Source organism: Hyaena hyaena, unplaced genomic scaffold (genome assembly GCF_003009895.1).
Source record: "Hyaena hyaena isolate Hyena2069 unplaced genomic scaffold, ASM300989v1 scaffold_563, whole genome shotgun sequence".
Taxonomy (NCBI): Eukaryota; Metazoa; Chordata; class Mammalia; order Carnivora; family Hyaenidae; genus Hyaena; species Hyaena hyaena.
Genome location: NW_024081197.1, coordinates 813588 through 1092619, shown reverse-complemented (window position 1 = coordinate 1092619; position 279032 = coordinate 813588). Strand labels below are relative to the sequence as shown.

The following is a 279032-nucleotide window of genomic DNA, read 5'->3' as shown; positions in this document are numbered from 1 at the left end:
AAAAAAAAAAAAAAAAAAAAAAAAAAAAAAAAAAAATATATATATATATATATATATATATATATAGTGGCACCTGGGTGGCTCAGTTGTTTGAGCATTGGAGTCTTTATTTAGCTCAGGTCATGATCCCAGGGTCATGGGATGGAGCCCAGAGACAGGCTCTATGCTGAACATGGAGCCTGCTTAAGATTCTCAATCTCTTCCTCTCCCTTTCTCCTTCCCTCCCTCCCTCACTCCCCCCTCTCTCCCTCTCTCTCTCCCCCCATTCTCCTGCCCCCTCTGCCCTTCCCCCACTCACATGTGTACTCTCTCTATATAAAGTAAAATAAGTATAGATAGATAGATGGGTAGTATATTTGAAAGTTGCAAAGAGAGTAGATCAATCTGTAAGTTTTATCTGATATTTAAATAGATGGTTAGGAAATTGACCTGATGCCTAAAATAAAATATTTTAAAGTTATTTTAAATTTTGTTTCATAGATGTTTGTTTGCTACTAATGGGTGTGAGCAAGTTAGATATTTTATACCGGAGACTTCTCCTCACAAAACTTTTTATCAGAGGATGGGGGAGGCCAGAGGATCTCAAAAGGTAAGCATTTTTTTTCTGAATGCTTATTCTAAATTTGTTTTAGTAAAAAATTTTTTAATTTTTTTTCAGTGATAAAATCCTTTGCTATGAATATAAGGTGATTGGCAAATTAACCATTAAAATATATAAAATATTAAATTACTTCCTTTTCTCTTCTGTCTTTTTAATTATTTCTCTTAAGTGTTATCCCATATAATCATAAATTATTTTAAAAGTAATTTTAAAATAAAAAATAAAGGGCTCTCAAGCACAAAGTTGATTTTTAACTTTAATTATTTTTAAGTTGCTTATAGTTTCCAGGGATGGAGCTTCCTCACATAACTTGAATTGGTAATAACTATACAGCTGGGATATACTGTAGCTCATAGAAATATCTGAACTTAAGAAAATGAATTTTCAGGATTTATGCCTTTAATTTTGACTATTTTGAGTATTGCATATGTTAATTGCTTTCTGAACAATGATATTTCTCAAATGTTTTATGAGATAAAATGTCCAGCTTGAATAAAAACCAGTCGCTTCATCTTTTTCTCTAATGATTCAAGTTAAATTTTAACATAGCTTATGAACTGGACTTGCACATTTTTCAGCATTATATATCACTCTCAATATAATGGGCATATTGTATTTTCATCCTTTTTTTCCCCTTATCGTAATAGACTCTTCGAATTCAGAAAGATGATTGGAAATCGAGAAAGATGCCAAAATCTGGTTTCAAGTGATTACCCAGTACACATTGATAAGGTATTCAAATGAAAGAAATGCAATTACAGAAATTCTGGTTTAGCCTAAATATATGTCAAGAATAGGTTGAGGGGTGTCTGGCTGGCTCAGTCGGTTGAGTGAGTTCAAGACCCATGTTGGCTGGGGCGCCTGGGTGGCTTAGTCGGTTAAGCATCCGACTTTCGCCTAGGTCATGATCTCACAGTTCATGGGTTCGAGCCCCGCGTCGGGCTCTGTGCTGACTGCCTGCTCAGAGCCTGAAGCCTGTTTCAGTCTGTGACTCCCTCTCTCTCTGACCCTCCCCTGCTCACGCTGTCTCTCTCTGTCTCTCCTAGAAATAAATAAAACATAAAAAAAAAAGACCCATGTTGGCTGTACAGATTACTTAAAAATAAAATCTTAAACAAATAATAATAATAAAAACATAAAGCTTTAAAAAAATAGGTTGAATATTGGAGTATAACAACAGTAAAGACTAAAACATCAGTACAGTATAGATTTTTCATTTAATGTGATTAAAACAAATACTATAGGGGCACCTGGGTGGCTTAGTCGGTTAAGCGTCCGACTTTTGCTTACGTCATGATCTCGCAGTTTGTGGGTTCGAGCCCCACGTTGGGCTCTGTGCTGACTGCCAGCTCAGAGCCTGGAGACTGTTTCAGTCTGTGACTCCTGCTCTCTCTGACCCTCCCCTGCTCACGCTGTCTCTCTCTCTCCTAGAAATAAATAAAACATTAAAAAAAAAAATTAAAAAAAAAAAAGCATAGGCTGAAAATAAAATAAGAGCATACCAAGTAAAAAATCAAGAACTTTCTGCCATCAAAAAATCTAACTTCCTGCCACTTTCCACCACTTAACTCTATTTCTCTCCCAAGGAAGAATTACTGTTAAGATTTGGGGATGCATTCTTCCTCTCTCCCGATTGTCCCGATCACTGTCTCTCTTGGTTTTTAAAAATTGAGGTAAAATTCACCTGAAATAAAATTTACCCATTTTAAGGTGTGCAATTCAGTGTTGTTATTTTTTATTATTCCTCCCAAAATGTGCAGTCATCAACACTATCATTATTTAAGTCCAGAACATTTTTATCTCCTCAAAAAGAAACCATGTACTCATTAGCTTTTACTTCCCACTTCCACAGCCTCCCACCTGCTAGCAGTCACTAATTTGCTATCTCTATGCACCTATTCTAGACATTTCATATAAATGGAATCATATAATATGAGATCTTTGTGTCTGGCTTATTTTACTTAGCACATTTTCAAAGTTCATCTGTGTTATGTAACAGTACCTTTCTATTTTTTATTGCTAAATAATATTCCATTGTATAGATATGTGATATTTTGTTTATCCGTTTATCAGCTAATGGACATATGGCTTGTTCCTGCTTTTGGACTATCATCAATAATAATGCTGTGAACATTCATGTTCAGGTGTTTTTGTGGCTATATTTTTTCTGAATTTTTAAAATATTAACCTAGGAGTGGAATTTATGGGTCGTATGGTAATTCTGTGTTTAACTTTTTGACAAACTAAGAACTGTTTTCCAAAGTGCACCATTTTATTTTTCCCATCAGCAGTGTATAATAGTTCCAATTTGTCCACATTTTCACTCACTAATATTTGTATTAAATAGCCATCCTAGTGGGTGTGAAGCATTTTATTGTGGTTTTTGATATACCTTTCCCTTATGACTATGATGTTGAGGATCTTTTCATGTCCTTAGTGGCCATTTATATATCTTCTTTAGTGAAATATCTATGAAATCATTGCCTATTTTTAACTGGGTTATTCATTTTATTGTTGAATTGTAGCTTGTTTGATTTTTTATTGTTGAATTGTAGCTTGTTTGATTTTTAAATCTGTATTACTTATGGTACTAAATTGCTGTTTTTTCTTACAAAGTTGCCATTGGTCCCAACACTATTTGTGGAATTATTACTTCCTTTCACATTAATCTGAGCTGCCTCCTTTATCAAATAATTTGTTATTATAAATCATATAAATTCATATTATACACATTAGGTCTCTCTACCATTTTGAAAAAAATTCAGTGCAATCCTAATTAAAATATTCAATTTAGAACTAAAGTCTATAAAAGGATCCTGAAATTATTTTGGGAAGAATCATGAAAGTAAGATCAGATCAGGAACACCTAAAGAGAGAAGAGTTATAAGTAAAACCTACTTCAGTCATTTATCAATAGGTATTATACAGCTGTGGCATGATCAAAACAGCATGACATTGGTATAAATAAAAGGCTAATAAACATTATCTACAATAGCCAAATTATGGTCATAGCCTAAGTGTCCATAAACTGATGAATGGATGAAGAAGATGTGGGGTGTGTGTGTGTGTGTGTGTGTGTGTGTGTGTGTGATGGAATATAACTCAGCCATAAAAAAGAATGACATCTTGCCATTTGCAGTGACATGAATAGAGCAAGAGATTATTATGCTCAGCCAAATAAGTTAGTCAGAGAAAGAAAAATACCGTATGATTTCACTCATATTTGGAATTTGAGAAACAAACCAGAGGGGGGAAAAAGAGAGAGGGAGGCAAACCAAGAAACAGACTCTTAACTATAGAGAACAAATTGATGGTTACTGGAGGGGAGGCAGATGAAGGGATGGGTTAAACAGGTGATGGGTATTAAGGAGGGCACTTCCTTTGATGTGCACTGGGTGTTGTATGTTAAGTGATGAGCCTCTAAATTATACCCCTTGTTTCTACTGAAACTAATGCACTGTATGTTAACTAGCTAGAATTTAAATAAAAACTTGAAGCCAAAAACCAAAAAAACTTTTAAAAGAGTGGGGAAAAAAGATAGATTAACAAAACCTATTAAAGGATTGAAAATAATTTGTTATTATTTATTAAAACTTCATGATAAAATAGTATTTTAAGTCATATGCAAAAAAATGTGAATTATTTAATAAGATATTCACACTACTGGCTAGAATTTTTGTTTTAAAATAAGGTGGTTATACATAGTGTCCACAGATAAAAGTTTCTTGTTTATTTCCAATTTTAATGAAGATATGTGGTGTTTTACTGCTAATTTGACTATTGATCTGATAAAGATTTTTTATTTAAAAAAATAACTTTGAGGAGGGGAAAATTTAGGTATCAAGCACTAATAAATGCCTTTGCTATATATGTAAATATACATTTCTCCTAATTTAATGTTTACATGACTCATATTGCTTAAACATCAAGTCAACCCTTATTTGATTTCAGTAAATTATTTTTACAGTCTCTTTGTAAATTATACTTAGTTTATTTTTATATTTTTGAAATCTTCCAATTAGCATTTTATTGACTTATTTCATGCTTTTACACAAATGTTTATTTATAGTTCACTTTTCCAACTAGCCTGTAGTGAAGATTGTAAAAGGAAAAGAAATGTGTGTGAGGACTCATGCCTTCAGAAAGCTGACTGGGAAAATACATAATAGTCAGTGAAAAAATGTTTAATTGAATAGAACATTTTTATATGAAAGCATGCATGATAGACCAAGGTATCTTAGTCTATATGTATGTGTACATTTTGGTTTTGCTTTTCTTTTAGATTGAAGAGCAGTCAGACTGTAAGATCCTAGATGGACACTTTGTTTCCCCTATGGCCCATTATGTGCCTGATATAATGCCAATTGAATCTGTTATTGCAAGGTAAGAATTTTTATTCAGAAAGCTTAAAGTAGTAAGTTATTTGTTACTTACAATTATAATGTCAATGACATTATAATTTTTAATTGTTTAGCATTAATTGCAATAATTATTTAGCATTGCTCCCATTAAATGTGGGGTAGGGCAGAATAAAAATACAGAGTTTTAGTGTGCATTCAAACTTATCAACTTAAAAGAGACTGTTGTAAAAAAGATGATTTATATAAGTTTCATGGAAGCACAAAGCTAAAACCTCTTAGGTAAACAAAAGGCAAAGAGAAAGAAATCTAAGCATACCACTACAGAAAATCATGAAATCACAAAGAGACAAAAAAAGGAACAAAAGAATAATAAAATAATAAAAAGATTTACAAAACAGCCAGAAAACAATAAACAAAATGGCAATAATAAATTTATAACTGTCCATAACTTTAAACATAAACCAACTGAATTCTCTAATCAAAAGATTTAGACTGGCTGAATGTATTTTTAAAAGACCAACAGGACTCCACTGTATAGAAGACTCACTTCCTGAGCACTTGGCTGGCTCAGTCAGAAGAGCATGCAACTCTTGATCTGGGGGTTGTCAGTTCAATCTCCACATTGAGTGTAAAGATTACTTAAATAAATAAATAATCTTCAAAAGAAAACTGTTTAAAAAAAAGATTTACTTCAGATGAAGTACATACTCAGACTGAAAAGTGAAGGGATGGAAAAAGATATTCCATGCAAATAAAAGTCAAAAGAAAGAGGAAGTAGCTACAGTGTATCATACAAAAAAGACAAAGATTAGAGGGGCACCTGGGTGACTCAGCATCTGACTCTGGTTCAGGTCATGATCTCATGGTTCATTAGTTCAAACCTTGCATGGAGCTGTCTACTGTTAGCACAGAGCCTGCTTTAGATCCTCTGTACCCCCCTCTCTTTGCTCCTCCCTCCCTCTTTCTCAAAAATAGATAAACATTAAAAACAAGTATTGGCGGGGCGCCTGGGTGGCTCAATTGGTTAAGCGTCCGACTTCGGCTCAGGTCATGATCTTATGGCTCGAGGGTTCACATCCAGCTCTGTGCTGACAGCTCAGAGCCTAGAGTCTGCTTCAGATTCTCTCTCTCTCCCTCTCTCCCTCTCCCTCTCTCCCTTTTTCCCTCCCCTATTTATTCTCTCTTTCTCTCTCTCTCTCTCTCAAGAATAAACAAACATTAAACAAAAATTTTTTAAAATATTGGATAAGGGGCAAGGAAGGTCATTATATAATGATAAAGGGATCAGTCTAACAATAGGATGTAACATTTGTATATATTTATAAACCCAATATAGGAGCTAAATATATAATTAAAAAATTAACAAATTTGAAGACAGCAATAGAATAATAGTAGGGATCTTTAATGCCTGATTTGCAACAATGGATAAATAATTCAGACAGAAAATCAGTAAGAAAACATTGGACTCGAACTACCCATTAGATCAAGTTGACGTAACCTAGATACTCAGAAAATATTGTATCCAACAGCATCTGAATACACATTCTTTTAAAATACACAGAGAAGGGCACCTGAGTGGCTCAGTCAATTGAGCATCCGACATTGGCTCAGGTCATAATCTCACAATTCATGAGTTCGAGCCCCACATTGGGATCTATGCTGACAGCTCAGAGCCTGGAACCTACTTTGGATTCTGTGTCTCCCTCTCTCTCTGCCCCTCCCTGGCTTGCACTCTGTCTCTCTCTCAAAGAAACAAATAAACATTAAAAAAAATTAAAAACAGAACTACCATATGATCCAGCAATTCCACTTCTGGGTATATATTTGAAAGAAACAAGAACATTGATTTGAGAAAATATCTGCATGCCTGTGTTCATTGCAGCATTATTTACAATAGCCAAAACATGGAAAACAACCCAAATGTCCCTCAGTGGATGAAAGGATAGGGAAGTGGTGCATATAAAGAGAGTGCTCTATTATTCAGACATAAAAAAGAAGGAAATTCTCCAGGGGCACCTGGTTGAGTGGTTGTGTGTCTCAGGTCATGGGCTTGGCTCAGGTCATGGTCTTGTGGTTGGTGGGATTGAGTCCCATGCCGGGCTCTGCACTGACACTGTAGAGCCTGCTTGGGATTCTCTCTCAAAGTAAATTAAATAATCAACAACAAAAAAGGAAATTCTCCCATTTGCAACTACATGGATCTTGAGAACATTATGCTAAGTGAAATAAGTCAAAGGCAGATACCATATGATCTCACTTATATATGGAATCTAAGACAATGACAACAACAGCTTTGAACTCAGAGATACAAAGAACAGATTAGTAGGTGTCAGAGTTGGGGGTGGGGGCTGGGCGAATTGGGTGAAAGCGGTCAAAAGGTACAAACTTTCTGTTATAAAAGAAGTCTTGAGGATATAATATACAGCATGGTGGCTATAGTTAATACTGTATTGTATATTTGGAAATTGCTAAGAGAGTAAATCTTAAAAGTTCTCATCACAAGAAAAAGAGGATTTTGTAGTTACATGTGGTAATGGATGTTAACTAAACTTATTGTAATGATCATTTCACAATACATACATATATCAAATCATTAAATTATATACCTGAAACTAATAATATATGTCAATTATCTCAATATTTAAAAAAGAGATTTTGGAAGCTGAAAATGAGAAGCCATTAAGATCTATATAGATACTTCCCCTAACTCCTGCGTGCTTCCTGGTCTCTTATCTGTGCTTTATCACCCATGCCATTTCTCTGTGGGTAGTTTATCTTTCTCTGCTTCTCATGCAGCTGACAAAAAATAGCTACCACAGCTCCACAGAGCCTCTGTGCCCAAAGCTCAACATAATCTAGAGTCTGTCCTAATTCCAGACTACTAAAAGAACAAATCTTATTGCCCTAATTTGTCCTACCTGAGGCCCAATCAGCTGTAGCAGAGTTGCTCACATGCACTCTACTCATTCATCACAGGGCACTGGAAAATATTCCATGAGAAGATGCTGTAATATGAGCAGACAAACTAATTAATGGGCCTCTATTAGATGAGTGGTCAGTTAATACTGTAATAAAAGATTCCTATTAATTTATTTAAAACATTTTTTAATGTTTTATTTATTTCTGAGAGAGAGATAGAGACAGCATGAGCAGGGAAGGGTCAGAGAGAGAGGGAGACACAGAATCTGAAAACAGGTTCCAGGCTCTGAGCTGGCTGTCAGCACAGAGCCCGACGTGGGTCTCGAACCCACAAACCGTGAGATCATGACCTGAGTTGAAGTTGGATGCTTAACTGACTGAGCCACCCAGATGCCCAAGATTCCTATTAATTTAATATTCTTCAATAATGAAGTCTCTACATACAATGCTATTGGACAGAAGGAAAAAAATAATAGCAGAGATGTCCAATATTCCACAGAAAACATTTTAAAATGTTATTATTTACCACAAATCATCAAAATATCAATAAGCAGGACAGTTCTGAGAATGCACAATGAAGCATTGAATTGTTAACATTGGCAGTTTTGATTATGAGATTAAAATAAGAGTTAGTTCCCATGAGGACAAAACAGAAATAACCACTGAATCCTCCTAAATGTACTTGCGTATGTTCTCTATTCACCCATTTATTGATAATAGATAACTAGTGATATTGTCCCCTGCCCAAAAAATAAGCTCAGAATTGAGATTTATGTTGTCTGAGAATGCAGCTACCTAAGGTCAAACCTTGAGTTGACAAAGTGTAGTATTATACTATGATAATAATTCTAAAATATCAACTGCTAAGGAAATTAAAAAAAACAAGTAAACCAGTTTAGGAAGATAAAGTTCTGAAGATGAATGGTGGTGGGACGTCTGGGTGGCTCAGTTGGTTGAGCCTCCGACTTTGGCTTAGGTAATGATCTCACACACAGTCTGTGAGTTCCAGTTCCACATTGGGCTCTGTGCTGACAGCTCAGAGCCTGGAGCCTCCTTTGGATTCTGTGTCTCCCTCTCTCTCTGTCCCTCCCCCATTCATGCTATGTCTCTCTCTGTCTCAAAAATCAATAAATATTTTTTTAAAAAGTTAAAAAAAAGAATGAAGATGAATGGTGGTGATTGTTGCACAACACTGTAAATATACTTTTTAAAACATTTTTTTAAGTTTATTAATTTTGAGAGAGTGAGCAGGGTAGGGGCAGAGAAAGAGGGATAGAGAGAATCCCAAGCAGGCTCCATGCTCACAGTGCAGAGCCTGATGCGGGGCTCGAATCCATGAGCCATGAGATCATGACCTCAGCCAAAACCAAAAAGAGGAGGCTTAACTAACTGAGCCATCTAGGCATCACCCCAACAATATAAATGTACTTAATGCTGTTGAACTGTACAATAAATATAGTTAAAATGTTAAATTTTATGTTACATATATTTTACTACAATTAAAGAAAAAGTCCTACAGGGAAAAGACATTAAGTGAAAAGCAAATTACTGCAATGAGAAGACATCAAATAGGGAAAACTATGTTTTTTTCTGGCATTTGGTGTGGATTGCTTTTTCTCCAAGTTGAAAAACAAAAGAGATAACACAAAGTATTTTACTGATACATCAACAGCTTGTACAACCAAGCATTATTCCTGCAAGGAGAAAAAGCAGAGTTATGTAAAGAATTGTTTTTTCTAAGACTTGCTCATATGTATTGATGTCTCTACAAAATAAGAAAATTTCATTATGATATATAAAGTTATGATATTGAATAAGGTAAAAATGATTACAATGAATTCTGTGTTTATAGTACTGAATATTTTAATATCCTAACACAAAGCAAATTTATAATATCTTATTTGCCTTTATGCAAACATGAATTAATCATAATTTGAATGTCAAAATTCGGAATGATCTCTTCTCCCAAATAATTTAATTATGAAACTTTTACAGACTGAAAGTTTGTATTGAAAACCTTCTAAAGAGAATTCTACTTACATGTTTTATTTTAAATAGGTTCCAACTTATTGTTCCTAAGGAGTGGAACAGCAAATATAAACCTGTATGCATTCATCTTGCTGGCACAGGAGATCATGTAAGACTTTTGTTATAATGCCTTACTCCCTAAGTTGTTAACATACTGTTTGGAACACAAATGTGATTATATATTCTTTAAGTATGCCATCTTTTCTGTCCTTAGCATTACTGGAGACGACGAACACTAATGGCTCGTCCTATGATTAAGGAAGCCCGAATGGCTTCGTTGTTGCTAGAAAACCCATATTATATCCTTTTGTGATACCTAGAAATCTTTTCTCTTATTTATAGATTTATTCATCAAAGGAATGATAGATAGTAACCAGCTTTTCTAAACCAGTTAAATTTAGTTGTCAGTTCAGAAAATATTTAAGAAGCAAAAATGAAAAGAAGTAAAAAATTGTTTCATGCCTTTAAACAACCTATGTTAAGGATTGTGCTTCCACTGTATAATGAAGATAAATTGTACTTTTTCTTGTAAAACTTATGCTGGATTTTAATATTATTATGTCAAATGCTTGCTATTAAGGAAACCTTCATAGGTTTTAAATGCATTTACATTTAAGTCATCAGTTGAGGTTTAGAACAGTTCTTAACTTGACTTTCAAGATGACGTCAGACTATTCCCAGAAGAAGAAACGAAACTGATGCACAGATATAAAGAAATGTTCGGGGCACCTGGGTGGCTCAGTCGGTTAAGCATCCGACTCTTGGTTTCAGCTCAGGTCATGATCTCACGGTCTGTGAGTTCGAGCCCCACATCAGGCTCTGTGCTGACAGTGCAGAGCCTGCTTGGGATTCTCTCTTCCCTCTCTCTCTGTCCCTGCCCCATTCACACATTCTCTCTCTCTTTCTCTCTCAAAAATAAACTGCTAAAAAAAATTTTTTTTTAAGAAAGTAATGTTCAATGTTGCTGGTAATAAGAGAAATGTAAAGTTAAACATTACCAAAGATTTAAAAAAATAAAACCCAATACTTGTGAGGCTATCGTAAAAAAAATAGGCACTCTTACTCCTAATGGCTGTGAAAACCAGTTTAATCCTTGGAGAAAGCATTTCTACCATATGTATCAGGGGCCTTAATAAATCTTACCATCCCTTGATAGTGATTTTGATTCTTGGAAGTTTATTTTAAGGATAAAATACTAAGAAAAGAGAAAGTTATAGAAAAAAAGAGATTTATATAATTTTATTTATAATATTAAAGCATTAGAAATAGCTTAAATGTCTAACAATAGAAAAATGGTTGGGTAATTTGTGGTTCATAATATTAGAATATTATGCAATTGGTTATGTTTATTGCTCTACCATTTACTCCCTGTATGACCTTGGACCTGTTACTTAATCTTTTAGTACCTCAGATTTTTCATTGGTAAATGGGAATAATCTCTTAGGTTATTCAGAGTATTAACTAGTTAATACTGTCTAGAATAGTGCCTAGTAAATGACATCCAGTAAATTTTAATGGTTAGTTATTGTTAAAAAGTTTACAATCATGTATGAAAAATATAATGCAAAAATAGGATACAAAACTCTGTGGTAGGACATAGATATGCAGAAAACCTAAAAACAGAAAATCCATTAAAAACTGTGTGTAAGGAAAAATACTGGACCTACTCAAAAATATTAATATGGTTGTCTGTAGATGAAGTAGTTTTTCTTCTAATATGTTTTTCTATATTTTCTAGATTTTCTATAATCAACATATAAATGAAAAAAACCCTTCATTTTAAAATTAAGTTGAAGATTGCACAGCCCTGTGGATATACTGACCACATTAAACTGTACACTTAAAATGGGTGAATTATATGGTATGCAATATCAATAAAGCTGTTTTAAAAAAAAAAAATCATGTTGGAAAAAACCTGAGAGCTCCTTAACTAGAGGAGTTAACTAGAAAATAGTTATTTGAGATAACTAGAAAATAGCTATTTCAGCATTAAATTATGTTCAAATTAACTATTTTCTTAAGTTAATGTGTTTTGGGACACAAACTGTATTTAATTATTTTAAAACTTTCTCTTTGACCCACATTCTTAAATGGCTGCAGGAAACCCAAGGACCAAATGTAAGTATACCCCACCTTCATTTTTGTAGTCTTTATGCCAAATTTTCAGTGTATTAAAATTTTTGTTAGTCTTTGGTTAATCATTTCTAAGTTTAACATGCAAATGTTATTTGGGGAAAAAATTCTGCTATAAAACTGTAGTAGGCATGTTGACTTAAATTTATATTTTAAGCTTTTTGCACTTAAAGTGTTTGATAAAGAGATGAATAAGAAATTTTAGGGACACCTGGGTGGCTCAGTTGGTTAAGCATCCTACTTTTGATTTGATGTTAGGTCATGATCTCATGGTTTGTGGGTTCAAGCCCCCTCTTGGGTTCCATGGTGGTGGTGCAGAGTCTGCTGCGGATTCCCTCTCCCTTTCTCTCTGCCCCTTCCCCACTCATGCTCTCTCTCTCTCTCTCTCTCTCTCTCTCTCAAAATAAATAAAAAAACTTAAAAAAATGTTTTTAATGGGCTGATGGAAGATATATTTTATTTGTAAAACTGTAACTAAAGAAATGTTAAAACATTTTCCTTCTTAAAGTACACTTCGTGAAATTAATACCATTCTTTTTATTTTTGCAATGTATAGTATCAGTAATCTGAAAATAATCTTTTTGGTTTTTTAAAATGATGAACTTTGAAGGCAATTTTTTTGCATTTCCATAACCTATATCATGTTTGGTTTTGATTCATTCAGTAAACATTTGATTCAAGACACTGGGAAGATAGCAAAAAAATAGACAAGATCCTTACTGTCAGCTTATATTCTAGGATGGGAGATAGATAATAATAAATAAGATAATTTTGGATATTTATCAGTGCAACCAATAAAGCAGGGCAACCAAGTAAAGAATAATAAAGGGCACGGGGTGCCTGGGTGGCTTAGTCTGTTAAGCGTCCGACTTTCACTTAGGTCATGATCTCGCAGTTCGTGGGTTCGAGCCACGCGTCGGGCTCTGTGCTGACTGCCAGCTCAGAGCCTGGAGCCTGTTTCAGTCTGTGACTCCCTCTCTCTCTCTGACCCTCCCCTGCTCATGCTGTCTCTCTCTCTCTCTCTCTCTCTCCTAGAAATAAATAAAACATTAAAAAAAAAAAGAATAACAAAGGGCAGGTACAAGGTTGTAGCAGTATTAGATATGAAGACATGATATAGTGAGAAGGAGACACCAAGGTGAAAACCTGGAGGAAGATCAGCCTCAGAGAAGGAAAAATGAAAAGCCTCCCATAAGCATGGGAGAGTAGTATAACACAAGGTCAGAAACATAGACAAGGGCCAGATTTATGAACAGCCATGTATTTTAAATTTTACTGTAAGTGTAGTAGGAAACCTTTGGAGGACTTTAAGCAGAGGAATGATCTGGTTTGTGTTTTTAAAGGCTTATTTTGGCTTACTGGAGCTAGAGTAGCAGCAGGAAAATCAAATAGGAAGCTATTAGAATAATGCAGGAGAAAAAAAAGGGGACGTTAAGGCAGTGGCAGTGCAGATGGAAAGAAGCTCTCTTGGGTAATTAGAAGTTGAAATGATAAGCCTCATTTATAAAATTGGATATTGTTGGTAAGAAACCAAAAGTTCTGACTTGCACGTGTTGAATTTCTGATGTCTGATAAAACTGCAGGTGGAGAAGTTAAGTAGGGAGTTGGAAAGTCCTGGAGAGTTAGATTTAGAAGTCACAAGTTCTATGTGGTCATGACATGAAAAAAGTATAGATGAAAGCAGGGTGGGTTGGAAGCAAACTTATATCCTATGAAGGATAGTTTAGAATAAATTTGTGAAATGTGAAAAATTAATGTCCAGGCTGAATAGTTCAAGAATTCTTACCCTGGAACCAAGCTCTGAATTCAGAACTAGGTGTGTCCTTTTTGCTCTGTTCTGTTCGTGGTTAAAAGCCAAAAGTGCTTATTGAGTTATAGTTAGAGGCAGCATGGATTTAACAGAAAGACATTGACTTTGTAGTCATAGAGACGTACGTTACAATTGTAATTTGTCATTTAATAATTGTATGACCTTGGTCTAAGTATCTATTACCTTATTTATAAGGTGAGAATATAATTTCTTCCACACAGAATTGTTGTGAGAATCATGTCTATAAAATATTCTATCATGTATCTTATACCTAAGAAATATAATAATGCAGCAGTATGTTTGATTTTTCTCAAATGATTCATTGTAAGAGATGGCTTGCAAGTTAAATAGCAAATTTATTTTTCTCTCTCTTTTTAAAAGCCATCTTATGCCTGTTTTCATCAAAAGTGTTTAAACATTTTGAGACTGGGCCCACTGTTAACAAGTAAATAACCATTGTCCCAGAACCCCACACAGTAACTTCTATTAAAAGAGCAAACTAAGGTGAGTTTGATAATTCAAACCTCCATACCAAGCCAAAATAAATAATCAGGTGAATTATGTGACCATAAATAGAAAATGGAATGAGAATAAGAAACAAATATAAGGATACATGGGCTTTTTTATGAGGAAGCACATGTATGATCTATTTTGACAGAGGATAGCATAATTTCCATAAAGAGAAATTCTGTCTTATGGACTTAGAGCTCTGAGAAGGTGTGGTAGGACAGTGGACATAAGCTCTTTGGGGGCCAGAAATCTTATTCACAACTTGGCATTCCTACAGCAGCTAGTTCATTGTGCATAATTACTCCATGTAGACATACAATTAACCATTGATAAAGAGAATTTTGTATACCTTGACAAGGTTTCATCAAGTAGCCAATCATTTATGTCTTTATATGAACTAAATTTTGAAAACAGATTCTAACTTGGACACTTCAATAATAACATAGTATTCTTTTTTATCACTATACAGGCATACCTTGGAAATATTTCACCAGCTGCATTAGCCCCTAACAAGAGAGTCAGCCCCTCCTTTCAAGCTAGCCATTGACATCTCCTCTCTAATTATGAAAGTCCTAGATGGCATCTTCTTCCAACAGAGTGCTGTTTTTCAACATTGAAAATCTGTTGTTTTGTGCAGCTGCCTTTGTTAGTTATCGTCAGTAGATCTTCTGGATAACTTACTGTAGCTTCCATATCAGCAAGTTGCTGCTTTACCTTCCTGCACTTTTATGTTACGGAGATGGCCTCCCTCCTTAAACATCATGAACCAACTTCTTTCAACTTCATACTGTTCTTCTGCAGCTTCTTCACCTCTCTCAGCCTTCATAGAATTAAAAAGAAGTAGGGCCTTTCCCTGGAATAGGCGTTGGCTTAAGTCAGTGTTGTGGCTGGTTTGATTTTCTATCCAGATCTGTCTTTTCCATGTTTGCAAGAAAACTATTTTGCTTTCTAAATTGTGTGTTCACTGGAGTAGCACTTTTGATTTCCTTCAAGAACTTTTTCTTTGCATTCACAACTGTTTGCTGCAAGAGGCCTAGCTTTTGTTCTCTCTCTCCTTTTGACATCCTTTCCTCGCTAAGCTTGATCATTTCTAGCTTTTGACTTAAAGTGAGAGATGTGTGATTCCTCTTTTCACTTAAACACTGAGGCCATTGTAGGGTTATCAACTGGCCTACTTTCAAGATTTTTATATCTTAGGGAACAGGAAGGTGGAAGAGAGGGAGAGAACAGCTGGTCAGTGGAGCTGTTAGAACGCACATGGCATTTATCCATTAAGTTTGCCATCTTAGATGCGTGTAGTTCCATGGTGCCCCAAAACAATTACAACAGTAACATCACAGATCATCATAACAAATATAATGAAAAGGTTTCTAAATATTGTGAGCAATACTAAATTGTGACAGAGACATGAAGTTATCAAATGCTTTTGGAAAAATAGCACCAATAGATTTAATTGATACAGAGTTGCCATAAACCTTCAATTTGTTTTTTTTAATGTTTATTTATGTATTTTTGAGAGGGAGTGCATGTACACACATGTGTACAAGCAGGGTAGGAGCAGAGAGAGATGGAGAGAGAATCTCAAGCAGGCTTTGAACTGACAGTGCCAAGCCCTACACAGGGCTCAGTTTCATGAACTATGAGATCATGACCTGAGCCTAAAACAAGAGTCGGATGCTTAACTGACTGAGCTACCCAGGCACCCCATAAACCTTCAATTTGTAAGAAATGCAATATCTCCAAAGTGCAATAAAACGAAGTATGCTTGTATAAGAATAGTTGGGAATCTAAAAAGTTTTAAGTACTTCTTATAAGGAAATGTACTTACATGTAAAATTAATTTCTAAAGACAGAAAATTCTAGTTGAATTGGCTTGTTTTGTTTTTATTTGAGAGGGAAAGAGCGGGGAAGAGAGGGTGAGAGAGAGAGTCCCAAGCAGGCTCCACGCTTAGAGTGGATCCTACCACCCCGGGACCATGACCTGAGCCAAAATCAAGAGTGACACACAACTGACTTAGCCCCCCAGCCACCCTCATTTAAGTTAGTAAAAAATTAGGTATTTTTATGAAAAATTACTTTTTCAACCAACTTTTAATTATAAAATAAATAAGTCATAGAGATGAAAAGTATAGCATAGGGAGTATAGTCAATATTTTAATAATATTTATATAGTGACATATGGTGATTATAGTTACCATGGTGAGCATTGAGTAATGTATAAAATTGTCAAATCACCATGTTATACAGCTGAAGCTGATGTAACATTGTATGTTAATTATACTATTATTTAAAAAATCAAAAAAAAGTTTCCAGTTGATTATATTCATAAATTGTGTATTTTGTGAAAAAAAGCAACATATTTAAGATTTTAGTAATGCATGAGCCTAATATTAGGTTAAATTCTTTTACATTGCTTTTTAAAAATTTTTATGCTTTTTTTTTTTTTAAGTGCTATCAAATAAAATATTTCCTGGGCTTCAAAATAGTTAATTGAATTTCAACAAAGATTCAATAAGGAGCAGATATAACTTTAAAGTAAGTTTTAGCTGATTAATATGTAGAATAATGTTAGCACTCTTAATTCTATCAATTTGTTCCATTGTTTTACTTAGCTATCTGGTCCTTTAAAAGAAAAACATGAAGTCTGGCTGCCTGTTGTAATTTTGCATATGTTAAAATGTAAATACATAAATAATTTTCTCTTTTGTCTTGTGAGGCTAGAAGGTCCAGCCTCAAAAACGTGTCTGACCTTTTTGTGATGGGAGGAGCTCTTGTTTTAGAATCTGCAGCTCTCTTGCACTGGCTAGAGAGAGAGGGTTATGGACCTCTAGGAATGACCGGAATATCCATGGGAGGACATGTAAGCCTTTTAATTTCAACTGATACTTAATTGTGATTATGTTCGTAAGATCTAGAGAATGGAGTGATTTTAAATATTCACTTTAGGTGTAGAATTAATTTTAGTCTTGGCAAAAGCAGAAAAAGGTTTCAAACTTTTCCCATTATAAAGTAATGACTTTATTTGGTATGATTTATGTAGACATTGATTGTACTTCACAGTCATAGCTCAGGTATTGGATTTAATTTAATAATTTATTGAAATGTGATTTTTATAAAACTTAACTTTTCACATCTCAAATATAAGTGACTTACTTTGCTGTTAAATTGGCAAAGATAGCAAATGTAGAAAATACTTTCCATTTATCTCTTATTACTATCCCCAGTGATAAGAGGTACCTATTATACCTTTGTCTTCTAGAATATACTGAAACAGCCTCCTAATTGGTTTCTCTGTCTCTAGTCTTTTCTCTCATTAAGCTTCTTAATAGTTTCTCTCCACACCATAACTAGAGTGATTTTCCTCAATCTCATCTCTGCTCTCCTGCTTACACCTGCCAAAGGCTTGCTGTTGCACTTGGCTCTAGATATGATGGGTGCTAGCATTCTCCTAGTACCTTCTCATGCCTTTTCACCTAACCAAATAATAGTTTGCCCTTCTGGTTCCAGTCTAGAGCTTACTTCCTATGATAATGAGAATCTCTTCCTGACTACCAGCCTAACCCCAGACTGTACTTCATCTCTTATTAGTACTTATTTCACTGCACTGGGATACTTGTTTAGCAATTTTTCTCCATGAAGGAGTAGGTTCAGTAAGGGCTATTGATATGCTCTAATTATTTCCTAAACATATTAGTTACTCCATACATTAAAAAAAAACAACAAAATATATATAGTTTTCTGTAAGTCATTTGAATTATAACATTAAGTTTAAAAACTGACTTAAAACTCAAAAAAATTACCAGTGGAATTGAAAGTGGAAAATTATATCTTTTCCCTACCTAGTAGCTTTTCTATTTTTATGACCTAGATTGGGATCTTGGAACTTTCACCTGAACTACTGCCTATACTGGTTGGTTTCCTACCTCAGATCTCACCCTTTCTAATCAATCCTATAAACTGCTATCATTTTAGCTTTTTTGATAATGTCACTTCTTTGCTCAGGCCTCTTTATTAATTTCCCATTATATACAGAGCAAAAGGGACCTCTAATCTGATGCTCTTCAGTCTTTCCAGCCTACCTATCTCTCTCACCCCATTCACCGCATATGCCCTATTGACCAGCCAAAGTAAGGTATATTGGCAGTTTTCCTAGAAGACTTTGTACTTTTTCACCATCTTGCCTTTGATCAATGTTGTGTTCTTTATATGGAAGACAAGACCCCATCTTTCATTCCCCTAAAAGACAGCCATTTTATGAAGCCTTCTCTGATTCCCCTAGCCGAAAAATAACCTTTCCCTTCTCTAACTATACACATTGCTTTGTATCAGTTATATAATTTGCTTTGTAGTTCAACAGCTTTTTTTTCAGTTAGCCTCAAAGGTCAGAGATTTTATAGCTGTGATTTTGCTGTCACTGAGCAAGTCACTCAGGTAAGGAGTGTGATCAGCCTGCTGCCTAGCATCTACATATCAGCATGTTTGCTCTGTATTTACCCAGTAGAAAATAGTTCTTTGTGGAGGGTCTTGAGATTACTTAAAATTTTCCAATGTACTTTATTACTTTTAAGGGAGAAGTTATGTTGTTGTTGAATTTATGACTTGGGGAGTTTCAGAAGGTTGCTGGACATTCTCATGAGTATTTAGAGACTTTTTAAGATTTTATTTTTACATAATCTCTATCCCCAATGTGGAGCTCAAACTTACAACCCTGAGATCAAGAGTCGCATGCTCTACTGATTGAGCCAGCCAGGCACCCCAAGTATTCAGAGATTTTGTGTTCATGTTTATCTCACCAATTACTACCCAGACTACTTCTTACTTCTTACTAGTAAATAGTTTTCATTTTAATGAATAGAAATTTAAACAAAAGCTCTCTAACTGACTGTTAAACATATTTCAGATGGCTTCCTTAGCAGTATCCAACTGGCCTAAGCCCATGCCATTGATCCCATGTCTGTCTTGGTCCACAGCATCTGGAGTCTTCACTACGGTAATTTAATTGCAATTAGTACTTAGATTGCTATGTATATAATGAATTGGTTTGGTGGGATTGGTTTGGTGATTCTCTCGAAGGAATCACAGGATATATAACACATAGTCTTACTCACGACTAAAACTTATTACATCAAAAGGATACAATACAGAATTAACACAGGGAAAAGGCACATGGGGCAAAGTCCAGAGGAAATCAGGCACAATCTTCCATTGGAATCTCACAGGATGTGTTTAATTCCTCTAGCAATGCATTACGACAATATGTACGAAATGTCCATTGGTGAAGGTTGTTTGAGCCTGGGAATCCAGGGTTTTTGTCAGGGGTCAGTCATTTAGGCAGTCGCAGCATCATGTGTACCAAAACTCCAGATGGAAAGTGCATATTCAGCAGAAACTACATTGTTTAGGCACAATGACCCACTTTATCATTTATAAAGATATATATTGGGGCAAAGAACTGTTTATTAGTCAAGTTTCCAGACTCTAATCAAGGGCCAACATCTCAAGCGGGGCTTTCTAAAGATAGGAAATCTCAAGCCTTCTCTGTTTAGTCTTTCCTGCACATTAATAATAAAATTATTGGACAAAATGCTTGATGGTGTAATTTGATCTTAATTTAGTTTGTTATTTCAGGGTGTGCTAAGTAAATCGATTAATTGGAGGGAGCTGGAAAAGCAGTATTATACACAGACAGTTTATGAAGAAGAAATTATTCACATGCTTGAATATTGTGGAGTAAGTATTTTTAATTTCTGCATAACATTGGAAGGGGGGCAAAAGATAATTGTGTTTCCATGATTTAAATTTTTAAAAAAGAATTGTAAATTTGTTAAAAGTCAATACTATTTTTTAGTTTTTAAGATTCTTCATTTAAAAATATATATATAAATAAGGGCACCTGGGTGGCTCAGTCAGTTAAGCCTCTGACTCTTGATTTCGGCTCAGGTCATGATCTCACAGTTGTGAGATTGAGCCCCACATCAGCTTGGGACTCTCTCTGTCCCTCCCTCTCTCTCTTCCCCTCCCCCTCTTGCTCTCTCTCTCTCTCAAAATAAATATTTAAAAAATAAGCAAATAAAAGAAAATATAGATATAAAAAATCATGCAAAGCAAAAGTATGGCTTACAACATTTGTTCAAAGGCAAACCTATTTGTAATAGGTCAAGAATAGAAATTGACCATCCGATCCAGAACCACTTCCATGTGTCCTAATTAAAAAACTCTTCTCCCAGCACTGCTAACGATTTTTATAGTAATTACTTCCTTCTGTCTTTAAAATAATTTTATTGTCCAGATATGTATCCTTAGACACTACAGTTCTTTTATTTGATGTGCTTTTCAGTGTCTTTTAATCTGTAAGTTCCCTTCCATTCGTTTCCTTTTCCTTATAATTGATCTGTTGAAGAATTTAGGCTATTTACCTTTAGAGTTTCTCACCATCTAGATATGTTTTATTGCATTCTCATGGTATAGTTTAGCATGTTCACTTATACACTATATTGCCTGAAAATTGACAGCTGGGTCTAGAGGCTTGATTAAACTCAGTTTTTATTTCTTTGGTAGGAGTCAGAAGCGCCTAATGTCTAGTTGTCTCTGTTTTGTGGTATAAGCCTCCACTGATGTTTAATGCCTATGTCGATTAATTAGTGGAGGACTGCAAAGTGCTGATATTCTAAATCTGTCATTTCTTTTTATTTATTAGTTTGATGCTTCTATAAAAAGGCATTTATCTATTTTTTGGTTACTTATTATTTGGCTCAACTCATATATGAAAGACAGGATAGATGCTTGATTCTTTCCCTTAATTTACCTGTTTTCAAGATAATGAATTTGTTCCCTCTTAGTCTCCGAAGGTGACCAGTTCCTTTCATGATTTTTTCTTTGTATTAATTTTTAAACTTTATACATTCAGTTTGGAAGTTACTGAGGATCTCAAGACATCTCAGAAAGAAAAAATATCTCTATTATCAATTAGGACTTTTTATTTATGATTACATCACTATAAATCTCACTCTTGTAATCTATCTTGCATAACCTCAAAGTGTAGTTATTTACTTGTCTAAGAACTTTGTAACAAAATACCTCTACCTGCTAGTTTCTTATGTTTCCCCATAGTATAATTTTAAAATGCCTATATTTGAGAGCTTATGATAAAACTCAATATGCACCTTTCTAAAGGGAGAGTCAAAAATTTTGGTTGTCTGAAATGGCAGTGTAGTCTCACCCAGCACTTTGTCTCTGACTTTCGGTGGTTGTATACAAGTCTTTTTGTCTCAGAACTTGTTCACAGCAGTGAATATTTAGGGAATATCAAGATGGCTTCCTTATTTTTTGTTATAAAAACTGTTTTTCCAGGGGCGCCTGGGTGGCTTAGTCGGTTAAGCGTCCGACTTTTGCTTAGGTCATGATCTCGCGGTTCGTTGGTTCGAGCCCCGCTTCGGGCTCTGTGCTGACTGCCAGCTCAGAGCCTGGAGCCTGTTTCAGTCTGTGACTCCCTCTCTCTGACCCTCCCCTGTTCATGCTGTCTCTCTCTCTCTCCTAGAAATAAATAAAACATATAAAAAAAAAAAAAACTGTTTTTCCAATCAAAAGCAGTTAAAGTTGTTGGTGTACCACTCTGAGTAATTGTAGGGTGCTTGATCTTACATCTCTCAAATGTTTCTAAGTCTCTTTCTCTTTTGTATTTCTTTAGTCCAGATGACTTTCATGACTTGTTTATGTTAATAAAATTGTTGAATTTTTTTTTCCTGCCTTTAATCAATTTTTTATTCTTAAATTTTTAAATACATATTTTAAAAATATAGGTCATATAGTTAAAGCATCAAAAAGTATAAAAAGGCATATAATGAAACAATTCCTACCCCTACTCCCAATTTGTCTAGGTCCTATCTCCTTCAACAAATAACTCACTATTTATTAATGTTTCAAGGAATTTTTCAAACAAATAGAAATATGATCTTTTTTGGTACCTTTTTTTATGGACTATACCCAAATGTTTCCTTTTTCTTTTTTACTGCTGCATAAGATTATATGGATGGCCAAAACATGATTTATTAACTAGTGGCCCATTGATGGGTATTTATGTTGTTTCTCATTTTTCACTAGTAACAAACACTGCTGCCATGAATAAATTTCACAAGTGTAAATTCCTAGAAATATTGTTCCATTTGTAATGTGGTTAGATTCCTAGATATATTGTTCCATTTGTAACATGTCTTCAGTTATACTACCAGCAGGAAATGTGTTTCCGTTTTCCCATAATTTCACAAATTCAGTGTGTTAGCAAATTGACGGGTTTCATTTTTTTTCGTCAACCTGATGGTGAAAGTTTATATTGTTTTTATTTAACTTAATTATAAGTGAAATTGAATATGTTTATAAGTTTATGTTTCATTTTCTGTGACCTTTATGTGCATATCCTTTGCTCACTTTTTCAAAGAGCAATGAGCTCTTTGTCATTGGTGTTGCAAATATATTTTCCCAGGCTGTCATTTTTTCCCCTTTGACTTTCCCTTTAGTATTTAACAAAGTTTATTTTTACTTAAATTACATTGTACTTACAAGTCCTTAAACTTAGTACATCCTTTTGAGATTTTAATAGGCAATATTTTTTCCTTGATAATTTTTAATTCTTAGTTAAGCCTAAGAAAGGGATGTGAGGTAGCTGATGTATTACTGCCAGGATACACTCATTAGGCTTTTGGAAGTTCTAAGATTAAGGCAGATCATGAATTTTAAAACTTTGGCAATAAAAACATGATGCAGACTAAATGATACCCTTTACTGTTTAATAGGAAACATTAAGCAATATAGTATGTCATTTATCTTAGTTCTCAGATAAATTCTGACATCTCTTTTTTCTTTGTTACTTTTTAAGTTGTATTCAAATACATGCAATATAAAATTTACTATTTCAACCATTTTTAGGTGTACAGTTCAATGGGATTAATAAATGCGTTCACATTGTTGTGCAGCCATCACCTCTGTCCGTCACCACCAACCATCTCCAGAACTTTTTCATTTTACTAAACTGAAACTCTGTACCCATTAAACAGTAACTCTTCATTCCCCTCTCCTTCCTGCTTCTGGCAATCCCCACTCTACTTTCTGTCTCTATAAATTTGACTACTTCATAAAACTTAAAATCATACAGTATTTGTTCTTTGTATCTGGCTTATTCATTTGGTATGTTTTCAGAGTTCATCCATGTTGTAGTATGTATCAGAATTGTGTTCCCTTTTAAGACTAAATGATAATCCATTGTTTGTCTGCACTACATTTTGTTTAATTCATTTATTCGTTGATGGACATTCGTTTTTTGTTTTAACAAGGTTGTTAAATGTATTTTATACTAAATGATGTTTTCTTTTGTATATTCAGACAGATTCTTTCAAAATGGGACAAGAGTTTGTGAAACAGTTCCCTATTCGTGCAGACAAGCTAACTAACCTTAATCTGGTGTCTAGAACTTTAAATTTAGATATGACAGACCGGGTTGTATCCCCAAAACCTAATGACTACCATAAATCTAGTAAAACATCTATCAGTGCCACATCAGAAAGACTCTTGTTGCAAGATACCTCTAAGATGGAGTGCTTCAATCAAACACTTACAACCAATAAAAGCAGTTATGCAAGTTGCGGTCCTCAGTCATATCACTTACTCAGTAAAGAACAAAGAAGAAACAATCTTCAGAAAGAATCTTTAATATTCATGAAAGGAGTCATGGATGAATGTACTCATGTGGCAAATTTCTCAGGTACTAATTTTTATATGAAATGGAGAATGTTTGCTGATATGTAAATATCTGTGAAATGTTTTTGAGGATGCTTTACATTTTAAGGATGTTTACAAAATAATTTCATATTTTCAAGAGAATGTTTATTGTTGACTCCAAAATGTATTTTGCAGGATTAGTTGGTTACTTAAATGTATTGTATTTTATCTGTGAAAACCTAAATCAGTCTTATTAGGGGGGGCTCAGTCAGTTAAGTATCCAACTCTTGATTTTGGCTGAAGTCATGATCTCACAGTTTGTGCAAACCCCACATCAGGCTCTGTGCTGACAGCACTGTCAGCTGTCCCTGCCCTGCTAGTGTGTAGGCGTGTGTACTCACTCTCTCCTAAAAAATAAATGAGTAAACTTAAAAAAAAATCCATTTTAATAGTTAATTAAAAATATATTGGATTTCTTACCTTCTTTAGAATGTCCATCTCATTGTATTAGAAATAAATATTATGATATTATGTAATATAGTTGATTTTTAACATAATCAAAAAGTTTGACCAATTTTTTTTAGGTGCATTTTATTTTCTAATATGATAGTGTTTATATAAAAATCTTAGAACTTTTTAAAAGTATATATATTGCATCTTTTAAAATTCCATACCTAGTTCCAGTTGACCCAAGCCTCATTATAGTGGTTCAAGCCAAAGAAGATGCCTACATTCCACGAACAGGAGTTCGAAGTTTACAAGAAATTTGGCCTGGTTGTGAAATCCGGTATCTAGAAGGGGGTCATATTAGTGCTTATCTTTTTAAACAAGGACTCTTCAGGTAAGATGATTGGTCTAATATCTATTTATTTGTCCTTCGGAACTTTTTTGCCTCAAGAAACATAGAAGATTGGGTATTTTTATCATATGTTTTAGTCTTTTTTCTTCCCTGCCTCACTCGATTCTCACATTGTGGTATTCTTACCTATCTCATCCTCATCTTTTCTTGTTTCTTCTAAAGAACTAGAGAAGAAATATGATAGGCGTATTTATTGTGTTTTTACCCTCATCAAATATTAATAGCCAAGTATTTTAGGGTATAGGGAGGAACACAGATTGTAAAACTTGCTTTTGGTTCATCGTGAGTTTTTCATTCCACTCTTTTCTTCTCTCACAATGGCATAAGCATCTGTGGAATAATCCAGCAATGTTTTTCCACAGCAAGTGAATATTGAATCTTATATGAGAAGTGAAATATTGGTTTTAATGCTAATAACCTTATATGACTCCAGGATTTATTAGAATTTAAGAAACATTTGGTTCTATATCTCTAGTTTTTTACAGCCTTTATTATTTCTACTTCTATTCAAATTTGATGGCAAAAGGTATCATTGGGATATATTTACCATTAATGGTTAAGTGAATTAGTTCACATAAAATGCTTAGAATAGTACCCTGTGCATGATATGTTTCAAAACTGCCAGCTGCAGGGGCACCTGGTTGGCTCAGTTGTTAAGCACCCGACTTCGGCTTAGTCATGATCTTGCAGTTCGTGAGTTCGAGCCCATGTCAGTCAGGCTCAGAGCCTGAAGCCTGCTTTGGATTCTGTGTGTCCCTCTCTCTCTGCCCCGCCCCTGCTCACTCTCTCTCTCTTTTTTTCTCTCTCTGTCTCTCTCTCTCAAAAATAAATAAAAACATTAAAAAAACCCTGCTAGCTGCATAGCTATATAATAGAAGAACTGTGTGTACTATATGTTTGACATCTTTTAGCTCTTTTTAATCCAAGAAGTAATTTTGTATGTTGTCACTTATTTAGTGCAACTTTTAGGTGTCATTTTAAATGTCCAATTAAAATACTTTGGGAAGGGACTATAGGAAACTAAGGCTTTTTTTTTTTTTTTTAAGTTCAGTTGCTGGGCACATGTGTTTTTCTGGACCAAAAAAATCCTTATCTTAATTTATGAAATAGATTTAATACTACATTATGAAAATTGTGTAGCCAATTAATTTTCAACAAGTGACTTACATATATATACATTATATTTTTCACATGCATAATATATAAACACGTATATATATATAAGTTCTAAGGAACAAAAAAGTGCTTTACAGAAAGGATAGTACTTCTGAATTCATCATCAGTTGAGAGCACATTTGAGGTTTTCTAGTAGTTGTGACATTACATGGTTCCAAACACCTACCCTCAGGTACCTGCTTCTTTCAGACCTATTTGGAGAGGAAGTCAGGTTGCCAGCCCCAGGTAATTTTGGACATTACCAACAATAAAAGTACTATCTGTCCTCCTTTTATGTTCATCACTTACAGTTTTCCTTTCATATTTAATTTTAGACGTGCCATCTATGATGCATTTGAACGCTTCCTCCATAAATACGCTAACTAATTGGATATCAGTATATAACCAGTATGGCCATCATGTTTTTTAGAAAAAGAGTTTCATCCTTTCATGATGTGAAGAACAAGCAGACAGCACTATATATCTAATTGGTATTAATTTAGTCTGGAATTCATTGATATAAATCAGTCGGTCATCAGCAATCTTTAAATACGTTTGAATAATTTTAAACCAATATTTGGATGAAATAATGTTGAAATATTTTGTTATTGTTTTGTGGGAATCCCATATACTCAATATCTAGTCTGCTGTTACTATTTATGAAAACTTTAAATTTTTAATTGTGAATAACTTATTAATTAAAATAAATTTATTCATTGAAGTCCTGTTGGTTTTTAAAGAACTGCTAAATCAAACTAAGTTTGTAATACATCAGCCTGTACTGTATACCTTTATGTGATAGTTCTACTATTAACTTGATTTGAAAACATGTTTCTTTTTAGGATTCATAGTGAATTTATAATCTTAATTGCAATTTAATTTCTGCCATGGAAATACTTAATCATGTGTAAAATCAGTGTTAACTTTGAATTCTAAAAAAATTCTAATGGCCTCATACGTACGTGGTTTTAATAATTAAAACAAATGTGGGAATGCAAATAAGATGCATATGACTTGGCTGTACTTTCAAACTTTGCCAAATACTAGGTTAGAAAACAATGCCATAAAAAATGTGAATTCACGAAAAATGGAAATAACGAAAGACTTATTGCATTACTTGATACTGTGTCTTAACATTTTCTTATATACCTACCCTGGGTTTGCTAAACATCTAACTTTAATTAGATATACTTAACAGCCTTGGCTTTATAATTTCAGAAATTAAACGCCACATATGAAATTGGTTTGTTCCACATGACTTTGTTTTACAGAAAAGTGATAATAATACTAACTTTTTTAAGTGGAAGATTATATGGCTAGATTTGGTGCTGTGCTTTTATTTTATGTTAATCTTCTCAAGCTAAGATCTAAAATGTTTGAGAAAAGTAGAAAATATTTTTGAGTATTGTATCAAGATTTGGAATAAATGTATTTGAGTTTTATTTGTTTGAAATCTGTGTTTATGGATTATTTTAAAATATGTATTCCTAGTCTAGCAAGGATATTTGAATTATAATGTGCCTTCAGAGCCTCTTAAAAGATTTTGTCACTCTAATGTCTCCATCACCTTAACTTTTAAAAGCTGTTTAAAAATCACTAATATGAAGTCATTACTGGCATACAAAATTGTAAATTCTGTAAAACTGCTTTGGCATAGCAAACCAAACCAACTAGGTTACAGCCATTTGGCCTATATAGCAATTTTATATCTTCAGACTAGAACCATTACTTTTAACTAAAAATATAAGATCTACTAAAATTCTTAAAATACCCTTTAAAGATAAGGTAAAACTAATTGTTAACTGAATTACAAGTGTATTCATCATATATAGTGAGGCAGTATGATTGAATGCTTTCTGAACTATGGCTTTAGTAAAACCAATATTTATTTTTCACCTAAATATTTCTTACTAAGCAGTAATATGCTGTGGCATATAACTTTCTATTGGTAAAAGAATGAAATTTCATTTCATTTTAATTAACTCCTGGCATAACTAGTTTTTCCCAAATAAATGTGAGAGTAGGTATTTTAAAAATGTCATCTCTTAAGCAGATGTTTTTAAGAATATATCATGCAACTTCCTAAATTCATTAATTCAAGGTGCAAAATACCTTTTCTCAAAAGTTTTTTTTATCCACTCATCCCAAAATAGTGACTCAAGCTTTATATATATATTTGTATTTATACATACATATGTATATGTATATATGTATATATATATATATATATAAAGCACACATGCTCTATATATATATACACATACATACATAGTGACAACATATTTATTTTAAAAGTGCAGTGTGCCATTTTGAGAATTAGGTATATAAACTGCTAGAAATTCATTTAGGCCAGAGTTGCAAACTGGCATTCAGTACTGGTATTCAGCCAGCTTGGCCTACAGCTATTTTATTCAGTGTGCATAATATTTCAAAATTGTTTTAATTTGAAGTCTTTCAACTGGGCATGCATTCCCTAGTTTTCCACGGTCTACTAGATTCCTTATATCAGGCCACTTCACTACTTTGTGTTTCCTACTTAGTTAGCCCTGAACACATTTGAGTTGAGACCCCTGATTTAGATCTGTGGTAAGAAATGTTTCTGAATTTCATGTTTTGCTGTTGTAATTACTATTAATTATTTTATCATATGCATTTTAGATTGTTATGAATGTCATTTTTTTAATGTGGTGCTTTCTCTTGGAAAGATTGTTGAATTAATACTGTAACGGAAAAGTTTTTAAATCATTTCTGAATATTTTATACTTCACAATAAAAGTCTCTTAAAATTATTCCATACATTCAAGAGGATTTATTCTAAATACAAAAAACAGGTGTCACATTTGATTAATGTGTCCAAACTTGAATTGAGTGTGTGTTCCTTCTTAGTTCTATTATAAACCAAACAAGGGAAGGCAGAAATAAGCAATGGAGGCTCTATCAGAATTGTATTTAGTAACTGCAACAAGAGTCAGATTTACTCCCAAATTGTGTGATCTCAGGGAACTATGATAGGAGAAGATAGGATTCCATAGGCTGAGAGGGAAAGATTACGGCCCGAGGTCCCTGGGTGGGGAAAAACACCTATTTTGGAACAATGCTGGGGGTGTCTGACCCTCAGGCATGAGGTTCCTCTTAAGAATTTAACAGACCCCACTTACTCCACCTCAGGTTTCCCTTCTGGAATTTGACGGAAGACCTGAGTATGGCCTTAGACCACCCCTTATACAATGGAAATGAGCCAACCAGGAATGGACAGCTCAGCACCTAGAACTTTTGAGCCAATAAGGTTAGAACCTGAGAAGAAACAAAGGGGAAGAGAAGGGAGAGGGCTGACCAGAACCTCAAAAAACAAGGACCCTTACCTATAGTCCTCGGACATTCACCTTCCAATGTCTTTTCTTCTTTTCTTCCTTTCTAATCTTACAGTCTAATAAACTTTTGCCTGCTGCTCATTTTGTGTCCACCTCTTAATTCTTTGAAGCAGTGAGACAACGAATCCTGGGTATTGTGTAAAAAAAAAAAAAAAAAAATCCTGCAACAAAACCAGCATTCTGACAAACTGTTGTTGTTGGTTTTTTTGTTTTTTTTTCCTTTTTGAAGCTTGAGAGAGACAGAGAGAGTCTTAAGCAGGTTCCACACCCAGCACCTAGCCAGTTCTGGGCTAGATCTCACAACCAGCCCTGAGATATGACTTAAACCAAAATCAAGATTCAGACACTTAACTGCCTGAACCACCCAACCACCCCTGACAGATCATACAGACCATAGTTATCTGAATGTTGTATGACTCACTCTTGGATATAATTAGATTTATACTAGTAAATATATATATAAGCAATTAAAATCTAGCGATAAGAATTTTAACTATAGAACTCAGCATGGGGGTGCTGGTCAGAGGCTGCTATAGAAATTGGGTTTGGAAATAAAAGGAAAGATTTTGGCAGATAAGACAAAGGGAATAGAGGTACATTTGGACTATTTTGCAGGAGTAGAAAAACTTAATTCTAGGAATATTCTTATATGCAGAATCCTAGGAAACCAATGATTTCATTAAGAACTTTGAAAACAGTTTAGAAAATGTTAGACCAAAACCCAAAATGATTTTCTTCAGGACCATTATAGCTAATGTGCAGATTCACCAGATTATGTTAATTAAAAGAAAATGTAAACTTACATGAAAAGTCTAATCTGTGTATAAACTTGTGACTAACTGAGGTATAACTGTTTTCCTATATAATGTACCTGGATCATTCCATAGAAAGAAAGCTGTATCCTAGCACCTTCTCACAATCTCAAGCAGCATTCCAACCTTACTGAGTCAATTAGCAACAAGATAGTTCACATACACATAAATTTTCATAAACACCCATTTTGAGTCCGTGGTTCTCAAATTTTAGCTTGCATTGAAACCACCTAGAACCTTATTAAAACACAGATTTTTAGACCCCGCTATCCTGAGTTTCTGATTCAGTAAGAGGGGAAGGCCTCCTGAATTTGTATTTCTAACAAGTTTCCTAGGATGTTGACTGCCGTCTGTCTAAGGGTTACACTTTAAGAACCAAAGAGCCATGGCTCTAATTGGATCTCAAGCCTGGAACATATTAAAGTCACCTGGGATGTTTTAAAAGCATAGGTAAGTGGGTGTTCTTGCCCATGCTGGATCTCTTCATCCAGAGATGCAGATTCAACTGGCTTCGAGTTGACATTCTTAAAGCTCCCTAGGTGATTCTGATGTGCGGCCAGGTTTAAGAACCATGTGCTATAAGGGGCGCCTGGGTGGCTTAGTCGGTTAAGCATCCGACTTTCGCTTAGGTCATGATCTCGCGGTTCGTGGGTTCGAGCCCCGCGTCGGGCTCTGTGCTGACTGCCAGCTCGGAGCCTGGAGCCTGTTTCAGTCTGTGACTCCCTCTCTCTCTGACCCTCCCCTGCTCACGCCGTCCCTCTCTCTCTCCTAGAAATAAAATAAAAAACATTAAAAAAAAACCCACCATGTGCTTTAAAGGACACAAGGGAAGAGGAATAGCTGCTGAAGAAAAGATATAAAGTCATTAAATCAACATAGCTTTTGGAAAGGAATTCCTGATAGTGTTATCACCTCAGAAGTATTAAAATAGCCAAAAGTGCCTGTGTTCCTTTTGCTTCTCCTATTTTGTTATGGGTAGACATGCATTAGAGTAGGATGAGCTGGGGGTGGATTGGGGCACTTATGTGCAGCAGAGCTTTAAACTGTAAACTTCAACTTATCTAGGCAACTTAAAGCAGACAAGTATAGGTAAAGAAGAAATGCTAACCTCTTTGCTTTCTTTACTTCAACCATAGACTGTATCTTCCCTTCTTTATGAAACTGCTTTTAAAAAATGCAGATACTGGGGTGCCTGGGTGGCCTGGTCGGTTGAATATCCAACTTTTGATTTTGGCTCCGGTCATGATCCCAGGGCCGTGGGATCCAACCTCACATCAGGCTCCGCACTGGGTGTGGAGCCTGGTTGGGGTTCTCTCTCCCTCTGCCCCTCTCCCCTTCTTGCATGCTTTTACTCTCTCTCTCTCATAAAATTAAAAATAGAATGAAATAAAATAAAAATGGAGATATGATGGCTCTTTGAAAAGTTAAAGCATGTCTTTTGAAACCATTCCTTTCACTTCCAGAGCAGTTAATCCTCACCTTTTCTATCCATCTCAGTTGACAAAATTGTTGCCTTTATTATTATATGTTTTAGAGACACTTGCTACCAACTCAAAAACCTTTGATCCATTTCACTTGCCCTGTAGATGACATCTGATTTTAAGTGCTAACACTTAAGGAAAAGACACTGATTCTGCTGAGTTTTTACTCAAGTTCGGCTGTAAACCTACACCAACGTCACCTGCTAAGCATTCTTTTCTAAAGTCACAACTCAACTAAACAATTAGTCTAATTGATATACAGTGATAATATGGAATATGAAATTTATTTTTTATTTGGAAATATAAATATGCTTTATACATTTATTACTTCACTGGCTTCCTTCTAGATGCCATTTTATACCAACATTGCCTTAGATTATAAAATAGGAGAAAATAAGTTGGTATTCTGAGAGATGCACTGGGAAGCCCTTTTGAGTAATAAAACCTACTTTGAGAGGAGATATGTTTGCTGTCACTTGCAGAACTGTACTATCAGGACTATCTGGGGTTTGCTCTTATTTCTGCTTATTTTTGCTCTTGTTTCTGCTCTTATTTCATGTCTTTAATTCACTCTTTGTATTTCCATAAAGAATGAAGATTCTGGGGGCTAGTCTAGTAATTTTCCTGTGTCCTGACACTAACCAGTTTTTCAAGTTTTCGTATCAGAAGGTCAGTAATCACATCTCTTCTGGGACTGAATTCATGAGAATAGAGGAGGAAAAGATTCACCAAATGCACGTTTTTTTTTAATGTATTTGTAAAACAAAGAACTGAATATGAGAGTTCTGATTATATTTCAGGAGGACAGGGACCTCAAAGATTATCACGTTCCCAAACTCAAACTTGCAACCTCATAGCCAGACAGACAGGTTTACATATGTTGCATTTAATTCCACTTATTTGTTCATTTGTTTATTCACTCACTTAAAATATATTTACTGAGTACGAGAAACAAAGTGGTCAAACAAGATGCTTAACCAATTTTCAAGGACTAGACAAGTTCCTTTTGACTTTAATTCTATAGCAATTTCTGGCTTAGCTCTATACACAGATTATTTTTTTTAACTTTTTAATGTTTATTTATATTTGAGAGAGAGAAAGACAGAGTGCGAGCTTGGGAGGAGAAGAGAGAGTGGGAGACACAGAATCTGAGGCAGGCTCCAGGCTCCGCAGAGCCTGATGCAGGGCTCAACCTCCTGAAGTGTGAGATCATGACCTGAACCCAAGTCGGATGCTTAACTGACTGAGCCACCCAGGCACTCCCACAGATTATTTTTTAAACAATTTTATTAAAATATAATTTATGGGGTGCCTGGGTAGCTCAGTCGGCTGAGCATCTGACTTCAGCTCTGGTCATGATCTCACCATTCCTGGGTTTGAGCCCCGAATCTGGCTCTGTGCTGACAACTCGGAGTCTGGAGCCTGCTTTGGATTCTGTATCTCTCTCTCTCTGCTCCTTTCTCCCCTGTTCTCTCTCTCAAAAACAAACATTAAAATATATATTTTATGTATATATATATATGTAATATATATATATACACACACACACACCATACAATTCATTGACTTAAAGTATACAATAATTTGGGGTATATATTTTTTTAAAATGCACACACACCACAGTAAGATACCATTTCACATCCCTTAGCATGGCTATTAACAACAAATGGAAAATAACAACTATAGGTGAGGATGTAGAGAAACTGGAACCCTCATGTGTTGATGGTATGAATGTACAATGGTACAGTATGGAACACATGGAACTATGGAACACAGTATAGCAGTTCCTCATAAAATTAAACATAGAATTATCATATGATCCAGCAATTCCACTTCTAAGTATCTACTCAAAATAATTGAAAGCAGGAACCCAAAAAGATACTTATACACCAATATTCGTAGCAGCATTATTCCCAATAGCCAAAACGTGGAAACAACCCAAATGTTCCTTGATAGATGAATGAAAAAGCAAAATGTGGTACATGTATAATGGAATATGATTCAGTCTTAAAAAGCAATGAAATTCTGACAAACCCTACAACATGGGTGAAACTTGGGAAAAAATTAAGCTAAGTGTAATAAGCCAGACACAAAAAGACAAATGATATATTATTCCACTAACATGAGGTATCTAGAGTAGTCAATTCAGAGACAGCAAGTAGAATGTTGGTTGCCAGGGGCTGAGAGGAGAGGGGAAAAGGAAGTTACTGATCAATATTGATTGATAGTACAGAGTTTGGTACAATGGAAATTTTCTGGACAGGGATGGTCGTGATGGTTGCACAATGTAAATGCACATAATGTCACTGAACTGTGCATTTAAAAATGGTTAAAACGGTAAGGTTATTACAATTTTAGAAAAAAGCAATAAATGTAATATTGAAAAATCTCTAAAGAGAAAAAAAAAAAAAGAATGGGGAGGGGCCAGGACATAAAGGTAGCAACCAGCTATAAGCTTCTCTTTGGGAAACTGCTAGAAAGGCCAGCAGTGACTAGATGGGGAAATGGTTTCAAATTAAAGTTTGTCTATATATTGATGAGAATGAGGCAGAAGAGAAGAAACTATTTGTTCAGGAAAGGGATAACAGAACAAAAGAAAGAAAAATTTCAAAACTTATTGTAAAACCAGAAGATTTCATAACTGACTATCTTTAATTTTTCTGATTGATAACCTTGTGTTGTTTGAACACTGTTAAACAAAGATAGGAGTATTTTTATCATTGAATTTTCAGTCTTGGAATTATATTTTTTAAATTAGGCATTAAGTGTTCTAAGTAGTTCATCTTTTTTTTTTTAATTTTTATTTATTTCTAGGAGAGAGAGAGAGACAGCGTGAGCAGGGGAGGGTCAGAGAGAGAGGGAGATACAGAATCGGAAGACAGGCTTCAGGCTCTGAGCTGTCAGTCAGCACAGAGCCTGACGCGGGGCTCGAACCCACGAACCGCGGGATCATGACCTAAGCGAAAGTCGGACGCTTAACCGACTAAGCCACCCAGGCGCCCCTAAGTAGTTCATCATTTTAAGACATAGATGTCAGCATAATGCATAGCCTTCTATGAAGTATATATTTTTCCAAGTGTCCAGTTAAACTACAGTAATATCCTTTATCTCATAGTAAATACTCATACTTTTACTGAGGCTTTTAAATTAAATACTACTGTCCTTGGACAAAATTCTCAAAGTAACATTATCTAGTGATACACACTTAAAAAAATACTTCCAAATGGTATGATTTTACCCCATAGTTTGTTCCTTGGTTGACTAAGGACTTATCTCAGATCTTCCTGTATTTCTTACTTAGATTTTAACTGACAAATGAAAAACTAAAAATCTTGAAACTTTATTTCTAAATTTTTCAAAATGAAAGGAAATTTTGGGGCACCTGGATGGCTCAGTTGGTTAAATGTCCAAGTTTACCTTAGGTCATGAGCTTGTGGTTTGCCCGTTCAAGCCCCACATTGGGCTCTGTGCTGATGGTGTGCAGTCTGCTTGGGATTCTCTCCCTCTCTCTCTCTGCCCTCCCCCACTTGGACTTTCCTTCTCTTTCACAAATAAATAAATGGAATTTTTTAAAAAATGGATTTCAACTTTGGACTTTCCCTCTCAAAAATAAATAAATAAAACAAATACATAAATAAAATTTGTCCTTAAATAGTTTATTGTCAAGTTGGTTTCCATACAACACCCAGTGCTCATCCCAACAAGTGCCCTCCTCTATGCCCATCACCCCCTTCCCCTCTCCCCCACCCCCCTCAGTCCTTAGTTTGATCTCATCATTCAAGAGTCTCTCATGGTTTGCTTCCCTCCCTCTCCTCAACTATTTTTCCCCTTCTTCTACCACTTTGTCTTCCGTTAACTTCCTCCTACTCCACCTATATGTGCAAACATATGGTATTTGTCCTTCTCTGCCTGACTTATTTTGCTCAACATAACACCCTCTAGTTCCATCCATGTTGCTACAAATGGTCAGATTTCTTCCTCATTGCCATGTAGTATCCCATTGTATAAATATACCACATCTTCTTGATGCATTTGTCAGTTGATTGGACACTTAGGTTCTTTCCATGTTTTGGCTATTGTTGAGAGTGCTGCTATGAACAGCATTGGGGTACATGTGCCCCTATGCATCAGCACTCCTGTATCCTTTGGGTAAATTCCTAGTCCTGCTGCTGGGTCATAGGGGAGTTTTATTGTTAAGTTTTTGAGGAACCTCCATACTGTTTTCCAGAGGGGCTGTACCAGTTTACATTCCCACCAATAGCATAGGAGAGTGCCCGTTTCTCCACATCCTCGCCAGCATCTAGAGTCTCCTGATTTGCTCATTTTAGCCACTCTGACTGGCGTGAGGTGGTATCTCAGTGTGGTTTGATTTGTATTTCCCTGATGAGGAGGGATGCTGAGCATCGTTTCATGTGTCTTTGGTCATCTGGATATCCTCTTTGGAGAAGTGTCTGTTCATGTCTTCTGCCCATTTCTTCACTGGATTATTTGTTTTTCGGGTGTGGAGTTTGATTTCAACTTATCATCCAACAATAATGACTATGAAGAATTTCCCTCAAGATTTCCTAAGGATATACATAATGTCAGGTGAAAAGGTAAGGAGATTACATCAGCAAATAGCCAAGAAACAGGAGATCTTTATCCATTCATCAATCAATGGACACTTGGGCTGCTTCCATAATTTGGCTATTATAGATGATGTTGCTATAAACATAAGGGTGCATGTATTCCTTTGAATCAGTATTTTTGTATTCTTTGCATAAATATCTACTAGTGCGATTGCTGGATAGTAGGGTAGTTCTTTTTTTTAACCTTTTGAGGAACCTCCATACTGTTTTCCGAGTGGCTGCACCAGTTTGCATTCCCACCAGCAGTGGAAGAGAGTTCCTCTTCTCCACATTCTCATCAGCACCTGTTGTTTCTTGTATTGTTGATTTTAACCATTCTGACAGGTGTGAGGTGATATTTCATTGTAGTTTTGAATTGTTCCCTGATGATGAGTGATGCTGAGCATCTTTTCATCTGTCTGTGGCCATCTGTACATCTTCTTTGAAAAAATGACTATCCATGTCTTCTGCCCATTTTTAATTGGATTATTCATTTTTGGGGGTGTTGAGTTTTATAAGTTCTTTATATTTTGGATACTAATACTTAATCTGAAATATCATTTGCAAATATCTTCTCCCATCCCATAGGTTGCCTTTGAGTTTTATTGTTTCCTTGGCTGTGCAGAAGCTTTTTATTTTGATGATGTCCCAATAGTTTATGTGCTTTTGTTTCCCATGCCTTCAGAGATATAACTAGAAAAAAGTTGCTACAACTGATGTCAAAGACGTCACTACTTTTGTTCTTCTGTATGATTTTTTATGGTTTCAGTTCTCACATTTAGGTTTTTAATCCATTTTGAATGTATTTTTGTATATGGTGTTAAAGTGGTCTAGTTTCATTTTTCTCTGTAGTATGTTGCTGTCCAGTTTTTCCCAACACCATTTGTTGAAGAGACAGTCTTTTTCACATTGGATATTCTTTTCTGCTTTGTGGAAGATTAATAGATCATATAGGTGTGGATTCATTTCTGGGTTTTCTATTCTGTTCTATTGGACTGTGCCAGTACCATATGCCAGATTTTTGTGCCAGTACCATACTGTTTTGATTACTAAAGCATTGTAATATAACTTGAAGTTTGGAACTGTGATCCCTCCAGCTTTGCTTTTCTTTTAGAAACCCACATATTTACTATAAATATTATTCATTCCCATGAAACTCCAAGTGCTGCAACACAAAAAATAGGTTGATGTTAATTCCATTATAAAATATAATTTTGTAATTAAAAAGTTTTGTGAATAACTAAAAAGGATATGGTTAATGAAAGAAACTTATATGGTTTTTAATGACTTACCAAGAGTAGCCATTTGCAAGTGTATTTTTAAATAAGGGTCCATGCCCAACATGGGGCTTGAATTCAGGACCATGAGATCAAGAGCCACATGCTCTACCCACTGAGCCAGCCAGGCATCCTGCCATTTGCTAGTTACTAAATAATCCAGCTGCTGCACAAGAACAATAATATTATCTGCATACTCCCCTAACCAGAGATGTTATATTCTATTAGCTATAATAATGAAGAAGAGCAACGGAATCAAGAGAACAAATTATTCTTACTTAGAACATTTTGGTACTTCCATTTGGATGTAGGTACATATGAATTCACCTCACACACAAAAAAAATCTGGGCAGAACTTAGATTATTCAAAACCACTTAGTATGGTCTAGATATCTTTAGCTTTTTATCAGTACTTTTACCTTTACACTTATATAAGGATACCAAAGAGTTATTCATTGAAATCATATACAGTAAGGAAAAATGGATATATAAATATGGAAAGAATATAGAGTATCAGAGGAGTAAGAATAGAAGGGACAACTCAAACTTATCAATGGCCTTTATTGTTAAAAAAAAAAAAAACACTTTACCATAGCATGTATTATTTCAAACAGACATAAAAAACATGTTGTCATTTTTGTTTTTTCTTTGAGATTAAAATGGCTTATGATAAATTTCTAGGAGGGGAATGACTAGTCCAAAATACCTAAATATTTCTTTGGTGCCAAACCTTTTGCCAAACTGGAAAAGATACTTTGAATGCCGCAGATTAGCATATCTTCAAGTATTTATTATCTCAGCATACAGTCTGATAAACATTCTGATAAACATTCCTCCTATAACAAGGTGGGAAAGCCTCTTTCCACAATATAGCTCATCTGCCCTGTTTTCAGCCACCTGTCTTCTAAAACAGGTAAAATTCAGATATATTGGAAAGCACATAACAGAGAAATAAACTGATTTGTCAGTTTTTAAAAAAAAACTTCCCTAAAACCAGTACAAACCAATCTATATTTTAGATTAAAAAAAAAAAAAGCGAGTTGCAGAATTGGTTGCATACTATTATATAATACTAAGAAAAACGTTAGCAAAAGGATACATATTTACAAAGGAGAATGGGACAATGTTATGACCCTGAGAATATTCTTTGTGCCTCCAAGGAACTGAAAGAATTTTGAGACTGGTAAATGATTTTGATAATAGAGCAATCCTAAACTGTGTGAAGAGTTAAAGAACAAATACAAAATCATCAGTAAATAAATTATTTATCGAAATAAACAACAAAAAAACAAAACCGATGATGGCTGTAATTGCATAGGTAAAAAAATATATGTATGGAGCTGCTGGGTGGCTCAGTCAGTTGAGTGTCCAACTCTTGGTTTTGACTCAGGTCATGATCTCATGGTTCATGGCTTCGAGCCCCACATTGGGCTCCACGCTGACAGCATGGAGCTGGAGCCTGCTTGGGATTCTCTCCTTCCCTCTCTCTCTCAAAATAAATAAGTACACTTAACAAAACATAGAAATCTGAACAGAAGATAAAAACTTGGAAACACTGGTATTTATACGGTAACTACTGACAGGCATGGTTAAGATTTCGAGGAGTCTAGGGAAGGAAAAGGACCTAGGACAACATTTCTCAAACTTTTTGTTCTCAGAACTCTTTACACTTTTAGAACTTGAAGACCCTAAAGAGCTTTTGTTTATGAGTATTTTATGTATCAGTATTACCACAGTACAAATTAAAATTGAGAAATATTTTTATGTATTTACTAACTTAAAAGTAACAATAATAAACCCAGTACATATTGTATTAGATTCCTAGGGGTGCTGTAGAAAACAGTACCACAAACTGGTGGCTTTAAACAACAGAAATTCTCTCAGTTCTGGAAGTCCAAAATTAAGGTGTCCACAGGGCCATGTTCCTCCTGAAGGCTCTAGAAAAGGATCTATTATTCCCTGTCTCTCTCCTAGCTTCTGGTAGTTGAAGGCACTCCTCTAACTCTGGTAGTACCTTTGCTTCCAGTCTCAGCCTCTGGTATTTGCTTCCTTCGTGTCGCATTCTCATTTCTGTATCTGTATCCAAATTTCCTTCTTCTTAAAAGAATACCAATTATTGGATTTGGGCCCACTCTACTCCAGTATGACCTCATTTTAACTTGATTGCCCACAAACCTAAACATAAGCAACACTTTTTAATGAAAAATAACTTTGTTTTCCAATTAAAAAAAAACACATTGTTTTTAGTGAGTAGTGCATTATTGTAGGTTTGGAAATGATTTTAATATCTATTCTAATAGAAGACAGGTGGACTGTTATATCTACTTCTGCATTTACTCTGTTGCAATAGATTGTTTTGGTTAAAGTATAGGAAGAAAATCTGGTTGGAAAATGGAGAAGTATTTTAATAGCTTTTTCATGTTATTGAGGATATTCTTTGATGCTACACCCAAACTCAACAAGTTATAGCTTCTTAAAGGTTAGTTGCAGTGTGGAATCTGTAGCCATATTAATAACTTTTCATTCTCTGATTCATTGAAAACCATTGGAATACAAAAAGACATGAGTGGAAAAAGCGATGATATCTGAATAAAGCTTGTAGTTAAGTGTTGTCCACATGTTAATTTCTTAATTTTGATAAATGCACCACAGTTATGGAAGATTTTAGAGGTAGCTCAGTGAAGGTCACATAGGGAATCTTGGTACTATGTTTGCAACTCTTCTATAAAATTATTTCACATTTAAAAGTTGGTTTTTTTTGTTTTTTTTTTTTTTTTAAATGGGGGCACCTGGATAGCTAAGTTAGTCTAACATCTACTTCTTTGTTTTGGCTCAGGTTATGATCTCAGCATCATGGGATTGGGCCCACATCAGGCTCTGTGCTGAGCATGGAGCCTGCTTGGGGTTCTCTCTTTCTCTCCTTCTGCTCCTCTCCCCTGCTCACTCTCTCTCTCTCTCTCTCTAAAATAAAATTTTTTAATTAAAAAATTAAAAATAAAAGATTTTTTTAAAAAAATGGATGCTAATATTAACATATTTATTCGTGCTTTGCAAATTAAAACCTATTTTCACCTCTTATCTTGCTATAACATAACAAACTTATGGGGTTAGCAAGAATGGCTGGAATTGCTATGTTTATTTTATAAAAGAAAAACAGTGAAAGAAGTGCAGGTACTTGATGAGATCTTCACCGTTCAATGGTAGAACGAGAACTCTTCCCTTTTCTCTCCCTCTGTATCAATCCTCCAGAGAGATTCCCATTAGCCTGGACTAAGCACACTAATTTTGTGTTTCTCTAACATTCAGGGCTTACTTTTATTGCAGCTCTTAGCTCATTATATTTAAATAATTAGTCAATTGTGCCCCAACCTCTCAAAACCCAGTCTGTAAAAGCAGAAGATCTTACTCATTTTCTACGCCCTTAGGGCCTGTCATAGTTCAAGCACTACCAGGTGGTCCGTGAGAGTTTGCAGAATGATTCCAAATGTAGGATTCTGTCCACTGTGCCAGGTTGTAGTTTGAAACTATAAATGACTCAGCAGCTGAGGAGAGCAGGAGGAGGTTGAATAGACAGAAGATCCTGCCCTTCAGTATAAAATGCAATTGGGGATCATTTCCCAGCCCAAATTAGGAGTAAGAAGCCCAAGGATCACTCTAAAAAAAGAAGCCCAAGGTCACCAAGGAGTCAAGTGAGGAGAATAGTGGCAGGATAAAACTCAGAAGATGCACAGGGCTGCCGGAGACAGCAGCGGCATTAGTTCTCGGTCCAGTTCTACCTCCAGCTTTGACCCAGAACCAGTAATGGCTCCAGTTCCTTTTATGTGTCCAGCTGCTTAGAAAGTTCCAGCACATCCTGTGGGTCCAGCTCCAGAGTTAGCTCTTCAGCCTTTCCAGTCCCTCTTGGTGGCATAAATATGACAAAGGACAGTGTTCCTGCTCCCAGTCCAAACAACCCAAAAGAGATGAAAAAGAAAGGAAAAGGTACAGTCTTTCCCCTTAACCCACCAAGATGCACATTATGGAGATATTCTCCACCTATGGGAAAGTTAAAATGATTGACATGCCTGTAGAAAGGAAGCGTCCCAATCTATCTCAAGGCCACACATATGTGGAATTTGAGCATCCAGTTGAAGCCCAGAAGGTCCTGAAGCAATGGAGATACAAATCTATGGCCAAGAAATCACAGCCACTGCTGTGCTGGCCCCCTGGCCTAGGCCACCCCTGAAGCAATTCAGGCCTCCCAGAATGCTGCCACAGACTTCCATGTGGTGCAGGTCACCCCCCTCCCCCCATGGATGAGGATAAGATTATGCTCCCCCATGCACAGGTTCTCATGCCCAGCAGATCCCACTTCCATGGCTGCAGCTGGCTCCAACTCCTCTTGGTAAGCACATCACTGAACTTATATATCCCATATATATCCCATGCAACTCAATTTTATCACTGTTCTAGCCAAAGGAGGATCAGTAGGAAAGAAATCCCTCTCAGGCACAGGCTTAGAAGGCAGCGATTGAGACATTTCCTCTAAAGGCTGAAGAAGTGTTGACTGCACAAGTGTTGTTGGTTTAAGATTGTGCCTATAAAGATGCCTTCCAGTTTTCTGGTAGACAGCTCATGTTATTAAAAGAAGAGTTGATTCAGTGGCAAAGCCAGCAGGGGCGATCAAGTCTCCAAGTAGCAATGTGGCCCCAACCTGGGTGCACATTTTTACTTTCACAGATAACCCAGGACCAGACTGGTGTCCTGGTCATATTCTTGCTTGTTGCCCTGAGAAATCCTTCAAGAAGAGGGAGTAAGATTTTATGCAGTTGCTGTTCCTGTTAGTCTGTCCCTTTGCTCCCTATTTGAGTCCTTTTATCACTTCTAGGCTCAAACACCCTAAGAAGAATGTCTGTCACCCATGTCTCCCATTCTTCCTCTGAAATGGGTGAGCAAGTTGAAGTCTGCAGGGATATCAAGGACTCCCGTTTTTGTTGATAAACACGGTGGTCTTGCAGGTTACCTTGGCAAATGTGTACACTGCTTTTTTGGCTTTTATTACATAGTCAGTAAAATAGGGGAGAGGGGCTGGAAGTTCAGTTAACCACAATGACCAACGGTCTAATCAATCAAGCCTAAGTAATGCAACCTCCAGAAAAACTCCTACATGGTGGGATTCAGGGAGCTTCCACGAACACATTGAGGTGCGGGGAGGGTGACATGCCTAGAGAGGGCATGGAAGCTCTGAATACCTCCTCCCCTATACCTTCCTATACCTTATCCTCTGAAATGTTTTAATCTGGCTGTTCCTGAATTGTATCCTTTATAACAAACTAGTAAGTGTAAATAAAGTGTTTCCCTGAATTCTATGAACCATTATAGCAAAATTATCCAACCTAAGGAGTGGTTTGTGGGAACTGATTTGTAGTTGGATGGGCAAAAGTGTGGGTGACCTGGGTGCCCTACTTGTGGCTGATGTCTCAAGTGAAGGCAGACTTGTGGGTATGAGTCCTTGAATTTGTGACATGGACACTAATTCTAGGTAGAGTCAGAATTGAATTGAATTTTTGGATACCCAGTTGGTGTAGGAAACTAGAGAACTAAAGAATTGGTGGCTGGTGTCAGAAAATACTCTAGACCTCTCATCAAAATGTGATATCTAACCTATAATTAGATTTTATATAGTGTATTTCAACTTTGAAAATGTCTTTTCATACAGATAGGTACTGCCAAAAAGATAACCCATTTATAAGGAAATGCTTTTAATTAAACATATTCATCATCATTTGGAGAGTATTTTACAGAATTCTATTGGATTTCTCTCTTGATATTTGCCTTTTAGCAATAGTACAAAGTGATGACAGCACCACATATGGTTCCTCTCACAACTACTCAACTCTGCCTTTGTGGTGCGAAAGCACCCACAGACAATATGTAAACGAATAAGCATGCTGTATTTCAATAAAATTTATTTATGGAACTGAAATTCAAACTTCATACAGTATTTATGTGTCACAAAAATATTCTTCTTTTCAACCATTAAAAAAAATGCAAAAACCATTCTTAGCTTGCACTTGTATAAAAACAGGTGGTGGTCAGGATTCAGCCCATAGGCCATAGTTTACCAAGTCTTGATCCTGAAAATCCATATAACCTGGAATCATTTTCTAAGTAATATATTTTCACTAGTGCTTATGAATGCTTCTGAATCAAACGGTTAAATAGTAATAAATATGATTGTTCATATTAAAGGACTATGTAAAAATAGTAAAAACATTTTAAGTCAGAAAAAGAAAGCCAATAGCCTTTCTTACCCTTTGTCTTACCAATGTATGATTTGGTACTGTTTTTAGTCATTTGAAAAAATATTAGCTTAGTAATGCAGCCCTTGCAAATGTTGACACATTTCATTACACAATATCAAAAAATTATATTATTAAAATCACTACTGATATCATCAGAAAAGAGTCTTCAAGCATTGGGAAGCTATTGAGTTCATGCTGTAGTTACACATTTTCTAAATTCTAATTTTCTCTTGCTAGCTTGAATTTTATCACCAGTATTATCAATTGTTTCCATTGACATGACAGATACACTTTGTTCATTTTTTGGAAAATGTCTGCCAAATTATCTAAGCATGAATAAACCTAGTCTGTTGTCAGTTGTTCTTTCAAGTATAAATGGGTTCCATGAAGAAAGGAGTTAGTCCACATACAACTATCTAGTGCTTTTCCTCAAGACAACCATCATACTTTGATATACAGCAGAAGTGAGTTATGTACACTTCCTATTTCATCACACAGAATATAAAAAGACTCACTTAAGGGGCACCTGTGCGGCTCAGTTGGCTAAGCATCTTACTCCTGCTCTCAGGTCATGATCTCATGGTGCATCGGGCTCTCTGCTGATGGCATGGAGCCTGCTTGGGATTCTCATTCTCTCTCTCTCTCTCTCTCTCTCTCTCTCTCCTCCTCCTCCTCTCTCTCGCTCTCTCCTGTGCTCTCTCAAAATAAATAAACTTTTAAAAGAAGCAGTTATATGGTTAAGCTTTAATCACATTAATAATTTTGACTGTTCCATCAAGGACATTCTTAGGTGAAGCTTGAAATTTTCGGTTTTTGGTTTTTGGTTTTTTTGAAACGGTGGGAGTGCAGGGGAGAGGAGCAGAGTGAAAGAATCCTAAGCAGGCCCCATGCTCAGCCTGGAGCCCAGCATGGGATCATGACCTGAGCTGAAATGAAGAGTTAGACACTCAATTGGCTGGGCCACCCAGGTACCCCAACAATTTTTGTTTTTTCGACTATGAATGTGTGGCAGAAGAATACAGTGACTTCTAGTACAGTTTGGTGCCACTGCCTTGATTCGTGCTGAGTCACCTGCAGACTTATCCACCATTGTTTTTGTGCCATCAGTAAAGATATCAATAAGGGGAAAAGGCAAATAATATCTTAATATTATTGTGAAAACAGTTTTGACCTGAACCTTAAAGATTCCCCAAAAGAATGTCCCTAAGGGGCACCCAGGTAGCTCTGTCAGTTAAGCATCCAACTCTTGATTTCAGCTCAGGTCATGATCTCATGATTCATGAGATGGAGCAAGGGTTTAGGAACACAGTTTGAAAATCTGCTAACCTAAGACAAAGTCTTGGGTACCTCCACCAACAATTAAAGTTTAGACAATGAAGAATTAAAGAGGTAGCCTGAGAAGTGGCCAGAAAGGTAGGAGTTAAACCATGAGAATGTGAAATCATGGAAGCGGGGAAAAAAGGAACAATTGGGAACTCATGGAAAAACAGGAAGTGTACCAGAAAAATCAGTAGCCATGTACATATGAATTTCTCTGAAACGTTGTGGGAATTTGTTGATTATTTTATACTGATGAAGTATAAAATATGAATACACTTGGTCTTGTTTCTAGGTTATCATGGCACTGAAACCATAAAGAAGGAAATGCAAAAACATTGTTCTGCAGTGAGGAATATACACACACTCATTAAATAAAGCTGTTTACAGATTCTTAAAATTTAGGATCAGTCTATGAACAAAGCATAAAGAAGCACATTATGGTTGCACAGTAGAATATAAATAATCACTCTTGGCAATGTAAATGGAAGAGAGAAATGTTGCACCTTGGTGGCTCAGTCGGTTAAGTGTCTGACTTCGGCTGAGGTCATGATCTCACAGTTCATGGGTTTGAGCCCCAAGTGGGCTCTGTGCTGTCACCCAGAGCCTGGAGCCTGCTCTTGATTCTGTGTGTCCCTCTTTTTCTGCCCCTCCCCCACTCATGCTCGTGCCCTCTCTCTCTTTCCCAAAAATAAACATAAAAAAATTTTAAATAAAAAAAGAAAGGAAAAAATGTTGTCCATCATATGGGATACTCTCAAACACTGCTGGTGGGAATGTACATTGGTACAAAAGTTTGGAAATATCTATAACAGATTAAGACATGCATACTCTGTGATTCATAAATTCTATTCCCAAAATGATACAGTACTTATAGTAAGATTTCATTTATGTATAGTTTAAAAAACTAGGCAAATCTATGGGATAAATTATTAAGTGATAAACCATAAAGTAAAGTAAGAAAGTGATTTCCTCCTTAAGGGGAGAAAAGTGTTATGAATAGGAACACATGGGGTTCTAATTCTTAACTGGGGTAGCCATTACATGGTTGTTCACTTTACCCATTAATTTGCACATGTGTGGGTTTTTAATTTATGTGGGGGCACTTTTCTGTGTATACTATATTTCAAAATAAAGAAGGCTAAGATGTTAATATAAGGAAAAAAACTGGAAGACAAAGCAAAGGGTTAGGTCATATATTCTTACCTTACAGAGTGAGGATACAAGAGGTTCTGTGTAAAATTGCATAGAACATTCGGGACGCCTGGGTGATTTAGTCAGTTAAGCATCCAGCTCTTGATTTCAGCTCAGGTCATGATCTTCCAGTTTGTGGGATGACAGCATGGAACGTGGCTTGGGATTCTCTCTCCCTCTTTCTCTGCCCCTGCCTTGTTTGTGCTTTCTCTCTCTCTCTCAAAATAAAACTTAAAAAAATAAAATAAAAAATAAAAAACTGAAAAATAAATAGAAAGGGTAATGGAGGATGGGTTCATGTAAGTGTGCTAAATCCCCTTATTTTACAGTGGCTTCCTATTGCTCTAAAAATAAAATTCAAACTCTGCCATAATCTAGAATCCCATTAGGTCTGCCTTAGGCTATCGCTTTAACCTCCTCTCTAGCCATGCTTTGTTTATTATGTGCTATATACCAGTCTCTTTCCAAGGCCTTGGTAACCACACCACTGCAGCTTCATCTTCTTCTTCTTCATCTTCTTAACAGGAAGCTCTATTCATCTTAAAACAATACTTGTCCTATGGTGTGTTCCTTCTCATACTTTCTCACTTTAAATTTTACCTCCTTGATTTGTTTTCTTCATTAATGTTACTAACAATCTCTAATTATCGAGGTTACTTTTTGTTAGTCTCTAATGAAATAAAAATAATAGTAATAATAGTAACAATAATGACTTGTAGTTATTGGCCCTTACTATTTGACAGGTCCCACTCAATGAGTTTTAAATAAATTAACATTTTTTAATTCTCACAATAACCATACAAAGTAGATACAATTATATTTCATGTTTTACAGATGGGGAAAGAAAATCACAGAGAGGTTAAGTAATTTGCTGTTTTACTGTTAGGAAGTGGCAAAGCTGTCATTTGAACCCAGATAATCTAGTTTCAGTTTAATCACTGTGCCACTGTCATTTTTCAAACTGTAAGTTACAATCTGTACCTGTACCAAGAAATTAACTAATTTCATGCTTTTTAAAAAAAGTGAAATGGAACAGAATAGATCACATAAGAGTGTGTTCATCCACTTAGTAAGGATAAGTAGTGATTTGTGAAACTTCTGATTCAATTGTACATATCAATTCATAAGGCATGAAAGCCACCACACAATGCATTCTGTATCTCTGTCAGTTCTAGAACTGACCAGTTCACTAGGATATCCCCAGGGTCTTGACTAGTTACTGAACTACAGTAAGCTTTCAGTAAATATTTATTGAATTGATCAAAATAACCCGTAAGTATTAAAAAGCTGATAAGGACTTTTCCTAATTTCTCTACAAAGCTTATTTTTTCTGATGTCAACCGCTGAACTTGAATTTATAGATCTCATCTTTGTTGTGCTAGTATTTATAAAGCTATACAAATATTAAATATAATTGGATAGTAGGAAGAATTCAGACATATTAACTAACCCTATTGTGTGAAAGTTCTGTTCTATGTAAACTGGAAGAGGAAAAGTTATGTTTCCTTGAGTTTATTTTTAGAGTCTTTAAAAAAGTTATTACTTTTGATTGTTTGTGTTATTACAAGTTATTATAAAAGAAAGAAGACTAAATATTATGATAGGAAAGACAGTTTTGAGTATCAATCTTAGCCATTATTGGTTGAGAATTCTTTTTGTTTTTAATATTTGTTTATTTTTGGGAGAGAGAGAGAATGTGTGAGGCGGAGGAGTTGCAGAGAGAGGTAGATGTGAGGCTGGATGTGGGGCTGACAAACCCATGAGATCATGATCTGCACCGAAGTCAGGCACTGAACAGACTGAGCACCCCTGGCTGAGAGTTCTTAGGCAAGTTTTAAAAAATTTTTTTTAATATTTTAATTTATTTTTGAGAGTGGTGGAGGGGCAGAGAGAGGGAGACACAGAACCCAAAGCAGCTCCAGGCTCTGAGCGGTCAGCACAGACCCCAATGCAGGGCTTGAACTCATGAAAGCTGATATGACCTGAGCCAAAGTCAGATGCTCAATCAACTGAGCTACCCAGATGCCCCTAGACACTTAAACTTTCTAGAGTTCCTACCTGTGTTAAACTAGTCTATTAAAACATACTTAAAAAGTAGGGAGCACCGACTTCAGAACAGCAATCTGGTTGAAAAGTAGCCTAGATTTGTTTTGAACCTGTTTGCATAGCAAGCACAGTGTTTTTACCTATTTGTCTGACAGAGTAAACATTTCTAAAGGAGCTTTTATTCTCACTGTATCTAGGATTGTTATTTATTTACTGAAAACAGGGTGCAAAGCCTTTCAAACATACATTAGCATTGACCCTGTCTTGAAGGTTAAAGATAATTGGAAGTATCCAGTAGTTATCTGAGCGTTCAGCTCATAAGGAAAGCTATTATTCTGATAAACAGGGCCCAAAGCTCTGTGACTTGAAGGTAAGGATGGCTCAGTATATCTTACTAAAAAATCAGTCTTTTAAAAAGTGGCTATTTTATAAGAAGTTAAAAAAAAATCTCTGGGTTCAATTTTGTGAGAAACAAGTCCACTGACCCAGTCAAAAAAGGCATGCGGACACTGGGAACACAGTGAAATGAAGCTTTAATCAACACTTTTGCAAGAGCATGTTTCTGATGGATAGGTATATTCGGGGCAGTTACAGCAGGCAATTTATCTCCTAGTGTGAAATATCCCCCCAATTCCTCATTGGCTGAGTACCGCAGACGCTACAGCCTTACTGGGAAGTGGCCTATGCCCATATTAGGCAAAAAGTAGTCTGATTAGAACAAATGTACATTCCTTGAGGTGATGCAGAAACTTCAGTTCTTTTGCGCTTACTCATTGAAAAGTCCGCAAAAAATCAGCCCGCGAAATGGAGAGGGGAAGAACCAGGAAATGAAGTGTCTAAAGGTTTGGGACTCCATTGTGGATGGCGGGAGGTTTGTACATATTTCCAATACGTTGTAAACCTACTGTTAACTAGACAGCACAGCTTTTATTTGGTATTTTCAAAAATGAATCATCTCACTTCTCACAAGTTTCTCTTTTCCTTGGACTGCTGGACTCTGAAATAATTTATACCTAACACATTCTTTGAAACTTCTCTAGCATACAGTACAGTTATTTGTACATTGGGTTTTTACCAGCTTGAACCTAAATTGCACTGGTAATAATAATAAAGATCTTGATGTTCTCACGGGACTTTAATTTCCTAAGGCACCAGGGGGAGGGGGAGAAAGAGTAGGTTCAATCATTGACAATATATAAGCAGTCTAAACAGGAAAAACAAGATTCATCTTTTAAAGGCTCATTTGAACAATGGGATCATCAAGTTTGTATAAGGATAATTACTTTAGATGTTTCATAACTTCTGAGGGCCCAGAGAACCATTCTCCCTTCTTTGAAAAGAAAACCTTACACCCTGCTCTCAATTCCAATTTTCCACCAGAAAAATAAATAAGTAAGCAAATAAATAAATTAGGCTTCTAACCTCAGAAGTTGGGTAAAATTAAGGTCATATGCCCTGGCTAAGTCTTTGGTTTTAATAGCAATAAAAATAGGTAGTATCATTGAGCCAAGGTTTTTGGTAAGCACTTTACATGTAGTATCTCATGCAACCTTTACAACAATTTTATCAAATAGGTCTAAGTGAAAGCCAGAGAGGCCAATTAAGAGGGTGTGACAGTTGTGACAGTATCATATAAGCATGGTGACATCTTGGAGTAGGATGGTGACAAGTGGAGAAAGCAGGACTTGACATTTAGGAGGTACAGATCTTGGTGAGTGCCTAGAACACTGCCTTCAGAAGCCTGAGAAATATTGTAGACTAATGAATTATGGAGAATGAGGGAAAGGAGAGGTGAAAGGATAACTCCTAGGTTATATGGACTGGAAGGTGGTGCCATTCATTAAGATAGGGAAAAGATACTTTAACTTGGTTAAAGTATTTACCTCTTTCACATTCTTATTAACTGGCTCTCCCACCTTAATTGCCTTGCTGGCAATGTTTTGAACCAAACAGCCTTGTTCCTCCAGGCTAGATGGGGACTCTGCTAGAGAGCAAATAATCCACAGAATGGATTATAATTTGGCTACAAAAAATAAATTGAGCCAATCTGTCTTTCTTCCTTGATTTTGAACTAAGAAGCAGAAGAAGAATCTGGTAATTAGCAGCAGAGGCCAAATGACTTAACATAATGGAGTTTCAACAAAGACAAATTAGGTCAGGCAATTCCCATCAAAAATCAGATGGGGGTTGCCTGAGTGGCTCAGTCAGTTGTGTCTGACTCTTGACTTCGGCTCAGATCTTGATTTCATGGTTCATGGGATCAAACTCCATGTCGGGCTCCGCGCCAACAGTGTGGAGCCTGCTTGGAATTCTCTGTCTTCCTCTCTCTCTGCCCCCAGCCCCAACCCCCGGCTTGCATGCATGCTCTCTCTCTCTCACACACAAAATAAATATAAAAAAAATAAAAAATCAAATGGAGGTACCTTGCTGGTTTGGTGGATGGAGTATGTGACTCTTGATCTTGAGGTTGTAAGTTTGAGTCCCATGTTGGGTGCAGAGATTACTTAAAAACAAAATCTTAAAAAATATATATCAGATGTAAAACTTAAACTGCATAATTTGAATAGAGTTATTGAAAAGGTGATTTACAGAGATGTAGCACAAGAGTCAGGGAAACCAATGAGAGGTAATGCAGTGCCCCAAGGACTCGCAGTTATTAGTAGGCCTGAAGGGACAAAGGAAAGAACTGGAAAGATAACTGAAGAGAGAGGGTTCTGCAGTTAACCCTTGGTGAACATGGAATTCACAAGCGTGGGGAATATGGACTGTGACCTCACTATCTTCTGGCCTCCAATCTCTTGCATATACTTCCTGCTGCCTGAACCCATAGAGATACCAAGGACTGTGAAGGAATTCATTAGTGCAATCTGGCCAGGTCAGCTCCGCCTGGCACAAAAGGAGGCAAAGGGTGGAGAGGCAAACAGAAGACAGGTAAAGTTGTTTCCAAGAGGCAGCTATGTGGAAATAGGGGTTATTAATATGTGTTTAAAAGAGGGACAACAAATTGACATCTCCCTTCACTGACATTAGTGGCACTGCATTTCAGTGAAGATCTCAAACACCAATCATTGAATTCTTTAGAGACCTTTTGAGTACACAATTACCCTCCAGCTCTTCTCTTCCTGGAAGTACAACCTAGTTCCAAGAAAGTCCCCCTGCTTTTCTTCAATAAAACACCTTTACAATTCACTTAAAAACAAAACAAAAACAAGACTAACAAATAAAACCACCAACCATGGTTAAGTAGTTCATATGAATCTAACTTCAGAAAACCATTCCATATCACCTTTTCCTCAACAGAATAAGTCTTTAATACCCCTGTATTTAAATAGATGGTAAAATAGAATGTAGTCTCTCAGTCACTTCCAGTGTGATCTTGTTGCTGAGCTTTTGTAAACAGAGCCAAGCATTACCTGGCAGGACTCCAAAAGGCTGATTCCAACAGGAAGAGCAGATAGTTGATAGTTAACAAAACAAGGCTTTACCAATAAGGGAGCCAGTGAAGAGGGGGCCTCCTTGGGAACATAGGTAAGTACAATCCTTATTCAACTGGTAATGGGTTCAGAGGGTTGCTCAGGGTCAGATAAATTGGAAATCAATGATATGGAAAACAAGGCCTTATTTTTTATAGCTGTTGTAATGTATACATAGTTTACCAACCATAGGGAATTAAAAAAAATATGCCTAGCACAAGTTTCGAGTAAATAAAAACATTAATCTCGAGTTTAATGTGATTTAAGGGAGACCCCTGGGTGAAGAGTCCTGCACAAGCTTTCTGCCTTGTTTGGCAGCTCTCAAAGAAGCTAGGTGGGACCCATTGGCAAAGTGCATACAAATAGCCCGGTACAGGCTTTTTGGGGAGGGGGTGTCCCTCGGTGAAAAAATTTTCACTGGGTCCAACCCATTTCATCGACCTGGCACAGGAACATAAACATTAACTTATAAATACATGCCTATGAAACCAGTATCACTCAGTGAACTTGAGTGCCAAGTAGAAAGCTCTTACTGGATTTAATCAATACATATTTGTGCCTTTTAAACATATGTCCATTCCAGGAAAAAAATTAGGAAACATGGTTAATTTGTAAACAAGTGTTAACTCTACAAAAAGGAACTTGTAACAACAACAAAAAGCCGGCGAAATATTAACCATTTGTTTTACTCAAGAGCACTTTAAACATAGTTCAGTTCGAGGGTTGGAAATAAGGGCGGGGAAGTGGACTAAACCAACTGCCTGGGCAAAGGTTTCATAAACAATTACCTACAAATTACACAATTTCTATTCTGAACGTGGCCCGGGATTACAAGTGACCGCAGTGCCCCAAAACCTCAGGGGGCAATTTTCACGGGGCGAAGCGTCTGATGCAGAGGACAAATCGGCACAGCCCGGGACAACGAAACCGCCCGAGGGTAGTCGGCGGACACTACCACAGTCCTCCCCAGCCTCGGGTCAATTCTCCGTCAGGGCCCGGGGCAAGGCGACCGCCCCGCCCGTCTGGCGCCACGTGCGTAGCCCGCCCCGCCCCTCGCCGGCACTCGGCAGAGCGCGGCGCCCAAACGCCGCGAGTCACAGAGGCCCCTTGCGCGCCCCGCCCCTGCGCCCGCAGTCGGGGTTGCGGTAGCCCGCGTGCAGTGGAATCGTCCAGTTTGCCTTCCCTCCCCCTCGGCTGGCCCCTGGGGCGGGGCCGGCCCTAAAGCCGGGCGGTACCCGGACCGGCTCGTCAGTCAACCACCGCGGGCGGCGGCCTTGCGAGGGCAGGAGCCGGTGAGTAGCCACGTCACGGTCCTCTGGGAGGCCCCGCCCCCGCCCTGCCCTCTGGGACCGCCTCCTCACGTCCCCGCCTCCGCCCCCTTGTGCAGTTACCGGCTCCGGGGGCACGCGCCTCTTTGACTCCGCTAGAGGTCCTCCACCCCGGCTCTCAGTGCGTCCACCGCAGCCCGCGTCAGGTGAGGGCTCGCGGCTCCGGGCTGCGGCGCCCGGCGCTTGTTGGCCGGCTCGGGGCGTATGCCTCTGAAGCGAGCTGGGCCGGCGGGCGGTTAGCGCTCCGTTCCACGCGGGGAGGGTCGGCACGCCGGGCGCTGCACGGCGTCTGCCGACGCGGGCGGCGGTGGCCGGGCTCTCGGGTTTTCTGCCCCAGGCCGGAGCCAGTCGGTTCCCCGGCGGAAAGACGGGCAGTCGAGCTCCCTGGCCCCGGGCCCCCCGTGTCTGGGGTGGCTGGGGCAAGGGGACGATGTCTGCTTGCGCCCCGGTGCCCGGCGCTCACTCTCTGGAGGAGCCACCCACGGTGACTGCTGAGAAGGAGTCGCAGTTGGTAGCGGCGAGACGGCAGGCCGAGCAGCTGTCCCCGCCCGAACGGGAGGGCAAGGAGACGGCGAGTGAAGATAGGGCCGCGACAGCCATCAGCGCTGGGGCTCGGGGAGAGCCGTCGCCCGCACTGGTGCTGGGGTACAGCGTGCCCCAGGCGGCCGTACCCGTGAGACCCCTGGCGCTGCACCTGGCGCACAAGGCGCGCGGGCCCGGGGGCCCCTTCGGGGGGGAACCTCCGCCACCCTTGCCTAAGGACCTGCCGGCCGAGAACGCCTTGGAGATTGAGGCGTCGGCCGGACCTGAGGAAAAGCTGCAGCCGCCGCCGCCGCCGCCGCCGCCTAAGGAGAACCCCTGGACCAGAAAGCCTCCTCAGCACCTGTCCACTGCCGGGACGGGACTGCCGCCGTCCCCACTGGAAACCCTGGAGGCAGGTCCGTGGTTCTTGCGGTGGGCACTGGGATGGTGTGTGCAGGGGTGACCTGCGTGGCTGTAGGGGCTGTCGTGGGACTGGGGGAGGGGCAGGCCTCCTTTCCCTGTCAGTCGGAGGTATTTCGTTCCAAGGTGTCATTCACTCTGCCTATTTACATAAATGGACATCTGGGAAGGGAGCGGCAGGAAGAGGTGGGACCTCGGCTTCTCCTTGATGGTGGGGGCACCGCGGGAGTAAAGTTAGCTGAGCCGCTGGCTGGCGCGGCCTCTATTGAGTTTGCCCCCACCCCACCCCCCACGTGTTAGTGACTCGGGAAAGCTAACTTTAGGTAGGTAGTGCAGTTCATCCTATAGAAAAGTTTCTGTGGGCTTTTAAATAAAGGGGTGTCGCAAGTCAGAGCAAGGGGATTTATTTATAAGTAGTGGAAGCGCGATTGTAGTTTTTTTCATTGTGAAATAATAAGCTGAAAATCTGTTTTCAAAACAAGAAATAGTCATATTAAAGATGAGACTATACAGTAGTTGAGAACAGAACGCTCTGAAATAGGATTGCGGTGGGAAATAATTGAATAGGATAGTTGACAGGAGAGTGGATTGCACGTTAGGTAAATGGTAGGCGTCTACGATTCGGTTGGCCCTCGTCGTTTTCAGAGGAGGTTAAGATGAAGCCTCAGCATTTGAAAGCTGACCAGTACAGTAGGGCCCTAGGTGCTTTATTTTGGTTGTAGGTTTTTTTTTTTTTAAGTTTAACTGGAAATAAATAAAACAACACAAAAAGCAGTATCCCCAAGTCCCCTAGTTTTATAAATTAAGTCTTAGTAAATCAGTAAAATTTTCCATACAAAAAATTACAGCTGTTTACTGGGAAATTTTCACTTTTTCTTACAATTAAAGGTTAACAATACAATGGGGAAAATGTGAGCATGTTTATAGGGTTGTGAGAATCAAGTGAGTTAAAGAATACGGGAGGAGAGCACTCGTTGGGATGAGCACTGGGTGTTATGTGGAAACTAATTTGACAATAAACTATTTGTAAAAAAAAAATAAAAAAATAAAAAAATACGGTATAATTGTAAGGTGATTATTATAAATATATTGCAGGTATAAACATTTTTTCAGAGGAACTCTAATAGAATGATATAAGTGTTCATTGATTTCTTCAGCTTTTGGCTGGTAATACTCCTCATTCTTGGTAAATTTTGACACTTGGAAAAAAACTACTTAAAATTTGCTCTAAATTTACTATTACCATCATTCTGTTCTAGCTGCAAAGATCTATTTACTATCACTTACTGAAGGAAGCAAACCTTTAAAGCATAATCTCCATAAATTTAGGTGAGAGTAAGAAAGCCTTAATGAATCTTAATGGGCTCTTCAACCTCCCTACTTCTAGACTTACAATTATAATAATTTATATTCAGTGAATTAGCCAAAAAATGAACTGTCTTTTGATTGTAAAATTAATTTGACAGGTTTTTAAACTTTCAAGGTAAGACTCAGGAATTTTAATTGGGAACGTCTTTTTGAAAACTATTTAAGAGTTTAATTAACCTCAGGTGCCTTCATTGGGGATCTTAATCTTTGTTGGATGTTAAGAACAAGGCTTGAAGTATGTTGTGGTTCATGAGAATTTTGATTTTGCTAATGTCTCTCTTTGTAGGCAACTCTTCTTATTTAAATCTTTCTGTGCCTACAGGAATACCATTCTTTACTACTTGTAGCAGTAATTTAATAATCTCCCCAGTACTGACTCTAAGCTGTTCTACCACAACTTCTGTTGTAGTGGTAACATAGAGAATTTGGTGTAGAAAAATGCACTGTTTTGAGAGACTTGGGTTTTATTTTTGGCAATTTTTTGGGGCCTTGTAAATGAATGAAATGAGATAGGTATTCGTCTCTTCCAGTTACTATAAGAGAGGTCATCTATAACCTGGGTGCCTTGGCTTCCTATTTTCCTAAGCAAATTTGCAACTTTAAGAACAATGAAATAGCAGAGGACCTTTAAGGTTTAGAGTAGGTGCAAACTAGGGATAATCTATTGGTAGGGAGCCTGTGTAATTTATCCTACAAACCAGGATATTGTAGAGAGGTAAAGAGAAGGATATTAATTATGCTGAAATAACAGACTTAACCATGCCTGTCCTGGCCAAACCTGAATTTACCGTTACTCTCTTAATGAGGTACAGGGTTCCATCCACAAAATTTTTCCAGGAAGTTTATTGTCAGGGATAGAAACACAGGAGATGAAGGGGATTATTTCAGGACAAATAATCATGAATTTTCTCTGTTGGAACTGCAGGTGAATCATTCTTGCTTCTTCAGCCCTTGTGAGGCACTTTATTCCACTTTTAGGATGTTTTTGGCCTGTGTATTGCTGTTTCTCTAAATCTAGGTAAGGCCTTTTCAACCAAAGCCTGGCCCACCTGAGACACCTAGAATAGTGTCATTGCAGTCATGAATTTAGTCAGGAGACCTGAAAGAATTGTCTCCTAGTCTGTCCTAATAATCTTGTTTAAAGTGGTGCCTTGTTTTGGGGTGCCTGGGTGGCTCAGTCAGTTGAGCGTCTGACTTCAGCTCAGGTCATGATCTCACCATTCATGGGTTTGAGCCCCGCTTTGGGCTCTGTCCTGACAGCTCAGAGCCTGGAGCCTGCTTCAGATTCTGTGTCTCCCTCTCTCTCTCTGCCCCTCCCCTGATCACACTGTCTCTCTCTCTCTCAAAAATAAATAAATGTTAAAAAAAAAAGTGATTTATTTTGAAGGCTTTTATTAAAATTACAATATGAGTTTTATTAATCTCTTACCTACTGGTATGGCTGCATTTTGCATATCAAAAATCAGCTTTCTAATATAATTTCCGTTCTTTTACTCAATGAAAATATAATACTGAGTTGTCCATCTTTTTCATTCTTATTCTTCTCTGACCTCATCAACTCTCCTTTCTCTTAATGTCTGCTTCTTAATGTCTGTTCTTAATGTAAGCCTCAAATAAGCTTATTATTACCGTAGTAATATTTAAAATAATTTATATAAATGATACATAAACACATTCTCCTTGTAAAAACATAACTTTTGATGTCTCTTTACATATCCTGTTTACTGATATTCATACCTTTCCATGCAGTTTTGTATATGCTTTTAGAACATCATATCATCCTCCGTTTTTGGTTTAAAGTGTTGGTTGATCCCACCAGCCAGGCATGTGGGGGCGCCTCGCTGGTTCATTCAGTAGATATTAGGGTTGCGAGTTCAAGTCCCACATTGAGCATGGAGCCTACTTTAAAAAAAAATTACAATAAGTGAGTTTTTATTTTTTATTTTTATTTATTTATTTTTTTTATGTTTTATTTATTTCTAGGAGAGAGAGAGAGAGAGAGAGAGACAGCGTGAGCAGGGGAGAGTCAGAGAGAGAGGGATTCACAGACTGAAACAGGCTCCAGGCTCTGAGCTGGCAGTCAGCACAGAGCCTGACGCGGGGCTCGAACCCACGAACTGCGAGATCATGACCCAAGTGAAAGTCGGACGCTTAACCGACTAAGCCACCCAGGCGCCCCAATAAGTGAGTTTTTAAAAGTACATTTTAAAAATTGCTGGCAAGGAGCCCATAAATATAATTGATATAGTTCATTTAGCTATTTACCTATTGGTTGACATCTTAGTTGTTTCAAACAACATTTTTATTTTACTTATTTTAATTTTATTATTTTTAGAGGGAGAGCTTGAGCTGGGAGAAGGGGAAGGAGGGAGGGAGAGAGAGAGAATGAATCTTAAGCAGGCTCCACACTCATTGTGGAACCTGATGTGGGGTTCAATCCCATGACCCTGGGATCATGACCTGAGCCAAAATCAAGTTGGACCCTCAACCAATGGAGCCGCCTGGGTGCCCTTCAGACAACATTTTATATATATTTCTGGTATACATGTTTTACTGTCTGTAGGATAGATGATGAGAACTGGAATTGATAGGTAACAGGGTATTTGTTGGTTGACAAGTTGCTCTCTAAAGAGACTGTACAAATTGATACTCCCACTTTTAAAGTATGATAATTAGTTTTAAAAATGTTTTTTAAAGCACCCATTTACTGTAGTAAAATGGCAATTTTCCCTTAAAATTAGTGAAATGTTGGTAACAGTGCATTTTCTTAATCAAAACTTTGCTAATGATTATAGTCATGAAAAGTTAATAAAATTATCCCTGTTTTTAAGTCTTTTTTAGAGAGAGCCAGAGTCAGAGAGCATGACTGGGGGAGGGGCAGAGAGAGGTGAGAGAATTCCAAGCCAACTCTGCATTGTCAGGGCAGAGCTGGACACAAGGGCTTGAACCCATGAATCATAAGATCATGGCCTGAGTTGGGACACTTGGGTGGCTCAATCGGTTAAAGGTTCGACTTCAGCTCAGGTCTTGATCTCATAGTTGGTGAGTTCGAGTCCCACATCAGGCTCTGTGCTGACTGCTCAGAACCTGGAGCCTGCTTCATATTCTGTGTCTCCTTTTCTCTCTGACCTTCCCCTGCTCATGCTCTGTTTCTCTCTCTCAAAAATAAATATTAAAAACAAAGCAAAACAAAACATGACCTGAGTAGGATGCTTAGCTGAAATGGAGAGTTGGATGCTTGACTGACTGAGTCACCCAGGTGCCCAGGATTGGGACTCTGGACTCTTAACTGACTGAGCCACCCAGGCACCCCTAAAATTATCCCAATTATGTTGCATTACCCCCTCCCCAAATGACTTAAATATCCTGCACATTGTTATATTGGTTGTTAACATGAGAAGAGAATACTTAAATTGGGAGGGAGCCTATAATGTATCTGGTCTTATCCTACCATTCTAGCTTTTTGTTTATCTTCTCTTTTTTGTACCCTGTACTTTGGGTAAAGGCCTTATGTTTTCCTTCCTGTTATTTGCTCATCCTCATTCTCTTTAATTTTTTTCCCTCCAATTTTTATTTAAATTCTAGGTAACATATAGTGTGATACTGGTTTTAGAAGTAGAATTAGTGATTTCGTCACTTACATAAAATACCCAGTACTCATCATAACAAGTGCCTTCCTTAATACCCATCATCCATTTAGCTCCTCACCCTGTTTTAACTCTGTTTATCCTTGAAAAACAAGTTCATATGCTGACTTCTGTATGTAGTCTTCCTTGGCCTCACTGAGCTACTCTTCTTAATTGTCCATAGCTTTCTTACAGAAATTACCCCTAAGTGCCTTGTACTGGGATCATATATTCATGTTTTTATCTTTTGTTCTAGTTTGTAATGTTCTTTGAGGCATAGGGTGTCTTCTGATGTTTGTATATTGTCCATAATGATGACTTTCATTTAAATGGTACTCAATTTGTGGATATTATTATTTTTAAAAAATTTGGACCTTTTAAAATTATGATTAAATGCAGTCATGGTATAAGATATCTTTCTTATGGGGTTAGCCATAGAGTCTGTCTTTAAAGAACAGATTATACCAGCAACTCTCAAATTTTAATGTGCATAGGAATCCAATATGGGGGTTGTTAAAATGCAGATCTAATTCTGCAGGACTTAAGATTTCTGTATTTTTAATAAATTCCTAGTTGGTGTCAGAGATGCAGATTCACAGATCACAGTTTGAATAACAAGGGATTTTGGTCCTAAAGAAGTAAAATAAATAATAAATCTCTGTTAACAATTAATAAAGATGTTGTATTACCCTGACTGGGTAGTACTGTTGCAGTTTTTGTTTCCAGTGTTAAAGCTTTTAAAATGAATTATTTTCCTTATTAGTTTAGAATTATTAGCTTATAGATTCCCAGAGTTAAAGAATAACATTTTAAAGGTATGGAGTATTACTCAAAAAGTTGCACTGGTATAGTGTCTCACCAGTGATATTTGAAAAATGGAGACAGGAAGATCAAACACCATTCGTGTATGTTAATATATACTTGAAAACACTAGTAGCATAAATTTGTTAAGTTTCATCTGTTTTGGAAAAAGTGTATTTTAAATTTTTATGTGCAAATTTATATGTACAAATATATTTTAATTTTTTAATTTTCTAGAGTTGCTTTTTCAGTCTTATGTTTTCTCTAAAAACATGCAGAGAAATTTCCTCCATTTTAGTTAAAAATTGCCTTTTACAGGCTTATTTTACTTGCTCTCTCTACATGTATACAAAATTACATTTAAAACCTGATGGACTATTTCCATGTCAATGCGTATAGATTTATCTTATTTCTAAAACGTTTATGTTCTTTTGTTTAGATGTACCGTAGTATAACTATACCTTGTTAATGAATGTAGATAGTTTATTTACATAAATATGATTATATCAGCACTAGTCATCAGTAAACATACAGATGTTTTTGTTCCTTATCTTACTTTCTAGGTAATTTCCCAGAAATGGAATTGCTTTATTAAAAGGTATACATTTTAAATGACAGATTACACCTGTCATTATGATAGGTAAAAAGTGTTTTAGTTTATGTTTCTTTATTAGTTCAATTGAATGTCATATCACATTTGGCCGTTTATATGTGTATTTTTGATTATATTTTGAGTAGTGTTGACATAGAATGTTACATTAGTTTCAGGTGTACAACTCAGTGATTTCAAGTTTACATGTTATGCCATGTTCGCCACAAGTATAGCTACCATCTGTCCTTTTACATCACTGTTACATTGTCATTGCCTGTATTCTTCAGACTCTGCCTTTTCCCATGATTTATTCATTCCATAACTGGAAAACTGTGTCTCTCTACCCACGTCAGTATTTTGCCCAAACCCCCTGTATTTCTTTTTAAAATCATCTGTTCATCTTTCACACAGATTTATTTATTTAGCAGCTTAGTATCATCCTTTCAAATTTAAAAGTCTGGGTTGATGAGGTGGTCTAAGTGAGCAGCAGAAAGGACTGCCTCATGTTGAACTTGGAATTAGACAAATGTGTCCACACAGTTAGTGTTGCATTGCAGTTGCAGGTCTTCATATCTGTGTTGGGGAGTCTGTCCCTGTGAAGGTGACAGCATGAAAAAGCAACCTACAGGGGCACCTGGGTGACTCATTCAGTTAAGCATCTGACCTTGGTTTCTGCTCAGGTCATGGTCTCTGGGTCATGGGATTGAGCCCCGCCCCTAGTCCCCTTCACCGATGGGCTCTGAGTATGGAGCCTGCTTGGGATTCTCTCTCTCTCCTTTTCGCTCCCTCTCTCCCCTTTTGTGCTATGATTCTCTCTCAAATAAATTTCAAAAAAAATTTAAAAAGCAGCCTACAATACTTGCTTTTTGTGGACAGCTAGCTCCTAAAGGAAAAAGGGGAAAGGTACTGATTTTGTAGGTTATGTTTTTTTTTCCTAAACTCATTCAGCAGGAAACTTACTGTTTCCGTGGGAGGAATTGGGACTTGGGAACAGGAATGTTCTGGGAAAGTCTTCCTCTTGGAAGAGTAAATTAATTCATAAGGAAAATTTAGTAACAGATGTTGAGAAATCACTCTGTTTCCTTTTCCAGAGTGGCTAACATAGTTTGTCAGATACTTTGTGATGAGATTAAACATCCCAATTACAATGTGTATATAAAGGTCCTTCATTAAAATGTAAGCAATATTAATGCCACAGGGTTAAATATAAACTTTCCCATTAAATTTCCTGCGAAGGAATTAAAATTGAGAGATTAAAATTTAAACAAAAATTCACAATTGAGTCCAAAAGTATGCTGAAACCAAAATCTCTTAAATTTTTTTAAATGTTCAAAGAAATAAATATTCCCAATTTAATCACTTTTAACTAGAGTAAAGTTATAATCAATGTTTGAGTAGAGTATGGAACTATATTGGTTTTTATTTTTATATTTTTGGAATTGTATTGGTTTAAAAAATTTTTTTAATGTTTATTTTTGAGGAAGAGAGACAGAGTGTCAGTGGGGGAGGGGTAGAGATAGAGGGAGACAAAGAATCTGAAGCAGGCTCAGGCTCCAAGCTTTCAGCACAGAGCCTGAGGTGGGGCTTGAACTCACAGACTGGGAGATCATGACCTGAGCTGGAGTCAGATGCCCGGTCGACTGAGCCACCCAGGTTCTCCAGGTTTTTAAACCAATAGATTATCAACTCTGTATGTTTAAGTATTTTTAAACATTTTGTTAATAATTTGTGTCATGTATTGAAGTTAAACAGTTTATGTGCTCAGAATAATTTAAAAAAATTTTTTTGACATTCATTTTTGAGAGACAGAGTGAGAGTGAGGGAGGGGAGAGAGAGAGGGAAACATAATCTGAAGCAAACTCCAGGCTCTGAGGCTTAAAATCACAAACTGTGAGATCATGACCTGAGCCAAAGTTGGATACTTAATCAACTGAGCCACCCAGATGCCCCCAGAATAATTTTTATCTTTAATTTCTGATCTTAATTCTGTGATTATTAATACCTAATTGATTTATAGTAAAACTAAATGAAACCTGCTTGTGTGGTCTGTTCCTTACTACTTTACATCAAATATTTTGTGTAAGGCTTTATTTTGTAACTACCAGGCACTTAATTTATTTAACATAGCAATATTTTGGGACATTTTTTTCACTTTGTTGAGGGGAAAGTCAGTACCCCAACTGTTCCATATTGTATAAATTTCTTTTATCTTTTTGAGTTTGAGAAAGAGTGTGCACACGTGAGAGTGCCCAATTTGGCGAAGGGCAGAGAGAGAGGGAGAGAGAGAGACTGAGAGTATCATAAGCAGGCTCCACATTGTCAGTGCAGAGCCTGATGCAGGGCTTGAACTCAAACTGTAAGATCTTGACCTGAGCTGAAGTCAGAGGCTTAATTGACTGAACCATTCAGCTGCCTGGATACTGTATAACTTTCATAAAATATACATAGTGTATATAGAGCATACTTAGGTCAAATTCTGGATAGTGTTCAGGCAAATACTGTTGTCTTCCTGCCCCAATTTTTGGTCTTATTTGCCCATATTTTTAAATGTAATTTTTCTTAATGAAATATTTTATTTTTATGCCCATTTACAAATACGTATACACATACTCGTGTACTTAATGTATAAACAAAAATAAAAGAAATACCTATGTACTCATTATTCTGCTTTAGGAATAGAATTACTTTAATATTTGCGATTCCTATGTTAAACACTGGTGATACCTTCATCTTTCATTCCTCTTCCTTTGAAAAGTACTCTGTATCTTTTTAACATCTGCTTCTGGGTTTTAATTGAAAGATTGCTTGATTTTATTCTGTAAATTGGTCATTACTATGATTTTATGGGTTCATGTTTTTCTGGGTTATTGTGTTTTCTGTGCACATCCCAAGTTTATTCTACTTTTCTTTCTTTTTTTTTAATGTTTTATTTATTTCTGAGAGAGAGAAACAGAGAGAGAGACAGCGTGAGCAGGGGAGGGTCAGAGAGAGAGAGGGAGACACAGAATCTAAAGCAGCCTCCAGGCTCTGAGCTAGCTCTAAGCACAGAGCCCGACCCGGGGCTCGAACCCACGAACCATGAGATCATGACCTGAGCCTAAGCCGTATGCTTAACCGACTGAGCCACCCAGGGGCCCCTATTCTACTTTTCAATATTTACTTTAGATCGTGTTTAGCTTGGTGATATGCCATCTTGCCATCTTGGCTAAGTAATGAACCAAACTAAAAACAGTTGTAAAGCTTCATTTAGAGAGTAAGTCTTTCTTTACGTATGTATTTCATTGTCAATCACTGTCTGATTCAAGATAGGGAGAAGTGGTGATACTATGATAGTCTTTTTTTTTTTTTTAAGTTTGTTTATTTTGAGAGCGAGAGAGTAAATGGGGAGGGGCAGAGAGAGCGGGAGGGAGAGAATCCCAAGCAGGCTCTGCTCTGACAGCTACCAGACGCCCTACTGCTATGATAGTCTTGTACAAACTTTTACAGGGACCTGTTATATTTTTTATTACTTTAACTAGATACAACCTATTATGGTTGCTAATCTCTTATTTGTTTACAAGCACAAATAGTTTGTAGTCTTATTTTCTGGTTAGTTCCTGATGAATGTCAATGTATGAATTGTATAGCAAAATGTATCCCTACTAACTTTACTGTATTAAAACATGTTATAATTCTAATTTTTTCATGTTTTACTCTGTGAAAGGGTTGGTCTGTCAGTTCAGTTTGAGTAAACTGTGATATTTCTCACTTTTGATTTGAACACTGAAAACAAATTTGAATCTGTGCTTGCACTGTAGTTGATTTCTTGTTAAGAATTTCAGTCTCAGAACTTTGGATTTTATTGGAAATGGTGACAACACTGGCTTACTGAAATTGATATAATGTTTTGTTAAATGTATTGAATGAATGGTTGTAAAACAATTCTGTGTTATTTTTTTTAGAGCTCAGTTCCCCCCACATTGTAAAAGCAGGAAAACTAAAGACAAAGAAACCTAATAAGGTATGTTTTTACATGAAATAGTTCTTAGCTATATTGATATTTAAAATTGGTATGTTAGAAACTCTTAGATTATTATACACTTCTAGTTGTATCATTGATATTAAGTTAAAGCTAATATATTAGAGAATTGTGGCCTTTGTGCAAATCCTGTATATGTTTATTCTGTTATCCTATATAAATAAATGTAGTCAGTGTAGTCAGTCTAGCACATTAAATAGTGCTAGAAGTTGAATAAGACTCAAGCATTGTTATTGCAGTGTTCTGTTTTGAGAAGATTTTGAATTAATTTGGCAAATGCCTGCATGTAATTGTATGTAGGTGATTTTTACAATTGTCATGACTTTTAGAAAATATTTTTTCTACTTAAGATTTCTAATTTGCAGATGTAACACTTATTTATTACTTCTTAGGCTAGTGATTTCAGCGATATGGCGAATTGGCCAACACCAAGTGAATTAATGAACACTGGAGTGAGTATTGTTTTAAGGTTTTTTTTCTTAATAAACGGAAAATAGTCTTATTTCAACATGAAGAATTTATTTTGTTTCAAATGTAGAGAATTACATTAATAAAGAAGTGCTGAAAACTTAGCAGCTATCCTTTTTATAGTCTAGTCCATTTTTCAGATACCTGATTTTATTGTCTTCATATGATTATATTTTTCAAGAGGTAATCTTACATTTAGAAGGGTGGGTACCATGCTGTTATTTTCATGTAATGCCTATAATTAAAGAGGTTGGTTTTTAATCTGAGGCTAATTTGAAGCCCATTTTGTTTCAGAATTTGCTGTATGTTTTTTGACTTATAATCTTTTCAATATGTTTTGAAGTGTTAATTATATACACACATGTGTATCATATGCATGTATATATATCCTATCAAATCAAGAAGTGTTCAGTGAATGGATTTTTAATTTGAACTATGAAAGAAACTCTAAAAGGTGGTTCTGAGATAACTCTATCAAAGGGCTTTTTAGAGGAATATTAGCATATTTGGTTTTCTGGTTTCATGTTTTCATTTGACACTGTACACTTTGCTTTGTATTTTGTGCAGTATTAGTTTACAGTTGTAGATCATCTACATTACTTTAAACAGCTTAATTATTGAATAAATAACATATAATAAATTATACATGAAGTATACAACTTGATAAGTTTTGACCTATATGTGCCTGTGAAACCATCACCAAAATCAAGATAATGGACTTAACCATTACCCCAAAAGCTTCTTCACACTCCTTTGTAATTCTCTCTGTCACATTCTCCTCATCATTCCTGGCAACGACCGATATGCTTTCTGTCACTTATAGTTAATTTATATCTCTTACAATTTTATGTAAATAAAGTTCTAGAATAGGACTCTAGTTTTTTCCCCCAGCTTTCACTTAATTATTTTGATATTTATGTCATTAACAAGTATCAGTAGTTCATTCATTTGTATTGCCAAGTAGTATTTCATTCTATGAATGGAATGCTGCTTGTCTGTCCATCTTTGAATGGACATTTGTGTTGATTCCAGTTTGGGGCTATTAGAAATAAAGCTGCTCTGTAAACATTTGTGTACAAAATTTTGCATGGATATATACTTTCATTTTTCTTGAGTAAATACCAAGGTAGAATAGGCTGGATTGTATGGTTGCTATTTGTTTAGCTTTTGCAGGAACTACCAAACTTCATTCTCCTAATAGTTGTGAGAATTCTACTTGTGTCACAACCTCACTAATAATTCCATATGGTCAGCCTTTTAATCTGATTCTATTAGGTGTGTGATGGTATTGCATTGTAGTTTTAATTTGCATTTTTTGAACTAATAATGCTAAACCCCTTTCCACACAGTATAACTTTTTGTTGAAGTGTCTCTTCATTTGTAACCATTTTTTGAAAGTGAGTTTTTTTCTTGTTATTGCATTTTGAGAGGTCATTACATATTTTGGATCCAAGTGCTTTTTAGCAAATACTTAGCAAATATTTTTTCCCAATCTGTGGTTTGACTTTAACAGTGTCTTTTGAAAAGTAGTTCTATTTTGAATAAAAATTGTCATTTGTTTTGCAGTATTTAGAAAGGGTTTATTACCACAATTTAAAAAAATTTTTTTTAAAAATTTCCTAACGTTTATTTTTGAGGCGGAGGAGGCAGAGTGTGAGCCGGGGAGGTGGGCAGAGAGAGAGAGGGAGGCACAGAATCTGAAGCAGGCTCCAGGCTCCGAGCTGGAGCACAGAGCCCAACGAGCTCAAACTCACGAATTGCAAAGTCATGACCTGAGCTGAAGTCAGTCGCTCAACCGACTGAGCCACCCAGGTGCCCCTATTACCACAAATTTTTAGGTATGATAATGAAAATGTGCATGAAAATGATTTCATTCAGAAAACTTTTTGCAGTGTCATAGTGTCATCAGCCAAGGAAATAAGAAGATACAAAATAGAAAAGAAAGAGAAGACAAGGTTGAAAAGAGAATTAACAGTGAGAGCAAAGAAAGCCGGGAAACAAAATTAGATGGTCCTGGTGAAAATGCCAGTGAGGATGAGTCTCAGTCAAGTAATCAACGAAAGAGAGGTTAGTTCATCTATAACTTCCATTTTTTTTACACCAGTTTTACTGAGATATAATTGATAATATAGCATTGTATTAGTTTAAGGTATACAACACGATGATTTGATGTATGTATGTATTGTGAAATGATTTCCACAATTTTATTAAAAAAATTTTTTTAATGTCTGTTTTTGAGAGATAGAGCATGAGCATGGGAGGGACAGAGAGAGAGGGATACACAGAATCCAAAGCAGGCTCTAAGCTGTCAGCACAGAGCCTGACGTGGGGCTCAAACCCCTAAACTGCAAAGATCATGACCTGAGCTAAAGCTGGACACTCAACCGACTGAGCCACCCAGGTGCCTCTCCATAATTTTAGTTAACATCCATCACCTCCCTGTCACAGTGTTTTTTGTTTTGTTTTTTTCCCATATGATGAGAACTTTAAAGATCTAGTCTCTTAGCAACTTTAAAATATACAATACAGCGTTGATAACTATGTTAGTTACCATGCTGTATACTATATCTCCAGAACTTAGCTGTATAGTATATCTCCAGAACTTACTGATCTTATAACTGGAAGTTTGTACTTTTGGTCACCTTTATTCATTTCCCCTATTCCCTGCAGCCACCAATCTATTCTCAGTTTCTGTGAATTCAGCTTTTTTAGATTCCACATGTAAGTAAGTCTCTCTGGCTTATTTCATTTAGCATAATGCCTGCAAGTTCCATCCACATTGTTGAAAATGGTAGGATTTCCTCTCTCATGACTGAATAGTATTCAGTTGTATATTTATACACACATTTCCTTTATCTATTAATCAATGGACACTTAATGTCTTTTCCATGTCTTGGCTATTTTAAGTTAGATGGTCCTGGTGAAGATGTCACTGAGGATGAGGCTCAGTCAAGTAGCTAATGAAAGAGAGGTTAATTTATATTTTTATTTTGATTTTAATTTTTTGAAGAAAGTTGTAGTAATGAAGAATTGTATTTAATCAACTGATACCTAGTAGTCACCAGTGGGTATTTTGGATTTCTTCAGGGTACTATTTGTAATGGTAGCAGATTTGCTTTTGTAATATTCTTGAAATATTAAGCTTTCCCTTTATCATTTGACTTGTACTTTATGAAAGTATGGAATGAAGTTGCACTTATAGAAATGGGTATAGATAATATATTTTTAAAGATATATTCCTCAAACATTGTGTGGTAATTATTGTATTTTAAATTTGAATTGGAACTGCTCCCTGTTTGCAGTTTTGGTCAACTTTTTTTTTCATAGCATTTCTCCATTAAATTACACTTTGAAGGAAAAAAAACTGTGCTTTGTATCCTTTTATGTATTTTTACATGTGTCTAGGGACAGATTATGATTTAACTGCTTTGTAAAAGCATATATTCATTGAGAGTTCTGAGCCTAGTAAAAGTGTCTTCAGGGGGCTTTAGGCAGAAAAGTTCTTTCAACTCTTGAAAGGCGGTAGCTGAAACAAGGGGAACATTGGGAAAATTGGCAGGAGATACTATGGGAGAGGTAAGCAAGGTCCACATTGTGCAGGGGTTTGGTAACTTGGAATTAGCATTTTATTTTGAGTGCCATGGGAAGCCGTTAAAACGTTTTAATTCTTGGTGGTAATGTTGCATGGGAGGGGACATTTTACGGTAAAGTGTTTCCAGTCAACTTCTTTAATAATGGAGCCAACAGTCTCCCATACATTGAGCACTTGAATTTTAAGTTTATTCATTTTTTTAAATTTTTCTTTTTTTAAATGAGTATCTACACCTTAGCTGTAGGATAAGCATATTAGGCTTACTTGATATGATGAGCCAAGACAAATTGCTGAAAAGTGGGTGGCAACAGGACAAACATATTAGGAAAAAATTTCCCACTTTCTTAAACAAGTTTATCACTTAGCTTTTTCATACTTCTTAGATAAATTTTTTTCTGACTGCCTAGAATTCATACAGATGACAGACCTGTCATCCTGCTTTAAAATTGTCTTGTTAATTGGTTCAATTAAAACTGATCAGCAATCACTAAAATCCAGGGTTTTTTTAATAAACATTTATTTTTTAATTTTTAATGTTTTTTTTTTTTAAAGTTTATTTCTGAGAGAAAGAGACAGAGAGAGAGAGAGAGAGAGAGAGAGAGATTGAGAGAAGGAGATACTGAATCTGAAACAGGCTCCAAGCTCTGAGCTGGCTGTCAGCACAGAGCCTGACACGGGGCTCGAACCCACGAACAGTGAGATTATGACCTGAGCCGAAGTCAGACGCTTAACCGACTGAGCCACCCAGGCGCCCCTAAAATCCAGGTTTTTATAGTTAAATTCATTTAATCAAGTCATGAATTGACTCTCTTTAGAGCACACAGTGGTTTTTTTTTTTTTTTTTTTTTTAATCTTCAAAGGAAGGGCTGGTTTATACCAGAGACTCACTGATAGAATTTATAGTACTGAATTCAAAGAGCTTTTTTTTTTAAGATCTTTCATATTCTCTTCCTTGTCTGTCCACAGTTTGAAGGATTTATAGGAAGTCAATACTTTAGTTGCAGACTGATAATTCCCTTTCCTTTAATTACCTTGGTAGTTTTTTAGTTGCACATGAGTCTTATTATTTTAGTCAAATATATATATTGAGCAGAAGACTAAACATTTGGAAACCTTAACTGTGGATTCTGTGAATTAGGTAATCTTTGGAATTTCACCACAGTGTAACAGTGTCATGTATTCAACCAGAGAAGTTAAATTGCCTGTCTCTCTTAGGTTAGGAAAATGGATAGTGGCTATAAAGAGATTTATCAAATACAATTAGCATATTTTATACTCTAATTCTGAGAAACCTCTTTCATTAGTAGTGATCTAGATAAATCAACATTTTAGACAGTGACTTGAAACTGATTGTTTTGAATTACCAAACTTTCCAGTGTATACATTATAATGTCTTATTGGATATACCCCATTCTGAAGCCTAAGAGTCAAGTATTAGGAGTATTGTATTATACTTAACTATTTTTGAAGAGCTTTCTCATCAGAATTAAGCAGAAAAGTGAGCATTTTGCTTGAAAGTAAAATTTCTAATGATACTCTATTAAGTGGCTTTTCATATGAATTTTAGAAATATTTGCACAGACAAGTTTATTGTGGATCTTTGTGAGAAGAAAATTATTTTGGTTCTCTACAAGAACCTTTAAGGACAAAGTCTATTTAATTAAAACTTCGAGTCCATTCAGAATTACAAAGCTTTAATGAAAATTGTGCATTGTCATTAAATGATTTTATTTTGTTTTCTTCAAGCTAATAAGCACAAGTGGGTACCACTCCACTTAGATGATGTAAGACCAGACAGTCAAGAAAGACCAGGATCCCGGAACAGCTCAAGATGTCAACCTGAAGTGAATAAATCATCATATAACAACAGGAGAAATGATACACGAAGTAAGTTACATTCTAAAGGAAAAATTTATGCACTGAACGAACTTAGTCTTAATTTTTATAATTTTAATAGCCACGTGTAGTATAAACTGCTTAAGAATGAGTTGCAGACATTGTGCCCCTTTTAACACTAAATTCCTTCAGAATATATATCTTAAGAACAGTAATGCAGTGTGATTGTCCACAGGCAGACTTTCTCCATAATGTTTTTTTCAGTTCTTTTTCTCCTTTCCAAGATCTAATCTGAGATCACACATTGCTTTTAGTTGTCTGTTCTCTTTAGTCTTCATTAATCTGGAACGGTTCTTCTGCCTTTGTGTTAATGACATTGATTTTTTTTTTTTTTCCTGAAGATTTTGTGACAGGTGGTAGATATCTCTCACTTTGGGTGTTCTAGTGTTTCTCATGATTGGATTACGAAGCTTTGGCAGGAATACTACAGAAGTTAAATGATTTTCTTCTTTTTGCATGAAAATGCACATGATCTTGGTTTATCTTATTGCTGATATTGAGTTCTGGGTTAAGATGATGTACTCTAGGTTTCTTTATTATATATAAAGATGCTTTTTTCTCCTTTGTAATTAATATGTATTTTGTGAGAGAGACTTTGAAACTTGGGAAATACCCAGTTTCTCATCAGACTTTTCTCATGAGCTTTAGTTTCCATTGATGATTCTTACCTGATACAATTATTACCACATTGCAATTGCTGATTTTTCTTACCGCCTCATTACTTCTGTGTTTATTGCTTGACATTCCACCATAAGGAATGACTTCCCTTATTACTGGTGTGGACTTATGGCTTCTTATTTTTTCAGTGTATTATAATCCATTACCATGATTATTTAGTTTGTTACTCAGATTGTCCCAGATTTGGCTGATGAGAGCCTCTTATGGGTGGTTTCTGGGTCCTTTTTAAAGAAGCCAACTTACTGAGTTATAAATTATATGTGTATAAAATACATTCACATTACTGTCACTTCCCCCAGTCTACTTTCTGTCAGATTAGATTTACCTTTTCTATAGTTTTATATAAATTTTGAACTATGCAACGTATGTTATGAACTTGTGTCTCCTTTTGCTCAGCATAATGTTTTTCAGACTCATTAGTATTGTTCCATGTATCAGTAGTTTCTATCTCTTTATTTCAGAATAGTTTTCTCTTGAAGGAATATACCTTTTTATCCTTTCATTTATCATGGATATTGGCTTTGTTACTAATTTCTGGCTATTATGAATAATGCTGCTATGAACATTAATGTACAAGTCTTTGGGCATATCTTTTAGTTTCTCAGGTAAACACCCGGAAGTGTATTATTAGGTGTAACAATAGGGTACATAAGTGCATATTTAACCTTAAATTGCCAAATTGTTTTCCAAATTGGTTGTACTATTTTGTATTCTCATCGGTAATGTTTCTTTCCTTTGCTATTTTTTAGTTCATATGTCTTCCGGAATTTTCCATAGTTTGGACTTGGCTGATTGCTTTGTCATATTTTTTAACATGTTCCTTTGCCTTTTCTGGATATGAGTTCTAATATGAGAGGTTTGGTTAAATTCAGGTTTATTTTTGTTTTGGTAGGACTACCTCTGACTGTATTTCTTACAGAGGCAAGGAAAAAAATAGGTGTTTTCACTTACAGTTTTGTTAAGTTTGAGTTGGTTGGATCAGGTACTGTTAGCCTTATCCATCATAAACTGTCTCATCAGTCTTTTATTTCCCAGATAAGTTATTTCAACAGGCTTTCTCACATCTCAGAAAGCAGAGGAGGATAGGAGGAAGATATGTAGCAACAATTAGATGAGCATTTTGTTTTATAGGTTTCACTGCTGAGATCCTAAGTCTGATAATTTAAAATTAAAAAATTTTTAATATTTATTTTTGAGAGAGAGCATGAGCGGGAGAGGGGCAGAAATAGAGGGAGACACAGAATCCAAAGCAGGCTCCAGGCTCTTAGCTGTCAGCACAGTGCCTGATGTAGGGCTCTGACTTATGAGCCATGCGATCATGACCTGAGCCGAAGTCAGACACTTAACTGGCTGAGCCACCCATCCACCCCTTAAGTCTGATAATTTTAAATGCATACATGTCCTGTGAATGGGGAAGGCTTAAGAAAATTTTACAAATATAATATTACCACTCAAAAGTTTCCAGTTATATTATGGAAAACTTTAAACACACATAAAGTTGAAAGAATTGTACAGTGAATACCTGTCTAATCACACCTAGATTTAGTAATTTTGCTCTACTTAATTCCTCTATTTGTTGAATTATTTGAAAGTAACTTGCAGATAATCATGACACTTTCAGCACTGATGTTCGAAGAAAATGTAGCACTTAGGAAAAACAACAGTAATTCCCTAATATCATCTAAAATCTAGTTATATTTACTCAATTGTCCACAAAAATGACTTTAAAATTATGAAACTTTCTGGGCGCCTGAGTGGCTCAGTCGGTTAAGCCCCCGACTTCGGCTCAGGTCATGATCTCACGGTTTGTAGGTTTAAGCCCTGCATTGGGCTCTGTGCCGACAGCTAGCTCAGAGCTTGGAGCTTGTTTCAGATTCTATATCTCCCTCTCTCTCTGACCCTCTCCTGCTCACACTGTCTCTCTCTCTCTCATTCAGAAATTAAAAAAAGAAAAACACATTAAAAAATGAATAAATAAAATTATGAAACTTTCTACAGAAAAACTGACTTTTTTTGGCCTTTGTATCATAGTTATCTGAAACTATGATACACTTTAATATCACTATAATGTTTTATTTGAAAAGTAACATTCATAATTTACATTTTTTACTTATTAAATATTGGGCATATAAGTAACATATTCATAATTAACATTTTTTACTTATTAAATATTGGGCATATAAGAAAATATGAGAGTTATAAAGAACAAACATAAAACGAACACTGGAAACTGAGCACCAAGTTTAGAAATGTATATTACCATTACCTTTGAACTTCTGTGTGCCCCATTCAGTTTCATTCCATTTCTTTCCTTCTTAGAAGAAAAATGGCCTGAATGCTTGTTGTTTGAATATATTTATTTTATTGTTTCAAGCTGACATTCAATATGACTCCATTAACATATTCTGTGGTATTAATTTTTTAAGTTTAGTCTAATTTTTTTAGATTAATGCATGTTGATATACTGTTGTAAGTCCTTGCTTTTCTTCCCCTGCTTATGGGCATTTCAGTATTTAATAAAATCTGTTCTGTTGGTGGACATTTGTATTGTTTCAGTTTTTTGATATTAAAGTATGACCATTTACATTTTATGCATGTTTTCCAGTAAATATGCACAAGAAGTTCTTTGGGGTAATTTCTTTTTCTTTCTTTCTTTCTTTCTTTTTTTTTTTTTTTCCGAGAGAGAGAGAGACACAGAGAGACAGAGCATGAGCAGAGGCAGGGCAGAAAGAGAGGGAGACACAGAATCCGAAGCAGGCTCCAGGGTCTGAGCTGTCAGCACAGGGCCCGATGCAGGGCTCAAACCCACAAACTGGGAGACCATGATCTGAGCCAAAGTTAGACACTTAACCAACTGAGCCACCCATGTGCCACCTTTGGGATAATTTCTTTTTTTTTTTTATGTTTTTTTTTTTTTTAATTTTTTTTGTTTATTTCTAGGAGAGAGAGAGAGAGAGAGAGACAGCATGAGCAGGGGAGGGTCAGAGAGAGAGGGAGATACAAACTCTGAAATAGGCTCCAGGCTCTGAGCTGGCAGTCAGCACAGAGCCCAACGCGGGGCTTGAACCCACGAACCGTGAGATCATGACCCAAGCGAAAGTCGGACGCTTAACTGACTAAGCCACCCAGGCGCCCCTGGGGTAATTTCTTAAGACTGCAGCCCATGAGTGCATTATGAAATTGGTGTAGGTGATGATCAGGTTTTTTTTTTTTTTTTTTTAACTGATAGACTCAGAGTTCTTTATACAAAATATATTTTTATGACAATTGTGTTTAAATTACAAAAAAATTTTGTGTGTTCCAGGGTGTATTATACAGTAAGGATTACTGTGGGTAAGGCAGAAATGTTTGACAAAGACTATATTAAGCTATGCATTGAAGAGGAATTGCAGCATGTAGGGCAGTGATTCTTAATAGAGATGATTTCCCCTCACTCCCAAGGGGGCATTTGGCATTGTCTGGAGATAATACTGTTTTTCACAACTGGGGGGTGGGACGGTGAGTGAGTGCTACTGGCATCTAGAGGTAATGGATGATGCTATGGGGTGCCTGGGTGACTCAGTCGGTTAAGCATCCGACTTTGGCTCAGGTCATGATCTCATGGTTCATGGGTTCGAGCCCTGCGTCAGGCTCTGTGCTGACAGCCAGCTCAGAGCCTGGATCCTGTTTTAGATTCTGTGTCTCCCTCTCTCTCTGACCCTCCCCTGCTCATGCTGTCTGTCTCTCTCAGGAATAAATAAAACATTAAAGAAAAAAAAAAAGGTCGTGGATGATGCTAAGCATTCTATAGGCCCCTACAGTAGAGAATTACTGGACTCAAAATGTCAATAGTACCAAGGCCGCAAAAACCTTGGTTTCTTAAGATATTTGGACCTTCAAATTTATTTGATTATTCCAAATTGTTTTTCAAAGTGGATGTGCCTGGCTTTGTGCCTTACCTTTTCTTCTTGGTCATTATTTGATTAATTATAGGACCTGAAAATGTTTGTCAGACTGGGGTAGATCAAATTCTGTCTTAATTTGCATTTCTCATGACCACTGAGTCTGAACACCACTTTTTATGTTTGTTATCCATTTGTATTTCCTGTTTGACTGCCTGTCTTGTAGCCATTTTTCCCATGGAGTTACTGTGTGTGTGTGTGTGTGTGTGTGTGTGTGTGTGTGTGTTTGAGCGCGCGCACATGCGTATGCACGCGGGCTAGTGCATTCTATATGTATTCTAGGTATAATTCTTATATTGTACTGCAGATGTTGTCTCCCAGTTTGTTTTGTGTTTTCATTTCCTTTTTTTCTTTAAAAGGAATTTCTTTTACTTAAATTGAGACGTTTCTTTAAACATTTTGTGAAAGCTTTTTAAGGAGTTTTTTTTTACATAATGCAAACTCAGTAGTCTTGGAACGTCCTGAATCTTGAATAGTACCATCGTAACAGAGGACCTCTTTTTTTTGTTGTTTTAATATATTATTTTACTTACTAGAATGTTTTCTTTGTATGTCAATGCTTTTGTGGACCCTCTTTCATGCCAAGGACATTTTGACCAATTCTTACAAGCTCTCTTAAGTTTGTGTCTATCTAAAGAATGCCCATTACTAACAGCTAGTTACAAAGTAGGGAGGCATAGTTGCTATGTTTTCATAAAAATAGTCATGTTATTTACGGTTGCAAATTTGAATACATAAAAATATTTTTGTTTTTAAAAGGTTGGAGGCGTGATAGAGAAAAGAGAGATGATCAAGATGAAGTTTGCAGCGTGAGAAGTGAGGGTGGTAATATCCGAGGTTCGTTTAGAGGCCGAGGAAGAGGCCGAGGACGGGGAAGAGGACGAGGCAGAGGAAATCCTCGATGTAGGACATGAATTTTCATTTTGTTAAATGAAGTTTGAAAAAGTGTGCAAGCCCTCTGTTAGTTTTGCCCACTATCCCATATAATGTTTTAACTAGTTTTTTTGGTCTGATAATTAAGGTGGCTTTGTAGTTGTTCCCCTTTGAAATAACTCACTTTGGATTTTTCTTTTTTTTTTTTTTTTTTAAATCTGTAATCACTTTTCTTTCTCTTTATTTACATCAAGTGAACTTCGATTATTCATATGGTTATCAAGAACATGGTGAAAGAACTGATCAGCCATTTCAAACAGAACTTAATCTTAATACCAGTATGATGTATTACTATGATGATGGTACAGGCGTACAGGTGTATCCTGTGGAAGAAACATTGCTTAAAGAGTATATTAAACGCCAAATGTAAGTCGATAAGATATAGCAGATGGGATAGTAACCTCAAACTTTAACATCCTTAATAGTGAATATATTATAGTACATTTTTAAAGCCATTTCTTAGTAAAATTGGAAGATTTTTAATAGCATTTTATTTTTTTTTTCTAGGAAATTTTAGTGAAGTATTTTTTAAAAAATTATATTTGGTTCATGTTCTTTAAGACTCCTGCTTTGTTTACTGTTCAGGTATTTCTCTGTTTAAAGGGTGTTGAAAGAGAATATTGTCATGGTATATTAAGAGTGAGTAAACATAAGAATATAAAATTGCTATATATTTGAAGTTGAACAAATGAAGCCTGGCTTATTATTTCCAAATAAATGCTTATATTGAAATTTGCAAATGAACATAAATGACAAAAAATGGTGATAGATTGTTTTTATTTGGCAAATGATTTCAGAATTCTAAGTTTGTTTTTTAATTTTTAAGTTCTCTTTCTTTGTGGCACATTGAAAGGGAACCACCTAATCTTTTTTAGTTCAGAATTTTTATTCTGGTTTTCATAATAGTTGCCTTCTTAGTATTGAAGTTGATGTTATGAGAACATTCTATTGTCTTTAAGAATGTATTGTATGTACAATAGCCCTTGTACATATTAGTATTGTATGGAATGTTTTGCCTATTTATATAGTATGTTTATATAGTGGTGAGAAAAATTTCCCCAAGTGATTGCCATAACCAGTTTGCTGAAATTTGATTACTTTTTTATGCTTACAAAGTGAAAGAAAAAGGCTATTTTTGAAGGGGTTGAAGCATCTTAAAAAAAATTTATCTTTAAGAAAGAAAATTGACTCTGTTAGAAAATAATTTCTTCATCAGCATCATCCAGGCATCTCCCTGGGATGCCTTCATGGTGGATTTGATTGGCTTATATACAATATGAAGCAACTTGTTTATTTTGTTCTTGCTTCTTTTGTTACAGTTGACGCAAACACTGAAGAAAAGGGCCTTTTTATGGGCAGAAAGTGCCTGGCATGTGGCTATCAACTTCAAACCACTATTCCTGTCTTTTTTGTAACTCATGCTGCCAGGTCCCTTCTGAGACCTGACAGTGGATATGCAACTCCATGTCAGGATAATCGGCCTCCATTGTGCTCATACAAGTGAGGGAGGAGCAGAGCTACTTCAGTGTTGACAAAATTTGTGATCATGCAGTGTAGAATCCAGAGCTTCTAAGGTAGGACATGATAATGTCCCCTAGGACACTGAACAAAATGTCAGACATAGCACTGGGCATGACTCCTTTTTTTCTTGTTACTGTTTCAGCAACAGGATTTTTGGCCGATGTTAGAGCACCAGGTTTACAGGTTTAGAATGGCTCTTTACTGTTAAGCTTTGATTAGTGGACTTCTGGAGGAGTCATGCTTTTGACTTTGTTTTCTTTGAGGTTTCTCATACGTAATATAAATAGGCTCATTGAGTAGGGTTTACATTTTTCTCTTTGAGAAGTTACTGAAACCTTTCTTGCATTTGTGAAAAATTATGCTAAATGTGTTTGGAAGTAAGAGGCTGAACTGTATTTGGATGATTGAGTTTTTAAAATTATTTTAACTGAAAAAATATTGTCATTTTTTTATATCAGAATATTAAAAATTTAAGATCTTGATTATTTCTAGCTGAGACAGTCTCTTCTGACATTCATTTGTAGAGATGAATAGTTTATAGCCCATTAGAAGTTTAAAAAATAAATACTATAGATAATAGGGTGATTTATGAATTTATTTAGATACTGAGATTTTCATGAAGTGGTAGAATAAAAAAACCATCTTATTAATGATTCAGAGAAGTTTTTGTCTAAGAACAGTTTTAACTTGTGACTGAATCAAATGTTTTAATATGTGAAAATTTAGAATTTAAGCATATATGTGTATTATGTGCCACTATGCCAGGTACTGTGAAAAGGACTTTTGAGGTACACTTCTGAAGTACACAGAAAGGACTTTTGAAGTACACTTCTAAAGTACACTTTTGAAGTACTCAAAAATCAGAACAAATGTATTATGTGCCCACCACATGCCAGGCACTATGAAAAGGGCTTTTGGAGGTATAACAAAATCAGAATGTTTATTTCTTCAAGACTTAAGGTTTTTTTCTTCAGTGTTTAAGACAAGTAAATGATTTAGTAGTGTTAACTGAGATGTCAGTAGTAGTTCACTGATCTAAGGGAGCTTTGCACTTTGATCATTGGGTAAATATCTGAGTATAAAGAAATAACTTGAGTATTTACATTTCTAAAATAAGATTTTTTTTCTCCCAGTGAAAAGTAGCTCAAAGCCATTTCTCTATAATGGATGGTCATTTCTTCAAAGTTAGAATTTGACCTAAATATTTCAAGGTTATCTTTAGTAATCCTGTGTTAATATCAAAATACATGAGTTGGTGTCCTTTCTCGTAATTTGTCACCGATATTTGAAAACTGTCTTGGATTTGGGAATAGTATAGGATTATTAACTTGTAGATCATATCATCATTTATATCATGTATTTCTTTTATATTCTTTTCTACATTCTCCCCCATTTTGTCCTCTTGTTGTCTCTCTAATTCTATTTTTGTTTTTCTATATGGAGGCTGTAATTAAAAAAATTTTTTTTTCTAATGTTGACGTTTTGGGGGGAGGGGCAGAGAGAGACGGAGACACGGAATCCAAAGCAGGTTCCAGGCTCTGAGCCATCAGCACAGAGCCTAACTCAGGGCTTGAACTCATGAGCCATGAGATCATGACCTGAACTGAAGTCAGATGCTCAACTCACAGAGCCACCCGGCACCCCATGAAGGCTATAATTTCAAACTTGTTTCTCAAGTGCTATTAAGTATATTCATATTATCTTTGTATCTTAGAACTTGTAGTTATTGATCTTCCAGTTTATACATTTACATTTCTCTCTACTTTCCTAGAAAAGATTAAGGTATCTAAGCTTTGTCTGTATTTTTCCTACCCCATGTACCTCATAGTATCATAGATATTCCTTGTTTGGCTGTATATTATATTCATTCTTAATGTCTTTTATAGTTCTCTCCATCAAAGATACAGGGAGATTTTGCAAATATGTAATTGTGTGTGTACACTTGTGCTCATGTATTCACTCAGTTTTTACTCATTAGCTTTGTGCTGAATGCTAGGATTCAGAATTAAACAATGTCACTACCATGTCTATTTAGAAAGCAAAACAAACTGTAATCTACTCTGTAAACTTCACAAAGAGTACTTTTAAGAAAGCAGTCCTCAGTGATGTGGAAAAATTTGGAAGGCAATCTGTTGACATGTGTTTGGTTGTTATTTAGTGTTTAAATGAAACAAGTTAAAGTAGCTTTTAATAAAAAATTTCCCTTGACACATTAAAAAAATCAGTTATTCACCTATTTTAAAGTAAAATGCTGGTTAATTCTTTATGCTAAGGTAAAGTTGATCTAAGTAGAAGTTAATATTTTTTGGAAGAGAATCAGTATTCTAAGTTTCTTTCTACCCATGGATAAGAAATTATAGCTTGGTAGGCTTTGGTCTTTTATTTGCCTTATATCTATGTTGTATTAAGTCTTTATTACTAGCAAAATAATTTTAAAGCTGTTGATATGTAAGTAGTAGATATTTTTATTACCTATTGAGTAAATGAACTTATGTTTATATATTTTTGTTTGTTTCTTTTTTCCAGAGAATATTACTTCAGTACAGAAAATTTGGAACGGGACTTCTTTCTTAGGAGAAAGATGGATGAACAGGGTTTCTTGCCTATTTCTCTGATTGCTGGTTTCCACCGTGTTCAGGCTCTCACTACAAACCTTAATCTCATATTAGAGGTAATTATTCCTTTATAGAATATTTGCACGACAGTCTGTACCTCCCATTCAATTACATTGTGAAGATAACTCTGCTCTAAAAAGTATATTTAAAAAAAATTAAAGGGGTACTTGGGTGGCTCAGTTGGTGAAGTGTCCAACTCTTGATTTCCATTCAGGTTATGATCTTAAGGTCATGAGACTGAGTTCCCCTGCTTGGGATTCTCTCTCTCCTCTCTCTGTCCCGTTACCACTTGCATGTAGGTGCGCCTTCTCCCTCCCTCCGTCCCTCCCTCCATTTCTCTCTCTGTCTCTCAAATATTAAAAAAAACAAACAGATGAAAAACAACCTAAGGAAGGATGCCTGGCTGGCTCAGTTGGTAGAGAGTCTGACTTCAGCTCAGGTCATGATCTTATAGTTCGTGGGTTAGAGACCTGCATTGGGCTCTGTGCTGAGAGCTCAGAGCCTGGAGACTCCTTTGAATTCTGTGTCTCCCTCTTTCTCTTTGCCCCTTCCCTGCTTGCGCTCTGTCTCTCAAAAAATGAATAAATGTTAAAAAAAATTTTTTAAACTCAAGAAGAAAAAAAAGCGAAAGATAATCTGTAGTTGCCTAAGGCTTAGACTATATCCCATGGCCTTTTTTTCATTTTATTAAACCCAAATAAATTACTGACCTTGGAAACCCCTCAAAGAATTACTAATGGTGTTACCACCTGTTTTTAACCTGATCCTTCAAATTTGGACCTTCAAGTCTTCAGGTTACTGCAAAATAGCATGTATTTCTGTTTATTAAAATTTTGAGAGCTCTTCATGTGCTATAGAAAAGCTAATTTAAAGCAGTCTTTCCAGTTGTATTCTTAATGCTTTTATTAAATTTTTTGTCCTGCTCTAGAAACTTCTGTCCAACTTCTAGAACCACTAATCTGATTTTTGTCCCTTTAGTCTTGCCTTTTCCAGAATATATATATATAAATTACATGTTTGTATGTAGTTCATAGCCTTTTATATCTGATTTCTGTCACAGTGTAGTGCTTTTTAGATTTATTCACGTTGCACGTTGTCAGTTGTTTCTTCTTTCATATTTATTAGTATTCCACCATATGGATGTGCTTCAGTTTATCCATTCACTTGTTGAAGACATTTAGATTGTTGCTAGTCTTTGAAGATTATGAGTAGAGGAGAAAGGTCTTTTTTGTGGAAATGCTTTCATTTCTGTTAGGTCAATATTGAGGATTGTGATTCTGTCATGTATGCTAAGTGTATTGACTGTAAGAAATTGCCAAATGTCCAAAGTGGGTTGGACCATTTTGCATTCCACCATTTTGTGTGAGAGTTTCATTTGTTCTATAGTCTCATCAACACTTGGTTTGTCAGGTGTTTTGAATAATAGATATGTAGTGGTTTCTTACTGAGGCTTTAATTTGCATTTCCCTAATGACTAATGATGTTGAGCATCTTTTTATGTGTTTATTTGCAATCAGTGTATCTTATTTGTTGAATTATCTGTTCAGATATTTTGCCTATTGGAGATTTATTATTTTTTTTAATTGTCAGAGTTCTTATTCTGGATACAAGTGCTTTTTTGTGTGTATTTTACAAATTTTTTTCCCAGTCTTTGGCTCATGTTTTTCTCCTCCTCCTCCTCCTCCTCCTCCTTCTTTTCTCTCTTTCTTTCTTTCTTTCTTTCTTTCTTTTCTTTCTTTTCTTTCTTTTCTTTCTTTTCTTTCTTTCTTTCTTCTTCTCTCTTGTTTATGTTTGAGAGAGAGGGAGTGTGAGCCAGGGAGAGGTAGAGAGGAAGACAGTATCTGAATCAGGCTCTATGCTGACAGCAGCAAGCCTGATGAGGGGCTCAAACTCATCAATCATGAGGTAATGACCTGAGCTGAAGTTGGATGCTTAACTGGCTAAGCTGCCCCAATGTCCCTCCTCTTTTAATTTTCTTAACAGATCTCTTTGACGTTTTTAGCAATTTTTTTCGAATGTGTGTGCTCCATTCTTTAAAAACTAGGTATAGGAAGAGTCAATATTTCAAAACAGTATAAATCAGCGATTTGTTATTTGTTCATGTGTAATTAATGAGTCTTTGTTTTATGAAAGTTGTTATTTCAAACAGTGCCATTATTTTTATTTATAAATACCATTTAAATAAAGTTTCTTTGTAATTTGAAGAAGACTTAGGTTTTTCCTATAAGCCTTAGTCTTCAGAAAAATATTTGTAGTAGAATGACTTTATTAAGTACTTCCATTGTATGTGCTAATAGCAAAGATCTATTTCATCTGCCATTTTCAATGAAGTTGTGACTCATTTCCCCCACTCTCTGTATTTTATAGGAATCTGGTTGTAATTTTATTATTGCATGCTTTTTTTGGTCTGTTGGTATTTTCATTAAGCCCGCGAGCATAATTTTCAAGTCATTGATTATCTGTTTCCTTATATCTTACAGTAGAAGGGAAGGAATATTAAAAAAACTTAGGCATTACGGTTATGGTTAGAATTATTGATCGAGTAAGAAATACTACTATTATGAAATACAGAAACACATAAGCACAGCATAGATCTGCATTCACTAAACATTCTTTAGGTACCTACTGTTCATTACAGTGGGAAAGGTGTCCTTTATCTGTTAAGAATGTAAGATTTCATTGGGTTTTGCAATATAAACATAGTGAGTAAGAGCATGGACTTGACAACCTGCATGTACATCCTCATAGCTCTGTGACCTTGCATAAAGTCCTGAGACTCACATACTTCATAGGGCTGTTCTGGAGATGAAATGTGTGATGACAGTATCTGGCACAAACAGTAAGCCTTAAATAATGATTTGCTGCTATTGTTAATTTTCAAGGATGTCCTTCTATTGTTCATTTTCTTTTTTGGGTCTTCATTTACTTTCTATCAACTTTTTGCTATGTGTACTTTAATATGCTCAGGTCTTTTCATTCTTGAAACAGTCAATCAAAAGAAGTAAAATATACTTGAGCTCATACCCCTATCTGCCCTAGTTGAGGTTTTCCTTTTTTTTTTTTTTTTATTTTAATTTGGAGAGAGAGAATGAGAGCCCATGAGTAGGGGAGAGGGGAAGACAGAGAGAGCATATCTCAAGTAGGCTCCATGCTGATGCAGCGCTCTGTCCCTCAACCCCAGGATCATGACTTGAACTGAAATCAAGGCTCAACCAACTGAGCCACCCAAGCGCCCCTGGGTGAAGTTTTCTACACAGCCAATCTAACTTATTCCCATTTGTTTTCAGCTTACTATATAGATATTTTACTTTGATACATGCATATTTTAATATGATTACTGGTTTTTAAAAATTTTTTAAATATTTATTTTTGAGAGAGACTGAGAAACAGAGTGCAAGCAGGGAAGAAACAGAGAGAGAGGTAGACACAGAATCTGAAGCAAGGCTCCGGGGTCAGCTGTCTATACAGAGCCCAATGTGGGGCTTGAACTCATGAACTGTGAGTTCATGACCTGAGCCAAAGTCAGAGGCTTAACCAACTGAGCCACCCAGTAATATGATTACTGCTGTAGTGATATTTATCACATAATTATAGTATAGATTTTTGTCTATAGGTATCATAGTGTGCATGAAATCTCTGTTGATTTTTTACTGCTCACTGCAAGTTTGTACCTTTAAACATCAGTCTCATCCCCCCACCCACTGTTTCCTGGTAACCTCCATTTTGTTCTCTTTTTTTTAAGAGTTTCATGTTTTTAGGTTCCACATATAAGTGATACCATGCAGTACTTGTCTTTTGGTCTGACCTATCTCATTTAGCGTAATGTGCTCAAGGTCCATCCATGTTGTTGTAGTGGCAGAATGTCCTCCTTTCTCATGGATGAGTAACATTCAGGTGTGTGTATATATATGTATATATCATACCACATCTGCTTTATCCATTTATCTGTTGATGAGTATTTAAATTGTTTCCATATTTTAGCTACTGTGAATAATGCTGCAATAAACATGAGCATACAGATATCTCTTTGGAATTCTGTTTTTATTTTTTTGGGGTATACCCAGAATTGGAATTAATAGATCATACGGTAGATCCAGTTTACTGCATTCTTTTTTTGTGTGTATATTTTTTAATTTTTTAATGCTTTTTATTTATTTTTGAGAGTCAGAGACAGTGTGAGCAGGGGAGGGTCAGAGAAATAGGGAGATACAGAATCTGAAGACAGGCTCCAGGCTCTGAGCTAGCTGTCAGCACAGAGCCTGACGCGAGGCTCAAACCCACGAACCGTGAGATCATGATCTGAGCCTAAGTCGGACGCTTAACCAATTGAGCCATCCAGGCACCCCTGCATTCTTGATTCTTGCCCCACAGCTGAGGTCTATTTGTGTCTTCCCTTTTATTTTTTTTTTTTAAATCCAATTAATCCTGGAACTTTAGCTAAACAGTTCTGTAACTCTGTTCAAGTTATTTAACCTCTTCATGTTTGTTTTCTCATTGTTAAAATAGTACTTAAACTATCATAGAGTATAAAGGCTTAAGAGAAGTGAATTAATTAATTCACAGTATTTGTGAAGTCCTTAGAACTATGCCTGCTACCCTTATCCAAAACCTTGTATTCCAAATTGGCTGACTGTGGTTCCTTAAAATGTGTGCTGCTGTCTTCGCACATGAAAATCTTTACTCTTGATACCAGGCATAGGACCAGGAACTAGGAATACATTATCTGTGTATTCTAACATTGCTAGTTATTCATAATAATAGATAACCATTAAGAAAAGGACCAGGGTGCCTATGTGGCTAGTCAGTTGAGTGTCCCAACTCTTGATACTGGCTCAGGTTATGATCTCACAGTTTTGTGAGTTAGAGCCCCATGTCAGGCTCTGTGCATTGACTGTGTGGAGCCTGCTTGGGATTCTCCCCCTCTCTCTGCTCCTCCCCAACTCATGCTCTCTCTGTCTTTCTCAAAAAAAAGTACCAACATTAATAGAAAAAACTTCAGGTATCCAGAAATATTAACTGTACACTTTAACTCATTGTTTAGGAGTTCGGGATATAACCATGGTTTGGTTTTACTAAAACTCTTATCTAGATCTTTTCCTTAATTTTGTGTAAAACATAATTTTTGTCTGATGCTTTTAAGATCTAAATCAAAACTTCTGTTTGTTTTCTTCTTGAGCTTTTCTTTCAATAGGGAACAATTTCCTTGTGATTTAAGATTCATAGGGTATATAGTGAAGAATTTCTTCCTTCCCATCTTTCTCTAACAGTGAATTAGTTAAATCTTTCTTGGTGACTATCATTGTTATTTCTTTTCTGTTTATTAATTCTCCTGAGATAGTTCATGTTATACTACGTACATATGTTTATGCTTTTCTTTCTAAAAATAGTATATATTAGAAGATTACTCAATAGTTGTATATAAAAAACTTTGGGTTTTTTTGCCTCAGGTTTTTTCTTTTGAATTGAGGCATAATTTATACACTGTATATTATAAATCATAGGATTACAGATGACTTTTCCCTATGAATATAGTTGTATAATTGATAACCAGGTTAAGATATAGAACATTTTTAACATCCCAGGAAACTCCCTTGTGCCCCCTCCTAACCTGTACTACTAAACTCTCACAGGTAATTGCTTCTCAGAGCTCTCTGATTTGTTTTTTTTAACTTCACATAATCAGAAGTGTGTGTATTCTTTTGTATCTGACTTGTAGTTATCATTTCTGTGAGATTTATCCATGTTGTTGGTTTGTAGTGGTTGTTGACTATCCATTTTGGGGTAGTATTTCATTGTGCAAATATAACACAATGTATTTTTCCATGCTCCTGTTTGTAGATACCTGGGTTTTTTCCAGTTTGAATCTGTGATACTGTTGTGAGCATAATTGTACGTATTGTTTGCTTGGCATACGTACTTATTTTCTTGTGAACTGATGGGTAACTGGGTGTGTGTGTGTGTGTGTATATATATATACACACATATGTGTGTGTGTGTGTGTGTGTGTGTGTATATATATATGCTAAAACACTTTTTTTCCAAATTAATGAACCCATTAAAACTACCAACATCAAAAGTTTCAGTTGCTCCACATTCTACCAATACTATTGGTGGTCTTTTTCCAAACATTGTTTTGAAAATTTTAAACCACTAGGAAAGTTTCAAGGATTTTTTTTTTTAAGATTCAGATATAAATAACATGCTGCAAAATGCAGAGGTCTTAGGTGTTTGAGTTTTGAAATTGTGTCAGCCCGTCCCCCAAAACATGTTACTCTAAAAACTTTCTTAATGGCCTTTCCAGTCATAGTCAGTCCTCCCCCACCAACCCTCTGCCCCATCCCAAACCACTTTTCCGTTTATATTAGTATAGATTAATTTGTCTGTTTATTTGTACACATTTGTGTAAATGGAATTCTTCTGTCTCCTGGCTCTTTCATGAAATCCATCCATATTGTTGCAGGATCTGGATGCTGAGTATACTATAGTTTACTATGAAGGTGCTATTGCTTGTAGAATGTTCAGTAGACAAAACTGGGAAAATATGTTAGGAAAAAATATAGATATCACCAATTGAAACTTTTTATCATAGGCTTCTTCCTTATTTCCTTTATTCTGTGTTTCAGACTATTTTTTTCAGAGTATCCTGATTCCCATCAAAAGAGTTTGTTTTTAAGTAATTCATAATACTAATTTTATTTATTTTATTTATTTACTTATCTTTTTTAAATGCTTGTTTATTTTTGAGAGAGACAGTGTGTGAAGGGGTGGTCTGGCTGGGGGGGGGGGTGGATGGTGACACAGAATCCAAAGGAGGCTCCAAGCTCTGAGCTGTCAGTACAGAACCTTACGTGGGGCTTGAACCCACAAACTGCAAGATCATGACCTGAGCCGAAGTCAGGCACCTAACTGACTTAGCCACCCAGGTGCCCCTCATAATACTAATTTTAAGGTACTGTCCAGTTATGGAAAATATAACTTGAAAAGGAAGTAGTATACTAATAATAAAGGCATGCAGATGTAAAAAGTTACACATATAATATGTTCTTCCATTAAAATATAGCAAGTTTTAACTTTTATATGTTTAGTTTTTATATATTTGTATTTTTTCTGATTTAATTTTTAAAAGGTTGAGTACCTTTGAATTTCAGATAAAATTCAGATTAGTAAATCTTTTTTATTTTGAGGAAATTTTGTTCTATTTTTGTTTGACTGTTAAATTACAACATGTTTATTTTGCCAGAGCACTTTAGTCTAGTGGCTAAGACTTTTAGTGCTGGACAGCTAATAAATTACGTGAGTCCTCTTATTGCCTCATACTTCGTCTATGATCTTTATGAAGTTTATTTCTTTGACCCTCAGTTTCCTCATCTATGTACCTTATGGGGTATTGTGAGGATTGTGTATGTGTGTTTCTTATTTAATTAATGGTGGTAGTCATTAAAATAATGCCTAAATTTTATTTGGTGATATTAACGTAAGATAAAAGGAAATATGAGAAAAAAAATTGTCAGTAAAGCTTAATTACCATAAAAGTACTTTGCATCTAGTTGACTTAATAATCCTTAAATGCCTACTCTGTTGTGAAAACCAGATTATCTGTTGTATGTTTTATCAGGATATCTGTTACTTACCTATCATGGGGGCACAAGATTTAGAAATTTGTTCTAAGTAGTTAATTCATGGATATTTTTAGAAACATTTACTCTGTCATAATGTCTGCTAATTTCACATTAAAAATTTTTTTAGGTTATTAGAACTATAGGATATGCAACTGAAATGTTTTGAATGAAAGTTCTTTAATAGCTAAAAATACCTTTTTATAGGCATTGAAAGATAGCACAGAAGTGGAAATTGTGGATGAGAAAATGAGAAAAAAGATAGAACCGGAAAAATGGCCAATTCCGGGCCCTCCTCCACGTAGTGTGCCACAAACAGACTTCTCTCAACTGATTGATTGCCCAGAGTTTGTACCAGGCCAAACTTTTTGTTCACATACAGGTAACAGCTTTTCTTCTAGAGCAAGCAGTGTAATGGTGGGCTCTTTGGTTCAATTTACTTATCCTATCAAAAGGTTTATTTAAATTCAATAGGAAAGTTAAGGATGACTAAATGACTTTTGATGCTGTAAATTCTATTCATATTACCCCCTCACAGAACCATAAATTAAATAGGGATTTAAGAATTATGGGTAAAACTCTGCTCTATTCTTGTGTACCTTGTCATATGTGGAATTTCTTTCCATCTTCTTAGTTTTACTAAATGATTATTGATACATTGTGCCAGTTTTCCTCTTCTAAGATTGGAGTAGTCTAGTAGGATGGAAATAGTTTAAAAGTCTTATACTTAAGAGTGGGCTTGACTTTAATGTTACCTGTGTGCTTCATCCTGTGCTTCAATACAGGATGATCTATATTCGAAAGCCGACTTGGGGTACTGTTATGAAGTTATTAAGATTATAGATTAAAGAATTGATATTAGAATTTCCAGAAGCTGCTTTAATATTAAGAATTTTTTTCCTGGATCATTTTTAAGACATTCCCTCTTGGGAAAAAATATGTGTGCTTAAACTTTTTTCAGTCAGGGTGATGATCTACTGATGCTCTTGGATGTCATTTGATCGGAATATGCAGAGGAATAGGTGACTCACTGAAATATTATAAACATTGGAACAAATCGTGCTGCAGAAATGAAAGCAACCAGACTTCTATTCAAGAATGTCTACTCCCAACTCCTTGTGGAGGAGGTTGGGCCACCACTACAATGGAGATAAACACCTTTGTGATGATGATGATGATGAAAGACAGACCAGAGGACTGCTGTTGTTTTTATAGGAGCCACCATTTGTGTGTAATTAGCCTGGGCTGCATGTGCTACTTTTATTCACGGTGGGAAAGTTAATTATCATTCTGGAAATATTGCAAGATTCTGTCTTTTCCTCCCAGACTTTTGTACCTGTGTCCAGATCAATAAAGCAGAAATAGAGAGGCTTGAGTGACATTTTCTAGATTGTTAGGTCTTTCGCTATTTGATTTGTCCTTCAGTATAGTGTACAGTATACAACTCACATGCTGTCGTAATATTTCACATGGACTGTAAGATGTATTAATGTGGACACTGAGGGATAAAAAATTTGAGAAATGAACAAGAGTATTTTTTCTAAACTCTTCAAAATGTATTTTTTATACACCAGTATATGAGACCTGCCATCAGTAAAGTACTCATGGACAGTCTCACAGATATTTTTATTTAGTGTTTCTTTGGTTGTCAGCCCTCTGTGCCTCTAAACCTAGCAAGCAACTTGGGCAGATGTTTTAAAAGTTGAAGAAAAGTCACAATTTTTAGGTTTTCTTAAAAAAGACATGTCTGATTGTATAAGTTAGATTAATTTATTGTGTAAACCTGGGGTCCAAGATGACATTTTTAATCTGCTTATGAACAGGCATTAGATGAGTTAGATAGAAATAGAGTATACTTTTTCCACAGGTAGCTAAGATAGGTTAGTCAAGTTGGTGATGCCTGTTCATTTAACCATTTATGCATTATTAATAAAATTACAAGAATAAAATCATAATGTCTTGTACATTTTTGTGTTTTTTAAATGTACACTCATTTACATTTCACATCTTGCCTAAAATAAATCACTATGTATGTCAAAAGTTTTAGGTTCTTTAAATTATACATCATAACTGGATGGATAATGAAGGCATATAGGAAGATAGAATGTTCTTAGAGTTATGCTAATTCACATGACATCTTAGGAATAAGTATGTAAATTCAACCTTTTCCCATGGATCCCCAGTTTCTGACCTTAATAATCACCCTCTGATGGGAAAGCCTTAGTTTCCTAAATTCAATAGAGAGTAGTATGTCACCAAAAATTTGAAATGGATATAGGAATAGGAAATGTAGATAATATTTATCTGTGCTTATAAGTAAAGAAACTTTTATCCGTATCCTTTTTATCTCTAATGAGACGACTTTAAACTTCAAAAACCTAACAGTTGATGTATACTTTCTGACGGATTTATACGGTAAAATATTTAAACAGTTTTGGTCTTTTTCATCAAAGAAATTAAAATTTCTATTTTTCCCTCTATGGAGGTTGAATTGTGTAACATGAGTTCACCTTTGCACTGAACAGAGGACCTCAATGCACCAGAAAATGTTGATTATGGGAATGGTAAGATGTTAATTTTAAAAATTTAGGTTTTGCAGTTCTTTGGGTATAGTATTACACTATCATCTCTTAAGTGAAAGGATTTCATTCATCAACATTGAGAGTGTCGGGTACCTGGCCATCTTGGGGTTTTTTGATGTTGTTTTTGTTTTTTTGAGAAATGTGTAGGAAGATCCCTACTGATTTTTTAATAAGCTGTGAGATTTCCTTTGAAAAGTTGCAGAAGTATTCCTGAATGTGCCATGTATAAAGTGTATAATCCTTTTAAAGCAATCTATATAATTACCCAGATTCAGGGTGCATAAAGAAGTCAAACTAGTGCTCTCTTTGGTAGCACAAAAACTAAAATTGGAACGACACAGAGAAGATTGGCATAGCCCCTGCATGAGAATGACATGCAAATTCGTGAAGTGGTCCATGTTTAAAAAAATAAAAGTTGAACTAGATAGATATTATGGAATACATATGGTAATTAATCTCTGGAGAGTCAGGTTGACAATTTTCAATTAAGGCAGCAAAGATACATCTTTCTATGTTCTCACAAGTTAGAACCTATAAATGTCCAAGTATGTGTCAGTTTTTTTAATCTGTAAGTTTAATGTCAAGTCATCCAAGTAATATTCACTCATTTGTTCTTGGAAGATGAGGGCTTTACTGTTAATCCTTAAAATTTATACACATAAGGTTTGAGATCTTTTCTTTATAAAAGAAAACAAATCACATAGAGCATATGTGTAGGTAATTGTAAGATGAACATCCTTTAGAAAATCTAAATTTTATTGTCTTACCCAAATTCTTTGTTATTTTAATGTTATTTTATTTATAAGCACATGTGTTGTGGATATAGTAAAACACTTCATTTCGTGCTAGAAACATTCTAGCTTAGAGAGCAGTTAGAAATTATATAATAAACTTAAGTAGGTGTTGAAGATTAAATTTCTGTGTTAAAAATAGTAGGTACTGATTTCCCTACCATGTGCCAGGTGCTGTTCTAATCATTTATACATGAACTGTGCATAGTAATTTAGTTAATCTCACAGTTGCTAGGGTGGTAGTTCTTAGTCTGTTTTTAAGGATTTATTCACTGCATGAACATAGATGACTTATAGTATTAGAAATTGGATTCTCTGCTGTTAAATGTTTTCCCATTCTTATAACTTTAATATTAATACTTGCAGCCCAAATCTAGCATTTCACTTGTACTACCTTTGTGGATCAATTAATGATACATGTGCCATTAATTAAGAAAGTTGTAAAGTAGCAATATCCAATAGAAATAGAATGTTTGCCACACATGTGATCCTAATAATTTAATAGCCTGAAAAGCTACAAAACAAATGAAATTAATTTTAACAACATTTTAAATATTTTACCTAAATATTTACTTAAATATCATTAATATAAAAATCATGGATCCATTCTACCTTTGTAAAAATTTTTTGTACCAAGACTTTGAAATCTGGTGTGTACCTTACACTTATCCTGAGCACATTTTAGAACTGGCCACATTTCAGGTGCTCAGTAGCTTCATATGGCTTGGCTGGTGGCTATGTACTAGACAATGCAGTTTTAGAGCCTTTTCCATTATGAAGGAATATTCATTTTAAAAAAATATAGTAATCTGGAATTTGAATCCTGGATCTAACTATGCTTTCTTGGAGAGGATAATAACTCTAACATGTAGTAGATAAAGTAAAATCTTGGAATATTCTTCTCAAACCCAAACTCCTGCAATGGGCCTTTGCATTTTCATTTAGTAAAAAAAAAAAAAAAAAAAAAAGTTGGTGTTCATTTATTTTAGCTTTTTCCGTGTAATATTCAGCTTTGCAATATTTTCCAAGTAATTGGCTTTGAGGACTAAAACCATGTTTAGAATTTTAGACTATAGTATTTAAAATGTTATATAACACAAGTATAGATTGCATTATAACTTAAAACAAGTGTTTTTTGACTTTAAAAAAAAAGATTTGTAAAGGACTCAATTAGGAATTTATAGAGTGTGTAATTATTCTGATTAAAAGATAGTGTGGAGAAAGGCATTTTTAATTCCAACAGAGTTTTTTTTTTTAATGTTTTAGGGGCACCTAGGTGATCAGTCAGTTTAGCATCCAACTCTTGATTTTGGTTCAAGTCATGATCTCACAGTTTGTAGATCAAGCCCTACATTTGGCTCTGCACTGATAGTGTGAAGCCTGCTTGGCATTCTCTCTACCCGCCCCCAGTTCCTCTGTTTGCACACACGCACTCTCTCTCCAAATAAATAAACATTAAAAAAAAGTTTTACATTTTATGGCCACTGCAGTGCACTTTAATGATGTGACATGCTACTGTTTACAGTATTCAGTATGATCTAAGTGGGCACACTGCATTTGGTTAAACCTCATTAAGCAAAGGAAATGTGAAAAGTAGGAATAATGGCTTACTATAGATTATAGCAGAACTGAAGGACTGATTTTGCCTTCAATAATATATACATTTAGTCTGTGGCTTAGTAGCATTTGAAGTTCCATAATGTCAATATATATAATTCATAAATTTTAAGATTGCACAGGAAATTGACCCCTAAGTAGCTGTATTGTCACAATTAGTTACTCGATATTCAGAAGTTTGAATGATGATCTCTGTAAGAGTTGGTGACATTCTTTTTATCTATTACTCATTGACTTCACTCAAATACATCCAACAAGCTTTTCAGGTTTGAAAGTCCTTGGGAAGATTATAATTGAGATTTGATTTATCATATTTTTGTGAAAAAATTAAACCCAAGAAAAAGAAAGTGTTTTATAAGTAAGAAAACCATTATTTTAACTAAGTACTAACTTAAAATTTTAGAGTCTGCCCCAAATTCTCCAAGAATTGGAAATCCACTGAACCCAAAGAAAAATATTGAAACAAGTAATCTCCAAGCAATATCTAGAGGTCTGTCTACCAGTTTGCCTGACTTGGACTCACAACCTTGGATAGAAGTAAAAAAGAGACATCGTCCATCTCCAATGAAGTTGAAGGTAAATTGTTATAAGCCATGTGAAGTGTAATACATTCTGGATTGAATATAAGGCTACTGTATTTTGTTTGTCAAGTAAATATATAAAATTTGGAAAAGTTTTAAAAATTGGAACCATTGACCATAAGTGAATACTGCTACTCAGTAGTTAAAAATAAGTTTTATTGTGTCAGTTTTAAAAATTCATCTTTTATTTCCAAATATGATTTAAGATATTTTGATTGGCCTTTTTACTTGTGACCAATTTAATTTTGAATAACTCAGTTTTTTAAAACCTGGCAAAATTTTCCTAAATTATGAATTTGTATTATAACCTTGTTACATTATTTGTAACTTTGTTAATTATAAAGGGTACAGATTCTGTACATATGTGTTTTGGTGATTCCATGTACAGTAAGAAAGGAAAAGAGAATTGATCTTTTGGGGGCACGTGAGGGAGTGAGATGTGTGGTTATGAAACAGTAGGAGAGATCCTTTGGTACAACTGCTATATTTTTGACTCATGGTTAGATACAAAATTTCAAATGTGATAAAAATTGCTCTGATCTAAACCATAAACAAAATGAGTACAAATAAAACTAGGGAAATGTGGGTAAGATTAATGGGTTACTTCAACGTCTGTCTTGTATGTGATATTGTACTATAATACATCTTTTGCAAGATGTTAATATTGGAGGAAACTGGGTAAAAAATACATAAGATTTTTTTTTCCTTTTGTTTTTAAATGTTTGTTTTTGAGGGAGAGAGAGAGAGCACGGGAGGGGCAGAGAGAAGGAGAAAGAGAATCCCCAGCAGCCTCCACACACACTGCAAGCCCAGACCCCAATGCAGGGTTCAAACTCATGAACCATGAGATCATGACCTGAGCTGTCACCAAGAGCCAGATGCTTAACCAACTGAACCATCCAGGGGGTCCTAGATCTCTATTTCTTACAACCATATGTAAATCTACAATTCTCTCAAAGTTTACTAAAAATAAATGTGGAAACAGTGGTACTCAAATGAGTCAAATATTGAAAGTAAGCTCTATAAGGAAAAGGTCACTAAAAATAATAGGACCTAGAATTGAGAAGGATGAAGAAGACTATCACGTTGAAGATTATTATGGACAAGGTACTTTATCCCTAAAATCACAGCATGAAGAAAGGAAGTATGAAGGATTTAAGAGTGGTTTTCCCCTAGGATAATGAGGAGTGCTGAGATTTTGCTTCATCAGGGGATATTTGGCAGTATCTGGAGACATTTGGTGGTTGCAGTGGGAGAGTGGTATTGCGTCTTTATGAGTGGAGGCCAGAGATGCTGCTAAATGTCCCCCGCTAGCCCCGCCCCAAACAAAACAAAGATTTACCAGGCCTAACATGTCAATAGTGCTTGATTCAAAAAACCCTAATCAAAGATAACTTTTTAATTAGCAGTATTGATTAAACATAGACTTATATGTTACAAAAGCTCCCCCCTCCCCCTCCCCCCACTCAGGGAACTTCTTAACAACCTAAAGCATCTTTCTCAAAAGATTTTCTAAAGATCCTGATTAATTTCGATATTTATCAAGGCAAATAACATCTCTTTATTAGCTAGGGAGGATAAAGATAGTGTCTTGGACTCATTGACAAAGATTTGTATAGTATTTTATTTATTTCAAATGTACATTTTTTCCTCCACATTAAAAAATCTCTACATTTCAGGGTCCTGGGTGACTCATTTGGTTAAGTGTCCGACTCTTGGTTTCAGCTCAGGTCATGACCACATGGTTTTATGGGTTTGAGCCCGCGTTGGACTCTATGCTGACAGCGCAGAACCTGCTTGGGATCCTCTCTCTGTCTTTGTCCTTCCCCCACTCACGTTGTCTCTGCCTCTCTCAAATAAACTTTAAAAAAAGAAAAACCTCTACATTTCAGGATTTCTTTTAAAATAATGGTTCTTAAAAAATAAATAAATAAAATAATGGTTCCACACCTCTTGGTAGGAAAATAAATTGATACAGCCTCTGTGGAAAACAGTATGGAGTTTACTCAAAATTTAAAAATAGACGTTATCATATGATTCAGTAATTCCACTATTGAGTATTTGCCCAATTAAATGAAGACACTAATTCAAAAAGATATATATGTACTTTTACGTTTATTGCAGCATTATTTACAATAGCTAAGATACAGAAGCAACCTAAGTGTCCGTCGATAGATGAATGGATAAGGAAGATGTGGTGCACATATACAGTGGAATCTTACCCATAAAGCAGGATGAGATTGTGCCATTTGAGACAACATCGATGGGGCTAGAGGGTATTATGCTATGCATGAGGAATATAGCCAGCGATATTGTAATAGTGTTGCATGGTGACAGATGGTTGCTACACTTGAGGTGAACATAGCATAACATAAAACTTGTTGTGGTACACCTGAAACTAATGCAACATCCTGTGTCAACTCTACCCAAATTAAAAAAAAAGGAAAAAGGAAAAATTCCTCCTTTCTTTATAGGAGCTGGCAAAGGAAAGTTATGAACTACTGTAAACACTAGTAGAGAGATGCCCAGCAACTTAAAATTCCAAAACTGATTTCTTTTCCTTAAGGGGCTTAAATTCAGGAAATGTGCTAATTAATAAAGCAAAATTGTGCTAATTTTGAAAAAAAAAATAATGGTAAAATTGATAGCATCTTTGATTTGATAAAAAGAAAAATTGAATGTCTTTTGGAAAGTATTGGATTCTGATGTATAGGGCCAGCAAATTGGTAATGGAATCCTGTTTTAATAGTGGAAAGAAAATTGTATAAAATCTAGGACCTTCAGTTTTATGGCCAGAGAATATTGGTGACATTAGTAAGGTCTGAAATGTATTCTAATACTCTAGAGTGAGGATCTGCCTTGGAGGAAAGATGACTGACTATAGGTTCTGGGGATCTAGATATTTCAGTGATACCTGATAAGGTAGGTTAACTTACCAACAATGTTGTCAACATACTTTTTAAAAAATGACCTTCTTAAAATATATATTCTAGAGTGGGTATAGCTTGCTCAGAGATATTTTTCTTTAGAAATCTGAAAGCATTTGTCTGCTGTTGTCTTGGTTAGTTTGAAATTTAGTCCCCCTTTAGATTTTTTGTATCAAGTAATTTTATTGTTGAGGTTTTAAGATTATTTCTTCATCTCCACTCTTGAAATTTCGGATAATGTATCTTGGAATTGATGTGTTTTTATTCATTGTGCTGAGCATTCATGTCCTTTATTTTGGAGAAACTCTTTTTTTTTTTTCAACTTTTAGTATTCCTTTTTATCTAATGTTGGACCCCCTGGATTAATCATCTGGCTACTGTTTTTCTGGAGGGGATTTAAAAAAGATTCTGTATTCTGATATTGCCATCAACTTTTTTTCAAGTCTTTGTCTTTTAGGGTGATGATTACCTCTTAATATCTGGTGATTTTTAATTGATGATTCATATTAATTATTGGTAAATTGGTATGGACTTCTGTTGTGGCCTTGAAGATCTCATCCAGAAGGCCTTTCTCCACCTGAATGTGAGGTGTGATTGTGCACACTCTTTGTTAACTGTAAAGGTCCTATTAACTTAGACTTCTAGACCTTGGCAGAGAACAGTCATGCTGGTTCTGGGTCTCCAGAATTGATAAAATCAGTACTTTTCTCTGGGAAGTAGGATTCCTTGGTGTACTTTATTCACTGGTAAAAATTACCTTATCTTTTTCCCCTTAGCTCTCATTTAGAAGTTTAGAATAGTACTGGAATGTGTGCAATGTCTATACAGTTACAGCACTAAAACATAAGCCTTCCCTTAGCAAATCTTTCACTTTTTTAAATGTTTATTTGTATTTGAGAGGGGGAGAGAGAGAGAGAGAGAGAGAGAAGCAGAGCGAGACAGAATCTGAAGCAGGCTCCAGGCTCTGAGTGTCAACACAGAGCCCAAAGTGAGGCTCAAACTCAGGAGCTGTGAGATCATGACCTTAAGCCAAAGTCAGATGCTTAACTGACTGAGCTGCCCAGGTGCCCTGGTAAATCTTTCACTTTGTTTAGAGAGCAGTTCTTGAGCTTTTAGTTGGTAGCAGGTTTTACAGCTTCATATTCTTAGATAAGAGTATGGGACCAACTGTTCTGGCTGTGTCCTGATTTTTTTCCCAGATACCCATTTTGATGGTTGTCACATAGTCCATTCTTGCTCATTGTACTTACTGTCTCAAAACTTTCTAGGACCCCAGTGAAACCAGCAGTGTCTTTTTTTCTGTTTTAAGGTTTATATTTAATTAAAAGATTTTTTTTAATGTTTATTTTTGAGAGAGGGAGACAGATTGTGAGCAGGGGAGGGGCAGAGAGAGAGGGAGACATAGAATATGAAGTAGGCTCCAGGCTCTGAGCTGTCAGCACAGAGCCCAGCATGAGGCTTGAACCCATGAACAGTGAGATCATGACCTGAGCTGAAGTCAAATGCTTAACTGAATGAGCCAGTTTGGTGCCCCTATTTATTTATTTTTGAGAAGGAGAGCAGAGGAGGGACAGAGAGAGAAGGGGAAAGAGAATCTCAAGTGGTCTCTACACTGAGTGTGGGGCTCAGTCCCTTGATCCTGAGATCATGACCTGAGCCTAAGCCAAGAATGGGATGCTCAATCAACTGAACTGCCTAATCCCCCATTTTTTAAATTTTAGCGATAGCATGTGAATGGGAAAGAGGGGCAGAGGGAGAGAGAGAATCTTAAGCGGGTTTCATGCTCAGCACAGAGCCTGACATGGGGCTTGATCCCATGATCCTGGGATCATGACCTGAGCTGGAATCAAGAATTGGATGCTCACCTAACTGACTGAGCTACCCAGGTGCCTCGCTGTCTTTTTTGTTATAGGTTCTAGGTTGCTGTTTCCTCTGGGTTTGTTTATAATTAATATAATGCCATTTGCTTTCTGCTTTCCAGAAAATCAGAACAATTTCTGATCTTCTGATAGTTTGTTTTCATATTGACATGGATTTATTCTTTTCATTACTGCATATCCTTACTGCAAGTAAGTATGGTCATTCAAGTCATCTTCAATCCCAAATCTCTTGTTTCTTCCTCACAAAGAAAAAAAATTAAGTTTGAAACAGAAATTTAAATATAACTGATATTAAGTAAAAAGAGACTCCAGGGTTTACTATTCTTAACAGTTTGGTATTTATTCTCAGACCTTTTTCACATACTTGCAAATGTTAATAACAGGATGTATAGTTTCTGTTTTTAAATATATTCTCAGCGTGGTAAAATTTAGTTTGTTTTAGTAAAAACATTATGGACAGTCTTCCATTTACTAGAACATTAGCTCTGTCAGGGCAGTGTTATTATTTACTATTATTGTGTACCCTTTCCTTGAATAGTGCCTGGCTCACAGTGAGGACCCAGATAATTATTGACTGATGAATATATACTATATTAATAGGAGTTCTCAAAGAGAGTTCTTGTTTTATTCTAGGCATAGGAGAGTTAGCATTTGCTGAAGGATGAGGATTGGTCATAGGATGGCATAGGAAGCTATATTGAGAAACCTATTTTCTTGCGTTGAGAGTTTTGGAAATCTAGACCAGTTTAGATTTTAGAAGATCTAGGATCTGAAAGTTTGGACTTTATATGTCATCTAGTAGGCAGCAATTTTATTTTTTTCAGGAAGGTCAAAGTTCAGCAATTGAGTACATGTTAGGGTAAATTTAATGTGAAAACCAGGCCACATTGAGTGGAGGTGAAGATCAGGCAAAGGGATTATATAGGAAACCTAGCTAATGGCATTAATGTAATTGTGAAGGTTCAGATTAGGAAGTCTGACTATTGAATTTGGAAGTCAGAAAACCTTGATTGTTCTACTCCCGCCTAATTCTGAAACTGTGGACAAATTAACTTCATATCTCTAGGCATTTTTCCCCCCTCATCTGTAAAATGAATTGCTGTGCTGTAGTGGATGAGCTAAGCACCATTCTAACTCTAAAAGGAATCTGTAATATAACCCTCCGTTTACTCAATTTTGTGTTTTTCTTTAGCGTTAGACTTAGTGTTTAGCAAAGACTTTGTATTTATTGGGCTAGAATACTACTGATTTGATTTTCTTTTATAATTTGCCTGCTGAGTAGTCATTGAGCATGTTAGGCTTTGTATTACTTGTATGTAACATTATTATGTGATTTTTTTAAGTGATTTTTTTTATCACTTAAAAAAATTGTATATAAAATACCACTTTCTTCCTTCAGGAATCAGCATCTCTACCTGAAGAGGCATCAAATCAGCGATATCCTTCAGATGAACAAGAGCAAGAAGAACTAGACTTTTTATTTGATGAAGAGATGGAACAAATAGAAGGACGAAAAAACACATTTACTGATTGGTCTGATAATGATTCAGATTATGAAATTGATGACCAGGATTTAAACAAGATTTTGATTGTAACTCAGACACCACCTTACATGAGAAAACATCCTGGAGGAGATCGAACAGGCAACCACATGTCTCGGGCAAAAATTACATCTGAACTTGCTAAAGTCATTAATGATGGCTTATATTATTACGAACAGGATCTATGGATGGAAGAAGATGAAAACACACACAGAGCCATAAAGGTAATTGTTTCTGGCCAACAACATTTTTCTGCTGATACTAGTTTTTAAAATATATCTTGTTCCCTGTTTTTCCTAAACTTAAGGCTTTATTAAAATTTGGATATAAATAAATAATATTTAATTTGAAAAATTCTCAGAATATATCTGGTAGTCACAACCTGATATATTATTTTATCAAAATGACAGTGGAATGAATAATTTAAAAAAAATTAGCATTCACTGACTAAAACCCTTTTTTCAGGTGAAAATATTTAGAAGGCCCTTTCTAATTTATGGACAGCCTTAGTTTATATGCTCATCTGGCCTATAATACTCCAGCTCTATGAGCAAGTTTTAGAGAAGGGTTACTTTTGCTGACCCCTTCCATCCTTCACTTCTTAAGCTATGGTGCATGCTCTATGCTAGTGGAATTGGTTGTGGACAGGGATAGAGAATTAAAATGGCTGATTGTCTTTCCTTGTCCAGTCCCTACTATAGTGCTAGGGATGTTCTTTGAAACCTTGTTCCAGTTTTTTATCTTGAATTTCACCTCACATCCTGGTATCTCTCCTATTTATTAAGGTAAAATACAAGAGCATCAGAGAACTCTACTAGCTGTCTGCATTCCTTTGATATGAATTTTAATGATATAGATAGGGAATTAAAGGGATCTTTTTTTGCTATTAAAAAAGTTAAATATTTGTTTTTGGGATAGATAATGAAGGAAAAGTTGTATAACTATTCTGTGCCAAATAGAAGAGATCTTGGTCAGAAATAGTTAACGGTTGTAGGAAGAAAAGCCCACCAACTAGTGATTTAATAGAAGGGACTGGCTGTCCATTGGAGATTCTTATCATTAACAAAAGTGTACTTTCCTTCTTGGCTATTCATTTCTTTTTTTTCATGGAATTTCCATCATTGCATTTACCTCCTTACCTTCTCTAGCTATTGCCTTTTTGAAGACCATGCCTTGGGGTGTTATAACTTGTCTGTGAATTAAGAACCTGAGTAGTTCTCTCTGTCCTGCTGTGGGAAAGGAAGTGTGTTTTTATAGTTTCTTTAAAGTTTCTATAAAGTTTATAAAGTTTCTGTAAAGGAAAGAAAGTCTTTCCTTGTCTAAATATTGTTATTTTATTTGTGATACTTAAGTTCTATAAGTAATCTCTAAATCCTTTTTGGAACAGAAAGAGCTAGAAATAAATTTAATAATACATTAAAATTGTACTCCTTCCATTCCCTATCTCTACCCTGCTTTGTTCTTCACCGTCTACCATTCTGTACATTGCACCTCTTCTCTGTTTTTATCACATGGATATGAGGTCTGTGAGGATGGGAATTTTATTTTATCTTATTCTGTACACTACTGTAGTTCCACTGCTAAGACAGTTCCTGGTGCATAGTAGTGCTCAATTCATATTTGTTAAATGAATAAATTATGGATTAAACATTATGAACTAACCAAAGAAAAACTAACCACCATACATAATATTGGTTCTGTGGGAAAACTTTCTGAGTTTCAAATAATGAACTTACAAGCCACCTTGAGAAACATGCCATTTGTAGGTGATTATTTATTTGCTTTAACTAAAGTGTAGACAATAATGAAAAGCCATGTATTAATTAAAAACCAGCATCTACCTATCCATGAAATATTAGAAAGTAATCTTGGCTATATGACTCCAAGCATTACAGATCTGTTCATAAGTATGTTGCATTTTAGCCTATGTACATTGGTCCCTATGTACATTCTTATCACCTAACTTATTCCCCTTGTTTCTGATTCTGTGCTCAACAAGTAGTTTCTTATTAGAGTTGTACTTTTCCTGTGAGTCTCCTTAAAGGGAGAGAAAACAATGATTTAATATATATTTGGTAAACTCCTATGTCAGGCATTGTGCTAGCTCCTGGGCATAGAATGGGATGATAACAATAGGGTCTCTACATGCCTGGGTTCTTAACAAATAATTATAAGGATAGACATTAAAATAAGCCCACAGTAAGTATTTAATCACAAATTATGATCAATGTTATAAAGGCAAAGAACAGGATTCTACTGGTTTGGGTTGTTAGGGAACAAGAAAGTCACAGTAACAGTGAGGTCTGAAGTATGAGTAAGACTGAACCCTGCAAAGAGTAGGTAAACCATACTCTGGGCAGAGGAAACAGCAAGTGGCAAGGATATGAGGGAGGAAAGAATATGGTTATTTGAGGAAATGAAAAAAAAAGTTTGTTTATATTATTATATAAGAGGACAGTTATGCCAGGATGTAGGCAGAAGTCTGATCATGTATGGTTTTGTGGGCTATGTTAAATTTTTTGGAATTTATCTGAAATTCAAGTAAAGTATCTTAGAGTTTTACAGAAGCAACGGGCATAATCTAATATTTAGTTTCATAAGATAAGTCAGGTTATTATGGTGGAGAATGGATTAGAGATAGGTACAAGAGTGGCAGAAGAAGTCTACTTGAGGCTATAAAAGTAGTCTTGGAGATGGGTATTGGTAACTTAAGGTAACATATTTAGCCGAGGAGCTATAGAAATAAGAAAACCCAGATGTGAGCCCTGAGGAATCATCATTTTGGAGTTGTATTAGGAAAAGTGGTACTGTGGAAGTCAAAAACTGACTTTAAGAGGAAAGCAAAATCAGATGTGTCAGGAACTGGACAGATTGAGTTAGATATAAATGAAAAGAATGCCAAATTGATAGGGTAGTTTGATGATCATTATTGGCTTTGCAAAAGGAGTTTTGCTGGAACCAGAAGTTATATTGAACTGCATTAGACGGAGTGTAGGCTTTCTGTTTCTGGCATGCTTTTACTGGTGAAGACAACTCAAATGGCCTTTTAATAGATGAGAAAACATCTATTTAAAATCCTTGAAGATCAGCAAGATAGGTTATTATAAGAATGAAATCATTGAAACCAGTATTGCAGTGGTTTGGAGTATTGAAACCAGTGTTGCACTGGAGACCATTTCGGAATTTGGGGAGTTTCAGGAGTTCAGCTTTGCAGAAACCATCTAAAATGAAGGGAGAAAAGACACAAACCCTAGGGCTCAGCCAAAGTTCGGGATTCCATCAAGTCTTCTTCCTATTAAATTGGTACCTAAAAGAAGTATATCCTCAATGAAAGAGAACTTGCTTTCTCACCTGTTCCTCTAGGGGACTACAAATTTCCCTACTTGTGCAGAGCAGAATAAGGGGAAAAAATGGCTTAGAATTTATATGCAACTTAAATTCATACTATGTGGATGACTAATGTAACTACTAGTCATGAATTAAAATGATATGACATGCTAATTTCCCAGAAACCTAGCAGACGCCAACATAGCTCTTTTGTGTGGACAATAACTTTATTTTCGACCTCAAATAATTTACTCAAATTATTTTAAAAGGAAAGTGAGCAGCTCACAAAGTTAAATAATCAGACAAGGAAATATATGTAACATATGTGAGAATGAGCAAAAGTAACAGCAAAACCATGCCCCGAGATAACTTAGATATTGGAATTACTTAAAAAAAGTTTTTTATATTTGTTCATTTTTGAGAGAGAAGAGAGAGACACAGAGCTCGAGCAGGGGAGGGACAGAGAGAGAGGGAGACATAGAATCTTAAGCAGGCTCCAGCCTCCGAGCTGTCAGCACAGAGCCCAGTGCAGGGCTTGAACTCATGAACCGTGAGATCATGACCTAAGCTGAAGTCGGACACTTAAACAACTGAGCCACCCAGGTGCCCCTTAGATATTGCAATTATTTAACAATATGGAGTAACTACGTTTACTATGTTTAAAGAAATAAAAATATGGGTGGGGAAGGAAAATTCTAAACAATAAAGTTCCTAGAACTGCAAGTAAAAACAGTTAAAGTTGAAATCAAGAACTCAGTTGAAGGGATTAACAGCAGATTAGATACAAATGGAGAGTCAGTGAATTGGTAGCCAACTTTACAAGAAACTTCAAAAATCAGCACAGAGAGGCAGAAAAATAGAATATATGAAAGGGATAGAATGTTACTCTAGAGAGTCTTTGCTTTTATTAACTACATTTCAAACCAAGTTTTGTAGAATTTAGCATCTACTAGATTTTATTATGTAGCTTTTTATTTCTTTTGTTTTAAAAATACTTTTCTGAAAAGTTTAAAAAAGGAAGAAAATACAGAGTGATAGAAATGGTCTAAAATGACATTTAATCAGAATTTCAGAAGGAAAGGTAAGAGAAAATGGGGCAAAGTCAGTATTCTAAAAGATGATAGCTAGAGCTTTTTCTGAATTGAGGAGAGATAACGGAGTAGAGCAGCCAGGGGGAAAAAGGCAGATTACATCTAAAGGAAGAAGAGTGGTCATATGGTAGCTGACTTTCCAACAGGTAACAGTTGAATGCAGGAGGCTGTAGAATGATAGTATTAATATACTAAGGGAAAATAGCTATCAACTTATGATTGTATGTCTTGCAAAATGTCTTTCAAGTAAGAGGGTGAAATATGAGAGAAATTATAATTCAGAAGGCCTCCTCAAAGGAAATTGCAAAGGTAGCATAATGATTTCAGATGCCAGATATATAAAAAGGACTGTATAGCAAAGCAAGAGATATGTGATAAATCTAAATATTAACTGTAAAAACAGTGTCTTATGGATTTAATGTAACATTAACACAGACTTGGAGAGGACAATAAATACTATTTAAGGGTGCTTTAAAGTTTTCATGTTGCAGTTTGAAGGATACCCTTCAAACTATTTTTATTAAAACATAAAATTAGAATAACCATGAAGTCAGAAGAAATGTGGAATAAATAGGGGCTTCCAGCACAAAAATAAGGTGGTAGATTTAAACCCAAATCTTTGGATAGAAAAAGTAAATATTATCAGAGTATATGTAAATAAAATCAGTTGTGTTATTTACATGTGACATCAAAAAGATAAAGAAGCAAAAAAATTGAAAAGATTGGAAGAATATACACCATAAAGTACTAATCAACAAAAAATCAGTCTGCAAATTCAGTGTAAATCCTATCAATATCCTAACTGGCTATTTTGCAGAAATGATCTAAAATTTACATTGAAATTCAAGGAACCCAAAATAGCTAAAATAGTCTTGAATTCAGAGTCCCCACATTAAGACTGTGTTCTTACTAGGATAAGCATAGACATACAGGTCAGTGGAAGAGAATTGAAAGCCCAGAAATAAACCCTTGTGTCTATATTCAATTGACTTCTGACAGAAGCACCTAAACCATTTTTTCAAATAGGGAAAGAAAAGTCTTATTAATAAGTGGTCTTAGGACAAGTGGATATCCATATGCAAAAGAGTAAATTTGATGCCACCCTCACTCACCATGTACAAAAATTAACTCATTTGATTTAAACATTTAAATATAAGAGCAAAAATGATACAACTGTTTCAGGAAAACATAAAAGAAAATCTTTGACTTTGTATTTGACCGTGGTTTCTTATATAATACCAATAGCATAAGAAACAAAAGAAAAAAGTTGGATATCAAATTTTAAATTTTGTATTTCACAGTACACCATGAAGAAAATGATAGGAAAAGGAAAAAAACCCACAGTACCATTTACATTAGCACTCCCTCCCCAAAATAAAATAATGAGGTATAAAGCTAATAAAATAGGTGCAAGATCTATCTATATGAGGAATATGACAACTCTGATGAAAGAAATTTAAAAACTACTAAGAGAGACAGGAACACTCAATATTATTAGTTTTCCCCAACTTGATCTGTAGATTCAATGCAGTCCCAATTAAGATTCCGGGAATTTATTTTTGTGGATATTGATTACCGGATTCTAAAATTTATATGGAGAGGTAAAAGACCAGAATTGCCAATATTGAAGGAGAACAGTCAGAGAACTGATACTGCCTGACTTCAAGAGTTAATATAAAGCTACAGTGATCAAGACAGTATGGTATTAGTAAAAGAATAGACAAATAGATCAATGGAACACAATAGGAAGCCCAGAAATAGACTTGCATTAATGTATTAAACTGATCTTTGACAAAGGAGAAAAGGCAATACAATGGAGAAAATGTAGTCTTTCAGCAAATGGTGATGGAACAACTTTATATCCATGTGAAAAAATAAATAAATCTAAGCACAGACCTTGTATTTTTTCACAAAAAGTAACTCAGAGTGCTCAGACCTACAAGTAAAACACAAAAATAATGAGAGGATAAAAGAGAAAATGTTGATGATCTTCAGTTGGTTGATGACTTTTTAGATACAACTCTGAAAGCATGATCCATGAAGGAAGAAATTAAGTCAGAATTCTTCTAGACACATAATGGACTATATCCAAAGTATACCAAAAAAAAAATCTTAAAACTTCAACAATGTGAAAACAGCTGGAATAAAAAATGGGCTGAAGAGCTAACCAGAGACAGTTATATTGATGGTGAATAAGCACATGAAAAGATACTCTGTATCGTGTAATCAGGGAAATGCAAATTTAAATAGTGAGATATCACTACACACATGTTAGAATCGCCAAAATATAGAGAGCTGAAAATATCAAAGACTGATGAGGATATAGAGCAACAGGAACTTTAACTCCTGTTGGGAATGCAGAATTGTACAGCCATTTTGGAAGACAGTTTGTTTCTTACAAAACTTCTCTTCCAGATTCTCTCCCCCTTTCTCTCTGTCCTTTCCTTGATCATGCTCTCTGTCTCTAAATAAATAAATAATCTTTATAAAAACAAAACCCAAAACTACTCTTGCCATACTATCTAGTAATTACCTTCCTTGGTACTTAATCACAAAGGAGCTGAAAACTTAATGGTCACACAAAAATTTGCATATTTGGCGTGGGCTGCTTGGCTTAGTCACTAGAGCATGTTCCTCTTGATCTTGGGGTTGTGAGTTTGAGCCCCATGTTGCGGGTAGAGTTTGCTTTTTTAAAAATCTGCATATGCAAAAAATAAAAATCTGCATTTTTTGCTTATAGTAACTTTATTCATAACTGCCAAAACTTGGAAGCAGTCAAGATGGCTTTCAGTAGGTGAGTGGATAAATAAACTCCTATATCTGGACAATGGAATATTACACAGTGCTAAAAAGAAATAAGCAATCAGTGAAGGAATCTTAAATGAAAATTCCTAAGTGAATCCAATCAGAAAAGGTTATGTATTTACTATATGATTCTAAATATTTGACATTCTGGAAAAGGAAAACTATGGAGATAGAAGAAAAGATTAGTTATTGCTAGGGTTTGAGAAGGGAATAAATAGAGCAGAGAGGTTTTATACAGCAGTTAAAGTGTTCTGTATGGTAGTTCAGTGGTGAGTACATGTGATTATACATGTATCAAAAGCCATGGGATATACATAACCAAGCGTGAAACTTACGTAAACCTTGGACTTCAGGTGATTATGATGTGTCAGTGTAAGCCCACTGATTGTAACAGATGTAACAGATTGTAGCGTGCAGAATGTTGATAGGGGAGAGTCTGTACTTTTTCACATCATTTTGCTGTGAATCAAACTGCTGTAAAAACACTAACAAAGTAGGTTAGAAGAAAATGTTTGCAGATAGTATTTTTAATTAAAGGACTTGTATTTGAGAACTCATATAACTCAATAATAAAAAGACAACCCAATTATTAAATGAGCAAAGAATCTGAATAGACTTCTTTTCCAAAGAATGGTTAATAATCTCATGAAAGATTGATTGACATCATTAACCACCAGGGAAATGAATCAAAATCACTATGAGATACCACCTTATACCTACTAGGATGACTATAATAAAAAAGATACATTCACAGTTGTTGGTGACGACGGGGAGAAATCAGAATCCTTGTAGACTACTGGTTAGAATGTAAAATGGTTGAGGGTGTTATGCTAAGCAAAATAAATCAGAGAAAGACAAATATATGACTTCATTCATATGTGGAATTTAAGAAACACAACAGATGAACATAGGGGAAGGGAAACAAAAATAAGATAAAAACAGGGAGGCACTGAAGGGTGTTTGGTTGGGGTGATAGGCATTAAGGAGGACACTGGGTGTTAATATGTAAGAGGTGAATCAGTGGGTTCTACTCCTGCAACCAATACTATACTGTATGTTAACTAATTTGAATTTAAATTTAATTTTTTTTTTATGTTTTATTTATTTCTAAGAGAGAGAGAGAGAGCATGAGCAGGGGAGGTTCAGAGAGAGAGGGAGTCACAGACTGAAACAGGCTTCAGGCTCTGAGCTGGCAGTCAGCACAGAGCCTGATGCGGGGCTCAAACCCACGAACCATGAGGTCATGACCTAAGCGAAAGTAGGACGCTTAACCGACTAAGCCACCCTGGCGCCCCAATTTAAAAAGATTATAAAATGGTCCAGCTGTTTTGGAAAGCATTGTGGCAGTTCTCAAAATGTTAAACATTGATTTGTCTTATGATTTAGGAACTCCTCTCCTATATATGTACACAAAAGAAGTGACAACATATGTCTACACAAAAACTTGGTCAGAAACGTTAATTGCAGCATTAGGAAAGTAGAAAGAACCCAAACGATCATCAGCTAATGAATGCACAAACAAAAAGTGGTATAACCATATAATGGAGGAGTATTTAGCAGTAGGAAGAATGAATCCATGCTGAGACATGAAAACATCATGCTCAGAACTACAAATTGTAAGATTCAGTTTGTATGAGATGTCCAGACAGAAATTAGACTGGTGGTTGTGGGACTTAGGTTGGGTGGAAATATCCTTGGGAGGAAATAGGGAGTGATTGCCAATGGGTACGGTGGTGGTGGTGGTTGTTATTTTTGCTTTGCTTTGTTTTTGGAGTGATGAAAATGTTATAATATTGAATTTGATGATGTTTGCAAAATTGTGTATATAAAAGCCAATCAAATCATATGCTGGGATAGATTGTACCATATGTGGATTATATCTTTAAAATTTTTTTTTAAAAAAGTCAGTGCCCAAAGTGATATGCAGATTGAGTGCAGTCCCTGTCAAGAGCCCAGTGGCATCTTTTGCAGAATTAGAAAAATTGTACTAAAATTGATATAGAATCTTACAGGATCCTAGGGCCAAAAACCAATTTTTAAAAACCATGCAGTTAATGGCACTTTCCTAAACTGGACAATCATGTCATTATTAAAATTACATTTTAGAGCATGAAAAATTAATCCCTTTTTAAAAAAAATAGGCAAACAATTTTACACCAAATGTTCACAATGATTACCTCTTCATGGACAGATTTCTGCTCAGTTTTTTTCTACATTATATAATTCTGTTTTTTCTAAATATTCCATAGTGGGGTGATGGCCACTGAGGAGGGCACTTGTTGGGATGAGCATTGGTTGCTGTATGTAAGCAATGAATCACAGGAATCTACCCTCAAAGCCAAGGGAACACTGCATACACTGTATGTTAGCCAACTTGACAATAAATTAAATTTTAAAAATAAGAAAAAATTAAATAAAAATCATGCAGTTAGAAATACCACATTTCCCCCCAAAAAAGAAAGAAAGGAAAGAAAAAGAAGTGTCACATTTCCTAATTACAAAACTATGGTGATCAAAACTGTGTAGTATGAGCTTACAGACAAAGCTCAAATGAAGCTGAATAGAGCACAGAAATAAATCCTTGAGTTGAGTATATGACCAAGTGGTTTTCAGTATGTGTGCCAAGATCAATAAATGGGGGCAGACAATTTCAACCAGTAGTGTTGGGGAAACTGGCTATCCACATGCAAAAGAGTAAAGTTGGAACCTTCTCTTAACATCATACTTAAAACATTTTTAAGGATTAAAGACTTAAACCTAAGATATAAAACTATAAAACTAGAAGAAAACATAGGGTGAAGCTTCATGTTTGACTTGGCAATGATTTCTTGGCTATGATTCTAAAAGCATGTGTAATAAAACAAACACTGGAATTCATAAAAATCAAAAACTTATGTGTATTAACTTACAGCAGAATGAAAAGGTCAGCTGCAGAATAGGAGAAAATATTTGCATATCATCTGATAAGGGGTTAATATTTTTGAATATATAAAGAGATCCAAGAATTCAACAAAAAATTCAGTTTAAAAAATGGACAAAGGATATGAAAAGCTTTTTCCCCAACAATATACAAATGTCCAATGAACATATGAAAATATGTGCAACCTCACTATTGATTAGAGAAGTGCAAATCAGAATCACAATGAAATATAATGGTTACTTTCAAAATAAAAAGTAAAACCCAAGAAATAACAGTTGTTGGAGAGGATGTGGAGAAATTGGAACCCTTGTGCTTTGTTGTTGGTAACATAAAATGATATAAGTACTATTGGAAACAGTATGGCAATTCCTCAAAAAACTAAAAGGAGATTTCCATAGTCATGTTCTTAGCAGTAGTATTTACAATAGCCAAAAAGCAAGCCAAATAAATGTCCATCATCAGATGAATAGATAAATAAAATGTGGTGTATACATATGGTGGAATATTATTCAACCTTTAAAAAGGAAGGAAATCTATCATAGAGTACAGCATGGATGGTCTTTGAAGACATGATAAATGAAATAAGCCACAAAGACATACACAGGATGATTCCATTTATAAATGAGGTAGTAAAGAGGCCAGATTCATAGAAACAAAATAGAGTGGTAGTTGCTGTGGGGGAGGGAGAAATGGGGAATTGTTTTTTACATTTATTTTTTGAGAGAGAGAGCTCAAGTGGGGGAGGGGCCGAGAGGGAGACAGAATCTGAAGTAGGCTCCAGGCTCTGGGCTGTCAGTCCAGACGAAATGAGGAATTATTAATGAGTATAGAGTTTTAGTTTTACTAAATGAAAACAGTTTGGCTAGCCATTGTACAACAGTGAATATATTTAACAGTACAGAACTGTAAACTTAAAAGATGCTTAAGATGGTGAATTTTATGTTTTTTAAAAATTCCAGTTACAAGTGAAAATGAGAATACATAGCTACTTCCCAAATAAAAAGTAACACAAAAAAGCTATTGTACATGCACTGATAGCAGACAGATTTACAAAGTAGATTTGAAAACAAAACATTAGTAGTGCTAAAGAGTGTCAAAGAATCTATCAGAAAAGTATATTGGTGTATTTAATATCAAATCTTCAAATATATGAAACAACAATTGATAGAATAAATCCAAAGTCAGTTTATCCCTTAAGTAAGTAAGGAATAAGCAAGCAATAAAAGATGAGAGTAATTTGAGAAACGACTCTAACCTCTGCAGAGTGCAGGGTCTTTCTGTGCTTATCCCTAGTATTTTGACCTTCAGTGGTATATAAAGAGAATTTGAAAGCATTAATATTACATACAACACTATTAGTGGAATTAAGTTAGTGTTTAAAATAAAGGTTAGAGTAAAGTAATAAAACTCCGTATGTTTCAGAGCAAAGATACATGTTAAATAACTCACCAGTTGAAGAAGAAATCATAGTGGAAATTAGAAAATTTAAGTGGATAAATAACTGGATTTAAGAGGTGCGCCCTGAGGTGCCTGGGTGGCTCAGTTGGTTAAGCATCTGACTTCAGCTCAGGTCATGATCTCGTGGTTCGTGGGTTTAAGCCCCGCATCTGGCCCTGTGCTGACAGCTAGCTCAGATCCTGGAGTCTGTTTCAGATTCTATATCTCCTCTCTCTGAACCTCCCCTGCTCACGCCCTCACTCTCTCTCTCGCTCTCTCTCTCTCTCAGAAATAAATAAAACATTAAAAAAAATTTTTTTAAAAAGAGGTACACCCAAAAGAGACAGGCTTAAATGCAAATATTAGGGAAAATGCTTGAAATTAATAAGCCAATCATTAGTATTATCTTTGCTGTATAAAACATTTCCCTTAAATCTCAAAGGCTTAAATAAAAACTTCTCACATTGCTTGGCATGGCAGTGAGTTGGCTATTGCTTTGTCTTCTCATTTTGAGAATTCATGCTGAAAGAGGAGCCACTTGCTTGCTTATTCACATAATGAGTTGAACTAAAGTGTACAAATGTATTTTAAGTTACTGCTTAGATGTTCTTTATGTAATTTCCTCACATTTGGTTGGCTAAAGCAAATGATGTGGCTAAGCTTATGGGCTGGAAATGTATATTCTCAAAAGGCATGAAGGTGGATATGCATAATCCCCTAATCTAGGGAATGCAGGCTCTGAAAAATAATAGAAAGACCTGTTAAGGGGTAATAGTAAAAGATCTTCATGATCTCAGAGTAGGGAAAGATTTTTTTTTTAATGTTTTATTTATTTCTGAGACAAAGAGACAGTGTGAGCAGGGGAGGGTCAGAGAGAGAGGGAGACACAATCTTAAGCATGCGCCAGGCTCTGAGCTGGCTGTCAGCACAGAGCCCGACATGGGGCTCAAACCCATGAAGCGTGAGATCATGACCTGAGCCGAAGTCGGACACTTAACTGACTGAGCCACCCAGGCACCCTGGGAAAGATTTCTTTATGCACAATCATAAAGGACAAAATAAAAAATTTACCACAAACAATTCTTTATTAAACATCAAGAAGAGTGCCTATATAGTTCATGAAATGAAGAAAAAATAATTTCCACTCGTGATAGGTAAAACAAATTTATAGGGGCGCCTGGTTGGCTCAGTTGGTAGAACATGTGACTCTTTTTTTGGGGTTGTGAGTCAAGCCCCACGTTGGTCATAAAGATTACTTAAGGGAATTTAAAAAAAAAGTAGAAATCAATGAAAGATTCAGTAGAAAACTGATTAAAAGACACGAACAAGCGTTTCACAAAAGATGAAGCCCAAATGATTGAAATCATGAAAAGGTGTTCAAAATTATTAATTAGAAAGATTCAAATTAAAATGTCAATGAAATGTTCCATAAAACCCACATAAGCTAAGTGACAACATCAGACAAATGTTTGGGAGTATTTGGAACAAGAAGCTTCATTAATATGTAGGAATAAAAATGTAAAACTGTATCTTCTTGCTTACCATCTCTTCTTAACCAATATGCTCTTGAGTTGCATTGCTCCAGTATTAACCACATGTGGTTATTGAGTTTTCAAAATGTGACTTGTCCAAAAGGAGATTTGCTTTAAATATACAATATTGGATTTTGAAGACTTAGTTAAGAAGAAAGAATGTAAAATATCTCAATGATTTTTATAAATATTGTATATTGTAATGATATATTTGGTTAAATAAGATACTAAAATTTTACCCTTTTAGAAATCTTTTTTTTTTTTAAGTTTATTTTCTGAGATAGAGCAAGAGCAGAGTCAGTGAGAGAGATGGAGAGAGAGAGTCCCAAGCAGGCTCCACATTGTCAGTGCAGAGCTTGACATGGGGCTCAAACCCACAGACTGTGAGATCATGACCTGAGCAGAAATCAAGAATTGGATGCTTAACCAACTGAGCCACCCAGGCTTCCTTTAAAAATCTTTTTTTTTTTTTTTTTTTGTGAGCAGCAGGCAAAAGTTTATTAGAATATAAGATTAAAAAGGAAGAATCGTAGGAAAGCTCTCTTTACAGAGAGGGGACTTTCAAAAGTGAATGCCCCTACAAATCTTTTTAATGTAGCTACTGGAAAATTTTAAATTACTTGTGGTTTCCATTATGTTTATATTGGCCAGCACTTCCCTAGAGAAACTAAAAAGCGTTCATCAAGAATAATACATGACAGTATAGCAGAATTGTTGATAATAATCACAGATTGGAAATAACCAAAATGCCTACCAGTGACTAACTGGACATGCTACGGTATAGTGAACAAGGTGTAAATTATAGAGTAGTGAAAATGAATGACAGCTGTATAAACATCTTTATCAGTGAAGCTGGAAAAGAGCTGAGTATAAGAAATTAAGAAAGGTTGTGTTCAGAATATGATTCCATAAAGCTTAAGGGCAGGACAAATCAAACACATATCTTTCAGAAATGTGTACATATATAGAAGATAATATATAAAGAAAAGCCAAGAGGGGCACCTGGGTGGCTCACTCAGTTAAACGTCTGACTCTTGGTTTCGGCTCAGGTCATGATCAGGTTCGTGAGTTTGAGCCGTGTGTCAGGCTCTGCACTGATGGTGCAGGGCCCACGTGGGATTTTCTCTCTCTCCCTCTACTCCCCCTCTCTCAAAGTAAATAAATAAACTTAAAAGAAATTCTAAAAGAAAAGAAAGAAAATCCAGGAATGATTAATCATGTAAGTCAGAATTTGGGTTGTGTTGGGGGAGAGGGACTAGGATACACAGGGGTTCTGATGTATTAGCAGTGTCGTGTATCTAGTTGCTGCATGAATATTTCTGGTAAGTTGCACATGTATGTTTAATACATTCTTTTGTATGGCATGTTTCATAACAATACTTAAAACCAGACTAGCATGAATAGGGATGTGTGAGACAAGAAGAAGCAAGCCAAAGTGAAGTAATTTTCTTCTTGGAACTGCACAGTTATTGCTCCTTGGGCTAAAACTCAAGGTAGGTTGAGCCTGCCTTTTTTTTTTTTTTTTCCCAATTAACTATTCATTTTCTTGTTCAGTTGTTTGCTTGGGTAGTGGTGGAAACTTGGACAGTTGTGAAGGCATTATTAATCAAAGACATACAGCAAGGTCTTCCATCCTAGAGCGTCTCTTTTTATGCATATTGCTGCCTGGCCTCTGTGCCCATGAGGCTCAGGAATTGTCTGGTCTACTATCTCTTATGATAAATCCTCCTAACTAGAAATCTTTAGTTTGAATCTGCAGAACAAGGGAGAGACGCCATTACAACCAGTTTCTCAGTCATTGTACTAAGTTGCTTATGTGGATGCCTAAATATGCTCATACCTTTGTTTCCAGCATTTCAGGAAGAACCTACAAATCAGAAGCTTCTGAATCGCATCGGTCAGCCCGCTTATCTCCTCTTTAGGTTCATAGCATTTGCTGTTGTGCAGTATGCCAGCTTTGTCCAGTACTTCTTGGAGTATTATGTGAAGTTATCACTGGTGGTCTAAGTGTTTCCCGAGTTCTCCTTGGAGTTACTGGCTTTATGTTATATAAGAAAGCATTTCCAGTTGCTGAATGATCCAGACTGCAGAGATGTTGTTGAGAGGGTACACTGAATGTGTGCTCTCTCTTCTGCCTTGACCCAGATTAATGTTCTGGAATTGTGGATACCCAGTGGCTGCTACTCACTCTTGATTTTGCTGACTACTTCACTGTCTCTTGCCACGTTCCCCTTACAAATGCAGGAGGGCCCTCATCTGTATTTGTTGCAGACAGTGAGAGGAACTTCAGCTGTGGTGAAGTCTTTGTATATGGCTGGAAATGGTGTGCAAATTCACCAGGAGACACCACATCATCACCTGGCAGACAGACAATCACATGATACTGACTTGGCAAGAGGAGGGTCATCCAAATTTTTCCTTACAACCAATTGAGCTGTTCCTTTTCTCACTAGAGAAGACTGAGTTGATAACCTCTCTGGCAAAACTGAAGCCTGTTCTTGATCAAGAATCAATTTGTGTGCAAGTAAAATGAGTACAATTTTGGACCAAAACTAACTTTTGTGAAACTCAGATGGGGATCGTTTTTCTCTACCTCTTAGGGTTGTAAAGACTTAAACTATAAAGACTGGGCATGTTTGAGAAAGAACAAAGGCCATATAGTTATGTGGGACCAGTAATAATTAATGACTGATACCAGTGGAGGGGAGACCAGGAATTTAAAGAATGTAGGATCTATAGGCTTTACATAGAAATTGTGACATCAGAGTATAGTCTATGGAGGTCTTCCTGGGTGTTAGACACCAACTTCCTGGGTGTTAGACATTTACGTTAGTCCTTTTGTGTATTTTAACATGCAAAACTCTTGATTCTTCGTAATACCTATACTCTAAAGGACTTTCTCAGATCACTTTCCTCTCATGCACAACATGAGACCCCAAATCAACTGTAGTCACTCTCTCTTTAGATTTCTAAATATTTTGAAGGATGCCTGGCTGGCTCAGTTGGTAGACCATGCAACTCTTGATCTTGGGGTTGTGAGTTTGAGCCCCACACTGGCGATTTATATTTAAAATCTTAAACAAATAAGATCTTTAAAATGTTTTTTTTTTTTTTTTTTTTAATCTTTTGAATTGACTTCCTGCTGGAGAGACAGGTGAATCAGGAGACCTGATTTCAGGTTTTGCTTCATTATTTAAATTCCAGCCATAATCCCTTGCATATATTAGTTTCTTATTTTAACATACATACTTCAAATATGGTAGCTTTATAATAAATTAACTCTTTGTCAAGGATTCTATCATTAACATATATTTGAGTGTCTGCTATGTGCCAGATGGTGCTGGGAGCTGGGAATGTGGTAGTGAACATGACTGACTGTTGAAAATACAATCTCCCAATAATTTATAATGATGGTGTTGTTGGGCTTAGGGTGGGTGTATGGAGATAATTAGACCAGAGAAATCTGTGCAATAGATAACTACCATAATTGACCATTGAACTTAGTTATGAGACTCTTTATAAGCAGGAAAGAAGAAATTTGCTGAGTTACCTCAGTGAAACAGTTTGGGAAAAAGTCTGAATGAAGAAATGACTAATGGAAATATGAGTATAATACGTTCAAATGTATGTATTAAATATTATATAGAATAATATGAGTACTGAACTGTAATATAAGGTATTGGAGAAATAGCAGTACCTGAAGGGATATAAGCAATCAGTGTGTGTGTGTGTGTGTGTGTGTGTGTGTGTGTGTGTGCGCGCGTGCGCGTGCGCACGCATGCTCTCATGTGGACATGTGTATTAGTATATTTTTAAAGAATGGAAAATACTGGACCATTTTACATGGTGATGGGAATGGTCCAGTGGGAATGGGGAGATGAAGATGTAGAAGGGAACAGAAAAACTAGGCTGAGTTCTCAGTAAGAGACTGGATAGGATTCAGACCATGTGGAATAGGGTTTGTCAGCCTCAGCACTATTGACATTTTGAATCATAATTCTTTTATGGTGGGTGCTGTCTTGTGCAACATTAGATGGTTAGCATTATCCCTGGTCTCTCCTCTTCAGATGCTAGTAGCACCCTATTCTCACAATAAAGAAAAATGTACCTTTAGGGTAGCTGTGGTTAAAATCACCTCTAGTTGAGAAGCATTTATACAGAGATATTTGCCTTTCAAAGTGACCCTGTTCTTCATCTGGAGAGAAGCAGAACATGAGGGGGGGGGGATTGAAGGGGGGTGCTTGTAGATTTGTTAGAAGTATGAGGGATTTCTTCTCAAACCTTTCTCAGTGAATTAGGGGTCAAGGTTATGAGACTGGTGAAAGTGTTGAGAGTGATGAAGATAAAAAGTTTTTGTAGAATGAGAGACCAGGGTTCTTAGAAAAATCAAAGATTCCTAGTGAGCACTGGGAGACTAGAGGCTATTTCTTTTGGAGAAAGTTTTACAGTAGAGGTGTAAGAACAGAGACCAGACAGAGGAAATGGAGGACAGTACTGAGATTATTATGGACTTATTTCTAAAACTGTTGAATAAAAGATCATCTGGATCTGACTTGGTCTTGAGTATTTGGCTTTCCCATTAGACCATATTCACTTTCCATTAGACCATATTCTCTTGCTTTGCCTCTTACTTCTATATAGCCACATTTTAAAAAATTAGATTTTCATGCTTATCTTCTTTTGTTCCTTAAATGCCAATGATTCCTAGGCTTATGACTTAAGACTTTCACTACTCTTCCTAGCCAGTCTTCTACTCAGGGTTTCATTCATGACCGTTGTTTTAATCCCAACTCTTTTATGTCTAGACTAGATTTAGATTCTGAATTTCAGTTACAATATATCTAGGTGTTTCTTAGAACATTTCATTGTATTTGTCCTAGAGGTCTTTAAAAATCAACATGCCCAAAACTGAATTTATTAATTCCTTGATTCAAAACCCTCCTCTCTAGCTTCTTTTCCTCCCCACCAAAAACCAAAACTCTGTTGCTCTATGATTTCTTTCCTGATAATTGGCTCAGTGATCCCTGAACATTGGCATGGGTGTAGCCCTTTTGCCTCATGTAGTTAGTAAGCCTCAGTTATACTCTATATTTCATGAATTCTTCCATATCTCTTTTCACTCTTTCACCCTCATTGCTCCTCTGTACACTGAAATACTTTGTTTCCCAAAGATATTCTTCTTATCTCTAAGCTTTTCCATATGTTTCTCCAAAGTCTTGATATACTCTTGCCCATCATCTTTGCTAGAAAAACCCCTATTTATATTTCAAATTTGATTGGACATCAGCGTCTTTGAGCATCCTTTCCTGGTCTCCACTTCCTGCCTTTTTCTGCAGCACTTTATATACAGTAGAACACAAGTGAAGGAGGTTGATTCAAGCATTCTGTTTATGATTTTATATATGACTAGGTTCCCAGATGATCCCTCTGTGGAAAGTAACTAAAAATCATAGATAAAATTATTGAAAAAAATTTTACAAGGGTGTCCAGGTGGCTCAGTTGGTTAGGCGTCCAACTTCGGCTCAGGTCATGATCTCACAGTCTATGAGTCTGAGTCCCGCATCAAATTCTGCTTTGGATTCTGTGTCCTCTTCTCTCTCTGCCCCTCCCCCACTCATGCTCTGTTTTGCTCTGCCTCTCAAAAAAAAAATGTCAAAAAAATTTTTTTTAAAAAAGGATACTCGCTAATTCCACAGATTGACTGAACGTGAGAACTTAGAGAAAGAAACTGAGTTCAAGAACAGGCATTTCCTCAGATGGCCTGTACTAAGTAAAGTGAACTCCATTTTGAAATGCATAGCTTTATGAACATGGCAGAGGAGATAAACTCTGGGATCTACCCAAGTGAGGAAGTAAAATATGAGGCTAGGGTATATCTTCACTGTGACTGTGAACTAGAAATGAACTCACCCACTCAAATGAGGCATGAAGGAAAGAAACTATAAGAAAACTTTCTTTTCTCTTCTTTTTCTGGGATTTCTGTAATGAAAATGTTATTATCCTTGATGATGTCACGGAATTCCCTTAATCTCTTCTCATTTTTTTTAACTTTTCTTTTTTTACTGTTAAACTTGGTTGCTTTTCATTACCCTGTCTTCTAGATTGATGATTTGTTCTTCTGCCTCTTCTAATCTGCTATTGATTCCCTTTAGTGTCTTTTTTCAGTATAACCATTATGGAAGCTAAAGCAGTAAAATCAATTATATGTACACAAATCAATCAAGGGATTCATGAAATAAAAGGATATAAAGGATCAAATCATATACATAAAATGTGAGGGGGAAGAGTAAAAATTTAGTGCTTTTAGAATCAGTTCAAACTTAAGTGACCATCAGTTTAATATAGACTGCAATATGCATAAGATGTTATATGAACTTAATGTAACCACAAATCAAAAACCTATAATAGATAGAGGAATCCAAGCAAAACACTAAAGAAAGCCATCAAACCACAAAGTAAGAGAGTAAAAGAAGTACACAGAAAAAAGAGGCGTAAAACAAGTAACAAAATGACAATAAGTACATACCTACCAATTTATTACTTTAAACATAAATGGACTAAATGCTCCAATCAAAAGACAAAGGATGACTAAATGGATTTTAAATAGGAGACCCACTTCAGACCTAAAGATACATGCAGAATGAAAGTGAAGGGAAAAACATTTATCATGCAAATGCAAGCAAAAAGAAAGCTGGGGTAGCAACGTGTGTGTGTGTGTGTGTGTGTATATATATATATATATATATATATATATACACACATATACATATCAGACAAAATAGACTTCAAAACAGAGACTATAATGAAAGACAAAAAAGGATACCAGCGAACGATTTAGCAAGATGATATAGCACTTGTAAGCATTTATAATGCACCAAACATGGAAACACCTAAATACATATTAGCAGAAATAGAAAAGGTAATTGACACACAATAATAGTAGTGGACATTAACCCCATTTACATTAATGGATAGATATTGCAGACAGAAAATTAAGGTAATGGTGGCTTTGAAGGGTATGTTAGGCCAAATGAACCTAATAGATATATTTGTAACATTTCATCCAAAAAGCAACAGGGTACACATTCTTAAGTGCACGTGGAATAGATCACATATTAGGCCAACAAACAAGTCTCATTAACATTTTAAAATTTGAAGTATGAAACTGGATATCCACCACAAACAATTTGGATAGAACACAAAATACATGGAGGCTAATTAGCATGCTACTAAACAATGAATGGGTCAGCCAAGAAATCAAAGAGGAAGTGAAAAAAAAAAATAGACAAAGGACAATGAAAACACAGTGGTCCAAAAACTCTGGAATGCAGTAAACGCTGTTCTAAGAGGGAGGATAATGGCAATACAGGACTACCTCAAGAAGCAAGAAAAATCTCAAACAACCTGATTTTATTCCTGAGGTAGCTTCAAAAAGAAAAAAGCCCAAAACTAGTGTAGAAGGAAGGAAATAATATAGAGCAGATAAATGAGAGACTAAAAAGTAGAACAGATTAATGAAACCAGAAGTAGTTCTTTGAAAAGCTAAACAAAATAGATAAACTTTTAGCCAGAGTCATCAAGAAATAAAGGGGACTCAGAAATGGAGAAATCAGCAACACCACAGAAATGCAAAAGATTATAAGAGAATATTATGAAAAAATACAGATGAACAAATTAGCCCAGAGGAAATGAATAAATTCCAAGAAACCTATAACCTTACAAAACTGAATCAGGAATAAAGAGAAAATTTGAACAGACGAATTACCAGCAATGAAATTGAATCAGTAATGCAAAAACTTCTGAGAAACAAGGGTCCAGGACTGGATGGCTTCACAGTTGAACTCCACCCAATGTTTAAACTATTCTAAAAAGTAGAAGAGGAAGGAAAGCTTCCAAATTCATTCTACAAAGCCAACATTACCCAGAGACTAAAACCAGGTGAAGACACCACAATAAAACTACAGGATAATATCTCTGATGAACATAGATGCAAAAATCCTCAATAAACTATTATAAAACTGGCTCCTGGGTGGCTCAGTCAGTTAAGCATCTAACTTCGACTCAGGTCATGATCTCATGTTTCGTGGGTTTGAGCCCCGTGCCAGGCTCTGGCTTAACAGCTCAGAGAGCCTGGAGCCTGCTTTAGATTCTGTGTCTCCCTCTCTCTCTGCCCTCCCCAACTCTCTTTCTCTCTCTCTCTCTCAAAAATAAATAAACTTTAAAAAAAGTTTTAAATAGCAAACCAAATCCAGCAATGTATTTTAAAGAATTATTCACCATGATCAAGTGGAATTTATTCGAGGAATGCCAAGGGGTTCAGTATTCACAGCCCACGTGATGCATCATATTAACAAGAGAAAGGATAAAAAACTTTTAATTATCTGAATAGATGTAGAAAAAGCATTTGACAAAGTACAACATCCATTCATGATAAAAACTCAATAAAATAGGTTTAGAGAGAAAATACCTCAGCGTAATAAAGGCGATATGAGAAATCCACAGCTAACATTGTCAACGGTGAAAAACAGAGCTTTTCCTTTAAGAGCAGGAACAAGGCAAGGGTGTTCTCTTACCCCTTCTATTCAGCATGGTACTGGAAGTTCTTGCCACACCAATGAGACAAGAAAAAGAAAAGGCTTCCAGATTGGTAAGGAAGAAGTAAATTTTTCATTATTGGCAGGTGACATGATACTATATGTAGAAAATCCTAAAGAGTCCACCAAACTAACTACAAAATGACTGATTAAAACTACTGATGAATGAATTGAGTAAAGTCACAGGATACAAAGTTAATAAACAGAAATCTGTTGAATTCCATTACACTAATAATGAAGTAGCAGAAAGAGGAATTAAGAAAATAATCCCATTTACAATTGCACCAAAAAGAGTAAATACTTAAGAATAAACGTAACTTAGGAGGTGAAAGTCCTGTACTCTTAAAACTATTAAACATTGGTGAAAGACATTAAAGATGACACAAACAGTTGAAAAAGTATACTGTGCTCATGAGTTGGAAGAAACAATATGGTTAAAATGTCTATACTACACAAAGCAACCTAGAAATTTAATGCAATCTTTATAAAAACACCAACAGTATTTTCCACAGAACTAGAGCAAATAATCCTAAAATTTGTATGCAACCACAAAAGACCCCAAACTGCCAAAGCATCTTAAGAATAGGGGCACCTGGGTGGCTCAGTTAAGTCTCCAATTTGATCTCAGCTCAGGTCTTGATCTCAGGGTTGTGAATTCAAGCCCTGAGCCTACTTTAAAAAAAAAAAAAAAAAACCCAGAAGTAATCACAATCTCAAATGTTAAGATATACAACAAAATATAGTAATCAAAACAGTATGGTACTGGCAAAACAACAGACACCTAGATTAATAGAACAGAGATCCCAGAAATAAACCCATACGTATATGGTCAATCTACAGTGAAGGGGGCAAGAATATATATATTGATATACTTTTACATATATGTATTCTTACATATATATGTATACATATTCCTAAATGTACATACACCTACACACACATATATACATATAAAGTGAAGAAAATACCATCTCTTCAACTAATGGCCCTGGGAAAACTGAACCACTGTTTTACATCGTATACAAAAACAAACTTGAAATGAATTAAAGACCTAAATGTGAGACTTGAAACCATAAAACTCTTCTAAAACATAGGCAGTTATTTCTTTGATATCAGCCATAGCAATCTTTTTTCTAGCTATGTCTTCTCAGGCAAGGGAAACAAAAACAAAATTAAACTATTGGGACTATACTAAAATAAGCTTTTGCACAGTGAAGGGAACCATCAACAAAACAAGGCAGCCTACTGAATGAGAGAAAATACTTGCAAATGATATATCTGATAAGGGGCTAATATTTAAAGTATATCAAGAATTTACTAAACACCAAAAAGCAAATAGTCCAAAAATGGGCGGAGAACTTCATTAGATATATAGATGGCCAACATCACTAACCATTAGGGAAATGCAAATTGAAAAGCCACAATGAGATATCACCGTATACCTGTCATAATGGCTAAAATAAAAAAACACAAATGTTGGTGAGGATGTGGAAAAAAAAGGAACCTTTGTGCACTGTTGGTGGGTGTGCATGCTGGTGCAGCCACTGTGAAGACAGTATGGAGGCTTCTCAAAAAATTGAAAATAAACTTATATGATCCAGTAATTCCATTACTGGATATTTACACAAAGAAAACACTAATTCAGAGAGATATATACACCTATATGTTTATTGTAGCATTATTTACCATTGTCATGATATGAAAACAACCCAATTGTGTATTGATAGATGAATGGGTAAAGAAGTGTTATATATGTATATACAGTGGAATGTTCCTCAGCCACAAAAAGGAATTAGTTCTTACATTTGCAACAACATGGATGGGCCGAGCTGGTATAATAATGCTAAGTGCAATAAGTCAGTCAGAGAAAGATAAGAAGGTTTCACTCATATGTAGAATTTAAGAACATAAATAAAGTAAAAAAGAAACTAAAAACACAGGTTTTTTTTTTTATTTTAATTTATTTTTTAATTTTACATCCAAGTTAGCATATAGTGTAACAATGATTTTGGGAGTAGATTCCCCAATACCCCTTACCCATTTAGCCCATCCCTCTCCCACAACCCCTCCAGCAACCCGTGTCCTCCACATTTAAGAGTCTCATGTTTTTGTCCCCCTCCCTGTCTTTACATTATTTTTGCTTCCCTTCCCTTATGTCCATCTGTTTTGTATCTTAAAGTCCTCATATCAGTGAAGTCATATGATAACTCTTTCTCTAATTTTGCTTAGCATGATACCCTCTAGTTCCATCCACGTAGTTACAAATGGCAAGATTTCATTCTTTTTGATTGGCAAGTAATACTTCTATATATATGTATATATATATACACACACACACCACATCTTCTTTATCCATTCATCCATCAATGGACATTTGGGGTCTTTCCATACTTTGGCAGTTGTTGATAGTGCTGCTATAAACATTGGGGTGCATGTGTCCCTTCGAAACAGCATACCTGTGTCCCTTGGATAAATACCTAGTAGTGCAATTGCTGGGTCATAGCGTAGTTCTATTTTTAATTTTTTGAGGAACCTCCATACTATTTTCCAGAGTGGCTGCACCAGTTGCATTCCCACCAGTAGTGCAAAAGAGATCCTCTTTCTCCGCATCCATGCCAACATTTGTTGTTGCCTGAGTTGTTAATGTTAGCCATTATGATGGGTGTGAGGTAGTATCTCATTGTGGTTTTGATTTGTATTTCCATGATGATGAGTGACATTGAGCATTGTTTCATGTGTCTGTTGGCCATCTAGATGTCTTCTCTGAAGAAGTGTTCATGTCTTTAGCTCGTTTCTTCATTGGATTATTTGTTTTTGGAGTGTTGAGTTTGATAAGTTCTTTATACGTTTTCAATATTAACCCTTTATCTGATATGTTATAAAAAATAGACAAATACAAAGAAGAAAGTGATTGTCAGAGGTGAAGTGGGTGAGGAGATGGGTGAAATAGATAAAGGAGGTTAAGTTTATACTTAATCATTATGAGCAGTGAGTAATGTGTAGAATTGTTGAATAATACTGTATACCTGAGACTAACATTTATAAATTCTACTTTAATAAAAAAATTGTTTTTAAAAAACAAGCAAAAAAATATTCTTTATTAAAGAATACCCAATGGAAAATAGGGTATTAAAAGATATTTTTCAAGTTGAGAGAATGTATTTTAGAATATATAAGGCCTAAAATGCCTATCAAGAGTGTGTTAGAATTCTTAAGACTCAATAGGCAAAGACAGAAAGCCCTGTTTAAAAATGGCCAGACTTGGATGTGGTTTTTGGAAAAGAGGAAATCCAAATGGCTAATAGACAAATGAAAAACTGCTTAACCTTATTATTAATTAGGAAGATGTAAGCTAAAGCACAATGAAAAAGTATTTCATACTAAAATACTGTCTTATGTTCTCAGTGTTATTCTTCCTTTATCATTGATTTTTACTATATATTATTTCTCCCTTAGACCACCCACCAGATACGTATATGGTTTTAAGTACAGCTGCATATCATAATATGCATATGTAAATTTATCATGTATATAATTAATGTTAGCGGGATCATATAAAATATTCAAATGTTTTGCTGAAGCACTTGAACAAGTTTCTGAAGAGTCTAATTTGGTGGCTCTTTCTGTTCATGGTCATCTTTCTTCTTAGAGGCTGATTTTTTAAATAATTCAAATGGAGTTTATCATTCTCAACTTTAAAACATAAAATCTCTTAATTATAAAGTTAAGTCCTTAAGGATTTGTTGTAACTGTACTTGTTTGGACACTTTACTTTCCAGTGGTCAGGACATTATTAAAATGTATATATCCCTTTTTCTTATGTGATTTAGCATTTTGGAGTTTAATTACATTAGTACTTATGTTCATTGAGTAGAATGGCAGTTGCATTGCTGGCATGTTACTGCTGCACAAGTATAAATCAAATTTCTAGAAGTTAAATGTTACTAAGGTACTTTACTGAAATTGAAGATTTGAGTAGATGAAATGGGACTAGACTATGAAGTGTCTTGAAAGCTAAGTAGGAATTGAGAATTAGAAGCAGTTGCAATTCTTACAAAGTGGTGTAACCAAAAGATGATTTAATAAGGGTTAATCCTAACAGAGGCATTGTCCTAGGTCAGAGTAGAAGAGGGCAGAAATTGAGTTAAAAACTCATAATAATCAAGGGTGAAATGAAATGCTGACCCAAAGGACTTTTTCTTTTCCACAAACATTCATTAACAACTGATTATGTTCTAGGCTTTATGAGAATGAAAAAAGTGCCAAATTGGGCAGAGATTTTAAAGAAACAATTCATACATAGTACCAGTGTAATAGAAATAGGAACACTAACAAATAAGAACTGGGAGGGAACGATGTTGAGATCAGATTTGGAAATGTTGAGTTGGTGTCATCTTTTATGTTTATGTAAAATGTCTTTTACCCTCTTTGTCAATCCTAGAAATGATAAGAAAGCCAGAAATGAAGATTTTAGAGTATTTAGTATAGAAGGGAGAATTAAAACTGGAAAAATGATTGAACTTTTAAGGCATAAAAAAACAGAAGAGGGAAACAAAAGAGAAAAGAATGTTCACTAGTCGTTATTAGGAGAAAAAAATAGATGTAGTTATGTATAGTTTCACTTAAATAAACCAGTAAAGTAAATGATTTCTGAGATCATGATACACAAAGAGAAATATTCTGTCTGAACTTTAATTTTTCTTTACATTGGTTTCTTAGTTTTTCTAAGGTCATATTCATCCTTAAAAAATATCTTTACTTAAATGTTCACCTCCTTCTGTCTTCAAGACTGCAATTCATATTGATATAAATAGGAGGTGAGAAAGTTGAAGTGCCAGGTGTTCTTTCTAGAAACTTGGCTGAGGAGAACCCTTCCTGCTTCAACTCCCTCTCTCATTCTTGCCAGTATGAATTGTAGATAAATGTATACTTCTGACGTGTAAATGTCTGAAAGATATTTTATTAAAGTGTATTAGCTTTTTATATAATTATTACTGACATGTTTTTTATATCAGTAATATGTATATATGTACTTTATTCCCTCTAAGTCTTTCTTCTGGAGTGTTTCAAACTTTTGGAAAAGTTGTAAGAATAATATAATGAACACCAGTATACCCTTTACCTAGATTTCAACAGTTGTTAACATCTTACCACAGTCGCTTTGCTTTGTAGATCTCTATATATTAACATTTATAGATGTACACAATATTTGTGCATTTTTCTGAACCATTTGAGAGTTGTAGACATTATACCACTTTATCACTAAATATATTATCCCATATCTCCTAAAAAAAGTGCATTCTCTTTTATAACCATAGCTATCAAACACAGGAAGTTTAGCATTGATAGAATGCTATTATATACAGTCTGCATTTAGATATCTCCAGTTGTCTTAATGTCCTTTATAACTTCTTTTTACTTTATTATTTTTGATACCAGGTCTAACCAAGATTATACATTGCTTTTAGATTTTTATACTTTAATGTTCTTTCATTTAGACAAGTTCCTCAGCCTTTTTTTTTTGCTTCATAACATTGACATTTTTGAAGCGTCTAGGTTAGTAATTTTGTAAAATGTCCTTCAGTTTAGATTTGCCTGGTATTTCCACATGATTAGTTTCAGGCTAAATATTTTGGCAGAAATATTACATAGGTGATATTATACATTCTTCAATACATTACCTCAGGAGACAATGATGTCAGTTCTAGAATTAGTTATTTGGTTATCAAGATGTGTACCATATATCATATTTCTTCATTGTAAGGGTACCTTTTTACCTTTGTAATTTATAAGTGAACTCTGGAGTGACAATTTGAAAGTGCTCCTCAGCGGTCTTCACTCAGTGTTTTAGCCTTTATTGATGATTTTTGCCTGAATAAATTATTACTATGGTGATTACATAACGGTAATTTTTCTCTGTTCCTTTTATGTTAATTATTTAGCATTCTTCTGTAAAAAAAATTGTTCTCCACTCCATTTTACTTACTTATATATTTTTAGTTTCAGTGTGGACTCTGGAATGGATTCCTTTTCATTCCTGTCATTATTCATTTTGATGTTCAAATGTCTCAAATCTGGTCAGATTAGAGCTCTCTCAAGATGACTCATGTACTACCGATATATCCCCATCTGTTTAGCACTTTTCATAATTTATGACATAAGATACTTTGCCCTCTCTCTTTTTTCTTGGATGCCTGTTTTTTTTCACTGCTTTAACCATTTTTGAGTGTAGAGTTTGCTTGTTTTTTAAATATGGTCTTCCCTGGTTCTATCCTTGATCTCTCTTCTTATTACTTTGTTATCTTATATTGTATGCAAGTGAGAGAATCTGGTCCCAGGTCTTTATCATTAACTCTATGCTAATGACTTTTCAGTGTCTTTTTGGGAATCTAGCAATATTTAACCAGTCTATTAGATTTTCCAGCTATCTGTCTTCTTCCACAGGCATCTCACTTACATATATTATCTCCATTAAAAAAAGGACCTATCCCAAATTTGTTTCCTATGTTTCCTGATTTTGGTTGGATGCCTCAGGACTCTTATCAACTTCTAACTTCCTATGTGCAGTTTGTCGCTACATCCTATCTGTCCTTTCCTATTCATTCCTATTGCTGTACAATAGTTCTGGCCTGCGTCATCTCTCTTTGTGGTTTGTATACTAGGTTCTTGGCTCTAGCTTATTATCTTTCTAGTTTTCCTCATGTCAGAATAGTCTTCCTCCTTCCTTTCTCCTTTCTTCATTTACTTCCTAGGAAGTAAGGGACTTTACTACTAGAAATCCAATAAGCAGCATTTGTTTTCAGGCAGGTCTTTATGGAAACTTCAGGGGTGCCTGGGTGGCTCGGTTGGTTAAGCTTCTGACTTCGGCTCAGGTCATGATCTCACGGTTCATGGGTTTGAGCTCTGCGTCGGGCTCTGTGCTGACAGCTAGCTCAGAGCCTGGAGCCTGTTTCAGATTCTGTGTCTCCCTCTCTCTCTGACCTTCCCCTGCTCGTACTGTCTGTCTCTGACTCTCAAAAAAAATAAATAAAACACATTAAAACATTTTTTAAAAAAATCAAATCTATAAAAATAAAATAAATTTTAAAAAACTCAAAGATTAATTTTGCATTTCTCTACTCCTATCTTTGGTGTACTTTTCCTCTGTGTTAGCTTCATTTTCAATCAGACTTTTTCCATGAGATTGTAGTGATGGTACAGTTTCAGACTTACATGATTTTCAAAGTAAGTGATTCCCAAGGAAACGAATCTAAATTCCTCAAATTTCTAAAGCATAGATTTGACCATTTTTGCATTTTTCTTAATGCTATTTAGTGCTTCTGCACACCCTCCAAGATAAAATTCAAGTTCATTGACAAATAATAATTAATGGTCTGGCACCTGGCAATCTTCATTATGACACTGCTTTCAGATTTAAAATTTATACTCCATCAATACCAAGTTGCATCTGTTCACTCTGCTTATAATATCTTTTCATATGGTTTGCTTGCCAAACTTTTTCATCCTTTATATTGCAAAACCTAGTTCAAATATTATTTCCTTGGGAAAAAACTTTGATAGCTTTTATTATTACCCACTCCAGAAAAATCACTCTTCTACCCTTGTGTCTCATATGTGCCTATCTTTAACTCTTAGACTGAAATGTAATGCATTTGTTTATAAATATTTCTCATGCCGTTTTTGAGGAAGGCTAGGTGTAAACTTACAAAAAACACAAAAATCAGAACTTGTACATTTAGTTGTAGATTGGGTTATTTGTATGAGTCCTGCTGAGAACAACTAGGAAAGTTGGTTTTTAAAAAATAAAATCTTTATGAAGCCACATTAGAGCTAACAGTGCAGTAAAGAATTGTGTGGTCAAAATCTGGAAGAAGGAAATATACAGAAGACTGCTATCAGGGTCTGCATTTCCCTAGAGTCATCTGTCAGTTCAAGAAGAAGTAACTGAGAAGCTAAAAAGAAATTAAAAAAATAAAACAAAGAAAACCCCTCCCAAAGCTCACAAATGTTTGTGGATTTAAATAAATATTGACACTAAACAAAGCTGGTATAAGTCTAAATGGAATTTTAAGGCAAAAAGAATTATTGGGACCTGGGTGGCTCAATTGGTTTGGTGTCTGGTTCTTGATTTTTGCTCAGGTCATGATCTCATGGTTTGTGGGATCACTATTGGTGTGGAGCCTGTTCGAGATTCCCTCTCCCTCTCTCTTTCTTTTATTTTAATGTTTAGTTTTGGGAGAGAAGGAGAGAGAGAATATGAGTGGAGGAAGGGAGAGAGAAAAGAAGACACAAAATTCAAAGCCGGCTCCAGGGTCTGAGCTGTCAGCATAGAGCCCTATGCGGGGCTCAAATCCAGGAACCGTGAGATCGTGACCTGAGGTGAGATCGGATGCTTAACCAACTGAGCCACCCAAGCGCCCCTTCTCCCTCTCTCTCTCTGCCCCTCCCTGGCTCATGTTTTCTTCCTCTCTCAAAATAAATAAAAAGATTCAAAATAAAAAGGGACATAACTACAAAAGGTTTAGTTGCCCCAGAAAATACAATAGTTCTTAGTTTGTAAGCACTTAATAACATAGCATCAAAATACATAGTACAAAAAGATAAATTTATAATCATAGTGGGAGATTTTGCAACACCTTTCTTACCAAGAAAGGTGCAAGATGTAGCAAGAAGATAAAAATCAGTAAGGTTGTAGAAAATTCAAACAGTGCAGTTAAGAAACTGCTTAGTTGACGTAAGTGAAATACTACATCAGCATCTACAGAATGCAGATTTTTCAAGTGCATATGGACCCTTGTACCATTCACAGAGAATCAATTCTAGATATGATACAATTCTAAATGTGAAAGGCAAAATAATAACATTTCTCGAAGATAAGATACTATATGATATTTTAGTAGGGAAAGATTTCTGTGTATGTGTGTGTGTGTTTTGCTCTTTGTTTTTATTCTTTTATGCTTCCCAAACTTTTTAACAATAGAATATGTTAAATTCATAATCAGATAAAAAATTGTAAAGAGAAGATATATAACATCTTTAGAAAGGGGTAAGATTGGGGTTTTTTTTACTTTTTTTTTTTTTAACGTTTTATTTATTTCTGAGAGTGAGAGAGAGACTGCGTGAGCAGGGGAAGGTCAGAGAGAGAGGGAGACACAGAATCTGAAACAGGCTCCAGGCTCTGAGCTAGCTGTCAGCACAGCCCGATGTGAGGCTTGAACCCATGAACTGTTAGATCATGACCTGAGCTGAAGTGGGACGCTTAACCAACTGAGCCACCTAGGTGCCCTGGGGAAAGATTTCTTAAACAGGAAATTACAAAAGAAATACCTTATAAAATACACTACATAAAAAAAATTTTTTTTACCAGAAGACACCATAAAAGTGGAAAGTTCCTCTTTCCACAGAATAGAAGAAGACATTTACAACATTTTATAAATAGCTCTTCAAAATCAGTAAGTGAAAGAAATAAATTGAAAAATGAGTGATAGAATTGAATAGTCACCTCACAAAAGAGGCTATCCAAATAAAATATATTAAACGTTTTAAGCATTATTAGTAATTAGATAGATGCAAGTTAAGACCACAATGAGATTACACATAGATCTGGTAGAGTGGCTACATATTTAAAGTTTTTGAATTTTTGTTTTGAGATATAGATTTACAGGAAGTTGGAAAAATAGTACAATTCCCTCCAAAATTTATATCTTACATAATTTAAGCACTTGTTAAACCAGGAAATTGACATTTCTTACAAATGTGTGTGTACAGTTTTATGTCATTTTGTCACATGTAGATTCACGTGACTACCATCACATTCACGATGAACTATTTTATCACCACACAGATCTCCCTTGTGCTATTAGACTCATGGCCATGTGCCTCCACTCCACGATTCTTAACCCCTGGTAACAACTAATCTGTTCTTCATTTCTATAACTTTATCATTTTGAGAATGGTCTATAAGTAGAGTCATAGAGCATGTGACCTTTTGAGATTGATATTTTCTAATCATAATGCCCTTGAAGTCCATCCAAACTGTTGCATATCCCCATAATCCCCATAATTCATCCCTTTTTTAGAACTGCTACATATTTTTAAACTGACAATACCAAGTATTGTTGAGGATTTGGAGCAATAGGAGCTTCAATATACCACTAGTGGGAGTGTAAATAGGTATAATCACTGTGAAAAAGTATTTGGCATTTTCTACTAAAGTTGAAGCATACCACCTTGTTCAACAATTCTAAGCCTAGTAAACATTCAATAAAATGTGTGTCTCTGTTACCAAAAGAAGTGTTTTGTAAAAACATATTTCTAGTGACATTATTTGTAATCTGTAATCTGTAAAGGAGCTGAATGTTCATCAATGATAGAATTGATCTTTTAAAAAGTTTATTAGGTTTGGGAGGGAAAAAGTGTGACTTGGGGAGAGGCAAAGAGAGAAGAAGGGAGAGAATCCCAAATAGGCTCAATACTGTCAGTGTGGAGCCCGATGGGGGGATTGAACTCACGAACCATGAGATCATGACCCAAGCTGAATTTGGATGCTTAACCAACTGAACCACCCAGGTCCCCCAGTAGAATGGATTTTTTTAAAATTATGGTGTGATCATATGATAGAATACCACAGAGCAGGGATGGGCAATTTTTTTTTGTGTGAAGAGCTAGGTAGTAAATATTTTAGTCTTCATGGGTTGTACATTATACCAACCACACTTAACTTTGCAGTCATAGCAATGAAGCAGGCATGCAATATGTAAGCAAATGGGTGTGGTTTTGTTACAGAGAAACTATTAACAAAAACAGATTTGGTCTTTGAGGGCTGTAGTTTGTTGACCTCTGATGTAGAGTTACAAACTATAAAAGAATCTCATAAAGATAATTTTGCATAAAAGAAACTATACATTATGATACCATTTTTATAAAATTCAAAAACAGGCAAAATGAATCTATAGTACTGAAGTCAGCATATTGTCTTTAGGGAGAGGAAGAGGGGAAGGGCATGGAAGTTACTTCCAGAGTGCTAGTAATAACTTTACCTTCATGGTGGTTACACAGGTCTGTTCAGTCTTGGTTACTTATTGAGATGTATACTTAGGACTTATGCACTTCTCTAGTGTGTGTATGTATATATGTGTGTGGTACCTTAATGAATTAGTTTAAAAAGTTAAAAACAGAAGCATACTGCTTGTGTTCCCATCAGGTAGAACTATATTACTCTGGCCTATGATAATGATAACAGTAAATGTTTTGTTTTAAGTAGTAAGCTCTGTAGCAAGATGGGGACAGTGAGGAATAGTGACTGAATTAGCTTAAAGAGCTTATTGAAAACTTTTGGGAAAGCAGTATTGGTATAGGGGCAAAAGCTGAGGTAGTCCTTTAAGGCATTTTCATGAAAACAAGATCCTACGTTAAAAGACTAGCAGGATCTAATGAATGGTGTGAACTGACAACTATTCATGTTTGAAGGCAAAAGGGAAAGATTATTTTGTTAGCTATTAAGAGCAAGGTACTATGACTGTTTTGTAATGATGATATTTAGTTTGGTCCATCTGACAGTTTTATGTTTTTTACCTGCTAAAACCCTCTTTGGAGCTTGTTCTCTAAATGGTTATAGACCCATTAGCACTGAGTGATGTAGATATGATAAAGGGTTTATTGGAGGAAACTTAAAAAAGTAGGAGAGTGCAAGCAGTCTGTCAAACTCTTTTTATTTTACAGCTTAGGCCATACATGAATGGTCTGCATGTACCATGGCCAAATGGCCTTACATTAGAGACTGGCCTTCACTCTGTTATCCTCTCTATATATGTAGGGAAGGGCTGAGAACATCTGTCACTATGTAACTTATTAGAAAAGGGAAGCTTCCGGAGCCCAAAAGGCAAGGATAGCCTGTTCTTCCTTTGACAACGCTCGAAACTCGGATCTATCAAGCCTCCTTGCTGCTAACCTTATGAGTGGGGTTTGGAAATGAACCTCCAGGGCCATCTATCTATCTTCCATCACATGTTTACTATTACTAGAAAAGGAAATGAAAACTTCTTGGCCTAGTATAAAAAGTTTTCTATTAGCTTTTTCCCATTTCCATATCAGGCCATTTTGTCACTGATTCTAGACAACTTTTCTCAATAACTGAATTATTTTCTAGTGAATGACTGCTTATTCCAAGCTCTTTGCTCACATTACCTATTTTAGAATGCTTTACCCTTTCTCTAAATTCTTATTCTTTCCCCATCTCTTCTGTGATGCCTCTCTGATGATCTCAATTCTTATACCAAATAATAATAGCATTTTTCATATGCTGCCTAATATTATTAGTTTTTATGTCACATTCCTTTTTTTCCATCTACCTTGTAAATTCCTTAAGGGTAGGGAATATAGATTACTGTGTAACTTCTATAATACCTTAGCAGTCTTGTGTGTAAATGTTCAACAAATAATAAATGATTAGAGCACATGCTCTTACAACATATCTTAATTATAAAATATTCATAATATTTTTGGATTCTCTGTGCCTCTTTTAGATTCTGAATATTGTTATTAAGTATAATGTTAGATTCTTTATTAGAACATCTTTTTTATTCTGTTTTGGTTAAACTCATTTTTTGAGGTTGGTATCAATTATTGTTTGTTGGTTACTTTATTAGCCAGTTTAGTAATTAGATTCCTCCATTCTACTTCAGCAAGAAGTTGAGAACTTTAAGAAGCTAAGTCTCATTAGTAAAGAGCAGTTTGAAAACCTAACACCTGAACTTCCTTTTGAGCCAAACCAAGAAGTTCCTGTAGCAACTTCACAGTCCGGGCAAGGTATGTAATTCTGCTTTTGTGTGTTAATAGTTTCTCAATAGTACTAAAGCAGTTCTAAATTGTTTCAAAAGTTTGCTATTTTTTTTTTAATCTGTGGAAAAAATTTAGGTATCTCATAAAAGACTAGAATTTTAAAAATCAAACTTTTGTTTATCCTTTGGTGAATTTCAAAAGATTTTCAAGACTTGAAAGTACAGATTATATATTTGGTAAGACAGCCTTGTAGTAAATGGACAAAGTTGGAATCCAATCTTAATCTTAGTGAACAGGCAGGTAATTGCAAAAGTGATCTAGAAGTCATCTGTTATAACACCAGCTCATGTTCAAACCCAGGCACTTACTAAAAAGCAGGCAGAATTGGTTGGTTCTTTTTGTGTCTCATTTGATTTGAGGTTATTAGGAATGTTTCTCTTTTTGAAATAAAGAAAACTAGGGTGCCTGGGTGGCTCAGTTGGTTAAGGGTCTGACTTCAGCTCAGGTCACGATCTCAAGGTTCATGGGTTCGAGCCCCACGTCAGGCTCTGTGCTCACAGTTCAGAGCCTGGAGTATGTTTCAGATTCTGTGTGGCTCTCTCTCTGACCCTCCTCTGTTCTCTCTCTCTCTCTCTCTTTCCCTCTCAGAAAGAAAGAAAGAAAACTTTTCACTGACTCATTAATTCCTTAAAATATACCTTCATCATTCTTTTGTCCTAAGGCCTTAGTTTAGTGTGAACATATAAATACATTTTGGAGATCCATAAATTGAATCTGGCATTTTTAGGCAAGTTTAAGTGATTTTGCTACAGTCTTCCATGAAGGCAAGTTAAAGAAAAACTTTTGAGAAGTTTCAAACATATGCCAAAATAAAACAAATTGTGTAATGTAATGAAACCCCCAGGTACCCATTTGCTATTTAATTTCATAGCCAATTTCGTTTCATCTCAGTTCCACTCATTCTTTTTACTCATACTGGATTATTTTGAAGCAAACTTCTAATAATTATTCTTATTTTTTTATTCCTACATATTTATGTATGTGTCCTTAAAAAGAACTCTTTTAACACATAAATAGCATATACCATTATCACATCTAAAATTAACATTAATTCCTTAATATCAAATATCTACATTTCCTTATTCATCACTTTAAACAGGATCCATGTAAGTTTGAACATTCCAAACAAAGGTTGGTATGTCTCTTTTAATCTGTAGGTTAACAGTAACTTTTTTTCCTTGCAGTTTATTGTTAAAGGAACTGGGTTGTTGTGTAGAATTTCTTATATTCTGGATTTTGTTCATTGCATCTCCATGGTTTCATTCAACCTGTTTTCTGGTCCTGAATTTTCTATAATTGCTGATTTGATGCAGAGGCTATATCAGATTGAGGTTTAAATTTTTGCAGGAATATGTCATGGGTAATTATTGAATACTTCTACCAGGAGGTACATAATGCTGTCTCTTTGTGGCCTTAATAGCTATTAATACTCATTGCTTGTATGTCACAGGGGGCTGCAAAATGGTGAGGATTCTGGTTTGTTTGTTTGTTTTTAATGTTTTATTTATTTCTGAGAGAGAGCGTGAACAGGGGAGGGCCAGAGAGAGAGGGAGACACAGAATTCAAAACAGGCCCCAGGCTCTGAGCTCTCAGCACGGAGCCCAACGCAGGGCTCGAACCCACAAACCATGAGATCATGACCTGAGCCGAAGTCAGATGCTTAACCATCTGAGCCACCCAGGCGCCCCGAGGATTCTGTTTTTATCACTCTTCCTAAATTTGGTAGATGGGATATTTCCGTAAAGAATTCCCCTTAACTATTTGTTTATCCTGAGCTAGAATTCTTACAGGAAAAAGAATAAATGCTCAATTTTTTCCCTTTGTTCACTATTTTTCAAAATAATGATCTGGTTCCCTGACATCTTCCATTGATCACCATTGAGCTTTGTTTTGTTTTGTTTTTAAATTATTATTATGGCTTCATAAATGCATTTAGATGGGTTTCACTCCATTATAGTTATTCTTATTGATTCTTTTACCACTTATCAGTTAATTAGCTTTTAGCTACAAATCCACCTTTCATTGCTTTCTTCTGTGATAGTGGAGTTGGACTGTTAACTATCTTTGCCAGTTGGCATGATGATAAGTTTCGTCAGTATCTGAGTTGTTACTGAGTTGGTTATTATTTCTAGAGCTTAGAATTTTTTTAAAGAAAAATATATTATAAATGCATGTTGACATTTTCTGCTCAATTTTAGGATTTAAGATTTTAATTTTAATTTGTTTTAAATTAAAATTTTTTTAATTAAAAGGTTTTAATTTGATTTTGTATTTGTACTGCTTTTTACTTACCTGGAAAAAAAACTTCCTAACCACAGTAGCAGAATTATTTATGTATTTATCTATCCTTTGATAAAACAGTTTTAGAATAATAATAATAGTATTACTTTATACGTTAAAAACTTTATACAAAATTTAAGTTCTTACAGTATTCCATTAAGTATGTGGAATGTGAACATGTTTCATGTGGAACATGAAAAAAGGTTAACATAGGTAGAAAAATAGTAAAAGAAACATTAAGTGGAAATTCATATAGAGAAAAACCAAATGGTCAGTAAATATGAAAAGATGCTCTCCTCTTTCCTTTGTTGAGATTTGCCAATTAAAACCACAGTGACAGACCATATTATATACCCCAACAATTTCACTTCAAGAGATATTCTTGCAGTTGTTTACCAAAAAAACATTTTTAGCAACATTGTTCATAATAGAAAAAAATACAAATGAAAATGCCCATTTATGGTAAACTATATTTATAAGATGTGGTCTTCATATAAATGACAAATATACAGCAGTGGAAAATGAAAGAACTAAGGCTACATGTGACAAAATGGGTTAATCTTAAAAATAGATGTATAAAATAAGTTAGACACAAAGTTCACTCAATCTAATATCATATAAAATATAAAATTCATGGGTATATGCATAGCACATAGAATCTATGAATAGCAAGAGGAATTGTTAATACAAAAATTTAATATAGTGGTTTACTCCTGAGAGAAGGGGAGAATCCCATTTGTAAGGTCTGCACATAGGCTTGTTTGCATCTGGAGTTTATGTGTTGATCTAGTTAGTTGGTTGGTGTGTGGATGTCAACTCTGTTTCTTTAAACTTTGCCTTCCTAGGTTATAATTGAGTAAACACTTTAGATTAAATCTCATATATTTACACAAAGGTGTTTTTAAATAGTGTTCTTAGAAAGCTTGAATTTTTCCATACTTAATTTCTTGTTCTCAGTTTATAAATTACCTCTATTTTTAAATTTATATATACATTCACTAATCTTTATTTATATGCCATAACTTCCAATTTTAAAAAATAGGAACAAACAATAAAATTTAGCAAAAATTAAGAAGATAGAATCAATCCAGTATATTGCTCCGCTTACAGCAATGGATAGGTCAACCAGACAGAAAATCACTAAAGAAATAATGGACTTGAAAGACACATTGGACCAGATGGATCTGACGGATATATTTAGAACTTTACATCCTGAGGCCAGGGAATTTACTTTCTTCTCAAGTGCGCATGGCACATTCTCCAAGATAGATCACATACTGAGACATAAAGCAGCCCTCAATAAATATAAAAGAATTGAGATCATATCATGCACACTGTCAGATCATAATGCTTTGAAACTTGAAATCAACCACAGGAAGAAGTCTGGAAAACCTCTGAAAACATGGAGGTTAAAGAACACCCTACTAAAGAATGAATGGGCCAACCAGGCAATTAGAGATGAAATTTAAAAATATATGGAAACAAATGAAAATGAAAACACAACAATCCAAAATCTATGGGATGCGGCAAAGGCAGTCCTAAGAGGAAAGTACATTGCTCTCCAGGCCTATTTCAAGAGATTAGAAAAAGCACAAGTCCAAAACGTAACAGCTCACGTAAAGAAACTAGAGGCAGAGCAACAAGAATGCCCTAAACCCAGTAGAAGAGAAATAGTAAAAATTAGATCAGAAATAAACAACATAGAGACCAAAGAAACAATTGAACAGATCAGTGACACCAAGAGTTGGTTTTTTGAAAAAATAAACAAAATTGACAAACCTCTAGCCAGGCTTCTCAAAAAGAAAAGAGAGAGCACCCAAATAAACAAAATTATGAATGAAAATGGACTTATTACAACCAACCCCTCAGAAATACAAGCAATCATCAGGGAATACTATGAAAAATTATATACCAACAAATTGGACAACTTAGAAGAAATGGACAAATTCCTAAACATACACTCACTACCAAAATTCACACGGGAAGATTTAAAAGCAAGTTGAATAGATTAACTTTCAGTTTGAAAACTAATTATAGGGCACCTGGGTGTCTCAGTTCGTTGAGGATCCGACTTCAGCTCAGGTCATGATCTCATGGTTTGTGGGTTCGAGCCCTGCATTGGGCTTTGTGCTGACAGCTCAGAACCTGGAGCCTGTTTCGGATTCTGTGTCCCCCTCCTCTTTCTCTGCCCTTCCCCATTCACATTCTGTCTCTGTCTCTCCCTCGCTCTAAAAAATAAATATTGAAAAAAATTTTAAGAAAAATAATTATAGATGGATTTAAAGAAAATTCAGCTTTATGCTGAATTAGAGTATACAGAAAGCTTGAAAGGTTAAAAGGGTGGGAAATACTGTAAAACAATGATAGTAATAAAAGAAATGTTATTGCTGCTATAAAATAGAATTTAAGGTATAAAGAAGGTGTTTGTTTTTACTGTCTTCAATAATTATCCTCCTGTTTATCCCATATACTTGGTCCAAACAGCCCTCTGCTTCTCATACTCTAAACCAGCTTTTGATAGTGCCTCCAGATCTTTCCATGTTAAAGAGGGATCAGATCAATCCTCATCTTATCTAACATCAGCATTAGATCGATTATACTCTGTCTTGAAACACTTTCTTCTTCCTAGGCACTATTTACTTAGTTTTCTTTCTACTTTATGCAGTCTCTTTGCTAGTTCTTCCTCATTTCCCCAAGCTCTGGATGATTTAGGACTCAGTCTTTGCATTTCTTTCTTATCCTCAATAACTCCCCAGTATTTAGTCCATGGTTTTAAATAGCATCATTATACTAATGAGTGTCAAATTTATATGTATAGATAAGACCTCTATCCTATAGTCCGTATAAATATCCAACTGTGTAGTCAACAGTGTCACTTGGATTTTTTATGAACATATCAAATTTCTTATGTCCAAAATACTACCCAGGTCTGAATTTTCAACCCTTTTCCAAGAACCTATCATAGATTTCCATATCTTGGTAAATATTAACTCCATTTTCTAGTTGTACAGGTAAAAAAAAAATCTTGGTGTCATCCTCGATATTTCTTATTCAACCTCTGTATCTCATCCATTGGCAGATTATATCCATTACCCCTTAAAATATATCTAGAACCTAACCACTTTTCACCTTCTCTACTTCTGTTACCTGGTAAAAGCTATCATCATTTTCTCATTCGTTAGTTTTAATAGTGAGCTTCATTATGTCACCCTTCTTTCATTCTGACCACCTTACAAGAATCCAGAGTTATCTTTCTTATTTCCTTTTTAAAAAATTAAATATAATTTATATTCAGCAAGTTTTACACTTTTTGTATGTACAGTTTTGGGAACTTCGACAGGTGTACACAGTTAAGTAGATGCCACCTACTGAAGCACAGTTCTGTTAGGCTCCAGAGTCTCCTCTGCCTTTTGTAGTCAAACCCATGCCTAGCTTTTTGGGCAGCCTATTTTCTATTTTCTACCCCTACATTTGAGCCTTATCAGATTTTATATAAATTAAATCACATAGAATATAGCCTTTTGAGTCTGGTTTCTTTCATTTAGCATAATACATTTGAAATTCGTCCATATTTTTGTGCTGTTTGTTTCTTTTTATTAGTAGGTAGTATTCCATTGCATTGGACGTAAGCAGTTAGTTGAAGGACACACAGGTTGTTTTTTAATTTTTGGTCATTATGAATGAGCTGCTATCCATATTTGCTTACAGATTTTTATGTGAATGTAAGTTTTTTTTCCACCTGAGGAAATACTTAGGAGTAGGATTGCTGGGTCTTATGGTAAATGTATGTTTAATAAATGCCTGTTTTCCAAAGTTGCTCTGTTATTTGGTACTCCTACCAACAATCCATGATGGTTCCAGTTGCTCCACATCCTCATTAGCACTTGGTATTGTTAATTTGTTGTTGTTGTTGTTTAATTTGCCATTCCTGTAGATATGTAGTAGTATCTCTTTGTGACTAACAGTGTTGAGCATCTTTTCATGTACTAATTTGCCATCAGTATATATGGTGAAGTATGTACTCAAATCTTTTAATATGTTTCTTATTGAGTTTTCTTTTTCTTTTTTAATATATGTTTTAATTTTTTTTTATTGAACTGTGTATTCAGTTGTTTTCATATAGAGCTTTGAGAGTTCTCTATTCTGGATACAAGTCCCTTATTACATATGTAATTTGCACACATCTCCCAATTTGGGGTTTATCATTTTATTTTTTTAGGAATGCCTTTTGAAAAACAGAAGTTCTTATTTTTAATGGTGTGCAGTTCTTCATTTTTTAATATTATGCTTTTGGTGTCTGTGTAAGAGATCTTTGTCTAAATTTGTCTAAAGTCACAAGATTTTTGTTTGTAGCTTTATATTTTTAGTTTCTACATAATTCAGATGTCTATTCAATTTTGACTTTTAATTTTTTTTCTTTTTGATATATGATGTAAGTATGTATATGGATATCAAAACGATTACAGTACCATTTGTTGACAAGTCTATTCTTTCTGTATTGAATTGCCTTTTCACTTTTGTCAAAAGCCAATTAACTATATGTATATAGATCTAATTTTCGACTCTATCTTCTGTTTATCTTATCTCTATGTTTATCTCTTTGCCACCAGCACAGCATGATAACTGAAATCAGTATATGTCTTACAACTTTTTGAGAAATTGTTTTGGCTCATCTAGTTTCTTTGCTTTTTCATATAAATTATGGAGATAGCTTATTGATTTCTGTAAAAACTGCTGCTGGTATTGAATTTACAGATTAGTCTGAGAAGAGCTAACATTTTAACAATATTGAATCTTCTAATCCATGAATATGGTATACTTCAACACTTAAGTATTTTTTGTTCTTCACTGTTTTGTGGTTTTGGGTGTATTTTGTGCATATTTTGTTAGCCATATCCTTAAGTATTTTATGGTTTGGTCCTGTTGTAAATGGTCCTTTAAAATCTTTACTTTCCAATTGTGTATTGCTATTATATAGAAATATACTTTATTTTTGCGTATTATCCTTTTTGATGTTAATTTTATGTGTCAACTTAACTGGATCAGAGGATGCTCAAATATTTGGTTAAACGTTATTTCTGGGTTTATCAGTGAGGCTATTTCTAGATGAGATTAGTATTTGAATTGGCTTAGTAAAGTAGATTGCCTTCTCCAATGTGGGTAAGCATTATCCAATCCATTGAGGAGCTGAATAGAAGAAAAAGAGGAAGGTAAGAGGAATTCACCCTTTTTTTTTTTTTTTTGAGTTTTTAATTTTAATTCTGGTATAGTTAACATACACTGTTATATTAGTTTCAGTTGTACGGTATAGTGATTCAACAATTCTATACAGTTCTCAGTGCTCATCATGATAAGTGTACTGTTTAATCCCCATCACCTGCTCCACCCATGACACCAAGACACATTTTGAAGGAAAGCACTATGGCTTTCTAATTCATCCATCTAAAATTTAGAACTATAGATGGTTTCCTTACTCAATTGGGTCAGTTGATGTATGATCTTGACATTTTCTAAACTTCTTGACTATAATTCTGTTGTTTGCTTATTCGAGTGCTTTAGAAAACATTTGCAATTAACATTACCACCCTACCCACCATGGTTTTGGGTTGACATAGAATAGTTTAAAGTTCAAGATACACTGACTAGTATTTTTTTTTTTTTAACTTACATCCAGATTAGTTAGCCTATGATTTCAGGAGTAGATTCCAGTGATTCATTCCCTGTAACACCCAGTGCTAATCCCAACAAGTGTCCTCCTTAATGCCCCTTGCCCATTTAGCCCATCCCCTCACCCAAAACCCCTCCAGCAACCCTCAGTTCTCTGTATTTAAGAGTCTCATGTTTTGTTCCCCTCCCTGTTTTTATATTATTTTTGCTTCCCTTCTCTTATGTTCATCTGTTTTGTATCTTAAATTCCACATATGAATGAGATCATATGATATTTGTCTTTCTCTAATTTCACTTAGCGTAATACCTTCTAGTTCCATCCACATTGTTTTCAATGGATTTCTTTGTGCTATAGTCATATTACTATCATCATTCATTGAAAACCCCATCAAAGTTATATTTTTTTACTTTTAACTATCAAGTATGTTTTAAAGAATTTGAAAGAATATATCAGATTCTTACAATTCTCTTTGCTCTTCTGTGATGTTCCAGGTTTCCTTCTTATGTCATTTCCTTCTGTCAGAAATACTTTTTTGGGTGACTGGGTGGCTCAGTCAGTTAAGCATCTAACATTGTCTCAGCTCATGATCTCACATTCATGAGTTCGAGTCCCACATCCTGTGAGCACAAAGCCCTACTTTGAGTGAGCTCAAGCCTTGCTTTGGGTGAACATGAGCCCCACTTCAGGTGAGCCCCGCTTCTCTCCCCTCCATCCTTCTCCCCCTCTCTGTCTCTCTCTCGTCTCTCTCTCTGCCCCTTGCTCACTTGTGCTCTCTCTCAAAAGAGATACTTTCTTTAGCAATTCTCTAAGAGCAATTATACTGTGTATGGTTTATCTTACTTTCCCTTCATCTGATGATGTCTTTATTTCACCTTCATTCCCAAATGATGTTTTCACTGGATATAGAATTTTGGATTGACACTTCTTTTCTTTTAGCACTTTAAAACTGTCATATCACTTCTTTCTGGCTTCCGTAGTTTCTGATTTTAAAAAATGTTGTAGTCATTCAGATTATATTCCTACATGTAATGAGTTATTTTTCTCTAGCTACTTTCAAGAATTTTTATTTGTCTTAAATTTTCAGCACCTAAGAGTGTGATGTGTCTAGTCATGGATTTATTTCGGTTTGTCCTGAATGGAGTTCTCTCAGTTTCTTGAATCAGTAGTTTATGTCTTTAGCTAAACTTGAGAAATTTTTAGCTATTATTTCTTGAAAATATTTTTTAGCTCAATACTCTTACATCCTTCTAGACCTTTTGCTATTGTCTTACAGGTTCTTGAGGCTTGGTTAATTTTTTCCAGTTGTGTTTTTTCTCTGTTGTTCAGATTAGATAATACTGTTAATTCTGGTTGCTTTTAATGTTTTCTTTTTATCCCTTGTTGTAAGTAATTTAATTATGATTGTTTTGGTGTAATTTTCTTCATGATCCTGTACTTGAGGCTTTTGTGTTTTGGGATCTATTTGTGTATATATTTTTAAATATTTTTGAAATTTGGAAAAATTTCATCCATTATTTTAAATTAACATTCCACATAATTATTTTTTCTGGGCATGCCTGGGTGGCTCAGTTGGTTAAGTTTCTGACTCTTGATGGGGAGTCAGGTCATGACCTCATGGTTTGTGAGTTCAAGCCCCATGTGCTTGGGATGTTTCTTTTTCTTTCTGCCCCTCCTCTACTTGTATCCTCTCTCAAAATAGAGAAGCTGTTTTAAAAAATTATCTTTTCTGTCCTTTTTTCTGTCTCTTTTCCAGTTATATGACTTCAGTTACATGTATATTAGGCTACTTAAAGTTGTTCCATACCTTACTCATGATCTCTCTCTTTTTTTCTATTTTCTTTTCCGTGTTTTTTGGGTAATTTTTACTTTAAAAAAATTTTTTTTAGTTTATTTTTGAGAGAGAGGGAGAAAGAGAGAGAGCACAAGCAGGGGAGGGGTAGAAAGAGAAAGAGAGAGGGAGACAGAATCTGAAGGAGGCTCCAAGCTGTCAGCACAGAGCCCTATGTAGGGCTCCAACTCATGAGCCATGAGATCATTGCTTGAGCCACAGTTGTACGCCTAACCAACTGAGCCATCCAGGCACCCTGGGTAATTCTTACTCTTATGTCTTTAAGTTTATCAGTCTTTAATCCTTCAGTGTCTAATCTATTTTTATACTCATCAGTACATTTTGTATCACCAGCGTTTCTATTTTTCTTCTCCAGAAGTCTGGTTATTATTATCTTTATCTCTTTTTAATATGTTTATACTTTACCTATATCTTTTTTTTTTTTAAATGTTTATTTATTTCTAGGAGACAGAGAGAGAGACAGCGTGAGCAGGGGAGGGTCAGAGAGAGAGGGAGACACAGACTGAAACAGGCTCCAGGCTGTGAGCTGGCAGTCAGCACAGAGCCTGACGCGGGGCTCGAACCCACGAACCGTGAGATCATGACCTAAGCGAAAGTCGGACGCTTAACCAACTAAGCCACCCAGGCACCCCTACCTATATCTTTTTGAATACATGAAATATAGTTATAATGACTTCTTTTGCAAGCAAAGTGTATATCCAGTATTTGAATTTATATCCAACTACTCTAGTTCAGTGACAGCAAATTATGATCAATAGGTCCAAACTGGCCTGCCATGGTCTAACCTGGCCACACCTTTATTTACATGTGTTATATATATGTAAATATTTGCATGTGTATGAATATGTAGTCAGCTGTAATACAATGGCAGGGTGGAGTAGTTTCAGCAGAGACTTTATAACCTGAAAAGCCAAAAATATTTACTATCTCACGTTTACAGAAAAACTTTGCTTAGTCCTGCTTCAAAGGTATTTTATTTATAAAAGAAACTAAATTGCCAATCCTCATGTAGCATTTTCCATTATCAGTCTTCAGTAAACACCAACAGCATAATATTAAGTTCTGGTTTCATAAAGGCAGTTCCTGTCTATAAAAGCAATGAGGGCTAGGGACAAGGTTCATATGATCCAGGTATGCTGCTGTGGAAAGATTTGATTTGGCGGTCATAAGATTTAGGAACTCTTAGAAAGAAGACTAGTTAGTAAACCCCTGAGACCATTGGTTCTTAAACTTTAGCAAGTATCAAATTCACCTGGAAGGCTCGGTTAAAACAAATTAAAGGACTCTGTACTTTTTTGATTGAATAAATGGAGGTAGGGCCTGAGAATATATACTTCTAGCAGGTTCATGCTGCTGATGCTGGTTGGGTCTACACTTTGAAAATCAGTACTTCAGCCTAGACCTTTGTGATATCAGTCTTCTTTGATAAACTTTTAGGAGAAACTGTAAGATAGACAGTCACAGTTTGAAGTTCCCTGAAGAACATATGACCTGCTTTTTTTTCTTTACAGTTTTTTTTGAGGTACAGTTTATATACCATAAATTAACCCATTTGTGTATTGTTTCATGGGTGCAAATGACTTTTGTGTCATTATACAATAGCACCATAGTTAAGGTATTTTAAAATTAAAAAAAATTTTTTTTTAATGTTTATTTATTTTTAAGAGAGAAACAGAGTGTGAACGGGGGAGGGGCAGAGAGAGAGGGAGACACAGAATCCGAAGCAGGCTCCAGGTTCCAAGCTGTCAGTACACAGCCTGACGCAGGGCTCGAACTCAGGAACCATGAGATCATGGACACTTCACTAACTGAGCCACCCAGGCGCCCCCACAGTTCAGTTTTAGAACAATTCCATCATGCTAGAAAGTTCCCTCATGATCATTTGCAATCAGCCTCAACACTCAACTTCAGTCTGAGGTAACCAGTGGTCTGCTTTTTATCTGTATGTTTTTGCACTTCCTAGAAATTTCCTATAAATAAACTATATGATACATAGTCATGTATCTGGTTTTTTCTTTTTTTTTTTTTTTTTCATGTACTATTTTGCCTTTATTTTTTTTTTTATCTTATGTGTATTTGTTTTTGTTTTTGTTTTTTTTTTTTTTTTTACAAATAGTTTATTGTCAAATTAGTTTCTACATAACACTCAGTGCTCATCCCCAAAGTGCCCTGCTTCATGCCCATCCCCCCCTCCCCCCCACATCCATCAGTCCTCAGTTTTTGTCAGCATTCAAGAGTCTCTCATGGTTTGCCTCTCTCCCTTTCCCCCACCATTTCCGCCCTTCTTCTCCCCCTTGGTCCTCCGTCAAGTTCCTCCTAATCCTCCTATACGTGCAAACATATGGTATTTGTCCTTCTCTGCCTATGTATCTGGTTTTTTCAACTAATACAATATATTTGAGGTTAATCCATGTTGTTGCTTATATTGGTACTTTGTTTCTTTTTATTGTTAAGTTGTATTTTATAGTATGGGCATACTATATGTTATTTATCCATTTGACAATTGGTAGATACTTTTATTTTTTCCAGATATTGCTGTGATAAAAAATGCTATTTTGAACATTCTTGTATAAGAGATGCCCCATTATTTTGATTAAGAAGTTATAATATCCAGATGATATTCATACAGCAGCCTGGGCTAATAGTTGGTAAAAAGCAAACTTTAATATATTCTTATTTCCTAATTAGTTATATTTCTAGTAATAAAATTTTTATATTTACTATAAATATTTTATGTACTTGCAGTTATCTTAACCATCTTTTGATAATTTTATCTCAAAATGTTATAAATTGGTGTATGCTGTAAAAATTTTATAAAATGGTTCTTTTGAGATAACAAAATATTCTATAGGTCTTAGTTTTCACAAAATTGATATATCTGCTCTTACTGGGAGTAAAATTTACATGTAATTAAATTTGGAATAAAATAAACATAAAACTGAAATAAAACTTAATTTTTAATATGGAAATGTTCAGATAAAATCAAAAGTAGAACTGTTTAATGAATCCCTGTGTAATTATCCTACCTAATTTAAACAGTTGTTAATAGTTTGACCTTTTTTCATCTCTATGTTCCCCATTCCTGGTATTTCATGTCGAATCTCATCTCCTTCAAGCTAATATCTTTCTTCTGTAAATATTTCATTGTATATCACAAACATATATATATGTATATATGAATTTTCATGATGCCATTACTTCACATAAATTGGCAAATTCTTTAATATTATCTACTTCAACATTTTTTTCTGAAGACTTTTTTTTTTAGAATAGTTTTAGGGTCACAGTAAAATTAAGAGTAAGATCCAGAGATTTCTCATTTACTCCCTGTCTCCAGCTTGCATAACCATTGCTGATCTGAGGAAGGATGCTGCTTCCTCACAGCAACATCCCACATCAGAGTAATACATTTGTCACAATTGAACCTACACCAACACATCATAATTACCCAAAGTTACATTAGGGTTTACTCTTGGTGCTGTACATTCTGTGGGTTTTAACACACATATAATGACATGTATCCATCAATATAGTATCAGACAGAGCAAAAATCCTCTGTGTTTACTTATTCACGCTTCCCCTACCATATCTCCAACCCCTGACAACCATTGATCGTTCTACTGTCTCCATAGTTTTCCTTTCCCAGAACTTTGAATAATTGGAATCCTGTAGTATGCAACCTTTGAACATTGGCTTCTCTTACTTAATAATATGCATTTCAATTTCCTAAAATCTCCTATATTTTTAGCACTGCATAATATTCCATTATTTGGATATACCATAGTTTATCCCTTCACCTACTGAAGGACATCTTTATTGGTTTCAAGTTTTGGCAATTATGAATAAAGCTACTATTAATATCCGTGTGCTAGTTTTTGTGTGGACATAAGTTTTCAATTCCTTTGAGTATATACCAAGGAGAGTAATTGCTAGATCGTATGGGAAAAATATGTTTACTTTTGTATAAAGCTACCAAACTGTCTTCCAAAGTGACTGTATTCATTTTTCATTCCCACCACCAATCAATGGAGATCCTGTTGCTCCATATTCTTGCCAGCATTTGGTGTTGCCAGTGTTTGGATTTTGGCCATTCTCATAGGTTGTCATGGTATTTGATTTTCATTTACATTTCCCTGATGACATGATGTGGAACATCTTTACCTGTGCTTATTTGCCATATATATCTTCATTAATGTATCTGTTTGTATTTTTTAATTTATTTGTTTCTTATTGTTGAGTTTTAAGAGTTCTTTATATATTTTGGATAATGGTCCTTTAGCAGATGTGTCTTTTGCAAATATTTTCTTCCAGTCTGTGACTTGTCTTCTCATTCTCTTGACAGTGTCATTTGCAGGGAAGATTTTTTTTTTCATTTCAAAGTGATGTCCATCTTATCAATTCTTCCTTTCAGATGTCATGTCTTTGGTGTTGAATCTCGCTTCAACATTTTACTAAATGGTTTTAAGAGTCATTGATGAATATTCCCAAGATCCTCTATTTCATTAGAGTTGCAAAATAGTCATCTAGTTCTCTCATTCCTTCTGTGTTTCATGCCTAGAATTCTATAAAGAAGAAGATCCTTTTATCAACTCTTTGATTACTCTGAAATTCAATTTTTCCAGGAAAGAAAGGATAAATGCTTGTTTCTTTCTTTGCATTTGGTTTATCAGTTTTTAGAATAATGAGTTTGGTGCCCTAGCAACCTGCAAATGTGATTGTTAAGGCACCATTATGAACTTGTAGAGCTTATTTGAAATGTTTAATCAGTTTCAGTCATTGTTTTTAGTGGTCAGAGTACTTCATTTTTGATTGATGGGGCCCACTGAAATTTGCTGTTATGTCCTTATGACCTATTTTAGTTTTTTTCTTTTTTAACTTCATTGCTTTCTGACTTAGGATTTCCCAGGCTCATATTATACTTCCTACTGCAGACTCTATTCCTTTTTGAGGACCAGATCAGTGGGAAATAGAATTGGGAGACCATAATCTGGATGCTAAGAACCTTACTGTTATTGTTCCTAGATCTTTTTTTTCTTTACAAATAGTTTATTGTCAAGTTGGTTTCCATATAACACCCAGTGCTCATCCCCACAAGTGCCCTCCTCCATGTCCATCTCCCCCCTTCCCCCCCCCTTCATCTTTCTTTTTTTTGTTCTTATCATTCAAGAGTCTCTCATGGTTTGCCTCTCTCCCTCTTCCCACCATTTCCCCTCTTCTTCTTCCCCCATGGTCCTCCATTAAGTTCCTTCTAATCCTCCTATACATGCAAACATATGGTATTTGTCCTTCTCTGCCTAACTTATTTCGCTCAGCATAACACCCTCAAGGTCCATCCATGTTGCTACACATGGCCAGATTTCATTCTTTCTCATTGCCATGTAGTATTCCATCGTATAGATAAACCTATGCCTAGATCTTTTTAAAATATTTCTTTTACAGAGGTGCTGGATTTAACATATTTTTCAGTGTATGATCATAGTTTTATTTTTGAGATTGCATTATCTTTTTGGTCCAAAAAAAATCTCTAATAACACAATTCCGTTAAATTTATTGGTCATTTGGTCATGCTAGCAGTATTCTAGACATTGGTATACAAATATAAGATTGTGTCTCTTCCTTTTAGGGAAGCACTGTTCTTAGCCTCTGATAATATCTGATAATATATATATAAGAAAATAAATTTTAATTTAATAAATAAAACAAATGGATAAAATGCAAAGATGGCACCAAAAAATTATTATTTTTATTGGCAAGAGTTCAAGAAGTGCTTCAAATTCCTAGGGAAAGTAACTGTGCTGGGTACTAAAGGAAGGATATGAGTTGAAAGGGAAGTAAAAAGATAAGGGAAATGGACTTTAAGACAGAGGAAAAGCATATGAAAAGATATGAAGCAAGAAAATAGAAACAACCAGTAGGTTCCTATATGGGGCACCAAAATTGAAGTGGAGAAAGACAATAGATAAGTCAAAATCAGTAAAGTCTCATATGCCATGATAGAGACTAGATTTCTTCCAGAGGCAAAAAGGAAACACTGAATGATTTTAAGTAAAAACATGAAATGACCTAATTTGGCTCCCCCCTGCTCTTCCAGAATAATCATTCTGATAACAGATTGGGAGAAAAAATGGGAAAATTAGGCAGAAAATTAGGTAACAGAGTGGTAAATTCACTTTTGAGTTTACAGCCTTGTGTCTAGAATAGTGCTTGGCATATAGCAGGTACTTGGTAATATTTGTTGAATGATAAACAAAAATCCATTGTATAAATCAAGAGAAGTGGTAAGTCTGAAGAAAAACCATATAGAAACAGAGCCTACATTCCACTTGCTTACTATTAGTATCTTACCATAATATTTTCACAAACTAATTAATAAACAAAACAACCCAATAGAAATATAGCCTGAGGATATGAATGGTAAATTCATGATAGGGGAAATGTGAGTGATGACTATACATATGAAAATATATTCAGTCTCACTAGTAACAAACATAGAGGAAGGGAGGGAAAATAGGGGAGCAAACCATAAGACACCCATAGAGAACAAACTAAGGGTTGGGAGGGTGGGGGATGGGCTAAACGCTTGATGAGATATTAAGGAGTACACTTGTGATGAGCACTGAGTATTATATGGAAATGATGAATCACTAAATTCTACATTTGTAACCAATATTGCCATATATGTTAACTGACTAGAATTTAAATAAAAAACTTGATATTCAAAAAATAAAAAACAAAAAACCCCCAAATACAAATACCATTCAAATTCCATGAGATGGAAAAATATTTAAACATCTAAACAGAACCCAGTCTTGACTAGGATATTAAATTGCTGAGACTTTCATGCTGCTGGTGGGAGTATAAATTGGTGAAACCATTGTAGAAAGCACTTTGGCAATCAGTACTTAGTAAATCAGCTAAGTAAATCAGAAGATGCATGTGCAGGGGGTCCTTAGTCGGTTGAAACCTCCTACTCTTGATTTGCACTCAGGTCATGATCTCACAGTTCATGAGATTGAGTCCCTCCTCAGGCTCAACGCTTGATAGCATGGAGCCTGCTTGGGATTCTCTCTCTCCCTCTTTATCTGTCCTTCACTCCCTCTCTCTCTCTTTCTTTCTCTTTCTCTCAAAATAAAGATGCATGTGCCATTATAGTCAACATTTCCCTTTCACATATACACCCTAGAGACATGCTCACACCTATACAGAGAGACATGTTTAGCAGTGTTCACTGTAGCATTGTAATTATACCAAAAATTTAGAACTAACATAAATATGTATCTTCAGAAGGATGTATAAATTTTGATATATTTGTATAACAGCATAAAATTCTGTAGTGAAAATGAATAAACCAAAGCTATATGAGTAGAACTTGAATAATCAAGTGTCAAACAAGATATGACTGCAAAAGCTTGCAAAATGATACATGTAACATGATGTCATTTATGTAAAGCTAATTATGCAAATAATGGTATTACATATATGTATATAATTATAGATAAATTTGAGAGCCTGGTTGTCTCTGATGAGGAAAAGCAAAATGGGATTGGAGAAGGTTATACGGTGGGCTTCAGCTTACTTTTCTTTTTAAAAATGTCAGATATAGCAATATTAAAATTTAATAAAGCTAAGTGATGTATAGACGTGTTTATTTTTTATTCTTATATATTTGAAATGTTTATGAGGAAAATAATCATTTGAGAGTAGAAAATTTCAGAATTACCCACACTCTTAAGTAAAATATTTTCTTAGCATCTACTTTTAACAAGCTTTTTATTTTGCAGATTTGAGTGACAAATTGGCTCAGAAGCTGTTTGATGTTTCAGAAATATCTTCAGCAACAATGGCCCTTTCATTGCCCACAGCAGTTCCAGAATCTCCTAGAATTTATCCTGCAAGGTCACCTAAAACACCTCGAACACCCAGGTTACAAGATCCAAACAAAACACCAAGATTTTATCCTGTTGTTAAAGAACCAAAAACTATTGATGTAAAGGTACCCAAAACAACTAGGAATATAAAGCCTGCATTTTGTATCATTTAACATTACAAAATGAGACTTTTTAGTTTCTATCACATTTTTTAAAATACATGTTTAGATTGTAAAAATTCATTTAAAAATTGTATTTTACCATAGTGATTGATGTTTTCTCAGGTTAAGGAATAACTTCTTTCCAATTTGGTAGTGTAATTAAAGTTGATCAGAAGATATAATGAAGAATCATGCTAAGTTGTATTTACTTTAATCCTTGTGTTGAAACCTAGCAAAAAGACCTTTTAAGTTTTGTACCTTGTATGTGAAATATTTGAGTTTTGTGACTTCATGTGATTTCATAATGTGTCATCTACAGTATGAAAATGTTTGAGCTAGTTTATAGTCAGAGGGTTTTAGTTTACTTGTGAAGTTCACACTACTCAAATCATTGCAATGTTTGACTTCTTTTTCTTTAGAGTCCAAGAAAGAGAAAAACAAGACATAGTACAAATCCCCCTCTAGAGTGTCATGTTGGTTGGGTAATGGATTCCAGAGATCATGGACCAAGAACATCTTCTGTCAGGTACTATATTTGTCAAACATTGCTTTGTTTTTGATATTAAGTTTATTGAAAACAGTTACTAATTAGACCTTTGGAATGTATAAAAGTTAATATGTCAGCAAATTATAGAACAATGAAAATAGTTTTTAAAAAGAAGCCAAAGGAGGGGGAATAAATGGGACAATTTTCCAGTAAGTACAGTAAGGAAAAATTGAGTGGGACAGTTATTTTTTTCCATTTAAACTAGTTTCCATAGGGGCGCCTGGGTGGCTCAGTCAGTTGAGCGTCTGACTTTGGCTCAGGTCATGATCTCGCGGTTCATGGGGGGCTCTGTGCTGTTAGCCAGCTCAGAGCCTGGAGCCTGTTTCAGATTCTGTGTTCCCTCACTCTCTGACCCTCCCCTGCTCATGCTGTATCTCTCTCTCTCTCTCAGAAATAAATAAAACATTTTAAAAAAAATTTTTAAAAACTAGTTTCCATAAATATATACTCTTAAATAAAAAATATTTAGGTTTATGAAAGATTCTAGATAATCAGTGACATAGATTCTGAGTGAATTAATGTGATAAACTATCTACTCAAACTGTATTAAGAATACGGAAATAAAACACTTATTTTGAAATTTTTCCTTTTGGAAGAAAATGGATTAGCTGAATGTTAGTAGTACGTGGTTTTTCTTTTAGCTTTAATTTTTTTAAAAAGACTATTATTTATCTCAAAGGAGATAACAGAGCAAACCTTTTATAGTGCCAGTTGTGCAACATAATATGGTATGTTTTATCCTGTAGAGTGGATGCAGAGGTGATTTACTGCTAATTACTTTGTGTGTCTTGTACACCCATTGTGTGTTTAAATAAATGTTTTCAGAATAATTATCTGACCAACTTTCTAAGTGAAAACTTGAGGAAAAATTGTTTTGACTGGTTACTAGAAGAAAGGATTAAATAGTTTCAATCAAAGAAAATCTGAAAATATCCACCTTTGTCTTTCCAGTGATATTTATTTGCTACTTTTACATTTTGTTCTCATTAGATGTATTGTCCTTAAAAGATAAAATATATATATATATTTTTTTTACTCCTTTTGTGTACTTAGGGTAATTTTTGTGTTCTAAGTGATTTTGAGAGTTTATTTTTCCAGGGTATTTTTTTTTAAATTGGAGTAGTATATTTAGAGATCAACAGATAATGGTGAAAGATGTTTAATCAATAATATTTAGTTTAGTTGGAACATTTAGTTAGGCATATGTTTCTTACAGTCTATCTTTATTGTATCTTTTGTTATTAATAATTCATTTAAATAGTGATTTATTCATTCCCAGGTACCACTTGACCTTCTCCTACAAGTAAAATGTATCAGGAAAGCAGGAACTTAACAATGTGTTGGGCACTTTTCTAGGCACTGAGTATACATCAGGGAACAAGATAAATCCAGTCACTACCTTTCTGAAACTTAATTCAGGGATTGACAGACAAGTATTTACAATAATGAGTATGTAGTTTTTCAACTGACCTATTTTTTAGAGTAGTTTAGATTGACAGCAAAAATTGACCAGAAGATACTGAGAGTTCCTATCTACTTCCTGCATTCCCTGCCTCCCACACCATAGCCTCACCTGCTGTCAGCATTCATATCTTTATCTCATCTACATTAATGTAATTATGGATGTGATTAGATTTTTATTTTTTTCTTGGTACAATATGTTAACTATAGGATTTATTCAGATCATATCAGTTTTTTCCATGTTTACTGTTCCAAGAATACAAACTGCATTTAGTTGTCATGTTTCCTTAGTCTCCTCCAATCTGTAAGAGTTTTTCACTTTTCCTTTCTTTTATGACCTTGACAATCTTAAAGACTACAGTTCATTTATTATGTTAGTTTTCTATTGCTGTGTAACAAATTACAACCAATTCAGTGGATCTGTTGATTACCTCACAGTTTCTGTAGGTCAGAAATCCAGACATGGTTTATGGCTGGATTGACTGCTTGATCTCACAAGGCTGAAATCCAGGTGTTATCTGGAATGTATTCTCATCTGAATCTTGGGGGTCCTCTTCTAAGCTCATTTAAGTTGGCAGTATGCATGTTTCCATAGTTCTAAGACTAATGCTCTTATCTCCCAGAGATTGCTGACATTCCCTGCCATGTGATCTTCTCCACAACATGGCAGTCTGTTTCCCTGATATCCACGGAACAGTGACTTCAACTGCTGTCATTTTTTTAGGGCTCACCTGATTAGGTCAGGCCCACCCAAGAGAATCTCTCTGATTAACTCAAAGTCAACATACTGGAGACCTTAATGCCCTCTTGATGCATTATATTGGGGGTACATGATGTTGATATGTATTATTGGTGTTAGCCTTGAGGATGTGATTAGATTTAAGTCTACCATCTTATATTCTGTTTGTCTCATCTGTGTTCTTTTTCCTTCTATCTTTTGGATCAGTTGAGTTTTAATAATAATTCTCTTTTATTTCTACCATTGGTTTTTCACTTATATCTCTTATTTTTATTGGTCTTATGTAGTTCATAATATACATTTTAACCTAGTCTACTTTCAAATTATACCACTACATGTGTAGCATAAGAATCTTAACACCATAAAGTTCCATTTCCTCCCATCCTTTGTTACGCTTTGTTATTGCTTTTCTTTAGACAATATCTTTTGAACAAATGACATGAGACATTTTAAAAATATTTGCTCTCATTTTTAGCATTTGTAATGCTCTTCATTTCTTAAACATTTCTTGTTGTACACGTCTAATAGCAATGAATTCTGTCAACTTTTGCTTATTAGGAAAAGTTTGTTTTTTTCTATTTTGTAAGATGTTCTTATTGAGTATAAAATTCTTTGATGGTTCTAGGTATAGATATGGATATATGTATATAAATGTGTCTGACACACCAAGTATTTATCCTGCTTGTGTTCCTCTGAAATTAGTGGATTTATTGTTTGTTGTCTTTTATTAGGTTGGGAAAATTTTCATCTCTTAGCTCATCAAATATTTCTTGCTATGTGTTCTTGTTGTTTATTCCCCTTCTGGGATTCCAATTACATGTACATTAGACCGTTTACTAATATCTCACAACTCTTAGTTGATCTGATCTTATATTCTACTCTTTTTCTCTCTATAATTCATGTTGGATAGTTTTGATTGACCTGTGTTCAAGTTTACTAATGCTTTCTTCAACTGTGTCCAGTCTCCTGATAAACTCATCATGGGAATTCTCTATTTTTGATATTGTGCTTCATATATTTTGTATTACCATGTGACGTTGTAATAATAGTTTTCCTGCTGAAATTCTGTTATGCATGTTGTTTTCCTTTTCCATGAGATCCTTCAACATATTAATCTAATCATAGTTACTATTTTTTAAATTTTTGAATAGTTTATTTTCAAGTTGGTTTCCATATAACACCCAGTGCCCATCCCCACAGGTGCCCTCCTCTATGCCCATCACCCCCTTCCCCTCTCCCCTACCCCCATCAGCTCTCAGTTTGTTCTTGGTATTCAAGAGTCTCTCATGGTTTGTCTCCCTCCCTCTCCCCAACTATTTTTCCCCTTCTCCTCCTCCATGATTCTCTGTTAAGTTTCTCCTGTTCCTCTTATAAGTGAAAACATATGGTATCTGTCCTTCTCTGCCTGACTTATTTCGCTCAGCATAACACTCTCGAGTTCCATCCACATTGCTACAAATGGCCAGTTTTCATTTTTTCTCATTGCCGTGTAGTATTCCATTGTATAGATAAACCACATCTTCTTGATCCATTCATCAGTTGATGGACATTTAGGCTCTTTTTGTGATTTGGCTATTGGCGAAAGTGCTGCTGTGAACATTGGGGTCCATGTGCCCCTATGCATTATCACTCCTGTATACCTTGGGTAAATTCTAGCAGTGCCATTGCTGTCATAGTGGAGTTCTGTTGTTGATTTTTTGAGGAACCTCCACACTGTTTTCCAGAGGGGCTCCACCAGTTTACATTCTCCCGACAGTGTAGAAGAGTGCCTGTTTCTCCACATCCTCGCCAGTATCTAGAGTCTCCTGATTTGTTCATTTTAGCCACTCTGACCACCGTGAGGTGGTATCAGTGTGGTTTTGATATGTATTTCCCTGATGATCAGTGATGCTGAGCATCGTTTCATGTGTCTGTTGGCCATCTGGACACCCTCTTTGGAGAAGTGTCTGTTCATGTCTTCTGCCCATTTCTTCACTGGATTATTTGGTTTTTGTATGTGGAGTTTGGTGAGTTCCTTACATATTTTTTATTTTTTTTAAGTATTTTTGAGTGAGCAAGAGAGTGTAAGTAGAGGAAGAGCAGAGAGAGAGGAAGACAGAAGATCTGAGTGGGGCTCGTCCTCACCAATCATAAGGTCATAACCGTGTCAAAGTGGACACTTAACTGACTGAGGTACCCAGGTGCCCCTAATCATAGTTAATGTGCATTGTGTGATCATGCCAGCAGGCATCTGTAAGTCTCATTCTGTTTAATTTTCTTGTTATATCTGTCTCATAAATTTTTATTGAATTCTAGATTCTTATTGCTTCATTATTGGTGTATAGAAATGCAACAGATTTCTGCACATTGATTCTATATCCTGTGACTTTGCTGAATTTGTGTATTAGTTCTAGCAATCTTTTGGAGTCTTTCAGGTGTTCTATATAGAATGCTACATGTCATCTGCAAATAGTGAAAGTTTCACTACTACTTTGCCCATTTGGAGGCCCTTTATTTCTTTTTCTTTTCTGATTGCTGAGGCTAAGACTTCTAGTACTATGTTAAATAACAATGATGAAAGTGGACACTCTTGCCTTGTTCCTGACTACAGAGGAAAAGCTTTCAGTTTTTCCCCATTGAGGAGGATATTAGCTGTGGGCCTTTTATATTTTGCCTTTATGATGTTGAGGTATGTTCCCTCTATCCCTACTTTGTTGAGGGTTTTGATCAAGAATAGATGCTATAATTTGTCAAATACTTTTTCTGAATGTATTAACAGGATCATATCATTCTTATCCTTTCTTTTTTTAATGTGGTGTATTGTGTTGATTGATTTGTGAATATTGAACCACTCTTGCCGCTCAGGAATAAATCCCACTTGATCACAGTGAATAATTCTCTTAATGTACTGTTGAATTTTATTTGCTACTATCTTCCTGAGAATTTTTTCATCCATGTTCATCAGGGATATTGGTCTGTATTTCTCCTTTTTAGTGGGGTCTTTGGTTTTGGAATCAAGGAAATGCCGGCTTCCTAGAATGTGTTTGGAAGCTTTCTCTCCATTTCTATTTTTTGGAACAGTTTGAGAAGAAGAAATATTAACTGTTCTTTAAATGTCTAGTAGAATTTCCCTGGAAAGCCATCTGGCCCTCGACTTTTGTTTATTAGGAGATTTTTGATTACTAATTCAATTTCTTTGTTGATTATGGGACTTTTCAAATTTTCGATTTTTTTCCTATTTCAGTTTTGGTAGTTTGTATGTTTCTAGAAATGTGTCCATTTCTTCCAGATTGCTCAGTTTGTTGGCATATAGTTTTTCATAATATACTCATAATTGTTTGCATTTCTGTGGTGTTGGTTCTGATCTCTTCTTTATTGTTTGTGATTTTATCTATTTGGTTCCTTTCTCTTTTCTTTTTGATAAGTCTGGCTAGGGGTTTATCAATTTTGTTCTTTGAAAGAATCAGCTCTTAGTTTTGTTAATCTGTTCTGTATATTGTTTGTTTGTTTCTATATCATTTATTTCTGCTCTTATCTTTATTATTTCCCTTCTGCTGGCTTTAGGCTTTATTTGCTCTTCCTTTTCCAGCTCCTTTTGGTGTAAGGTTACGTTATTATTTGAGATTTTTCTTGCTTCTTGAAATAGGCCTGAATTGCAATATACTTTCCTCTTAGGACTCTTTGCTGCATCCCAAAAGGTTTGGACTATCATGTTTTCATTTTCATTTGCTTCATGTATTTTTAATTTCTTCTTTAATTTTGCCATTCATTCTTTAGTAGGATGTCCTTAACCTCCATGTATTTGAGGGCTTTCTAGATTTTTTTCTTGTGATCTCAAGTCTCATATAGCATTCTGATCTGAAAATATCTATGGTATGATCTTGATCTGTGGTATCTTGTTATGGCAGCCTGAGCTGTCTAATACAGATATGTATATATATATTTTTAACTGAAAATAAGTGTGAGGATGTGTAGAAACTGGAACCCTTGTGCATTGCTTGTGGAAAATGCTGCAGCCACTATGGAAAACAGTTTGGCATTTTCTCAAAATTCTAAAACATAGAATTACTATATGACCCAGTTATTCTACTCTAAGGTATATACCCAAAAGAATTGAAAATAAGGAGTTGAACAAACACTTTTATGTCCATATTTATAGAAATATTACTCATAATAGCCAAAAGACGAAAACAATCCAGTGTCCATTAACAGATGACTGCATAAACACAATATGGTATCATACAGTGGAATATTCAACCATATAAAAGAATGAAATTTTAATTTATGCAGCAACATCGATGGACCTTGAAAACATGCTTATTAAAATAAGGCAGACTCTGAAGGGTAAATATAGTATGATCCCACTTGTATGAGGTATCCAGAATAGTCCAGTGTAAATAGAGAAAGTAGAATAGAGGTTATTGGGAGCTGAAGGAAGGAGGAAAGGGCTAGTTATTGTTTAATAGAGTTTTTTGGGGGATGATAAAGAAGTTTTAGGTATAGATATTGGTGATGTTATATAACATTGTGAGTAGCTAATGCTGATGTATAATAAGCATGCTTAAGAATGTCAAAAATTGTAAATAGCATATATATTTAACCATACAAACAGACATGCATGCACACACTCCTAAAAAAATCACCACTGATTTTATTAGGGAAGTTTTTAAGTATTAGTGGAAACTGTCAGGCTCATGGTCACAAATACAAGGTTTCCAAGATTCCAATATTTGTCTAAGAACTCAGAGTTTTCCTTGACATTAGAGATTCATTTTGTTCGTTTTCAGAGAAATGTCTGACACAAAATGCAATCTGAATATCCGTAATTTGCTGTTTTCTAATTAAAAATGTTGTTGCAAGAAAAATCAGCAAGGTCAGCTCACTACTTTATGACAAGTGCTTTGACTGAAGACAACTGTTTTAGTTTGAGCTGCTATAACAAACATGCAATGGACTAAAGCATTTATTTCTCACAGTTCCAGGATCAGGGGTACCAATGGGTCCAGTATCTGCTGAGGGCCTACTTTGCAGATGGCCATCTACTTGTATCCTCTTATGGTGAACAGAGAGAGGAAGCTAGCCTATCCCATGTTTCTTTTTATAAGGGCACTCTCCCCACTCATCAACTCTACCCTCATTACTTAATTACCTCCTAATACCATCTTATTAGAGGCTAGAAATTCAACATTCAGTCCATAAAAATAGCCACTGTATTTTGATACTGCTGCAAAAGTGCTTTATGCTTTCCATTTTTTAAAATTGTGATTAAAAACTCACATAACAAAAATTTTACCATTTTAACTGTTTTTAAGTGTACAGTTCAGTAGTGTTAAGTATATTCACATTGTTGTGAAACAATTCCAGAACTTTTTCATTTTGCAAAACTAAAGCTTTTGTCCCATACAATAAGACAAGTACTCAAGGGTTGAGATTTCATAACGTTAATTTTTTTGCTTAATCAAGGATTCCTTAAGTTGAAAGTGGTACTTTTTGAAACTTACAGTCACTAGTATGTAAAATATGGTGGCTGTGCCTCAATTTGCATTAGCAATTTTATACACCATTGCTTTAGAACTATCAGTGCAAATTCGAATACACTGAAAAGGGCAAATAATACCTTAGTGTTAGTATGAAAATAGTTTTGAGTGGCTGACTTCCTAAAGGGATCTTGGGAAGCTTTCAAGCATTCTTAGGCTACACTTTGAAAACCACTGATTTAGATCAGCATCTTAGGAAGATCACTTTGCAAAAAATAAATAAAACAAAACACAGGAAGATCACTTCAGTGGTAAGATAGAGGAGGGAGACCAGTTAGTTCGAGTGAAGGAAGAAGAAAGCCTATATTTGAATAACGGAGTGTAGATGAAAAGGCAGATTTAGGTGAGATTTCAGAAGTGGAATTGATATACAGAACTGCAGGTATGTCTTTGGATTCATAAAATTATTATCTTTGTGCCAGATTTTATTCCTCATTTCCATTTACCCAATGTACATCATTTACCTAATTACTCAAGAAAATTGAAATTTTCTCTAGTATCATAAGAAACTAAACTAAAAACTAAACTAAACTGGATCCAGAATAGGAATAAGCTAGTTATTCAGTTATGTGCTTCTCCTTACTGCTTTAGTTTGAAAATTTATAACCCTGTTCTTTATCAACTTCTGCATATATCTATGTGTTGAACATAAATAGCAATCCAAATATATATCTTTATGTCTTAGTTTAGTTTTAGGGACTAATGTCTTTTCCACTGTTCAGACACAATAACAAACAAATAGTACAAATTGGTTTAAAAACTTGGTTCTTGATATTTCAGTTTGAAGACTTTTTTCCCCCCTCCTCAAACAGCAGTTCAAATGCCTCTCCTTCAGAAGGTGCACCACTAGTAGGAAGTTATGGATGTACTCCTCATTCATTCCCAAAGTTCCAGCACCCTTCTCATGAACTTTTGAAGGAAAATGGCTTTACCCAACAAGTGTACCACAAGTATCGTCGAAGATGCCTAAGTGGTAAGATGCTTGTCCTTAAAATAGCTATATTTTAAATTAAAATATAATATTAGAAAGTATGACATTTAATATCAGGTTAAGATATTCTTTTTTTATAATTACCTTAAGTAAATGTGTTTATACACATTTTTTATTCATGTATTTTGTAGCTTATATACATTAGGAAATGAAGTTTAGTATATTCTTGTTACTATTGGCAAATGCTTAAATTTGATCAGTGAATCAAAACGGATTAATATTTGTTCCTTATTTAGAAGAAAGCCAAGTACATTTTAGAGATTAACATGTTTTAGTTTTCCTTATTTTGAGTTATATAAAATGTCTGATGTTTTGACGTTAACAAAAAAATGTTTTATTATTTTAACTTTTTCCAGAGAGAAAACGCTTGGGAATTGGCCAGTCCCAAGAAATGAATACCCTCTTTCGTTTCTGGTCCTTTTTCCTCAGAGATCACTTCAATAAAAAAATGTATGAGGAATTTAGACAACTTGCTTGGGAAGATGCAAAAGAAAATTACAGGTCAAATATTTTCTCACATTTTACAGTTGAAGGGAGTTTTCAAAAATAATTTAAAAAGTGGTTAAAGTAACCCAGTTTTGAACTGTGAAAGTAGAACAACATAACTGGGGACAGGGCTGTATTAGTTTCCTATTGCTGCACAGAAAACTACCCCAAAACTCAGAAGAGGGAAACAATAAACATTTATTAGTTTACAATTTCTAAGGGTCAAGACTCTAGGAACAGCTTAGCTGAGTGGTTCTGACTCAAATGTCTCATGTGCAATCAAGGTGTCAGACCTGGCTACAGTCTCTAAAGACTTAGGCTGGAGGATCCTCGTCAAGCTTATTCACCTGGCTGAAGCTCCAGTTTTTCACCACATAGGCCACCACTGGGCATTTAACGACATGACTTCAGAGCAAATGATCTCAGAAAGGTGGAGACCTTCCAAGACGAAAGTCTTGGTGTCTTGTATAACCTATGCTTGAAAGTGACATACAATCACTTCTGCTGCGTTGTGTTGTGGCACATAGACCAACCTTGGTACCATCCCTGGTGGGAGGAGATAACGTTGTGAATACCAGGAGGTAGGATCATCTGGAAACATCTTAGGGGTTGGCACAAAGGCCACATGAAATTTGAAAGAGCCGTTAGAGATTTCCTTGCATATGCACATACATCCCCAAATTGATAAATACTTGGAGCCAAATTAGTTGTTAAGATGTCTTGAGCCAAGAAAAAATAAGGCCTCTCATGATACGTCCACATTCATCTGTCACATCTCATTTTTTCATCCTAGTGCTCTAGACAACAGTAGTACGGAACGTATTTTCTGGATGACCCAAGCTCTTGCCTCTAGATGGTTATATGTATTCTTACCTCTGCTTATTCTGCTTGTCTCTTCTTCCTCTCTCTGCTTTGCTAACTCATGCAAGCAGTTTATTCCTGGAAAGGGGAAGAAAAGAAGAAGAGATGGAAAGAAGAAAAAAGGATAATTTTATGCTCAATATTTACCTAAATTTACCATTCTTCAAGTTCTAAAAATGGATTCTACTTGTAAATCTTAAATAAGAATATATTGTTAACATCTCAGATATTGTGATCTTTGAGATGAATACAAAATGTTACAAAAAATTTTTCTGGTAAAAAATTATATTTGTCCTGACTTGTGGAAAAATAGACTTTCATTTTCATCCAGAATCTTTATTTTCATTAGGAATGATAGATCCATGATATGTGTACCTCTGTTTCTCTCACTTCTATTCCTGACATCTCTAATTAATCCCAGAACTACTTAATAATGTTCTTGAATTCAGATTTATAGTCTTTCTTATCACAGTTTTAATAGCTACTGCCAGTTTACCAGGTTGGGTACAAAAGGCAAAATTTGCTATTTCTGATTTTGATGTTATTCAAATACATTGAGAACAAAACATTTTGATGTTATTCAGACTTTGGTTTGCTACTCATTAGTGGGTTGTGAAATCAGTTTAGTAGTTTGAAAAATGTCAGACTGCACTAGACATAGTAAGGTAAATTTTTTTTTTTACAATTTATACATACATGCAAATTTAGAATTGTTTGCAAAACTTATGTATGCTTTTTTATATATGTGAATGTTGTGTCACCAGATAAAATATTTTTCTTACTATTGGATTTAGAAAAGTTTGAGGGCCACCTGGGTGGCTCAGTCCTGAGGTTGACCATCCAACTCTTGATTTTGGCTTAGGTCATAATCCCAGGGTCTTGGGATTCTTGCTTAAGATTCTCTCTCCCCCTCATGCTTTCTCTCTCTGTAAAATAAAAAGAAAGGTTTGAAAGTCACTGTTATAATTAATCTCAGTGTCTTTTGCTGTTTCTGCAAACAATTTCTGTTTGTTCTTCAGGACTTTCTAATAAATGCCCATGCCTATCCAAGTCTAGGTTGGGAATTCTTCTTCTGTGTTCCTATATTAGTCTGTATGTTTCTAGTAGCTTTTTAACACATAATTTTGGGTCTGTTTCTGCAATGTTGGTGATTAACCTGGATTAGCTCTTCCTTAGGAAGTATGTAGCACAGTTGTTAAGCATCTGAAGGCTTTGAAATCAGGCCTAAATTTGAGTCCCAGTCTATTAACTCACTGTGAGTTGTCAAGTTATTAATCACAACAAGCTTTAGCTTCTTTATCTATAAAGTAGGGGAAATTGTGGTAGATACCCTCAAAAGATTATTGTGAATATTAAACAAAACAGAACATATAAGGTCTTAACGTATTACCTGATACACAGTAAGTACTCAATAAATTGTTACTGTTATTAGAAAGAAGATCAGTACTGAATCTATCCATTGACTAAATTTAGCAGTAGGATAGTTTTAAGAAGGAAGGAGAGAAATAACCTTTATTGTCTTTAATATGCCATCTCTGATCTAAGTGCTTTATAAATATTATGTCATCTGTTCTTGAAAAGTAGGATATTGTTATCCCCATTTTCAGGGATGTAATTACAGGCCTAGAATTCAAATACAGTTATTTCTGCTTCTCATCCTTTATATTTTCTACTCATCTAAGCTATCTCACAATGAGGGGTAAGTGGATAAATGACAACTGGCCATTTGCCCCTGCCCTTCACTCTGGCAGTTATGCTGCATAGTTGGTTTGTTATTGATGTTAAGCTTCTGGTCTTTGGAATTGGTTTGCTAAAAAATAAGACTAAAAATCTAAACATTGTAGTAGTCTATTGGCCTTTACCAATAACCTTTAAGAATTCTAACATTCTTCTAGAATGTTATTTACTTGATAAAACCCAAAAAGCTCTCAATTCTGCTTTCAAGGAAGGAAGGAAGGGAGGGAAGAAAAGACAGAGGCATAGGCTTCACTGCCAATGATTTGGATTTCATTTGTTTGGAGCAAAAGCCTTGGCATCAGTATTTTTTAAAAGCACTCCAGATGATTCTTATATATAGCCAAGGTTGAGATATCAATGATTTATACTTCTATTTACATATAAATACATAAATTAATATCAATATAATATCCCATAAGAGGAGTATCAAGGCGTGCTCGTCATTTCTGACCTGGTGGTTACTTAGTCCTTAGACCTCTAGCCTTCAGTCATATAAGCTCAAAGAATAGTATCACTTATGGCTACCGAAACAAGGGGCTCAGGTCAGTGTGTGGGTGTAGTTGGTAGTCCTACATTTCTGTTGGTGGCTTGCCAAGAAACCTATTTATTCTTCTGGACATATCACCACTTTCCATCTTGTAAATAAGCTAGTTATAAAAGACACACACACACGCACACCTTTTTGTGAATAAAAGCCAGGCAAAATTATGTTACCAGTAGTGAAGAAATTGTAGTGTTTATTCCACTAAGGCACCCAGAATGATTTAAGGATTCTAAGAATCTATTAATTGTGACTTGTTTTAGTTGAGTAGGCTAGACATTGTCCTTTTACTGCTTCTCGGAAGACTGTATTCACTGTCATGGGTTCTGCTTATCACCATTAATTAAAGATTGAGCCCATGTAGTTTGCTGATCCACTGTCCAAAATTTGTCTTGGGTTTTCTAGGTAGTTTTAAAAGAAAACAAGGATATTTGCTTCCTGATTAATGTAGTGATTACAGTTATTTTAGCCAAATATGAAATGTACTTTATAATTAAAGTAGGGGAGGTCTATTAGGAGCCATTTAATTAGGTTTGTCATTTATAGTTAAGTAGGTCAACTACACATAGGGTCTAGGGCACAAGAGTATCGTCTTTATCTCTCCTGAGTAAAGATTATGTTCAAGAGTATTTAAAACCATGCACAAACACACCATTATAAACCTTAGTTTGGAAAAAATCTAAAACTTTCTTTCTTTTTTTTTTTTTTTTTTAATATTTTTATTTATTTCTAGGGGAGAGAGAGAGAGACAGCGTGAGCAGGGGAGGGTCAGAGAGAGAGGGAGAGTCACAGTCCGAAACAGGCTCCAGGCTCTGAGCTGGCAGTCAGCACAGAGCCCGACGCGGGGCTTGAACCCACGAACTGCGAGATCATGACCTAAGCGAAAGCCGGACGCTTAACCGACTAAGCCACCCAGGCGCCCCTAAAACTTTCTTAATGTCACTAACTCTTTTGACCATTTTAGAAATACCAGGAAGAAATCCTCTGTCCAAAGGAGCCGTACTCCGGTTGTCCACAGGCTGCCTCTCATTCTACAGGTTCCCAGTATAGTTCCATGAGGTGCTGTGGCTGAGTGAATAAAAAGAGCAAAGCCATCCAGGGATTACTAATTACCCATTACAGCTTTAAAAACCTGCATATTAAAAATTACATTTAAGTCTTTATTTTTTTGCTTGGGGTTATTTGTGCCATGTTTCCTTGTTTTAGTGCTGCTAAGTATGAAATCTTTGGATTGACATAGCAAAATTTTTATTGTAAACCATTTATTTCCTTTTGCAGGTATGGATTAGAATGTCTGTTCAGGTTTTATAGTTACGGACTAGAAAAGAAATTCCGACAAGAAATTTTTAAGGACTTCCAAGAAGAAACCAAAAAAGACTACGAATCTGGTAAAACAAAACAAAACAAAAAACCCCAATAATCTTATTTTATTTAGAAATTGTAAACCTGAGTCAATAAATAGAGAAAGTTCAGAACTTTTTTCAGAATAGGCCATTTAAGACCTTCAGGCCACTATTATGGTTCTTGATGAAGGATGGATGGAGCACCATATAGTAAGAAGGTCATTCCTGTGAGGTCTTAGAAAATGACTACACCCATGTGTTTTCCTTTATGAAGTAGTATTTTGCCATTTTCCCCTTGACAAACATGAAGATGATACTCACTGATGTTCTGTTACTTGAAAATTCTTTGTAACATCAGCAGGTATGCTTGGAAAGATGGACTAGCACAGTGGGTAACAGTGCAGATTTGGGGCTAGATCCATAAGTCTGAATCCCATTTCCACTACTTAGTAGCTGTGTGACCTTGGTTAATTACTTAACTTTGTTAGCCTCAGTTTACTCATCAGTAATACACATAAGTACCTATATTACAGGGTTATATATGGTTCGAATTCGTTTAGTGTATAAAATCTAAATAATACCTGTTACATCGGAGATGCTTACTAAATGTTAGCTGCCATTATTATTACGTCTTATTCTCAGGAACTAGATAAAGTGTTCACTGGAAGATAAATGATCAATTGCTGGTAGGATCATGTTCAATATGAATCATTTAAAAATTTCTGTATAACGTGTATACTTTTCTTTGTTATTAGGTCAGCTGTATGGATTAGAAAAGTTTTGGGCTTATCTAAAATATTCTCGATCTAAGACGCAGTCTATTGACCCAAAACTTCAGGAATATCTCTGTAGCTTCAAGAGGTTAGAAGACTTCCGCATTGATGTAAGTTTTAAGTCCTTTCTTCTTTAGTCTTTTTATTACCTTTAGATTTTGAGCTATCTGTGACTTTCTTAACTTGGATTTTACAACTTTTATTTTAACTTTTTATTTCTCAATTTTAATTTCCTAGTTTTGAAATCGAACTTTAAAACAGTTGCTAAAATAGTACAGAGAAATACCATATACTCTGTTTACCCAGATTTCCCAAGTATTATTAACATCTTACATAACCACAGTCCAATTGTCAGTTCGCTTTAATTTTGATAAACCCCTATAATTAAACATTTTATAGATTTAGTAACTTTTATATGGGCATGTTACTAATTTCTCACACCAGTTTGAAGATTGTTCACTTTCTATGTGCCTTTATCCTATAGTTTTTTTTTTTTTTTTTTAATATTTTTATTTATTTCTAGGAGAGAGAGAGACAGCATGAGCAGGGGAGGGTCAGAGAGAGAGGGAGTCACAGACTGAAACAGGCTCCAGGCTCCGAGCTGGCAGTCAGCACAGAGCCCGATGCGGGGCTCGAACCCACGAACCGCGAGATCATGACCTAAGCGAAAGTCGGACGCTTAACCGACTAAGCCACCCAGGCGCCCCTATCCTATAGTTTTTATAATAAGCGCTAATGTAACAAGGATTTAGGCTTCCCCACACATAACAAGAATGTTATGTATATATGTAGACACCGGACAGTAGGCTTTAAACAATTTAATTTCAAGAGGACAAGGAAAGCATTACAAAAAAAGAAAGGGATGAAAATAAGATAAAGGAAAAGGAGGAAAAAGAGAAGTAAGGAGAGAAGAATCAAAAGAACAGAAAAGAGAGGTGGAAGGAATGCTAGGTTCATCTCTGCTTAGTATTGACATTTTGTGGAAATAGGTTTGATGGCCTAGAGATGGAATTAATAGAATTGCCTGTCTTTGGCCAAGGAAACAACCCAGAAAATTAATAGGCAACCAACGGAATGGGAAAAGATAGTTGCAAATGACATATCAGATAAAGGGTTAATATCCAGAATCTATAAGGAACTCACCAAACTCCACGCCCGAAAAACAAACAACCCAGTGAAGAAATGGGCAGAAGACATGAACAGACACTTCTCCAAAGAGGACATCCAGATGGCCAACAGACACATGAAACGATGCTCAGCATCCCTCCTCATCAGGGAAATACAAATCAAAACCACACTGAGATACCACCTCACGCCAGTCAGAGTGGCTAAAATGAGCAAATCAGAGAACTCTAGATGCTGGCGAGGATGTGGAGAAACGGGCACCCTCCTGCACTGTTGGTGGGAATGTAAACTGGTACAGCCCCTCTGGAAAACAGTGTGGAGGTTCCTCAGGAAACTAACAATAGAACTCCCTTATGACCCAGCAATAGCACTGCTAGGAATTTACCCAAGGGATACAGAAATGCTGAGGCATAGGAGCACATGTACCCCAATGTTCATAGCAGCACTCTCCACAATAGCTAAAACATGGAAAGAGCCTAAGTGTCCATCAACAGATGAATGGATCAAGAAGATGTGGTTTATCTATACCATGGAATACTACATGGCAATGAGAAACAATGAAATCTGGCCATGTGTAGCAACATGGATGGACCTTGAGGGTGTTATGCTGAGCGAAATAAGTCAGGCAGAGAAGGACAAATACCATATGTTTGCACGTATAGGAGGATTAGGAGGAACTTGACGGAGGACCAAGGGGGAGAAGAAGGGCGGAAATGGTGGGGGAAAGGGAGAGAGGCAAACCATGAGAGACTCTTGAATGCTGACAAAAACTGAGGACTGATGGATGTGGGGGGGAGGGGGGGATGGGCATGAAGGAGGGCACTTTGGGGATGAGCACTGAGTGTTATGTAGAAACTAATTTGACAATAAACTATTTGTAAAAAAAAAAAAAAAAAAAAAATTTAAAAAGTAAAAAAAAAAAAAAAAAAAAAAAGAATTGCCTGTCTTTGAAATTAAAGTGTTTCTGGAGTGGCCTAGCCAGTTCTTTCACAAACACATCCTTGCTCTGTAATAGTGACTTTTGCCCTATCTGAGCAGGAACTAAGAATTCAGGCCTCCGCTTTTTAAATACAATAGAAGATTAGAGAGGAGGTTATGGTCTTCTCTACAAATGAAATATTAGTCTGGTGGTGTATAGTTCTGGGCTCCCAAATCTTTGTAATTGGAAAGGCCTTAAAAGCTGTTTTGTTTTGTTTTGTTTTGTTTTGTTTTTTTTTTTTTTTTAGTGCAGAATATGTTTTCACTGCCTACCCTCACAGTCCAAGGGGATTTGGGAGCTTTATGGATATTTATGTTTGAAAATGTTTAAAATTAGCACATCAGTAATCCTTTCCAGCCTCCTTATCCTGGAAACCCTAGATAAACTTTCAAACTTGCTATAGATTATTTAACTTGGTCTTTTTACCCCCTGCTGCTTTCATTTATCTGTTAAACATTATCATTCAAACAAGCCTAAGATAGGTGTTTAGGGTTGAAAGGGACTAGAGTTGACAGAAGTTGAATAAAGCAGAAAAATAGCCTCTTTGAAACATTTTCTTTGAGGCAGGGACCCAGCCATATTATTTAGGCTCTGCAGTGTAGTTCAAGCCCCAAAACAAAGAGCATTTTGATAAACACATGTTGAGTGAAAGAATGAACAAATACTAGTAGGCTGATTTATTTGAGGAAGAAATGTAATACTTTAAATTGCTGTTCAGTTTTTGTTATGCTAATAAATCTTCTCAAGTGCCAACTTAGTTTCCTTCTGTGTTTAAAAAGTCTGGCCTAAGATTCTAAAGGGAGGAAAAATAGTAAAATTGTCGCTATTATTGTCTTTCATAATTTGCAGCCCCCTATTAGTGAGGAATTTGGAAGAAAAAGACATTCATCTACATCTGGTGAGGACAGTAGTCGTCATAGACTTCCATCTAATTCCTCTACAAAGCTACCAAATGCTGCTAAGCCTACATCTGCTCATCAGCTTTAGGTCCCAATAAACTCTCCCAGAAGGAATACTTCACAGGAGTCCGTGACAATTCACACCAGAAAAGTGCTGCCTCAGTTTCAACAGATGGTGAAATGCCTGAGAAATAGACTCTTATGAAAATCATTTGCCCTTGAAATCAACATTTACATCAGCATTTATTTGGGAAAAATCTTCTGATGTTTAATTGTGATAATCTCAAAAAAGAAAAAAGGAAGAAAAGTGGTAGCATTTTTTTCTAACAAGATAAATTCTGAAACTATTTTCCCTGATGTCATGAGCAAGGATAGTTTTGGTGACCTTTTACAGTGATCCTCTAGTAATGTATTTTGGTCTCAGTATTTCTTTTTTAAGCAATTGTTTACAAGAACAGCATTCCTTAAATATATACAAAAACAATACAAGGAATGCCTAACATTTCAGCTCATACTTCTTAAAGAAGATATAGTATGTTGTATTCATCTCTTCTATAGAGCTTTCCCAAAGAATCCAATTACCCCATTATCAATTCATATTTGAACTTATCAAAAACAAAGGAAGATTATGTATATATTTTTTAAATTCAGAAAAAGAATAGGAAATGATACATTTGCTTTTCTTTTTGATATATAGCTCAAGGAAACTTTTTTCTTTTCTTTTCTTTTCTTTTTTTTACCAAAGTAGAACAATATTGCAGTTAAATTGAAGTATGAAGTATGTGCACTTTGGATGCTGGGTTTGCTTTTTTCCCCCTAGTCATACCTCATGATTTCCATAGTTATTTTTGTGCTGGTGTGGAGTGTTCTGAATTGGTGTCAGCTGGTTACATATTAGAAGAGATTTGCTTTTTGTGATTCTGTATAAACCTGAACAAGTAATTGAAAGCTGGGTTGGAATATTGTCCTAAATCAATTAAATCTCACACCGTTTTGAATGTACCTGCTGTTTGTACATTTGCAGGTGAGTATGTCACAAGCAGTCAAATTATCTTCAATTTAAAAGGAGTACTTTTTCCTGTTTCTTTTAGTTTTGTTTTATGCTCATGTTTTCAAGCGTTATAGCAAATTGATTTTTAATTTTTATTGCTCTTGCAACTGATGTAAATGATAGTTTCAGTTTTGTGGGAATTAAAAAAATAAAGCACTTATTCTAAATTATTTGAATTGATTTTTAATTATTTTGTTTAGAATATAGTGGAAAAGCTATAATAGTCAAATAATGCTAGTAGAAAACTGTTCTATTTTGTGAATGAAATTTCAGTTATAAGCCTATATCTATTTTTATTTACCACATATTTTCCTGGCAGAGCAGCTAGTTTAATACACTAAATTATAATTTTCTTTTTGATGTTTTTATAAAATGACAACATTGAAAAACATAGAATCTTTGGATAAATGGGCTATTCATTAGTAAATGAGACTTTTATTCATTAGTTTCACCCATGCATAAATGATAATCTGCAGTTTTGTATACAATATTTGGGAGTTATTTTGATGTGTTAATTTTAAGAAATAGATTTGAATATCTAGAAAATAAATTTACTTAGAGATGTTATAAAGAGGACGCAAAACAACTAAGGGATCAGAATAATAAATTTCTAAATGTTTTCGTAAGTGGATATGTAGTTCTGGCTTTTCACTGAGAAATTTCCAAACCATGGTTATTAGCTTTAAAGAGATCTCTTGAGATGATTTAAAAAGCTTTCTCAAATGCTTTTTGTGCTGAACACATACACCTGAAACCTGTATTTAAGGTTATTTCTACTCACCATATGCAAGTGTAAATTTGAGTGGAAAATTGTATATTTTATATGAAAATATAAAATAGTAATCAAGAGTTTTGTGATGTGTAATAAATTAAAAATTTTATATTATTTTGATTATAAAAGTAATATATGTAATTGGAAAATTTAGAAAAGCACAAAGAAGAAAATAAAGTACCTTTTTAAAAAAAGAAAAAAAATTGGTATCATGCTATACATACACTGTTATAACCTGCTTTTTTCACATATTAGAGGTGAGTGAGCATTTCCTGATGTCATTAATATTTCTACACTATAGCTTTTACAAGTTATGCAATATTCCAGCATGTACTTCACATGGCATCATATTTTATATTTAGCTAATCTCCTGTTGTTGAACTTTAGCATGTGGCCAGGTTTGAGCTGTTGTAAACAACAGTTTAACTAACTGAGCCACCCAGGTGCCCTGTGGTTGAAATTCTAAGTAAAAATGTGTTCCATTCTAACACTCTAGAATGGTTGCACATATGAGCAAGTGAGTACCAAGAGATCATGACCTGAGCCAAAGTCGGACAGTTTAATAATATTCCTACAGCTAAATCTTTGTGTCTATATCAAATTGGAGTTGCAGGGACATTCAATTATGCCACTTCACTTTTATGAAAGACCTAGCTTAGTACAGTAATGGCTTTTCTCGTAAAAGTGAAAATCCTTTTTGGATTTCTTTTAGTTCTTGAAAACAGATACTAAGGTAGGTCTTTTGTAAAAGTAAAGTAGTATAACAAGAACTTGAGGAAAGTGAGGGATACTGCTCTTTATGCCATTTCAGTTTATGAAAGGTTTCTTCAAAATGCTCTACTCAGATGGCACAGTTGCACAGTTTTTATTTCACCAACAGCATCTGCTTTCCTACATCTTCACCAACACTAGTTATTATAAATCTTTCACTTTGATAGATTGAGAAATAAAAATATTAATGTCATCATATTAATGAGGTTACTAATGAGTGATAGTTATTGTTTATTAACTGTGTTATTTGTAGACCGCCTTTGTGTCTTTTTTGATTATCCTTTCTGATGGACTTCTAGTGCTTCTATACTCAAGAACATTAACCTTTTGCTTTCTAATTTTTATTTCCATGTTTAACATGGAATGTATAGTTTTTGGTAAAATTTTTTAAAAATTTACTCTTTAAATTTTAAACCTAAAACTCAAGCAAATAAAAGCACTATTATTCAGAGAAAAGAAAATCATTATTGACTATAAATCTAAACACCTGTACTCAAAATTTACATAAGTCCCTAGAGACTTTAGATGCTTCCTTAGGATTTTGCAGTTTTCAGTTTTATAAGTAAAAAGGCAACGTTAAAATATTTAAATCCAAACTACTTTTTTTTTTAAAAAAATAGGTGGGGGTAAGTTTAGAATTTTTTGTACTAAAAGTAGTTATAAGGAAGAAAATTATGTTTTAAAATCGATATTTTAGTTTTAAATTAGATTTTATGCTTTAAACTTGTTTTGCTAGTTTTGGACTCCACTGTGACATTCTCTCTTTCATGTTCTCTGGCATACTTCTCCTTGCTATTATACTAAACAATGTTACCACTTCCCTTTCTGTGCTTAATCTTATTTTTCAGTTAATTTTTTAGTTCTTATCAAACTGCTTATTTTTGTTTGTTCCTTTATAGGAGACTGATCCAATAGAGAGTTTTGTATCACCACTAGATGGCAGAATGGAATAAGTCAGATCTGTAGTCCTTTGACAGGAGTGTGTGTGTGTGTGTGTGTGTGTGTGTGTGTGTGTGAACTCTCGCTCCATCTTGTGGTGACATATAATTAAATCAATTACTCTTACATTCCTAATAGTCATATGTGTCTCAACAACTCATGATTACCTTGTTAGGGCAATGCCAAACTGTGTTTAAGTTATTAGTAAATAAATACGGTAACAGCATTGATTTGTATGGTTAAAGATTAAAATACTGTTGCTTTGGTTTTTTTGTCGATTTACTTTAAAATTTGAAGCACTTCATTAGCATTATTTGTGATTAACTCTCAAGATATAAACAAGCAAGAAAATTGTAAGATACATCTGTTTAAATGTGTGGCTAACCTAAGCTATGCAGTTAAATCACACAGCAAGTTAGCAAATGGATCCTGCCTGAAATATGAGAAACTTAAAATTAGATGTTACTTTTATGATTAAAGCAAATTGTTATCACACAGCTAGTTGAATGGCAGAGCAGGAACTTAAACTCAAGTAGTCTAGCCCTAGACCCAAGCTTTTCCATCTTAACCAGACTGTTCTTTAACAGTCTGAAATATTGAAACATACGGACACTGACTCTAAAACTGAACTGCAATGATTCTTAACTATTAGGAAATTGAGTGTCGAGTCTCCTGGTTAAGACTGTTAAGTTTTTTTTATCATGGACATCCTCTGCAGTAATGAATGGTGTAGTAGAACATTTAAATATGTACATTGAGTGCTATATGGTACCTCTTTGGGGAGAAAATCATGATTAGGGAAAAGTATCATTTATGTGCTTAAATGTTTTCCAGATGGTATGGTATGTAAATAAAAACTAAACCTCTTATCCAGAGCTTGATTATAAAATTTGTATTACCTTAGGGTTATTATTGTCAAGTAACAATACTATAGTGTTCATAAATAATGGTGTTAGTCTCAAAAAAGCTTGAAGGAAATATGCCACACAATAATTAAAAGGAAGCACATCTGGCTTTATACTTTACCAATTTTCCCAGTTCTGTACAATGAATCTTTTTTTTAACTTGGTCAGTAAAGACATGATTTGGTTAATAGAAAGGTTTCTACCAATATCCTATACATAGTTGCTTCGGTAATAAAAAGCAGAATGTGCTCTTTGTTGTTTTAATGTTGTTTTTTCCATTGGTATTCCAGGTTTACAATATTGAATACCTTACTTAGCATGTTTTAAGATACATTAGACCTTTATTACAACATGGACATAATCATAGTACTGCAATGTTTAACGTTAATATATTCTGGTTTCCAGTTGAAGGCCAGTATAACCTAAGAAGAGCTTTGAGAAGGGGACGATCTGTGAGACCCCAAAATTTAGTATGTAGAATTTTATATACTTACAAGTTCTTTTGGGGAGATAACCTATAGCTTTGATCAGATTCCCACCAGGATTTATGATCCCAAATACATAGAGTAGCCACTGTTCTAGAGACAACTTAGTTTATTTGTTAGAAGCATGAATTGAATCCTGGATCCCCTCAGTTCAGTCCTTCATCTACAAAGTTACATTTTTTTCATAGTGTTGTAAATATTAAATGTAAAGCATTTAACATAATATCTGTTAAAGTGCTTAGTAAACACTAGCTATTATTAGGCCTGAACCCTGGGCAAGTTATCTTTAGGACTATAAAGATATTTTCTCCAACAGGCTATGGACATTTTCTATCTTAATGTGAAACTAATCTCAAAACATTTTAGTTAGGAAAAATCAGATTATTTATGATTAGTTTGTTGTCCTAGGGTCATGAGTTATGAGCACTCTTCTGTCTTTGTGGCTCACTTACTTCAGCATGGCCAGTAGTAGGGTGCTTAGATGCTGCTATTTCTCCTGACTCGGAACAACTGACAAGAGTGTGAATTCCATGAAGTGGTCACCAGGTCATGAATCGGAACTATTGTCATGTCTCACTTTTAGTTCTCCCCTCTTATTTATTGAGTAATAATTTTGCTCATTATGTTTTTCCTGCATCACCACTGTATCACTTTTGCCTCACCATAATTATCCAGTCTCTGAGCAAGATTTGAGAATTTGCCATTCCATGACCCCTGGCCTCTCCCAGGCTCAGTGACACTCCAGTGACCTCCCCACTGCCACTCACTGCTTCACACTTCTTTTTGCATGAGCAGCATATATAATCGCAAGACCAAGGGAGGCATAAAAATACCTCCCAAGTTTGTCAAAAACACTTTTAGAAACTTCTTTGGGTTGTCAAGGCAGCATAGTATAATGCAGTGGTACCCAAATTGGGGGTAATAGTTTCAGAGGAGTTTACATCAACATAAATCATTTTAAAGGAATCAATTTCCAGATTCTCAACTTCCACAAGTACTCTTTTGTAAAACTGATTTGTCTGTTAGTATGTATGAGTTTTCTCTCCCACTTTCTCTCCCACCTTACCCATTCCAGGTATTACTTTCCATGTGAAAAGTCATTATGGGCCACACAAAGATTCATTGAGCTTTGAGAGATTCATTGAGCTCTCATAAATTCAAGATTTGCTGAATTTGTCTTTAAAAATATTTCTGTTAAAAGTAAGGCTTTGTTGGGGTGCCTGGATAGCTCGGCTGTTTGAGCATCTAACTCTTGATTTCAAGTCAGGTCATGATCCCAAGGTCTTGGGATTGAGCCTCACATCAGGTTCCATGCTGAGCATGGAGTATGCTTAAGAGTCTGTCTCTCCCTCTGCTTCTCATGTGTGCATGTGCGCGCACTCTCGGGAAAAAAAAAAAAAAGGTAAGGCTTTGATTAATTTGCTTGGTGTTCAGTGCGTTGTTTAATGGAAGAACATGTTTTTAATCAAGTCATACAGAATATAATTACTGTCCTTATTTTATCTGATAAAATGTTTAAAGTTTTCTACTTCCTATTTACAAGATATTTTAAAAATAGCTGCCAGAGAAATAATATGCTAACAATACTTAGCATATTAAAGCATTCTCTTTTGGGTCACCTGGGTGACTCAGTCAGTTTAGTGCCCCACTTCGACTCAGGTCATGATCCCTCGGTTCAGGAATTTGAGCCCTGTGTCCGTCTCTGTTCTGACAGCTCAGAGCCTGGAGCCTGCTTTGGATCCTCTCTCTCTCCGTCTCTCTCCCTCCCCCTCTCTCCCTCCCCCTCCCCCATTTGTGCTCTGTCTCTCAAAAGTAAACACTAAATTTTTTTAGCACTCTCTTTAATTAGATTTCATTAAAAAGTTGGATCATGATTCTTCTCAAGTTACGCCTTTCCAATCAGCTTGTAGCAGAGATGGCCAAGCTGTTTAATGCATTTCTCCTTTCCCTGGTGCACACTGCAAGACTGCAAGCCCATCTTCCTGCTGTTTTAGGTTTATCGGTATAATTGGTTCTGGGTTTGGAAAGGTAGAGGAACTGAGGGGCACCACTTCCAAACCTGCCCATATGAGCATGCCATTTCCATGCTCATTTTTTTCCTTTTGGGCTATGTGGAAGCCACCTCTTGAAGACAGTAGATCCCCAAGATGGAAGGAACCTGTGTACCTGAATCACTGCCTTGTCCCTTTTTGGACTCCGATTATCAAGCTATAGTCTTCTGTATTAAACCATCAAGAATTTGATGTTTATCTGTTATAGTAGCTAGTATTACCTTAACTAGTAACACAAAATTTACTACCTATGTTTAGTAATTGCCAAAATATGTATTTAGTCTTCCTCAATTCTGTACTAGTATTTGTAATAATAAATCCAGAAGGAAAAAAAATTACCAATTAGAACTTATAGCCAGAAGAAAAGTAATGAAATTTTAAATTATATACTTATTTTATGTAAGCAAGTTATATATCTGTTGATAAATAGGACTTTCAAACATTAATATGTGTTAAGACAAAAATAAGGAGAAAATAGAATGGAAATACAAGTCCCTGGAGAAGAGAAAAAGGTGTAAATTTTCTAAATGTTAAAGAAGGGCTTGCTCATACATTTAGTAGTAGATTTAAATGTTATATTTGGGTTTCATTGGATCACTTAAAAGGTGATATTTATAATTATAAGTATCAGTATTCATAGTATGCTAGAAAGTTTCACCTTTCCAACTTAAAATGAAAAAATTTAAATGTCAACTTACAACTTTGTGAAGGATACATAAGTTTTGAAAATTAGAAAGTTTTCAAACAAAAATGTTTGAACACTGATGAGAGCAGAGAAAGTGCAGGCTTTGGAGTTAATTATCTCTGCAGCCCAACTCTGGTTCTGCTACATCACTGGACATATTATGTTAACTTACGGGCCCTTATTCTACTCCCAGTATTTAAATGATAATGCATGTAAATTACTATCTAGCACTAACCTGCTCTTGCTATTAAAAAATCTTACGTACTTCTAGGAGGGGAAAAAAATTAGCCACTCAGGTGAAAAATAATTCATCAAATCCTTTATTTCTGAGAGTGTATGAAAAATTAGGTCCAGAGATGGGGAAGAACTTTATTTGGAAGAGAAGGGATCAGAAGCATGAATGAAAAGAAGAAGCTCTCTGCACAGCAACAAGGGACTGGAAGGGCCCTTATTTGGGAGGACACTAGGAAGGACAGAAAGTGTGAGTAAAAGAAAAATGAAAAGAAAGTTTAAATTTGCTTTAACAAGGGCACCTTGGTGGCTCAGTCGGTTAAGTGTCCGACTTCCATCTCAGATCATGATCTTGCGGTTCTTGAGTTCAAGCTCTGCATCAGGCTCTGTGCTGATAGCTCAGAGGCTGGAGCCTGGTTCTGTCTCCCTCTCTCTCTCTGTCCCTACCCCATTCTCTCTCTCTCAAAAATGAACATTTAAAATTTTTAAAAAATGCTTTAACTTACATTGGTTCTAGTCTACCATGCAGTTAAAATAGCTCTCAGATTTAAAAATTGCTCAAAAGATTGCTTTTAAGTTGGTGTAATAATTTTATATGTACCATATATAGCATGTGCTTTATGAATCTCCTCCCTTGTGTTCCATGTGACTTCTATTTTAAGTAACTCCAGAGTGATACCAGAGAGTTAAAGTAGGTCAACTGCCACCTGTGTTTGTTTCCTTTATAATTCCTTTAAATCTGAAAGAATTTGAGACATTATGTCAATTTCTTAACCTAATATCTTTGATTCTGGTTTGTACCTATTCAGGCAGCAGATGAATGCTAGTGGCCATGGCTAGAACAGAAGCTGGAGAGGGCTGTGGAATTGCAAAGCTCATGCCTGGTAAATGGGCAAATGGAATTAAAAAGATACTGGTGTCACCTGACCTTTATTACTTTGCACACATTTGCAAAGATGTACCCATTAATCATGAAAGCATTATCTTTAATAGCATAAGATTAAAAACAACCTGAATATCCATCAACAAGGGACTTGATTGTCATAGTATGGCCATATAATGGGATTCCATTGAGTATAACGACTCAACAGTTGATAAGAAAAAAATGGGATATTCCTTAAGGAATAATGAGTAATCTACAAGACAGATTAAATGCAAAAAACAAGGTTTGAGGTACCTGGCTCAGTCAGTTAAGCCTCTGGCTCTTGATTTCAGCTCAGGCCATGATCTCATGGCATGCATATATGTATGTGTGTGTGTATATATATATAGTATATTGCGTTGACAGCTAGAAATCTGCTTGGGATTCTCTCTCCCTCCTCCTTTGTTCCTCCCCTACTTGTGCTCTCTCTCTCTCTCTCTCTCTCAAATAAATAAAAAACTTTATATATAAAAAAAGCAAGGCTCAATGTGTCTAGAATTCCACCTTTTGATTTTAAAATATTTACAGATCTGCTTGCAAACAAAATGAATAGCTCTAGAAGGATAAATAAAGTGATTAATAGGGGCACCTGGGTGGCTCACTTGGTTAAGTGTCTGACTTTGGTCAGGTCATGATCTCACAGTTCCTGAGTTTGAGCCTGCATTAGGCTCTCTGCTGTCAGCACAGAGCCTGCTTTGGATTCTCTGTTGCCCTTTCTCTGCCTCTCCCTCCTCCTCTCTCTCAAAAATAAACTTTTTTTAAAAAAGTGATTACTAATGGTTACCTATGGGGAGAAGAATTGGGTAACTAGAGGGTTAGAGAGGAGGGAAACTTTTTACCTATTCTATTCCTCCTAAATTTTGTGCTCTTTGTTATTAAAAAGAAAAATTTAAGTTCTAAGCTTCACATGGCTGAGAATTAAGATGTATTACTGTTGACTTATTGTAACATCTGTTACATCTGTTCTCTGTAAAGACAAATAGTACTAGCTGCTCTATACATATACATACATACATATAGATAGATTTTTTTCTAGACTTTTGGATGTTGGCGTTTTAAGGAGGAAATAACAAATTATGCACCTTCTCCATCACTGCTCCAAACCAACTCTTATCTATATTAAGATATACCCAAGAGTCAGAAGAGGAAGGAGCAAAATATCTATTACTGCCAATAATGCTGGATTTGACAACTGGGTTTAATACTCCTTTGCTCAGAAAGTTAAACTTGCTCATCCAGATAGCTGGACAAATGCAGCTTCTTCTCAGGAGGAAGTGGATCAGCATTTACAAGAGGATGAGGAGATGAAGAGAGAAAACTGGTCAGTTCTAGGGAGTTTGGTTGGGTAAAAGGAAGGGAGAGGGGAGCTGAGCAGGGCCGCTCAATTTCTCTGCCAGCCTCACCAGTAACTCACACTTGGGGAGGAGTGGAGAGTAGAGAAGAGGGAGGAAACTACTTTTCCCTGTATAAGCTCCTAGAAGGCTTTTAGTGTCTATTCTGTGGACTCAGGCAGGAACCCTGGGAAAAGGAAAGACTGGTTCCTCCCTAAACACCCAGCATTACTACATCCAGGGCTCTATTTGCTACCCATCACCTGTCCCAACTGATCTCTGCTAATACCCTGCAATATCTGGTCATACTAGTCTGATTACCATCCCTTGTATGCCTTGCACAGCTTCTTGTCTTTTGCACACAGTTTTCCTGGTCCTTTCTTCCCATCGATTGGTGCCTATTTTTCTTTTCAGGTCCAGACTAAGCTCTGGCTTGGCAGCCCCTTGCATCTCTGAGCCCTTTCAGAACTTGTTCCTTGATCCCTCTGTTGGCCCCCAGCATATGTTTCCTGTCGTGTTACGTTTTTCCTTATGGTTCTAGGCTATACGACCTTAGCTTTTCAGTCCTAAAGTGATCAGTTAAGGAAAGCTTAACTTCAAAAAAATTTAAAAAATAAAAAATAAACCATGGGCTGCAGTTACACAATTTAGACATAGGAAACTAAGATTTGTAACTTTTGACTCGTTTTAACATCCCAAATACAATATAGAAGACAATGTGTGGTGGAGGAACTGAGACATCCCTTCCCAGGCTGTGGAACTTCAGTGTACCATGAAGGAAATTTAATCTCTCTCCCTGTTCCTAGCTCGTGTTTCCCAGGATACTATGGCAATTGTTTGTTTGTTCATAGATGCCCCATAAGCTCGTGGAGGCGGCTGAGAATTAAGTTCCTTATTAATTCATTTAGTCTTGACCTACATATGGTTGAATAATCACAGGGCCATCTGTCCTCCTTAATTAACATGCAGAGATGAGGAGATTGCTCTCTACCTTCTGTGGATCATGTGTGAATCTTGTCAAGAGAGCCCCCAAACAAATTGCCGCCAGAGTCCTGGCAAGTGCTTATAAGTGAAACCAAAAGCTAATAGGACGGCTTTTGTTGTTTTTGCTTGTTTTGTCTTTTCAAAAAGGCCTCCTGTTGTGACTAGTCCTTGCTAATTCATCAGCCAAAGGCAATCTTATAAATGAATAAGCACTAGGATATTTCCTTCCAGTTTAAGAGATAGAATCGGAAGTTTTCCCAGACGCCTATGAGTTCCGTCTCTCACAGAGTCCTCACACTTGCCTGTATGAAATCAATGGACTAAAGCAGTTTTTTACAGAGTACTACTTCCTTTAGATTGTTGACATGGGATACGATTGGTTAAAGGCTGTCAACTAAAACTAGACAAACCTTGCGGCACCTGGCTGGCTCAGTCAGTAGAGCATGCAACTCTTGATCTCAGGGTTAGGAGTTAGAGCCCCATGTTGTGTGTAGAGATTACATTAAAAATAAAACTTTAAAAATAATAAAAATAATAAAACTTATTGATAATCTTGGAGTTGAAACCTTGGAGTATCTGTGAACTTTTATGACCAGAAACTCCTATTTAACAGTTATCAAGGACCTAACCAAATGAAGAGCTTCTTAGCTTTGGCGAGATGGATGACCAAACAGTCATGTGGATGATAATAGCTTCCATATTAGAGCACTTCCCTGTATACTGCCATATGCTTTATATCTCTTGAGCCTCGCTCAGTATATCCCTGTGAGGTACACAGGGCAGGGGTGTAATCATCATTATTTATAGATCAATGAAAATAATTAAAGAGCATTTGTTAAGAATCATTGCTTTGAAGTATAGAGTTGGAACTAAAACCCTGATTCTGGTCTCCTTATGAAGAGCTCTTTTCAATATACTAGTACCCTGATGGAATCTCCATATATCCCTTAACTACAGTACTCTGTGCCATGACAATTTATTTATGTGACCACAAGCCGCATTATATCTCTTTGAGTGCAGAGTGAAACAGACTAACATTGACTAACACATTGACTAGGACTTTTGCCAGAGATGAAGATCTGTGAGATAGAATGAGTTTTGAGTTTTCCTCTTTTCTCTTGAATGCATCTACTGCATATTCAAGTTCACCTGCATAAAAATGACAGACTATTAAAACAGTCTTGAAAGAGAAGAACAAAGTAGGAAGACACACTTAACCAATTTCTCTTTCTTTCTTTCTTTCTTTCTTTCTTTCTTTCTTTCTTTCTTTCTTTTTTTTCTTTCTTTCTTTCTTTCTTTTTCCTTCCTTCCTTCCTTCCTTCCTTCCTTCCTTCCTTCCTTCCTTCCTTCCTTCCTTCCTTCCTTCCTTCCTTCCTTCCTTCCTTCTTTTTACTCTTAACCAATTTCAAAAAAATCTAGAAATATATAGTCAATTAGTTTCCAACAGGGGTGCACAGGCCATTTAGACAAGATCAGGCACATTCAGGGTGGTATGGGCATAGATTGCCAAGACCAATAATGGGGAAAGGATTATATATATTTTAAATAAATTTTTTAATGTTTATTCATTTTTTAATTGTTTAATTATTTTTTAATGTTTTTTATTTATTTCTGAGAGAGAGAGAGAGAGAGACAGTATGAGCAGGGGAGGGTCAGAGAGAGAGGGAGACACAGAACCCAAAGCAGGCTCCAGGCTCTGAGCTGTCAGCACAGAGCCCAGTGCAGGGCTCAAACTCATGAACTCTGAGATCATGACCTGAGCTGAAGTCAGGCACTTAACTGACTGAGCCACCCAGGCGCCCCAGGACTATCTATTCAACAAATGGTGTTGGCAAAACTGGATATTCACATGCAAAAGAATGAAGTTGGACCCTTATATCATAATCAAAAAATTAACTCAGAATGGATCAAAGACCTAAATTTAAAAGCTGAAACTAGAATACTCTTAGAAGAAAATATAAGGGGAAATCTTCATGGCTTTGAATAAGACACTGGTTTCTTGAGTATTACACCAAAAGCACAGGCAAAATAAATAAATAAATAAATAAATAAATAAATAAATAAATAAATAAATAAATAAACAAACTGGACTTCATCAAAATTAAGAACTTTTTTGCATCAAATGATACTATAGAGTGGAAAGATAACCTACAGAATGGGAGAAAATGTTTGTAGGTCAATATCTGATAAGGAATTAATATCCAGAATATATAAAGAACTCCTACAACTCAACAATAAAAGGGCAGCCCAATTCAAAAATAAGCAACTTGAATAGACATTTTACTAAAGACAATATATAACTAGCCAGTAAACACATGAAGAGATGATCAACATCGTTTGCATTAGGGAAATGCAAATCAAAACCACAATGAGACACTGCTTCATGACTTATAAAACAAACAAAAAAAAATAACAAGTGTTGAGGATGTGTAAAAATTAAAACTTTGTGCATTGCTGGTGGAAATGGTGCAAACTCTGTGGGAAACAGTTTGGTAGTTCTTTAAAATGTAAAACAGAATTACCATTGACCCATCTAGTCTCCTCCTGACTGTATATCTAAAAGAATTGAAAATGGGCTCAAATAGAAATACTTGTACATCAATGTTCATAGCAGCATTATTCACAATAGTCAAAAGGTGAAAATAACACAAATGCCCATTGACAGGTGAATGGATAAATAAAATGTGGTTTATCCTTACATTGAAATAGTACTCAGCCATAAAAAGGAATCAAATTCTGATACATGCTGTTTGGATGAAACTTGAAAACATTTTGCTTAATAAAAGAACCCAGACATAAAAGGACAAATATTAAATTATTTTACTCAAATGGGGTACCAATAATAGGCAAATTCATAGAAACATTAAAATAGAGGTATCTAGGAGCTAGAGAGAGGGGAAATGGGGAGTTATTGCTTAATAGGAATAAGGTCTCTGGGTTCATGAAAAAGTTTTGGAAACAGTTGCACAATATTGTGAATATATTTATTACCACTGAATTGTACACTTAAAAACAGTTGAAATGGTACATTTTTATGGTATTTATATTTTACCACTATAAAAAAGATTTGAATGTAAACAAATTATAAACTAGATATAGAAATAGAGAAGAAGTTCACATTCACTCAGAAAATAGTTAAAATCTAATTAGAAAGAGGGGAACAGGTCTTGAGTGACCAAAACCAAGAGGATTGAGTTGGATATAACTTAATGGAGAAAGCTGCAGAATAAGAAAAGGGAAGAGAGCAGGTGAAAATTGAGTGCTTCTTTTTTTTACCAGACTCCATGAGAAAGCGTTTATATCCTTTTTTCATTTCATCCTTACAGCAATCCTGTGTGGTGTATTGCTATTAACCTAATGTTTTGTGTAAGAAAACTGAATCTTAGGTTAATAACTTGTTCAAGGACTTGCCTAATGAGTGATAGAGCCAGAATTTAAAATCTAGTCTGTCACCTCCAGAGCTCAAACTCTTATTTTGTTGATGTCAACTTTTTAGGTATAAGAACTGGAACAACAGTGTCCATCCTACAGGCTTGTTGTGAGGGTTAAACTAGAAGCATTATTGAAATGGAAATTTCTGAATATTTTTAAGGATGCAAAAATTTAAGCAATTTTTGATTGCTCTGTCCTCTGTGCTCCCAGAGGAAGCTGAGATCTCTTCTAAAGTACTCTGTGAAAAAAAGAAAAGAAAGGAAAGAAAAAAAAAATGCACTCTGTACCAGAGTGAATTGTTCACTAAAGAATGTTCTCATACCCCTCTGCCATTTGTGAATTTCTCAACGGCAAAGACTCTTATTTGTTTTTGGCAGGATTTTTTTAGAGGGTTCTTTCTTTTTTTAATGTTTCAAGTTTTTATTTAAATTTCAGTTAGTTAACATATAGTGTAATATTAGTTCAGGAGTAGAATTTACTGATTGAACACTTACATACAACACCCAGTTGGGCTCATCAAAACAAGTGCCTTGTTTAATATCCATCACCCATTTAACCCATCCCCCACCCATGTCCCCTCCAGCAACTCTCAGTTTGTACTCTGTAGCTAAGTCTCTTTTATGGTTTGCTTTCCTTTCTCTTTTTTTTTCTTTCCCCTATCTTCATTTGTTTTGTTTTTTTAAATTCCACATATGAGTGATATCCTATTTGTCTTTCTCTGACTGATTTTACTTAGCATAATATATTCTAGCTCCATCCATGTCATTGCAAATGGCAAGATTTCATTCTTTCCGATGGCTGAGTAATATTCCATTGTATATATACACCACCTCTTCTTTATCCATTCATCAATCAATGAACATTTGGGCTCTTTCCATAATTTGGCTATTGTTGATAATGCTGCTATAAACATTGGGGTGCATGTGCCCCTTTGAATCAGTATTTTTGTATCCTTTGGATAAATTCCTAGTAGTGCAATTGTTGGGCCATGGGGTAGTTCTTCTTTTATTAAGTTTATTTATTTATTTTGAGAGAGAGAGGGCAGGGAGAGGAAGAGAAAGGGGGAGAGAGAATCCTTAGCAAACTCTATACCATCAGCGCAGAATCCATCATGGGGCTTGATCCTACAAACTCTGAGATCATGACCTGAGTCAAATCAAGAGTTGGATACTCAGCAGACTAAGCCACCCAAGCGCCCTTGGTTGTAAGGTAGGTGGTTCTATATTTAACTTTTTGAGGAAACTTCATACTGTTCTCCAGAGTGGCTGTACCAGTTTGCATTCCCACCAAAAGTGTAAAAGGGTTCCCCTTTCTCCACATACTTGCTAACACCTATTGTTTCCTGTGTTAATTTTAGCTAGTCTGACAGGTGTGAGGTGATAGCCCATTTTAGTTTTGATTTGTATTTTCCTGATAATGAGTGATATTGAGCACCTTTTCATGGGTCTGTTAGCTATCTAGATGTGTTCTCTGGAAAAATGTTTATTCATGTCTTCTGCCCATTTCTTCACTGGATTATTTGTTTTTTGGGTGTTGAGTTTGGTAAATTCTTTATAGATTTTGGATACTATGCCTTTATCAAATATGTCATTTGCAAATATCTTCTCCCATTCCAAAGTTGCCTTTTAGTTTTGTTGACTGTTTCCTTTGCCATGTGGAAGTCTTTTATTTTGATGAAGCCCCAGTAGTTAATTTTTGCTTTTGTTTCCCTTGCCTCCGGAGATGGTCTAGTAAGAAGTTGCTATGGCTGGTTCCTCTGTTCTCCTCTAGGGTTTTGATGGTTTCCTGCTTCATATTTAGGTCTTTCATCTATTTTGATTTTATTTTTGTGTATAGTGTAAGAAAGTGGTCCAATTTCATGCTTTTACAATTTGTCATCCAGTTTTCCCAACGGCATTTGTTGAAGAGACTGTCTTTTTTCCATTGGATACTCTTTCCTGCTTTGTCAAAAAGTAGTTGACCATATAGTTGTGAGTCCACTTCTAGATTTTCTATTCTGTTCTATTGATCTAGGTGTCTCTTTTTGTGCCAATACCATACTGTCTTGATGACTGCAGTTTTGAATATAGCTTGAAGTCTGGAATTGTGATGACTCTGGCTTTGCTTTTCTTTTTAAAGATTGTGTTGGCTATTTGGAATCTTTTGTGGTTCCATACAAATTTCAGGATTGTTGGTTCTAGCTCTGTGAAAAATGCTGGTGGTATTTTGATAGGGATTGCATTAAATGTGTAGATTGCTTTGGGTAGTGTAGATATTTTAACAATATTTGTTCTTCCAATCCATGAGTATGAAATGTTTTTCCATTCCTTTTTTTTTTTTTTTTAAGGTTTTCATTTACTTATTTGAGAGAGAGAGAGCAAGTGAGCAAGTGGGGGAGGGGCAAAGAGAGAAAGGGTGAAAGAGAATCCCAAATTGGCTCGGTGCTGTCAGCGTGAGCCTGACGTGGGACTCTAACCCATGAACCACAAGATCATGATCCAAGCCGAAATCAAGAGTCTGACACTCAACCGACTGTGCGCTCCTGTTTTTCCATTTCTTGGTGTCGTCTGAAATTTCTATCATAAGCATTCTCTAGTTTTCAGAGTACAGATCTTTTACTTCTTTGGTTAGGTTTATTCATAGGTATCAGTTTTTGGTGCAGTTGTAAATGGGATAAATTCCTTCCTTCCTTCCTTCCTTCCTTCCTTCCTTCCTTCCTTCCTTCCTTCCTTCCTTCCTTCCTCCCTCCCTCCCTCCCTCCCTCCCTCCCTCCCTCCCTTCCTTCCTTCCTTCTCTCTCTCTCTCTTTCTTTCCTTTCCGCTTCAATTTTGGTGTATAGAAGTGCAACAGATTTCTTTACATCGGTTTTGTATCCTGTGGCTTTACTGAATTCATATATCAGTTCTAGCAATTTTTTTGATGGAGTCTTTCGGGTTTCCTATATAAAATAAGTATCATGTCATCTGCAAATAGTGAAAGTTTGACTTCTTCCTTGCCAATTTGGATGCCTTTTGATTTGTTGTTGTTGTTGTTGTTGTCTGATTGCTGAGGCTAAGCCTTCCAGCACTATGTAAAATAACAATTGTGAGAGTGGACATTCCTGTCTTGTTCCTGACTATAGAGGAAAAGCTCTCAGTTTTCCCGATTGAAGATGATATTAGCTGCAGGTCTTTCATATATGGCCTTTATGGTGTTGAGGTATGTTCCCTCTATCCCTACTTTGTTGAGGGTTTTTATCAAGAATAGGTGCTATAGTTTGTCAAATGCTTCTTCTGCATCTATTAAGAGGATCATATGGTTCTTACCCTTTCTTTTATTAATGTGGCATATCATGTTGATTGATTTGTAAATATTGAACCACACTTGCAGCTCAAGAATAAATCCCACTTGATCATGGTGAATGATTCCTTTAAAGTACTGTTTGATTTGATTTGCTAGTATTTTGTTGAGAACTTTTTTATCCATGTTCATCAGGGATATTGGTCTGTATTTCTCCTTTTCAGTGGGGTCTTTGTCTGGATTTGGAATCAAGGTAATGCTGGCTTCATAGAATGAGTTTGGAAACTTTCTTTCCATTTCTATTTTTGGGAACATTTTGAGAAGAATAGGTATTGACTATTCTTTAAATGTTTGCTAGAAATCCCCTGGGAAACCATCTGGCCTTGGACTTTTGTTTGTTGGGAGATTTTTGATTATTGACTCAATTTCTTTATTGGTTATGAGTCTGTTCAAACTTTCTATTTCTTCTTGTTTCAGTTTTTGTAGTTTATATGTTTCTAGGAATTTGTCCATTTCTTCCAGATTGCCATATTTGTCAGCATATAATTTTTTATAATATTCTCTTATAATTGTTTATATTTCTGTGGTGTTGGTTGTGCTCTCTCCTTTCTCATTTTTGATTTTATTATCCTTTCTTATTTTCTTTTTCATAAGTCCAGCTAGGGATTTATCAGTTTTATCAATCCTTTCAAAGAACCAGCAATGAGTTTCAGTTTTTTTTTTTTTTTTTTTTTACTATATCACTTATTTCTCCTCTAATCCTTATTATTTCCCTTCTTCTGCTGGCTTTAGGCTTCATTTGCTGTTCTTTTTTTAGATCCTTTAGGTGTACAGTTAGGTTGTATATTTGAGATATTTCTTGTTTTTTGAGTTAGGTCTTTATTGTTATATACTTCCCTCTTATGACCACTTTTGCTGCATCCCAAAGGTTTGGGGCTGTCATGTTTTCATTTTCATTTGTTTCTATATTTTTATTTCTTCTTTAATTTCCTGGCTGACCAATTCATTCTTTAGTAGGATGTTCTCTAATCTTCATGTATTTGTGGTCTTTCCAGGGATTTTTTCCCCCCTTGTGGTTGACTTCAAGTTTCATAGCCTTGTGGTTGGTAAATATGCATGGTATGATCTCGATCTTTTTGTACTTGTTGAGGCCTGATATGTGACCCAGTATGTGATCTATTCTAGAGAATGTCCCACATACACTTGAGAAGAATGTGTATTCTGCTGCTTTAGGGTGAAATGTTCTGAATATATCTGTTAAATCCATCTGATCCAGTGTGTCATTCAAAGCCATCCCCCCTCTTATTGTTTTTCTGCTTAGATGATCTGTCCATTGCTGTAAGTGGGGTGTTAATGTCCCCTACTATTATTGTATTATTATCAATGAGGAGGTTTTTTTGTGTGTGTGTTTATTATGTATTTAGGTGTTTCCAAGTGGGGGCATAAATATTTACCATTGTTAGATCTTCTTGATGGATGGACCCCTTTATTATGATACAGTGCCCTTCTTTATCTCTTGTTACAGTCTTTATTTTAAAATCTAGTTTTTCTGATTTAACTATAGTTACTCCGATTGTCTTTTGGCATCCATTAGCATGATAGATGGTTCTCTGTCCCCTCACTTTCAATCTGCAGGTGTCTTTAGGTCTAAAATGAGTCTCTCTGAGTGGGTCTAAAATGTGTAGGAAATATATAGATGGGCCTGTTTTTTTTAATCCATTTTTTATCCATTCTGATACTCAATGCCTTTTCATTGGAGCATTCCATCCATTTATATTCAGAGTGATTATTGATAGATATTAATTTAGTGCCATGTATTTCTCTTAAGTCATTGTTTCTGGAGATTTTCCCTGTTCTTTTCTAGTCTTTTGGTTTTTCTTAACCACTCAAAGAGTCCCCTTTCATATTTCTTGCAGGGTTGGTTTAGTAGTCATTAACTCCTTTAGCTTTTGTTTGTCTGGGAAACTCTGTCTTTCCATTCTGAATGGCAGCTGGACAGAGTATCCTTGACTGCGTTTTTTCCCATGTAGCACAAATATATCATGCCACTCCCTTCTGGCCTGCCAAGTTTCTGTGGATAGATCTGCTGCTAACCTTGTCTTTCTTTGTAAGTTAGGGATTTCTTTTCCCTTGTTCTTTCAGTATTTTTCCCCCTCTGTATTTTGAAATTTTTACTATGATATGACTTGGCATTGGCCTGCTTTTGTTGAATTAATGGGAGTTATATGTGCTTCCTGGATTTGGATGTCTATTTCCATCCTCAGATTAGGGTAGTTTTTAGCTCTAATTGTCTCAAATACACCGTCTGACCCTTCCCCTCTCTTCTTCTGGGACTCCTATGATATGAATGGTATTATACTTTAAGGAGTTGCTGAGTTCTCCCAGTCTACATTTGTGATTCAATATTTTTCTTTCCTTCTTCTTTTCAGCTTCATTATTTTCCATAATTTTATCTTCTATATCATTTATTTGTTCCTCTGCCTCTTCTGTCCTTCTGGTCATTACATCCAGTCACTTTTGCATCTTGGTTATAGCATTTTTTGTTTGGGCCTAAATTTTAGGTCTTTTGTATTTTTGGTAAGGTACTCCCTGGTGTCTTCTGGGTTTTTACAAGCCCAGCTTGTATTCATATGATTGGTATTTTAAATTCTGGATCAGGCATATTATTTATATCTGTTTTTATTAGATCCCTGGCCCTGACCTTTTTCTTGTTCTTGCTTTTGGGATGAAATCCTATGACTTGGCATTTTGTCTAGGTCTCTGTCTTCTCTATGTTAGAAAAGCCTGTTATGTTTCTCCTCCTGAGAGTAATGGCTTTATTAGGAAAAGGCCATATAGTGTCCAGAGCCTGGTGATTCTGGAGGTGTCTTTGTTGTATGTTATGTGGATTGTGCTGCTGTTTTGGCTACTCTTTCCCTCAGGTCAGTCCTCTGAAGAGTTTCTCCTTGCTTGCAGTGGGGGAGTGTTTGGACCTTGTCCAAAGAGTGTGGACTTTTAACTAGGTGTGCTTTGGTCTGCTTGTTAATAGAAGCCTGATTATATTTCCACTAGAACTAAAGCTTTGCAGCACTCTCTGATCAGTTGATTTGGTGAGTTCTGGGTGTTTGTGCTGGTCTTCTGGGGAAGGTACCCACTACCCTGGTCCTCAGGCACACTTGTCCCAGTAGAGAAGAATATACAGAAGGCAGGAGGGTGGGACTTGGTGTGAGCATCTCAGGCCTCCACTGTTGGCATTGTGCTGTTCACTGAAGTCAGTCTGTGCTGATGGGCAGGGAGGTTCACACCCACAGCTTTCCAGGAAGCCCTCACAGAAGAGCAAACAATCTCCCCTCATGTTTTCCAGGCATCTCTCAGATCCCTACCTTCACTCTGCATCCAGGCCATTTGCCCACCTGGTGGGGCAGTACTCCTGTGTTTTACCTAGGCATGCTGACTGAGTTTCAAAACTCTAAAGTTTAGGGACCTGGTGCAGCATGGACCCATTTTGATCCTGTGGGGTGATGGTCTCGCCACACTGGGGCTGGTGCTAGTTTGTTCCAGAATGGCAGTTGCACCAATGTGAAGATCAAAGGGCAGCAAGATGCCCTCACCAGGTGTCTCTGACCTTATGCTTAAGTGGAGGGGTGGGGGTGGGTGAACACAACAGCACCTGCCAATTCTTTTGTCGCCTGAGAGGCAATGTTTACCTCTCCCAGATGCACTCCAAGAAGGGAGAACCATCTCCCCAAGTGAGTCCCAAGGGATCCTCAGATTGTGCCTTTGCCCTCTTTCTCCACAGGAGCACTGCAGCACCTCCCAGGCTCAATACCAACCATGGCAAGGACTTCCAAAATTCCAGTCTTTAAGCTCTGCTGGTTGTGAAAATTCATAATAATCAGCTCTCCTTATTTTCCCAGTCAAAGGCTTTGGAGAAGTGTTTTCCTTGTGTGATCCCTTGTCTGCTACTCTCTCTCACTCTGCCTCCCTCCCTCTCTCTCTCACTCAATCCGTGATCAGAGTTCCCTCCCCTTTGCAGTACCCATGATTCTTTTCTCCCCTAAATCACGTTTTTGCTACTCTTACCTTCCATGATTTGGCCTCTTCTTTCTCTATACTTGTGGAGTTTGTTCTGTCAGTCCTCAGGCCAATTTCCTGGGTGGTCAGAATGATTTGATAATTAACTAGTTGTGTTCAAGGGACTAGGCAAGCATAGGGTCCTCCTACTACTCTGCCATCTTAACTCTCTTGACAGGATTTTAAAAATTTTAATTTTATTGCTTATTATTATTTTTTTTTTATTAGAGGGAGGGGAGACAGGCAGAGGGAGAGAGAATCCCAAGCAAGCTTCACACTCATCATGGATCCTACAACCCTGAGATCATGACCTGAGTGAAAATCAAGAGTCAGGCACTCAACTGACTGAGCCACCCAAGGCACCCCTCTTGGGTGGATTTTTTTCAATTATGTTATACTGAATGTTTTTTGAGTGATTGTGCTGCTTGAGCAGAATTTTGGGATGAAAATATGGGAGAAATAATGGACAAGGACTCTTATAACAACTGCATTTAAATAACAGGAAGGTTCCCTGTTGGAGTGGAGCGCCAGAACTGGCATATTGTATTAAAGGAGCAGGGAGAATTTAGGCAGGAAAAACTAGTGAGGGGCTTTGATTTGAGCAGCCTTTGGAACTCATTGTGGGATCCCGGGAAGGAGACAGATCTTTGGAGAAGATGGCTGACATAACTGTGTAAAGAATCCTTTTGATGGGAAAGAATGAAAATCAGCAGCAAGATAAACACTCTGAAGTAGAGCAGTATTATCAGAAAAGAAGATAAAATGTAGAGGAGGCAGAACGAGCATCAAATATTACCTCTGTGTTGATTACTTCAAAAACTTCCTGAATTCCCATTATAACAAATGGTATGATCACCCTCAATGCCCTCACCATCACCAACATACTTATCATCATTAACCACAGCAATAACAACCATAGTAGCAATGGATATGTTATCAGAGTCTACCAGGTGCAGGACACTAGCCAAGGCTACAAACATAAGTTTAAGACTCTGCTTTCAAAGTGCCTAGAAAAGCCGTTAGTCCCTCCTATCCTTTTCTATCCTATCCTCTGATGCCAGACCCTTTTGTAAATGGCACTTTAATCATGTCCCATGTTGTTGAAAAGAAACTCCCTAGTATTTAGGCCTTCCAAATTGGGTTCTTAATATATTTTTTAAATAATTTTATTTCTTGGGGCACCTGGGTGGCTCAGTCGGTTAAGCATCCGACTTCAGCTCAGGTCATGATCTCACAGTTTGTGAGTTTGAACCCCACATCGGGCTCTGTGCTGACAGCTCAGAGCCTGTTTCAGATTCTGTGTCTTCCTCTCTCTCTGCCCCTTCCCCACTCATTGTCTCTCAAAACTGAATAAATGCTAAAAATTTTTTTAAAAATAATAATTTTATTTCTTTTTAGAATAGACATCTGGCTTCACATGGCTCAAAATTTATATTGATTATGTGGAGAAAAGTCTTCTTTCCCATTTGTTTCTCCCACATCCCCCATTTATTTCCTGTGTACCCTTCCAGAGGGCTTTCCAAAGGGTTTCCAAAGATACTTAATTTTTAAAAAATTTTTTTTTCTAGAAAAGTTTTAGGTTTACAATAAAATACAGAGATTTCCCACATCCTCCCTGCCCATACACATGTATAGCCTCTCCGGTCATCAAAATCACTCATCAGAATGCTACTTTTTTTTTTTAACCAAGGATGAGCCTACATTGACACATCAAAATCACCCAAAGTTCATAGTTTACCTCAGAATTCACTTTTGGTGTTGTATGTTCTATGGGTTTGGGCAAATATATAATGACATGTATCCATCATAATATTGTATAGAGTGTTTTCACTGCCTGAAAATTCTCTGTGCTCTGCCTATTCATTCCTCCCCAGTCCATGACAACCACTGATATTTTTGTGGTCTCCATAGTTTTGCCTTTTCCAGAATGTCATATAGTTGAATGAGACAGTATGTAATTGGCTTTTTTTTTTTTTTAACTTACTAATACACAGTTAAGTTTCCTCCATGTCTTTTCATGGGTTGATAGCTCATTTATTTTTAGCACTAAATAATATTCCATTGCCTAGATGCACCACAATTTATCCACTCATCTACTGAAGGAGATCTCAGTTACTTCCAAGTCTTGGTAATTATAAACTAAGCTGCCATAAATGTCTGTGTGCAGGTTTTTGTGTGGACATAAGCTTTCAATTCTAAGTACCAAAGGTTATGATTATTGGATTATATGGTGAGAGTATGTTTAATTTTCTAAGCAACTTCCAACCCATCTTCCAATGTTGCTGTATCCTTTCACATTTCCATCAGCAATGAACGAGAGATTCTATTGCTTCACATCCTCACAAGCATCTGATGTTGACAGTCTTCTGCATTTTCATAGTGCGTAATGTGCCTCTCATTCTAATAGGTGTGTTGTGATGCCTCATTGTTTCAATTTGTTAACCATGCCTTTTTAATGTTCCCCATACCACTAGCAGTTTTCTCAGGGATCATCTCAATCCTCCAAATATGCCTTTGTTGATCTTCTTCTGGCCTATAATGCCCTCCTTACCCTAATCTAAATCTATTAATTCAAGACATGTCATGGATTTCTCAAAAAAGCATACATTTTTGTAATTTGGGGACTAATAAACAGAAAAGGGTAAAAGAGGAAAGACACTAGCATCTATATTTTGAGCCCAGAAGTCAGGGGGAGACACTGAAATGTTTTTGTTATTATTTAAAAAAAAAAGTACTAAAAGCCCAATACTTTTTGAAAGAGACTGTATACAATGTTAAGACTTTAAGATCACACTCTTAACACTGTAAGTGTCTGCTCAGAAGGAGTAATTTCAGTTTGATTTACCTGACCATATTTAGTGAATCCCATGTCCCTCAGGAGGAGCAGCTATCAAAATGATCTGATTCATGATAAGAATGTTCTGGCACCCTGAGAAGGAGGATTACTGTGTGCAAAAGAGCTGTCAAGTAAAGGTGGGAGCAGAGTATGGTCCCTGTCTTCCTTCCCAGATGCCCCTCAGGTTATCTGTGACTCAATATTTAACAGAGGTTGCAAGAAATGCCTCATGTTAAGATGTCTGTCACCCAACTGATAACCTGTAGTGAGCCTGAGACTGGTTAGATAAGCCACTTTTGTAGATAATATTCTCATCCTGAAAACTGAAAAGTGCTAAGAATTATCTTCCAGATATAACTCACTAGCTTGGAAGACTGTACAAATGCATTTATATAAAGATTACATTTTGTTCAATGACTACCCAAAATATCAATATATATTTTAAAATTTTCTCTTCATTCTATAAAGGAATTGTGCTAATTAACAAGGATTTTAACCTTATCCTAAATGGAAAATTAAAAAAACACACAAAATGTTTAAAGCTAGGATAGCATGCAGATTTATAGGTCATAAAGTAGTATATGGTTATTAAAATTGGACTGCAAAGTTTTTTGAACTGCTTAATAGCCAAGGTAAAAAGAGAAACATGATAGGTTAAAATTTTACACTCCATTAAAACAGTTCAATTTCTGTTATTCTATAATTCTGTTATTGAGGTCTATAATATTGACCTTTGTGTGGCTTTTCATGTACAGGCAATAAGTGACAAATGGATATCTTTAGCAACATTCCCCCAATAAATACAGTAGTAGGTTCTGCCTGTAGTTTCTTCTACTATTCTTCTATGTTAAACAAAGGTGTAACTATACATAATTCAAAAAGGTGATTTGAAGGAAGACACTAGATTCTGCAGCTCTGTGATAATCCAGGGAATAAAAATGAGACAGCTAAAGAAATGGAATAACTGTTTTTTCTTTAAGATGTATTTCTTGTAGGTTTCCCTCAATTGGACTTGTGATAAAAGTCGATCATGAACATGATAGATGTGTTCATTAACTAGATCGGGGGACTCCTTCATATCAAATCACCCTGATGAACATTTTAAATATCTTACAGTTTTATAGGTCAATTATACCTCAATAAAGCTGATTAAAAAAAAAATTTGAGCAGACCAGAATTTAATACATAAAATGTTGTGTGGCCTGACATTCAGATATTCTCTGTAGACTTTCAAAATGAATCAAGAAATGAAAGGGGTAGTAACCTTTAGAAAATTCGAGGGCCCAGTATCATGAGCGTACTTCTTTCTTTATTGAAGTATAGTTGACACACAGTGTTACATTAGTTTCAGGTGTACAACAATCATACAATGATTCCGCAACTGTAGGAGTTATGCTATGCTCACCACAAGTATAGCTGTCACCATATAACACTATTACAATATCTCATGAACCTATTTTTATTACAACATCCAGAAAGCCCAAACCAACATAGCTTAAAGACCCAATTTATTTTAATATTTCTTATTTCCTAAAAATTTATTTAAAGCTATATTTCATTCTAAGTACTACAATGTGAATTTCAAAGATTTGAGCATATAGTGTATCCATTATCACTTGAAACCCTTATATTTAGTAAAATTTTTCAGTTTCTAAATATTTGAAAATTTAAAAGGTATCTTTTGGTTGTTAAATTCTAAGTTTATTGTATTACAATAAGATAATTTAGTCTCCATAGGAATCCTTCAGGATTATTTAGATTTCCCTTTGACCTAAGACATGAATTGTTTTTGTAAATTTTTCATATTTTAAAAAGAAAGTATTCTCTGTTGGATGTAGAGTTTTGCATAATAGCTTGAGCATATTTAAATGCGCTGTTCAGGTTTTAGATATAGGAGCTGTGTAGAACTTTAGATGCCACTTCAAGGAGAAGGCTGTGGATGAGTAAATTTTGAATTGACTGAATTTAAACCAAACATACTCTTCTGGAATTGACTAAGATTATGTCTTAAACCACCAGGGGTGTATTTGTTTATTTATTGCTGCATAATAAATCATCCCAAAAGTTAATGCCTAAAAAACACTATCATTCATTTGCTTAATTTCTATGGGTTGGCAGTGGGCAGGACTTACCTGGAGTGGTTCTTCTGCTATTCTTGCCTGGGGTTGCTTTTGCAGCTGTAGTAATCTGGGGATTGCATGGGGTTGGACCATCCAAGATGGCTTCACTCTGGTGTCTCAGGTGGGATGGCTGGGCCTCTCTATCCACAAATCTTTCGTTCTGGTCTTCTTCACATGATGGTGGAAGCTTTCCAAGAGGATAAGAACAGAAGCTGTGATGCCCCTTGAGTCCAGCTTAGAAGTCTCATGCACTTCTACCACATTCTTGCTGGCCAAAGCAAGTCACAGGGCCACTCCAGATTCAAAAGGTGGGGAAATAAATTTCACCTCTTGATGTGAGAAGCTACAAAGAATTTGGGGCCATTTTACATCCATCACAAAGGGAAATGCAAGTTTAAATTGGAGATTTGAGTTGGATTATAGGAAAGGGAAATTCTGTATATTGTATTCTTGAGCACATGGTTTGAATATACACCTGCTCCATATATTTGCAAAGGGGCTATGTTGAACAAAGTTTTCATGTTGTGAAGGGTGTTCCAAAAGGACTGAGAGCTTCCAGAGAGGATGTCTGCCTAACTCCTTCCAGTGAATTATTTCCTGGCTGCTGCAGCATCCTGGTGAATGCCAAGTAAGAAACTGATTTTTAGAGCTCCATAAACTTAGGTCCTACTTTGATGAGGAGACATATAAAGAGTGTGACTCCTGAATAGACTTTGGCCATAATTTATCTAAGGCCTAAATAGGTAAAATTTTTATGAAATTCTCCATTATGTGAAGTTCATGGTACATGACTTGTTTCTGCAAGATAAGGCCTTAGCTGAACTTAACTGTAAGGGAAGTCCTGGCAACTACAAAGTTAATTTTCAGAAACAAAGCCAGTTGGGAGGAGAATTTTGAATTCTGTTTTAAATACCATTTCCAGAATGAAATGGGACAGGGTGAAGTTGGAATTTATAACATTCTCTGAGAAATCAGCACTTAAGAATTTAGAGTTTACACATTCAGTCTTGTGATTTCACCAGGACAGTAAAAGTCTATGCTCCTAGGAATGAAGGCAAGGGACGATTTCTCCATTTGAAAAATGCTATTGTGGGCTTTTCCTCTTTTGGAGTTGCCTTGCTTTCTCTTCTGACAAATCAGATCAACTGTGTCCTCTCCAGGATTCTCAGGGGACTTACCTCTGGTGTATGGAATGGATTTGGATCCCCTAGTCTGTTGCTGACCTCCTATCTACCAACTGAGTTAGAGAGTTGTGATCACTGAACGGTGTAGTAGGCAAAGGAAGCAATCATTTGATAGTACACCATTCTTTCATCCCGACTGCCAACAGACACATTTGCAGTACTATTTACCAGTATCCTTGCTGGGTCCACTGGAATGTTCCATCCTGTTTCTTCCTGATGATGAAGAAACTCACCATTCAGTTTTGTGATTCATCTGAAAACTCTCACAAGGACTCAGATTCCTGTTTTGCTTTATAAGGCGGTGTATATTTGTCATCCTTGGAGTACCGTGGTGAGTGTGTGGACTGTGATATCATTCTTTTGGAGTGCAAACTGTTTTCCACCTGACCATGGCTTGTGCTTTGTTTCCCACTGGGGCCTGGTCAGGCAAGCTGTGTGTACACTTCTTGAGAAGCCTGATTGTTGTGAAAACCTTTGCCACATAAACAGAAACAAGGCATTGGCTCATTTAGATACAATCGCCAGCAACTTTTCTCTTATAACCTCTGCAACACAATTGCATCAGCTTAGACATGTGACTGGGAAGAAGTATCAGCTCAAAGACCAACTGGTTAAGAATGAGGAGTACTTTCCAGGTTGGCAGGTGGCAAAATGCCAAAATGCCCACGCACATCTGCCTTGGTCCTCAATTCCTAAAAGATTCACACGCTGAGGAGTTCTGATCCAGCCTCATAAAGGTAGGTTTACCCTGGAAGAATTTCCCATGATCCTTTTGGAGCACCCTCAGTGGCTTTTGTATTTCTGGAGCTAACCTATTGAGTGAGTGTTGCTTTAGGACATCTAAATTACTTAAAAACCATCCATCCATCGATTCTTTCATTCAATTTATATTTATGAGCAGATATTGTCCTAGGGCTTGACACACAAAGATAGACCCACTTCTTGCCCCTAACGGTTCATGCAACAGGGTGAGGATCTAAGAGAGGGAGAGAAGAGAGAAACATATAGATGCTGACAATACAAAACCCCTTGCCCTACTTCTTTTAAATGTGAAATATGCTTTGTCCTGCTACGGAAAGTAAAGGTTTAATTGCTTCATTTATTTAATCAGCAAACAATTGGTGAATGCCTGCTTTGTGCCAGGCACCTGTGTTCCAGGTGCTATGACTTTAAGGGAGTCCATTTAAGGAACAGCCTGAGATAATGTTAGAAAAATCAGAGAAGTGCACCCTCACTTGTTCTCCCTTCACCCTCTTTGAACTGCCCTTTCACCTCATCTTCTGAGGCAGCAACAGCTTCTGATCCTTTTTGGGTTAGAAGGGATGGCATCCCCTCAAAAAGGAACTTCAAAAGTAATCAGATCTACAATGTAAACATCACCTTTAACCATGCCAATCATTTGTCTCCTCTGGCCTTTCTTTAAATACACATGCAGGTTTATTCATGGCAGTGAGGCAGCACTGGAAGAAGGGAGAAATAGGACAGCCAGAGTATGGTAACTTTGCAATGACTGCCCGCTTGCATCTCTGTTGAGTAATCCTCTTTAGTAAATGAAAGCCAAGACTCCAAAATGAATGGAGGCTACCAAGGGCAGTGATGGGTATGTCTCAGGTGATGGCAGGATCTTATCTCCTTCCCCATCTAATACTCAGTGAAGATATCTGTACAAATAGTCCCATAAGGCTTTTGACCATTTTTCTCCCCATCAATACTTTTGTTCACTGAATCATATAGAAAAAGGGATAAATTATTTGGATAAACATAGCTATATCTTCTAGGTACTAAGGAGCTGTTTGAAATCATTATATAAAAAATGAGATTTGAAGTAGTTAAAAAAAAAGAGGTAGATCTTATCTGTTATATGAAAATATTTCCAAAATAGTAAATGGGTTTGACAAACAAGTTAGTAAAATAACATATAGTAGTAGAATGGAAGTCATTTATGTTAAAAAAAAAGGGGGGGGGAGGGACCATGATAATGGCTAATATTTTATAGTGCTTATTATGTGTCAGACACTGTTCTAAGTATTTTATGAGATTAACTCATTTGATCCTTAAAATGATGCCATGAATTAGGTACTGTTATTTATTTCCATAATACAGATTTGAAAACTGAGGCATGGAGATGTTGAGTGTCTTGCCTGAAGTCACACAGCTAGGATTTAAACTGAGGCAGTCAGTCTGCAGATTCTGGAACTTAAGCTTTGCAATATTTCTATAAGTACAGCCATAGAAATAGAAAATGCTTAGAAGAAAGGATAGAAAGATACACACTAAACGAAAATTATGGTTGTGTTTGGAGAAGAACCAAGAATTGGAGGTGGGACAGGGTCAATTTAAACATTCTCTTAGCTGAAATGTCTGAAGGTCACCTCCCCCCCACCCCAAGAGAATGATTTCATTACTGCTGTTAAATTTATTTATTTTTAAAAATTCTGTGTTTAAGTAATCTCTCCGCCTAATTTGGGGCTTGAACTCATGACCGCTAGATCAAGAGTCACATGCTCTACAGCAGAGCCAGCCAGGCACCCCCTATTAAATTTATTTGATGTTTGGGGCGCCTGGGTGGCTTAGTCGGTTAAGTGTCCGACTTTCGCTTAGGTCATGATCTCGCGGTTCGTGGGTTCGAGCCCCGCGTCGGGCTCTGTGCTGACTGCCAGCTCAGAGCCTGGAGCCTGTTTCAGTCTGTGACTCCCTCTCTCTCTGACCCTCCCCTGCTCACGCTGTCTCTCCCTCTCTCTACTAGAAATAAATGAAACATTAAAAAAAATTATTTGATGTTTATTGATAAATGTTTGATATCATTGAGAGCAGAAGAATTAATTGTGCTCATCTTTCCTCTTGTTCTGTCTCATGACTTATGAAATCTTATTTCAGAGATTAGATGAAAAGTTATATCAGATTTCATCTGGAACAATGGGAGGGGATATTGGTAAAAGTATTACATTTCATGACTAAAATGTTTTTCAGTTCAAAAACTGAAGCCCAGATGACCATATCATATCAAGTATTAGGTACTGAACCAACTTAAGGGAGAATTTGTCACTTAAATACAAAAATGAAGAATTGTAAAGTTTCACATGTACTAATAATTAGGAAGGTATAGTGTATTAGGCTAATATAGAGATTTCTCTATAGGAGATAGGCACATAGATAATGAGAGAATAATTTATTTTAAGGAATTGTCTCGAACAATTGTGGGGGCTGGCAAATCTAAAATCTGTAGGGCTAGCAGGCTGGAAATTCAGGTAAGAGTGGATGTTGGTCTTGAGTCCAATATCTACAGGGCAGGTCAGTGCACAGAAAACTCTGGAAGGGTTTCTCTGTTGCAGTTTGGAGGCAGAATTGCTTCTTGTTTTGGAAACCTGTTTTTTTCTGTTAAGGTGTTCAACTGACTGGATGAGAGACACCCACATTATGAGGGTAATCTGTTTTTACTTAAAGTCAACCAATTGCAAATGTTAATCACATAAATACTTTCACAGCAACATCTAGACTAGTGTTTGACCAGACAACCAGACCCCATAGGCTAGCCACGCTGACACACAGTTAACCATTATGAGTAAATTCCAATTTGAATGGAACTCTGACTACTCAAGAATATTATATGTTAGAGACAATGTGAGTCTAATGATTTTTTTTTTCATTTAGGATGACTGAAGTTTGAATTTAAGAGACTCAGTTATTTGGGGAAAAGTTTGAATAGTACATTTGTAATACATTTAAGCCATTCTAATCACTATTTTTGCTTAACACAAGTTGTGAGGTGATTCTGAATTATTTCATGGCAGTTGAGATAAGGTTAACTAAAAAATTCACACAAATTGGTGAAGCTAAACAGCAAATGCACTAGTGAACTCATTGTAATATATAGCATTTTCAATTTTGTTCCTAGTTAAAGATAATTAACTTATGCACAATGTGCTTAGTGTTCTTAGTGAAGGTGGTCAGTAATGAGGTGTTTTCATGTTATATATCACTCAGTTCTGTCTCTGACATCTCCTCTACTAATAAAGTTATGCAAACAGGATAACCTCCACTCCAAGAGTTTAAATTCTCTTGCTTTTTAAAAAAAAATTTTTCATGTTTGTTTATTTTTGAGAAAGAGAAACAGAGAGATAGCAAGACACAAAATCTGAAGCAGGCTCCAGTCTCTGAGCTGTCAGCACAGAGCACCTCGCGGGACTCAAACCCACAAACCATGAGATCATGACTTGAACCAAAATTGGATGCTTAACTGACTGAGCCACCCAGATGCCCCTCCAGGAGTTTAAATTCTAAATAAATTAGAAATTGGGCATGACAGAATATTAATAAATGTGGATCTATGACTGCTGGCATTATTGCTGAACTTTACTTAATTTTTTTTTCATTTTATTTATTTTAGAAAGACAGAGTACAAGCTGGAGAGAGCAGCAGAAAGGGAGGGAGAGAGAGAAGGAATCTTAAGCAGGCCCCATACTCAGCACAGAGCCCAATGTGGGACTCAATCCTAAGACCTTGGGATCATGATCTGAGCTGAAATCAAGAGTTGGACATTCAACTGACTGAGTTACCCAGGCACCTCTATTGCTGAACTTTAATACTGCATTGATACTCTGTTATGAAATGTAATGTTTTGTTATTGATAGATAAGTTGTGGGAAAGCTAATAAACATTTTTTCAAATTTAGGACTATATAGGTTTAATTTAAAAAGGGTTATTCAGATTTTTACCTTAAATAAAATTATATACCACCTAAAGATACTTAAAATGTCTTTCTACCACTGCAAAGTAGAAAAAGAAGGGAATATAGTACATGTCATAGAGTTGGTGGTAGCCTTTATCTTATTTCTTACCTATGAGGTAGGTATTATTGGTTCTTTTTACAAGAGGACAATTAGGCTCAGAAGTTCAGAAATTTGTTCAAGGTCACTAGAAAACAGAACTCCTTCAAGGCCTAAACTCGTTCCACTACAGACATAGCTGAAATAGGGAAGGAATTAAAATGCTTGCTACTGCAATTCTTATATAAGAAAGGTGATTTATTCCTATCTTATCTTGCATTTGTCTCCATTCTCACTGTTAGCAAAGGTTTTAAGGACAAAGGTCTTTCTCTAAAAATAAGGTATTTCTTCCTAGGCAAGTGCAGCAGGTTGTACTGTTTTCATTATATTTTTAACACATTGCAATTTGTCTTTGGCAAGATCAATATAACTTGTCTTTTTCTAAATTACCACAGGAAAAGACTAGCAACTGCAATGAGTACCTTGTAATGGGAGTGGTGGAATAGAGGCAGGGGCCAGGGGGTCCACAGTGGGAGGAACAAAGGACTCCCTGGATGGGATTTTTCAAAAGTGTTGATGTTTTTAGTTATATGGTAAAAAAAATTAAGTCCTCTCCTTTTCTCTGCTTTTTCCTTTGATCACCCCTTTGATGAAGCCTATAAGCTATGGCTGCTGCAAAACAATGTTGATTAGATAGGCACTCAGGTCAGGGTTGTACTGTGGTGCTTGCACCTTCATCCACTTGTGCCATGAAGATAAGTCTGTATTTTATAGTCCTAGAGTAAGTATTGCTAGATATTTTTAAGATTGCATAGTTCTGCCCTTGAACTGTATTCATAAACTGAAGGAGGGCTAGAGGTCATCTAGTTCAGTGGTTTCCCAATATTTTTTCTGCAGCACGAAGACTTCAAATTCTTACTTGCAAGCCCAATAAGCAAAACCAAGAAGAGGTGCTGCTCTGATTCAGTTCCTGGGCCCTCTTCCAGGTCTTTAGAATGTTTCCTTGGAGCTCCCATTTTAAAACTTCTGGTATTAGTCTACCCTCTTGTTTTACAAATTTAACAAAAAACATTTTGAACAAATACTATATGTCCAGCACTGTACTAAGTTTGGGGAAAATTGGTCCTAAAATAGGAGTATGTTCTGGTTCCTGGTTTATTAGGGGAGACAGATGATTGCAAAACAATGGTAAATCAGTGATACAAATGTACCTGTGATATTATGGAGTCATGAAATGGGTGGCTCCCTAATTCACTCTGGGGGCACTGAGTTGAGTCTGAGCCTGAGTCTCTAAGACTGAACAAGGTAAAGTATGTATCCAGGAGGGCAGTTAATTTGGGAAGGTACATATTCAGACTGAAAAATGGAGTGGGTAAGTAGCTAGGGGTATATTCTGGAAGATACAACTTGTTTTATGTAACAGACAGTACTGTGGGAATTGATGAAGAGGACATAAGCCTTGATTCTTTAGTAAACAGGGAGCCACTCAAGGCCCAAGTGAGGTCAAATTTACATTTTAAATTGCCAACAGGGACTATGAGTTTGAAGAGAATAAGGGAGGCTGGAAGATAGGTCAGGAGAGTATAGCAGTGGTTCTCTGACAGAGAACCTAAGAGTGAAAGTAAGTTTGGGGTGGGGGAATGATGCATTGTTTGAAATTCCAGGTAGAGGCATCCAGCATGACTGGATGACCATCTCTAGTCAGAAGACTTGAAGCATAGACTATGATCCTATATATAGAAAGGGACTGGAGAAAGATAGGAAAAAGTTAACTTTGCTTAATTCTTGAGTTTTGGTTATTAATCCTTTTCTTTACATTGAGCATATATTACATCTATGACTAGGCAAAAGCATAGCTTAGTTTTAAAACTGTTGATTTAACTTCCAAACTTTGCTATTTTCTTTAACCAGATTGGCATCATACCATATATGGAATATCCTGCATTTTCACTAAAATTTGTATTTGCAAATGAAACTATGTAGCCATTAAGATCATGCTTTTAAAAATAAATATGCAAATATTTACCAGTCTTCTTACACCAAACTTCATGATTTGGTTTATTTAGTCGGGTCCTATGCAGATACAGTGATAGAAAAATCTGGAGAATAAACCAGAGTTTATTCTGCTCTCTTGAGCATGTCAACTGCTCTCTTGAATGGAGGAATCACAGGCAGCCTAAATGTTCTCTCAGGCAATAGTGATGGTAGAAAAAATGTGAAGCTGAAATCTAGCCCAGGGTCTCCTCAAGGTCTGACTCACAGGAGTGTAGAAAGGAGATACAGCCTTTTCTGACATTGCCTGGGAATGATGAGTCTTGCCTAAAAACAGTAAAGAGAAATTGGGTGATCTTTATTTGAACTTTCTTGCTACAACAAATAGATCATAATCTGTTATTAGAATCTACCGAATTGAGAGCTGACCTTAGTGGAACACACATACTCAAAAGCTATCTTTGAACATTTGCTATTTAACTCATTAGAGAAAGAGAACCATCACTATAATATGCAATGATGCATTTTCATTATGCTCAAAGCAACTTATACGCTTTATATAATTATTATTACCAGGTTGTTCTGAACCATAAAAACTCTGTAAGGTAATACACTGTGTTAACATGCCAATGGCATACATTTCTAGCAATTTGCTGCACTTCCCAGTTACTAACAGAAGTAAATACATGAATAAGGACAGTCTGATTCAAGTTTTCTAGACAATTTTCTCTGGTACTAGTTCAATATATTAACTTTAGCATTCCAGATTATAGGTAGAGGTAGGTATAGTATTGTCTGCAGATTTCAAAAAAGGCAGGTAGAACTACTATGGGGAATATATGAAGCAGTCTTCACAGTATAGTCAAGATTTTTTTTTTTTAATGTTTTACTTTTGAGAGACAGAGTGGGTGTGAGCAGGGTAGGGATAGAGAGAGGGAGACACAGAATCTGAAGCAGGCTCCAGGCTCTGAGCTGTCAGCACAGAGCCCAACACGGGGCTCCAACTTGCGAACCACAAGATCATTACCCGACTCGAAGTTGAACACTTAACCAATTTAGCCACCCAGGCACCCCTCATAGTTAAGGTTTAAAAACTTGATCTGTTGTCTGAACGGGTTCATTTCCTAATGGAGAGAAACTAGTACACACAGTATAGATTTTGAGAAACATGTCAACTTTGAGATGCTATTAAAAGATAAAAGTCTGAATAAATTTTTTTTAAAAAGGTCACATTAGATTTTATGTGGAATCTCCTGATATTTAACTGAGAAAGTTTAGGGAGTGATATGAAACCAAATACAGAAAATCAAGACTAAAATTATTGAAGAATAAGTTCAAGTGGATAACAAAGATGGACAATAGAACTTGAAATGATTAGTGTGGTATTTCTCAGATGTGCCTGACCACAAGAATTACCATGGCACTTCTTACAAGTGAAGTCTGAGGGGTGCCTGGGTGGTTCTGTCCGTGAGCGTGATTCCTCATTTTGGCACATGATCCTGAGATCATGGGATCAAGCCAGGAGTCAGGCTCTGCGCGGAGCATGGAGCCTGCTTGAGATTCTCTCCTTTCCTCTGTCCCTCTCCCCTGCTCGTGCTCCCTCTCTAAAATAAAATTAAAAACAAAACAAAACAGTCTGAGACCCATTCTTTCTTCCAATTATGGCTCAGGATTAAAATACCAAGGATTTGTATTTTAAGCACTTATGTGCTTCTAATCGTCAGCAAAGTTAGGGAAATAGAGTCTAAGGGGAAAACAGCAGCAAAAATACCACCACAGCTTCCATCCCCTTACTTCAAAGCTACCCAGCAAACTACCTGAAAATGAGAAACATTCAACTAAAATTGAGGAATTGTCTATAGAACACAGTTTATTTCAAGTCCAAAACACAAAATTACTCAATTTTCTTAACAGACTGTATAATTTTACTGCATGGGTATTTAGGGTTTCTCTATTCACAAGTGCAGATTTCTGAACTTTAGGTTCAAATGATTCATATTTATGTTTACTACAGAGGACATGTTAACAAATTTTAGAAAATATTTTACATAAAAACACACAAAGCATTTAACCAATATTCTTCAGTCTTTACAACCAGTCTTCAGCAAAGATTTGGCTGAAGATAATTTCTATAACACATTCCAAGACTGAATAGAATGCAGTATTTTTCATACTTTAGCTTATTATTGCAATTTAAATTTCCCTTTTTTTGATGGCTTTTGCATATGCTATACTCATAAAGCAGAATAAGTCACTTCTTTAACTTGGTGACTTTAACAGAAGACTTGTTAAATTATTTTTGGTGTAGCCAAGAACCTAAATATTCCTCATGAAATCAATTAACTGACATATGCAGGATATGTAGGGCTTTTCATACGGGTTTTTTCAATTGAATAGAAGAATTCAGTACTTATCAGTGTAATATCCTTTATTATTTTGTGTTCAATAACTATCACCTGGGTGCTATTTCTTCTAGTATAATCAGTTAGCATCAAAATATAAAGTCAAAATATGTACATTTTTATATATCAATTCTTACCTGAATAATTTCAGATCTCTTGAGAATGTTCCACAAAGTGGAATTTCTTCCTAAAGTTACAGTGAATGTGGTACAATGTGTACAACTTGGTTAACCAGTGCTGCTTTTCATTTCCAAGATTTTTCCTTATCTTGAATCAAATGTACAGTCCTAACTATCATATCATAACGCACTGGCTTACAGTTTGTATATAAAGTCCAACTCAAGCTTATTTTGGTTTATTGTACATGCTTTATTAAAATGGTACTGGTATTTACAGTATCTGCAGAGTCCTTTCCAAGGCGCTCTCACACATTCAGACGCACCCATACAACATCCATACTACGGCCCCATGCACCCACACCAATGAGATGTGAGGGTCAGACTCCTAAAATTAGGCAGCTGTTGGGGGACAAAGTTGTTGATTTGATTTTCAATTTTTTTTTAAAAGAGAAAAAGCATGAGGGAATGCATTTGGCCATTACAATGCTAATTAAGTAGTTTGTGTATATTAACATATGTGGCAGTAACACTGAATACTCCTTTTACATTCTATATACACAGAATGACATCAAGGTTTTGCAGTCAACAGAATATTCCAACTTCAGTCTCAATGCTGCTTGTAGTGACTTCTGAATTCACATAGGGGCTTTCCCTAAAAATAATTCAAGTCTATGTAAGTAAAATAAGGCACAATTAATATTGATTTGATCTAGGGGAAGGGAAGGGATAAAACCTATTTTCAAATGATCTTACTATTGGGGAATTAGCTTTGACTTAAGATCCACTTGAAATCCCTTCTCCTAATTTCCAAAGATTTCTTAGAAATAAGAGTTTTTACCTTTTCCCTGACAAAACCCAAAAAGAAAATTTTGAGAATTCACATCTTAATGTGTCAGTAACCTAAACTATTCAAATTGATATGCACCCCCAACCTCTCCTGCCTAGGTCTCCTCCTTCAAAGCTGTAACAAAAACACAACACATGAATCTCTTGCTGTTTCTGAGATTTGTACACTTAAGTAGTAAATACATGTCTGGTTGTCTTTGATTTAAAAAAAGAAAAAGAAAGGAAGGAAGGAAAGAAGGAAGGATAGGTGGAAGGGAAGGAGGGAGGGAGGGAATAGTAACCTCATGACTTTCTTGCTCTTTAAAAAAGTCCCTGTTTCCTCCTTTTCAGGATGAAGCCCCACCAGACATTACAAACAACTGCAACAAATGAGGTTGGCAGCATAAATAATGTCTAGTATTCAAATCTTCAAAGTGAGTCTCATTTAGCTTGTATACAATCTGTTGAATGTTTTTTGCAGCAGGTGAACCAAACCCAAAGACGCTGGACATTCTGTGAAAGGGAGTAAGAATTGCAGTTCTGAAGGCCCCTGACTTTGGTTGTTTACAAAGTTCAATCCTGTTTATTGTGATCCTTGGTATCTTCTTCATCTGTATATTCTGATGGTTCTTCCCCTGGTTTTAGGAGTCTGCCTACATAATCATATTTTTCTGAAAAATACATCAAAAGAAAATCAGTAGTGATCAAATTTGTTTCACTATTCCATTACATTGCAGGGAAGGTGTTCACCTCTTTTAAAACTATATCAAATAGGCTAAATTGTTCCTATTGCTCACCTTGGCTGGTCTTTGTATTCATGTAAGGCTTGAACAGAAGAAAACAGGATTAGGGAATTTACAAAGCTTGGGATTGTGCTTTACCAGGAAGAGGGTTCCATACTACCAGTTCTTAACCAAGGACATTTCATCAGAATCACTTAGAGATCATGCTAAGTAGATCCAACAAGAAAATATTCTTGGGGAGAAAATGTGACATATGCTAGTAGTCTCCAAGAAAATAAACCAAATGAGATGCAAAGTCATTTCTTACTTATTATCCTGCATTCTTTGAAAACTCAGTGTGTGGCTCCAGTCATACCATTATTCTTTCTTCTATCAAACTCTTTTCTTACATCTTTGTTAATATTGCCTGTTTTAGGTTACCAGTACTTAATTTAGAACACTGTAAAGTCCAAGGTGATACATATTTAGTCATTTTTTTGATCAGGAATTTGAACCTATGTTAAGTGAATTAACTGACAAACCAGGAGGAGAAGATAGGAGGACTACTTCATACAGTAGAACCAGTTCAAGTGCCAAGAAGCCAGAACTGTTTCCAGGGGATGCATAGGTCACATAAATAGCTGTCTGGAGTGTCATATAAGAGGTAATAACTGATGCCATGAGGGTATAATAAAGGGGGAATGACATTTTTTGAGAATAAGATCAATAAAATAATTTCAGAATATAGCATCAATATCCACATCAATTCAATTTAAATAGAAGCCTATATTTAAAAATACTATATCTTAATTAAAAAGCCTTATAAGACTAAAGTGTCACAATTTGTTACACTTAACAGTTTGTAACAAGTCTTAAAAACAGATTTTTAAATAGTATGTAACAATCATTTTAAAATTTTGCTATTTTTATCACCAAATAATGATGGTGATGAAAACATATCCTTAGGCTCTTAAAGAATGTGAAATAGTATATACTTTCTTTGGCCATAAATTTAATTATTTCCAAAGAACCCAAGAAAACGAAGGTACCTTTAAACTGCATTTCCCATTCTCGAACACTCTCCATTTGTACAGCATTCAAGTCTGAGAGATCATCATATTCATCTTTAAGTGCATCTTTATCTAGGCAAAATGTCGCCAGTCCTCTGGAGGCATCCCTACCAGCAAATATTCCATATGGACCGGCTAGGGGACAAAAAGAAATTATTGACATTACCTTAACAATATTTTATTTATTATTATTATTTTTAATGTTTATTTAGTTTTGAGAGAGAGAGAAAGCATAAGCTGGGTAGGAGCAGAGAGAGACAGAGACAGAGGATCTGAAGCAGGCTCTGAGCTGACAGTAGAGAGCCTGATGCAGGACTAAAACTCACAAACTGTGAGATCATGACCTGAGCTGAAGTTGGGCACTTAACCAACTGAATCACCCAGATGCACCAATCTTAACAATATTTTAGAATGTCTCAAAGGAAAAGGTCAAATAAAAGAAACCTCATAATGATTCATATTTGGTACACAGCCGTAATTTCAAAACATACACAGATACCAGATAATGAGAAGAAACTTCTTGGAGATCTACCTTTAGAACAAAATTAAGTTTTTCACTAAAAATTTAAAACTTAAATTTCAGATACCTCAAAACTTATATTCAAAGCTGAAGACTACAAGGTATTAGGGAGAAGAGGAAACTTAAGTAGTTAGGTTTGGAAGCTCGTTCGTTTGAGGGGAGATAATGCTTTACTGATTGCTGTTAATTAATTGTGGCATCTAAAAATAAAACAATATCCACTAGATAAGCACTTGGTAAAGATTCAAGTGAACTGTGGATCTAAAACATGTTCTTATTCTAATCCAAAGTAGCTTGTATGACAGCAGAGACTGTCATCTTTGCACCTCCAGTGACTAGTTCAGTGTTCAACAGATCTTTGCTGAATGGTTTTACCAGAAATATGGCCCATTTTCAAAATATCATCAGACTACCAGAATGTACTCAAAATTACCTATAAAAACTATGAAAAGTCATTAAACAATGGTTGTCATTTGTCACAGCTCTTGGGAAACAGGAGATATGGCTATAAGGAACAGTTCTTCTGATTGATACAAAATGATTAGCATTTTGTCCAAGGAATTAAGAACTACCCTCTTTAGGGAGGAATGGCACTATTTTTGTGCTGACAGCAGTGAGCCATTCCCAAAGTCTGTGAGAAGCATTATTAGGTACAAATACATTAACATGAAAATAATAAAAATTCTTCTAGTACTTTTTTATCCTGCTTTTCCTATTCATAAGTATTCTCCATATTATTACTTAATATTAGGTGACATTCACAATCATCATTTAATGGTTATATATTTTCTTACTGAATGGATATACGTAAAATTTAATCATTTTTCTATCAGCATATAAAATTTAATCATTTTCCTATTAGTGTAATTAGGTGACCAATTTACACTTTTAAATTTGTCTTCTATATAAGAAAATGGAACACTATTTACAACTGGCCAACATGAATAACCTTCAAACTATTGTCCATTATCTCAACTGACACTGAAAAGGATATTAACCATTTAAGAGAAAGAAATTCAGTATTATTTCTATTTACACAGAAAATTTTTATTTCCTTACATTGGAATTAATTATTTTAGAGCAATGTTACCTTTTAAAATTAGGCAAGAAAAGGGGAGCCGGGGTAGCTTAGTTGGTTAAGTGTCTGACTTCGGCTCAGGTCATAATCTCATGCTTTATAGGTGCGAGTCCCATGTAAGGCTCTGTGCTGACAGCTCTGAGCCGGAGCCTGCTTCCGATCCTGTGTCTGCCTTTCTCTCTGCCACTCCCCCACTCGCACTCGGGTCTCTCTCTCTCTCTAAAATAAGCATTAAAAAATTTTTTAAAAAAATTAAGGAACAGTTCCTAGAGAAAAGAAAGTAGGCCCCATCTTAAAGTAGTTGTGTTGGGTTTTTTCTTTTTTTTTTTTTTAAATATTTTTTATTTATTTCTAGGAGAGAGAGAGAGACAGCGTGAGCAGGGGAGGGTCAGAGAGAGAGGGAGTCACAGACTGAAACAGGCTCCAGGCTCTGAGCTGGCAGTCAGCACAGAGCCCGACGCGGGGCTCGAACCCACGAACCGCGAGATCATGACCTAAGCGAAAGTCGGACGCTTAACCGACTAAGCCACCCAGGCGCCCCAATGTGTGGGGTTTTTTCTTGCATAACTCCACATGCTTTGTGGGAATAGCTGTTTCTCCGGAGATGGAGGTGATAGATAAATAGAGAGACAGACAGAACCAGTGTGATTTGTTTTTCCTTGAGAAATGACGATGATGAAAAAGTAATCTATAAACATTATACATTCCCTTAATGCTGACAAACTTAAAACAGCAAGTCACACGAAAGAAAAAATAATGCTGATCAGGGCTATAAGAACTACAAATGTAAAATGATAGTCAACCATTTAAAGAATTTTCTAGCAATATTACTTTACTCTCTCATGTCTTGCAAACTAAAAGGAACAATTTTTGCCCTCTTCACCTGGCAGAAGAACAGAAGCAGAGGCATTCAGTGACTTGCCTAAAATTACCAACGGACTTTGTAAGTACTATTTCCACTTTTCTAACTACTCAAACATAATACATTTTCAGAAAACACAGAGGATGCACAAACCCGAAGATGGAATGACACGTGAAAACTGGAGCACTTTCATTAATTACAAAATTTCAGGGGAATAAATATTTTAGAAGATGTATTAAATCAAAATGAAAGAGAATTAACAAAAAAGCTATATACATTAACAGCTTTTCTTATCATTTTGTTGTAATATTTATCTTCCTGACCTGCATAAGTCAATGTACCTCAAAGTACTTAAGAGTATAAACCATAAAACCTACCTAAATTATAAAAAAGACATAAGAAAAGATCATTATAAAAATAGAAAATCCTCTATCTCTGAGTATATTAAGATATACCAATGCCTTCTCTAATAAAATTCTCTGCCAACTTTTTTAACGAGACCTCAATGCCAAATGAATGTAAAAACAAAACTTCATAAAACATGTTTGTTTTTTGGTTTTAGATGTCTGACTTAGAGCGAACTAAGTCAAGAGTTAATAAAACCAATCCTATTTCTAGGCAAAATGTTTTATTAACTCTTGAATAGAAAAGAATAATTCAGTGATTAACATACTTCTTTTACTCTCTAAACTATATTAAAGCTGTCTTCTTCACAAGTTTTGGATTTCCCTCGGGAAGCATTTAACTTATGAAAAGGTCTTTTTGGAACAGTTTAGTTTTTCCTGTAAGATCATAAAGAATATAACATTAAGAAATAGAATTGGATTTGGAAGGATTGCTCAGAGAAAGGAGGATGTGCAGTCTAACTGAAGTACATTTCTCTGCATTTATGATACAACCAGAAGCATTACCTGACAAGCCAGAAATACCTCCCATTCCACTACTCCTTTACACAACAAACATAAATGTTACTGACTCCAAGATTTTGATAACCATAATTAGCTACCCATAATACTAAAATAACACAGAACTACCCAAGGGAAACAAGTTTTAAATGGTATTAAGTCTTTAGGTATAATTTACAAAAAAAAAAAAAAAAATAGAAGCTAGCGTATATTATTTTGACTATTAAGGGCTCATTTTGACATTAACATTCAGTAATAACTAAGGGAATTATATGCTATTGTTTTATTAAAGACTATAATATAATGCTGATGTAAAAGGGGATTTGCAGGGGTGCCTAGATGGCTTAGTCGGGTAAGTGTACGACTTCATCTCAGGTCATGATCTCACAGCTAGTAAGTTTGAGCCCTGCGATGGGCTCTGTGCTGACAGCTCAGAGCCTGGAGCCTGCTTTGGATTTTCTGTCTCCCTCTCTCTTTACCCATCCCCTGCTCATGTTCTGTCTCTCTAAAATGAATAAAAGTTGGGGCACCTGGGTGGCTTAGTCGGTTAAGCGTCCAACTTTCGCTTAGGTCATGATCTCGCGGTTCATGGGTTCGAGCCCCACGTCGGGCTCTGTGCTGACTGCCAGCTCAGATCCTGGAGCCTGTTTCGGAGTCTGTGACTCCTTCTCTCTCTGACCCTTTCCTGTTCATGCTGTCTCTCTCTCTCTCTCTCTCCTAGAAATAAATACAAAACATTAAAAAAATAAAAAAAATAAATAAAATAAAATGAATAAAAGTTAAAAAAAACCAAACCCAGTGGATTTGCAATATGAAGAAAATTCTTGCTATAAAAAATGAACAGCAATTCAAACAAAGCAGTGTCCCTTAAATATACTTACATAATATTCTAGGACATCATTTTATTTTATTTTATTTTATTTTATTTTTTTAAAATGTTTTATTTATTTCTAGGAGAGAGAGAGACAGCATGAGCAGGGGAGGGTCAGAGAGAGAGGGAGTCACAGACTGAAACAGGCTCCAGGCTCTGAGCTGGCAGTCAGCACAGAGCCTGACGCGGGGCTCGAACCCACGAACTGCGAGATCATGACCTAAGTGAAAGTCGGACGCTTAACCGACTAAGCCACCCAGGCGCCCCTCTAGGACATCATTTTAAAAAGAAATCTTTTTAAAAAAATTTTAATGTTTATTTTAGAGAGAGAGTGAGAGAGAGAGAGAAAGAGAGAGAGCATGCCCGTGAGCAGGGAAGGGGCAGAAAGCAAGGGAGACTCAGAATCTGAAGCAGGCTCCAGGCTCTGAGATGTCAGCAGAGCCTGACATGGGGTTCGAACCCATGAATTGTGAGATCATGACCTGAGCTGAAATCAGACACTTAACCAACTGAACCACCCAGGTGTCCCCAAATAAATCTTCTTTTAAAGATAATGTTAAATACATCAAAATGACATTATACTAGAACGCAGATTTCATTAATATTCCTTAAGACTTAACAAAACCTGTGGCATAGATATTTTTTAAGTTCAAAATTTAATATGTCTACTAATTAGTGAATCTTGAAACTGCTTACTTTAATATAATCAGGTAGAATGGGTAACATATTTTTGGAAAGGCAAAAACATATGGTCACTGTAAGAAAATGTTTTAAAGAATAATATAATGAACAAAATTTCAGGAAGAAGTACATATCTAAAATACTTAACAGATAACTTTGGGATTATGAGAATGAAGAAGAGAACATTCTAGAATGAATATTTCAGTTATTTCCATGGCATAAAAACCATAGCTCCCAGGGACAAACTTTAATTCATTAAACAGCCTAGTTTTCTGGCCTGTTTTGACAATAGTCTTTTGTGATTACTAAAGTAACTTAAAAAAAACCCAATTATACTTGATATTGAATAATGTATTCCAAATAAGATTACAATGGCCCTACAAACAAATGAAGCAATATGTAAAAAAATAACTTGAAGAAATCCAAGTAATAAATATTATTTTTTTATCCTTAGATTTAGGAAGTCCCAAGACTTTTAGAAGGCAGTGTGGTGAAAATGAAAGAATACCCCTCAAGAAGCCAAGATAACTGGGTTCTAGAGGCTTCACCCAACATTTAACATTATGCAAATCTTAGAGGCATTGGTATAAGATGGGGAAAGTATCTAATTTGGCCTCCCACTTTAGGCAGGTAAAATACTGTCCCCAACTCAATCTTGGTTCTGAAATTCAAACTAGAAGGCTGCCAACAATACTGTGGGTTGAGCTTAGTGGCCTTGGCCCTTGCTTATGGCTTAGGGTGGGGACAGGGAAGACTGAGAAATTAAAACCCCAGACCTGTGCTGGATGTAAGAGTGGAGACTGAGTTTACACAGCCCCCATAGGATGAGAATTCTAAGGTCAAAAAATAGCATGAACTTAATTAGCTACTGGAATTTAGTGAACAGTAAAGGTAATACTGCAAGTGTTGGGGAAAAAAATAATTATTCTATGAACAGTGTTGGGGTAACTGCATAGCCTTCTGTAAAAAGAAAAAAAAAATCTTTATTTCACATCTTAAAGTAAATTCCAAATGGAAATAAAAAACCCAAACCATAAAAGTATTTTTAAAAACTACATATTTTTAAAAATAATCTTTTTGGTGCAAAAAAACCTTTTAGTAACTTGTGATAAAAAAAACTCAGCAGTCATAGAAAGAAGATAAATTTGAATACATAAAACCCAAAATTTCTGTGTGGTTTAGAAAGACACCATAAATAAAATATAAAGACAAATAAACTAGAAAAATGTTTGCAGCTAAAATTCATTTAAAAAACTTTTTAAAAAACACCTAAAATCTCTAGGAAAAAACCAACACCATGACTGAAAAACTGTAGCAAAGAATATATGAACAGCTAATTTGTGGGAAAGGAAACATAAATAACTCAACATTCTGAAGGTATCCAACCTCACTAAAAAACAGAAATGTAAATTAAAACAATATTGAGATACCATTTTAGCTTCTCAGATCGACAAAGACCAAGGAGTTTAATATCGCATTTTTGGCAAAGGGGTGAGAAATAGACATTTCCATGAAGTATAAATTGGTCCAATTTATATGCAGGGCAATTCAGAAATAAAGTACCCAAATCAAAAATATCCTGTAACCTTAGTCTCAGTAATTTTACTTCTATGATGTTCCTTTTTTAAAAATATGTTAAATGTTTATATATTTTTGAAGAGAGAGACACAGAGCATGAGTGGGGAAGGGGCAAAGAGAGAGGCAGACACAGAATGTGAAGCAGGTTCCAGGCTCCGAGCTGTCAGCACGGAGCCTGATGCAGGGCTTGAACTCATGAACCCCGAGATTATGACCAGAGCTGAAGTCAAATGCTTAATGTTTGAGCCACCCAAGCTCCCCCTAGGAATTTACTTTATAAATTTACTCACATGTGTAAAAGGACATGTACATCAATATTTATAGGAGCACTATGTATTAACAAAAGATTGGAAACAACTTATATATTTGTTAATATCCTTTAAGTTTTTTTATTTTGACTATGTATTACCTAACAAAAAATATAGTTGGCTTAAGGAATACCATAGAAAAAAATACCCCAAGAAACAAAACCATAATTGCTGCAGACAAGTTTTTGCAGTAAAAATTATAAACTACACGGAGGAGTGAGAACATACAAGGTACAAGAACTGGCATCTCCAGAATAATATAAACAGATTAAAGAACTTTAGTATGTTTGTCTAAAATTTTTAAGCAATTAAGAGATGCAACATGAGGAAAGATTAAGAGACGTGAAGGACAGAATGAAAAGCAAAGGTGTACCTACTAAGACTTCCAGAGGAATGAATAAAGAATGGGGAAGCAATAATTGAAGAGGTAATGAGTTCAAATTTTTAAAAATAAATCAATGACACACATCCTCACATTTTAGTAGAGTCTGGCACATGTTAAAAAACAAAAAATCAAATCTCCACCTTGACAAATCCTAGTAAAAGAGCAGTACTCCAAAGACAAAGGGGAAAACAGATTAATCAAAGGAATACAATAAACCAAAAACAGACATAAAGAGAAGTAGAAGACAGTGGCATAATATTATTGAAGATCTGAGAAAAAACAGTCAATCTACAATTTTATATACTAAACCTATACTATTATTCCTGAATAAGGGCATATGGACACAGAATTTTTTTTTCTATCAATGAAAAACCTACAGGACATACCTCACTAAAATGAAAGCTGAACCCTGAACAAAGGAATAAGACACAAGAAAATGCTAACTTGCTGGTAAATTTAAATGAGGGTTGACAATTTTTAAAAAAGGTAATACTTTAATAAATTTGGGGGAAGAGTCTGAAAAAAAATATGGTGGAACTACAAGTCTAAAAGAAATAGAAAACAGGGTGAGGGAGGGACTAGAGTGAAAATTTTCTAAATGTTTTTGTTTTTATTATTTTTGAGAGAAAGAGAGAGAGTGTGCACACACACACACACAAGCAAATAAGGGGCAGAGGAGGGAGAACTGACAGCAGAGAGTTCCAATGTGGGGCTTGAACTCAAGAATTATGAGATCATGAACTGAGTTAAAGTCGGATGCTCAACGTACTGAGCCACCCAGGTACCCCTAGAGTGAAAGCTTTCTAAACCAGGGCCACAACATATGGCTGTATACTACACAACCGCAAGAGACACCATCCACATTTGTATGCATGGTAGTTTTGTATATTTATTAAATAATATTCTCTCAAATAGCAGTAAAATAACTTAAATAGAGTTTTTTACTTCGCAAAGAATGTTTGGCTAACAATCCTATGTTCTTCAGAAGGATAGTGTCTATAGCAAAAACTCTGACGAAATCACCAAAAGAATGGTAATAGAATATATCCAAATAAGTAGGGAGAAAAAGTGGAAGAATTAAAAAAATCAATTTGTGAAGGAAAAAAGTAGATAAAAAGAAGCAGAGAAACATCTGCCAAAGATAAGTTACTAAATAAGATGGTAGAAATAAATCTAAATATACCAGTAATGATAAAACATATAAACTGATTAAGCTGTTTAAAGACAGTGTTGATAGTAAAACCAATGGAAAATGTGGTTATATGTTCTCTATAGAGAAATAATAAAACATACCACAGATTGGTGGAAAAAGGATAGAAAGGGGTGCCTGGGTGGCTCAGTCAGTTAAGCGTCCGACTTCAGCTCAGGTCATGATCTCACGGTTCATGGGTTCGAGCCCTGCGTCAGGCTCTGTGCTGACAGCTCAGAGCCTGAAGCCTGCTTAGGAATTCTGTGTATCCTTCTCTCTCTGACCCTCCCCTGCTTATGCTGTCTCTCTCTCTCTCTCTCAGAAATAAAAACATTAAAAAAATTAAAAAAACAAACCTTTAAAGAAAAAGGATAGAAAAAGAAACACTGAGGTAATACTAATCAAATGAAGGCTGAAGTCAAATCTCAAAATCAGTAAAGTTTAAGGGTGTTTCTTTCTCTGCTAATTAACACGATATGATCAGTTCTAGATCTAGTGCTAGATGGCATCAAAACATTCTCACACCCAATCTTTGTATGGCTGACTCCTTTAGGTTTTTGCTTAAATATCAATCCTCTTTTCTTGACAAACTAATATAAATAAAGCACCTTTCTTAACCACCTATTCTAAATAAAGTCCTTTTTTTTTTACCCTCTATTACACATCCTATTCATTTCTTTCATAGAATATTTAAATATAAATCATAGTTATATACTGAATGCTAGCCTATTGTCTGTTTTCCTAAATTTCCACACAGATAGGAACCCAACTGTTTTGAAACTCAGTTAACTCACTTTTCACAGTATCTTATTTAAGTAACATTGTATTGAAATCCAGGCAATTCCTTTTTAGTATTTAAAATAGAGATGAAATCCTATCTTAGCTATCTTGAGATGATGCAGGTTCTAAGGGTATAGAGGTTATTAGTGATGTCTGTCACGGGTACAGAGGGGAGGAGTGGACTATGTCACAGACTGTTGAAAGAATTATTAAAAGAATATGAATGGCTAACTCTAGATGTTACTAAATTATCTATTTTCTTCCATCATGAATAACATATTCTGGTAGCATATGGGCTTTCAGCTATCCTTTTATACTTAGTATTTAACACAAATGCAATTCCTTCAAAGATTAAAAATAATGGCATGATGCTGAACTCAGGGTAGGTATTATAGAAATAACTAGTATAAATTTGAGCAGAGTATCGAAATTCATCAGAAAACTTAGCTGATCTTTTATTTTTCTGAAAAGTAATGGATATGTATCGCCATTAGCTCAAACAAACCCACTTGGCTTCAAAGCAAATAGCTGGAATGATAGCTGGGTAGTACGATTAGGATATCCACAAAGGAAGAGGTCAGGTTGGGCCTAGTCAACATGCTGCAACTCTTGCTCCAACTATAATTTTACAAACTATAAATAAAAGGTAACATATTGAAGATACAATTTAAAAACGGAGGAAAATCACTTGAAAGGTACATGTGCCCCCTTTCATTTTATATATGACTTTCTTTTCCAGTGGAATTTAAAGGGAAGTTGGAGAAAATGCAGCTTTGGTCTGTGTCAAAGAAAATGCTACAAGGAATAAGGGGGACACTATATATTTAAATTTTTGGAATGCAGGATAAACTATTATAAACAAACTATTATACAAATTATACAACTGTATAATTATTTGCCATTCTAAAGAATAAACAAAAACACTATTCTGGTAGAATTTCACTATAATAATATTAAATCAAGTTACTCAAAAATTATACTATCTATTTCAGTCTTCCTACTCTGACTCTAGAAATGTGCGAAATTATATTTTGTTGTGGTACAATGGGAAGGGATGGCCTATGAAGTCAGTTATACTGTTTGGTTTCTAGCTTTGCCACTAAGTAAGTGATTTTGAGCAAAACCTCCTGGAGTTTCAGTTTCCACATTTGTAAAATGGGACCATGACTTATCTCCTAGGGCTGTTTGAAAATTAAGTGAGATAATAAGCTCAATAAATGGAGTTTCTTCCTCCTTCTCCCTTGACCTCTAGACTCAATGCTGTTGAAAAGAACTCTTCGGTAAGATGGAAACAATCTATAAAGTGCACTAATATGGTAGCCACGTGGCTACTGAGTGGAACTGTGACTAGTGTGATGGAGGAACTCAATTTTAATTATATTTAATTTTAATTAGCTTAAAATTAAAAAGCCACATGTGGCTTGTGGCTACCATATTGGAGAGCAAAACATACAGCCAAGAAAGTGTGTTTCTTTGAGGTTTTAGATCCTTATGGGACCCTCGGATAAACCCTACAAGTTTATCCCAGAATGTAGTTTACCTGAAATAGTACAGATAGGCTTTGTGGTCAATTGCACCTATATTTGAATGCCATGTATGTACCTCAGACTCCCCATCTGAGGGGAAGAATACTTACTAACTTCACTGAAGCACTGTGGAGATGACAAATTAATGGATTTGATGTAGTAGGTGCTAAACAAATCTTACTTTCTTTCTCCTCCCATATTCATTGTTTCTTACATGACCACTTTCCTCACATGCTGGCCAAGTGCCTGCACTGTTACTAAATTTAATGCTGACAAATGTAGTTAATGCCAACTGTCTGCCAACATGTGTTTACTCCACTAAACTGTCAATGTTTAATTTTTTTAAAAACCTGAACTTTAAAAATAACTAAAAAAACAGTATCTTCAACACAGAAAAAAACTCACAAAACAATATTTAACTCTAAAACTGTTATTGTGAAGTGGGAGTAGATATTGGTTAGGTACAGAAATTAGGTTTTCTGGTTCCTTAGCTCTAAGACTGTCAGGCTAAGATTGCTTCAAAGTGCTCAGCTGACTTGAGGGTGAAAATAAAAATTAAAACCCAAACTAAACTTCTGTTTCATAGCTAGAAATTTGGCTTCAAGATTTTTGGAAAAAGTGCTACGTCTATTAATGTGAAATGTCAACATATTCCAAGCTCATAGATGATCTGTCTACTTTCATGGTTCCTTTCAATAATACAACATTCCAAACATCTCTACTAGGTTGAGCAATAAATACTTAGAATAAAATAACTGATTACCCCTAGGCTGTTCATCAGGACCTGGGAACTGGTAGAAGTCAACCTAAAACTGATTTCTCTGTGTTATCTGAGAAGCCCCTTAATGCTCAAGCTACACAAAGGCTATCTACATTATATCTATGACTCTTAATTTTTAATTTCTGTTGCAGAACATTTGACACCAGAGGCTGCTAAACTATGTCCAGGACAGCTTTTCCTAGCTATCTGCAGATAGTGGCAAGGTATGATGTGGGAGGACTAATATACTTCTTTGCACTAATACTTTGTTTCATTTTCAGTTTAGACAGGGGCTACAAAAGCAGATCTTTTAGTTGGGTAAGCTCTATATTAAAAATCTAAAACTGTACACAATTTCTAATTACTGCATACACCTTTTAATATTAATGAGGAAAAAACTTCAGGTACAAAGTACTGTGTAAATCCTTGATTTAAAAAAAAAATAACCATTTAATTTGGTCTGTCCATTTAATTGCTTTACTTTGGCCCTATTCTCTTGTCCCTCATACTCTTAAGAAAAAGTATTAACCGTTTTAGCCAATTTATGTAGGTAGACATCTGTTTTTCATATTTGCGTAACCAGAAGCAAATACTTTATAAGCTACCTATGATTTGGTTAAATTCAATGTAGATATACACACAAAAATACAAGCAACTAAGCAATTAAATAGTTCAAGGCATAAAATCTCCAATTTCTTATTCCTATTCCACTTAAAAAACCAAAGCACTTCTAAAATATATTCCAGCCATCAAGTACTGAAATCAAAAGTATATATTTGCAAGTGCCAATAAATCTCCTGTACTAACAGATTAAATCAAGAAGGAAACCAACTTGTTTTTAGATTGCCAACCCCCTTCACTTTAAGGCTTGAATGTACTCTTTCAAAGAACAGGTCACTCTAGGTCCCTAATTTTATTACTTATTTTTTATTGTAGTCACTTTTTTTTAAAGCTTAAATTACTACATAACCAGATGTACAACGTTGCTCAATTTTATTGTACACCAACAGGTTCCATGAGTCTGAACTGAAGTTTATTAGCATAATCTGAAATGTACCCTGTAACTACATTGAAAAAGAAGGGTTTCTAACCCAATGACCCTACACACACGGTTCTCTGAAAGCAAAGTTCTAAAAACCTTTAACTTGCAGAAACCGTGCACTGGGGTGTGGATTTATAACTCTTCTAAGTTTTTTCTGCTCAGTGAAAACACAGTAAGTCATTATCAACCTGTATTTGAATACTTGCCTTCCTACTATCAAAAAAAAAAAAAAAAGAAAGAAAGAAAGAAAGCAGACAGGCCCGCCTGCTGGGTATTTGAGCTTCACCTCCAAAACTCAGGAAGAATACCCTTGCCAGTCTTTATTAAGGTCTACATTCTGGTTTCTCTTCATCCTACATACATGGTTAATCTTGGACAGCGACTCCATACTAAAACTGGTTTTTAAAAAAATAATCTGAGGTGCTGCTTATATGCTCAGACAACCTAAACGGTGGGGACTTGGAACTACGTGTACCTAAACATACACGTACCTAAACCTTATGGGGAATGGTAGAAGGAAAAGGGAGATCAGTGGCTAAAAAGAGTAAAGAAAGGAAAGCTGGAATTACCTGGCCTACAACTTCGGGTCAGTACTTTAGGCATCTCCCCTCCCTCCAGCTCCCACCCATCCCTGGAATCAGAAAGCTCAGGAAAGGTTGTGGGCCAGCTTGACAGGGGACAACTAAAAGGATTTTGGAAAATTCTGCACAAGAAAAGGCTTCATGGAGAAACGGAATGGGTAGATGAAAGCTGAGAGCTGGTTCCTGAGGCAACACGGAAACCCGACTTCAGGGGAAGGGGGAAAGCTGTAAGTGCCCGCTGCTGGGGGTGTGTGTGGGGCGGGCCGTCCCAGGTACAGCAATCAGGGCACAGGGGTTCAGACGTCAAGAAGGCTGGGCAAACCAACCTGGTGCCCAGCCCCCCTAGTCCCCATCAGAAGGGGGTCACACTTGACCTACAAGAGATGCTCCCCCTCCCCTTCCAACTCTTTCTCACCCGGGCCGTAGAACTTGCTGCCTTTGGTCACGTCGAAGACTTTCCCATTGACCGCGAGCAGGATGCGCGGGGTGCGGGACCCGTCGTACTGGCGCAGCTGCTCCAAGCTGAAGTCCCGCTTCTTCATACGAGGCAGAGAAGCAGCGGGACTCTCCTCGCCAGCTCCGGCCCCAGCGCCCAAACCCCGTCTCCCCCAGCGCACCCACAGCCGGTAGGCCCCCAGCAGCACCAGCGCCACCAGCGCCACGTTCAGCAGCATCTCCCCGCCCCCCGTCAAAAGCGCCAATGCCGCTGCTGCCCAGCCGCCCCCGTCTGCTGCCGCTCCCGCGCCGCCCGGGTTCTCGCTGCTGCCGTCGCTGCTGCTCTCACTGCCACTCCCCAGGGTGCCTAGCTTCACGTCCCCATCACCCGCCGCCATCACTGCCCGCCAGCGCCTTCCTCCTCCTCCCCGCCCCCTGCCCTCCCCAACCCCATGGCCAACCCCGCCCATCTGAGGCCTTTCAGCCAATAACATGAGGTGAGGGGGCGGGGTCAGGCTTGCTCTCGATTGGGTGTTGACGCGGTAACGATGTCTTGGATCTCTCCCTCCCCCTCCTTTTGCAGACCGCGCTCGCGTGCGACGCCCCGCCCACCTCGCCCCACACTTCCCTGCTTTCGCTCTTCGCCTCCCGTGGCTGAAGGAGAGGAGGGGGGCGGGCTTGAAGAAAAGATGCAGAGCCGGCCGCGCGCGCGCGCACAGGCCGGGTGAGACTACGGCGCGTGCGCGGGTTCCGGAGTGCCACGCGCTCTCCTTTCCTTTGCAACCCCTCCGGAAGGCAGGCTCCGTCCGGTCTCCTCGTAGTGCGCGTGCGCCCTGGAATCGCTTCCCTTCCAAGGTCTGAGTTCGTGCCGGCGAACTCCCGCTTCTTCGCTATCGCTCCGCCTGGGACTTCACGTGCGCCAAGGCGGCTGCAGAGGCGGGGCCTGGCTGGGTCGCTTTTCCGAGGGCGCAGGTTGGTGGCTTGCGGGAGGCCACGACTTAGTTTTAACTGCTGGCGCACACTATTGAGGGGGTGTCTTCCCCCGACCCCTCCGGCGCCGTCGCGCCTTGCCGGAAGCCGGGAGCGTGGGCGCGCAGACAAAGCTACCGCCCAAAAGTTTTGGCGACGAACCGGAGTCTTCTTGTCGCGGAGAGAGTGCACAGTGCCCGCACTAGGGTTGTTTGGCATCGGGAATCCACTCGCTGCCTGCGCGCTGGCAAGGAGCAGCCACTCCCGGGTGGTTTTGGTCAAGACTTTGTAGAATTTTCTTTCAGGTTTCAGACTAAAGGTGTTAATCCCTTGAATCATAGTCCGTGGCGGTGGGGAAATGGATAGAATGAAGTGGTCCTTCTATTCGCTCATTCAGCTTTATTTACAATTTCTTGTTATCAACCTAAGTCTTTAAGTCTTTTAGCCTCTCAAGTCCTTTTTTTTTTAAATTTTTTAAAAATGTTTTATTTATTTCTGAGAGAGAGAGAGAGAGAGACAGCGTGAGCAGGGGAGGGTCAGAGAGAGGGAGTCACAGACTCTGAAACAGGCTCCAGGCTCTGAGCTGGCAGTCAGCACAGAGCCCGACGCGAGGCTCGAACCCACGAACCGCGAGATCATGACCTAAGCGAAAGTCGGACGCTTAACTGACTAAGCCACCCAGGCGCCCCTAGCCTCTCAAGTCCTTAAAAGTCTGATGTAAATTCACCTCTGAAGCCTTATTCTGGGCTCCTTACCTCAAGCACTCCACTCCTTTGGCTTGCTCTCTCCTGCCCTAGTCTGTTTTCTTTCTGCCAGGGAGTTTCCCCCGACCCACTCCTATAACTGCCTGCTGTGAAACACCGGTGTGATGAGTGAATGAAGGTGTATTAAGGGAGTTACAAATTGCGTTTAATCTTGAGGAACTGGTGCGATGGAGGAGAGACAAAGAAAAGCAATGGGGGCATATGATGCGAACTCAAGTACTTATTAGGGAAACGGCAAGTGATCCATTTTTCCTTCAGTAATCAAGAGGAGCAAAGTCTGGAAAATTAGGTTGGTAGTCTTTAGTCAGCGGATAGGCTTGGACTTTATAACCGCCCCTTTTGGAGGAGCCACTGAAGATTTTGAAGGGGCAAATGATAGGACAAAACTTCTCTAGAGAGATTATCTACCGGATGGATTGAGGATTGGAGTGAAAAAGCATAGAAAACAACTTACTAGACGAGGTATTTGTGCAAGAAATGAGGAAACTTAGAACTAAGTGGTATTAGGGCAGGGGTCTGCAAGCTTTTCCGTGAAGAGCCAAACATATTTTAGGCACTGTCTTTCATAAATACTCAACTGCCTTATAGTAAGAAAGCAGTCATAAAAGATAATTAGAGGAATGAGCATGATTGTGTTCCATAAATATTTATAGACACTGACATTTTAGGTGTCATGAAATACTGATTTTTTTCCAACTCTTTAAACCTGTAAAAGCCATTTTTTTCATCTACAGAGACGCAGAAAGAGTCTATAGACCATAGTTTGCTCACCCCTGTGCTTCTCTTGGGGCAGAATGAACAGGATTTAACTGGGAAAACTAAGTGACCATATAGTCTAGCCTCCAATCTAGAATATCTTTGGAACTGAAAGGGGGCACTATACACTGGGAGAACAGAATTAAAATTAGATTGTCCCAGGCATATCTCAGTGGTCATCCTGAGGTTAATGGTTAGCAGTCAGAACTGCTTTAGGACTTGGTAACAGAAAATGCCAATGATTGGGAAGAATCATCCTGATTTGGGGAGAAGATGGATGCTTTTAACAGTACCAGGTGTTATACAGTTGGGATGACATCAGGCAGGAAGAAACCACCTGGGAGGTTTCATAGCAGGCCACTCCTTATATGTTATTGACCAGACAGGGTCACTAACTATTCCCTAAACAGCAACTGACAAGGAGATTGGGACTACCATTATTTGTTAGTGTTTATCTGATTTTTGGCAGATTTTAGGCAGTATTATGGCATGCATTGTTGGACACTTAGCATCTCTGGTTCCTTCCCACTAAATGTCAGTAGCACACCTCTGTTATTGGGGCACCAAAAAAGCAACCCTCTTCCGACCCCTAGAAAGATGATGTTCCTTGAGTGGTTTAACCAAATGGCTTAAACCATCAGGATTTACCTTGGAGGTGAATTATACACATGTAGGTTTCTTTTCCCTGATTGGTTTGAAAGGAAGAGAGGAATTGAGCAGTATTGAAGTTCTGTTGTCAAGAGAGTAGGATGGGGAATGTGGGTAGGTAACTAACATTGTCTGCCATGGGAGTAAAAAGTCAAACATTTTCTTTTATATCCTTGATAAAATAAATATCTCAACTTCTCCACACTTGAAGCTCCTCTCCCCCTTTAACATTTTTTCTGAGCAACTTATTCTCATTCTAAGCTCCCTGAACTGGTCGAAAAGGCAATTCTTTCTCCCCGCCAGGTAACAGTATCTCCCAGTAGGATATTCCTGTTCTGAATACTGTAATACCTTTCTGCTCTTTTTCTTCTTTTTTTCCCACACGAAGGCACTAGTCCTGTATACTGATTTCTTTTACTCAAGTACCCTATCTCCAATGGCACTCAGCTATTTAAAGGAAACAACTCAGAAATCTCAGTTGGTCCACTCAAAGTCTTCCATAAATCCACAAATGGCTTTGCTGCCTTCCCTTCTGCAGCAAACCTAATCTTTACACATAATTTCTATCACATTGATGTGTTTCCCTTTACAATACCTGGTCTCCATCCTCCCCATTGCTAAATTCATTCCCCACTCCAAGATTTTACTCATTCTGTTTCCTCACTGAGAGCGCCCTTTATCCTTTCTTCATCCATATTGTTATCTTCCAATACCTTTTCTAATTCTGCCTCTGTCTTAGGCCTGTGACTGTATCAGCCACAATGATCTCTTTCTCTGAATTTCTACAAATTTCTCACCTATTCATTTTATTTTATGCTCTTCTTGGCTATTCTGTTCCTGAAACTCTCCTTTGGATCTCTAGATGTCACCTTTTGCCTCTGTAGATATTCCTTTTCTGAGTCTTTCCCACCTTCCTTTTCCTCTTTATATCCATCCCTACGTCGCCCAGGGGTCATCTATAAGCATCTGTCATTATCTGTGTTCTTTTCTCCTCCTATTATTCTTTTTTTCCTTGACATTTTATCTACTTAGTGATTTACTTATCTCTGTGGAAGATGTACCTCTCCAGCCCTGACCTCTCTCTGGGAGATAATACTACTGGCCACCAAATATTTCTATTTTTTCCCATACACATAGCAGACTTGTATTTCCCTTCTCCTTTGAACTCCGTGTGGCCAATGAAATGTGACTGGAAGTGATCTGTGTCACTTCCAAGTAAAAGCTTTAAGAATGCACAATTTCTAAATAAACTTTTTTTTAAGGGGGTGCCTGGGTTGTTCAGTTGTTTAAGCATCCAACTCTTGGTTTCAGCTCAGGGCATGATCTCATGGCTCATTAGTTTGAGCCCTGCATTGGGCTCTGTGCTGACAGCACAGAGCCTGCTTGGGATTCTCTCTTCTTCCCTCTCTGCCCCTCCTCTGCTCTTGCTCTCCCTCTCTCTCTCAAAATAAATAAACTTAAAAAAAAAAAAGAATGCACAATTTCTCATACCCTCTTTTCTTTTGGCAAAATGATGGAATGTTTTAGTTATGTATTGCTATATAACAAACCACTTCAAATCTTAGTGACTTAAAATAGTAACTGGGGCACCTGGGTGGCTCAGTCAGTTAAGTGTCTGACTTCGGCTCACGTCATGATCTCAAGTCTCATGAGTTCGAGCACTGGGCTCTGTTGCTGACTGCTCAGAGCCTGGAGCCTGCTTCAGATTCTGTGTCTCCTTCTGTCTCTGGCCCTCTTCCACTCATACTAATGTTCTGCCTCTCTCTCTCTTTCTCAAAAATAATAATTAAAAAATAGTAACTTTTATTATCACTAACGGTTTTGTGGATTGGAGGGGCTCATGGGCAGCTGTCTTATCTTGCTTGGGGTCTCTCATGTGGTTCAAGCCAGGTATTTTCTGTAGCTGGAGTAATTAGAAAGCTTGACTGAGATGTGAGAATAGCCAAGTTTTTCTTCTTCCTAGTGTTATCCCAGGGCCTCACTTCACAATGGCTTCTCCAGTAGAGTAGCTTGATCTTAGTAGTTCAGGACTCCCAAAAGTGCAAAAGCCTCCAGATCTTGTAAGTTGTAGGCCTAGAAATAACACATTCTATTGGTTAAAGCAGTCACAGGGCCAGTTCAGTTTCAAGGGAAAGAGAAATAAACTCCATCTCTTGAATGGAGACTGGGGAAACAAGTGATAAAGAATTTGTGGCCTTCTTTATTTTTTTATTTTTTTAAATTTTATTAAAAAATTGTTTTTTAATTTCTAAGAGAAAGAGAGAGACACCGTGAGCAGGGGAGGGTCAGAGAGAGAAGGAGACACAGAATCCGAAGCAGGCTCCAGGCTCTGAGCTGTCAGCACAGAGCCTGATGCAGGGCTTGAACCCACGAACCTTGAGATCATGACCTGAGCTGAAGGTGGACACTTAACCAACTGAGCCACCCAGGTGCCCTGAATTTGTGGCCTTCTGTAATCTGTCACCCCAACAGTGTTTTAAACAGTGGCTGCTTCCATCAGTGAGGGCCCTAGATTCAGGACAAAGTAGAAAAGAGCCCTTAGCTGACAGACACAGTTGTGTGAATGAGAATACATCTCTGCTGTTCTAAACCACTGAGATGTTTAGTGGTTTGCTAGCAAACAAAGACTCATTTACACTAATACAAAAACTGGTACTGGAAGCAGGGCACTGCTGGAGCAAAAACCTAAAATATGTGGCATTGATATATACATGTATGTTATAAATGTTAGTGGTGGGTTGGTAGGCAGCTCTGATTCACTTATGAATCTCCCAGCACATCTAGCTCAGAAATTTGAGCTCAATAAATATTTCTTAAATAAGAGAACCTGTTTCTTATAATTCTGTTCTATTTCTTCATTTTAGAAAAAAACACTTCTTTCCCACATCAGATGTTTCTTGAAGTATGGAGTGAGTGCCACGATTATAACTCTCAATACTCTATTCCAATGCTACTAGCAAGTTTCCTGATGTGTAAGTTTGGCATGTGCAGCCCATCTTCTTCCTTTCCATTTTCCCGTGGGAGTCAGGCCTCCCACAGAAAGTATGCTTTCTGCTCTGCTGCTTCATACCTTAAGTTTCACAGGGGCCTGCCCAGGCCAGGGTATGCTTGGGTAAGCTTAACAGGATGGGCCCTTTGGGGGAGGTGTTTTTTGGTTTTGTTTTTGTTTTTTTGTTTTGTTTTGTTTTTTCAGTTTTAGGAGCTAAGTTTACTGCCAGGGTAATTTAGGTAATTTAGTATCTGAACTTTTCATTTCTCTCTGGAAAATTCATATTGCGAGGGAGTCATAATCATATTGAGCACATCTCTTTGGCTTTTAATTTTAAAAGTAAAAATTTTAATTTTTAGAGTATTTTTAGTTATCATTTGATCTTCTTTTAGAACTTATGTTAATGTTGAAAAAGGTAGGGAGACATAATTTGAGATGGCAAAAGAGCAGGTTGTCAATTATAGCCTTGGGTACAGAACAGCATTGGAGCTGATTTGTTGATATGTTGTTTTGACCCATTCAGGGCATTCAAGGGAACAAAATCTATACCAGTGACCCCAGGAGAACCCACAAAAGGGAGAAGTGACCTTATGAAGGTGGGATCAGGATTGCCCTAAATGACCTCTGACTTCTTGTCCAAGGAGGATAACGATATCCGAAGTTGATCTTAGTGGTAAGCTAAAGACATAAGGCAGTGGTCTTCATACATTTTGCTGACATATCCCCCAAATAATTTTTAAGTTGATGTGTAAAATTTTTTGTCTTAATTTTAGTTGCAAAGATGTAATTTCTGGTGAAACTAAATATGAATATTTTAAAATAAAAAGGGTTAACATGCATTAAATCAAATTCCATAGAAATTGAATACTCACCATCATCCATTTTTATAGAGATTTACATTATTTTTTCTGTGAGTTTGTATTTTCATTCTACTTCCCCACACAAGTTTTAAAATATATTTTTATGTTCAAATATGTTTTATTGCTTACTCTTTCATTTCTGCAATAAAAATTTGTTTATAATAAAAAAATTATGACAAAAAGGTTCTAAGTGTCAAAAATTTCTTTTGGATTGAATTATTATTACAATTATTAGTGCATAATTGATAATAACTACATTACAAATTTTTAAACATAGCTACTAAAGAGAACTAAAATTTAATTGGAAATAAGTCTCTCAATGAATGGTTGGCGCTCTCTCTTCCCAAATAATTCATGAATGTAATGTTTTGCTAAGAGACAGACTAGGAGAAGACAGAAAAAGACAGAATAATACTATTTGGTACAGGGCTTATCAAAAGTGACTATTGTGAATGCATTTAGAAATACATTTATATAAAATAGAATACTGTATATAGAAAACTACATATCTAAATCTACATAAATATAGGGATGAATAATGATGTAAGAAATGGTTAACAAGTGACAATGAACAGTAGTATTTGAGTAAAACAATGAATATAGATTTTCTGCTTTCAATAATCTTTAGGTGAAAATCAAGGAAAATATTTTTTCCTATGAGTCTGTATAATTGCTTAAGAAAATACAAAACATTGACTTCTGATACATGTTTCTTTTACATATAACACTGATCTGTTGATTGGAAATTTGTAATTTTTTTAAACATCTTTTTCTTTGAAATCATCTGAAATATGTGAGACACAGGAGAATGAGATTTTATATCAAGTTCTTTTTCATTACTGAGCAGATGTGCCTTGTAGCTGACTGGTATTTCTCAGAATATTTTCCACAAATTTTCCATATTTGAAATCTCAGATAGATACATGAAAACTTGCTGTGAGTTTCATTACTTAGATGAAATAGGGCTCAACCTTCTTTAGTATTTCTCTTTGCTATCTCGAAAGTGTTCTTTGGCATTGTCAGGGAGTGGAAGAGGAAATGGAATTGGACAAAAATGATCATAACTCTTGCCAACCCACTCTAGAGTGTAGATAAAACTCAAAATGCCCCAATGACAAACCAAAATACCCAGTTTCTAGCACCAAGCTTCTCTCTTAACAGAATTATGTAATAAGATAAGGAAAATCAGGAAATCTTCCTACAGGCTTATCATGCCTTGATTAAGTTAAATATTGATATTGATATTAGTGTTATTCCTGTGTATGGTGACTCAGAAGCTTTTTGTACACGGAACATTTGCCATCCTAAGATCGGGGATAAGTGAGAGGATGTCTGCTTTTTATAAGTGGGAAAAGAATGATTTTTAAAGGGAATTGGAAAAATAGAATTGTTGTGACATTTCAACTTAAGTCATATTTTTAGGCAGCTCAGTTTTAGGAAAGAGTAGGTGAAAGTTGAATAAATGGAATTGATTCCCTAAAAATCATCTGTGTTCTCCTTGGAAAGTACTTACAGAATCCTGGTGTAGATAGACTCCAGCTTGAAGACTACCAAGGTTAAGACAATAAAATTATGTGGGGAATACAGTGTAGTTGCAGGGGATTCTGTTAACACTGTTAGCCTCTTGGGCCTCTTGACCTCTTCCCCATGGGTAAGATGCTAAATGGTGAGAAACCAGGTGAGAAAGCTCAGTCCTGTGGCCAGTTTTACTCTTGGAACAAGGCTGCCATCAGGAATCATGCCTTCTGGTCTGTTTCTTTATCCTGCAGGTTTTACAGGGACAAGTCTTCAAGTGAGTGGAGGGGAGAGTCTCTGTCGTCCTGCTCTGCCAGTCGGTGACTCAGTGGTAAGTATGCCCGCTCTCATTGGTGGTGCCTTGTTTCTCAGCATCAGCTTTATCAGTAAGAGTGATAATTCTGAGCTGTCTACTCTTTTGCCTGTTTTTCAGTTGGTTCACAACTTGGTAGGAAGAAGAATGTGGTTTACTGTCCCCTAAATACTCTTCATCCTTAATAATGGTATGAATATTAACACAATAAATATGTACTGTGAATTTTCCTAAGTTCTTTTAGCCATGAAGTTATATTCAATGCTGCTTAATGTTTTTTCTAATAGATTTGTGAATAGCAATAAGTGTAGTTTGTTTTCAAATGTTATTTTCTAAGAGACTATAACTGGGCAATATACATAAAACACCAGAAGAGTTAAGTTCAGGAGAAAAAGAATTGGTCTTTAGCTTTAAACAGTTGTTTATCACACAGTATGTCCCAAGTTTCACAGAAGGTGAATGAGTACATTAAGGGGTTGACTCAGGAAGCAGGGCTTGCCATTCTGTTTCTTCCTGTGCTATAATTTACCTAGCTTGCTAAGCCTTGGTTTGAGTCATAAAACAGTGCTTTAAAGTATGACCATGATATGAAAAAATAAGATTATAAAACAAAATAAGGAAGTGATAACTAATAGAAGCTCTGGGCATAAAGATGTCTAGTGTTTCAAGGAAATGGCACTTTTTAAAGGGACACAAACCTATCTTCTATAAGCACTTGGGTCTTTGTAAAATGAGCTATGTTTTTGATTGCAAAAAAATTTATCAGAAGTTTAAAAGATTTAATTTAACACAAAATAAACTGTTCTTGAATTCTCTATAATGGATTTTTACAGATAATTCAAGTATTGTCATACCCTAGCAGAAATTTTGACTGGCTTTGACTTTGTTGTGGTTATTTAAAGGAAGTTCTCCAGTCGAACACTGCTTTTTAAAAGCAGACAGTTATAGGAATTTCTGACAGGAAGAACCAAAAGATCCCAAGTTTGATTCTTGTTTTCCTCTTGTCTCCAATGTCTAATTTAACATCAAGTCCTATTGACCCTGTTTCGAAAATATTATCTCAACCCTGATCAACCACTTCTCACCAGGTCTATGGCTACTATCCTAGTACAAGCTATCAGTTGCTCTGATTTGGACAGTGACAACAGCTTCAACAGCTTCTTGTTTGTCCATTCTTGCCTTCTCTGTCATTAACAATTTAACAGTATAAATCAGACTCTATCACTTCCTTATTTATACTTCACTAATATCTTTCTTTTGCATTGTAATAAAATTCAAACTCCTTATCATGGCCTATATGATCTATTCTACACCTACCTTATGGTCACTCTTGTATCACCTTCCTTGCTCATTATGTTCCAGCCATATTGATTTTCTATCTTTGTTTGAATATTCTAAGCTCATTCCTATCTTAGATTTTCTAATTTCTGACTGAGAATATTCTCATCACTTAGGACTCAGCTCAAATGTTCACCCCTCAGGGAAGCCTTACCCTGATTGTATGTCTAAAGAGCTCTCAGTCTGCCTCCCTCAACTTTAATCATTTCCTATCCTGCTTAATTTTCTTTACAGCATTTAGCACTTCCTGAAATTATCTTATTTTTACATGTTTATTATCTGTCCCTCTGCTTACCCCCAATAGAATATGATTCCATGATGGTAGAGCTGTTGGTCCTGTTTCCTGCTGTGCTGTCACAGCTTAGAATGAAGGTTGTCATTGATGGCAGTTATTAAATATTTGCCGAATGAGTGAATGAATGAATGAATCAAGTCCTTTTGCCAGCACATTTTTTTTCCCTCCAGGAAAGAACTTAACCAAGATACAAGATTGACATATAAACCCTTATGTCAATATGTTAGTTTTCAGTCAGCAATATAACTCTCACATGGACCCAGACTTGGCACTGACATGACCTGTAGAGGCAGATTTTCTGCCTATGGACTGACAAACATAAGACTGAGAATTAAAGCAGAAACGTTTTGGGAAAAAATGGAATACAAGAAAGGGGAATTAGATGGCTTGTATAGTTAAAGATATCCATTCATTTAACAAATGTTTCTAGATATCTGACTGTGTTTTGTGCTAGGTACCGAAGAATTAACAAAGAATAATATTAAATTCCAGCCCTTATGGATTTGCAGTCTAGTTGGGGAAGCAGGTGATAAACTGACAATTACAAATAAATGTGAAAAGTACTCTTTTTAGGTTAATGCCAGGGTGATATGGTTGGACCTAGAAGGGAAACTGAGCCTTGGAGGACTGAGGCGAGTTTCCCAGGAAATGTTAGCTGAGCTCTGAAGAGTTAGCCAGGCAGAAAAAGGAATGGCATGGGGGAAGGATATTGCTGGCAGAAGCTGCAGCCTGAGCAAAGGTTTAGAACCGGGAGAAAGCAGAGCTTTCTAAAAACTCCAAGTAGCTCTATGAGGCTGGAGTCCAGTTTGAGGTTGGAGCAGGGTAGGGTGAGAAGGGTGGTGATAAGAGCCATGGACTTCGGTTTGGACTTTACCCTGATGAGGGGTAAAAGGGAACCATAGAACATTTTTGTTTTGGAGGAGAGATGGAGTTCTTTCACATTGCCAGAGTATAGCCAATACTTTTTTTTACTCTCTTTTTTCCTTTTTTTTTTTTTTTTTAAATTTCTGAGAGAGAGAGAGACAGAGAGAGAGAGCATGAGCAGGGAGGGTCAGAGAGAGAAGGAGACACAGAATCTGAAGCAGGCTCCAGGCTCTGAGCTAGCTGCCAGCACAGAGCCTGACTTGGGGCTTGAACCCACGAACCGTGAGACCATGACCTGAGCCGAAGCTGGACGTTTAACCTACTGAGCAATCCAGTCATCCCAGTACAGCTGATACTTTGCATTCCTTTCTCACAAAGAATTTTCCAGAAACATCTGGGTAAGGTCCACCCTCCTTTTCCTTGCACACAAGACCTTTTCTTTGCTCACTCTCAGCCTTAAATCTGCTGCTGTCCATTGTGCCCAGAGCTTCTATTAGTTATCACTTCCTTATTTTGTTTTATAATCTTATTTTCTCATATCATGGTCATGCTTTAAAGTATGTGCTCTCACCTGCCAAACTTCTCAGTTTCCAGATTCACTCTCTGATCTTTAATTATGCTTTTGTATCCCCCATTCCTTCTAGTTCCCACACTACTTCTAAAAAAAGTTATTGGATTATTCTTCCAAACTACAAAAGCAATGCTTGTTCTTTGCAACAAGCCAAACAACACAAAAATGTGTAAAGAAAAAGTTAAAGTTGGGGGCGCCTTGGTGGCTCAGTTCAGTTAACCATCCGACTTCAGCTCAGGTCATGATCTCATGGTTTGTGGGTTCAAGCCCTGTGTCGGGCTCTGTGCTGACAGCTCAGAGCCTGGAGCCTGCTTCAGATTCTGTGTCTCCCTCTCTGCCCTTCCCCTGCTCATGCTCTGTCTCTCTCTCACCCTCAAAAACAACAAAAATGTGAAAAAAAAGAAAAAGTTAAAATTATATTTTTTCCTCTGGCCACTAAATACACGTACAGTGTGCTTAAAATATTTTTATGCTCTGAATGCTCAACTATATTTAATAAATGCTCTAAAATATTTTTAACTAAAGTACATCTATGCTGTAAAATTTGTACAGCTTTCACTCCCATCCCCCAAACAATATGGGCATCATTCCAGTACGTGCTGGATGTCCGGCCCTATGGTTTATCTCATTTCCTCCAAAACTACCATGTGAGGTAGGTACTATTATCCCCAGTGGGTAAATGAGGAACTGAGATGTGATTAGTTTGCCCAAGGTTGCACAGGTAATGATTGTGGGAGCAGCAATTTGAAGTTGGGGAATGTGGCTCTCGAGTCCACAGTTCTAGCCTCTGACTTTTACTATCTACCAAGTAATGTTATTTTTGTTCTTTTTAATAACTGTACAATATTTATATGGATATTCAGAATTTATGCCCCTATTAGTGAATGTTGAGGGGTGTGTGTGTGTATGTGTGTGTGTGTGTGTGTGTGTATGTTTTACTACTACTTAAAATGTCTCAAAATGTAATTCTCCAAAGTGGGATTTGAGGTTAGAGGTCTCATTCATTCATTCCTTTATTTATTTTCAAACAAAATCCAAACAAAAAGCACCATTAGGATAATTGTGAATGCCTTTAAATAATGACTTTTTAGTTTTTTAAAGATTTTATTTTTTATTAAAAAAATTTTTAATGTTTGTTTGTTTGTTTATTTATTTATTTTGAGAGAGACAGAGGGAGACTGAGAATCCCAGGCAGTCTCTAGGCTCTGAGCTATTAGCATGGAGCCTGATATGGGGCTTGAACTGACAAACAGTGAGATCATGACCTGTCCCAAAGCCAGATGCTTAACCACCTCTGAGCCACCCATGCACCCCTATATAACGATTTTAAATAAACAGGCTTTTACTAGTAGTACATTTTTAAGACTCTAAATTTTGACAAATTTCAACACTTCAAAAACAGTGCCTGAGACTAGTATACAGCATGGCAATTTTTTCAGAGGTTCTTTCTCATATGGATTTTTTCTCCTGACTATACCTTTAGCTTATATCTTAGTTTGTTATTATCTCATACAGCACAAAGTGCTCCCTAAATGACAATTTGTTAACTAAGTTATTAATATTGTTTTAAATACATTTTTCTTGTATTATTGAATGTTCTTCCCCTTTAGAGAGCAACCTTGAAGACTGTATATTTCATTTAGCTTTATGTGTGTCTTCAAAGAAGAAAACTAAATCCTATTGTTTTCATAAATGGCTATTTAATATCAATTCTGAATTATTTTCTTGTTAATTAAAGAATAACCCAGATAGAAGTGCTAACTGGCATAGTCATGGTTTGCCTTAGTATTTTAGAAAATATTGGCCACCAATTAATACTGCATCTTGGTAGATATCTTTCTGCCCATCTCAGACAATAAGTTTGAAATGGTACAGATAAAGAATATATATCATTATAATCAATTTGTTCAAAAACTTTGAGCATCCTCACCATGAATTCCATTTATGTACTACATTTTTTTAACCTACAGACTAATATGGGAAAAAAAACCCTGTGAGGTTTTATTGACTAGATTTGTTTTGATATTGAACATTTTTTACATTATCTGAGCTTGTGCATCAAAGATGTGACACAGGGCTGGAACTAGGGCAGTGATGCACTTATTTTATACTCAGAATTTAAGAGGGTGCCAAATAGCTCCATAATCATGGCATATCCTATTTTTGTGTAAGATTTTTTGAATAAAAATTAAGGCCAAAAATATTAAAAATTTAAGTAAATATCAAAAGATATATGCATTCTGGTGTATTGGGGGACTGTTAATCTGTTTGAGTACAGGGTAAAAAATGAGTAGAGAAGAGAGATCTCGCTGTTTTCTTCTTTGGTTTAAAGACAAAAATGGATCTAAACTTAATACCACCAGCTCATAGCATCATTAGATTAGCATTATTTCAGTCAACATGGTAACTTTAATGAATTGAAACCATTGTCTTCTGTCATCTATATTTACTGAATAAACCTAAGTGTCATTACCTTACCTATAAATTTGTCTAAAGTATGCCACTTGGAAAGCTGAATGGAAATTTACAAAGAAATACAGTTGACCCTTGAACAGCACAGGTTTGAAATGCAAAGGTGTACCTACACACGGATTTTTGAGCATACTTATTTTTATTATACACAGTCAAACTATTATGATTGAAGGGTTATGAATGTAGCATTCTTATACCTCCACTTACACATATTGATATTTTCAGTTTTGGGTAGTTTTCTTTTTTCTGGCACTGTGGTTCATAAAAACAGTGCACCTTTATTTTGATATGCTTCTGGGCTTCGGGTGAGGTTGAGAGTTTTTCCGTAAGTTTTTGAGATATTTGCATTTCCTCTTCTCTGCATTTTTTGTTGTTGTTGAATTGCTGTCCTTGAACTTTTTTTTTTTTTTTTTTTTTGTGGGGGAGATGTTTATAGTAGTAGTAAGATTAACCTTTTTTTAAACAGGTGTTCAAATAGTTTTCCCTCTTTTACATTCACGTGTCTTGATTTTTTAAAAGGCATCTTTTAACTTACAGAAATGTTTAATTTTTTATGTGATTAAATCTATTGGTCTTTCCCTTCATGGCTTTTGGGATTCCTGAAATTGGCAGGGTTTAGGTATTTCTTTTCATTAAAGATTGGGACGGCCAGCCAAGACTCTTTGGAGAGCGCTTGATGGGCTTTGATAACTTTTGTCTCAGGCTCTTTTACTTTTGCTGCTACTTCCCAATCTCTTTCTGAGGGTATCTATTCTTTTTTAGGATTTGTTATTAGGTTCAAGCAAAGCCTTTCTGACATAGGAGTCATTTGTCACTTATAAAAGTGTGCTTGCATATCTTTGCTCTGATTCACTATGTGCAGATTTTCTGTTTTTCTCCTTGTTTTAAGAAGCAATCACCATGCGATCTTCTGTTTTATGCTTGTGTTTTGGGTCATCTTCAGCCTCCAAGTTCTTAAGCTTTTTAGAGGCAGAGTAGGGGAAAGACATGCCCTTGGTATAAGACCTGTGGATAATGAAGATAAATTGGTAATGTGGATGGAGGTCGTGGGCTTGATGGTGAGTTTGATTCTTTGATTATAGCTGTATAATTCTGGGAGGTTGTTATAAGCCCAAGATGCCTTTTCCATAAAATGGAAGTGATAACAATACTGCTCTGAGGCTACTTTTTGGCAGTGCAAGAAAGGCCTCTAACAGTTAATTTAGATGTTTCTTTCTTTTTGGTCATGTTTCAAGAATATTTTAATGAGGTCAAGTCTTCACAAATTACCTTGGTACCCCTTTTGGCAAAACAAACTCTTTTATTTGCTGTCAGCCCATAAAAGAAGGATAAAATTTCTTGGCCTTAAAGACTGAAATCCTTTACAGAGTGTCTGGAATGAACTGTTCATATTTCATTATTGAAAAGAGAAACTTTTAAACTCTTAGTGGAAATTAAATTTGAGACCATTTTATACAAACCATGGCTTAGGACCAAACATAGATCATTGTGTAGGTAAGGGGTAAACATGAGGGAGAAGAGTCTTGCCTGCATTTTGGTGGATTTCAAAATGTGCACAGAATTTCTCCCATGTCTTCATTAGTGGGCTCAAAGAAAAGAAAGTTACAAGGGACCTAGAGTTATCACCCATGCCTGTCCCCTGCCCTCAAGCTGGTGATCACAAAACCAGTTTGTGAAAGCAGTTTGTTAAATTGTTCAACCAATAGTATTTCTGGATGTTAACTAATTTTAGAGGATTTTGGGCTACGTATGGGGAGCTGAGAAGCTAAATAGGAGAAGTGGCTCTCAGGAGAACTTATGCCTGACCTTGTGTAATGATCTGCTTTATTTTTTGCTTCCCACATCCACATTTGAGGCAGTATAGACCTGCGTTTAGATCTGAATCCAACAGACAAGAGGAAAGAATACTGATGAAACCAGCTCCTAGTTTAAAAGTCTTGCTGTCCTTCAAGCTCATGCCTTGAAGGGTTCAGACTTTATGCAGGAAATCAAAGCAACTAACATTTGAATGACATGTGAAGACACTGTGAGATGGTGAGTATGTAGGTAAAGGAGAGGGAGAAAGAGAATGGGTGAGGGAGAAGGAATAGTGGGTGTAGAATTAAGGCAACATTCTTGCCCTCAAGTAGCAGAAGTTGTTAACTCAAATGCCTAGGAGGCCAGGCATATTAAGTGGTTTTGCACAGGTAAGAAAAACAACAGAGTGAGTGTGATGAATGACAACAGATACTTGTGTCACTGACAAAGGAGGTGGTGGGAGCTAAGGCAAACTGGAGTGTGCATCTCTGTTTACCAAGAGTAGCCCATGCAGAGTTCTCAAAGTAGGGTTCCTGGATCAGCAGCATCAGATTTGCCTGGAAACTTGTTAGAAATGCTGGTTTTCAGACTATCCCAGACCTACTGAATCAGAGATGCCCATTGTGGGGTCCTGCATTCTATGTTTTAATGATCTCTCTGTGATTCTGATGCTCCCTAAAATTTGAATATTGCCTTGTGGGAATTGAGACCCAGTGTTGCCAGATTTTTTGATTTTTTAAAAATGCTAGAAAACTAAATTTTTGTAGAACCCTACAGATTTTTAAATATTAAAAACTGTAGAGAGTATATGTAATTTGTTGAGGGGCAGCAGAAAGCTACTTGTATAGGCCACACTGTAACCAAAGATAGTACTTCTGTGGGCCTTGTGGTCTCCAGGCCTCCAGTTTCAACCTATAACATAAATCAAATATCATGTTGACAGTGAATGACTGAAAATACTGTTGGACTCGAGGAATGACTCTCAGTGAGTTTTCATGGGTTGGGGGGAGACAGTGGAGCTTTTAAAAGCTGCAGGAATCTTCCCCAGCCCATATGCTTCCCCATGTCCCTCTGTGGTGAAAGCTGCAGCATTTCAAACCATTTCAAACTCTTGTAAGTCCAGAATGTCCCTCAGGTGTGCAATAAAGAAGAAAAGAAATCTAGAACACTGTGGTTCTTAAACTGCTTCCACACCTGTACTTTCATCACATCTCTGTCTATTAAACCTGTGCAACAGGTATGACAGGTAGTGTCTCCTTTAGAGCTTCCCAAATAGGCTGAGCGAGGTTAAGTGATTTGCCTGAGGTCATCCAGTTTGTAAGGAGAAAAGATGAGACTAGATACTTAAATCTTAAAATCTCTAGAGCTCTTCTCTCATACATTAGTTTTATGTATTTAAGTATATTTGTTTCTCCCTACCACCAGTAATTCTTTTTTAAAACAAAGTTTTTTATTGTTTATTTTTGAGACAGAGAGAGACAGAACATGAGTTGTGGGAGGGGGAAAAGAGAGGGAGACACAGAATCTGAAACAGGCTCCAGGCTCTGAGCTAGCTGTCAGCACAGAGCCCGACATGGGGCTCGAACCCACGAACTGCGAGATCATGAGCTGAGCCAAAGTCAAACGCTTAACTGACTGAGCCACCCAGGTGCCCCGCCCCCCGCCCCCTACTACCAGTAATTCTTAAAAGGATCTGATGTAGCTCCCTTTATTATGAATGGTGACTGGTTTTTACCAAGTATTGTGACTAAGCCCCAACCAATCTCTTCCTGGCTTGTTAAATTGCCTGGGGCCCCAGATCTTTTTCCTTTTGCCTCCTGTGAAACCCAAATGTCAGTCCCCCCTCTTGGGACCCTTGACCATCACCAGCTCTGCACCTGGACTCTGTCTATTTGGAGTTCCTGGTTTCCCTCTTCTGGCCTGCCTTGCCACCCACTAAGCCTCTTGGAGGTACTCTGAGTCTAGAGCTATTTTTAATACATGTGATGGGTTAAATGGACATCGGTTGTCTGGAAGTGAACTGAGCACTCTGATCCTTTTGCATAAGCTGCTGAATAGTTTCAATGGCAGTGGCTTTCTGACATGTGACAAATCTGGATGACAAACAATATATATTACCAGGGAGTGAGAATTTAGAATTCTTCAAGTATTCTCCCCAGTCTAACTTAAAATAGAGCAGCCGTGCATCTGCATAGCAGTACCAGCAGAATTGTAGTAGTTTGTAAGTTCTAGGATTCATTAAATACTACTTTGAAGAATTCTGGAATGCATTGTGGCTTATCTTCCACACAACCTTTTTTTTTTTTTTTAACTTTATTTATTTATTTTGAGAGAGAGAAAGCACACATGGAAGGGACAGAGAAAAGGAGAGAGAATCCCAAGCAGGCTCCGCACCATTAGCATGGAGCCGAAAGCAGAGCTCAAACTCATGAACCGTGAGATCATGACCTGAACTGAAGTTGGATGCCTAACTGACCAAGCCACCCAGGCACCCCTGACACAGTCTTTTGGAAGAGAGCCAGGATTAGAGAGACACATGCAGAGAAAACATAGAGACAGAGGCAGAGAAAGACACGGAGTGAGAGACAGAGAGACAAAGGGAGAGAGAGACACAGAGAGAGGTAACTACCCAGCAAGTATGAAATGCTATGGGTATTTGTAGGAGGAAATGGAGAACGTTCCTTTTGCTAGCACCTTGCTTTTGCCAGGATTGGCTTCGTTACAGTTTTTTTAATCAGGGATAGCAGATCCCCAGTGGGAAGGGTGTATTTCAGCCTTATCTTGGATGCTTCCTTACTTTACTTGACTTAATTCAAAACTACAAACAGCTTAGTGTGTAGTTTATACCATTTCCTTTGAATATAACAAAAGTTTTATTTTAAAAAATTCCCCATAATCATTTTTGCTGTTTTTCTACAGTAAGAATCATCAAAAGAGAATTCTAAACACTTTATGAGCCATTTTTACTTGACAAAATAGTTTTTCTGAGCCAGAGCTCTTTCTCTCTGAAAATTAGGGGCAGGAGAACCAGACTTTTATAGGAAAACTATGAATTCTTGTACATTGTCATATACTGCTCAGGGCCTTTTAAAAATAATTTTGTACTTTTCTTATTTTCATTAGATGTAATGGTAAAACCCAATTATTATCCTAAAAATAAGGAGAGCATCAAACCTCAAACCAAAATACAAAATGAGAAATTTCTTATTGATTCCAGCTTAAACCTTCTTAGTGAAAATATTAGGCGGAAAAATTGTTATATAGGAAAGCCATTTTTTATTTCAGAGCAGATTTCAAACATATTTTTAAACTTGGGGAGATACGAGTAAGTTCAGTTTTTCCCATTGACTCTAACATCTGCCTTTCTTTTGCACAGTTACGTTTCCATTAACAAATGATCTGGAAGTAAAACCCTTTAGTCAGCTGTGGTCAAACAGGAAAATCCTCATGAGGTATTTCAGACAGGAAGGCATGCAATCAGCCAGGACTGCCTGAGAACAGCATCATTAAGGACTCTCAGGCAGCAGACCCTCTGTCTGTCTACACTCTGCTTCAAAGCAGCAAGGCTGCAAGTCCTCACAGTTTCTTCTTTGGGGTCTCTATATTTTCCTTTCTTTGCCATTTCCTTCTCTTGGCCATGATTCTCCCCACCATCACAGGGCTGGGCTCTAGCGCTTCCCTCCGATATCAATTGTTTTCATGCATTTTCAGGCCCCCAGACTCTCCTTTCTGGAGCTTGGGATCCTCTTTGTGATAATTCTTCTTGTTCCACCTTAGGCACTTTCTCCTGCTTCTATCAAAACATGAAAGGATCATGAGGTTCAGAGAGGATGGTTCCAACTGTACACTATTGCCGGTGAAGTTGTGTAGGACTAACCATGGTGTATTTTCTGGAGGCTGGGGTTCCTCATCCTCAGGCAGTGAAGATGGCAGCAAAGACCCAGGCCACCTGTATATAGTGAATTCCAACACAGCACGTCCTGCCCACTCCTGTCTCTTGTGTCCTTACTCCCTTGACTTTACCCTTACCTTCCCTCTGCCTTAGAGACTTCCGTTGCATACTTTATGTTTTAAGAATGTCCAGTGCTATTGTAATAAACATTTAATTCTGTTTTCATACTGTATAAAATATTTTTTCAGAAATTGAGATAAGACTCTCAGTGCTTCTTATATTATTTCCATGTCTAAAAATGAAGTTTAGTGGCACCTAGGTGGCTCAGTTGGTTAAGCAACCCACTCTTGATTTCGGCTCAGGTTGTGATCTCATGGTCATGGGATCGAGCTCCACTCCACGTAGGGCTCTGTTTTAACAGTGTGGAGCCTGGATTCTCTCTCTCCTGATCTTTCTGTTCCTCTCTTGTTCTCACTCTCTTGATAAATAAAAATGAATTTACTACAAAGAAATATGTTGATGGACTATAATATCTTCATTAATAGAAGAAATTTTAGTAAACTGACTCAGTTGTCACTTAGGAATCTTTTAATTTGCTTTATGACAAAATAGTGAGGGTAAATAGCAAGCAATACATTAACAGTAGTTAATTTCTTATTTATTGCATCTGTATTAAAATAAAAATAAAGGAAAAAATATAGAAAACTTTAGTTATAATCCTACCACTCCACATTATTTCTGTTTTTATCTTCCTATGTTCCCTTCTAGGCCTACACCATGTATTTGTGAAGCTTCTGGATGTAGTTCCTAATGCACTTCTATGGTAGAGGAATTCTTGTGAAAAGTTGCATTCTATTTGGGGGTTATATTTTAGCTTTTAGTAGTATCTGCCTGTTTAACTAGCTGCATTAACCAGCTTTAGTCTACTATTTCAGAACTTTGGCTGTACTATTGTAGTATTAAGATGGATTTTTTTTTTTTTTGGTAGTAGTGGAGCTATGACTTTATTACCACCAACATATGGAAGAATAGCTGTGTGACACTAAGGTTTTTATTATATGTTTCACTATATGTAGTGAGTTTGTGGGTATTAATAGGCCTTTACATGTAAGAGTTGAAATCCCTCTTTATCTTGGATTCCTCTGTCCTGTAGACATCATGGAAAATTTTCTGTTCAAGACAGGTAGTGGATTGGGTCTGAAGTAATAATCTACCTTGTCATATTCCTAATGTATATTTCTAGACTTATGGGAGAAACAACTCTGGCCTCTCCCTCTTCCTGGTTTTCTTTCTGAAATTACAGATTTCTTTTTTTGCTTTAATGTTTTTATTTATTTCTGAGAGAGACAGCATGAGCAGGGGAGGGTCAGAGAGAGGGGGAGACACATAATCTGAAGTATGTTCCAGTCTCTGAGCTAGCTGTTAGCACAGAGCCTGACATGGGGCTTGAACCCACGAACCGTGAGAACATGACCTGAGCTGAAGTTGGATGCTTAACTGACTGAGCCACCCAGGTGCCCCAGAAATTACAGATTTCTTATCTTGGTATTTATGAAGTTTGCCTGATTACAAAAATCATCTAAAGTACAAGGGAAAAGCAATCTCCTGGGCCCTTTTCAGAACTTTTGAATCAGAATTCTAAGGGATGGCTTGTTTTAAATAGGCACCCCAGTAATTTTTACAATCCAGGCAGATCTGGGAAGCGGTCATTTATTTGAAGCAAGTTCATAGTTGCTGGCTCACACATTTGCTCAGCAATCCCATCCTTGGGAGACCAACAGCTGTGTAGGTCTTGTCCTTATTCCACTCCATATATGGCTGTGGCCATGGCTATATGAAATGTAGCACAGGAGAGCAGGCTAGTGTGGGAAGGTGATCTGCTCCCCTCATACACACCCAATGTCATCATATAGAAGTCTACCACAGCCTTCAGTTTTGCCAGTGAAGAGGGAGAAATATATAGACGGGGTTATTTTCTCTGTATCACTTAAAACTTGGGATTTGTGTTCCTCACAGAAATTATAATTAGGTACATGATGGGGTATATGGATGTGTGTGTGTGTTTAGAATTTTTCTTTATTTTTTTTCATGTGGTTATTGGGTTATTTTAATGTTTATTTATTTTTGAGAGAGAGAGTGTGAGCAGTGGAGGGGCAGAGAGAAGAGACACAGAATTGGAAGCAGATTCCAGGCTCTGAGCTGTCAACAAAGAGCCCAACACGGGGCTTGAACTCACTGACCATGAGCTCATGAACTGAGCCGAAGTCAGAAGCATAACCAACTGAGTCACCCAGGTGCCCAATTATTGGGCTATTTTAAATTCACTTTATGCACTGAAAAATTGCTCTCTTATTAATCCCAGTGCTATTAATTTGAAAGTTAAACAGAGTTTATGCAACTCTAGGTCATTGCCCACATGGAGTAGTATTCCCTGAAGTAGGCTGTTCCCAAAGTTGTGAAATATGGGGGTTTTTGAGTTTGCACTTATTTCCTGAGTTTCTCTCCTTGCCCTGGGGGATCAGGGTGCTCCTGTTGTCCTCTAGCTGTCCATCCTATCTACACCCCCCCACCCCCTTCCCTGGCAGTGCCCCATACTCCAAAATTATCTTTCCCTCCCTTTTAAGTTCTTCTGAGTCAAAAGATAAAAATAGAATAACAACAGTAAAGCATAACTCAGTAACTCTAATTCCCTAGATTCAGACAGCTGGTAGAAAGAAAGGAATGGATGAAATGAATTCATGTCATGGTGAGAATGATTAGATGACTTACTGCATTAACAAACTATCCCAAGGACATTTACATTTTAAGACAGTGCTTACTAAGATAAAGGAATAAGTTCCAAATACAGGCTATTAAGCAGTTTTAAGAAGATGGGTAATTTAGGGGCGGAGGGATCTGTAAATCACACCACAAGGGCCATAGTTCACTCTGCTATTCAAGTTCAGCCGTTGCTCTTGAAAACACGTTGATATGGTATTCAGCCAGGAAGGCTAGGGTAACATGCTTGGATTGGGTTAAAGGGCAGTTCCAGGCCTTTATCCCCACCCTCTTGGTGTCTCTCTCGTCTCCAGCAGGGCACTACATGAGTGCATTCTGCAGGGTGAAGGGTGGGTTGTCACAGGAACAAACGGATCACCTGCTAGTGCTGGGTCTACCCCAGCAGAAGGATCTAGGAACCACATAAATCTGTAGTCAGGGTCCTCATATTTTCATTATTTAAGCATATTCACTTGTGGGTGTCAGTTACTGCCCTTTCACATAGACAGAATCAAGAACCTTTGGCACAGGCCGTTATCACTGTGTATAAAGGTTAAAAATTGATTGGAAGAAAATGTGATACTTTATTCTTCCTCGTGTTAGTTGAAAGTTTAGTTTTTGTGTCTTTTTGTGTCCCTGAAATAATAAACAACCAGGCAGGCTTTTTTTTCTTTCATTAAACAATTCTGCATTAGTTAATGAAAATATTTTACAGAGTAAATGCAGAATGAGTGATAAAGCAAGCATACTATACCTCTGCCCATAAGCCTGTGTATTATGAGATATTATGCTTCCTGCCGTCCTTGGGTCCTTAAGTGTCATGACTGCTTGGTGATTTTCAGTGATGGCATAAAGCTACAGAAACAAGGCTGGACATGACTCTCTTGAATTTTAGTTTTCCCTCCTCCCTCACCCATTTAGCACTTCCTATACTAAGCAAAAATCTGAAATGTTGGTAGCAGAACTTGGATGGGCCTGATTTCCATCTACAAGGTGTACTGAATAATACTGAAGAAATCTTTTTATTTCAAGAGCAATGATTTTTCTGAGTGGCTTTGTATTTCATTTGATGCTCTGAGTGACTTCTTTTGAGTTAAATTACTCATTCTTGGGTGTTTAAATTATTCATCCTTCAACTGTACTGAAAGAAGCATGTGTAGACATTTTATTATGAAACAGCGAAGAGTTTATCAGTAATAACTGATACTCCTGAGTGCCAGGCTCTGTTCTGTTTAATGTGTGTCATATCTAGTTCTCACAACTACCTCATGAATGGTTGCTGTTTTTGTTGCTGTTTATAGAAAGGGGAACTGAAGCATGGGGAGTTTGGGTGACTTCAGCAAGGTTCTACACTGGGTTTATGGTCCTATACTGGGAAGTGGACATGGGCAGCATATTACCTCACAGTGTTCTTACTTAGCCACAGAGCCATACTGCCTCTCTAGCAACAATAACAAAAAAGCCTAGAAGAATACACTACAACCTGGTAGAACAGGTCCTCTCTAGGATCTTGAGAAGGGGGCCAGAAGGAATATTTGCTTCATCTGTATCATTTGAATTTCTATTTATGATGACGATGTATTCATGTATTACTTAATATAACTTAAAATTTTTAAAAATGTATTTCTTTATTTTGAGAAAGAGAGAGAATATGTGCACATGTGTGCATGAGCAGGGGAGGGGCAGAGAAAGAAGAGAGAGAATTCCAAGCAGGCTCCTTGTGAGATTCGATCCCACAAACCATGAGATCATGACCTGAGCTGTCAGATGCTTAACCAACTGAGCCACCCAGGAACCCCTTTAATTGAAACGTTTTAAGTTAAAATTGTTAAAGTCCTGGGGTACCTGGATGGCTCAGTTGGTCAAGTGTCTGACTTTGGCTCAGGTCATGATCTCATGGTTTGTGAGTTCGAGCACCGCATTGAGGTCTGTGCTGACAGCTGAGAGCCAAGAGCCTGCTTCAGATTCTGTGTCTCCCTCTCTCTCTGCCCCTCCCCTGCTCTCTCTCTCTCTCTCTCTCTCTCTCTCTCACACACACACACACACACACACACACACACACATTCTATCTCTCAAAAATAAATAAATATTTAAAAAATTATAAAAAATTGTTAAAGTCCTAGGTCAGGTTATTAATTTCCATAAATTCATTGCTACTTTTAAAAAATTATGAATTACATTCTCTGGTAGGGAAGTTAGGAATTGTGTTAAAGAGATCATTTAACATGGTGTCCTTGCTTTTCCAATGAGGAACCTGAGTTTATATGACTTGCTTAAGCTCACAGAACTAGTTTGTGACAGAACAGGTACCCTGACAGTGAATTTTGTGTGCTTTCTACTACATTTTTTGGGACATATCTTACATGGAATAAAATATACAGACCTTAAGTGAACAGTTTGAGTTCAACAGATGCATGTACTCACGTAACTGATTTCAGAGCTGAGATATGCAGTATTTCCATGACCCCTAAACTTTCACTTGTGCTAGAGATAATCTGAAAACTTTACTCTTGTTCATTTGATAGTGAGAATCCAAGTGCTTACATTTCATATGTATCCACACATTTTATAGTACTCAGCATAGATAACACCTTAGTGTGTTATGTGTTGGATACTTCCTTTCTGTATTTTCACAAAATCCCATGCTCTCCTTATGCTTTAGAAACCAATTCCTAATTGCTGAAATTGCTAATTGGCGTTCCTTGTTTACAGTCATTCACACAAGTTGGTCCTTAGCCTGACATAATTATCAATACATACACAATTATTCTTCATTTGGTGCTCAAGCTTTCCCAAAACATTTATAGTGAAAGTACATACCTGCTTTTGTTTGTTTTTTAACTAAGTAGTTTCTATATTAATATCTTAGAAGTTTTGTAAGAATAAAGCATATTTACTAAAACCCATGCATTTGAACATAAACAAGCTTGGTCTTCAGTGCTTTGTGTTAACTAGAAAAGCTTATCATTCTTTCTCCATTTATTTTTCTGTTTGGGCTTGATGAATGGTGTATGTGTGTGTGTGTGTGTGTGTGTCTGAGAGCTACTATCTGGCAATGGTACCAATGTGCTAATGAGTGATTTTCAAAACTGATTCCATATTAACAAGTATGGAAAATGACCTCTGGCATGAGTGGATCTCAATCCATGTAAGTTTGACATCTAAAGCAATATGGTTTTGGGACACCTGGGTGGCTCAGTCAGTTAAGCATCCAACTTCAACTAGGGTCATGATCTCACTGTCTGTGAACTCAAGCCCTGCGTTGGGCTCTGTGCTGACAGCTCAGAGCCTAGAGCCTGCTTCAGCCTCAGTGTCTCCCACCTCACTCTCTGCCCCTCCCCCACTCAAACTCTGTCTCACTCTGTCTCTCAAAAATAAATAAATGTTAAGAAAATAAAAATAAAACAGTATAGTTTTCTTTTTAGATTTTGTTCTACAGAACTATCCTAAAACCCCTAGGAAATTTTCCTAAAGGAAATAGAGTAATTTTTATAGACATTTTCATAGGAATGATATCATAATTGTGAAAATTGGAAACAACAGAATGTCCAATAGAAGGATGATTACATGATAAAGAACTATGTAGTTATTAAAAATGATTGAAATGTGATCAAGGTGATATGTAGAAATGTTTAAATAAGACAATATAAAGTGAAAAAGAAGAGCCTAAAGTTTAAGTACTATATAAACTCGTAATTTATACCTATGTGAAAATATGTATGCCTAAATAGAAATAAGTTATAAAACATTTGTGCGTGAAAGTGCTTTTGGTTTTAATATTTTATAAGGTCTTTACTCTAAAATTGTTTTTATTTTGAAATTATTATATTTTTTGCTGATGAAAAAATTTACTTATTTTAATTCCAGTATAGTTAACATACCGTTATATTAGTTTCAGGTGTACAATGTAATGATTCATAAATTGTATACATTATTCAATGCTCATCATAATAAGTGTACCATTAATCCCTTTCACCTATTTCATCCATCCCCCCATGCACCACTCCTCTGGCAACCAACAGTTTGTTCTCTATGTTTAAGAGTTTTTTGGTTTGTCTCTTTTTTTCTTTGTTCATTTGTTTGTTTCTTAAATTCCACATATGTGTGAAATCATATAGTCTTTCTCTGACTGACCTATTTCACTTGGCATTATACCCTCTTGATCAATCTACACTGTTGCAAATGGAAAGAAAACAAAATTTGAAGGAATCCATCACCATTAAACTAATCTTACAAGAAATGTTAAAGGGGATTCTTTGAGTGGAAAGGAAAGACCATAAGCAGAAATAAAAAAAAAAAAAGTGGGAAAGGAAAAAAAATTCACAGGCACATATAAGTATACTAAAAGTAGTGGATTCATCACTTATAAGACCAGTTTGGAGGTGAAAGCACAAAAACAGTAAAATCAAGTATATCTATAAAAATCAGTCAAGGGACTTACAAAATAAAAGGATGTAAAGTATGATACCATATACCTAAAGCATTGAGGGGAGAGGAGTAAAGATTTAGTGTTTTTACGATGGGTTCAAACTTAAGCAATCAACTTAATATGGATTGCTGTATGCATAAGATATTATATATAAACTTAATGGTAACCACAAATCAATAACTGATAATAGATATGCCAAAAATAAAAAGAAGGAATCCAAGCATATCACCAAAGAAAGTTGTCAAACCACAAAAGAAGAGAGCAAACTACAAAAACAACTGTAAAGCAAATAACAAAATGGCAATAAGTACATGCCTATCACACTTACTTTGAATGTAAATAGACTAAATGCTCTAATCAAAAGACAGGATAACTGAATTGAAATAATTTTAAACTACAGAAAAGATGCAAGAATCATTTCAAGAATTCCCCCTTACCCTATTTACTCTTTATTGTAGTCATTGATTTTTAACATTTTACTTATCTATCACTCATTTTGTCTCTTTCCCGTATGTTTTTTGGAATCATTTAAGAGTAGATGGCATACATCATGACCATTTACACCCTAATTCTTCAGTACATTTTTCTTAAAAACAGGGGTATTCTCTTATGTAATTATAGTAGAGTTATTAAATTCAGGAAATTTAATATGGATATAAAATTTTATTTTAAAATTTTTTATCTTTTAATCTTTTTAGAGAGAGCATGAGTGGTGGAGAGGGGTAGAAGGAGAGAGAGAGAGAGAGAGAGAGAGAGAGAATATTTTAAGCAGGTTTCAGGCTAAGCGCAAGAGCCCACTGTGGACCTTAATCTCACAACCCTGGGATCATGACCTGAGTCGAAACCAAGAAACAGATGCTCAACCAACTGACCCACCCTGGCAACCATGGATATAAAACTTTAGAAATGTACAGTTTAGGGGCGCCCGGGTGGCTCAGTCATTTGAGCGTCTGACTTCGGCTCAGGTCATGATCTCATAGTCTGTGAGTTCAAGCCCCATGTCGGGCTCTGTACTGTCAGCTCAGAGCTCGAAGCCTGCTTTGGATTCTGTGTCTCCCTCTCTCTCTGCCCCTCCACCACTCGTGCTCTGTCTCTCTGTCTCAAAAATGAATAAATGTTAAAAATTAAAATAAAATAAAATAAAATTATACAGTTTAGGGGCGCCTAGGTGGCTCAGGCGGTTAAGCGTCCAACCCTTGATTTTAGCTCAGGTCTTGGGGTTTGTGAGATTCAAGCCCTGCATTGGGCTTGTTGCTCAGAGCATGGAGCCTGCCTGGGATTGATTCTCTCTCTCTCTCTCTCTCTCTCTCTCTGTCTCTCTCTGCCTCTCTCTGCCCCTCCCCTGCATACACATATGTATGTGCTCGTCTCTCTCTCTCAAAAATAAATAAAAGTATGCACAGTTTGTATTTCAGTTTGTCAGTTGTCTCAATATTGTTTTTTTCTGGCATTTCTTACCTCTAGTTTAGAATCCAGTCCAAGATCTTGTATTGCATTTAGTCTTGTCTCTTTAGTTTCCTTCAGTTGTTAAGAACTTCTCACCTTTCTTTGTCTTCTATGACACTGACATATTTGAATAACATGGGCCAATTATATTCCTCAATTTGGGATGTTTCCTCATGTTTAGATTCAGATTTCCTCATTAGTGGATGTGTGGCTGGACAATTGCAAAAGAAATGTGGTATCCTTCTTGGGGTATGGCATCATGTTAATATCGGTCACTTGATTAGAATGTTTGATATTTCCACAGTACAGTTACTGTTTTCTCTTTTACAACTGATAAAGCAATCTGTGCAGAGATGTGTTAAGAGCACATAAACATCATACTCCTCATCTCACTCTTTCCCCTAGACTTAGCATCTCAGTTCCTCTTCAAAGTCACATTTCCCAAGACTTATTTACATATACCCTAGGTAAACAGAAAAACTTGAATGATTTTGCTGAAGCTGTCCATTTACCTGTAATACCCCCATCCAAAGCTATCTAGTTTGCCTCACAATTTAAACCTATCTCAAAATGCTGTCTACTTCCCTGTCTATAACTAGATTTAATGTCTTCTACTTTGGCATCTAGGAACACTTCCTAATTTTCTTGGGGCACATATTAATTTCTCCTTTGTGCTTGTAACTAATGGTAAACTTCCCTGATCCAACTTATCAGACAAGTGTCTTGATGGCGTGGACTGTGTCCTAATCATTTCTAAATCCTCTGTAGAGCCCAGAAGAGACCATCAATAAGTACGTGATCAGTGTTTATTCATTAAATGCATATTTACTCCTACTACACACTGCTTCTGATGTCCTGGTTGAATACCTAATTGCATATTTAAAGAACTCAATTTCATCTGTTTAATATCTATCCCTTCTGTTTAGCTTGTTGCTATTTTGCCCTTGAAAAATGGAAAACTTCAGTGTCATTGCTGTATTCCTAGCTCAGGTGTTAAGAAGAGTGTTGTTGAATAAATGAATTGCTTCCTTATCGTTACGATTTGTGTTTGATGTTTCCATCTAAGTCTTTTACTAGGGCATTGGGCCAGCTTCTCATTGCTTTGATAAGAAGGCATGATGAGGTCTGCTCTTCCTCTGGGGCATTCTTCTAACACTCATTAAGGGTAACTCCATATGTGTATTGATAGGAGAACAGATCCCTACCAAATGATTACCTTATGTACAGGTTTTAGAAAGTGAAAATATAACCTGCCAAAATCACAGGAATTAGGAACCTAGGTTAATTTGTTCAGATAGAATTAATTTGTTCCATCAAGACATGTAAGAACAGGCATTAGTTTGTAAGTTTAATGAATGATTGGAAGAACCAAAATTCTAAGTAAGTCAATCAAATCTTATGGTACAACTAAGTTGCAATTAATTATATGGGGAAAAGTTGTCCAGACAGATGACACTGAGCTGTTTGTTATTTAATATAGAAAATATGTAAATTACATAAAATCCATCTTTTCTAAAGTGCATTTTTTTTTAAAGTTTTTGAAATGGATGAAGCCACATCATTCTTCGTAGTGGGGCTTTTCTTTAGAATATGAACTGATACATTATTTTAAAAATAATTTTAAATGTTTATCATAGTTTTAGATTTCCAGAAAAGTTGCAAGGAAGTACAGAGAACTCCTGTATACTCCTCATCCCATTTCGTTTCCACTGTTGCTAACAATCTGTATCACTATGTACGTTTGTCACAAGTTAAAAATAAATACTGATACATTATTATTAACATAGTGCTTTGATTTCACCAGTTTTTCTCTAATTCCTTTGTTGTTGTTGTTTCGGAATCCCACCCAAGACATTACATTTAGTCATTATGCCCTAGCGTCTTCTGGTCTGACAGTTTCTCAGACGTTCCTTGCCTTAATGACTGTACAGTTTTAGAAGCACTGTTCAGGTTTGCAGAATGCCCCTCAAGTTTGGATAGCTTCAGCGTTTTTCTCATGGTTAGACAGAGGTCATGGGTTTTTAGGAAGAAGACCACAAACACATAGTGCCATTCTCATTACACCATATTGAGGTTACATACGATCCAGGTAACTCATCATGTTGATGTTACTTTTGATCATCTGGCCAGGGTAGTCAAGGTTTCTCCACTGTGAAGTTACTTTTTCATCCTTTTCCATACTCTTCTCTTGGAAGCCAGTCACTGTGCCCAGCCTACTCTATTTTTTTTTATATTTATTTCTAAGAGAGAGATAGTGTGAGCAGGGGAGGGTCATAGAGAGAGGGAGACACAGAATCTGAAACAGGTTCCAGGCTCTGAGCTGTCAGCACAGAGCCCGATGCAGGCTTGAACCCACAAATCATGAGATCATGACCTGAGCCGAAGTCGGACGCCCAACCGACTAGCCACCCAGGCGCCCCTGTCCAGCCTACTTTAAAGGGGGAAGGAGATGGGAAGTTAAATTCTACTTCTTGAAGGGGAGAGTATCAATATAAATTATTTGGATTCTTTTGTAAGGGAGATTTGTCTCTTCGTTTTTAAAATTTCTCTTTCAGCCATATATTTACATCAGTATGGATCCATGGATATTTATTTTATACTTTGGGTATAATACAATATTTTGTTATTTATTAGTTGCTCAAATTGCTCCAGCTTTGGCCTTTGGGAGATCTTTCAGCTGGTTCCTGTATTTCATGCCCCTGTGATTTTGTTTTTTGAGCACTTCCTTACTTCCTAGTACTACAAGATGTTCCAGGCTATCTTGTATATTCTCTGCTTCAGCCCTAGAATAAGCTATTTCTCCAAAGAGCCTTGGTTCATTTTATGGGAAAATGGTATTAGAGACAAAGTTCTGGCCTATATTTTGATAATATAATAATAACAAATACTGGAAATGAAAGAGATGTAATGTGGTAGGGGGCATAGGCTTTGATGATAGTCATTGACTTGAAATCATTACTTTCATGAGTATGCTGATCAACATTCTCAGTTTGTGTGGAAGTGAGAGTTTTCCAGGGATGTGAGACTCTCTGTGATGTAACAAGAGTGAATTGGCCACCTTAGTCATGAAATTGGTAATGTCTCATAGTTGCAAGGGACAAAACCCAAATAAAGCTACCTCAGTTTAAAAAGGGAATTTAATGACTCATTTAACTAGGAAAGCTAAGGATGTATGGGTTTCAGGCAGATCTGGATCCAGAAATCAAATGATATAATTAATTAGGGCTCCCTCTGACTCCATGTTTCAGCTCCACTTTCCTTTTGTGTGTTGGTTTTTTCTTAGACTCTGCTTTCTTTAAGGGAGAATAACAGTGGTCCTCATCCCTTAGGACAGGATCAAAAGTGAAATATCTAGAAGGGTGAGGCATGTAGTGTAAATGAGGAGAACAGGCTGGGTGGAGGACATTAGAGAGCGAGGGGAACTTTAAGAGGGAAGCTTTAGTTATTGATGCTATGCAGGAATGCAAGTTCACTATTGCCAGATACTCCCAATTTTTCAAAATAAGCCAGAAATATGAAACTCTGATTTTTAAATGTTGGTAAATAATTCAATTAAATGACAACAAAATTATTCATACCAAGAAAATACATTCAGGGAGCATATGGCTCTGACCGACCAGTTTGTAACCTCACCTTCATGACTCCATGGCCATTTCCTGACTGCCTCAGGGCATATTTGGGCACATACCTGTAAAAGGTAGTTCTATTAGTAGTCTCAGGATACATTTAATGTTTTTAAAAATAGATCCCATTTGAATAGCCGAGTGCTACTAGGAATTAATCCAAAGGTTACAGGAGTGATGATTCGTAGGGGCACATGTACCCCAATGCTTTCAATAATAGCCAAATTATGGAAAGAGCCTAGATGTCCATCAACTGATGAATGGATAAAGAAGATGTAGCTTATATATATACATGGAATACTATTTGGAAATAAGAAAGAATGAAATTCTGCCATTTGCAGCAACATGGATAGAACTGGAGGATATTATGCTAAGTGAAATAAGTCAGTCAGAGAAAGACAGGTACCATATGTTTTCACTCATATGTAGAACTTGAAAAACTTAACAGACTAACTTAAGATGGGGGAAGGGAAGATAAAAAAATAGATACAAACAAAGAGGGAGGAATGCAAACCATAAGAGACTGTTAAATACAGAGAACAAACTGAGGGTTGAAGGGGGGTGGAGGAGAGGGGAAAATGGGTGATGGGCATTGAGGAGGGTACTTGTTGGGATGAGCACTGGGTGTTGTATGTAAGCAATGAATCACAGGGAATCTGCCCCCAAAACCAAGAGCAAGGGGAAAAGGGAACTTGTATGGAGTCCAAAGAGATATAATTCAGGGTATTGGGACAAAATAGAGCAAAAGAAGTTTGTTGATTAAAGGCTAGAATTCCAGGTGATAAGAAAACAATTATAATCTCTTTTACTTCTCCAGAAGAGAGACTAGTGGCTCTAAATCCTCACCTGGACTCATTTACAATTGCCATAAAACTTTCTGCCTGGTGATAGACTATGGCCCTTTTGTCTGCATCTCCCAACTGGAGCAGCAAGCAATGACCCACTGGTGCTCAGGCTGTGACAACATTATGATGAAGGGAGAGACCAGGGTTTGGAGGTTTCAAGAGCAACTCATGCTCCCAGTGAGACAGCTCCTCCCAGCAAGCACTGCTCTTTGAACAACCTACTGCCTATGAAGAGATGTTCCCCAAGGAGACCCTTTTTTATTCTTTAGGCCCAAATACTCCATACTGTTTTCCACAGTGGATACACCAATTTACATTCCCACCAACAGTACACAAGAGTTCTTTTCTCCATATCCTCATAAACACTTGTTTCCTGTCTTTTTGATACTAGCCATTCTGACTGGTATAAGGTGGTATCTTGTGGTTTTAATTTGCATTTCCCTGATAATTAGTGATGTTGAGCATCTCTTCATGTGTCTGTTGGCCATTTATATGTCTTCTTTTGAAAACTGTCTATTCAGGTTCTCTATTCATTTTTTAATCAGATTTGTTTTTGGAGTTGAGTTGTATGAGTTCCTTATATATTTTGGATATTGGATATTGACCATCCAGTGTATCCTTTGCAAATGTCTTCTCCCTTTCAGTAGGTTGGCTTTTTGTATTATTAATGGTTTCCTTTGATGTGCAAAAACTTTTTATTGTGGTATAGTTTCAGTAGTTATTTTTTGCTTTTGTTTCCCTTACCTGAGGAGATATGTCCATAAATAAGTTGCTAGGGATGATGTCCAAGAAGTACTGCCTATGTTTTTGTTTAGGAGTTTTATGGTTTCAGGTCTTACATTTAGGTCTTTAATCCATTTTAAGTTTATTCTTGTATATGGTGTAGGAACATGGTCCAGTTTCATTCTTTTGCACATAGCTGTCCAGCTTTCCAAACACCATTTATTGGAAAAACTGTCTTTTCCCCTTTGTATACTGTTGTCACCTTTGTCATAGATCGATTCATCATATAGGTGTGGGTTTATTTCTGGGCTCTCTATCCTTTTCCATTGATCTACGTGTCTGTTTTTGTGCCAGTACCATACTGTTTTGATCACTAGAGCTTTGTAGTATAGCTTGATATTGGGGATTGTGCTACCTTCATCTTTGTTCTTTCTCAAGGGTGCTTTGGCTATTTGAAGTCATTTGCAGTTCCATACAAATTTTAGGATTATTTATTCTACTTCTGTGAAAAACACTATTTGTATTTTGTTAGGGATTGAATTGAATTTGTAGATTGCTTTGGGTTGTATGAACATTTAAATAATACTAATTCATTCAATCCATGAGCATGGTTTATCTTTCCATTTGTTTGTGTCATCTTCAATTTCTTTCAACAGTGTCCTATAGTTTTCAGAGTATAGTTCTTTCACCTTGGTTACATATATTCCTAGGTATTTTATTCTTTATGGTGTATTGTAAATGGGATTCTTAATTTCCCTTTCTGGTGCTTTGTTATTAGTGTATATATATGCAACAGATTTCTGTATATTAATTTTGTATCCTTTAACTTTACTGAATTCACTTATCAGTTCTAATAGGTTTTTTTTTTTTTTTTGGTGGAGTTTAGAATTTTCTATATATGGTACCATGTCATCTGCAAATAGTGACAATTTTACTTCTCCCTAACCAATTAGGATGCCTTTTATTTCTTTTTCTTGTCTAACTGCTACATTAAGACTTCCAATAGCATGTAGAATAAAAGTGGTAAGAGGAGACATCATTGTCTTGTTCCTTATCTTAGAGGAAAAGCTTTCAGTTTTTCACCAGTGAGTATGCTATTAGCTCTGGGTTTGCTTTATCTGGCCTTTATTATGATGAGATATGTTCCCTCTAAACCCACTCTGTTAAGAATTTAATCATGAACAGATGCTGTACTTTTCAAATGTTTTTCTGCATCTATTGAGATGATCATATAGATTTTATCGTTTTTCTTACAAATGCTTAGCATTGATTTGTTTGTGAATATTGAACCACCATTCCATCCCTGGAATAAATTTCACTTGGTGAAGGATTTTTTAAATGTATTGTTGAATTTGGTTTGCTATTTTTGTTGAAGGCTTTGCCTCTTTGTTCATCAGAGATATTGGACCGTAGTTCCCCCCTTGCCACCCTTTGTTTGCTTTTTTGGTAATGTCTTTGTCTGATTTTGGTATCAGGGTAATACTGGCCTCACAGAATGAGTTTGGAAGTTTTGCTTCCTATTTTATTTTTTTGGAATAGTTTGAAAAGAATAGGTATTAACTCTTTTCTAAATGTTTTGTAGAATTCACCTTTGAAGCCATCTGGCCCTGGACTTTTGTTTGTTGGGAGTTTTTTGATCGCCAGTTCAATTTCATTAGTAGTAATCTATTCAATTTTTTTATTACATTCTGATTCAGTTTTGGGGAGATTTATATGTTCCTAGGAATTTATCCATTTCTTCTAGATTATCTAATTTGTTGGCATATGCTTTTTCACAATATTCTCTAATACTTCTTTTTATTTCTGTGGTGTCATTTATTCTTCCCCCTTCTTCATTTATGATTTTATTTGAGTTCCCTCTCATTTTTTATTAATGAATCTGGCTGAAGGTGTATCAATTTTGTTTATCTTTTCAAATAACCAGCTTCTGGTTTCATTGATCTGGTATGTTGTTCTTTTAGTCTCTATTTCATTTATTTCTGCTCTAATTTTTATTATTTCCTTCCTTCTACTAGCTTTAGGCTTTGTTTGTTCTTCTTTTCCAGCTCCTTTAGGTGTAAAGTTCAGTAGATTTTTTGAGATTTTCTTGCTCATTGAGATAGGTCTCTATCACTGTAAATTTCCCCTTAGAGCTGTTTTTGCTATATCCCAAAGATTTTGGACCATTGTGTTTTCATTTTCATTTGTTTCCATGTATTTTTAATTTTCTCTTTGATTTCTTGATTGACCTATTTTTGTTTAGTAGCATGTTGTTTAGTTTCCATGTGTTTGTATTCTTTCCAGATTTTTTCTTATAAAAGAAAAATTTGATATCTTGATATCTAGTTTCATACTAGATTCATGCTTGGTATGATTGATATATTTTCTTAATTTATTGAAACTTTTTTTAAAAAAAAGTTAATGTTTTATTTATTTTTGAGAGAGATAGAGACAGCGCGAGCAGGGGAGGGTCAGGGAGAGAGGGAGACACAGAATCCAAAGACAGGCTCCAGGCTCTGAGCTGTCAGCACAGAGCCCGACGTGGGGCTCCAACCCACGAACTGTGAGATCATGACCTGAGCCGAAGTGACACTCAACCGACTGAGCCATCCAAGTGCCCCTATTGAAACTTGTTTTGTCGCCTAACATATGATCCATCCTGGAGAATGTTTCATGTGTGCTTGAGAAGGATGAAATGTTTGGTATATATGTTAAGTCCATCTAGTCTAATGTGTTGTTCAAAGCCTCTGTTTCTTTATTATATTTTTGTCTGGATGATGTAAGAGATGTGTTAAAGTCCTGCCTACTATTAACATGTTACTATCAATTTCTCCCTTTTTGTCAGTTAATATTTGCTGTATGTATTAGGTGCTCCTATTTTGGGTGCACAGATATTGACAGTTGTTATATCCCCTTTTTGGATTAGTGGCTTTTTTTTTTTGTCTCTTGCTACAGTCTGTTTTGAAGACTATTTTGTTTGATATAAGTATTGTTACACCAGCTTTTTTCTCCATTTGCATAGTATATGTTTTCTATCTCTTCATTTTCAGTTTGTATGTGTCTTTAAGTCTGAAGTAAGACTTTTGTAGACAGCATATAGATGGACATTGTATTTTTATCCATTCAGTCACCCTTTGTCTTTTGATTAGAGCATTTAGTCCTTTTATATTTAAAGTAATTATTGATAGGTATGTGCTTATTGCCATTTTACTTGTTTTCTGGTTGTTTTTGTAGTTCTTCTCTATTCGTCTCTTCTCATTTTTTATTCTTTTTTTTTGCTTCTTCGCTTGGTTGCTTTTTTTTTTTACGTTTATTTTGAGAGAGAGATAGCGAGTGAGAGAGAGAGCGAACGAGCACGCTCACAGGCAGGGGAGGGTCAGGGAGAGAGGATGGACAGAATCCCAAGCAGGCTCTGTGCTGTCAGTGCAGAGCCTGATGCAGGACTTGAACTCAGAAACCATGAGATCATGACCTGAGCCAAGATCAAGAGTTGGATGCTTAACCAACTGAGCCATGTAGATGCCCCAGTTTGTTTGCTTTCTGTTAGCCTGCTTTACAGGGTATAGATTGCTGATGTGTTCTTGTGTACCCACCAATCTGCTGATGATCCCTTATAGTGTATTTTTTAAATTCATTTATTGAGTTCCTTACCTCTGACTGATTCTTTTTTTACATTTTCTCTCTTTGTTGAAGTTACTACTCAGTTCATCTACTCTTTTCTCAAGTCCATTGAGTACCTTTGTGACCATTACTTTGAATTTTTATCAGTCATGTTGCTCAGCTCCTTTTTAGTTAGCTCTTTTACTGTGATTTTGTCTTGTTTCATTTGGGACATATTCCTCTATCTCCTCATCTTATCTAACTCTGTGTTTGTTTCTATGTGTTAGATATATCAGCTACATCTACTGGCCTTGAAAGTAGTGGCCATATGTAGAAGAGGTCCTGTGGTGCCTTGTAGTGTAATCCCTCCTGATCTTCAGAATTGGGGGCTTTAGAAGTGCCCTGTGTGGTCTGCATGTACCCTACTGTTTTGGCTGAGTGTCAGTTGATTTCAGCCAAGCTGGTTACATTGACCTACTTTTCCTATTGTGAGTGCACTGTGCAGTATCTGGTCCATGCATTTTGAGATGCCTGTCTAAGGCTGTCACAGGCTCATTGGTGGAAGGGGCCAGCAGTCAGCCTCTGTGTCAGTAATTAGCTTCTCACCACTTCAGGCACATGGAAGAACAGAGCTTGTTTTCTGTGCAGTGTCTAACTGAGAGGATCTCATTGATGTACTGGTCTGGCAGTCAGCCAAGGTGTCTGCATTTAGCCTCTCCACCATAGTTGCAGGCACACTGAACCACAGGACTTGCTCCTCACACATCCAGTTAAGAGCAGGCTGCTAGAACTGTAGGCATGCTGGTGTGTGGGGTTACCTCCCCTTTCTCCATGGTATGAGGCTCTTTGGAGTGGTGCTGGTCCCTACTGGGGCTGATTTGGAGAAATGCTTACAGAAGTGAGTGGGTTGGATGGAGTGGGTCTGCAGGGGAACATGAGGGTTGGTCACCCAGTGCTAGTCAGGTAGAATGGGGAATGTTAGTGCTGGCTACTGCAAGTCTCTGGCTATCTGGGTTGGAGGTTAGGAGAAGAAAAATTATGTCCACTAGGACTATTTTCCTAGAGAGATATCCTGCATATCCCTGCTTCTCTAGGGCATACTCTTTTTTTTTTTTAATTATTTAAAAATTTTTTTAATTTAAAAACATTTTTAATTTACATCCAAGTTAGTTAGCATACAGTGCAATAATGACTTCAAGAATAGATTCCAGTGATTCATCCTCAGTGCTCATCCCCAAAAATGTCTTCGTTAATGCCCCTTACCCATTTAGCCCATCCTCCCATCCACAGCTCCTCCAACAACCCTCAGTTTGTTCTCTGTATTTAAGAGTCTCTAATGTTTTGTTCCCCTCCCTGTTTTTATATTATTTTTGCTTCCCTTCCCTTATGTTTATCTGTTTTGTATCTTAAATTCCACATATGAGTGAAGTCATATGATATTTGTGTTTCTCTAATTTATATGCTGACTAATTTCATTTAGCATAATACCCTCTAGTTCCATCCATGTTGTTGCAAATAGCAAGATTTAATTCTTTTTGATTGCAGTATAATACTCCATTGTGTGTGTGTGTGTGTGTGTGTGTGTGTGTGTGTGTGTGTATACCACTTCTTCTTTATCCATTCATCTGTTGATGGATATTTTGGCTCTTTCAGTACTTTGGTTATTGCTGATAGTGCTGCTATAAATTGGGGTGCATGTGCCCCTTTGAAACAGCACACTCGTGTCCCTTGGATTAATACCTAGTAGTGCAATTGCTGAGTCATAGGGTAGTTCTATTTGTAAGTTTTTGAGGCATCTCCATACTGTTTTCCAGAGTGGCTGCCCCAGTTTGCATTCCCATCAGCAGTTCTAGCATGTGTTCTAAGATTAGTCACTAAATCTCCTTTACTGATACACAAAACACTTTTCAAATGGTTGCTTCTTTGCTGATTCTTGGGCCAAGTTATTTATTATTCTGGCTCTTTAAGGGCAGGGACTCAGTCTCCCATTGTCCTTTGGCTCTTCTGGCGCTAAACCCACTGAATTTTAAAGTTCCTGAAGTTAAACACCACTGGTTTCTTAAGCCAGGAGTTAAGGGGATTTGTCTTTCCAAATACCCCAGGGACCAGGGTACCTGGTATGAGATCTAATCCTCTTGCTTCTCCGTGCTTTTGGTGTCCCTCCTGTTTGTGGCTATTCCTGTCAGGGGTTTAGTTCAGAACCATCACCCCTCCTACCTTTTTGATGTGGCTTCCTTTCTACGATTAATTGTGGAAGGTCTGTTTTGCTAGTCTTCAGGTCATTTTTAGAGTTAGTCATACAGATGTAGCTGATATCTTGGTGTGTCCTTGGAAGAGGTGAGCTCAGGATCCTTCTATCCTGCCATTTTCCCTTACTCCATGGTAAATATAATTTTTTATATTCTACTTTTGAAAGGCAGGATTCATAACATGGAAAACTCTAAAATTATAAGAATGATTTCAGGCGACCATAAATGTATATAGTGGATGGGGGAGCCTGTTAACTTCATGTGAATCCCTGGATCCAACTGTACATAAGACTACCCCTTGGACCTTCCTGTTTTATAAGCAGGTAAGTTTCTTCTTTTAGTTAAGTTAGATAATGTTCATTTTTTGTCAGTTCTCTTTAGTATTCTTATTAGTACAACTTTTTCCTTTTCTTTTTTTATTTATTTATTTTTTCTAAATTTTTTTTTAATGTTTTATTTATTTTTAGGAGAGAGAGAGAGATAGCGTGAGCAGGGGAGGGTCAGAGAGAGGGAGTCACAGGCTGAAACAGGCTCCAGGCTCTGAGCTGGCAGTCAGTACAGAGCCCGATGCGGGGCTCGAACCCACGAACCGTGAGATCATGACCTAAGCGAAAGTCGGACGCTTAACCGACTAAGCCACCCAGGCGCCCCTCCTTTTCTTTTTTTAAATATGTTTTTAACGTTTATTAATTTTTGAGAGACAGAGTGTGAGCTGGAGAGGGGCTGAGAGAGAGGGAGACACAGAATCCAAAGCAGGCTCCGGGCTCTGAGCTGTCGGCACAGAGCCCGACATGGGACTTTAACTCACAAACCATGAGATCATGACCCAAGCTGAAGCTGGATGCTTAACCAACTGAGCCACCCAGGTGCCCCTGGCTTCTTCTTTATCTGATCTAAGCTCTACTATGGCATTATGGTTATAATTGGTCTCTTACTGTAGGCCTTCCCTCCCTTCTGTCCATTTTCTTCTCTGGAGTCAGTTAATGTTCCATACTTGGAATATTATGTAACATTCCATACATAAATACAAGGTTTCTTATATTCTTTGTTTATGTTACCACCTCTTCTGGTTAAAGCCCTTAATGGCTTTTTATTGCTTTAATATAATAACTGTAGTTCTAGCACAGTGTATGGCTCTCTGTAATCTGGGTTCCGCTCATTTTGTCAGGTTTACCATTTTGTTTCTCTCGTGCTCAAGTCTTGGTAGACTTCATTCTGTTCTCTAAACATATCATCTTCTCACTTTTATCTGGACCTTCAGAGAGGTTGTTTCTTGTCCCTGGAGAAGTCCTTCTACTCTCTCATTTCTTCTCCCTTATCCTCCTTCTACTTACCTCCAATAAACTACTCTTAGTTTTTTGTCTTTTAGCTAAGATATTGCTTCATGAATGTCATTAGAATGGGGCCCAGGAATTTGTCTCCTTTGTTCAATCTTGTATCCCCATTCTTAGAGCAGTGAGCATTGAGTGAGTGAATGAAGGAGGAAGACCTTCAACTTCTCAGTCTAGGTGAGGTTTCTTACTATGTATCTCCATATTTTTACTTTAACAATATTCCTAACCCTTGTAATTATTTAAGTCTATGTTCACATCAACAGAGTGAAAGGACAATTCATGGAATAGCAGAAAATATTTGCAAATCATGAATCTGATAAGGGATTAATATCCAGAATATATAAGGAACTCCTGACAACTCAATAACAAACAAAAGAAAAAACCAAGTTTGAAAATGGGCAAAGCCTGTGAATAGACATTTCTCCAAAGAAGATATATAGATGGCCAATAAGCACATGGAAAAATGCTCAATCTCACTAACCATTACAGAAATGCAACTCAAAACCATAATAAGATAGATATTACTTCATACCCACTAGGATGACTGTTTAAAAACCCCACAAAATAAGTGTTGGGGAAGATGTAGCAAAACTAGAACTCTTCTGCACTACTATTAGGAATGTAAAATTGTGCAGCTTCTGTGAAAAACAATATTGTGATTTCTCAAAAAATTAAAAATAGACTTACCATCTAATCCAACAATTCCACTTTTGGGTATATACTCAAAAGAATTGAAAGCAAGAACTCAAACAGATATTGTTATATCAATGTGTATAGCAGCATTATTTGCAATAGTCCAAAGGCGTAAATAACCCAAATGTCCATTGATGAATGGATTAAGAAAATATGGTATGTACATACAGTGGAATATTATTCAGAATAGCCTTATGGAAGGAAGGAAATTTTGACACATGTTGCAACATGGACAAACCTTAAAGAGTATGTGAAATAAGTGAAATAAGCTATACACAAAAGGACAAATATTGTATGATTTTATTTAAATGAAGGGCCTAAAACAGTCAAATTAGCAGAGATAGAAAATAAAATGGTTTATTACCAAGGGCCTGATGGGAGGAGGAATCGGGAATTATTATTTAATGGTACAGAGTTTCAGTTTAGAAAGATGAAAAAATTCTGGAAATGAATAGTGGTAATGGTTACACAATAATGTGAACGTAATGAAACATTAGGGAACTGAACTATGCATATAAAATGGTTAAGATGGTAAATTTTATATTTTGTATATTTTATCTCAGTAAACCATTGCAAGTGAAAGAATCTGTATTTCCTGCTAGATGTAAGATCAACGGTAAGGAATTTGTCTGTCTTGTTCACTGTTGTATTCCTAGTGTCTAGCATAGTGCCTATAGCATAGCGGTATCATTTGTTGGGACTGAATGAATGAGCCTGTGAGGAGTGCTGTAGTGGAAGAGAAACCAAGTCATTTGGAGTCAGGTTTCCATTCAGGGACTATTGGCCAAAAGTCAATCTCCCATTTTATGTGCAAGTCCTGGCCTTGCTCTTTACAAGTTGCCTAAACCAAGTCATAATCTCTCAGGACCTTAGTTTCTTTTTTTTTTTTTTTAATGTTTTTTTTTTTTTATTTATTTCTAGGAGAGACAGAGAGAGAGAGACAGCATGAGCGGGGGAGGGTCAGAGAGAGAGGGAGTCACAGACTCCGAAACAGGCTCCAGGCTCTGAGCTGGCAGTCAGCACAGAGCCCGACGCGGGGCTCGAACCCACGAACCGCGAGATCATGACCCAAGCGAAAGTCGGACGCTTAACCGACTAAGCCACCCAGGCGCCCCTCAGGACCTTAGTTTCTATGCCTCTAAAATTTGGTAGTTCTCGACTTGCTTCTCATTGGAGTTCTTGAGAGAATCAACTGGTGCACTCGGTAGGGACTTTTCCAATATAGAGAGTTACTCAGCTACCTTTTGTGTGTGTCCTGAGCTCCTTCCTGAGGTGACACTTTTGCTGCCCAGGCCAGGAAAGACTTAAATTCATCTCCCTAATTGCACCTCTCCATTGTCAGATGTATCTTGACGTATCTTAGCTGCTGCCATTTCTTCTCTTATTCTGGAATCATCGATGCTGCATGCTGCTTTAAATGGATGGACTATAAAGCCTTTGTTAAGTTGCCCGTATATCCTTTATGTCTGTACATATATCAGATTGTAAGCCCCCAGAGGAGCAGAGCCAAGTTGTTAACTCACATTCACGGTTCTAAATTCAGTGCAGTGAGCAGATCGGGTTTATTCTCATGATGATGAAGAGGAGCTGGAAGATTTTTCTTCCATTATATCGAATGAAACTACTGAATTTTATACGCTCTCTCTTAGAATTTTCTGGATGGTCTCCTCTTTTTCATTTGAATACCTTAATCCCCTGGAGTGAAATGTAGGATAGAGAGGTAAATGGTCTGAAAACAAATGTACAGTAATACATTCACTTTGGCTACAAAAATAAAACACCCCAAACCTAGTTTTTCTTGCAGTTTTTAAATCCAGATGGTAGTAAAATTTGACATTTCAATTCTGTTTGTGAAATTCATTTTGTTTTTAAATTGGGAAGAACCATAGAGCTAAAAATTGTCTGAAGTACTAGGAAGGCCTGCTGAGACCTCTTCGGGTGTGTTATTAATAAGGACTTGGTATTTTAAAGTGAATTTGGAGGTACTATAGATAGAGACTGTAAGTAACTGTGATGGATATAAATACAGAGAAGTAACATGCTACCCCACACCTAATATGAAAAAGGCAGAGGATCGGCCTGGACAATGAAGAGAAGAGGGAAATCTGGACAAAAGGAACTGTTTTGGTAGCTGAATTTGTTTAATATTTAATAGCTCTCATTTTTGTTTATAGTTCTTCTTCCAAAAGGTAGGCTTAATAAATCTGTTTTTATAAAGTTCTGAAATTAAGGATATGTAAGGTTTTTTTAACAATAAATAAATATCTATACTGTACAGACTCAATTGAATTAATTAGGCTCAATATTTAGGGGTCCAGAGTGTTTAAAACCAGGTAAAGACCCTCTTACAGAATATTTTACTGGCAAGGCTTATTTCTCACTGGATTGGTTCTGTGTGTATATTTTTGGAAGAAATCATAGAAACAAATCAGTATCTGTGTGTTAGAAGCAGTATGTCAATTAAGTTTCTTTTGGTTGAAGGTAAAGAAAGCTCAACCTAAATGGAATTAATCCAAAGGGGAGTTTAATGGCCTTCATAACTGGCAAGTCCAGTGGGGAGACTAACTTAACTGTTGCTTTACACAGGTGCTCCAGAAACATCTCCAGGGCTGAATCTCACCTCAGCTTCTCTCTCTTCCACATGTAGGCCTCATTCTTAGAATGTCCCCTCATGGTTGAAAGAAGGCTGCAGTGTTCCAAGACTTCACAGTGCCAAGACTTCAAGTCTATTGGCAAGGAAAAGACCTCTTTCAGAAGATACACAAAAGCCCTGGGTCTGGTTCTCAGTGCCTGATATGGGTCATGTGGTCATCCTTGAATCAATCACTTTTGTGTAAGAGGATTGAATCTGCTGATTAACTTAATCCAGACATGGCTCACACCTGATTTAAGAGTGGGGCCAAGCTATACATACCACATGGCCTGAAGTTGGTGGGTAGGCAGTTCCTTCAAGGAGATTCATGAAGAATACAGGGGCCAAAACAATATATATCAGCCATAAGTTATATTTAATTAAAGTATTTGAAATTTTAATAGAATATTTACTAATATTGAATGTTTCCTGTGTGCTAGGACATGCAAAGATGAATAAGAGAGGTCTTTTCCTTCAAATTTATTATGGCAAAACTGAGACACCATCAAATTCTTAAAGTTAATGCTGCTATGAAAGTTTGATGTTTCCTAGTTCTCATGTATTTAGTTATGAGCATATGAGTACCTGACTGCTTTGATATGTTTTAGAAAGATATATAAATGAACTATTTTCTCCTTACCTTTCTCCAGAGAAACACACATTCTCTGAAGATGGAGAGAACAAATTTCTTCAAATTCTCCCTTCTTTTTACTAACTGCATTCTGTGTAGAGACTGAAAGGAGAGAGAGTTATTTCTGGCACTGGGGAAGGAAATTCCTCTGTGTGTGTATTGCTACTGTATATATAAACTGTATATTTGTGTGTGCAATGACAGTTATAGTTTCCTCCACTGGCTCTAGTTCAGTTATTTTCTCTCTGATGATTTCTTCTGTGCTTTCTTCCACGTCTCTTCCTCTTGCCTCCAAAATTGCATAATACATATGTGTGTGTTCTTGTGCATGTATATGTATTTGTGTGCATGTGTGTATGCACAGTTAATATTGAAAATATTTAACAGATGACATGACATATTCATCTACTAATCAGAGTGGATGCCAGCTATAAACAACTGGTACAATTGTAGTGGGACCTAAAGGCAGTGAAGGAGCAGAAACTATTTTAGATGAGGAAGCAGAGATTCAGATATACAAAGAATAGGGAATGGGAGCCAGTCAACAGTGAGAAAGAGCAGAACTAGGTCGTGAAAGAGAGAGCAAGTGAAGTGGAGAGAGAGTACTCAGTATCCAATCTGTATCCAATTCAGTGGCTTCCCATTCTCCTGAGGGTTGTCTGTACTATAGTTCCTCTGAGATCCCCATTTCCCTTATTGCTTAATTGATTCTTCACTAAAACCACTCCTTCCCCTTAAAAGCTACCTTGATGGACTTTTAGTAGAAACTAAAGCTAGCTAACTAAAATAAATGGGATCATACTATATATAGCATTTTTGACATGTTATAATAACTTTGTTATTTCTTTGTCAATAACAGATCTTTTATGTCAATAGATAATAGAGTCATATCATCACTTTTCTGGCACCCTCTAGCCCTCATACCCCATATCCTCTCAGCCCCAGTTTTACTCTAGCCATTGCACAAGTGTTACCTTATGTATACATGCTTTAGCTGCACCTTTTTTTTCTGTTTCTGCCTGGGGCTTCTCATACCCTATGTGGGAAATCTGTGGGGACCCATTTTAGCAATTGAGCATGAGAAATTTGGCAGTATGAAGATGTTAATCTTTATGGGCAAATCTTTACCAGTGGAAGACGGGACCCATTGGATAAATGTTTCCCAACTCAATCATGTAGGCTGACAATTTAGAGGGGGCACATTCTGTGTACTTCCTTAGAGGTCCCCAGTCAGAAAAAGCTCCAGGTTCCTTTCATTTCAGGTTTGATAAAACCAGAAGGATTTTCTGATAAAACCAGAAGGATTTTCCTTCATCCTTGTGCCATTCCCCCTGCTCCTGCACTACTATTCTCTGGGTTCACCTCTCAAAATAAACTACCTGAGTACAAGTTCTTGGCCTCTTCTTTCTGGCAAGAATCCAGACTAAGAAGTTTTACACTTCCTGGTTGCATCTTTATTTAAGAATTATTTCCTGGGGCGCCTGGGTGGCTTAGTTGGTTAAGCGTCTGACTTTCGCTTAGGTCATGATCTCGTGGTTCGTGGGTTCGAGCCCCGCATCGGGCTCTGTGCTGACTGCCAGCTTGGAGCCTGGAGCCTATTTCAGTCTGTGACTCCCTCTCTCTCTGACCCTCCCCTGCTCACGCTGTCTCTCTCTCTCTCTCTCTCTCCTAGAAATAATAAAACATTAAAAAATAAATAAATAAAATAAACTGTTTCTCTTGATTCCTCATTTAAAAAAAAAGAATTATTTCCTTATTAATGCACACTTATTTCCTTTTTTTCATTGTTATAAACAATATCATGATGAATATTCTTATAAATGTGTCTTTGCATACCTAATGCTTATTTCCTTAGGAAAAAATTGTTATAAGTAAAATTGCTAAGTCTATTACTGATCAATAGGAATACATATTTTAAAGGCTTTTGATTCACCCTGGAACAAAATCATTGTATTTAAAAGTTTCAGGGGCACCTGGGTGGCCCAGTTAGTTAAGCTTCCGAATTTTGGCTCCGGTCATGATCTCACAGTTTATAGATTTGAGCCCCATGTTGGGTTCTGTGCTGACAGCTCAGAGCCTGGAGCCTGCTTCAGATTCTGTGTCTTCCTCTCTCTTTGCCCTTCCCCCAGCTTATACTCTGTCTCTCTCTCTTCCTCAAAAATAAGTAAACATTAAAAAAATTAAAAATTTCATGTTTGTCAAAAAAATATTAGCTACTAACCTGGTGACATAATCTATCTATAAAAATTCACATGGGGTGCCCAGGGTCAGTCAGTTGAGCGACTGACTCTTGATTTTGGCTCAGTCATAATCCAGAGATTGTGGGATTGAGCTCTATGTTGGGCTCCATGCTAAATGTGGAGCCTGTTTGAGATTCTCTCTCTCTCTCTCTCTCTCTCTCTCTCTCTCTCTTTCTCTTCCTCCCTCTCTCCCTCTCTCTCCTTCTGCCCCTCCCAACTCATACTCTTTCTCTCTCTAAAAAATAAAAATTCACATAAATGACTGATTTTTATCTTGAAGACAAGCTGCCTTTCATAACTACATGACAGCTTAGTCATGACCGAAGTAGAGACTTGTTTCACTTGGTCCAAATCAAATTTAGTGCTGAGTTCTTTGGACTGGGCTTTGCTTACCACACTTTAGGTCTTTTTAACACTATGAAATAAGAAGTGGGTGAGAGATTAAAAGATGAAAATTTAATTGAGAGTCTCACTTTGAGTTATAGGATGATTGTGTTAATGATACTGCCATTCGAGAAAGTTTTGAAACACACATAGACCTTTAATTTAATCTCTGGTACTTAAACTTTTAAGTTTACTATAAGAATTTTTTTCTCAAAAGAAAAATTGGGTACCAACAATTTGATATGTCTGTATTAGTATCACTGAAAAAAGTTTCAAATAGCCCTAGGTCTGTCTTTCTCAAAGATGCTGTCAGAATTGACTCAAGTAAGCCTCCTAAATCCTATGTCCTTAGTGAAGGTTTCTCTCACCTTATGCAGTATTGTAGTTCAAATAAAGTGGAAGTTATCAAGTAAGCAAATAAAATTATATAATAAGTTTTGATAGCATATCATATTATATGCATATTTATGATTGTATTACCTTATTTACATATGCTTTAGAAATTCTTACATTTTACAGTGCACAGGGAGATGACTTATGATTGATAATAGATGGTGATTGTGGATTCTACAAAGGGGTATTTGGTAGATGCTTAGTGAATAGTATAGTTATTTCCACAGAAAAGAAAATCCTACTGACATTGTTTTGACTTACAACACTTTTTCCATTATCTTGACCTGGAATAAAAATGTTGGGCATTAGCTTCTTTAGTCAAACCTGAAAATATTTATAATAGCAATGTTTCTATGGGAAAGTTAAAGTCTATTTATGTTGATTTAAAATAACTTTTCCAGGAACTTAACCCACATAAATGAAAGAATTACTCATTTTACAGTCTTTTCTTTGTTTGTGTAAACTTACAGAACGTATGGTAAAAAACAAAAATAAAACCAAAAACACCCCCTAAAAAAACCCCATTGATACAGTTTAAAATTGCTTTTCTTGAATTTACTCAGGAAAATAGTATTTTCCTGAATAGTATTCCTGTTGATTAAGTTTGGACAGAAGTGGAGCCAGAACTCTGGGATTTGGCAGTCAGGCGTTTGAGATAGGCTGTGTGGAGCCATCTGAAGCTTTTGAGAATTGAGGTAACCAGAATAAATCAAGATTTTCAAAACTATTATCTGGTCATGGTGTACATTTTATTTTTTTTTATTTTTTTATTTTTTTAATATATTTTTTAAATTTATTTCTAGGAGAGAGAGAGAGACAGCGTGAGCAGGAGAGGGTCAGAGAGAGAGGGAGACACAGACTCTGAAACAGGCTCCAGGCTCTGAGCTGGCAGTCAGCACAGAGCCCGATGCGGGGCTCGAACCCACGAACCGCAAGATCATGACCTAAGCGAAAGTCGGATGCTTAACCGACTAAGCCACCCAGGCGCCCCCATGGTGTACATTTTAGATTGAAGATTGGGAGTTTAAAAACTGGTTTAGGGCTGAGATAATGAAGGCCTGGGCTAATGTGCTAGTTCTAGAAGCAAATGTAAAGGGAGAAGAAGAGATAAAAGAGACATCAGAAAGGACACAGGATGCTAGATAATAGAGGATCAGGAAAGAATTTGTCAGAAGGCCTGTGACTTTCCATTTGAGTGGCCAAGGTCAGAGACTTTGGCTTTTCTACAACTGAATCTTCAATGTCTAAATCAGTGCTGGGTACAGAGTAGGTGCCCAATAAATATTTGCTGAAAGAATGAAGGGCGGCTTTTATATCACCAAAAATGAGATGAAATTACCCATATGACTTTCTTAAGTTAATTCCTCACTTGATATTTGTGAATTACCCGCCTGGGATTCGGTGTGAGTATTTACCAACCATATGTTGTGGGCTTTTTCTCCCACGAGCAGACCTCATTTGGCAGATTTGTTTTGTAGTGTGTATATCATGTTAGCTCTTTATCTTTCTCTAGGAATGAATTTTAGCCTTCCCAAGGGGTGATGCTTATGACTCTTCCTTTATCTTTGGAACAACAAAATGATTTGCTGTTAAACCTGTCCATCTATTTACTTCCTCCACAAAGTCATGAAGAGAAACATGTGGCATTAGTATTGCTTGCTTTGCACATGTATGGGAACTAGAAGGAATGTGTTGATTTGTATGGAGGAAGCCAAAGGGGCCAGAGTTTACACCCATGAAATCCTTCACTAAACAAGGATTATGGAATGCAAGGATGGTCTAGAAGGCCTAAGTCCCTGTCCTTGAGAAGCTTAAATAGAGGAGACCAAAATAATATGGTAGAAAAAGTCTAAACAGGAAATGAAGAAAACTCATGTGACATTGGACAAGTAACAACTTTTCTCCATCTCATTTTCTTCAGATGTTAAAAAAGAGAATCTTTGGTTAGATAATCCTCCAGGATTATTTCGAACCCTAATGTCTATCATTCTTTTTCTGACCTTAAATGCGTTGGTGAAAATATCATCTATTCTTCACCATGGCATCTGTTCAGCTTCCTTCTGAATACTTACCCTGTGTCCCAGCATTTGTGTTAAGCCCTTACTAACATCTAACTGTGTTCCATAGCTTGTTATCATAGCAGAAATTCCTCATTTTGTTGAGACTTAATAACTTAGTCTGTTTAAGCCAGACAACACAGCTGTTGTGTTTGGAACAGCTAGTTTGGTAAGGTTGTAAAAGGTAACCAGGATTCTATTTGAAGCTGCCTGAGACACCAGTCACCCTGTTTGCCGTTAGCTAGTGTCTGTAACCCGCATATTTATACTTCCGCTGTCTATCCCCCTGAGCCACAATATTTCACTTAGGAGTTTGTGTCTGTGGTTGGCCTTTTCGACTCTAGTCCCTCCCTGAGAACCATTTTTCTTACCTAGTACCACATGGACACATAGTTCTATCATAAGTATTAAAGAACTTATTAATTTATTTAAAGAATAAGTAGATACCTTGTTAGGTGGCATCTCTTACTGTTATAGAAGGTTTGAGCTCTCTCTCATGTGTTCAATTCAACAGATTTATTACCAGAATACTGCCTGTTCTGTTTTTAATAGACTGCTACATCATTTTTCCTCTTCTAGAAAATTCCTAAATAAATATGTGTAGGAGTATTAACCTCAGATTCCTATGTATTTATTAAATTTGAAAGGTGGACCTTGAAAGAGATGGCATAGCTTTAAGCTGACCATTTAGTACTGGTTGGAAATCATTGGTGAAATCTGAATAGAGATGCAGAGCCTGAGTAGAACTTTTAACTTATCCTTATAAACGCCCTATTAAAAACATTTTCTTAACAAAATAGCATAGAGGTGCCAAGTATCCAAAGGGTACTTTTTGTTGTTGTTGTTGTTGTTTCAGATGCTTGGATCATTGTCTGGAATTAGTGTCTATCTCTTCTGGACATTCATGGAATTCCAGTGGGCACTGTTGTTAATGAACCCTTCTTTCAAATTAGAGACTAACTAAGACTTTCAATTTCAGATATAGACAGGGGTGCTTGGGTGCCTCAGTTGGTTGAGCGTCTGACTCCTGATTTTGGCTTGAGTCATGATCCCAGGGTTGTGGGATCAAGCCCCACATTGAGCCCTGTGCTGAGAGTGGAGCCTGCTTAATATATTCTCTCTCTCTCTTTTCTCTCCTTCCCTTCCTCCCTCCTTCCATCCCTCCATCCTTCCCTCTACCCTCCACATTCTTCTCCCCTGCTCATGCATGTGCACTCTAAATCAATCAATCAATCCTGTGAAAACTAAGTTTTATTAAGAATGGATTACTTAGAGTGACTGCTTAGGTAACTCTATAGTCAAATAAGACCTACTCAGACTAAATGTCTGTGATTAGGGTAGATTTTACTACTGTCGAGTCCCATTCAAGTTCACATGATGCTGAGGGCTCCCCTTTCATGATCCACTGCTCCTCTGGGTGTCAGGGATGTATCAGTTTATTGGGATGTCCTCAGGAGGCAGTTTATAATGGAATTAAGCATGCTTTGGATGAGTGGGTGTCCATCCATTAGATGCCTCAAGGATGCTGTGTAGGCCTTTGTCAATGGTAGACTCTCATTCTGTAGCTCCTCAACTTGGCTTATATATGGTTTGCATTAGAATGGTATTAGTGTTTGATGAGTATTGGCTCAGCCTCTATTTGGCTCCCTGGTATTAGTTACCATGCTCTTGCTTCAAGTTCAATTTTCTTATTTACTCAAAAATCACTCCTACTACTATTTCCCTCTCAATCCCAGCTCAAGGGATCCTGGGAGAGACAGAGAGACAGAGAGACAGAGAAAGACAGAGAGAGAGAGAGGACAGGGAGGGAGAGAGAGAAAGAGATTAAACTGGGAGAGGAGAGGATCATTTGCCTTTCTCTATTCTCTTTCCAATTTGTTATTAGGATATGAAATCTATACCCTGTTGTCATCACTCTTGCTATAATTCTCTGTAAAGGATAGGGTCCAAGAAATGCAGAAAACTTAAAAATAAAGATTAATATTTCAAAATACTCTTTTACTACATATTCAAAGTTACAATGCCTGGAAGGATTCCTTAACTTAAGGTTTTATTAAGATGTCAAAAATAATTGTTAGACCAACTGAACCTAGATTGTCAAAAGAAAATTATAGAGGCTCTCTGGGAGTTCTGACATCTCTAAGAAACTGGTTAGAAAACAACTTATGTGGCTTAGAGAATAGGATCCTGTTCCTCTTGCTTTGCATGGCTTGCGGGGATCTCTTTTGGATTCTGAGTCTTTCATTACTGATTCCAGTCTTATGCATTTGCTCAAAGTCTATAGTCTTAAGCACTGAGCCCCATTTCTGTGGGATGTTTTGCCACTGTAATATTTTACCGGAACTGGGAGTGGGTGTGCAATACCACAGTTCTGTTTCTTTAATTTAAATCCAAGTTAGCTAACATAAAGTGTAGTATTGGTTTCAGGAGTAGAATTAGTGATTCATCACTTTACATATAACTCCTAGTGCTCATCCCAACAAGTGCCCTCCTTAGTGCCCATCACTCATTTAGCTCTCCCCCCTACCTTCCCACTAGCCATCCTCAGTTTGTTTTCTGTAGTTAAGACTTATGGTTTGTCTCCATCTCTGTTTTTATCTTATTTTTCCTTCCCTTCCCCATGTTCATCTGTTGTGTTTCTTAAATTCCACATATGAGTGAAATTATATATTTGTCTTTATCTGACTTATTTAGCTTAACACAATACATTCTAGTTCAATCCACGCTGTTGGAAATGGCATGATTTCATTCTTTTTGATCACTGCGTAACATTTCATTGCATATGTACACCAACTTTTCTTTATCCATTCATCAACTGGTGGACATTTGGGCATTTTCCATAATTTGGCTACTGTTGATAGTGCTGCTATAAACTCTGGGGTACATATGCCCCTTTGAAGCAAATTTTTGTATCTTTTAGATTATACCTAGTAGTACAATTTTTAGGTTGGAGGATAGTTCTGTTTTTAATTTTTTTACTAAACTCCATACTGTTTTCTTATTTTATTTTATTTTATTTTTTAAAAATATAATTGATTGTCAAAATGGCTTCCATACAACACCCAGTGCTCATCCCAACAAATGCCCTCCTCAGTGCCCATCACCCACTTTCCCCTCTCCCCTACCCTCCATCAACCCTCAGTTTATTCTCTCTATTGAAGAGCCTCTTTGGGTTTGCTTCCCTCTCTCTCTGTTTGTACCTTTTTTTCTCCTTCCCCTCCCCCATAGTCTTCTGTTAAGTTTCCCAAGATCCACGAGTGAAAACACATGGTATCTGCTTTCTCTGACTGACTTATTTCACTTAGCATAATACCCTCCAGTTCCATCCACATTGCTGTAAATGGCTAGATTTTGTTCTTTCTCATTGCCAAAGTAGTATTCCATTGAATATATAAACCACACCTTTATCCGTTCATCAGTTGATGGACATTTAGGCTCTTTCCTTAATTTGGTTATTGTTGAAAGTACTGCTGTAAACATTGGGGTACATGTGCCTCTATGCATCAGCACTCCTGTATCCCTTGGGTAAATTTGTGTTGCTGGGTCATTGGGTAGTTCTATTTTTAACTTTTTGAGGAACCTCCACACTGTTTTTCAGAGCAGCTGCACCAGTTCGCATTCCCACCAACAGTGCAAGAGGGTTCCCTTTTCTTCACATCCTCACCTGCATCTGTAGTCTCCTGATTTGTTCATTTTAGCCACTCTGACCGGCATGAGGTGGTATCTCAGTGTGGCTTTGATTTGTGTTTTCCTAATGCTGAGTGACATTGACCATCTTTTCATGTGTCTGTTTGCCATCTGGATGTCTTCTTTGGAAAAATATCTATTCATGTCTTCTGCCCATTTCTTCACTGGATTATTTGTTTTTCGGATGTGGGGTTTTGTGAGTTCTTTATAGTTTTGGATACTAGCCCTTTATCTGATATATCATTTGCAAATATCTTTTCCCATTCTGTCAGTTGCCTTTTAGCTTTGTTGATTGTTTCCTTTGCAGTCAATAAGCTTTTTATCTTGATGAGGTCCCAATAGTTCATTTTTGCTTTTAATTCCCTTGCCTTTGGATATGTGTTGAATAAGAAATTGCTGCAGCTTAGGTTGAAAGAGGTTGTTGCCTGCTTTCTCCTCTAGGGTTTTATGGTTTCCTGTCTCACATTCAGGTGTTTCATCCATTTTGAATTTAGTGTCCATACTGTTTTCCAGAGCGGCTGCATCAGTTTGCATTCCCACAGTGTAAAAGTGTTCTCCTTTCTCTGTATCAACATTTCTCTTTCTAATGGGCTTGGTGTCATTATCTGTGTGTTCCTTAGCAAATGAATTTCTTCTGAAAGATCAGTCTTTTTGTCTCATTGTGTTGATGTGAGAGAAGTTTTAGAGCTAATTTTTGGTGGTAGTTGTTCCTTCTTGGAGTTCCCCATGTGGGCAGTGCCATAAGACATTTGGAGTAATAATTTAAAAAATCTCTTGGACTGGGGGCACCTGGGTGGTTCAGTTGGTTAAGCTTCTGACTCTTGATTCTGACTCAGGTCAAACCTGGTTTTGTGGGTTCGAGCTCCGCATTGGCCTCTGCACTGCCAGCACAGTGCCTCTTGGCATTCTCTCTCTTCCTCTCTTTCTGCTCCTCCCCACTTTCACTGTTTCTCCCTCAAAAAAAAAGAAAAAAAAATGAACAAAAAACGCTCCTTAAGTATTCAGTGTCCCCTATATAGTTGGATTTGGTCTTGGGCATTTAATTTATAGGAGGTTGTTTGAGGATTAAAAAAAAAAAAAAGATAGGTGTACCTAGGTGGCTCAGTAGGTAGAGCATCTGACTTCAGCTTAGGTCATGATCTCACAGTTCATGAATTCAAGACCCACATAGGGCTTACTGCTGTCAGCACAGAACCAGTTTCAGATCTTTTGGCTGCCTCTCTCTGCCCCTCCCCTGCTTGTGCTCTCTCAAAAATAAATAAAACATTTAAAAAAAAAGTTAAAAAAAGGTGTGGCTATTTTGCCAACATCTTTGAATAGAGGCAGCTTGCCTTAGCCAACCTCTTTTATATTAACATATGCCTGTTGCTTAAGTGGCAGTGTGAATGTATTTTACCAGGTCTGCTGAATTTCACCTAGGAGAAATTTAAGTGGTAATCCTTTTACACGTAAAGGAGAATATAATATATTCTGATGTTTGTATATACATTTTATATATACACTGACTAGCTTTTTATTACATTTGTTTCTTTAATTTGAAAAATGTCCAGTGTTTACTTGAATAATGTTGATGAAGCTACTAAACAGGTTTTTAAAATAAACAGTATTTGAAGGTTTGCATAGAGAAAAGACTAGCCTACTTTTTAAAAAAGACTAAATAAAAATTGTTTCCAAGTTAAAAAAAAATCTCTTAGACAACAATGGCTT

At 36.3% G+C, this 279032-nt stretch overlaps 3 protein-coding genes, 1 long non-coding RNA gene, 1 other non-coding gene and 1 pseudogene across 24 annotated transcripts in view; 5 read left to right on the top strand and 1 right to left on the bottom strand.

Moving 5' to 3' along the window:
• Nucleotides 1–27529, top strand: part of ABHD18 (abhydrolase domain containing 18) — a 35028-nt gene extending 7499 nt beyond the window's left edge. For 3 of the 13 annotated variants that reach the window (XM_039256254.1, XM_039256252.1, XM_039256253.1), the window contains exons 2-13: nt 481–589; nt 1249–1333; nt 4884–4984; nt 9940–10018; nt 10124–10208; nt 12000–12027; nt 17084–17222; nt 19263–19352; nt 19991–20092; nt 23738–24116; nt 24752–24914; nt 26423–27529. In XM_039256254.1, coding sequence (XP_039112185.1) covers nt 498–589; nt 1249–1333; nt 4884–4984; nt 9940–10018; nt 10124–10208; nt 12000–12027; nt 17084–17222; nt 19263–19352; nt 19991–20092; nt 23738–24116; nt 24752–24914; nt 26423–26474 — 1395 coding nt within the window. In that variant the 5' untranslated portion in view covers nt 481–497 and the 3' untranslated portion in view covers nt 26475–27529. Of the gene's footprint in view, nt 1–480; nt 590–1248; nt 1334–4883; nt 4985–9939; nt 10019–10123; nt 10209–10799; nt 11771–11791; nt 12028–16811; nt 16902–17078; nt 17223–19262; nt 19353–19990; nt 20093–23737; nt 24117–24751; nt 24919–26422 lie in introns of those variants that run through there. The other 10 variants (XM_039256255.1, XM_039256256.1, XM_039256260.1 and 7 more) reach the window with 10 other exon arrangements.
• An 11406-nt stretch (nt 27530–38935) lies between these two features.
• Nucleotides 38936–41934, top strand: LOC120248065 (annotated as a pseudogene).
• Nucleotides 41935–53052: 11118 nt separating this feature from the next.
• On the top strand, nt 53053–170397 carry LARP1B (La ribonucleoprotein 1B). Of its 8 annotated transcripts, none has more exons than XM_039256245.1 (20): nt 53053–53241; nt 53337–54215; nt 64548–64606; nt 65017–65076; nt 66985–67159; nt 70431–70571; nt 75959–76102; nt 76327–76498; nt 80180–80324; nt 88092–88266; nt 93278–93450; nt 99662–100027; nt 134193–134316; nt 151928–152139; nt 152595–152701; nt 161251–161411; nt 161786–161930; nt 166333–166442; nt 167153–167280; nt 170124–170397. In XM_039256245.1, exons 2-20 carry the CDS (start codon nt 53708–53710, stop codon nt 170259–170261), a joined length of 3243 nt encoding a protein of 1080 aa, XP_039112176.1. In that variant the 5' UTR covers nt 53053–53241; nt 53337–53707; the 3' UTR covers nt 170262–170397. The 8 variants fall into 8 exon arrangements, 7 of the variants coding, with proteins under 7 accessions (XP_039112176.1, XP_039112178.1, XP_039112177.1 ...); XM_039256247.1 differs by having other exon boundaries at nt 53191–53241; nt 53337–53423; XM_039256244.1 differs by lacking the exon at nt 53053–53241 and having other exon boundaries at nt 53262–54215.
• On the top strand, nt 90764–90870 carry LOC120248079. Its single transcript, XR_005532490.1, has one exon. It is a non-coding gene; the product is annotated as a U6 spliceosomal RNA (small nuclear RNA).
• A 36393-nt stretch (nt 170398–206790) lies between the features above and the next one.
• Nucleotides 206791–224004, bottom strand: PGRMC2 (progesterone receptor membrane component 2). The gene is made up of 3 exons (XM_039256251.1): nt 223561–224004; nt 210059–210214; nt 206791–208958 (listed from the first exon to the last, which is right to left on the bottom strand). Exons 1-3 carry the CDS (start codon nt 223976–223978, stop codon nt 208861–208863), a joined length of 672 nt encoding a protein of 223 aa, XP_039112182.1. The 5' UTR covers nt 223979–224004; the 3' UTR covers nt 206791–208860.
• A 104-nt stretch (nt 224005–224108) lies between these two features.
• Nucleotides 224109–232413, top strand: LOC120248072. The gene is made up of 4 exons (XR_005532486.1): nt 224109–224552; nt 229582–229689; nt 230230–230379; nt 232336–232413. It is a non-coding gene; the product is annotated as an uncharacterized LOC120248072 (long non-coding RNA).
• Nucleotides 232414–279032: the final 46619 nt, after the last annotated feature.

What these genes read in the sequence shown, in the direction of transcription:
- LARP1B (XM_039256245.1), top strand. Translation starts at nt 53,708, where the DNA reads ATGTCTGCTTGCGCCCCGGTGCCCGGCGCTCACTCTCTGGAGGAGCCA. An exon ending in AACTTTTTGTTCACATACAG is followed by an intron (nt 88,267 to 93,277) that starts GTAACAGCTTTT and finishes TTAAAATTTTAG; the next exon opens with AGTCTGCCCCAAATTCTCCA. An exon ending in CCAAGAACATCTTCTGTCAG is followed by an intron (nt 152,702 to 161,250) that starts GTACTATATTTG and finishes CTCCTCAAACAG; the next exon opens with CAGTTCAAATGCCTCTCCTT.
- PGRMC2 (XM_039256251.1), bottom strand. Translation starts at nt 223,978, where the DNA reads ATGGCGGCGGGTGATGGGGACGTGAAGCTAGGCACCCTGGGGAGTGGC. An exon ending in CAGCAAGTTCTACGGCCCGG is followed by an intron (nt 210,215 to 223,560) that starts GTGAGAAAGAGT and finishes TTTGTCCCCTAG; the next exon opens with CCGGTCCATATGGAATATTT. An exon ending in ATGGGAAATGCAGTTTAAAG is followed by an intron (nt 208,959 to 210,058) that starts GTACCTTCGTTT and finishes TGTATTTTTCAG; the next exon opens with AAAAATATGATTATGTAGGC.